This window comes from Metopolophium dirhodum, chromosome 1 (assembly GCF_019925205.1).
Source record: "Metopolophium dirhodum isolate CAU chromosome 1, ASM1992520v1, whole genome shotgun sequence".
NCBI lineage: Eukaryota > Metazoa > Arthropoda > Insecta > Hemiptera > Aphididae > Metopolophium > Metopolophium dirhodum.
Window position 1 is genome coordinate 61,010,670 of NC_083560.1, and position 256,090 is coordinate 61,266,759.

The window sequence follows — 256,090 nt, forward strand, 5'->3', positions numbered from 1 at the left end:
GAATACGTATCTATGTCAACATTAACCAAAATCTTGTTGTGTATGTCAACATTGTCCAAAATCCTAACGTAAATGTCAACATCCACTAGTAAATTATTATTGTCTGTATTATTTTAGTTTTTCAACATTCACCAATTCATTAGGTGTATGTTGACATTCACCAGGTGACTGTCAGCATTCACCAATTGCGGACATTCACAGTAACATATACATATATATATATGTTAATTTGTTTTAGAGTTACACCAAAAACCAAAATCGATTTTGTCGAAAACCAATTTTGCATAAAAATTCCCGGTTTTCATTGATTTTTTTTTGTTTTTCCCGTTTTTTAAAAACTATTGTGAATTTTAAAATTTTACCTCTACAAAGCACCAACTAGATTCTCTTTCTCATCAAACAAGATACTGTTGAAGAAAATTGAAGCATTTTAGGACACATGCATTTTTTAAGGGAGGCGTTCAAAATCCCGACAATGATAATCCCGAATGGTCAAAAACCCGAAACCAAAATCCCGACAGTCTAAAATACCGACAGTTCAAAATACCGACAGTTCAAAACAAGGCTGGGCATTAATGAGTTAAAAATTTAAAGTTAAGTTAAAAAGTTAATTTTATTTTAACTTTTTAACTTCACTAGTTACTTTTGGCTTTTCATTAACTTAACTGTTAACTTACTAAATTTCTTTCTTAATTAACGTAAAATGAACGAGTTAATTTTTCGTTTTAAGAAGTAAGTTAAGATAATTTATTTTGTTTTTAATTTTATAATATTTCACTATTTCAGTCTATTTCGTTTTCATGTCAAAAAATATGTATCGTAAATTATCTAACGTTAAAAATGTATATCATTCGAATCTAACTTATATGGAAATACTGTATGAAGTATTAACACTATATCCTAAAATTTAGTTTTGGGTTGGAAAAAAATTAAGTACGCTAGCGTTGTTTAAAAAAATTAACTTTTTTTTAACTTAATAAAAAGTTAACAAAAAGTGTGGATTAACTTTTAACTCAACTGAGTTAACCTATAGTTAAATTAACTTTTAATTTTTAACTTTTTGTTATTGGTGCATATTAACTTAACTTAACTGAGTTTAAAAAAATCATTAACTTGCCCAGCCTTGGTTCAAAATATTGACAGTTCAAAATACCGACCATTTGAAATATCGACAAAATAAAATAATTTTATCTTATCTTATAAAAGTTTAATTTTTTACCTAAATTATCTAAAACGCTCAATTATTTGTCCCAAGTCTCAGTGAACGATTGAACATTTCAAATTAACAAATGTATTTTTGCGTGTTAATTGTATAGTACCTTTGTTTTAAATATAAGTTAGGAGTTTTTTTATTATGAGTGAAATATGTCAAATTATCCCATCTCAAAAAGGAAATGCCAAAATATGTGTCAAGGGATATTTAATGACAAAAGACAAGAATCGAGAGGACATACATTATTGGTGCTGCGAAAAAAGAAAATTAATGGCCTGCACAGGTAAGTTATTATTTCATTAACCGAAAAGACAAATTAATTATTTATAGATTTTATAAATTGGTTATATGACATAAGCGCCAAAGGTACAAGAATGACACTGGACATTTCTAGTAAAAATCTATATTTTTGCTCTTTAAACAAAATACACACAACACCTTTATTCGTAACAGTTTTTGTGAATTTATAACGATTTTAGTTAATTTGTTGTAATTTAAAAATATTATTCGTGGGTATTTGACATTATATACGTTATAGACGTTTATGGGTGTCAACATTTCTTATCGATATTATCGTACCGATAAATTGCGATAAATTGTTGAATAATGAACATGATAATATTATGTAAATATGTTTGGTCGGGATTTTAAACAGTCGGTACTGTGACTTGTCGGGATTTTAAACTTTCGGTATTGTGATTTGTCGGGATTTGGTATGTCGGGATTTCGACCCAGACCCATTTTTTAATGGTAACTTTTAGGCACGCTAATAATATGTTGTGTTTATGTGTTTTCAAGTTAAGAAGAAGAACGTCATTTTTATTTTTAAGATTAGGTTAATGTAATTACTACGAAATTATGATTCTTTTTTTCAAAAGTATGTACCTACTTTCCAAAATCCCAAGTACTGATATTCCAACACGCACGATAAACATATTCTAATTTTAAATTAGAATTTTTGAATATGGTGAATAGTGACTTGAAGAATTTTTTATGCTCAATCATAAGGTTTTTTTAAAAAAATATGTATAATCTTTACGATAAGCGAACAAATTAGCTCAACAACGTCGTAAAAAGGTACTTTATGCTCAATCATGTAAAAGCTCCATGTGATACTTATTTATGCTAAGTGATAACCAATGTAAAATATATAATTAAGTCTTGTATAACTTTCAACAATTATAGGGCATTTTAAAATAAAAATCCTTTATAATTTGTTGTATTTTGTTTAATAATGAAACATCAAATAACACACTACTTATTATACTAAAAATAAAGCTTAGTACACGAATATAGGATAAGCTCATTTAAAAAAAAAATATTTTTGGTGTTAATTTATTTGATATACTTGACACACTTACACACTAAAAAACACAATTCAATGAATAAAATAATCATAGATATGTTACCAAGTTACAAATATCAATTTATCAAAGCCTAAAATGAAATTCAAAAAAAGTTTTATAGGTTAATTATCATCTTAATTAGAACATTCCCATATTTCGAAGAAAATTAAAACAATTTTAATAGCTGACAGAAGTAAGAAAAATTATTAAGTAACTAATTTGTGTCTTCCAATTTAAGCACTGAGTATATTTATTTTATTATTGGTACATGTTGAGCATTACCTATATACAATCAAAATAAATAAAAAGAGGTCATTAGTTGTATTATCTTAAATAAATTATTATACATGATGTCTTAATTTAGAATAAATCCAATTTGTCCAAATTAATTAATTTAGTTAAATAAATGTATGAATATTTTCGTTGTATAAAATTAGGTATAAAATTGTATGTCTTCTTTTATTGACATAATATAGTGCTTAGTATATTAAGATTTGAAAAACATAGCTTTTCAATGGCAGTAATTTCTTAACAAATGCAATAATGAATTATGTTATTACTGTTAACATACATTTTTAAATCATTATTTGAATTTATTTTTATATGAAATGTTGAACCATATTTAACTAACATTATTTTCTAGAAAGTTTTTATACAGGCTGATATTTTTAACGTCGGACCTGAACTTTTTCTGAATGTTAACTAATTTGTGATATTTTTAAAAATTGATTTTAATTTTAGTCATAAAATATCTCATTACAAACAAAAAATTGATTTATAACCTTAAAATAAAATTTAATAAATAATCAATATTTTCTATTGAAAATTGTGCTACAATATATTTTTCTGAAATTTTTAAATGTATTTTATTAGGTTAATAATTATTAAACGAATAGGTATCACGTATTAGCTACATGTTTATACAACTAATATCATTCGCATTTAAAATTCTAGGAGTATATAGGCAGTATAGTGATTAGAAATAATTACATTTGAATCCCACTCCAATTATTGAATTATAAAATAATTATGTATATTAAATATTTATTTCAAACTGAGAATTAATGAATAAATATTTTCAGAAAAAAATGTAAGCATAGATGTTATGAAAAACCTCAGAATCAAAATAAAAAAATAAAAATGAGAAATGACTTACTATTTAAAAATTTGAAAACTGTATTACTTACAACTTTTTTTTTATTACAATGTACGTTGTACTTACTATAACAATAAATAGGGCATAATTATATTGAATATATAGAATTTCATCTACCTATCTGAAAATATCATTAAATTATTCAACATAATATCTAATTAACTATTATAGCATTAAACAGATTACCCTGTACATAAATGTTACTGATTAGAACGTTGTGGGATTTACAAGTAATTACAACAGCCAAAGGGCATTACGGCGTAATAATTTTCGTACTACAATCTTTTGATTTTCTTTTTTTTTTTCGTGATTTTCGTTTCGGCACAACTGGTGTACTAGGTGGTACAATAATTGATAGTTGCGTCAGAGATGTGGCGTCGTCTTCAAAACTCAACTTGTCAACGATTTCTTCGCATACACTCGATGAGCTCTCGTCGCTTAACATACAAACGTAAATTATGTACAAACAACATGATAGATAACTAATTGAACGAGCATTTTAAAAGTTATCTTTAATTGGTAGTAATTTTGATTTTATATAAGGTTATATAGGTTAGTTTATTTACTTATATATGTACCTAGGTACTTTAGCTTGAATGTACCCACATCCTATACCTATTTATCGTATAAAAATAACTAACAATTGAAGTATAGTATACAATTTAATTTTTAACACTCGGCTTAATGAATTTTTGAAAAAGTAACAATTATAAAACTATAATAAACGTTACACGAAAATGAGTACCTATGAGATTATCTTCACAATTATTGTTTTATCTTATCTGTGGTTTTTACTTTCACATCATAACGCCATAAAATCATATAAATTTATACTGTGAACATATAAAATATAAATAAACAATATTTTTGGTGACACGCATCCCGGTAATAAGGTTGAGAACCATTGGTCTATATAGTTATGAGATACTTATTATTTATTACTTATTTAGATAGTTAACTGGAAATCTCACTAAATATCTATAATACAAGTTAAGTAAAATAATCAAGTGGTATAGAAAATATCAAGAGTTTTTAAATATGATCTATAAGCATTTTAAAATATGATTTTGAATAACTGCATTATTAAAGAAAAAAAGCGGGTGAGCATGCTTGTAGAATCACTCTGTATATTCCTAATTTTTACCTCGAATAATCTGATATGTCTATATTTTTTGGTTGTTCTGCATTGGAGCCCTGTTCCATTAGTCGGCTGCATATTTTCAATTTCATTCTTTCCTATAAATGAAAAAAAAATCGACAGTAATTATTTTAGTTGTTATAAAATAATATATATTTGGTAAATACAAAATATAAAATTTAAATTTAAAAAAAAAAGTCAAGTAACAAACATTTCGGGGATCCTCGTTATAATAGTCCAACAGGGTTTCACAAAACGTCTGTCCGATATCTTCAAAGTCTTTGATACCTAGATGAGTGTTAGCTCGAGAACCGAGAGACGAACCGCAAAATGACGCTTCCATTGTGTAACTGTTTTCGACGCCCATCAGCCAAACGACTACACGAGCCGTGTTTTCCTTTGAACGCTGAATATTGAAATTGCAATCTTCGAATGAAAACTGGGGCGTAAACAACACAAATATAACAGAATAAATTACATTAGTTTCCGTTTCTTTTCTATGAAATACACAACTAATATACTTTTTCTGGAGCGTTTTTGTGCAACAAGAGTGGAAATATTTGCTCCTGTAGTTTCCTCCCTTCATGGCCTTTTCCTTCGCATCCATACATGAAAATGTTCGACTTCCTCGAATGTGCATGCAAATCACAAAACATCACTACTTGGCGTTCTTCAATTAATCTTAAAACAAAATATTACATCGAATATATACATTATACATTATACATAAAATTATAATATAAAGAATGCTTGAAACTATATGGAGACATATTATTCCCCCGAAATTTTTTCCCACTTTAAGCCCATATTATAAGTCTTCAGATTTTAAATATTTTTTATTTTGAGAATAAAACTGTAATAAGTACTATACAATTAAACAAATATAAGTAATATTATCTAAAATTAATCTAGGATTTAGATAATTTTATCCAATGATAATATACAGAATATACCTATTATAATTTTAAAAATGGGTACCACTCTGCTGTACATTAGTTATCGTGTGGGATCACTGTAATGGATGTGTTAAATATGGATTCAATGATACAAAATCATTGCAAACGAAAAACACATCTGAGCAAAGACCGTCATCAGCCTATGTTGCTAAGCATATTATATAAAGGTTATTAAAGTAATTTATTATACTATTAGTAAAAAAGTAGGTTGAATTCATTTTTCCCGAAAACTTATCATTTGATAAACTTTAAAAGTTTCAAGTACCCATGAATAATATTTTTGAATTACAAAAATAATAACTTAAATCATTATTCTCCGTTTAAATAACTAATGTTGTTTAAATGATAACTTAAAATATCTATAAACAAAACTGAGTTTATATCATTTTTAGATTTTTTGGTTACCTACAGTATTAAATACTTATGAGTAATCTTGTTTAAATTTTCAATCTTTAGAAATAAAAATTGAACATTTTATATATTTTCAACTAGGTAGGTACATAATTTGCAAACTATCGTGACTTTTATGATTTTGTCAAAATGTTAACTTGAAATGCTTGAAAAATCATGTCAATATATATTATATTAAATGTTTTCAAATCGATATTAGAAAATATTATTAATAACATTTTAAATCATAGATATAAATAAAAAAGTTTTTATCAATATTAATAAAAAAAAGCGGTTAAGTGGATGTCGCTTTGCAGTACAGTAGGTTACAAGTGGGTCAATGTATAATGGATTGTATTAAACTTGAATTCAATGATATAATATCATTGTATAAGAAAAACGATTCTGAACGGAGACGGTTTGTCGGTCTGGATATTTTATATTGTTATTATTTATTATAGCCTGTAAGTTAAATTGATATTATAATATTATAATTTCTATTCGCTTCTATGGTGATATACAAAACGTTAGAAATAAAAATCCCATTTTTAGCGGTTGTTTGTAATTTTTCGATGGTTTTTTCTATGGCATTAAAATATAATCATTGAGAAAATCGAAAAATTACCTCTCTAAAGTACCATCTTGATCCAATTTGCTAAAAGATAAGATACTATATATTGAAATCAAAGCACTCCTTCCTTTTTGAGGGGCTGTTCACACCGATATTTTTGTGGATTCAAATTGTTATACCACTTGGATGTGATTATCAGTTAATAAATTTCTAAAAATTAAAAATCAAGAAAGTTTGCATGCCGATCTCTGACTTGGCAAGCGTTTTTTTTTGGATAATGTCCCATTTGTTTTTAAGACCATATAATGTGTTTATATTTGTTGGTGAAACAATTTATCTAACTTGAATATTAAATACTAAACAATATTTTTATTTCATAGTTTGTAGTTGAATAATTTAAAAAATATTTACAATTTTAACACATGACAAACTACCAGGAAATGCAATTAGGGTTGTGTTGGATGATTGTATCACCAAATGCGAAATAGAATGATTGTTTAAAGAGTATCAAATTCCAGCAGAAGAAGAAAAAGAAGAAGAAGAATAAAGCATTGTAAATACTATTAGAAACAAGTAATACACCTTTTTTCTAAATTAACTAAAAATATAAACGAGAAAAAAATGTTGAAATAGTAACTAAGGGGCAAAGTATTTAGCCAATAAAGTCCACCTTGTATCATAGTCAACTATCTTAATTCATAAAAATAGACTTGCATTGGGGAAAATATGCCTGTTTAAAGAATCTGTGGGTATATAAATATGAATTATTTGTAGGTACATAAATACATTATAATATTATATATAAACACAAACCTGCGAAGCATAAGTTTTGTATGCCAAATAACCGGATGGGCGTCTCGAATAACGCTACGATATTGCCGATTTAAGTCTCGTCCATTTAACGAACATCTACTATTACCAACAACCACGCCATCTGGGTTCAACATTGGTATCAATTTGAAAATAAAACGATTCCGTAATTCCTATAAAAAATTGTATTGTCTTAGAATATTGTTTAAAAAAGTATAGTGGTTAAAGTTGGTAAATTCCCTCATCCTCTTACAGTGGCGTATTTAAGATTTTTTTTCAGGGGGCAGATAGCAAAAGTTTCATTCACAAACTCATGGTGGGTTTACCAAATATGAGCAAGTTACACATTATAGTTACAGCACCTAGTCCAGTTACCTACTCAGTTAATTATGTTTGTTTATTTTTAATTAAAATAATGACACTACTAAATATTTGATTGCAGCCGGAGTTTATGATAAACATGAAGATATTATATAAGTTATAACTCAAGTTCAATATATCCATAGTATCCGTCTGTTCGTTGGTATTCCTCTGCATATCTTTCTTTCTACATGTATTTCCATAATCACTGTCACTGCCTCTGAATCACCTCTCCTTATAACATGACTGGACTATTTCAACCTATTATACATCATTTGATCTACAATTGGTGCCACTCATATACTACTCCTAATATAAAATAATTTCTTATTATATCCTTTGAAATGACACAATAAATCTATCTTAGTATTCTTAACTCCCAAATCTCTCAATCACATTTTATTGTCCATTGTCTCGCATTCAGATCATCCATAAAACGTTACTGGCCTCACAACAAATCTAATGTTTAATCTAAATTGCATCCTCTTGCTCCCACAAATTGCCAGACGATTCTCTCCTCTTTATCCATACAACCATAGTCCTACTCCTGATATTATCTTCAAAACCACCATTATTTTGTTCTAACGACCCTAAGTAATTTAACCTATTACACAACAATACCCATCTTCATCACATGTTTGCCCTATTTATTTCTTGATTACTTTCTCAAAAATCATATACAAATGTCCCTATTTATGACTTCTACTAATTCTTAGCCCCTTCGAAAGCTTTTGTCCACTCTTTCAGTTTCTTGTTCACTTCTTCCAGGTTTTCTGCCACTAACACAACATCATGCACCATTTAACCTCATCATATATTATGTCTTTCTTAATTGCATCCACTAATAAGGAGGACAGGAAAATACTCAACGCTAAACCCTGGCCCACACCTACACTTAAGTCTTCAGTTTTTCCACATACATAATTCAGTCTCGTCGTTGCCCCTTTATACATGACCATCACTTTCACATACACCCATGGGTACTACTCTTTTCTTCTAAACATCAATTTTACAATCAAATATATTTATGTATACCTAATATAGATAAATTAAAAAGTAATACATCTAATAAATATAATTATCTATAGTTGAACTACCTTTGCTTGTGACGAATCGCCGGTCAAAAAATCAATAAATCCCTTCATCATCCAAGATGATGGAGTTTCAGATGGATGGACACGTGCTGTTAAAACAATAACTTTTTTTTGCTAAAACACATGAAAAAACTACACTTTTATACTACAGTAATAATAAAATATATTAATAATTAAAATATACTTTTGGATCTTCTTCTTGACAAGGCTCCGTTACAGTCAAATAATGCACATTATTGCCAGCTAATGTTCGGCACAAAACTCTGAGTTTTGTAAATACCGCTTTAACCGGATCGTCCTAAAAATATCATTCACATGTTTAAGTTCGCCCATCAAAATTAAAATAAAGTTATTGCGTAAATGCCATGACAGCTACTATAGGTATCACCTTGAGCTTTATTAGATAGTCTTGTAAGTTCGTATATGTGTATGGATAGTTGTAGGCCAGGTATACAATATCCATATCATGTGGGAACTCTAAGAGAAATGAAAAGATATAACGTGGGTTATCCTCGCTATCACCATTTCTGAAAATGCCAAAAATAATGACGAAATAAGAGCAAATGTATAACGTGCTTTTGAAGAACGCAAATAAATAATAAACATTTAATAATTACGGTGCGTCGTTCTTGTAATATGCGATGTTTTCCCCGCAACGTCTCCAGCCCACGTTTCTTTGACTTGCGTCCTTCGTTGAGTACAATAATGGTTTCATACCAGCGGTGAAAAGACTTTCAGACTTATACATATTGACGATGGAGAATCTGAAATGAATAATAATTTTGAATTAATATATAGTAGCGACGTGTTATTATATTTAGGTAAATCAATGCATGATAGTATAATAGAAGAGTAGCTATATCTTGTGAACAAAATATTCAAGAAAAAATACCCGAGATTAACGTGTATAACACCTCAATTTTAAATACATAAGAAAAACATTGTTATGGTAGTATTTTAAATACTATTTTTTAACAGTATATTAAATATTAAGTATTTTTATACAACACTGTTAACCCATTAAAAATCACAAGATTCATTTTTATTAAATTATCTTGAAAATATGTATCTATTTGTAACGCTAGGCAGTAATGGGTTAATAAGCAAATAAATTATATTAGTGCTCACTGTAATTGATTACAAGAAGTTGAAGAAACAGTTTCTGAAAAATCATACAAATAACTTTATTCACATGATTAATTATCTTAACAAAGTTTGTTTACACTTGATTTTCATGAAAAACGAAAGTGTATTATCATACTTATTACTACATAATTAAATAGTATATACCTAATCAATATTCAATAAGTTCCACAGTTTCAGGATTGGTCTAAAATATTTAATAGTTTCAATATACAAACTTAATTTCATTTAACTACTTAACAAATAGGTAATATATTTATAAAAGTGCTTATATCATATGCTCTATGGTAGTCATAAATAATATAAAATATAATATAAATAAAATTAATATAAAATTCTTGTTTGTTCCAACCATAGACGCCACTAGGGACATTTTTCTAGGGGGCTAAAATTGTATCAGCACCACAAACCCTGATAATTAAAATAATATAATTAAATAATATGATTAAAAAACTGGAGGGCTACAAATAAAATGAGGGGACTTAGTCCCCCTAAGCCCCACCTTATTGCGCCTATCGTTCCAAAATTTTCAAATTTAGGGCCGATGTAGTAATATTTAGAATTTTTTTTTAATACAATATTGAATATACACAATACAGTGCATACTATACACTTGCATCCAAAAATATAATTAATACCTACCTACCTATCTAAGTAAGTTGAGACCAATGATTAAATATGCACAAGATAGATCTTTTAATTTACTATTTCGTTATCAAAAATTGTATTTAAAAGTGATTAAATTATAAACAGCTTATTTCGTTTAAGCAGTCCATCGGGAAAAATCCCGAATTCTCGCTGGGCCAATTCGCCACTGAATTTAGACTTCATATAAGCATCGACCTTAAAAATTCAAAATTGACGGAGACTAGAGAGGAATTATTATATATTATAATTTATATAATTGTTATTACCATATATAAGACAATACCATACTCATACTGTAGAATGCTGTGAATAGTTTATTTTATTGTTTATAGCTTAAAATTTACCAAAATACTTTGAAAATACCAGTGTATTGAAAATAATAATGGCCAACATTTTTTCTACCGATATAATATTTTCAGTTGATTTTTTCCTTCAGATATATTTTTCTTGTACTTTTTATCCTTCACATTTATTTTCTCCAGGCAATTTTCGCTGATCTTTGTTCCGTAGATATTACCCCTCCCCTACCATGATACTTTGGGCGAATACCTACTATATAACTGTGGGATGGTCAAATGTGATACACCTACGTCGCAGTTTTTGCCAAATATCATGGATTTTCATAATATTCTATGAAGGATAGATTTTTTGGTAGTGACCTTATAGTTTAAACATCACGTGAATCTTAATTCATAACGAACCGTAAAGTATTTTAAATTTGAGATATTACTATAATATACATTGCCGTATTGTTGTGCGCCAAACACGCAAAATACTTAGTTAAGTAAAAAGTTCGATGTGGTGAAAAGCCAATCTGATCATTATCACGTAATTTGATGAAAAAGAAATATCATATCGTTAAGGTTGAACACTTAATGCCCCAGCAACTTAAACTTTTACCTAAATACCTACGTTAAAAAACTTAAGGAACCATAACTTAATTAGGTATTCATTCATAATGTCTTACAAATTATGATAATTTTATTTAATTACATATGGCAAAACAAATTACCCGTTTGCTTGTTTTGTTTAGGTTCAAGAGAGGATTTTGGAAGCTTCAATAATAAGTTCTAAATTTCTTGAATTTATACCTCTTAAAAATAATAAATAACTTAGAGTCTAAAAAGAAATTGACTCGACGCCGTGAATCTCTTAGCTAGACTTATGCCTTTATCTTTTGTCTCACTAGCATTGAACCTATAACATGAATAAACTAGCTCTGAGCTGCCAATTACAGACATCTCACCAATCAAAATAAAATTATTTGTGGCCACGTTTTTAATTTTTAAATAAACAACATTATTCAAATATATAATTTTTATTATTAATGTTTTAATGGTCGTTAATTTTTTTTTAAATTCAGAATATAAAATATTTTGATTTTTAGGAGGGTGGAAGCCTTAAAAAAATTGAGAACCAATGACCTAGACTATATCAAATTCAACATACCTACACGTAGGTACCTACACGTAGGTATTAAAAAATTTATCTTCAGAAATATGGCATTAAACAACAAATAACCAGCATGAACAAGATAATGTTTTGTTAATTTTGATTTTAAATATATTTTGTTAAAAATTAAAATTTTTTTAAAAAAAATGTATTTCTTTACACTTTCCTACCTACTAGGTTTTTAAATTTTTTTTATACATTGTTTTCATTTGTTTCATATTACATAAAATATATTTATTTTTTTTTTAAGTTTTATGTTGATTTTTTTCTAAACTGCAATATAGTTTCTTTGAAAATTATACTTTTACCACATAAAGGTACCCACCTTTGTTTTTCCATTAGGTACAAAATACAAGGCAACGATAAAGGTACCGATTTTTACAAAATATGGTACTTACCTATATTTAATGTTTTTTTTTGTATTTTCTATTCTAAAATAGAACCATTGGGTGTGCCGATTGGTATACATATCCGATCTTAGCGATAATTCATAATACGTACTGGTTATTTTGACAACTTTGGCTAGGTTACCGGATTCAAAACGTGATTCAAAAATCAAGTCAGATGTGTCTTGGCTACTATGTGCTTGAGTACACGCACTACCACCAACGGCTGAACGACAAAACTATAAATTGCAAGAGATCAGCCAACAAATATGTGTTGAAAAAAAAGAATCTATGAGTAATAGGTAGGTACCTAATACACATTTTAAACTTACGTAGTTCACGCTGCTGATAGGATAATATTTGAATATTACTTCTCCCGAATCTTCGCCCACTTGTTTTGGTTGTATTTCTCTGCCTGTAAACTTGTAAAGAGGCTCTTTTTCTGAATAAGACGCAGACGTCGGGTGGACGTGAAGAACGGGATCGTCTATGACCTTAACAGATTGTATTAATTTAAATTCTAAAAATTACTTAAAATAAAAGGAATTTCAAGAATGACAATGCACCTATACCTACTAAAACTAGATGGCAATTCACCATCAAATCAGCCAGACTTTTCATTAAAATGTTATAATACACATAGGCATACCCATCAGGGACGAACCGAAGGTGGGTCATGGGGGGTGTTACACCCCCCCCCCCTCAGCAATATGGAATTTATTTTCACCTGAATTAAACCAATTTTTTTAAGACAAGGAAAGGAAAATTAAATAAATTGTTTAAATGTTAATATTGTTTTAACTCAATATTTTCGTAATGGGTTATGGAGCGGATTCGCAAAATCACATCGAGACTACGAGAATCGGCAGTCGGCACAAGATAAAACCTAATAAACGGCTCATAACATAACACGCATACTTATAACAATATACCTAAAAATATTAAATCATGCATATAATATACAGTAGAAAATCGATAAACCGTCTATTTCTTTCATCCGTCATCGCATTTAAGCAATGTGGGTGTACGGTCTTAGATCATATACTAGTATAATATTATGATCTAATAGCATATGGCGACGGTTGAGGCGGGCGATTATAATATAATATTATAATACGTTATCGAGTGAGGGTACCTATACATTTTTTTTGGAATATCCAAAATACGCGATAATCGCGTTTCAAAGAAACACTCAACAGACGAAGATTACCGATTATCTTGTATCGCATATAATGTGTGTGTTTGTCGTTTGATGTCCGTACAACTTTAGTTGACAACAGTCTGTTGTATATCTTATTCGGTATTTTAATAATTGTGCTTACTTCGCAAGTTATTTTCCGGTACAAGGCTTAGAAAGTACCACGAGTTGTAAATTGTAATTTTTCATTTAAAACCTACCCTGTTTACTTCAAGGCTTAAAATATCTTATATCTACATAATATGGTTCATCACTTTTATAATATACGAAATATAGATTATAGATATAAAAATATAGATTTTAAAAATATTATGCATATCTCGTTTCACTCAGAATCTAATATTTTTTATTAAATTGAATGAAATTTTTTAATAATTAGATTAAAACCATTGGTAAATAATTAGGTACCTACCTATATTTTATGCAAATACAATTATTGAGATTATTTTATACTTATATAGGTTATGATAGAAGAGGACGATTCTTATAATGTAGATAATGATTTGGCAGCAATAATAATAAGTGATGAATTATAATTATTACCTATTTCATATTATGTTTGTTGATGTTATTTCATTCTTATATAAATTAAAAATAATAAGTTAGGTATTTCTAAGTTTCAACTTAAAATTTAATTTAAACATGCATTGAAACATAAGGTAATAAAGAAATTATAAATGTATAGCATATTGTAACTAAAAATAACTTAATACCTAGTTAATAAAAATTTTGAATTTCAAATTCTAGTCAGAAATTTTGAAGAATACACCCCCCTATGATTTTTTTTTTGAGATCGTCCCTGATACCCATAATAATTCATATAAAAAAGTGGATATTTGTAAAATATTTTTTATATACTTTTGTAACTTTAAAATTAAGAAATATTAAAATGTCAAATGAACATAAATATAATACCAGCAAAATTAAATTAGGTACATAAGAATGAACCATTTTTTATTTACAATTCATAAACTTACAGTCAATGATAAGTAAATGTATAAATGTATAATATTATATGTTTATGTGCTAAACATAGTAAGCAACCACGTGACATAAAAATGAATAAATTAAATTAGTTTGTTTTAAATAGGATAGGTTACACTAAAAATGTCACATTAAAAACAAAGTAGATCATGTTGATAGAGTTCTAATTTAGCTAAAATGGAAAATGTATCAAAGCATACAATGCTATCAGCATATAACTACGTTGGATTAATATTTACCTATAATGGTATAATCCTGTGATAATTAAACTTGCAGTGCTTGGTAAGAATTAAATTTATAATTTACTTAATATTTATTTTTTCACCTGACACTCCATTGGCCATCTTGCAGCTTGGTAAGGACAATCTACTTCTTTCATCAACGGAAAAACTTCTTTGACGTCTCGTAATTTGGAATCTAACTGCCTCGGGTCGCCGTCCGCGTTTAAGTCCACCTGACTGTTTCTCAATGTACGATTCAGTAAATTGTTTAAAAATGACCCTTTAAAATAAAAACCCAAGTGTCATGAAAAACGAAATGTTACAATAATATTATTTTTATTTTTATTTAAATGTTATATAGTCTATTTTGTTTTTACGATTAAAATAAATAAAATTATCTGCATTTGAATCGTCACCAACGGTTGTAAATTATAAAAAAAAACCATTTATTTCAATAATAGTTATAAAACGCTTTTGTGTACAATAAACGCAATATTATTTTAATTTAAACATTTATTTAATCAACTTATATAATACCTATTATGTAGGTAGTTCACAGATATAGGTCCACTGCTATATCTAGTATGACAAATTCGCTTATATTTATAAATAGCCTATAATGTAGGTACCTATCTGGTATACCTACGCTGCAAATAAATTGTGTTCGAAATTGTTATAAACTCATATGAAAAACGTATTTTATACAGAAACATTAATTTCGAAACCCTATCAAACGGTTAATGCTTCCTCTTATCACTGTATCTATACTGAAAAGTAAATGTTCGACGACATTCGAGACATCGAAATTCGTTTAAAATACTGCAGTTACATTTGTTATAATATATTATTATGTAGGTATTTATTATTATTACCCGACGTGACATAATACATAAGAAACTCGGACGAATAATATTATACAGATAGATACCTATAGGTACTTTAAGTGGATATAAGTTTATTCGTAAATTGATTCCGTTTTAATACTGAAATATGAATATTAAAACAATGGCATTTTGGCATGTAACATGAGCCATTAATCATAACATAACATATTGTACACGATGATAGCGTCATACTTATTACATAAATTGATTGAGTTTGAGAAGATACTGCACAACATTTTATCGTGTGATGTCACGAACTCAAGAAACAAACATTAAGTATGGGTACCTATTACGGTATAGGCGCATATTATATAACGACGTTAGGATTAAATTTTTATCGTACCAATATACGGCGCGGCGTTTGTTAACGATTTATTAATAGTTTAAATGCAAATTAGGTAGAACGTAAAATATTATATTACCAGCATAAATGCATAATACCTATTGCGATCCTGTCATAGAACGAAATAGTACGACGAGTACCTATATTGTAGTGTAATCTTTCTCGTAGACTGTACTATAAACATTATATAATAAAAAAATATCTATTTTTCCATTAGGAACTTGTATAGGTAGTTAAATTACGAAGATTTTATCAATACGTTCGAGACTGTATATAGATAATTTATTTTTATAGTTAACTCCACATATAAACACAGTGTAGATAGGTATTCAAAGTAGGCAGGTACCTACCCAAGTTCGTAATAATGTACTACCGAGGGTTCATTTAAATGTTAAATAGTAATATTTTACGTAAGACAATTTTCCAGTTAGTCTTTTTTTCACATTTTAATTTTGTCATATACAACTGAACGTCTAACTTTAATATTGTAATATGCGATGAGGAGAATGCCTGCGATGTAACGAAAATACAACATAATAATTTATAAGTAACACGAATGGTTCGAAAAAACGTTTTACGAGAGAACAATATAATTATAGCACTATCGTCGGTATACTCATCTTTCGCACAGACGCGGGTGGGCTCGGAAACATCATAATCATTATAATCATTATTATTATTAACACGACGCTTATTATTGTTACTGAAAAAAAAATGTAATAATAATGTTTGTACCTTTCGTACAAATCGGGAATAGCGACGCTTGCAAGTCTCTGACCTGTGCCATGTTAACGTCCGCGTTGGCCCCATCCATGGTTTAAACTCGCGACACACCGCGCTTTCACCAACATTCGTCCGGTTACTACGGTGACACCGGTATAGACTGTGTCCAATCGATAATATTATTATTATATTATGCCGCTGCGCTTGCAATTCGGTTTTCGGTATAAGCAGTAACAGACTATAATCACAACAGTATAATATTATATTCGTGTTTACTGTGTTTAGTACATTATGTATGTACATTATGTACACTGTACACGTGTAGTGCGTGTACCCACCTACTGTATTGTACAACCCTATTGTACAAACTCAGTATAACGCGTCAGAGGTTTAATAGGCACCCAATATATAGGTACCATAATCCCCGCAGAAAGTTGTAGGTATTTGTTATAAAAAAACAACGAAAAGATAAACAAAAAAAAAATTCCATCGACCCGCTTTCGATTTATATGATATAATAATATAACGACCGTATTTACATATTATACGCAGACGATAAACGTCAATGCGCTACAGTCATTTTGATTATTATACATACAAACTATGATAATAATAATAATTATTATTATTATAATGATGTTTTCACTTTTGACATTTGATCACCAAATATTCGCACTTAAATGCGACAAAATACAGACACATTTTACTGATATGCCACGACTTAACGACACAATACGGTCCTATTAAACATATTAATTTATGATACTATATTTTATATTATCAGTGGTGCGTTTAATTGAAGCAATTGTTTACGTTAATTTACTGGACAAAATAATTTTAATTATAAATCGTTTCTATTCTTGAGTGTGTCAACAGCTATTGATTGTCATTAAACCACCACTGTAAAATAGATTACTATATTATATTACTATATGGTTACATTCAAGTTATTTTATAACATAAGCATTAAATATCAATGTACCTAGGTAGTAGGTACATTCTAATTAGTAATTCAAGATTTAAATGCAGTGTTCTAGGACAATGCATTCCAAGTACTAAAGTACATAACAATTCGTTTCACATATCAGATACTTTAAACTGTTACTTGTTAGTGAAACATTTACTTTGCATTTTAACTTTTTTCCATTTTTAGAATTTTTTTGTAATTTTATCAATTTTTAGTGCATATTACTTTTTAGTAATTGTTTTATTCGAATACTTATTAACAAAGCTTGCAAACATTATAATAACGTTATATTTGACAAAAAACGATTGAACTTTTTAAACATAATTATAACGAAAAGCGATAATCAAAAATAATTAAATACCGCAAAACAAAACATAACGATTAAAAAAATATATTATATATCATTAAACAAATCATAACGCAAAACGTAATTTATAGAATATCATTAAACGAAAAATAACGCAGAACGAAATATTTTAAAATCTATTTATTTAAAAGGTCTATTGGTTTCGTAGAAACATTTATTTCATACAAAAAAATCTAAGAATTAATTATATTATATTCCGTATCCGGGAATAACTACCTGCATTAGTTATTATTTTTAATTTTTATAGGTATTAACACTGTTTTAAATAACGATAAACGCCAAACTTGTGTAACGTTTTAGTTCTAAATAACGATAAACGCAAAATTTGGATAACGTTTTAATTCTGTATAACGATAAAAGAAAATCTTGGATAACGTTTTAATTCTGAATAACGATAAACGCAAAAGTTGAATAACCATTTAATTCTAAATAACGATAAACGCAAAAATTGTGTAATGTTTTAATTGCAAATAACATAAAATGGAATTTTTTTTCAAATGCAAGCCCTGCTTATTAGTTATTATTCTGTTTATTTATGTTCCAAATGATGATATTGTTTTATTGTTAGTTTAATTAAGATAAAGTAGAAAGTGTTAAAAATAACGAAAGTTAAACCCTCGTTTTCCTCTGACTGCATACTGATCAAAAAAATGTGGGTAATTTTTTAATGGCATTATTGTGTTGAAAAGGCATTTTTATTATTTTTGAAGCAATTTTGATAGTTTTTATGGCATTTAAATCCACACCCTAATTATAATATATGCGTTATAATAATGTAGGTACTTATACAATAATTTTCACACTATTCTACATTTTTACATGCAGTTCTACATACTATTTTAATTGTTTATCAGATATGTGTTTATACTTTAATTAGGTAGGTAGGTATTATAAACATGGATATTGCTGAAATTATAATACCTAATTGCATTATGAAATCTACTATCTAGCATAACGCGAATACTCACGTTACTGCGTATAGACATCAAGTAATACAATTAGATTATTTAAGACAATATATAGCGTTTATAATATTATAGTCGCTTCAAGAATGTATTTATTTGAAATACATTTATGACAAATATATATGTGCTAAAGACACGCACTAATGAATTTTTCGATATGTTGTTAGTTTCTCCTTACACAAATAAGTATAAATCTACTGTCTACTGCCATGCTATTTAGTTACTACTTCTCTGACTTAGAAACTATCACTTATAACTTATAAGTATAGGTAGGTACCTATTAAGTTAAGTACAAACACGCAATCATGCGATTTTACAATTATTATTGATTAATAAATCATCAATGTACATTTTTATCATCAACAGAATCATAACCATGAGTTTGAATTAATTTTAAAGATAACAATCCAATACAATTTATGTAAATATAAGAAGTATCATAATTCTAGTAAATGCTTGGGAATTTATAAATTCAAGTTAACACTTAGATTATTTTAATGCGATATTAGGAATATTATATGTTAAAAAAACCTACCTAGGTACCTAAAAATATTTAGTAAAAATCCCTATTCATTATTGAACAAAGGAAATGGGATTTTAATCAACGCTTATCTATTACTGATAGGTATTTACTATTATAACAGTCAGCCGTTTAAATATTACTCAACCATTGAAATAATTATAGTTGATATTAAAAACTATACTAATGCTCAAAACATATTGATCAGGTATTTTTGAGTTTGAAAAAAGATATCTACCCTTATTCAATGTTCATACAAATTACAATATGCCTAGTTTTCCCGTTTCCCCCGTCCACAAAGTATGGAGAATCCAGGGAACTTGCTTTGCTGTAAACTATGTGTCGACTGTCGACTGTACCTCGCCATTTAGTAGGTAGCCGACTGTAATGGATGTGTTAAATTTAAATTAAATGATAAATTATTGGATACGAAAAACGATAATTCTAAGGGAAGACGGCCTTCAGCCTATAATTCCAAGTATATTTTATTATATAGTAGATTATATTATTAATTATGTCAAACGTCGCTAGCTCGCATTTTTCGTTATCTCGAACAACATTGAAATCCCCTTGAAACTATCATTACACTCGTCGCTCAATAACATTTTACTCTCGATAACTCAATATAAAAATATTCATTTCTTGTTATCTCTAAAAATAATTAGACGATTAGTCGATAATATCGGAAGGTAATGATGAATCATTTTCTATAAACATACTCGAAGCAATCGAAATGTCTGATACGTGTGTGTCCTCAGACTATATTAAATTGCTATTAAAAGGTGGTTTTATAGACGGTGATGTAATTCCAATAGATAACTCAAATTTCTCAAATATTTCTGATGATAAATGGAATTTTGTTGCCGATTATCTAATTTTTTTTTATTAGTATTGGCATTAGTATTAGCATTAGTATTAGTATTTAAATAATGTATTTTAAGCATTCAAATTATTTCTAATTTTTTTAATTTTTTATAAGACTTGAAGTCTCAAATTTTTCAATATCTTGAATTTTTTCCTGTTCCCCTAGAAATTCGAATTAAGAAGAGTTCATTACATACAATATACGTATTTATACCTAGTACCTACAAGGTAATAAAAGCAATAATTTATATTTTTTTATTAATAATAATATGGTAAGTTAAATTAATTGTTGCCAAAAATAAATCACATATATTTTTATTAAAGACTGGATTTGCGTTCAATGATATAATTATTAAATATGCTCTTATATTTTATAAAGGTAAAAATATGCCACCTATAAAAATATGAATTATGCTTTACCTACCTATAAATTGTGTTCATTTTTATCATAATTATATCAATAACATTAATTTAAAACTAAATTTAAACATTAAGCAAACAAAACACAAAAATTATATAAAGAATTGAAGAAAACATATTATTATACATACTACATACATAAAGTTGTAATGCTAATTATAAAAATAAGTTACAATAGTACTTATATAGGTACAACAATTTTTTATATAAATCAAAAAAACTACAAATTATTACAGATTACAATATATGTATCCACTTTTGTGAAATTATTATAGATATCTACATTATTTTAAGATATACTTCACCTCCCTCAATATTTTTTTAATATTACCTGATTTTATACTAAGGTATACGGTATACTAAAAATGTAGATTTTGAAACGCGGACATTTCCCCCCTGATATATTTTTTGATGCAGACATTTTCCTTCAATTTTTTTTTTAAGTTTACTATTTAATAATATAATATTATTAATTATGATTGAATATGAAATTATTATTTTTAGCCTATTATCTAATATTGTCTAAATACAGAATATATTTCCAAATATTTTTATAAAATGGGGAAACTATCCGAAAAAAAAGGAGGAGGGAAATTTCCTACTACACCGAAAACAGCCAGGGGGGTAATGTTAATTTACCCGACCTATACTTAAGTGATAGTATCTCAGAGGAATAGTGTCATATAGTAGCATTGCTGGAGTCTGGACTGCAGATAGGAAAGTTTTATTATTATTAAATTACCAATATGGACATCGATATTGTGAAAATAATGTTTACTGACGTATCATGGTATCGGTATGGATACTTTTCACGAAGTGGATGCAACATAAACATATCTATAGGTTATCGCATGACACATGGGGAAAAGTGTCATAACCCTGAAGGTCGAGCATCTCCGCTATTGAGCATATTAGCATAATATACTGTAATCCTTACGTAAAGGGGAGTATAGAATCATAATTTGGTGCATAATATTTTACCCACAATTGTGCAGATAATTTTGTTTTAATAGGTACTTACGTTAAAAAATGTCACGATGGACAAGACTTAAAATATGGTAATAAAGTACCAATATTGTTTTTATTTTTGTAATATTTTTTCATTTTTGTTTAACTCTTTCCTCGAACAAAATCTATTGAAAGCGCGATGCAGATGTATAAAAGATACACGAAGAGTGAATACGGTTAATATAAATAAGGGAATGCGCTTTCTCTCAAAACGTTTTGTTTTAGAACTGTTATGACTTGTAAGAAAATTGTCTGTAAGTATACATACAACCGACTTAATGGCTTATTAATGGCTACAATATATATGCGCAGTCTTAAGGATAATAATTATAAAAAAATAATAACAGTAATGTAAACGAGAAGTATAAACGCGATGTAATAATGCAATGTAAATTTTTCTAAAATAATAATATAACAGTTTGAAAGTTGGAATAGTTTTAAATAATTTGTCATTTATTTAACATTTGTTTGATATATATATATATATATGTATACAATATATATAATGTTTAAGTTTTCAAATGAACTAACACATTTAAAAACATAAAAATAAATTTTAATGCACGAACTTTGTACATAAAATTGATATAGCCTGTTTTGTTTTTCTTTGGTTACATATTATAATGCCTATCACAACTAGATTGGTATGTATTATAATGAACTAAAAACACGCACATTTGCAAAAATAACAAAATTCAGATTTAAAGAATAGGTATACCAGTGATTATTTTTGGAGACTTTGTGCTTAAAAGTTAAAATAGAAAGTCGGTAAAAAAAATTGACAACTAAAATAATTGAATAGTATATATTATAGGTAAGTACGACGGTCCAGTGCGGTCCATCGTCCATAAACATAAATAAATAATATTCATTGTGGTGTAAATGAGATTCGAGCAGAGGCGTATTTAAGAGTATTTAAACTACCCATTAAATACTCATCCCTAGGCTCCTAGCTCCTACCGGATGAGATAGATACTTAGTTATTCAATACTTAGTGGTGACGTGGGGCTCCCATTTAAATATTCAGACAATTAATTAGTATTAAAAAATCATTTAATTATAAAACACTTAATAGAATCATGTATGTATATAAATACACAACAAAACATATTATACTACCTATTAAATGGTTACACTAAAATTAATTATCCGTTATTTTTATATGCTCGAAGTATAGTAACCTTACCAATTTTAAAATATAATAAGTTATAGTCGCTCTCTCCGCCTGCCGGCTGCCGACCTCGGTCGGAAAACTCAAGGTCCTGTAGTAGACCTCTCGTTTGTGTCTCGGCACTCTATAATACGACATGTCCCTTGCCTATCGCTGATAATTTATAAATACACGGACTTATACCATTGCGATTTGAGGAACAATATGATTGTTGAATTAGGTACGTATCACGTATGAATACGGACAGTGGCATCCTTTTCAATGGGGGGGGGGGGGGGGGGGGGCTTGAAAATTAGTTACAATTTTATTTTTGTTTTGTCTAGTCTAATAATTTCAGCCGTTTATTCGAGGTATTTTAAAATTTTTGTAACTTTTCAACTTTTCTGGTAGAAAAAATGCTCTGATCATAAGCTTCGATGCCCAATGTATGTTTTTGGAAGCAAATTGGATCTAGTTGGTACTTTTAGCGGGTCGAAATTGAAAATGTGATTTTTAAAATAATTGGAGAAAAAAAATGAAAATTTATTAAAATTGTTTGGTAACCAGCTTGGTTATACCATCCTCACTTGGATTGTATTTGATTAGTTTAAATTTTTTTTCTATAAATCTCAACAAAAAATTATTTATCCGGTCAAAAAGCTCAAAAATGTAATACGTAAGTTTTTATTAATTGAAAAATATTAACGATACATAGGCATCATGGTTATTTTTTTTAACTTTAAGCATTTAAAGTTCAAATTTCGTCATAACCACAGTTAATTTGTATGGCTAGACAATTTAATACAAGGTCTTTCATACAAATAGTTCATACTATTATCGAAAAATTACAGATAATTTTAGGAAAATTGGTATGCAAATACAATGTTTTTTCAAAAACGAATTCATATTCAGATGTATATGAAATTTACGTCTTGCTTACTATAGTTGACAGTGGAAACTTGATAAATATTTTTTTTTAAAGTAATATTATACGGGCAATGGGGGGGGCTTCAGCCCATTAGCCCCCCCTGCGGACGTCACTGAACACGGAGCTATTTCAAACGACCACCGCCCTTTCAAGCAATACCTGAAAACTGATATAGTGATATCGTTGTGCAGAGTGGCGGATCCATGGCTTAATTTTTTTTTTTTTTGGGGGGGGGGGGGGGTAAAAGTACAAAAAGTACAAAAAGTACAAAAAGTACAAAAAGTTTCAAAATTTGCTAAACACAGTGTAAAACAAAGGGAAACTATGGCGATTGCTCTCCCCCCTGGATCCACCACTGGTTGTACAACTTTGAAACTAAGTTCGACCTACACATTTTGACTTCACCATTATTTTAAACACCAATCACTACATATATAAAGAAAAACAATATTGTCGATTTAGCGAGGTGGTGCATGATAAAGTTAAGTTCATATTATGTATAGGTACCGTCAAACGGCCAAACTTGGGGCAATTTTTAAATTCTATTGCAAATAACTTTAATATTAAATTATTTATTTAGACGTATTTTCCATGTAACATTTTTTAGTTAAGGTTTGATTTATTGATATCTGTTGCATTTGAACCATACAAAGAATTCCTTCTAAGTCTTTTTTTTTATTTAACTGCTTGCCCCATGTTGTACTGAATTTCAACAACATGGGGCATTCTTGTTTTTCTTATGAAAACCCTAATTTATCTATTACTTAAACTAACTTGGGGCACTATGTTAAATTTTTAAAAAATACTAGACAATTTTCTGAATTTAACAAATATATTTTGTACCTGGTGAGTATATATTATTAACACATAAAAAAAATAAAAACATTCTTGTTGGCCAATTAAATAAGTATTAAAATAAAAATAAAAAAATAATAACATTCTTGTCAGGTATTAAATAATAGGTAGGTAACTTTAGCAATTAAATAAGTAGGTATTATAATATGTAAATAACATTAAAAAACCAGAGTTCAATTACATTGGCCCAAGTTGGACAAAATAAGTAAAACGTAATTTACAGAAATGTATGCAGAATCATAATAATTTATAATATAGAGTAGTAAGTAAATTTATTTATCTTTATCTGTAGCTAGATAAATGTATATACAATTATCTGTATCGTATCTAGAAATAGGTTTTCATTATTTATTCTCAACACTGTATGTAACCACATAGATTATTCTTTTCAATTCAATTAGTGGCTGTTAATTTTTAATATTACCATATTAAGTTGTTTTTTTCTATAAATTTGACATTTATCTAGATTAGATTAGATTACCTAACTTTTATCTAGATAATATGGTAGGTAGAAAAAACTAATTTGTATTATACTTAAATAACAAATATATTTCTTTACCTACTTGAACATAAAGTAACTAATAGTTAATAGGTGCATACAGTGATTTAGTAATATTATGTACTAATTGGATAGTGTTCTGATAGAGCAATTTTAGTAAAAAAAAATATTAATATGATTTAAATAAAATGTATCTAGGTAAGGAAGTATGTCTTCTAAGATAACAAATGGCCTGGCTAAAAAATTGAAAAATTCGTAAAAAATATAAAAAATGATTTGCAATTAGCCAAACTTGATTTGCAATTAGTTGCAATTAATTTGCAATTATTTGGCGGCATTTTGAAATGAATCGGGCAAAGTGGGGGGGCTGGCTAAAAAATTGAAAAATTCGTAAAAAATATAAAAAATGATTTGCAATTAGCCAAACTCGATTTGCAATTAGTTGCAATTAATTTGCAATTATTTGGCGGCATTTTGAAATGAATCGGGCAAAGTGGGGGGGCTGGCTAAAAAATTGAAAAATTCGTAAAAAATATAAAAAATGATTTGCAATTAGCCAAACTCAATTTGCAATTAGTTGCAATTAATTTGCAATTATTTGGCGGCATTTTGAAATGAATCGGGCAATGTGGGGGGGCTGGCTAAAAAATTGAAAAATTCGTAAAAAATATAAAAAATGATTTGCAATTAGTCAAACTCGATTTGCAATTAGTTGCAATGAATTTGCAATTATTTGGCGGTATTTTGAAATGAATCGGACAAAGAGGGGGGCTACATGAAGTTGGCCCCAATTTTGAATTTGAGTTTACTCAAAACTGGGTGATTTGCAATTAATGAAATTCGATTTGCAATTATTTGCAATTAATTTGCAATTATGTGGTGGTATTTTGAAGTCATTCGGACAAAGTGGGGGGGGGGGGGGGCAACTTCATGTACATTCTTTTTATTTTTATTTTTGTCTTAGTGTACACGATATGTAGTCGAAATGATGCTTCGATTTTCAACTTCGGAATCTTTTATGGTAGGAAAGTGAATCTAGTTGGTGCATTAGGAAGGTCAAAATTTAAAATTCTCAATAATTTTCAAAAGACTGGAATAACAATAAACAAATTAAGGCATAACAGGAATTTTTACGCCAAATCGGTTTTCAAAAACCGAAAAAAAGTAGCTCTTAAAAAGTCCTTTTAGTTTTTTATTTCTTTAAATAACAATAAAATTGTATTTGTTGGGTCAAAAAGCTTCAAAATTTAATACAGGGCACCTCAGTATTCACACAGTATTACAATATCAATTTAAAAATACATAGACAAGATTTTTGTTTTAAACATTTTAAGTTCAAATGTCGACATAATTTATTATATTGAAATTTTACAAATTATTTTGTAGTTAAAAAGGTGTAAAATGTTCAATTTTTATAACTAAAGATTTAAAATTTAAAATAAGGTTCCACTTAAGTAATTCATATTGTAACCAAAAAATCATTTTTTTTTATTTCACAAACGCACATATACAATCTATACAGTTTTGTACAATAAGCATATAGGATAATAGTTGAAAAAAACATGGATTTCTAGAATAAGATGCCACCCATTAGTGACACTTAGCTTGGTGTTTTGTTTAGGTAATTAAGGAGGGATATTATTTTAATTTAAATGGTCACGACACCATTTCCTTTCGAGTCTACGTTGTGGATTTCCAACCAAAAAATCTAAAAAATAGTTTTATTTTATAGTAAGATATTTAAAGAGTAAGTTTGAACGAAATTAGATATTTGAACGAAGAAAAACGATTGTAGTTAGTTTTGTTGTGTTATAATTTTAATATATTATTCTTGAGTCCCTGGAACTTTTAAAGTATATTATTGTATTCAAATAACATTAATTCGAGTTATCGGCTACCGTATTAATAATGATAATAATAGAATGGAAAATATCCTTAGCAGACAAACCGTCTCCGCTCAGAATCGTTTTTCGTATACAATGATAATAATAAGATAGGTATTATATCATTGAATTCAAATTTATACCATCCAATGCAGTGAACCTGTATCGTTCTTGTCCAGCAATGATGAATTCATGCCGAGCGCAGCCACCATGTCGAGGTCCTACGACAACGCCGTGAGCAGTTCGTGCTCAGACAGCGGTACGGTTTACCTAACCTTCCCACTGCCCCAGCGTGTGTATGCATGTCCAATCACCACGACATATGTATGTTTATTACCCACATCGCACAAATGACTGTGGTCACTGATATTTTATTATCCACCCATAGATTTCCTTCATTAATTGAAAGATTTGATATCACATTTGTATTGTTTATAGGTAAAATGTGCATAAGACAAGTGAAACATATTATGTCATATTTCAATTCCATATGTTAAATTTAAACTAACCTACTGTACAGCATAGCGACACCCACTTCCCCAATATTTTTAATTAAAAATGTACATATATTTTTTTTTATATTGGTGATATTTTCTGTTCCTTATTTAAAAAGTTTAAATTGTTTTAATTTTATTTTACAGTTATTTTTATTTAGAAATATACAATTAAATCATAACCAACTTTCAAGTTATACTGTGGTATTGCACAATGTTATTTTAATAAATATGCATTATATGTATAATAAGAAAACAACATAACAATATTTCTAAAATGTGTATGTTACCACATAAGAGCTGTTAAATGTTAAGTGCGTCATTATACATTTATACCCCAGGTTACTCTATACATTATAGTATATACTCAATGCTTCAATAATTATAATACCTACTTATATAGATGTTCTGAAATAGAATCATTGTTTTGGCCACAACCCGTGTATACTATCCAATGATCTACTGATTATATTTATATATTTTGTAGAGCATTATATTTTGGTACTAATTCATTTTAGAGTAATTCATTTAGTAATTTAGTATTAGTTGGCCCTATATATTATGTTTACTCTATATACCTAGTCTATGGAGTAGCCAGTAGCAACACTACCTATTTACTTAATAATTAATACCTATGCAAGTATTTTAAGCAGTTGGTATAAAAATTAAATTGATCGGTACTTATGTTGGATATAGGTATGTTATATGACATCTAAATATCTTCCTCTAACCTCCAGGTAATTGGGTGTGTGATAACCAAACACAACAAATCCCCGATAAATCACTTCCAGCATAATATTTTTAAACAAATAATTAAATATAATTTTGTATTTTTAAGGCAAAGTGTCATTTGAATGTTTGACATGACATCATTATGATTACACCAAACTAAACTACCATTTACCAAAGAACCTACAATCTTTGGCGTATCCGCGTATCCAGGGGCGGTTAGGGGGTTTTAACCCCCACCCCGAAAATTGTTAAATGATAACAACGTTATCATTAATAAATTATTTTCAGATAAAATTTGTCAAAAATGAATTATAACCCCTACCGAAAAAAAATTCTGGATACGCCACTGCTTACAATGTCCATTATTATTTATAATAAATAAGTAGGTTAGTAGGCACCTTCCTCCTTTACATTTAATATAAATAATACATTATTAAATATTTTCATTACCAAATCATAAGCCAATGATTTTTGTTGACATATATATAGATACTTTATGTCTTATGGTTGGGGTCATTCTATAAATTTGTGCCACACGAAAAGTGTTACCTTGACGTTATCGTGTGGTGGCTGGGAGCCTAAAATATTATTGAATATTTCTGACCGATTACACATTACATTGGCCCAGACAACCACTCTTAATTAATGTTATTAAGTTCCTAGGTCACCCCTAGCAATCGATGATTAATATAATTGGGTTACCATAGCCACCTCATTATACTTTATTAGATTCTGAGCGCATCCATGAATGTATTCAATTTACAAGACATATATGTGTCTCAATGCATTGTCCACGCTGCATGTAAATACTCATTGATATTTTTACTGTAAATATAGGTAAGTAAAATGGCTAGAACAATATTTATATACATAGTATATTATAGATTATATTTATTAAAACTTGTTGGTCCAAGAATGCTGAAGGCCGAAACCACTGAAATTAACATAAGTGCTAAAATTAGATAAAAAGGAAATAAATAATACTTATTACATGTTATATAATTTAAAAGAGTGCCAAACTCTTACAGGTAGGCAATTAGGATGAACTGGACATCTGAGTGTTTCATACCAGGTAGGTATTACATTAAACATTTTAGTCGTTCAAAAGCGTTTAAAATACTATCTAAATTAACTAATTTATTATAAGTTTTTAATTTTAATTAATATAAGTTCAATGTTACTATTATATTACATTATTATAATTTTAGGTTTCTAAGTCTATTTTCTAATTTTGTAAATAATATTTGCTTATCTAGAAAGACTGGTCAAAGTAATATATAAGCAAACAGTTCAGAGGAATATAACAGAGTGTTTACGTTTATGCCATTTCTCGACAACTTAATATAATAACTAAATCAAGGGTTCTTAACCTTTTCTGCAATATCAACCCCTTTATAATATAAAGTATGGCAACAGACTCACACACACACAAAATTAATATTTTTAATCTTAATTATTATTTATAAATATTAAATGGTTATTTAAAAAAACGTATTATTATAATGAGTATGGTTCATGAGAATTACTTACAAATGTATAACATTTTTATGAAATTAAATAGAATCACTAAAAATAATTATAATAAAATCATCATAAACCCCCTAGGGACCACCGATTAAGAACCCTTAAACAAAATGAACAATGTTTTGAACAAAGGGTGTATCCAAAACATTTAAATTGTCTATTACAATATTACAATATTTTTGAGGACTTAAAAGTAATTTTATAGTTGTTACAATAACATAGATACCTAACAATATTAAACAATATTAATGATTTTATAACAAGTTTAGAAACATGTTATAATCTATACCATATAGGTAAACTTAAGTTATGGAAATATTTGAGCATTCTATCACCAAAAACTACTTTAACAGACGATTACAGAAGAACTGTAATCTAGATTTTTGCCTAGTAATAATTAAGGTGTAAGGTATAAATGTACAATACTAGTTGATAGTTATGGTTTGAACTTTGAAGATGCGCCATCATATACCCTCTCACAACATCCCCACGGCTGCTATGTATAAAATTGGCCCAAACACCAGACCGAATGTCCTAACGGATACTTGCCGGTCTATTATTTAATGCCTGTTGCCAAAAACTTAAAGAACAACACTAAAAACAAGTTTGCTTTGAAAGTCTAAATAAAATGGTGTGGGTCTCACTAATTATTCAATGAGATACAGGCATTTGAAAATATGCATGCAACGTCATAGAATCGAAGTCTGAACGCCGGCGTATGTTTTACGTGTAAAAGTGTCTAAATTAACACAACAATTTCAATTGTTAAAGATAATATTTAAAAAAAATGTTTATGTAACCTTAAGAATTGTTTTGTGTTTATAACACTAGTGTGATTATAGTTTTGATATAGTGTGATATCCTTTCTAATATTTTTCTAGTAGATAAAACTATTATAGTCAATTTGGTAAAAATTGGTTTATACAACAATATACCGCAAGTCGCGAACTCAATAATTTTACTTAATAGTATGTATACAATAACAAGATATATTAAATTTTAAAACACACCATTGTCTTAAGCAAATAAATATACTTAGAATAATGAAAAAAAAAATTCTGAAATACTATCGTAAGTTATAAAAATCATTGTGTAAATCAAATTACTTTCACACGTAAAATATGGGCGGCTGATCACTCGTTGGCTATATGACTTCACTGCTATTCATTAACTTTTATTAGTTCGTTGAATAATCAATTTTTTGACTTTGAATTTTTACCAAAAATGTTTTCATAATTTGAGTTACAATAATTAACCAATAAACTAAAACTTAAAAAAAAAAATTTGTGTTGTGATGTCTTTCAAAGATAACAACATATTTATCTGTGTTTGTGTGTTGGTTTTTTACAATATTTCAATTGTTTGATGTTAACATTAATATTAGAGTAGATTTACCAATTATCAAAATTAAACTTCTAAACATTATCTGTGATTGAAGGTTAGCTTTTTACAATATATAAATTCTTAAGCTTTTTTAAAATATAATATTTTACATACTCATAACATTTTCATCTTATTTTTCTTTGCCATTCACACCTAACTATTGTAGTCAACCGCCCCAATCCTACACCTACTTAGGACTATAGGTCTAACTTCAACTTAACTCACACCATCTATTTTTGTGTCTTTAAATTGTTATATTTTATGTACTCATAGCTCTTTTATAAATGTATTGTTTTATCATAAAAAACCAACATACAAACCCAGATAATTTTCTTAATTTTAATTTTGATGATTTGACCATTCACTCTAATATAAAAGCTACCAACACAAAATTGGTTATAACCTAACACAAATTTAGTATGTTGTACATTGATTGTAAGATGAGGACCTCTTATAAAATTTAGAAGTAAAAATAAACCTAAGAGGTTTTTTTTTTGTATTTTAATTTTGAAGTAAGCTATGAGTATTTCAAAATGAACAAACAATTTACAATTTTAAAATACTCATAACATGCTTTAAAATTAAAATATAAAAAAACCCCTATGAGGTTCACTATACTACGCTCCACGAGAGATCGGACACGTTTTTCGTCTGTCACAGCACATCCCCCACCATTTTCGACCGTTCGGTTGTGATCGTCAATTGTTCAACTGGCAGTCGGCAACAACTCCTAGCACACGTAGCTGCCGGGCACCTGCGCTGTCATTCGGATGCGCGGCTTATGTACGTTCTCTCATGGAATGGAGTATAGATAATATTCTTACTTTTAAATTTTATAAGAGGTCAATTCACTCCAATTTTTAAACTAACAAAGTTAAACATGATCTACTGAGCGTACAATTTTCTATGCTATGAGTTTGTAAGACAGAGAGAACGGTGCAGCGCCCTCAATCAATAATTTTAAAAATTTGGTAGTTAATATTTTAATACTTTTTTGAAAATATATATATACATATATTTTTTATTAATGATTACACTTTGTAAATAAGTAAAAAAATAATTACTTTTTCAAGAAGATATTTAGTTTTTAATAGTAAAAAATATTTAATAAAAACTTTAATTTACATATTAACCTTATTAAATATTTAATTATTTGCTTTCAATATAAAACTGTTTAAGAAACTGTTCTTCAAGTGGATGTAGTGTACCAACAATAACAATAGAATGTAATGGTGATCCCATATCCACATTGACCATTTCAGCTAATGTGCCTGCCACAATTTTTTGATCTGGCCATCCAATACGTGCTGCACCCACACACAAACTTTCTCTTGTAACATCTATATAAAAAATCAACGTGAACATAAATAACAAGTATTTAAAACTGAATCATATTGACTAACAATTTTCTCCATCAAATTCATTACTGTCAATTATTTGTAATAATTGTGAGCAGGCTTGTTTCACTTCCATGAATCTAGATGGCTGATATTCTTTTTTTTTTTTTGTAATACTTTCCCATGTTGGTTCTTTTACTTGAATATCTACAAACAACCGATTAATAAAACTTTATTTTTGGATTTAAGATATTTCTCTTGACTCACCAAGTAAACATAAGGTGTGTAATCCGTTTGATTTGTTTTGATTAATTTTTTTTAAGAAACTCGAAGGTTTCCAAATATCTGTCCAGAAAGGTATAGAAACTGTTTCTCCAAAATGATATAGCTAAAACAAAAAGTTAACATGTTATTTAAAAAAAAAATATGTATATTAACAATTAAGAAAATGTATACAGTAAAAGCTGCTTATTAGGATAACTTTTGGACCAAAGTGAAATGTGTCAATCAACCAATTGTTTCTAATAGGCAATTGGTTTCTACTTGTAGTAGTCTGGCCCCTCCCTAGACATTTTATTTCAATATAAATTATCCATGTTCCTAATAAGCGGCATCTACTGTATATAGATAATTTATTTTAGCACAACCTAAAAGTTTGGCTATACAAAATGTAGTAGTAAAAATATTTTTTTTACTACAGATATATATCAAAATAACAAATATGCACACTATACAGTATAATAAAATAAAACTATACAAAAGTTCAGACTATTAATTTTTGAATATGTATATAATATGAGAAAGAATATAAGAAGAAAAAGGAAAATAATAGTTGGAGAGTTAGATAGCAAGATTAAATTTATAAAACACTCCTTGTTTATAAGAAAAAAATGCTAATTTAAGGCTATTTAAGACTTAACTGCCCTATGATTGTGTTATAGTATAGGGCTTGGATTAATTTTAATAGAAAAAAACAATGATATTATTTGCTAGTATCAAAATTATACACACAATAAGTGAAGACAAAATAAACATAATACCTATTTGTTCAAATTACAGAAAAGATTATAAAGGTTTATATTGGGCTCAAAACTTTTGCATTTGAGTATTTTTTTTTTTTTGTTTGTTTTGTTTTACGTAGATTATTTTAGGTAAGCTATAAATTTGTTTTATGAAATGGTGAAATTAAATACAAAGTTTGAATTAGACTATTTTTAAATATTCTGTCTAATCTAAGGAAAATTGCATATAATATGATCAATTTTTAAAATGTTTATGTATGTAATTATCAGGAAAATTGTACTTGAATAACATTCAAAAATATTTTTTTGAATACAGTAGAATTTGCTTATAACGATCTTAGAGTAACAGACCTAGAGAATCAGATGGTTATATCCTGATGACAAAAACATATTGTACGTGTACCAACCAACCTAGTACATGGCTGAGAATCGTTTAATTCGGAATATTGTTATATATAGCATCGTACTAAGCAGATTCTACTGTAAATTATGTTTGGGTAGGTACTAGATAGGTATGTAAGTTTTTATGATTCTATTTATTGATTAATAATCAACTTTGTTATTGATAATATCTACAATTCTATATTTGTGGTAATACACTAATACTTGATGATATCTAGATTCTAGATTATATGAAGAAATGAAAATCAGTGTGTGTTCATACCTACACTCTATTCAAAATAAGACCGTGACCAGGCGGCCGAGTTGTGCGCATGGGTGTGGCTTTGTTCCGTGGCAGCGCCCGACGCGTTGCCGTAGTGGGGACGGCATCTGGCCGGAAAACTGGTCGCCGCCTGGTCACGGTCTTATTTTGAATAGAGTGTATATTATGGTGATATATTGCATATGACGTTATTAGTTATTTCTTAACCCAGACCCTATTATATGTGCCAGTTTATTTTAAATATAAGTTGTTTTATTTCAAGAGTTTACAAATGCCCAAAACATGCAATAGCGTCGGTATCTATCAATATATAACCAAATTAGTAAACCCATGTATAAAATATTTTTATTATGTACCTATTTATTTTTTATTGTTTTACTTATAAAATTTTAATAAGTTTTATGTGCTTCTTCTAAAATATAATAAAAAATTATCAGCAAATTTTAAAGCATATTTTTGACAATTTTGACTACATATTTAGATAATTTTTTGCAATAAGTCCCAAACCTATTGTTAGTTAAGAGAAAACCTCAAATTGTATGAGTATTGACTAACCTAGTTCTTTAGTAGCCTTCAATTCTAGTCCTCAGTATTTTGGTGTATAGTTTGAATACAATAATATGTTTGTTAAGTTATAAACACAAATATGAAGAGAGTGATACATTATTGTTATTCAAATATCAACTCACCTGAAGTCCACAACATCCTATAGCATTCATAATAGAAGCATTATGAATCACTTTAGTGTCAATGTTTAAATCTCGTGCCCTCAACAATATATCGGCATGTGTAGTTGCACTAAAAGGATCACCAACCACAAGTAAGACAACATCGTCCTCGTTTGCTTTGTCTAATATTTCATCTGCACCTTGCTCAACAAGCTCTCGGTCAGCTTCAATCAATTGCCTTTCATAAAAAGTTTCCTATATAAAGCATATTGTATAATTTTAACTAGTGTAAATAAATGTATAAAGTATAATAATATTATGCATATTGTAATACTTTTTGTTGAATTTTAGGCAGGTACTTAAATATTACTTGGGCTAGTACCTATTGTATTAGTACATTAATAAAAAAAAATCAGAAATATAATATGAATGTACTAATATCATATTATTATATTTATTACTTATTGCTACACTATAGTTATATTTTATTATATTAGACTATACACCCAATGTGCACCCATATTATCTATGAGAATAACTCTTAAAAAATACAGTCAATTAAAAAACTAAAATGATGTGCTATTATTTAAATTCATAACACAATTCTCCACAATTATTATGATTAAATATGCGTGACTCAATGTGAATGGTTGAATATTTAAAAATATTTATACAAAAGAACAATGAGTGTTAACTATGCATATTCAGTAAAAGGTACATCTCCTTGAGATTTTATAAAATACCGAAAAATATTTTCTATAATGCATTCAAAAACTACCAATCACAATATTATAATACTCAATACTTATTGATATTTACCAACCAGTTGAAGTTTGTTCTCTGGTAATATGGATGTATAAGATTCTAAGTACACTCGTTTAGCACTTCGAACGATTTCGAGACCTCGAACTGTGATGTCTTTGACGTCCCCTAAACCTACTCCAATGATGTAAAACATTTTTACTATGCAAAATTGCAAAATGGAAAATTAAGTACCTATATTTTATCAAAAACAATTAACAAACAACAGGGTAGCAGCAAAAACGACTTTTTTAGTTTAGAAAATATTACGATTGATATCTCTTTCTTTTTATCTCCCTAGCCGGGTGTGGATTATCTATTGATAACAGCATGTGGGTACCACGTCGTGATATACCAACATCGACAACCACTACTACGACTATACTGCGAACATTAAAAAAATAATTTATGATAATAATATTGGTTTATTGGGGATTGTACATTTGTACCAGACAAGGCTGCAAATTGCAATTAATAAGTCATAACGACTTCTACAATATTTTATGAATCCGATATTTTATTAATACTATATTTTACTACCACATAATAATATAGGTACAACAATCTCGAATCGAAATTGTTACGAATGTTAACTACTACAATATTACATTATTGGTGAACCATTGCTACGACCAAATACTTTAATCGTATAATTAATATTATATTATATAATATATATCATGATATCTGAAAATTTGGAAATATAAATATACATTTCAAAATATACCTATGTAATAGTAATTAAAATTGTTGAGGGATGGGGTTGAATCTACATCAAAGAGACACGTATTGGGGCCACGCCTCCCATATCGCCTATCCAATCAATAATATTATACCTACTTCCAAAGATAATAATTCTTAAAAGTGGTTTTACAAAAATATAAATCCATGGACCAGTTTTTACAAATTATTAATGTTGATTATATATATAAGATAGTGATGTTGATAAATTAATATTGATAACCAACATTTTTAAATCACCATTCAACATAGCCCTTATATAGTTATATCATCCAAAACCCATTATCATGAACCTACACAAAGTTGAGCAACTCAAACAATATTGTTTGAATTTTGATTCTGATACGTCAACATTTTCAGAAAAATTATCTGGTAAATAAATTACATTCAAAAGGGGGGTTGTCTTTAAATAATATAATATGATATATCTACCTTTAACTTTTTAAATTAAAAAAATCACTCTGCTGCTATAACTATTAAAATTTATATTTAAAGTTTAAAAAAGAATCGTATAAAACATCACGAAAATTGAACTAATCATCACATAAATTCATCATAAAAATAAAAAATAAAACTATAATCAACAATAGGTAATAGAACATTTAATTATAATAATAAATGTTTAAATTCATGGAGGTTTTAGATTCTGAGCGGAGCGATGAATGTATTGATTTTATAATGATGTGTGCTTTTTTTCTTCTGTTATCACCTTTTAGGAAAATGAATCTATAGTTGGTAGGCACTTTAGGGGGGGGGGGGGTCAAAAGTAAAAATTCCTAATAGTCTTCAAAAGCAGCGGGGGGAAAAAAAAATTAAGGAAAACTGGAATTTTAAGACAAAATTGATTTTGGTTTTTGGCGTAACTCTAAAACAAATGACCGTATACATGAAATATTCACTGAACATTTATACAAATTAACATTTGCTATACACCATAAAATATTCAAAATATTTTGACTTGTGAGCTGTTTACAGACATTCTCAATTTCTAGTTGTTTAAATTTTTATTCTATAATTCTCAATAAAATTGTATTTGTTGGGTCAAAAAGTGTGAAAATGTAATACAAGGCATCTGATAAAATGTTACTATAGCAGTTGAAAAATACTAAAAATACATAGGCACATATTTAAAAATTATATTGTAGTTACCTAGTTAAAAAATTATAAAATGTTCAACTTTTATAGCTAAGGATTGAAAATTTAAAACAAGGTTCCACGTGAATAGATTATTTATAAATTAATTTATTCACAATAATATCATTAAATATACTTAGTAATATCATAGGCTTACTGACCGTCTTCACTCAGAATCGTTTTTTCTTATACAATGATATTATATCATTGAATTTAAATTTCATCCATTACAGTGACCCACTAGTAACCTACTGTACAGCAGAGCGACACCCATTTTCCCACTGTTTTTAAATTGTATCCATTATTTATTTATTTTATTGTGAAAAATACATTTGTGTGGATTAAAAAATACACGAGAGTTTAAATGCAATTGTAAAATAACGAAACTAGTCAAAATAAATATATAATATAGTATATTGTGTGGCAAGGGCGGGAAGTGAGCTATTTCAGTCGCGGGGAGGGCCGCAGTTCACCCAAATTATTATCTATAATTTAAATATTATATTATCATGATTAAATTTTTGTTGATAAATAGTAATACAAAAAAGACATATTAGATTAGGGTCTTGTGTAGGTAAAAAAAGTGAGAAAGGTGACAATTTTACGGAAATGTGACAAAAATTGACATGATCTTAGAAAAGTGACCAAAAGTGAGAAAAGTAACTGGGTGGCATCCCTGCTAAGACCGAAATTGCCTTCCTGCATGAGCCACACGTACTATTTTTTGTCACGCCTCTGCGTTCATCGATATCGACTAAGGTAATGCAGAGATCTATGGAACAACCAGACTATTCTACGAAAACAATATTTCATGAAAGAAACAATTTGGTTTTATTTATTTTAAGCGTCATGCATGGAGGTTATAATATGAATATAAGATGTAACCAAAAGTTTATGTTTTGTAAGAACCGTGGTATAGATTTCAATATAAATAATAATTATTATATTAAAATAAAATAATAATAAAACAATGTAATCCGGGCAAAGGTAAAGCGCATTATGCGGGGATCTATGCAACAACCAAATTATTGTACGAAAACAATTGCATGAAAGAAAAATGTTTACGCGTCATGCAAGGAGGTTATAATATGAATATAAGATGTAACCAAAAGTTTTACGAGGACCATAGTATAGATTTTAGTGTCTGTTTGTGCAGAGGATACGCGTGAAATCTGAGCTCAGTACTTTGGGGGGGGGGGGGATTCCCACTTTACCGCCCGCTGGACGGAAAAAGGTCGCTTTCCAACGCTTCAACCGTCATCGAAAACCAAACTTTCGGTGCAGGCGTGACAAAAAATCAATTACAAATAACTTGCCATTAAAGTATTATTATTTTTTATATCATTGTTGTTTAAATTTATACTTAAATATTTATGTAAGTATACCTATTTAGAACATTTTTTAAAATTAATTTGTAGGTACTAAAGCATTTTTGAAAAGAAAGATACAGTTTTTCGTATTTGTATTTAAAATATTTATGTAGGTATGTGCGCATGTTGTTTTAATTATTTTTTTTATAATATGATTTTTTTAAATGACTAATTAGTTAACTATACACTATATTAGGTATATACCTATGCATGCATATAATAATAATTGTATTGTCGTAATTATATTTTGTCATGGAATATTTTTGTCTGGTGTATTTTTGCACGATTATAACTTGTAATCGTTACTTTTATAATTAAATTAAAGCCATAAAGCTTAAAATTTTGAATTATTATTTAGGTAGGTATACAGTATATTTTGGAATATATTTTTGTCTACAGGGATATTTTAGTTTTGGGATAATTGAAAATGTTACCTATTTATACAAATGATTTAGGTCCTTCACCGTACTTGATTCATATATTTTATTTAACGATACAAACATAGACAAAATATTATATTCGTTTACATCATTGTATTTTAAATGACCTAATATATTAGAAATTGGAATACGCATCCAATAATTTGATGACTGATAAAAAAACTACCTACATATTATGTTATATTTATTATTTATACATTATAACATATACATTATACATGGATACATGTATATTATGATATCAGTTTATTAATTAATAAAGAAAAAATAAGTTATGAGCAAGATCTCTTAATGAGGTGGTGAGTAGATAAGTATTCTAGGCAAGTTAATGATAATTTTTAATTGAGTTAAGTTGATGAAAAATATTTTAAAAAGTTTTCTCTAGTTAATAGTTATTCTAATTTTTTTTTAACTCAATTAAATTAAAAGTTACATGGAAACTTACAATTAATAACTTATTAACTTAAGTTAAGTTATTATTATTATTTTTTTTTTAAATTTATAAATAGCCAGCAATATGGTTTAAAACAATAAAAAGTAAATGTTTACACAACATGTATCGTCATTCATCAATAATAATTGTATTATATTTATTATTTTATTATTTCTAAATTATCGTAACTTGGATTTAATTCAAATTAACCCGTTATTCATTAAATTTATATCAATAAAAATCAGTTAAGTTGAAAATTAAATTATAAAAAGTTAAAATTAACTTAACTTAGTTACTAATTTAGTTTCTTCAAATTTAATCAGGCACATTAGCCATTTCTTACGTGTAAAGACATACCTAGGTACTAAATAGAACTATAGTAGGTTCAACTGTTACAATTATTAGTTGAGAAAGTTGAGCCTCTCGCCAGAATTTTTATCATTTAGATAAAGTATAATAGGTATATCTTAGATAGGTACCAACATACTAACTTATAGAACCTATATTAACGAAAAGAATAAACACATCTGAATGATAAAATGTGGTGAAAAATAAAATATAAATTATAAATACCCACTTTGGTAGGTATCTACTTATTTACATGGATATTATGTAGATACTTTTACCCAGTTTAATTTGTTTAATTATAATTGATTGTTTAATATCTAACTATGAGAGGTATAACAAAAATACCAATTTGTAAAATAGGTACTTATACCTACCTAAGTAGTAAGTACATACATGTATAGTGCATGATTGTATGAATCTATGTTAATTTTTTTTTCTGGTAATTATAATGATGTGTCAGTGTTTGTTTCAAATATGTTTATTACATAATTCCATTGACATTTTTTTTTTTAATGATTATTAAAGGTAGAGACTAAAGAGTAATAACAAATAACAATTATTGTGATGATTTTGATCACCATAGTAACAACTTTCACAACTGTTTCATTGATATGTTATAGTGTTATATTTTAAATTATACTGACATATCTAGATAAACATTATTGTTTATTAAATATCAGGAATCATGACAGTATAATATACTTATTTAAAATACAATGTTTAGTGACAGCCCAGTGAATGTAGTTGGGTTTAACCACACTGAGACGCATAGAAAAGGGTATGTCGAAAAGCTATTTTAATATTTTTTTTAAATTATTTTTAAATATTTGTTTGAGTAGAAAAGCTGAAAAATCAAATCAATATAATGGACTGTTCACTGAAGACAAATCATGTGATACCATTGATGTGAAAACTGTAGATGTTAGTTAAATTTATCATCAATTTTTCCACAACATATTATTTACTGTTGAATGATTTAGACGCAGACTGATGCCATTGAAAACATTGATATTAGAAATGTTGATCTTGTTGCATTAAACAGTTGTTTGGAAAAAGGCTTAAGATTTTTAAAAACTGAATGTAACGACTGGCCAAAAATGACTGGTTATTTAGAGACAACTCAAAAAGATATAAATGATGAAAAAATTATTAAAGTATCTATAAGGCAACACCCTTCATTTGGAATGGTAATCACTTGTAGTTTCTCAAATATAGTTTTGTGTAAAAGATAATAGTATAATATTAACTGTATTTTAACGGTAATATTATTTCTTTAGTTCAAAATATTTTGATCAATATAAAATAATATGAATTTGGCAGTATAAACATTAATTTTGACTAAGCTATTAGAAATAGCTTAAAGAAATTAGTTTAAGGTAAAGTGTTACCTATTTTTAGTAACAACACCTTAGTAAATTATTCTCAGATATTATTAGTAGTGTTCAGTTTGTTAATACATACTTGAATCTATAAAGCTATTACCATAGACGTAAATAGTGTTTGAAATTGAGGAGGCTAAGCCCCCAGCCCCCTCCCATATTTGCGCATATGGCTATTACCTACATAGGTACTATATTAATTCAATTATTTTAAAAATCAATATTTTATTGAATTTTAAATTTAAATTCACTTTTATGAATTTGAACAGTTTAATATGTGTATAATATTAGAATGGTATTAGAATGGTATTAATTATTAACAATGTACTACAATTTTGAATTGATTTTTTAGAAAAATATCAGTGCAATTAGTTGGAATTGTAGTGGTGATAAATTAATGGTAGCTACTGGTGAACATTGCCATACACAGTGGTGTAATCATTTAAATTCAGTGTTTGTTTACTCTATGTTGGAGTGAGTAAATTATTTTGGTATTGGTATCCAATTTTATAATAATTAGTGATTACTATTCGATACTTTTAATAGTACCTACAATGAATAATAAATACTATAATAAGTGTTCTATTTGACATTCAGTTTAGAAAAAAGTGGCAGTACTGTATCTAATATACTGGAAGTTACATCTTGTATCACATGTTTAGCTACACATCCAACCAATGAACATCTAATAACAGCAGGATTATACAACGGTACAGCTCAAGTGCTTATGATAAATACAATTAAAAGGACGCTACACCCACATACGCAGTCTCCATTTTTCAAACTCATAATTTGGCGAATTGTATATTATTCTGAATAATCCATTTAGCTCTGTTATGATTAATATTGGAGCGAATAGACCTATTATCAAAATTATAAGTAAGAATATTATCTAGTAAAAGAATTTATAATTAATATTGGAGCAAATTGACCCATTATCAAATTTAAAAGTAAGTATATTATCTAGTAAATCTCATAGGTTTTTTTTTTAGATTTTAATTTTAAAGCAAGTTGTTAGTGTTTTAAAATGCACAAATAATTTACAATTTTAAAATACTTATAAATTGCTTTGAAATTAAAATCTAAAAAAAAACCAATGAGATTTACTAGATAATATACTTACTTCTAAATTTGATAATGGGTCAATTTGCTCCAATATTAATTATAAATTCTTTACAGAGTTAAATGGATTATTCAGAATGTACAATTTGCTATGTTATTCGTTTGTAAGCCAAAGATAATGTGCGGGTGTAGCGTTTAAATTAATATTTAAATTATTCATTTAATAAAATGTTTTCTACTTCAAAATGTTGACATATAGTGACAACGTATTGTATCAAAATATGTACTATAGTAATTGTTCAACACACTTTGAAAAAGAGTTAATGGTGTCGTAAGCGATCTAACCATTATTTTTATGATCTAAAAATTGTTGTGCTAACAATTAGGCTATATTTATAGACCCATAAATTGGAGCCCATACCCAGCACATTGAATGGTTATGGTGTATTACAAAACAAATGTGTTCTATATATGTTAATAGAGGTTCTCCTTTACTTCAAAGGTGGATGCAAGAAGTATAGTGAATATCTATGCATCCATCAAACATTCAAAGGATACAATTATTAATAATTTATAAATGATATTAAAGCAACCTTATGTGATTAATTAATATAGTAATAGTAACAATATTTTTTATGTAACAGCCTTTTTAAAAATTATTTGTTCGTATTTTTTGTAATATACTTTTTCATTAATTAATATTTAACAGTTTACTTTAATAATTTGTATGTATTTAAATTTTTTTTGGTAGATTGCATACGACATCAGTATGCTTTAGTATGTAGATTGCTTACGATACTTTTACACCATAAAGATTATTGTACTAGGTTTTAGGTATACTTAGTGTTATGTTTATACTTACAACACTTATTATAATAAATATATTTTTGATGCCAAACATAATTTTTAGGCGAATTGGTGATTTGCAACACAAATGATAATATGTCTATGGTTTACCTCGAATGGCATTCAGTGGCTGTATCTGAATCATTGTGGTTTGTGAGATCTGATCATCGTGTGGTATTGATAACTGCAGGAAAAGATGGATATGTTTGTGTAGGAACTATGATAAGTGACAAAATAAAATTCACACAAAGAATATACAGGTATATAAAACAGATATTAAATTATTCAAAATAATATTCATAACTTATTAAAATATAACTAATTAGGTATATTGTTGCATTATTGGAACTTTATACAGTAATAAAATTAATTCTCAATATTAAAGTATAAAATATAAGTGTATGTGTTGTAACTGCATATTATGTATAAATAAAAATTAATATTGTAATTATGAAGCCCCATCCAGACCAAAACAACATCTGTTGGAAACATGTGTTTCCGACAATGTTTCTGATTTCAAGTCATAAGTGGATGTTACACATTGGTCTACGACAACACATGTTTCTTAGTCTGGACAGGGCTTAATAGATGTGTTTTTATGTCCCTTACAACTTTTTGATTATCAGGCACTTGACAATATTCAAATTCTCTATAATAATTTTCAAGTACATAATATACCTATTACCTACTTAAAAGGACTAAATGAAAAATAAACTCCAATATTTAATCGTTAGATAAATAAACATTAACTACTATAAATATACATTTTTATTTTTCATTATATTTGTACATACAACCACACAGGGCAAAGTGTTAGTTGAGCTGGCCATGTATGTGTCGTTTTTTGCATTACCTCTCAATGTATAATTGTTAGTTATATGACAATAGGTAATCAAATACCAATATCTTAATTATTTATGTTTGCCAATAGAGAATGAGACATCCAATACCTACTTATCCTTTATCTTATGTATAGAGAAATTTGTTTGCAGCCCTGATTACATTTTTTTTTATAAAAAAACAGAAGAATAAAAACCGAGATACTTAATCTGCTAGGTGTTGAGTGTTCCCAGTCCCTGAGTAGGTTGTCACTGTAATGGATATATTCATTTTTAATTCAATAATGAATCATTGTATACCAAAAGCAATTTTGAGTGATGTAAATGGGTGGATCAGAACACCTATTTCTAAGATAATTATTATGATTTACTAAACAACCATTAAAATTGAAGATTAGAATAAATATGTTGCTCCAAAACGTGGTGACTTGGCCTAGGATTTCTCTGCATAACCTTATTTTTTTTCTTTTAGTCCAAATAGATAGGGTGTCAGTTATGCCACTTATGTCCACAAATTGGCTCATACTAAATTAAATAGAACAAATTTCTTTTTTTTTTGTTTATTTTTACATATACTAATCAAAATGCATAAAATTGCATACAGTTTTTAAGAATTTTTTTGATGAAACGAATATTATAATTTTGTATTTATGTAATGAAAATTGAAGAATTGTAAATATTTTTTTTATATTGTAAATAATTATTTATAAACTGATACAGTCTATTAATATTGAGTAAAAGGTAAAATATTATCTTAATAGGCTGTATTATCAGATTAAAATAAAATAAAAATATATCCACATAATTTATTGTAAAACCAATAAAATTCTTGCTTGGTTTAGAATTTAAAATAAATAAATATTTTCTAACAAAAATAAATTGTTTTCTTAAGCGTTTTTGTTAGATTTTTCTCCAGAACTAAAACCGGAACTCAAGTAGTTAGCAGTATATTATGTAGTATGTACATTATAATGAATAATAAACATCTAACTACATGACGTGTTTAGGTATTTAGTTGGGATTCCAGGGAAAGTTGGTATTCGGTGTTTTGATTATTCAAATAGACATTTTTTAGTAGCTCTGGAAAACGGGAAAATCTCTAGTCACTTATGCGAAACAACAAGAAACATTAAAGGTACGTCATAGAAGTTATAAATTAGTAATTACACACTATTCCACACCACCCATGAGGTTGTGTGTCAGATGCGTTTTTTTTAAAGTGGTATCCCCAATAGGCCTAGTCCACTATAAGAAGTACAGAGGATTATAACTTGTACCGTGCAATTTTTTTTATTGAATTATAGAAATTAGTACATTAACTTGACATATATACTTGACTATTGATAATTTTAAAATTAACAGAAAAAGTTGCAATGTATATAAGTATAGTATAAGTACTTATTATTTTAATACAGATGACGTTCATATTTAAATTTAAATTTTGAATAATTTATATAAAAATATTAAGTATATAATTAAATTTATTTATTATAATTTTTACCTAGAATTTTGAGCTGCAAGAGCTTTGTTATCATAATTTATCATTTTATATTTTTTGTACTTTCGGTGATAAATTTTTAACCAACATTTTTATTAAATTGTGCGTTTCAGAAGACCAAGTTTTAGAAGCTGTAGAAGTTAAAACATACAATGGATATTCATTAATGATTGAAAATATACAATTTTGTCACAAAAATCCGACTACGTTTATCATAACACAGTTTGATTCTACAATACTATTATATAATGTGTATCAAGTTGGTAAAAATAAATTATTAATTTTGAATATATTGTGTAAATGTAATTTATTCACAGAAAGATCCACAAAAAATTATTTTTAATCGAAAACTAATAACCAGATTATGTTGGAGTTTAGAAAATGAGTTTATAGTATATGTCGGTGAAGAAAATGGAGAACTTGCAAAAATTAATCTGATAAATGGGAAAACAGATTCAATCAAAAAATTTACATTTTGCGATATAACTGCAATGAATATTAATCCAAAAAGGTTTTAATTTATAAAGTTTTAGTGTTGTATACATAACAGTTTAATAATTTTAATTGTTTTATACAGAAAAAATATTATTGCAATCGGTACAATACAAGGAGAAATATATATAAGTAAATATGAACAGCCATTTAAAACTTGAAAAAAATTAATTTAAATAATATAAATTATTATGGTTTTATAATTGAATGTCGGGCGGAATGTTACTCACGGTTTTATTAATTATACAAAAATGTACTATATTTATGAAAGAGAAAAATTGTATTTATTTTGACTTTTTTTTGTGCTGATATTTTGTTTTAAAGAAAGACGTGTTTTGTTGTGGTGACAAACTATGATGTAAAAAGGAATAATTAAATATATGTAGTGTACTTGTAGTAGTATTGTTATAAGAATGAGATCGTATAAGGAATACTAACAGCTTAGGAATGGCTGTATTTCATTATTATTATTATTATTATTTTTTTTTTTGTTTTTTTTTGGTTTTTCTTTTTTTTTGGTTTTTACATTTTTTCCTAAAGTTATTGATAAAAAAAAAAATTAGTATTGAGTTGACTTATTACACTAATTGAAAAAGAAAACACTACTAAATGTTTTAACATTAATAACAATTTTAAAGATATCTGTAAAACAATTTAAGTAAATAAAAATACATTTGAATATTGGTGATTCATCTTACACATAATGGATTGGAATACTTAATTTTTTTTAACTGTAACAGTCTCACAAAAAAAATTCCAATTCAACATTAATATTCTTAACATATATTTTTAAACAATAATAAAATAATTTATCATAAAAAAATAACACAGTAATATCACACCAATGGCCACATTCCTTATATGTATAATATCAACAATAATAGGATAGCCACTAAAACAGACACATACTGTGTTCCTTAAACTAAATTGAAGAATTATTCATTATCAATCTACCTTAACTGATTAATGCCTAACGCGCAACATAAGGAGTTCAATGGGATATGGTTTGTGCCCATTTTTTCAATCACACACTTTGTATGTCAATATTATTTATAGCAAAAATCTATGCCAAAAATTAATATTGCATAAGTGATAACATATTATACAGTACTAGACAAATGCACGTATTGTTAACAATAAAAAACATTGCTTTCTTACATTATTTTTTTTTAAGTCATCACTTATAGCAATTTACATTTTTGATTGTATTAAGATCTTTGATATGAAATGCATACCAACCTCTAAAACACATAAAGACACTAAATCTATTCTACTTGATACAGTCGGTGGAATAGTTAGTTTTTAATAGACAATTAGTAAACAATAATCTGTGATATTGAACTACAATAATAATTTAACACTTAAGAGAGGTTGACATGTAATTTAAATTCATTCGCAATTTTTTTAACAACTTATCTATTAAACATTTATACATTAATTTTATCTTTTCAAAAGTTACAACATTCACAAGATACAACACACATAAGGGCTTACTATGTGTAATATAATTATGGTAAGTAAACCTTAAAAAAAATAATATTGTTCCGTATCACAATTGTACTTAAATAATATCAGAGAAGGGCAAAAATTGTATTTGAAGTAACAGTTATTTTAACTTTTTTTTCACATGCTCATGTTCATTATTTATAAAATTGATAGTTAAATTAAAATATGAATAAATATTAAATAAAAAGGTAACTCTTAAAGGGACGATGACAAGTTCCACATATATCTGATTGAATTGATATATGTATGTATGTTATATTTTCTTCGCATTGCATAGCTTTTAATTCAAATACAAATTTTACCATTTACTGACGAAAATAAAAATTGAATCGCTGATTTTATTATTATCACAAATATCACATTAACGAGTGAATAATTTTTTCTTAACATAATTTTTTTTTTAAATTTAAATAATGGGTGGGGTGGGTTTTGCCGACATTACATATTGATTGATAATACAGCTAGGTATATATAAAAATTGTCTTATTAATCATAGATTTGATTTTTATAAATATTACAACCAATCAGCAATTCAATTCAATTATATTATAGCAGTTTAAAATAATAATTTTCAGAACTATCTATGTACTAAAATTTGTATTGCATTAACTTTTAGTTCACCTAAACAAGTGACTAGATACTGATGCAACAATCAGTCCATGATGAGTTTTGTCACAAAAACAATAAAAAAAAAAAATTAAATAATTAAAAAACAACATTTACATTTAAATAATTATGATACTTAAGTTTAAAAATTTAGTTAAAAAAAAGAAACTGATAATATAAGATAAAATAAAAAGTTATTAACACATAATAATGTATACAATTTAACTAAAATGTTGAAAATATTTAAAAGACAAGTTCATCATGAATACGAAATAAGGGGGTTACATACAATTATTATTTAAAATTTATATAGTAAGGTGGAGGGGAATACACTATAGTGATAAAAAATCACAATAAGCGTTTTATGTAAAATAAAATAATAATAATAATAATGAAAAAAAAAACAATTGTCATAAGTTAGATTCTGAAGAATATCTTAGATAGTTATGTTGAAGATAAGAGGAGATTTTTGCATGGATTTTGCTTGTGCTTGACAAGAGTTAAGCCATTGCATTGGTGGCAATGGTAAATCTCCCGGAGACGGACAATTATTGAATTTGGCACCAGCATAAAAGTTATCACCATTAGGTGAGCTGCATCGTTCATCGATGTTCATAAGTTGTTTGAGCAGGGCATATTTTTCAATAACCAATTGCTGTATATCATCTTCTTTAAATTTCTTGTAAGGACCATATTTTTGCGGGGATTCGTAAGATGGAGGGGTGTGATGTAATGGCACTTCAGGTAGATATTTAGTCGGAGTGTCAATAGGCTGTGAGCATAACAATTGAGGTTTTTTAATTTTTATTACTTGGTTGTTTTTAGCTACTTTATGAAAATTTGTTTTATCATCCATAATTTCATCTCCGTCCGACAAACTATGATCCATAAATTTCCTAACATTCATTGTATTTGATTCATTATAATTTAGTTGTTTAACGCAAATAGGCGTTTTTGATTTGGGTTTCTTTGATTCATAAATCACTTTAGAATTTTTATTTGGACTGAACTCTGTTTTAGGTACATTTTTTGTTTTACTTCTATGTACATTGCTTGGTAAGCTGTTTCTCCTTGGACGAATTGGTTTGTACATGTTTATGATTTGCATTAAATAATACTTAATGAGCAATGTCAACCTACATAAAAAAAAATATTAATATTAATATCATTTTTTACACAAAAAAAAGATTAAGGTTAAATGTAAGTTTTGTTACAAGCTTAGTAATTAATGTATGCAATTAAAAATTGTATGTAATTAAAGGAAGACGAGATCATAATAACAAATTGTTATTGTACAACAGTCGAAGTTATTCCCAGCTTTTATGTAATTAAGAAAACTAATAGTACCTTGTAATAAGTCAAGACGGCGATAACATTCACCATGAACGCACGGTCATTACGCTCACTCCGTTACCTGTTTTTCATACGCTAATATTATATTATTATACTCTGCCGTTACGTTTACGTAATATGGCGGCCCAATCGTCTAATAAACGTGTCACAACTAAAAATAATCCAACTTCAAGCAAAAGAAATTTATCGACTTCTTCGCTTTCACCCAAGCCAGAGGATAAGAAATCAAAAATATTCATAACTCCTAACCGGTACTCAGTTCTCACCACACTAAATGACTCTAACGAAAACAAACAGCCAAACATGACTCAAACTCATACTCAAAATATCCCACCAAAACCACCTATATCAAAGGCGTGAGTAATTTTTCCAGTTTCACCTCAAACTTGATTAAAATTATCAACACAACAGAATTTATCTGTAAAACCACACCTTCATACCTGATCATCCATACTCATTTCTATGAACATTACACACTACTCATTAAATATCTAATTGAGAACAGCATCAGTTTTCATTCATACCAACCGTATAATAAGCGTCCATTACGGGTGGTGATCCGCAATCTCCATTCTTCTACCTCTACTGCAGATATAATTACTTCTCTTTCGGAATTGGGACACCAGGTTACCCACGTTCATAACATTAAGCGCTTTTCCGATGAATCACCTCTACCTCTCTTTTTCGTCAACCTCAAAAAAGCTACAAACAACATGAATTTATACAAAATCGAGTATCTACTGCACTCCAAAATTGTTGTCAAAAAGCCCCACCCACATAAAGGCCAACCGCAATGCCATTGCTGTCTGTCTTACGGGCACACTCAGAGTTATTGCAACTACATTCCATGATGCATCAGATGTGGCGAAGAACACAGATCTGACGTATGCACTATGTCACCAGAATCTCCGGCCAGGTGTGCTTTATGCCAAGGTAGTCACCCAGCAAATTACAAAGACTGTCTCGTTTATAAAAAACTAAATTACAGACCACCTCGTCATGAACATTTCATATCTACTCCCAAATCTCATACAAACTTTCCTAAATCCACCTCAAATCCCAATACCAATAAACCATCATATGCCGAAGCTACTTCCTCCAATCATAACCATTCCCACTTATCTCCTAATATAGAAACTTTATTTACATCCTTTATTTCCGAATTCACTGCAATCATAAAACTCCTCCTGTCTCTGCTAACGGCTTTATTAAATAAAGGTAAATTGTAATTCCATATACCGTTATACGTCCACCGTATCATTTCATTTTATATTCTTATCTAATTACCTAATTATCTAAATTATGCTAGAATAAGATACTATCTATTGTAAATCTTATCTATATTATATATTGTAATAATTGTTGAACTATAAATAGTTTTATACTGGAAGTTCTAACAAAAAAAAAAAAGTTCTGTTCAAAGCTTTGGAATATTCCTTCACATCTGATTCTATAGTTTGTATTATTTATATTTAAGTATTTATTTGTTATTATTTTTGAATATATGTATTATTGTTCTTAAATAATAATTAAAAATCTGATTATTTGGTCTACGCATTTAATCAGTCAATTAAAATTGATTCATGGCATATAACTGTACCTATCTATTTAGGAAGGCACCAAGATAAACAAAATTGTTTTTGTTTTTATTCATTATACAAATAATTATTAAAATTAATCCATTGTAAAATAAACAAAATGCAATACAACAATGATTAATAATAGGTAGGTATCAAGTTATTATCTGTATTATTAAATGCGCAATAGAAATATAGAGCAATAAAGTATTATAAAAATCATTAATAGTTCAGTACCTATAGTAGTCACTTGATAATAAACAGTGTTTAAACAAATGTTTCCACTAACAATTAAAGATAAAAACATTGATAAATATTTTACAATTAACTATGATGATACACGAGTATATCACTTAGGTACTTATAGGATCTCATTCAAGTACATAAGTACGATATTGACCAGTTCCTATTTACTATTTTATACCTATTTTGACATTTTCAGAGAAATCATTTCTTTGAATTTTGCTGACATGGGTAGGTCGATATTTCATGATTGTTGTCAATAGTATGAATGTATAATAATAAAACAAAGAGGATACCTACTTTAAAAGTAAATTTTTGATAAATATAGTAGTTACCTCTTATTGGACAATAGTTAATGGATTCATTTACTTATTGGGCTGAAACACACTGGCCCAATTAACATGTATCCTTATACATAGAAAAAAAATTATCTACTGGAATCACCACATTGGACCTTTCGCTGAGTTTTGCTTTATTGAAATATTGAATCATTTGGTTAGGGAATGGCCTTATATACTGTTCCCAAAGCGAGTCCAATCAGGTACCCCACATTAAAATTTGAGTTCCTGTGCTCAATGTTATTGCGGACTCTATACAAAATTTCCAATAAAAAAGAACCCATTACAAGCGATATGGGACTATACACGATTTCTAGGTAATCAATGGTTAGCCCACAGTTTAAAATGAGCCTTAAAATAACGAAAAGGACTTAATATACCTATTATGGTATAGATTTATATCATAAAATATTATTTAATATAAAATAAATAGGTACCTACTCCTATCAAAATTTGAAAAATTACAAATATATTTCAATGAGCAACTGTATTTCAGGTCCAACCCCTTCCTTGTGGTGCCCCGAGTCCAATAAGCAAATAGACTGTATTCATTTTTTTATGTCAACATCTTTAATTATGCCCTATTTATTACAGAATTTATTATGTTATACCAATATTTTTGCAGGTAGGTTTTAATTAGGTAGCCACTGCTACATATATAGGTTGTAGGTTAGGTATATATGTCAAATCTCAAATTTGTATAATTAGACAAAGGTTGAACAAGCTCCAAACAAAGATTTGAGAAAGCTTTTCATTAATTGTACAGTTACCAAATTTCGTAAAAATAAAAATAAATTTAAAATTATAAGATACTTAGTCGACCCTAATCGGTACCTGCGACACTCGATGCTCGTAGCGGTTCTCACCTACGCGATATCCAAGATGCAAATAGCACACAATTTATAATATTATAACGAGTGTTATAATGAATAATAATCATAGATCACTTTGTCTGCAAATGGAACATCGACAGCATCACAATTCACAATAACGGTAATAGTAATAGTAATAACAACATTACAACAACAACATGACTGGGCAGAGCACAATGGGTAGGTAGGTTAGGTACTTGCCATAGAATCCCCGCTCGACATGGGAAAAAAAATGCACTCCTCGACCCGCCATTGCCCTACTCTCACACAAACCCCCCCTCCCCCCGTCAGCAGTAAACGCACCCGACCGAAATGACATAGATGGACGATTTGAGCATCGATCTTCGGTTAGCAGCTACATCCCCCCCACCCCCGCCCCCGCTTACCACAGACAAAAAGAGGCAATCGCTTACCTATCGGCGGCGTACGTCGTCGTCGTCTCTGGTAACGTCGACGGGATAATCTCTGAGCCGTGATCAGGATGGCGTTCGTCACGCACGCACGCACAGCACGTATGGGCAGCACGGGCCGCGGCCTGACGTGTGTGTTCTGCGGACGGGTGTGCTCGTTCGCTGGAGAAATCGAATGGAACCGAACAACGACGCACAAGCTCACTGTTATTATTATGATGATAATAATATAACACTATTATATGGTACCGCACTGACGAGCGAAAAATGTTTTTTTCTTCCGTTTCTTTGTCGCACTCGGGTCGAACGAAAGAAAATCGCCGGAACAGCAATAGCGATGTCACAACAATAGATGGGCGACGGGACGCAGTCGGTATTATAATAATATTATATTAAAGTGGCAACGACGCCAATTAATAATAATACAATAATAATAATGTTAATAATAATATATAATTATTTGCGTATAGTTTCTCCGTCGACAAACGCGCGCTAGTTTCGTGAATGCCTACGTGCAAAAATATACAAATGTCGTCTCGGCCGTCTTTCACGGACGGCGGAAACGATACAAATAATAATTTAATAACGAATAAACAATAGACACAATGCGATGCGGACGAGACGCGTCGCCACTGGCAAAAACGCAGCGGATGGAAATTCGAGAACGACTGCGGGAAGCGGCACCACCGCGATAGTCGTACAACAACAAAAACACGGTCCGTAGGCCGTAGCTCGTAAGTGGAAGTGGTATAGTGGTTACTCGGTGCCAGTGTGCCACCCGTCACCTATCTCCCCGCAGCGACCACCCCACCTAATGACAATGCGGGTGCCGATCGGTAGCCTGGTGGCGGTGGTGTCTCCCTCCACCTCACGTCCTCACTACTTCTGATTCCGTAAACAATGGCACTCGGCACTGTTGCTGTGCGGGCGGGTGGTAAAAAACCAAAAAGTGAGAGGCTGCAGCTCGCTACGCGTTGTGTATCAGCAGCGGTAGCAGCTGCCGCCGCCGCCGCTGTTCGTCAGTGGCGTACGTTCAGCATTGCCGCACCGCCGACCGCCCCTCCCCACGCCAAACAGTCAGCACTACCCACCGCCACAACGATTGCGACTTATGCGGCGTTGTCGGTTGTTGGCGCGGGCAGGCGGGCAGGACCGTGATTTCTCGACCGACGTAACGACGCCGCCGTCGTCGTCTCGGTGAAAGGCTCGTTGTATTTTACGTAAACGTGACGGCGAGTATGAAAGTCCTACGTTAGCTGAATACGACACAATGTAATGTTTAAAAAATATTATAGTACCCACCGGCCACCTATAATATTATTATCACGACTGTGTAATATTAATTATTGGCAAAAATTAATAATGATGACAAGGAATACTCCTGCATAATATTATAGTGTCTCGTCTCCAATTTTATATAGTATTTTACAATTCATCCAGCTTAACTCGAAATGACGAAATTACATAGTTAGGCACATTCACATGCCGGTTTTCGAGTTTTTTGGGCCAATTCGCTCTTTAAGTGTCTTTTGAGTTGAGTCATGAATTCTCGTTAAGTATTCAAGCTTGAAGTTTAGACGGTAAAGAGTGTACCTATATTATCATCTTATTATGAATTCAAACACATGCAAAGTGCCAAAGTATTATTAAGTATGTAGGCAACCACGCATACAGTAGATATATACTATTTATGCAGGTACGTGGCACCTATAAATGTACGTGAACATTGGCATTTGACGTGGTGTGGTGAATACTGAATAGTAAATATAAAGTACAATAGTCAATAATGTATAAATGGACACTGGTTTCGAGCTGCTATTAGGGCTTATTCCTCCCATGTCATGTTAAATTGTTTATGTGGTAACTTTTAATTTATAGACTTTAGTTATATATATATATATATATAATAGTAAGTTATAGTAATAACTAATAATAGAATCAAAAATGTTTGTAATATATTATACCAGGTAGGTACCTATGACCTATCTATTACGATAAAAGTATAAGACAGGGCTTCCATTTGAAAAAAAATTCCGTTTTATGTTATTTACAATTACAACGTTACACAATTTTTTTGCGTTTATCGTTATTCAACTTTTGCGTTTATCGTTATTCAGAATTAAAACGTTAGCCAAGATTTTCGTTTATCGTTATACAGAATTAAAACGTTATCCAAGTTTTGCGTTTAACGTTATTTAGAAATTAGAATTAAAACGTTATTCAACTTTTGCGTTTATCGTTATTCAGAATTAAAACGTTATCCAAGATTTTCGTTTATCGTGTTTATCGTTTTACAGAATTAAAACGTTATCCAAGTTTTGCGTTTATCGTTACTTAGAAATTAGAATTAAAACGTTATTCAACTTTTGCGTTTCTCGTTATTCAGAATTAAAACGTTATCCAAGTTTTGCGTTTATCGTTATACAGAATTAAACATTATCCAAGTTTTGCGTTTATCGTTATTTTAAATAGTGTTAATATCTATTAAATTTAAAAATAATAACTAATGCGGGTAGGTAATGGCCCGGATATACAGTATAATATAAACAATTCTTAGATTGTTTGCATCATGGCTAAATATATATATATATATATAATATAGCCATGGTTTGCATGAAATAAATGTTTCTACGAAACCTATAGACCTTTTAGAAGTTATTTTTCGTTCAATGATATTCTATAAATTACGTTTAGCGTTATTTTTCGTTTAATTATATTCTATGAATTACGTTTTGCGTTATGTTTTGTTTAATGACATATAATATATTTTGTTAGTCGTTATGTTTTGTTTTGCGGTATTTTATTATTTTTGATTATCGCTTTCCCTTATAATAACGTGTACAAATTTCTATCGTTTTTTGTCAAATATAACGTTATTATACGTTTTCAAGCCCTGGTATAAAATAAATATTTTTCTATGTTTGTACTTACTCAGTAGTACGCATCTATACCTCATAATTATATTATTATCACAAATAACCTCTTACCACTGTGATAACTACATGCAAATACAGTCAGCAGCTACCTAATTTTGTATTTTAGCTAAAAACTAATGCCAGTATACACATCTAGGTACACACGTCACACAGTGGTTACTGTAAGTAGGTAGGTACGGGGATCAGATTTACCAAAGTATGTTTCATGCACAAATTTATATTTTACCATACATAGTGAAAAACTGAAATAATGATACTGTCATAAACGTTACTGGAGAGGTAGGTCATTTATGAAATTCTTTGTTATTATGGTACCTAAGTACCAGGTATTGTATTACTTTAATTTCGTAAAATTCGTAACGCTACTACGCTAGTGAGTAGTGGTGACTGCAAGACTGCACGACTCAGCACATGTACCTGTTTATTATATACGATTATAATATGTGAAGGATAATAGTATAATACTATAATAATATGACATATAATAGTCTTATTGTGGTGTACTGGGTACTGTTGCAAATTGTTTTTGTCGACGAAGCTCTTATAGTACTCTATTATGTATGATGTAGGACGTAGGTAGGTACTAGGTATAGACCCGCAGTAAAATATGAGTCGTATTCGTAGACAATGTAATTTTATATTTATAACCTATAGGGGTGGGCCGAGGCTATATATTTTTCATGATGATCTCCTAATCCAACAAACCACAAACGTCATAAGCTCATTAATCATAAGTCATAACCAACATAAAATGATTGAACTAACGTTTGAACTTTTTTTTTATACGAGCATGATAATAATAATATATTTTATAACTGATAAAGAATTGCTACAATTAATGAAACAAATGTTTTTTTTTTTTTATCTAATAACAAAACAAGTCCAACAGTGGGTACCATTACTATGATTATTATGATTAATGCGACACTAATTTCAAGATAGTATACATTATTATATGGTGTGAATTGGTAAATATTGGACGTTCACGTGCAGCATATTGCATAATACCAGTATGGCAGTATAAACTATAGTCAATAAATGTATAATAATATTATAATAGTATCGAGAACCGAGGATTTATACATAAGATTTATTTACGTATTATGCGCATTTAATAGTTTTTACACATCGAAAAGACTCATTAGCCAGATTATTTATTTTATCATTGATTACGGAATTTAGATAATACGAATGAAACAATCAGCAGTTGAATAAGTCACTACAACTTTAAATTAATGACATACCGATTTATTGTTAAAAAATTGACCATGTTGAGAAAGAAAATAATAGGTAATAAATAACATTAATGTATACAAATAACATACAGTTCAATTAACTTATTATTTAGACTATATTATAGAGAAGATAACCGTACATCGGGTAGTCCCTCCGTTTACCACACGGTGCACATTGCACAGTCCACAGTCACAAATAAATAATAACCTTTATGCAAATAATAGAAACACCGAAATAGTCATACAATTATTTTTATACTAATTGCGACCGATAAAGATAAGACGATTAACTACATCGCAGTGGGCATATCATTAAAATAATATTACAATAGAAATAGATTATAATTTGTGCATCACAAGTCATAGTCATTACGCGCATCAATTTTAGTTCTATAGTCCATACTCTATACGGTATTATATTGATTTATCTATTACCATCGATATTATATCGTAAACAATATTTTTTAAATCTCAGTTTTGATCGGAGCGTTGAATAATCTTGACAATTTAATCCTTTAATACAAGATTCCTCTAATAATGTATTGTTAATTACAATGATATTTGAAAAATATTAAAAATCCATAGTCACATCATTGAACTCAAAATTAATTCGTAATGAATCTGTAAAAGGGACTTACTCATTGACGAGGTACAATCGGTACCTATATCTAGTGAACGTCTAGGTCTAGTGAACAGCAAAGGCGTTACCTATATTTTTCTATACATTTTAACTGTAATTAACAATTTATTAAAATAATATTTGTGAATAAATCAAAAATTTAAATAATATAGAATGCATATGCAATCCATGTAAATACTGCAAACTCTAAAATTCCTTAACTTATTGAAGCATATTAAAAAAATCATATTAATCAAAAAAATAATTCTTACACTTTTAACCGTTTATTTATTTATTAAAATACGTGTTTAACGATTTACCAATCAAATTGTACGTTCCTTGGATAATTTTTAACAAAACTATTAAAATTGTAGTCCCTCCTGTATAAAATTGCATTTTAAGGGTTTCATCACTTGACATACAGTGACCTTTCCACAATCGAGTTGTGATACATAACGTTAAAGACTTTGCATACGGCTGTTTAAAATTAATATATACTTGTCTAGACAGGCGGTAGCAAAATATAAAATGTTAATGAAATACAATTATTTAACTTTAATTTGTATTTTGGTCGAACATTCGTGTTATATATATTTTTTAGCAGCAATGAGCGATAACTGCACCCTTCAAATATGTAATAAAAGAAAGGCTTGGTGGCAGTTCGTCCAGATATTATTATATAATATTATGCATTTATTCAAAATATTATATTTTAAAAAAATGTATTAGTGCACTTACCTAAATATCTAGTAATAATGGTAGGTAAGTGCAAATAAATAAAATATACATATATGTGTGATATTATAACATTATATATGTAGGTACGCAATAAACGTGTTATAACGCGCGTTATAAATTCTAATAGTAATGATGGTGCATTACTTATAATATGTATTATATTTATATAGGTACTAGGTAGTCCAAATAATATCACTATTAATAAAACATTTTTCATTTTTGATCGTTAAATAATCAATCGTACTGTACATACTCTCACGCCTTCGGTATACCTTTACGACATTTGCCTGCATACCACATACCTACACAATATAGGTACAATATTATACATAATATTGTAATGTTTCACGTGATAAACAAAATACAATTTTACTTATTTTATTATACAGATCAAACATTTACACATTTTGCATACAGTGTGCATTTTATGAAATACTGTTCAGGTATAAAAATTAACTTGATAGACGAGTAGCCGACTGCGCACAGTGCACTATATACTGCACGACTATTGGTACTCAGAACCAGGCAACAGTTGTGACGGAGTGTCGTATATTTTTTTTTATCAATATTGCTAGATGTGGACGCCAAACAGGGCTTTGGTCAGTGTTCGGAAGAAACGGATTCCTGGAACGAATTCCTTTTTATAAAAAAAAGAACTAGATGATTTTCTAGTTCTTTTATTTAAGGGAAAATAACAACATTTTTCGTTCCTTTCTAGTTCCAATAATTTACACAGATATTATGTAAATAATTTAAATTAAGATATATTTCTTTTAATGTGAAAAATGTCTACTGTCAATTAATGATCGTTATCGAGTATCGACGTTAATCGTTACACATTAGTCATTAGTCACTTTATTAATATTTCTCATAAGTTATAAATAAAGACCGGATTTATATTCTCTTAAAATACCTTAAATATGATGCTAATATTCTCGAAAAAACCTTAAAGTATTCTCATCATATTCTCTTAAAAATTTAAAAAATATGCTAAAATATGCAAAATATACAAAAAAAAAGCAAAAATATGCAAAAATAATCAATAAACATCATTATATTTACTTTAATATACATTTAAAATTTTTTTTTTCAATTTTATATTAATAGTGAGTTAATTATTAGGTATTTAAAGTTTCGTATTCTAATGGAATATTATTCCACTTTAGTAAGAGTTGGAAATGATAAAATAAAAAATTGTAAATGTTCAAAAAATTTTTTTCTGGGTACCGTAATATTAAAATTAAAAATAAATACAAATTTTTTCTCACAATTTACGAAATATTCCAAAATATGCTAAATGAGTTAAATATTCTCTAACCCATAAAATATTCTCAAATATGCAAAAAAAACTTTTTTCAATGCATTCAGAATTGAACAAATCATCCACATTTTTTACTCTCATAAGACTGCATAGACCCAGTAACGATATGTAAAAACATATAAATCCGGTCTTTAGTTATAAGTTATAATTTATATAGAAATGAGTACCTATATAAAATATAATTATTTATAACAATAAACGATAAGATAGTCGACATACGTCGGCCAACAATTTAATTTTGAAGAAAATCTACTTATAGCCAATTTGTAGATATATATTATAATTAAAAATTAAACAAGTATGCATATGATAAAAAAACCTTAATGATTAAATACGAATTTTTATTTTATTTGGAACTACCAATGGAATTCGTTCATTTTCTAAAGGAACGACAAACAACGAATTATTTTTTGAAAGGAACAAGGAACGGAACGAATTCCTTTTTATAAGGAACTTGCCAAACATTGGTTTTGGCTAATCAACCCACGTTGAATTTTTTTAAGAGTAAACCGTATTTGCATGTTTTCTTGAATTGCAGGTCGTATAAATATGTAGAAAATCACGGTAAATAACGATTTCAGCAGTATAAATATTTACCCCAAAGAGTTGAGGCACTATTATATAATAATATATTAATTTTATGGTTGTAAATTGTAATAAAATATATTTGTGGACTTTGTTATACATGTCTTATGTTTATGTCTTAGACTTACATTCTATTGTTCTGATCTTGTTAGGTTATAACATTTAACTTAATATTATATTCTATATTTTATATAATATAATGTTGTTTTATGTACTTCAGCGAGCCGAATGAATAATTAAATTGCCTAGGTAATGAAAAAATGTACAATTAATTTGTAGAGATCGGAAATCGAGGCCGGATTAAAATTTAAATGGTTAATTTTATCAATATTTTTTTAATGATATACCTAAGTGAGATTTATTAAGGAAATTAGGTATATACTACACAATACTGTAGTTCCGATTGCAGGCAGTACCGGATCTAGGGGGGGGGGGGGGGAAATAAGGAGTTCGATCGACTGTCACACGAAAATCTTAAATGAATCGATGTTAATTGACGTTAGTCTGCAACATTCATAATATTATTATATTATGAAACATATTTATTCTGTTTACATTTCAGCTGTAAGTGAATTCCTATTATGAACGAGTACCTAATCAATTGTGCCATTGAAGTCTTGAAGCCTACAAGGGTTTATTTGTATAGTTCGTATTATTTAGTTTCTTAGGTAGGTATAACTTATGGCTTATTTATATAAAATGTAATTGTATATTTTATATAATACCATTGATTATACATAGTACTTATACTATGTATAATCAATGGTAATACCTATAACACAATGCGTTATGTGCGTTGCGTATCGCTATACGGCGTGTGTGCTAAATAGGTGCGCGGCGGCCGCGTTTATATTTGAATCCCAATCCGCACTCGGGTCGATGACATGCGCGGGTACCCGCTAAATATAATGACGTTACGAAACAAAACTGCGAAATTCACGGTGGTTACGACACTCAGGTCGCGGTTTAATTATTATTAATAGCGTCCAACCGGGGGCAACGATCGTTCTCGATGTCGAAATCGTACACGTAACCGCCGTTGTCGGCAGCGCATTTTCGGAAATACACGAACACCGCTTGCACCTGACCGTCGGACGCTGCCATTCCGATACCTGGTACGTGGTACCCTGTCTTCGGTCCACCGTCCACGGCAGCTGCTGCCAGACGACGGGCCAAAATCGATTCCAATGATACGCAAACGTTTTGCTGCAGCTGGCCCCCGTTGGCTGGCGGCGCCGGAGACGCGTCCAGAGACCTGCTGGTTTGGACTATCGCCGATTTGCTACCACTCACGCCGCCGTCTGTAAAAAAAAATATGATGTGTTAGAATCAACATCACTTCAGACGACTCAGGTGAATTCCACGCCGATAATCGATACGAACCCTTAAGACATCAACTCACCCATCCTCAACAGGAACATTTTTTTATGGTTGTATTTTACATATAATTTTCAAAGGTTTAAAATTTTTCCTACACAATCAAAGCTTAGGGATGCCAATATGCCATTGCTTGAAGTATCTTTATAAATCAGTCGGTATTTTTATGATATTCGAAAGAGAGTATCATAATGCACACATACACAGTGCTTCACTAAGAAAAATATTAGGGTTGGGTGCCTACGCTGATGAGCTGCTAATGACATATTATACAATTTATTTATGTATGTTCTTTATAGTAGGTAGATTAGTAAGTATGAATTAATACGATCAATATTATATATTTATATTATATAATATATAAAGGTCAATTCTCGATATTTATCTGTTAATAAAATATGTATACATATAGTTACTATAATTGGGGAAAAAAATAAGTATTTATTTTTTAGTGCGGTTCATTGGTGTGGAATTACGTGGGTAGTATATGGGTCTCAGTAGTAATTTAACTAGGGATAAGTACTTTTTCCAACTTAACTCGGCGTCACCGCAGTATATCTATATAGTTTATACTAAGCGTGCTTCATAGATTTGAAACAATGTGACAGCTACCTATATATTATATAGGTATTTCAGTATTTCTATTTTTGAATTTCAATCATCCAACATACACTGATTAACTGGGATAAGTTTTTAAGGCGTAAGTATCCCGAATTCAAGAACAATAATAATAATAACAACATTGTATGTAAACTATATAGGTAAGTATAGGTTTTGTAATATTATATACTAATCAGTGTTAGAACTTATCTAGATAAATTATCCAGATAATTATTTTTTTATCTTTTATCTTATCTAGATAAATGAATATAAGTTACCTAAGTATTTATTTTGGATAAAAATTTAACTTATCTAGATAAATTAACAAAATAAATTTTTTGGAGAAAATTAGATAGCTGTTCGAAAATGTTTTATTTTTATTCTCACTATCTGAGGCACAACTTGTACGTAAAATAACATCCAGGGCTAAAAATATATGACGTTATTCTTATTCTGAAAAGACTATAAATTATTCCTATTTAGTACTTATTACTTATTAGTAATTAATATTTTGTATTCGGTTAATAATATATAATATACTAATTAATTTATGTAATTAGCCTATATTAGTATGTTACTGTCGCAACAAACATGTCAAATTCCCAGAATTTTATAAATATTTTTAAACTATAATTAACATACGAATAATAGAACAGATGGCAAGTTATAACCACCGCCGTCCCAAACAAAATTCCGTAGAATATAATATTATTCATTGAGAAATAAAGATAAACCAGCCGTCTATTCTCTCCGTATTTGCAATGCGTCTGAAATTAATGACAATTGATAAGTCTGACGAGCAATACATGAGATGCTATTTATATATTTCGAGTTTTATGTTTTATATTATAAATCTATGAACTATAAACAATCTCTAAACCAATTTTAAATTTTAATTGCACATGACTTATAATAATAATAAACATTATTTCGTATACACAAATACACAATACTCGTAAATATCTTTTCAATGTTGTTAATTAATAATAATAATAATAGTACGTGACACGAAAAGTGGCCGGTGTGTATTATTTTGTGTACTTACATGACGGTATATATATTATTTTAAATTAGTTGTTCTAAATTATAATTATAATTTCTAAAATTATCTGTTATTTAAAAACTTAGATAATTATCTAGATAAAATATTTTTATCTTTTATCTTTTTGTTAGATGAAATTGATTTGTTTATCTTTTATCTGTATCTTAGATAAAATTTAGTGTTGTTATCTTTATCTTTATCTAGATGATTTTCTTGTTATCTGTTCCTAACACTGATACTAATATGCTTAATCATATTGTTATGGTTTACAGATTACTGACTCGTCATTTATATCGTCGCACTCAGTGAATTTCCTTAGGTTGACAGAATACTGTTGACGTTGACTATTGAGAACGAGCGTATAGGTATATTATTGCGGCATAGCCAGCAGTCGAGTTTGAATCGCGAAGTAGAGACTATATTATATCATAGGGGAGGGGGGACAGTCAGTGGTAAAACTAAAAACCTATAAGGTAAAAATACACTATTACCACACCCCCTCTTAACCCTCCCAGATTACGCCTATCTATCTTACCTATCTATCTTATCTCTACATTTTTAAATAACATCAATAATTTAATTTACTATACCTATAGGTACCTTATAGATAAATTATAACAATTCAACTTGTTTCAACTCGTACTCAGCTACTCCTGTGATCTTCAATATATTTCCCTTAAGAACAGGGTTACTCAGGTGAAAGTGTACTGTATATTATTAATATTATTTCAATAATTTAATAAACCGGGTATCTATACGTTGCTATAACGTGTTCGAATGTGTTCATTTATGAACGTATGCCATAAGTTTATAGGACTTGCCAAATATAACTTGGAAAACTTTATTTGTTTCGGTCCAATAACCCAGTTTTCAAGACCCGGGTCGTGTAGTGGAAATAGCGAACTAACTACCTACCCTTTAACTGGATAGGATTCAGTGACGTATATAATGGCGGGCATTATTAGGATTATTTATAGTACCGACGGCCACTTGGTTTGAAAGAACGAAGGAGGCGTGTTGCAGTTTATACTAACACCACTCACACACACTATATTTATAGGAAAACAGACTAAGAATCGTGGTTGTTTTTTTAAAACGTTTCATATTATAGTTTTTAATTATTATCACCTATTTCATATGAAAATGTATAGATCATGGGTATAACGAATGTTGGCGGAAATCATATGAATTGCTCGAACTTTTTTTCCGACCCATGGGGAGTTTTACATAATCATGTGTAACAAAAGTCTAACTAATAATTATAAATCGTAGCATACCTAGCAGCTAAACGACTGACCTGGGCAATCATCATCAGCCGGAAGTGAACAATCCAGTTTCGCTAGGTACCCGTAGAGCTTGCAGGCGACATCCACGTGCATGAAATAACCATCAGTGGCCAAACATTTACAGAACGCTTCGCAGCACAATAACACAGTTTCTTTTAGCGACTTAAACAAAAGAAAATAATTTTATCAAATTTATGACGTCACGATTTGGTTGTTGTATCTACATATTTAAAAACGTACTATTTTAATTTTACTATTTTTCACGAATCAAGATATTCTATTCTGAATCCAAAACTACCTAAAATAGTTGAAACTTTCTGAATTCATCAAAAAAATTATAAAAATACAGTAATTTTAATTTTAATGTCTTATAATTTTTGATTATAGTGTCCTTTTTTCGAAAATAGTACGTTTTGGTGTGCTTAATGAATAATAATTAATAGTTAATTTTGCGTTCTATATTTCTTTATACACTATAAAAAAAATAACCTTCTCTATCTAACCTGATAATCTAACCTAGAAGTGTATTTGCATAATATTATGTATTAATATTTGAAAATAATCTTTTTATTCAGTTAAAATTAAAAACAAATGTGTATAGTATTCATCACTATAAGCTTGCGTGGGTTATTTTTATTATATGTAACCACACATTTTACCAAAATATTACCTTAGCATTAAAATTTAAACCAAATACCTAATGTTTTTACTACAGTAAGATTTTGTCAGGATTTTTCGTTGTAGACGCTTTTTATTTTAGAAGACAATAATAATTGTAAAATAGATTTACCTCAATTGGTTTTTTTTATATCATTAAATATATACATCAAAAGATTTCAAAGATTTCAAAGATTTCGAAAAAAATGTATTGATACTATAAATCTTATTCCAAAAAATAAATAATGTTAGAAAGTACTACCTGGCATACAAATATTATAGGTAGGTATATATGTGTTGTATAAGATGGTATACAATAAATTTGAACAATTGATTTAAAACCTGAAGTAAATTAATACATTTAAATTAGGTACTTGTGTTCAGGTGTCAGCCTGGCCATGGCAGATGAGCCGCAAACACAGCCGGGCTCCTCCGTTTTTTGTTTTTTTTTTTTGGGGGTAACGTGTAAATTTTTTATTTGCGTGAAGTATTTATTGAAATATTTAAACGTACGTAATTTTTAGGCACAATTTTTCTTTACAGGGCCCACGGCCGTTCATTACGGGGCCCCATAAAAATTATTGTTATGGTTTTGGAAACTTACAACTAAATATTTTTAAGCTTAATATACAAGCTTTATTTGTGTCAATTTAATATTTTAATAAAAATTAGAAAATTGTATAAATTATAATATAATATAGAAATAGACAAAAAATAAACAGGGTATTAAAATTTTTTTTGTGACAGTATAAAATACATTTGTTATGAATTTTGATTATTATTTATAAATATTATAAATTATAATAATAGTTAATAATGATAAACTACCATTAATCATATTATACTTAACAGTTATATTCAGTTATAGTGACAGTTATCCCGTACCTCTTATTCACGGTCATAATACCTTATTAATTCTACCGATTTATTAATTTATTTTTATTTTATAAAAGTTTTAAATAAATCTATACTTATATGGTAGCCCAACAAAATACTAGCTTGAAAACCTGGCGATGACAATACATTTTTATCCACCATAAACAAAATAGTCTAGTAACCATATCATTGTACGAACAACAAATACGAGTTAGTTATATTTTACGAGAGTCAATATAGTCAGATATTGTTAATCTTTGATTAGTGCTAGAACGCTTACCATTATTTAGAAGGACCTGAGGAAATACGAGTGATAACAGCTACGTTTTCGGTTTAAAATTAAAAGCATTCGAATGAACGATCACACCTATAGCTGAAGGTTACGTGTGGACGATAAACCGTACTCGTGTGATGTATCCGACAAGACGTTCTATCAAAATTGCAATTTGAAGGTACACCGGTGAAAAAACCGTACCCGTGTGATGTATGTGGAAAGAGGTTCAATGTTAGCAGTATATTAACGGTACACCGGTGTGCACACACTGTAAAGAAACCGTTCTCATGCGATGTATGTGACAGATCGTTCAGTCAAAGTTGTAATTTGACGGTACACCGGCGGATGCACATGCGAAACAAACCGTACCCGTGTGATGTATGTGACAGATCGTTCATTAAAAGATACAATTTGACGGTACACCAGCGGACGTACACTGGAGAGAAACCGTTCTCATGCGATGTATGTGACAGATCGTTCAATCAAAGTTGTAATTTTATGGTACACTGGCGGACGCACATGCGAAACAAACCGTACCCATATGATGTATGCGACAAATCGACAGTCGTTCATCATAGCGGCGAAATGACGGTACACTGACTGAAGCTTACTGGAAGGATGCCTGGAGCTTAGATATTATACTGCAGTACAATCCAAGAGCTTGGATTCACAGAAGTTGAATTAGGTTATCATCTGATCTAAATTTATTCTAACAGCCAACAGGTGCTTAAGCCCATGTGCACGGCATCTATGATCTATGTGGGTATAGGTTTATATTCTATAACGTCAACTAACTAAAAACACATAATATAATACTTATTGGTTCTAAAAGCAATCTAGTATAGTTATAAATGTTCTGATTGCAGTATTTAAAGAATAAAATCGATTGAAATTTGTCTTATTGCGAAAGGGTCCTACTCGATATTATATTATTTCTGTTAACTTATATATAGGTATTATATGTATGTACCTATAGGTAGTAGAATTTATACAGTTATTAGTTATTAATTTATTAATATGTAATATAAATAATAAATACTATGTATAATATATACCTATTATATTATGTAATAAATGTATCTTGTTTTTATATTATTATTAGGTAAAAATATAAAATCATCTTACTTTTGTCCAATGTCCAAAAGTTATACCCAAAAATTCTATCATGTCTACGTGTTCTGCACGAAAATTTCCAATCGTATAAATTTGTTCTAATAGATTGAAATCGAGTGATAAGTCCGACCACACTTCTTCTATTCTTTCTTTAGTGCCTATTGTGGTACCTAACTGAAACAATTATTATGAACAAATAAAAATTATTTCACCATTTACAGCGTGTATTCAACTGTTTCACAATAAAATTACACAATTTCTTTATATATATATTATTGAATAATGAATACTAACTTGAAAAGCTAATATTCTGAATAGAGTTCGATCTTGTTTTTGAGTAGTAGCCAATGGAACGTATTGATCATCTATGCTTTTGAAATACTCTGCTGACCAACTAACAATGTCTTCAGGCTGAGATCGGATCGCGGCTTTCACATATTTTTTTAATATTTCTGGTAAATTGTCGGGAACGACTATCGAATTCATTTTTGTTTTTCAAAATATTTGTACCAATTATGTAGTAATAAAAATTATATTTTGACAATGAAAACTATAGTGGTACAGTTTGCAGATCGAACAATTTTTTTTTCCGAATTACGTCAAGCGCGATGTATTACACGCACTGATACATGAACATGAATATGACGTAGTATATAATGAAGTACGATTTTGGTCTAGAAGGGGTGCATGAACACACTATTACAGTATTCCACCCATTCACACGCCATACCGTTGTGTTTTGACATTTGTTTCTATGGTTCTAGGAACAAATCGATTTTGTTGGAAGAAAAACCCGAAAACTTTGGAAAAGTAAACTGTAGTCTGTAACATATATGCATTTAATATGGACCGATAATTAAATATTTTTAATTTAAATACATCCATGAATAGGTTAATAGTTATCAGAATTAAGTTGAATTATTAAATGTTAGCCAAATAAATGTACGGTATATTATAATGTATACCATAGATATTAGATCATAATATATTAAAACTATTTAAATACGACATTTTTTAAATTCATTAGATTTGATACATATTAATAGATTAGTTTATTAGATTCTTTTACGATTGTTTTAATATATATTTTAATTTTAGAGTTGAATGATGAATATATAAAATTATATTTTACAATGATGTGTTTTATTTAATATTTAATATTTTAAAAGTCTTTTTTTTTGTCTGGAGACAATTTTCAGCCTATAAATAGCTTAATAGCTTAAAAAAGTCCCACTATTTCAAAAATTTTACTGTGCATAGAAATTGCTTATATAAACATTCAGTTACAATTTTATGTATCCACGTTTTATTTTTTGAGTCACACTAAAAAACAAAATCGATGGAAACTTTGGTTTAAAAATCTCAGTTTGTCCTTAATTTTTTGTTTGTTTTTCTAGACGTTTTCAAAAACTATTGGGAATTTTTTACTTTTGACTCCCCAAAGTCCCTACCAGAAAAGATGCTGTTGAAGAAAATTGAACCATTTTTACTGTCACAAAAAGTGATGACAGAGTAAACACACACACAAATAAACACACATCGTTATAAATTCAATACATTTATCGCTTCGCTCAGAACCTAAAAGAATATGAAAAAAGAATATTACGATTTATTATAATAATTGGTACAATAAAAATTTAAGCGTTTGGACTGTAATGATTTTTAATTTTTAATTTAATTTTTTAACTGGACCAGAATAATTATAATATATGTTATTCTGTAAGTTCAAGTTCTGGAAATAGTGGGATGAGAAACTTAAGTGTTACTGCGATGCTGCCAATTTTCTTGCTAGTATTTTAACGTTATAAATGTCAATAAAAAAAAGTATGCTTTGTTAAAATTTGTTCATTTAACATTAGGTTTATATGTACCTAGTTATTAGTGAAATTAAAAATATAAAGGTACAATTATTTTTTTTTTATAGACTAATGGAGTTAATGATTTGTGAAAAAAAAAATGGAATATTTAAATTATTATTTAAACAAAGAATTACGTTTTTAGAAATTTGGTTGTTATTTAAAAATATTATTTGTTGGGTCTTGAAAATGTAATTTTTTTAATTTTTTAATATTTAGATTAATTTTAAGAAGACGCTATACTCACATGTATTGTTTCCGTCTTACAAATGTGAAACATATAAAAACTGTTTTGCGCGGGAAAGAGCCGAGAATGTATTGAAGTCATAACTAAGAAACGAAATTTTCATCACATCAAAAGAAAATCTGAATCGGAAATAAAAAAAATGTTCTTCAAGTTTTAAAAACATAAAAATAATAGATTTTAAAACATAAAGAACTTTTTTTTGTATACAGCTAGGGAATATAATATAAGTTAATAACACTAATATATTATCATATAAATACCTATACATAGGTATATATGTTTATAATAATTAATAACATAATAATGTTACCAGATTTTACATAACATTAAAAAAATAAATGAATGTTATTACTAATGCTATTGCTATGTGCTAATGTTTTTGGGAAAAATTAATTTAACCTACCATGTTATTAATAATAGTAAAATCAATTACTGTAATATCAATATAAATATATAATATAGGTAAAATATAATTAGTCATAACTTATAAGGCTGACGGATCTGCTCAGAATCGGTTTTCATATTCAATAATTCTCAATGATTTACTTAATGTCGGAAGGCCAAATACTATAATATTAATATAGAAGGCTCCATGAAAATAAATAATTGTTTATGTATGTATATATTATGTAAAATAGTATCCATTATACTATATAGATGTATCAACAAACCTGCGATGTTCAATAAATCCACAATATAGGCTTGAATATACCTACCTATTGATGTTTAGTGGCTTTAGAAACATTAAAAAATATTGATTTTTTTTAGAGATTTTGGCACCAAAGAAATTTTAAAATAATGTATTAATTGCTGTCTATTTTTATTAAATGGACTTCGTATAAAAATATTAAAAATATTAGTAGATATTTAATAAAAATCTTAATGGAAAAAAAATGTTATTATATCCTATGGCATGTTTAAAATGTTTTGCAGTAGGTAGGTATGAAAGTACATTATTTTTAACGAGTTTACTATGACAATAAAATAAACAATCCGTTTATTTTATATTTTTCATATTAGTTATATATTTTTTGAACGTAAAAACTTTCATAGCAAGGAATTATATTACAATCGCGTGACTAAAGCAGTCATGGTATTTTTTTTTGCAGATTTATATACATATACAATTCAGGGGTTTACAATTTTTTAAGAATCAATTGGTTTGTTTTTTGAACCTATATGTGAAGTTTTTAATTAATAATTAAGAATCATAATTAAGACAATTAAAATATTGTTGTTTGTATATACATTTTTTGAAAATGTTTATTTCAAAAAAGATACTTAAAAGTCGAAAACTCCAAAATAGAAAATTAACATCATTTTTAAAAATAATGTAATTTATTTATAAAAAAATAAAAGGAACTTATATTATATACATATTATTACTTTTTTTTATTTAATATAATAATATGGACAATCAGCATTTTACCAAACCAATATATTTAAATTTAGACGTTCGCGAGTTGAACTTTGAGAAAATGTTGGGAAACATTTGTCACGCATACGACATTTAAGACACGATACTCCAATAAATTACTGTACATAATATTGTCTCGTGCTTAGGTTTATTGTGACATTTTGTTCATCCACCAAAACGGTTCACTAGCTACAATGTACGATAATGAGCAAGTCTTTTCGTCACTATTAATCGTTAAATATTATATATAAATATAAATCGTATTTATTTAATATTATAATCGGCGAGTACACTTTTAATCAGGTAATTATAATATTTTTTAAAGTGAATATCATCATGATATTTTAATGTTAGATTAGGTTGACAACTACCTAATACATTTTTTGTACGAAATAATGTATTTATGTATCTAAACCTTTTAAAATAACCTTAAATATTAATTTTTAATAACATTATTAAGCAGGGTTTTGCCAATGAATGTTGAGAGCTAATTTCTAGACAAAATGTCTGAAGGAAATGACAATCCACAAGATCCACGTCCCGAGTTTTTTGGAAACTATATTATAAAAGCTCTAAAAGTTAAATCTGAAAAATGGTTCAGATTGATGGTGACAGAAGAACAAGGCACAAAGGTCTACAACTTCTTGGATAATCCGGAATGCATCGTTTTAATTATATTTCAGGTATCACAATTAAATCATAATATGTTTATACATTTAAAACGAAATCATGTGCAAGAATTGTTTTATATTTTAATTTAAATAAAATTTATTGTTCTTTTAGTAACATAATAAATATTCTAAATTTCTAAATAATACATTGTTGCATTGAAAAAACACATATGCATATACGTGGAAAGTAGTGGTAGTGTTAAAGTTTGGGAAGATTTTAAAATTTTAAGCGGTCATAAAAAATGTGACTTAAGACTTTTATTATTTTATAGTTGAAATATTTAAATTAAATTAATCGTACTGTATTTATGTTCAAATTTTTAAAATCCAAATTCTACATTTGTTATATGAATTTTAAAAATCTGAACAGGATACAACTACCTGCCATAAGGCACGTTTCGTACATGTTGTTAGTCGGTATAGGTGCTTATTATTATTATTATGAATTATGATAAATTTCATCGAACTAAGATTCTGAACTCAGTTTTAGTATAGGTACCTAATATTTATTGGTAGGTATCAGCTAAATATTACCTAACTAAACTGTTTATAGGTAATAGGCTATATTTCACATTTGCACATTAACCTATGCATGATGAAAAATAAAAATAACAAGCCTTAGAACATTATACCTAGATATTTGAAAGAAAACATGGTTAAATTTGTTTTAAAATAAAATTGCACGTTTTAAAAATACCAAGGTACTTAAATAAATAATTGGTGAAAACGCATTACAAAAAAATTACCAAAATCGATTTCATTTTACACTTTTAAAAATATATAGGTAAATGGCAAATTTCATTATTGTTCCACTAATGTTAGTAATTTTCTTTACAATTAAATTAGTAATAACTATAATTTAAAATAATAGCAAAACAATAGGTAGGTAGTGAAATTCTATATAGGTCATATATTGATAGGTATATTATAATAAATAGGAAAAAAATTTAAATATCTATTAGGTCTAATTATTTTAAATACATAATAATATGATAAAAGGGCTAATTAAAACTCTCACAACAGTTATACTATAAAGAAATGATAACTGATAAAGAAAACTATAGAAAAATTCATAAATATTATATAACATCATAATATTATACCAATAAAATTTTGTTTTTTCATAATCTACTGTAGGTACCTATATGCAATTTATTTATAATTTTATCATAATTCAAACATTAAACGTTTACAATTTAAATTGTCTTATTTAATTTTTGTTTTTTAATTTACTTAGTTATATTGTGTCATATTAAGACAATTTGTAGACAGAATTAACAAAAATAAAGAGTACAAATTATAAATATTTAAAAACAATAGACATATTATTTACTTCCATGAAAGTATAGCATTTAACATCAATACTAACCTAACCTAACCTTGGCAAGTAAGGTACCTATATATCAAATATTCAATGTGAATATAAAAATATTAAATAATAATATTTGAAACATTTTTAAAACAGTAAATGATGATTCACCTAAGACGTGATAACCATTAACCATTAATATATAATACACAATATATTTTCTATAAAATATTTAATAAAATAAAATAAAATGTTTTACTTCCAAGATTATAGGATATAAATTAATAGATCCACGATGGGTAATTTATTAAATTAGTAGGTAATGTGAATAAATTATTAATTTGTAAGAAAATATGTAATTTTGCCTTCTTAATAATTTAAATAATTTATTTTAAATGTCATATGTGCTAAGTATGATACTTATCGGTAATAATTAGAGCTCGGATGTTTATGACTTAGCATATTTTTTTCGCGCAGTCAGAATTACACCGGAGTGAGATATAAATTTGATTCTTGAAGTCTATATTAGAAATAGGCAAACTTTTTTTGCATATTTATTATTTGACATTTTTGAGCATATAAATGCATATATTGCTAATTTCTAGATTTAGTGCCATTTAAAATATTTTAATATAATATAAACATAACACTTTTTACTACCTAATATGTATTTTAGTTTATATATTTATATTTATAGTATTTAAAACAAAAGTTATTCTGAATCACTATTATCCCATTTTTTGTAATTGTTTAAAATATGTATAATATTTAGTATACATTTAATAGTGTTCATAATTTATTTTGAATTAATATTAACACCTTTTTTGCGTATATTTTTTCATTTTTGCATATATTTGTTGAAAAATAGGTATATTTTTGATATATTTAAAGACATATATTAGCATATTTTTAAATTTTTAAATGCATATTTCAATGACATTTTGGTCATTAACATCCGAGCTCTAGTAATAATATTAAAACTAAATAAATAATTTAGAATATGGCGGCTCAACTATTTGCCATGGACAGTTTTCCAGTTCCTCTGAAAACTAAAGCAATATATTTTGTGAAAATTGCCAAGGTTGTTGTACCTAAAGACAATCCAAGTTCAGTTCTTATAATTGGTGATATGGCGAGCAAGCCTATCGAACAATTGGCAACTATTGTAGATGACGTAAGTATAAATTTACATTTACTCTTGTACAGTTGTACTTCACGTTTAACATGAGACATGTATACGTATGGTTTGTTATATTATGTATCTGTATGATAATATTAAACATTATAAAATATTTAAATATAAAATATGATCGTTATAGGTAGGTACATAGGTAACTAATATTTACAGTTTTAATATTTTTCTTATTATTTATAAATGCCCAATATTTGTTGACATGCATGTTTTAAAAATTAAATATTAACTGTCATTTGTATGTTTTATAATATAATAAAATAAATAGTTCTTTTCTACTGAAGATGAAAAAAAAATGCACCGTCGTAAGACCTCAAATATCGTTCTGAATGCCCTATGTAAATCGATTGAATAAAATAATAAATAATAATTGCGGAACCGTTACCTTTTTCGTAATACATTGCGGAAGATGGGTGTAACATGTAATGTTATAATATGTAACACTTCTATCAAAGGATTTATAATTTTACCAAAAAAGCGAAACGATTGCGGATGCATTCTGCATTGCCAAGTGTTCATCTAAATTGAGCTAGGAGTGACATTTCAAAATGTACTACCAGTTATATTTCTAAATTACTAGTATATTTGGTAAACATAACAAAATCGTAAATCATAATTAATACATTGTAAAAAATGTTTAGTTGAGTGCTGTAATAATATTATTATAAGATAAGTAGTGTAGTAGTGTTTAAGATTTGATTAAATCTAATTTTTTATATTTAATTAATTATCTAATAAATAATTTATTAATGATAAACATTAAACACTTATGTTTACACTGTGGACAATTTAAAAGAGTATAATAATATACCTAATATGTTTAAGTTTCTTGGCAACAAAATATTATATAAACTACAATTAAAGGATTCATAATGACTTCTTATTAGGTACAACGATTTGAGTCGATTGTCATTTGTAACATAAAAACCAAGTGATTAAAATAACATCATAAAGTTATTCAAACGTATTGAATAATAGGCTGCATCCGAATTGGTTTCCATACCTGAAAATCGACATCCGAATTGGTTCCCGACAATCCAGGCAACACACATCCGAATAGGTTCCCGGTATTCTAGATAGGCGGTACACATCGGAATTGGTTCCTGATAAACACTTTCGAAAAAGTCAAAATATAATCTCATAATATTATTTAGCATATTTCCCATCTTTATAAGTATGGCTATATAAAATGGACTAAATTGTCATTTAGATAGAAACTGTGATACAACTGATGTTATTATATTATTGATATGGACGGATATCGACTCGTTACTTGTTAGTCGGTATCAACGGCATTCAGTAATCCACCGCAATAACCACAGAGTATACGTGTAGTGATTGTATTTTCGTTTTTATTTGTGTTAAAATTTTATTGTTATATTACATTTTATTTTATACTTTGAATTAAAAAAATCATTATTTTTATTATTATAATATTATTCATTATTCTACCATGACTATTTAAAAATTAAAAGATATTTGATTAAAATAAAAGTAGCTTTATTACAAAAAGCATAATTTTTAACCATACCTGCATAATATTAATATGTGGACAGTCCTAAGTCTGTATAAAATTGGAAGGAAAATTAAAAATGCTCTAAACCTTGAAACTCGGAACCAACTCGGAAATACCCTTAGTAACAACCCGGGAACCAATTCGGATACACCTTTTGTAACAAACCGGGAACCAATTCGGACGTTTCGGAACCAATTCGGATATACACCGGAATAATAATATTGTGATGTACCTACCTACCTGGCTACCTTCCTAAATATTATAAATATATTGATTGTTTTCAAAATAAGTGCCTAATGCGTAATTTGATGTTATTTTCGACTCAATCGCTTCGGAAATGTATTTTAGGTCCGCTTATAATTTACAGGTACCTAGGTAAGACACGTACACACGTACATACGCTACACATAATATTCTTATATATCAATACAAGACGGTCGTTATAGTTTTATTATCACCCGTCTGCTCGGTCGATTGTTCATTATGTTATTATTGTTCTGTTTACTCTATTCGTGTCGTACGTGGTTCCTATATTTTGTACTCGTAGCACGGCCACAGAGTATTTTTATACCTATAGCGTCGCGAAAGTGAAAAAAAAACGCTGTTGGAGAGCTCTGCGCGTGACATGCTTCGAAAAAAACAATACAATGTAATATTATAATGCATACGCTGGTTACAAAGTACGGTTATGACCTTGTGTACACACGTAGGTTTTGGCAATGTACCACCGCTGATTATTATTTGCAATATTGCCACAGTAGGTAGTACCTACCTGTCCTACCTATACTCTATAGCCATCCATCAAATGCGCGTATGGCATATCACCGTTTGTGTATTTGGTGATAAGTACAACATTTAGGTAAATTATTAATCGATTAGTTACGGTTTAATAATGCTGATAAATATTATAATATTATATGAATAGTATATAATATATATAAAAACATGGATACTGCAATATAACATAATATGTTACATTACCTACCGTAAAACTTGATAATTTCTTCGATGAATTGAACTATATTATAGACGACTACCTAGTACCTAGAAAATAATTAATATAATATAAATTATAATATACAAATAGTGTGGAAAACTGTTTCTTACTTACTTACTGTTATAACTTATATTTTTTATGCGAGCAATACTAGCAATAAATTTCTAAATGAAAGATTTTTAGGTAATTATAAATAATTTTTACCTTCCTACCTGGCTACATATGTTCTTACTTCTGAGGCTCAATTTTAATCATATTATAATGATACAGTCCCAACTCAGTCATTTACGTTCCCGAGTTCCAACTATCCATTGAACTATGTTGAATGATAATCCGTAGAGGTAACATGGTTTATGGTTGAGGTACCTATTTAAATGGTAACTGTAACTATTTAATTCTCCACGTGGTTTTTATTCTTATAAGAATTTAATGGACTATAGATATTAGAGTGAGTGGCGTTATTACTATATAACATTAATTTTAGAAAACAATACTATGAATTTCACTTGAAAGTGTTATAAGACAACAGTTTGATAACTTTATTGCTGTTATTGCTGAAACTCTAATACAGTAAAATAAAATACCTATATACATGGGCTAAAAGAAGTTAATAAAGTTACTATACTATTCAGCTTAGTTGTATGTTAACGCCTAAGTTAAAGTTATCACAATCGGGTTGAAATATTTAATTATCAGCCTTTAGTTTTCTTTCAAACTAGATACTTTTTTTTAAATACATTTTTAAAATCTATAAAATATATTAATGGGAGAAATCTTACAATAAACATAGTAGATACGAGTAGTAAGTATATAAACTATACCTATGTATATTTATTTCATAGTTATACTACCTAATACTGAAAAAACTACAACGTTTTTGCACAGTGTGATATTCAATTTTTGTTCAGAGAGAGAGAGAGTTCGTTCAGAGAAGGTTTTCAAATAAATATTATAAATAACCTACCTACATCATATTTTACACTTTTAAAAATAGTATACATTTAGACTTTAACCATGCTATATTTTCGTCAACTTTTTACCTTAAACAAAGATTAAAGTTCTTAATAATTATGAATAAAAATGTCATAATTCAAGTATGATTCTTTAATATTTATCTAACTATCTACTAAGTATATAGTTACGGCTATTAGAAACTCAAATATTTGAAATAAATTGTCATTGTAAAAAATACTATTCAACTTACTATCTTAGGTACTATAATGCATTAGTATTTAGTATTCAATATTGTAATAGGTTCTATCTATAAATAATATAATTGTAATCCTTTTTAAAACGCATCAATTTACAGATTTTTGTTCCATTGCTTGCGAATCCGGAAAACCATAAAAATTGGGCAACTGTTGTTTCGTTAGACGTTAAAGAACATGTTCATAGTCTAAAGAGTACTGTGTACCAAGTTAAAGGTCAAATAAATGGACAAACTATTTTACCAATGCCGGTAGGTGTGGAACGATTGGATAGTATTGAACAAATAGTTAAGGAAAGGTAAGCCAAAGATCTTGATATATAAATACCTATATTATAAAACTAATAAATTATAATTTAATATTTTTACATCAGTTATTTTAATGATATAAATAATAACGAATGTATAACATGTCATATTATGAAAGTAATGATTAAATAATATGTTATATATATTATACTTACCTATTACTTACTAGTTAGTGAACCATCAAATTCCACGTACTATTTCTGTGACTCAGTGCCCCAGTCTATATTATAAGTAAGACACGGATTTTAAATGCTCCGGATGAAAAAATGTAGCAAATATTTTATTGGCATTAAACATTTTAAATAATATTTGAAAAATAATTGTGAATTATGAATTTTAAATTAATTTAAACTGTAAAAAAAATTTTTTGTTTGTAGTTTTAATTTCTTAAGACATGTTCAGTATGATAGAATGTAATTCTTGACTTTTATTGGTCTTCTTTTAAACCTCAAAATTTCTTTGTAAATTGCATATAATAAATATCTATAGGTAGGTTAAAAATAACACTAATTAATAATTTTCGTGTTATATTTTATACCAGACTCTCTAACATAAACTTAAATATCAATAAATACATTTAAATAAACAAACGTATTTTAATAAGGATCTTATTATGTATAATAACAAGACTACAAATTATAAAAACTTGTAGTAACCAAAAAAATGCAAAAAAATGGTTTGCAACTAAACAACAAGTTGTTATATTTTATAGTGATGGAAAAATAGTTGATTTACACTTTAAATCAGCTGTTGAAGGTGTAATTATAAAATGGGCAACGCAAATAACCGAAGTATTAAGTGCTGACTCTGTATCTGCATTTAAGAGTAATCAACATTTAACTCCTTGGGCTGGTAATATTAAAATGTGCAGAATACAATTTAATTTTACAATATATGCATATTAATCGAGGGATACATTATGTTTGAAGTACTAACATTTTTTAAATATTGTTATAGAAGTGGCATTCTGGAATAACCGGGTACAAAATTTAGAATATATTTTTGAACAGTTAAGAGATCAACGGATAGTGAAGATGACTACTATCGTCCAGTTAACTAACAGTGCTTATTATCCATGTTTGAAGAATATCTACGCAAATGTCGTTTCTGGTATCTAGTCTTTATTGAATTTGTAATTTGTCTAAGTTACTCAATGTGATTGTTTTTTCCTCCCATTATTAGCTTTGGAAGAGGCTAATGACATCATTCGCTATTTGAAGCCGTTACAAAAGCATTTTAAATTATTAGAAGAAACTGATTTTGGTGACATAGCTGTTTGCTTAAGTCCACTGATGCATGTCGTTTGCTTAGTGTGGTCCAATTCACGATTTTACTGTAGTTCCGGCAAGATTATTGTTCTTTTAAAGCAAATATGTAATTTATTGATCGCACAGGTTGGCATAAATGTTTATATTGAAAAATAATTTTAGATTAATATTTAATTAAATATCGTGATCTTTACCCTTAGGCAGTTCGGTATTTGGACCCAACGTCAATATTTCAAAGTGACATTCACGAAACAAAATTGAGAGTTCGGCATTGTATATTTATTTTCGAAAAGTTTAGGTAACATTATTATAATTTTTTTACATTTTACAATAAAAAAACAATTAATATGCAACCATAGTAAGAGTTTTGTAGCTTTATAACACAAAATTATTTATTTATAAACCAATTGATGGTGTAATGATTTTGTCTTATTCTTATTCGAGTTTAATAACATACCTACTGTATCGTATGGTTTGTGTCAATAATTATAAATTATACTGTTTTAATGTAAATCAAAAATTATTATTTATAAGACAAAACTGATTGAGTATATTATACATTAGCTCATATCATATGATAATACAAAAAAAATATTGATCTTTTAAATATTTCAAATATCCGTCAATTAAGAACAAATTTTGTAAAAAAGAAGGTAATAAAAAAAATAGCTAAAAAAGTTTTTAAAAAAGGTAATTAAATGTCATGTATTTTATTCCATGATCGCAATAAATGAAATGTCAACAAAATCCGTTCTCTGTCAATAAGATTAATATTATAAATTGTCGTTAGTGTGTGTGTTAGTAGATCTTGATGTATTATATTGTAATATGTTGAATTTATGTGATATTATGTTTAAGGAATATATTCAACGATTATCGTAAAAAATTACCGTCGTATTTCGAAAATGAAGAAACTGCACTTTTGTGGACTTTCCATCCAAACATTATTTTCAACCGTACTGACTTGTTTATTCGAAGATTACAGATAATTGAAGTATGTTAATGTTTATTCATTATATAGGTAGAGGTAGTAGGTACCTATATTATCTAGTTTACACACGCAAGTACCTATTTTACGTTATCATGATTGTTTACAAACGTACATTTTATTCGGTAGTGGTTTTTCGACACGGTTGTTGAATTTACAAAACTGGAAAGGATTGAATTTAGCGGACTTAAAGGTCGATTGCTCAGCGGTCGTATAACTGAAATATATGCAGATTTCAATGAGCAGTTTTCGTTGTTTTCCAGTAAAGCATACGATGTCCTTGAACCAGAAGACGAGCGCTTCGAAGTAGACTATGAACAGTTTAAAGAGAGTATCAAGGACTTAGACCATCGTTTAGCTTTTACGCTTAGTCAGGCGTTCGAAGATAGCTATAATTTAGACGGTGTTTTCAAGGTCAGTGTTTTTGGTGTATAAAATATAATGCATGAAAAATATAAAACAATATTATGTAAATATTAAATTACACGGCTGTTGGCTGTTTGGATTATTAATACTAAATTATAACGTGCGTGAAATTTCTCACCCCCCTACCCTCGCACTTTAAGCAACGGACTCAGGATTTTTTCAAACCCATTAGGAATTAATATATTTACAATACATTTTAATATTTGTTAATTTAAAATGTGAATATTCAACACTTTTAAGTTTAAAATATTTATTTTAATATTAATATAATATAATAGATATTGGATAGTTACAATTATTTTGTATAATTAGGTTTGTATTATATAATGTCAATTACATTTGTGTCGTAAAAAATTACCTGTAGTGTGGATACACATACAGTTAAAATATTTTTAGTCAAATTAGTTTTATTTAATGACTTAAAATTAAGATTTAATTTTTTTAAAAGTTTTAATATTACTTAAGTAGTTAAGTACCTGTATAAAATATATGTAAATGTACCAACTGAATTTACATAATGTTTACTATAGTGGGTACAAAAAATCTACCTATTATAATTATTGTTTTTAAACATATTATATGAATATTTGTAAATTATGATATAAAATAATTATCTATAATAATATAATGTCGGTTATAAACACAACGATAATGGTTTTATAGTTAATTGAAATTGTTGGTGTCGTAATGGATCGGTCTGGCATGAAAGATATGTTTACAAGTAGTTATGGTAAAATTTTGAACATGTTGTCTAACGAAGTTACCATTTGTAAAGTTAGTATAGATTTGCTTATAAAGTTATAAAATGCTGATTATATCGTAATGACTATATTAAATTTATGATTTGTCTATAGAATTTATTTGAAAGCCAACAACTTGCTATAAGAACTCAAGGTTCAGCAAACGTTGATAAGCTAATGCCCCCAATCGCTGGTTCCTTGAAATGGTCAAAAACTCTTAAAGCTAGAGTTGAACATCCAATTCAGTGTTTTAAAAATCTAGATCATCCGTAATATACTATTTTACTTTTCCTTTAATTCAAATTAATTATTTTAGTTTATAGAATCGTCCAGTCTAAAGAGGCCCAATCAATTATAAAAGAAGTGGATGAAATGATTATTTCATTAAATAAACTTGAAACAGATTTGATAGATAATTGGAAAGTTACTGTATCAAAAAGATGTGAAGAATTATTAAAGCTGCCGTTATTTGATCGTAGATCCAAGTGTAATGAGTTACAACTCAACTTTCATCCAGAGGTGACTCAAATAATATATTTTCTATTATTCAATAATTATAACGTATACCTGATAATAATATAAATATTTTCAGTTGGTAGCGATATTAAGAGAAGTCCATTATTTTCATTCATATGAACTGCACGATATACCTATTGAAGCATTACAATTTCACGAACGCGAAGATACATTTAGAATATACTGCATTAATCTTAATAACACAAAAGAATGGTATGCTAATTATTGTTTAGTTTAGGTACTATCATAATATGTAGGGTTCGTGCTAATAATAAAGTGAATTATACATTAATTAGTTACAACAAATTGAGAAACAATAGCCGAGAAATTGAGTTTCAGTTGGTCCAAGAAGAGATTCAACAAATCGATGAATTAGTTAAAAAAGGCGAATATTCATTAAATTGGAATTCCGAAGGTATTTAAATATATAAATATAAACGTATATAAAAAAATATTATCAAAGTAATATAGGTAACCTATAACCTATATTATAATATAATATATTCTATATACATCAATTAAATTAAATTAATAATTTTAGGTCTTAACGAGTACATTGGAAGTGTTCAAGACCTTGTATATAAATTATACCGAAGGGTACAAAAAACACAAGAAAACATCAAACGGATGCGATCGGCAATATCCTCGTGGGCCAGACTGCCAGTATTATGTCGAAAGGATAATAAAAAGGATACTCTACTGGCAATGGACGATCGCGTAGACCGATTTTCCAAAAGGTGATGTGTATTACGATATAATGTTGTAAAGCTACAACTATAGTTAATTTACATATATAAACATATGTTCTTGATTTTTGCATAACATAAATACAAATACCTACCTTAAAGAATTAGGCACCTAACCAAATCTAGCCTATCTACCTATACGTACGTAATATACCATATACCGCGAATGCTTAATATTTTATTTGCCAAATAACCTTTATCTCATACGCTTAAATATTTTGTAGCTTGTATACCAAAATAATATTATCGAGTTAACCTAATCCATTTGTGTTTTGAAGTATAATAGTAGGTAATAAAAAAATTAAGACTAAATACTATTTTAAATGCCTATGTGCAAAAATGACAAATGTACACCAATATAGTAATAAACAAACATTAATGAAATTCATCCAACAGTTTATTTTTTATAATCGTGTTATATAATAAAATTTAATAATTAGATTATTTTTAGTAGATAACATTTTCTTATTAGTATTTTTTTCACATTTGATAACTGTTCATATTTACATTGTTCTGAACATGTATACGAGAACAAATTTATACAAATTTATACAAATCTATACAATTTTTAATTTTTACCCATCAGATAATAACTTATCAACATTGCGTTTTTATCGCAAAAAAATAAATATTTAGTTCTGAAGAGATTAAATAATTCTGTTATTTTTCTAAAAATAGGTATACAAAATATGCAAAGTATACACACTAATAACAAAATTATACTTTTCCTATTAATATGAATTTATATGCGAAATACATTAATTTTACCTATGAAATCGGTTAGATTTGAAACGCTGACATTTCAAACTTTGTTCATTGTATGGATTATACCTATAATTATTACATAAGACTTTACGATCTCTGTTAATATTATTAATAACTATTTGAAAACAATTGCATTATTATAATTGAAAACTCATCACTAACTATATATACTTTATATCGAGCAGACGTAAAGAAATCGAAAAAGCTGCTACGGAAATCCATAAGCTCCTTAAAGAAAATTGCGTATTATTTGGTATGCAGGACCAAACAAATGTCAAGCAATGGCAAAATTATATGGCTTTTGTAGATTCCATTGTCGCGGATGCTTTGTTGAACGCTATAGGATGCAGGTGACCATTTAAATATACAGTGTGTAACTGTGTAACCTGACAAATAAAATAACTTTTGTTCTAATCATATTTTTAATTTTTTTTTTATATATTATTTATTGGCTCATTCACTACTAGTAGGTATAATATTTATCATTTTTTATTTTATAATACTGAAAATAAAAAGTTTTAATTCTGATTTAAATATTTCAGAATGACCAATTTATAAATATGGTTTTTAAAACAATTTTGATTGTAAGAACATTTATTTAAGTCATGTAGTTTATTTTTACAATTTTTTGAAATCTCATTATTTTTTGGTAAGTAATGTTGATACAGTCATAAAAAAATATTTCTTAAAGCATTCTAAAAAGCATAAACTTATTTTAAATATTTAAGGGAATAAGCACCCACCTACTTGTTAAAAACTAAATATTATTTTTAAAAGTTATTATTTTTCAAATAAATGAGTTTGGTATTACAAAAAAATTGGAAATTTGAAAATATCATAAAAAACTATATGATTTAAATAAATGTTTATACAATACACATATTTTTAAAAACCAGATTTACAAATTTGCTATTTTTAAATTTTCAAAAGAAATTTAAATTACTAAGTTTAATACTACAAAGTATTAAAAAATAAAAACAAAAAATGTTATATTATACATGTAATAATAAAATATATATAAAAAAAAATTTTTAAATTAGAACCAAAGTTATACATTTGTCGGGTCCTGTTACATCCTGTTTATAAAAAGAACAATTCACTATCGGTTAGATAGATAATTGTACGTTGATGTAGAAATATTATATTTTCGATCATTCGATATTTTTAGCTTATGTTATATAGCAGAGAATATGATTCCGGGAGTATCAAATGCACCATTATTTGAGGCTTGTCTCGAGTTACACGAACCGGATTTGGTTTTTACACCGTCATTAGATTCGAACACCGAAGGTAATTTTTGTTCCATCATTCAAGGGATAATCGAAGAAATAATAGAACTTTCCAAGCTAATGCCGCGGATTTGTGACAAAAAGAACGCTCGTGATTACTTTGTAAGACGGAAATATTAGATTTTGAGTTTTAATTTGATTATATTTAATATTATTATAATATAAACGCTGATATTTAACACAAAAAATAAATAAAATGTTTCATTAAAACACTTTAGGAAGAAATGAATTCCAATACTGACATTTGTGACATGAAAGAAGATATTATGAATACAGTAACTCGAGTGATAGGAGAGGTAATCGGCATTTATTCTCTTAAACATTTTCTTGAAACTATAAATACGTTTGGTTCAAGGCAAACGATTATTGTGTAAATTTTGAAAACTATTCTTACTTATGGTTGGATGATCGAGAACTTTATATGCAACACTTTTTACGATATGGACATCCGCTTTCAATCGAAGAATATGAAAATATGTCACTTGATGATACTTATTCCCCACCTATTGTAAATCCTACAATGGATCAATTTAAGGAACAAGTATATATTATATTATTCTTAGACTAATTAAAAAAAAATTTTAAATAGGTACCTATTCATTTAAAATCATATACTAATATTATTATGTATTACATTTTTAACATTTGTTGTTAGATTGACAATTTCGAAAGCCTTTATTGTGAAATCGAACAGTTAAAATCAGTACAAGTATTCGATTCATGGTTTCAAGTAGATATGAGACCTTTTAAACAAGCATTATTGAACACTGTATGCAAATGGAGTCATATGTTTAAACAACATTTGATGGATACTGTAACAAATAGGTAAAACGTGTTATAAAATGTATAACTTTGTACAGAATTTATTAAATATTTAATTCGACTAAGTACAAATAATTAAAATATTTAATATAGGCGTAACGAATAAGAAATAATTACCTTTTACGATTAAGTAACTCAATAGTTATTCATTATAATAAAAATAAAAACTAGCCGTATTAACAAAATGAAAATATCAATTTTTAATGTATAGCGAAAGTATAACGATTGTAGTATTTTGAATAATTCTTAGCCCAAAGGTATATCTTAAATATTTTTCTGTTTTTATTTTTATTTTTAGTCTTTTTGATTTGGCCAAGTTCATCCAAGACGCAGATGGAGGTTTAATGCAACCTGTGATTGAGGGAGATTATGAGGTTCTCGTTAGTGTTATGGGCTATTTATACAACGTAAAAGAAAGACAATCTACAACGGACGAAATGTTCCAACCCCTCACAGATACAATACAATTGTTGAAATATTATGACATGGAACTATCAGAAGAAGTTAACGTTCTATTACAGGTTTCAAATCAATTGACTTTATAATTTATATATAGATAAAAAAATGTTTATTATAATAGCAATAATTTATATATTTTAGGAGCTTCCTGAACTTTGGAATAACACTTGCAAATTGGCGATTAATATCAAACAACAAGTAGCTCCTCTGCAAGCAATTGAAGTCAATAATATACGAAACAGAATATCACATTTTGATAGTCGAATTAACTTTTTCAGAGAAATTTTCAAAAAAGCTAACATTTTTAGGTAAAAATTAGTTGATTATGCATTGAGGTAATAAATAATAATATAATATATTGTCATAATATTGATTATGTATGAAATTATTAAAATATTATCTTGATTCATGATTATTATGTTCATTACGTCGATGGACAATTCAGTTTTAATTTAATGAAAGTTTAGGTACGATTGTCCTTTTCCATATTTTGTATTGAATGATGCCAACTCTAAGATAATAGATTTTGAGATGAATATGGCTCAGATACAAGAATCCGCATCGCTCTTTGAAGTGAACGTTCCGGAATTCAAGTTACTTAAACAATGCAGAAAAGAATTAAAGTTATTGAAGGTTCGTAAAGTGATTCTAATATAATACTGTAGTTTCAAAATTAAATCAGTATTATAATGATTGTGGTTTAAAAACAATTATTCCAGCAACTTTGGGATTATGTTCATTTAGTTCATTCGTGCATAAACGATTGGAAAACTACGCCTTGGCGTAAAGTGGATGTTGAAAACATGGACATAGAATGTAAAAAGTTTGCAAAGGAAATTAGAGGTTGGTTATACTTGATTATAAATGATTGAATAATCTCTTTATATTTGTTCATTATAATGTATTAAAAATATAGATACAAAACTATAATATTATTACTTTATTACTACCTATAGTTATATATTATCGGTGCAATTCGTAATACCTATAATAATTTAAATATTTATACACGTCATATTATTATAATGTGTATTATTTGAGAAAAAATGTATTTTTCACAAACAATTTTTTATGTAAAATGATATATTGGGCTTGTAATGTTGTAAAGTCCACCATGTGATATAATATAGCGTTGGACAAAGAAATGCGATCGTGGGACACCTATACGTGTTTAGAAGCTACAGTGAAGAATATGGTAACGTCTCTGAGGGCTGTCGGCGAACTGCAAAACCCGGCGATTCGCGAACGTCATTGGAAACAACTTATGGGCTCTACAAAAGTAAGATAAAGTTAATTTTTGTCGTTTAAAATCCCTAATCGAACAAATCAATACGAAAACATGTTTACAGACTTTAGCCGATTTACCTGAAGCGTATGATGTGAGTAAATAATCGAAACACGATGTGTTCGTGCGTTGCTTGTTGTACTTGTATTTGTCTTTTGTGTGTGTTGTATGCATTGTGAATCGTCCTATTATTTGCGTATTGCCTTGGAATCACTCAAGGGTTATAAAAAAATATATATATATGAAATTATAATGTAAAGGCATTAACATTATATAAATATATAATATGCATATATAATTTATATATGTAGCATATATCTATATTTAAATGTTAGTAAAATAATTATACATTTATTAAATAAATTGTATATACCTATATACTTACAGATTGAAATATTGAATCATTTAACGTGGGACATTCATGTTTTTTTTTTGTGATTTTGAAAGTGTACTTTCTCTATTATAAGTTATAATTCTATAAAAACACAAAAGAATTGAAAAATATTTATTATATCAAAAATGATTATAATATATAATATTTATACAAGTTTTCAAAACACTAAAACTAGCTGAGCAAAAAGTGTCTCACGTTAAAAAACACATACTGTTTATTTGCCTTAACATTATATAAATTATGTAAAAATGTGTACGTCTTAATATGTATTTAAGTCTATTGACACTATTCTGCTCTAAATATGTTTTGTCTATATTTTAATTAATAGGGAAAACGTAATAAATTGTAGTTGACAATTTGAAAATAAATATGGGTAAAATTAAATTATAAAAATATATTTATATTAAATGGTTTAAATTTTAGGTTAAGTTTGTTATGGATCAAGGTACTACCCTAGCTGAGTTATTAGCATTAAACTTGCACGAATGTGAAGACGATGTAAAGACTATAGTTGATAAAGCTGTAAAAGAAATGTCTATGGAAAAAATGTTACGTGAGCTTCAAACCACTTGGGCCGCGATGGAATTTTATCAAGAAACCCACAGCCGTACAGGATGCAGTTTGTTAAGAGCAAGTGAAAAACTCATTGAAACTCTAGAAGAAAATCAAGTGAGTTACCAATATTTTAAATTATATTAAATAATTAATTTTAAGTAAGTTAATCTGTTTCAAACAAAATTATAAACTACGAATGTGATTGTCGTCCTGTATAGATGATCTTCAGTACAGAATTCTTTTTTCAAATAAGAACCAGATTTTTTTTTTAGTGTAAATTTATTGTTTAGCCGTTTTTATTTGAAGTAATAAATCGAAATTTGAACAATTAGTTTTGAGTTATGAAACTTTATATAGGTTAATTAATAATTAGTACTTACTAATTATTAGTCCTAGTGTCCTACTAACAGTTAAGATAATATGGGGATATAGTTATAATGATTTTAAAATTATAGTGATTCATATTCTTATAATAATTTGTGAAAATTGCATGAGTAGGTATTATATTTATTGTACCTACCTGGCTACCTATATTTCAAAGTAATTAAATTACTCTTTAATAATAAATACATTATTTATTTAACCTAAAGAGTACTATACGAGTATATAGTAGTGTAATTGATAAAAAGTAATTAAATACCTTCTAAACACTAACATTTTTTTCTATTTGTTGAATTATTTTTTTTCTATTATAATTTTAACTAAAAACTTATTTTTATTTGTTACGAATGTCATATATTTGTAGTTTTATTAAAGTTGTTAGATATAACAGTGTAACACTGTTAACTATATTATAGTTTTACTAGTTTCCTACTATTTAGTCTATTATGTTTTTAATTGCTGGTTGTTCAATTTGAAAATATTAAATTCAATTAATTTACTAACGGATACAATTTAGTTTGTTTTTTTTCATACAGTTATCATTTTTTTTACTTCAACCTTCCTTAATCTGTTTTCATTTAAATTAAAAATTTGAAAGGACTCGTATTAAAAAGTCATTATATAGAAACCATATAGTACGCAGTTTACATAATCCATGGAATAACAATACCTAACATTTATTTTCAATTTGATTTTCTACTATAGGTACAAATATAAAACAAGTTTTACATGAATTTATGTTCGATATTTCTTCAATGTTGTAAGATAATAGGTCATGGTATAATTCAATGGTTATACTGTTATGTAATGACTAACGTCTAACGATAAGGCCATCGAACTGGGATCTTTGGAATTTGATCACGTTTGCAGTTGTCCTTTTAATTTTATTAAACATGCAATCAAAACGTATAAAAACGTATAAAAACATAATAATTGTACCCATAAGATAGGTACATTACGATAATCGGATAATGAATTAGTAGTAAATGGAAAAAAGTTAGAAGTCTTATCGCTTTGTTCTCCTTAGACATCCGTACATACAGAATATTTTGCTGATAATTATTTCTGTACTAGTCTGCCTCTTAGGTTATATTATATTATTCAATCTCAGCCCCAATTTACGCGTAAGGAATAAAGGAAATGTCTGAGTATAAAATAAATTTGAATTACGGAATCTACAATGCATCAAAACGGAAAATATTATTAAGTCTATAATTATTAAAATTGTATACGTACAATAATACCTAATATGTTTAATCAGTTATAAACAAATATTAAAATAAATAATAATGTAATATATTATTTAATAGTATATTGGTAATGATTGTTCATAAAACCATTTTTGTGCATATTAAACCATACAAATACTTATATATGCATAACAATATACAGTTAAAACTTTTAATTTAATTTAATTAATTAATCTATATTGTTACTATTATTACTCATTATACTCATTAGTCATTAGTCATTAGTCTTGTATACACAATAACAAAAATCTCAAATTTCCCATTACATATATGATAGGTACAACATTATAACATAATAATTTAACATACAGACACATCTATAACCTATAGTTAAATTTATTAATAAAGCTAATTTAAATTTATCAAAATATAATATACTATCGAATAGGTACACAAAACATAATTAGAGTATAATATTATGTATAATATTTCTATATTATAAGTATAAGCCATTAGGTATTAGCCTAATTAATACGTATTTAGATTTCATACCTATTAAAAATAAATTTGAACTGAAATAGTTTTACTTCACAAATTAACAATTATTATCAAATTATTGATTGGTTTTTGTTTATAATATGTTACAGGTACAATTACAGAATTTAATGACTTCGAAGTTCGTGGCATTTTTCTTAGAAGAAGTTTCTAGTTGGCAACAAAAGTTAAGTATAGCTGATCAAGTAATAAATTCGTGGTTTGAGGTGCAACGAACGTGGATGCATTTAGAATCAATATTCATGAGTTCGGATGATATTCGCAAACAATTACCAGAAGATTCAGAAAGATTTTTCCGTATCGATTCCGAATTTAAAGTATGCTTATTATGCGCATTTTAAGATACCCATGGTTGAATTAAAAATGAAAACAGTTTTGATTTGAATGTTTTTACATTAATAGGAACTAATGGCAAACATGTCTAAGACACCCATAGTGATCGAAGCTACAAATAAACCAGGTTTAATCAAACATTTGGACGATCTGCATGGGCATTTGACCTTGTGTGAAAAAGCCCTGGCAGAATATTTAGAAACAAAACGTTTAGCCTTTCCGAGATTTTATTTTGTGTCCGCCGCCGATCTCTTAGACATCCTGTCCAATGGAAATAATCCAGATTTAGTCGTCAGGTAAATCGAACAAAACATGTTTTACATAACGATGGATTTATAAATCATATCCGACATTAGTATAGGCTTTTGAAATTGTCTAGTGATTATATAATATTATATATTACCATGGTTAATACTTAATAGTTAGGTACATTAATTCGTGTGGTTAATTATCTAAATATGTACCAATATTTAGTTTTCAGAGGTATTATCTAAACAAATATACAATTATGTATCTGATTTTATTATTAAAAAATATTATAATATATTCCCATAATGATCAATTTAATTTAAATCTACATAATATATACGCGTTCGATAATATGATTACATAATATCACACCTCTAGAACAAGACTGTCATAGGTAACTCAGAATTTTTAGTTTTGAGAAAAAGTGATTCGAAGTTAAAATCTAAGATTTTTGATAGGTATATAACATATAACTACCTACATATAACCTACCTATCGGTTAATATAGGTATCGGTATGTTACATATAGGCTATTTTATTATATAATATTGTATACAATTTTTGATTCTGTATTACAAGTTAAATAAAAGATTCAACAATTTATTTTAAAACGGCTAAAACTGAAATAAGTTATTACATAATAATAATAACTTTTTCTTTGATATGCTTAAATGAGAAACGTGTGTTGTTTGTACGTTCAGCGTTGGCAACATTTACCAAAACTAAACTCTATAACTTTCTAAATTATTTTATTTACATTCAAATTATAACTAATAATAGATCTAAATATACGGTAATACTATGAACATTAAATTTATTTTATATTTATCATAAAAAAATCAATTAGTTTATTTGTCAGTGAAATATCATACTATCATAGTCTATATATGCTTATATTAAGGTCGTAGGCATAAAGTCGTTTATTCTCATTTCGATTATGAACTTGTCATTTGATTAGGTTAGTTTAAATATATAAGTCGAAGGTACCCGTTTACCACGTTCCAAATACTTCAAAACATTTATATTTTATTTCGATTGACAAATTAACTTAGGAATATTACTGTAGTATTAATGGTGTGCTCATACATGTATAATATTTGCTCATACTAGTGATAGTTAAATCACGAATATTCTGAAGAAGTTACCCATAGGTGTTAGATACTTAAGCCATTGATGTATTAATTTAGGGTTCTAAATTTGAAATATTTCTAAGTTGAAAATTTCACTGTTCTTGAAATATTTCAATGAAATTATGAAAAATATTTTTTCTTCTTTTAAACGTGTTCGGTTATAGATGATTAGAAACAATAAATTTATTACACACTTAGAATTAAAAATAAACATATTATTCTTGTTGATTTATTATTTCATATTTGTTTATTTTATATTATATAGTGCTGAAAAATATTCCTGGCATTATTTTGAGAATAATAACATTTTTTACATGAGATTGTTGTATATTAGCGATCCAAAAGATAATGGTTTGTTATAAAGTTGAAGTCAATCCCAACAATGAATGAAATAATAGTATATTTTCAGTAATTATAAAATGTACAAAAGTCGTATAATATGTGTGTATATATGTGGCTGAGTGATGTGAAGGTGCTCTGGGCTCATTATTTAATACTTAGATCGTATAGTTTGTTATGACTATTATAGATTTGTTAAACAACTTATAAATTATATGTAAATATATTACATATTTTTTTTGTTTCATACAATAAACCAACTTTTAAAAATATTCACTTAGAAGTTGACGACTATAAACTTTTAGGTATAATAAACATTTTATTTTTATTTTTCATCAAAATGAAATATTTCATGAAATTTTAAAACCCTGTGTATTAATATATAAAATAAGTGATATAATAACGAAATTATTTCAAAATCTTTAATCATGAATGATGTGTGAGATGATAGTGTATGAACGAAATATAATATGTAAATAGTGTTTAAAAAAATAGGTTGTCAATGTTAAATAAAATACAATGTATAGTTGTGGCCAGTGAAAAATTATTTACTAGGTACTTATAGTGAAATACAAAGATTGGATTGGATCATTGTGATGTTCCATTCTTGGTATATTACATTATTACTTACTATACATATAATATATGTTCTCAAAAGTCGAAATACATTGTGAAAAGTGCAGACATCTATAAAAACAAATGCTCCACAGTTTGTGGTGATAGGTTTATTACTTATTGGTTTTTTATTTTCAAATAACAATTTTTAGTTTTGCAATTGAACTAAGACCAATCAATCAACTTATCCAATGCAACTATATAGTAGGACCTCCAAATTTCCACAATAAATTATAATAAAATCGAATTACAAGCTATATTTAAAATGCAAATGCTTTCTATAAATTATAAAAAAAGTATTTGTACCTATAAACTTGCTACAAATTATATTATAATTTAATATTTCAGACATATGATAAAATTATTCGACTCGATAGCATCACTTGAATTTATCGGTTCAAAAACAACTGAAAAGAAAGTAGCTGCGGGAATGCACGCCAAGGACGGTGAATACGTAAAGTTTAACGAGGACTGTGACTGTAGTGGACCGGTGAGTTGTTTCGTCATCATACATTATGTAGCATAGAAATTTTTTTTTCAAGCGATGTTTATTTTAAAATAATACGATTTATTCCTTCCTATACAAAATTATTAAACCCAGAAATTCACCGTGAATACTTAATACTAATACCTATGTTTATTCGGAAAACCAGTTTTTAGAGTCAACAATATTATGTATAATAGGTGTTAGTCATCGGAATGGTAAACACTCATCGAATGCCTTATACTTACTTTTTTTTCTTTAATAATAATATAAAGTAGACTTGATAGATATTATATTAGACATATTGTAATTAAAGCCGAACGATAATTTGTTAGGAATGGTTTTTAAATTAACGTAACCATAGGCTTGAGTAATATTTTCTGTATGGATAGATTGATTAGAATAATAGCCGCTTGAAAATAATTTAAATAATCATCTGATACCTATTTGAAAATACATTTTTCTAAAATCGTACTATATTCTTGTGAATGCTTTTAAAATTAATTTTAAATACGTATTCAAGTATTTTTGTAGACAGATAGACAATAACATATACCTATTATACCTATTATACCTATTTTAAATCAAGTACATTAGTATAAGTAATAGTACACATTTTTATATTCTGAGCGAATTGATAATGTAGGTATTGATTTTACAATGTGTGTACCTACACATCAGAGACGAAACTTTACAGGTCAAAACAAAGTCGTCAATAATAATAATAACAAAAAAGACATGTGTGGGCAGACTTTTGATAAAAAGTACGTATACCTAAATAGTAATTATAAGTCTGATGTCTGAAAAAAACATTTATTATTATTTTTAGGGCTAGAATAGTTGCAATGTAGTTATTCGTATGTTTTGTTTTGCAACGTCTTTTAAATAATTGGTTAGTAATGTCCAGTCAAATCACTTTATTATTTATTAGTGATACAAATGACCTAATTTAAACTCTGAGAGAATGTATTGATTTTACAATGATGTGTGTTTTTATTGTGTATGTGTACACGATTTATAGTTGGTAGAGAAAATTCTTCGATTTTCCACTTTGTTGGTGGTTTCTGGTAGCAAATTGGGATTAGTTGATACTGTAAATACTTGAAATTTTCGACAAATGCTTATATCAAGCTTAGATTTTCTATACATGCTCAAATATTCAAAATTTTTGTATCCTTTCTGAGTTATTTATAGATATTTTTGTGTTTTCTCGAAAATGGAAACACAAATTTGGGGGTTAAGACTTAGGTTACAAATTCTGATTTTGTGGTTACAAATTGTTAAAATTGGTTATTAATTTTTTAGTTTGGTTTGACCTCGAATTTTTGACTTTGGGGTGCCAGGCTGACAGACCTGTTTTAGATTCTGAGCGAAGCGATGAATGTATTGATTTCACAATGATGTGTGTTTTTTTTTTATTTTTTATTTTTTTTTTGTGTCTGTCATCACCTTTTAGGACAGTAAAAGTGCTTGGGTTTTCTTCAACAGTAACTTTTCTAGCGTGAAAAATTTATGCAAGGCTCCTAATATATTATTACAATAGCAGTTGAAAAATATTGAAAATACATAGGCAAAATTTTTTTTATAAGCATTTAAAGTTCAAATTTTGACAAAATTTATCAAATTTAAAATGTAATAATTATTTTGTAGTTAAAAATTTATAAAATGTTCAACTTTTGTAGGTAAGGATTGAAAATTTAAAACAAGGTTCCACGTAAATAAGTAAATATATAAATTACTTTATTCACAATAATATCATCAAATATACTTAGTAATATCATAGGCTGACTGACCGTTTTCGCTCAGAATCGTTTTTATTATACAATTATATTATATCATTGAATTCAAATTTAACACCATCCATTACAGTGACCCACTTTTCACCTACTGTGCAGTAGAGCGACATCCTCTTACCCACCTTTTTTTTTTGTTTTTTTCCATACATATCGCAAAAATGTTTTCACTCTGTCCAAAAGTTTAAATATTCATTACAAGGTTACTCGTAAGTTTTTATTATAGTAATTTAAAAATTTAAAGATATGTCATAAGCACGAAGACATTTTGATTTTAAATTCCATTTAGAATATTTACCAAGTATGTAATAAAGAGATTTTTTTTTTTTTTTGAACATTTAAGCTTCGACAGCATAGGTCATAGCTTTTAAGATATATACAATTAAAATATATAAACTTTTGAAGAGAAAAAAGAAATTTTTACAATATTAGTGGCTTATTTCTAATTAATTATATGTTTTTTTCTAATTTTGATGCCTTAAGGAATGATGTGATATTTTCTGGTAGTCAGTCGGGACCGATAATCTCGTACAGGTTCGATGGTATGTTATGCTTTTTTCTTTCTTCCTCGTTGGATCTGCACTCGGTAAGCAGGTGTTTTACAGTGAGGGTCGTTCCGCATGCGGTGCATTCCATTATAAAGAGATTTATGCCTAAAGTTTAGCAAAGGTTGTTAGTTATTTTTACGATCCACCAAGGTTAGATGGTGGTATACTATTAAAACTAAATAATGAGTAGTGATAGATCTTGGTATAGTTTAGTTGTTTCAAGTAACAGGTGGTACGTCTATATGAGGTTGTACCTAGATTTAAAGAGAAATAATTAACAAATGTTTATTAAAAAAATCCGAGGAATTCGTACTGCGTTTCTAGTAGATTTTCAAGTGTTTGCCTTGTCGTTGAGTAGGAAGTTGGTTAGTACTGTAATAGAACCCTATGCTATATCATATATTTTTGTTATTATAATAAGTATACTTTATTAATTCAATAGGTTAAAGTAATTTTTAAAACTACGCATATAACGAATAAGTCATATCACGTCTGAATATAGGGTCGTATAGTATAAAATATAGCTTAAAATTATATTTTTTATCTTGTACACCCCCCCCCCCCCCCCCACGCCAAATTGTAAATTTTTCTTAGCTTTGAACAACTTAATGTACCTACCAACTAGATCAGATTTGCTACCAAAAACCACCCTTAAAGTTGAACTATGTAGTTGATGATTATAGAATTTTTACTGCTCCAGAAGACAATCACAGACATACCAATAACATAAAAAAAACATTACGTTATTTGATATAAAAAAATAAAATATAAAATGTTACAATTTAAATATTTTAAATCTTGTGACTTTTTCTATTTTATCATTTTTTCTGTGACCTATAGCTCGGTTTTCGGAATATTTCTGTACAAGGTTAAAATCATCAGATAATTATGTTGGCCGTTTGTGTGTATATTGTTCGTCTAAATACTATCGAGTTGGTCACAAAACCTTTTCGATTTCATATAAAACTAAACCATTGAAATTATTTGTTGTTAAAATACTAAATATATTATATTAATGGATGGTCAAGTATTTTACTTAATGTGTGTATAATTCTGTTTGCTCACTAGGTACTGTCACCCAAGTAGATGCTTAATGTAGTTGATTTTGTTTATACGAATGTAATGGCGATGACTCATTATTATAATTTATATAATATGATCGATATAGGTAGTTGATGTTATTGAAATTACACATCCCGGCGATACGATCAGCCATCCACATTACTGCAGTAGTATTAAATCGAATCGAAAATACTAAACTCTTCGTAACACTTAGGTAACAATAGTACCGTTTTTAATGTATTTTCATTTCGTATTTATAATAAACCTGTAGGTAGGCACCTACGTAATTTTTCAACAGTATAATGTAGAAATTATTATTACTCCCACCTATCAGCTTATGCGTGGATTAATGGACCTAAATATGTAAATAACAAAAAATAAGCCTCACTTCTCAACATAATAATCAGTATGATATGACTATACGTCTTTAGTTATTTTGTGTATTATAAGCAGGTACATAAAATTATAATATACTACTAACCTAATATACATACAAGTATAAGTACACCTTCATACGTATTGCATTCATTTAATTTTTATAATAATTAGTAAAAATAGTAACAAGAAAATTATTAGAAGAGCAAAAAATTGTATTAAGTGATTTGATTGTCCCCATGTCCTACTTTAATTTTGTCTGATGTTTTATTATTGTTACTTTAGAGACTAAAATTATCTATTGAATTATGTATCTTTAATATCAACTACCTATTATATTAATTTTTATAAATTACTGAGTATCTGTTTTGTTTTAAAATATAAATAACTTGGTTGGTTTTTAAAGTATCTCATATTATGACGTATTTTTTTAGTTTTTATTATAAATTAATATAATATATAAATATTTAATTGCTTAAGATTTCATCGAAATATATTGGTTTTACTATAATAGATTTTTTTGTCTGTCTAAGTAATTAAAAACTATAATTCCTAGATAGTCTTAAGACTTTTTTCAATACCACGTTTGATATAATTTATAAAATTTTCAATTTATTAGCTAATGATTGATAAATATTTAATGAGTCTGAAGCATAATAATAAATAATATGTGCTGAGTATTCGGCACGACTCACAAAATATGTTTCATAATTTTATGTTTCATAATTTGGGTTAAGTACCTTGATTTTGTGATTATTTTTTTTAACAATAAAGATAATAATATGTAAGTTTGATATATATTTTTATAATAACCTATTGGCTATTATATTATACAGTGAAGTATCATAAAAAAATCATATTGCAGTCATTTTTGCCAATATTATATTCATATTTTACTGTATATGCGATCCAAATTCGTTTACCATATTATAAGCATTACAGTCGGTCACTCTCCGTATATGATAAATATTCTGCACCGTGGTACGTATCGAACACCACACTTCACAAAGATCTTAAAATTGGATCAGTCAACCAATATGCCACCATGACACCATAGTAATATACACTACAAATCATTCTACTGAAAGATTTAACTTCTAACTCATCCAAATCTAGCCTCTCCCTCCTCGTTATAGGTATATCATTGTTCATCTATACGTTGTGTGTATATAAAAAAATAATAATATTAAATATATATATATTACTTTAAATTGTCTATAGGTATGTACATTTAAAATTGTGTTTGCTTGTGTTAAAAAATATCGGGATTTAATATTTTTGAGATTGGGTAGGTAATTGTTAGGTAATGTGTTCTATATATAAATAAATCATACTTCCGTGTGATAAATAATTGTGGGTATCTACGAGATAAAAACCAAAACAAAACATTAGGTTCTACGTTATACCTCTCAAGTTCTACTCATCATATTAAAGGTACATAAATATTTTTGTATAACAGAAATAATATATAATATGCCTTCACATCTGCAATAGGTGTATTAAACTTATATCAGAATTTAAAATCTCTCGATCCTTAACTTTTTTTTGTGTTTATAAGGTACTGATAACCTAACCTAACTGGGTACCTACCTAAGTATCTTAAAAACTATATTGTCAGAATTTATGTGGTTACTGCAGGTTGCCTAAGTGTAGTGTTTGAAGTATGAAATATTTCACTATATGGTGAATATTTCACAAAAACGTGAAACATTGAAATTTTTTTTAACACAATGATCAGTGTTCTAAATTCTGTAAGAATTGTAAGAATTTAGTAGGTAACATGTAGTTATACATGTATAATATTGTATACCTACTTGTTTCATTTAAACATTAAAATATTTAAAAATGTTGAATGCCATTTTAAATGTATAATACCAAAGGTTAGGTAATACATATAGGTACCATACAATTATGAAGGTCATTTATGACAATTATATGTAATTATAAAACTTATTAAAAAATAAAACAAAATTTATTAAAATACTGAAATGTTTCACACATTTGTAATATTTCATTTTTTTAAATTTCATGAAATTTTCAAACACTACCTAAGTGTGATATTCAAAATTCAGTGTAGATTTGCCTCAAGATGTTGACCTCGAAATTAACTTCAAGGTAACCCGCGTACTGTGCGTTTGACGTCATATTATACAGGTACCTACCATATCTATCAAAATTGATACGAAAACAGCGACGGTTTGTAAAAATATAAATATAACTTTATTCAAAAATAATGTAGGTACAATCTATATTCTCTTTCTCGTATTGTTTGCAAGATAATTTTTAAATTTGGGCTTCATCAAAGTAAATATTATAAATGTTAATTTCATTGTTAAAGTTTTGCCGTCATAAAAATATAACCTACGATGTAACATTGTAACCTATTCATAAATCGTGTTGGTTAATACTTTTTGATAATAGCTAAAACCTTATTTTTATTATTTTGAAACAGTCTTAAATTTCATAGTGGATATTAAAAAAATTAAATTAAACGTAAGAATTAAATCTTAAATTACCGTTTCACAAATTCTTATTATTACAATATACCTAGGTACTACCTTATGTCTATAATATGACTATGTATGTATTTAGACGTGAAACAGACTACTTATACGAGTAAAAACTCAACATTTCGATGTAATAAAAATAATTGTAGCACATAATTTGCAATCAGTAATAGGTTAGCTTATAGTATTTACCTATATTATACCTATAGTATTGTGTTGAATGCATTAGTTTGACTTTTGCGAAAATAACACATTGTTAACTTTGTCTAATGGTTAAAAGAGTTTTTGACATATTATTGGAATATAAGTTGTAGACACCTATATTATTGTTTTACATAATTCGTCTAAAATTATTATTCTACACTTTAGTTTATTATTATTGTTTGACAGTCGATTTAAATTTCTTACAAACTTAATCGTAGTAAGTAATCATCTTCCATTGTATACAGTATACACTATACACTGTTAGGTTCCTACTACCTACTATCTACTACCTAAGTATATATTACCTATAACTATATAATATATTAAGCATGTAAATTATTTTCATGGTCAGTATTATTTTATGTAGACTGTAGAGTCAAATGGGACACTGATCTTAGTATTGACTCATATAACTGGTGGGTCATTAATCATTCTTTATTGATATTTCATGAAAATATTAATATTTGAATCGGACAAAATATGACTAGGTATCTATTAAACATTATAGTCATTCTATTTTGGAAAAAATAATTGAAATACTCAGCTATTATTTTAGTATACTAAATTAAAACAAATTGAACATGTATGATTTTTAAAACTTAAAGCTATTTGACATCTGCGTGATTATATATTTTCAAATCTACAATTCATCCCGATAAAATTTCGAGTAAAATTAGATAATAAAATAAATTTATACAATGCTTGAAACTTAAGTGACTTTTAAAAATGTTGATTCCTTCATAAAAAAAATTTATATCGTTACATTTTAATACATATTGATTTATTTTTTACAGGGCTTGCATTTGAAAAAAAATTCCGTTTTATGTTATTTACAATTAAAACGTTACACAATTTTTGCGTTTATCGTTATTCAGAATAGTGTTAATACCTATTAAATGTATTAATAATAACTATAATGCGTGTAGGTAATGGAAATAAATATTTCTAATAAACCAATATAACTTTTAAGTAAACGGATTTTAAATAATTTCGTTTTGCGTTACTTTTCTTTTAATGCAATTTTATAAATTACGTTATGCGATATTTTTCGTTTAATGATATTCTATAAATTACGTTTTGCGTTATGTTATGTTTTGTTTAATTTTGTTAATCGTTATGTTTTTTTTTTTGGTATTTAATTATTTTTGACTAGGTATCGTTTTCCGTTGTGTTTACGTTTATAAATTTCAATCGTTTTTTGTCAAATATAACGTTTGCAAGCCCTAATTTCTAAGTATCAAATCTATTTACTTCCTAAATATCACGCATTATAATTTAAATGAAAATCCTTAATTTTTATTAAAATCTATAGGTTATTATCAATGCATTTTTTCCTTTTTGCTATAATTTATAATATACCACTCAATGATTTTGTCATAAATTAAATTTAAAATGTACTATACCTAGTACCTAAAACCATTGAGTGTATATTATAAAACTAACCCTAACTATTACCGTAAATAATTTACAACTGACACCAAAGATACAATATACCTATGGCGTATTGTAAATTGTAATTTTTTTACATATTCGTAAAGGTTATATTCTTAAATCATAATAATAAAATATATACTTAATATTTATATTATTTATACCATTTTTATATTTAGTTCATGGCCATATCGCGTCTTATAGTGTCAAAAAAAATCAATTTTTTTCATTAATCAATCAGTTCCGAACAGCAGAGAAATAATATACCTATCTAATATACATTTTTTTGTTATTATTCGTATTATGTGTGTTTCCAATATTGCACATAGTAGCAATTATTATTGCATATTTTTGAAATTAGGTACCTACTTATTTAGGTAGTATTTACTTACAAGTTGTTGTCTACTGAGTTTATTCAAATAATAGGTAGGTACCTACTTTTATAATCCACATTTGGATATTTTATAATTGGACAATGCCTACCTAATATTAGTAACCATATATTTCTTATAAAGATAATATTTTGGAGAAAATATAAATTACGAAATTCTTATCAGAAATTTGCCAGAGTCTAATAACAATATAAATTATAATCTTGGTATATAACACAAAAAAAAATAATAATATATCAAGAGACAACATATTAATCAATATAGAAGTACTATATATCTACAATTTTAACTTAAAATATGACAAAAAATATTAATTAACAGTTCATTAATTTGTTTGATATTTATATTTTATTGTATCGAATGGATTGTGACTATGTAGTATGTCATTTATGCATTTTATAGGTTTTTGGATTTAGTATAAAATCTTAGATCTCAGCACCTACTATGAGCTATGGCAGTGGGTAAATATAGATAATATTATGTTCTATGTTGAGTCCTTATTGTACTTATGTATAGCTACGTAATACTAATACAATATACTATGTTGTATACAGATTATAAAAAAAAATAATGTTGAGTCTAATTATACCACAGACGTACTTAAAAATTAAGATTTGATGAAGTCTAATGAAATGACATTTTACTTAATTCAATGGTAGGTACCTACATTTCTGTACAGATTTATAGTATTTTATACAGTTATTTAATATATTAATTTTGTTTCGTTTTGTATGCTATGAATAATTTGCGATGCTTACGTTCTGTCTAATTGAAGTGTACCTATACCTACAGAAACAGAAACCAGAAAATGTATTACTCAACTAAGAAATTAAGCCATGAAGGCCAATCTTTAAGAAAAATAGGACAAATTGATAATAGATCGCATTTAATAGTTAAAAGCTGTCAGTTACAATAAATCATTCTTCATTAATAATTGTTTTAATGACACCGAGTATTTCAAGGATTTAGATTATAGACTATAGAGTCAGTTCTGGTTGATAAAGAAAAATTAGTTTTCTTTTGACGGCTAATCAGTCACTAGATAAATGTTAAATTAAAATCCAAAATTCAGTAATAGGTTTATCCAAAATCCAAATAATTGTTGTTAGGCATCATATATTCTTTAAACTGATTATGAAATAAGATTATTGAGATGTATTAGATGTCAACTTGTATACATACCTTATTTTGTATTTTTAGTTAACTTTATTTTTTATTAAATGTATTAAAGAATAGATACTCTATGAGTAAATAATCATTTTGTACAACAAGAGTTGGTAAGTGAACCAGTTTACTACTTGAAGCATAGGATACTAGGTAATAACTAATAAGTCATAATTTATAACCAATATAAAATTGGCTTAGTTATTTCAGAAAAAAATTTAAAAACCACAACAATACAAGATTCATTTTAGAGTAAATTATTATTTAAAGTCATGCTACCTACCAATCCTGATATACCTTGACTAATAAAGTAATACAAATTTTAACTAAAAATAATGTAGTTACAATTCATAGTATATAATTTCATAGTTAGATTCGTAACACAAAGCCCATGCATTTTTATTTCCTTGCAAAAATCTCTTCAATGTGTAAACCATGACTGCAATTATTATTATTATTATTTTTATTTTTACAATTTATTATTGTACTACAAGCGAATTAATAAGATTGGTAATGGCATTGGTTTGAGTGATTCACCTCTTGTGTCTTTCAAGTGAAGAAATTCTACCAGAATTCTTCCAGACACAATTAATACGTACGTTACCCCAGCCCCCCCCAATTTGACATTAACAATTTTTTTTGCGCCAATAATTAGTACTCGATTCCTGTGGATTCCTGAGCACACTTTTATAATTCCTGCTCTGATGGTTTTCCCGGAAAGTAAAATTTTCCTCGGGTGGGGCCGGGGTAACGTTACTCCAGCCCCACCCACCTTCTAAATTTAACTTTTTGCAATTTTTTTTTGTGCCAATAATTAGTACTCGATTCCTGTGGATTCCTGAGCACACTTTTATAATTCCTGCTCTGACGGTTTTCCCGGAAAGTCAAATTTTCCTCGGGTGGGGCCGGGTTAACGTTACTCCAGCCCCGCCCACCTTTCAAATTTAACTTTTCCCAATTTTTTTTTGCGCCAATAATTAGTACTCGATTCCTGTGGATTCCTGAGCACACTTTTATAATTCCTGCTCTGATGGTTTTCCCGGAAAGTAAAATTTTCCTCGGGTGGGGCCGGGGTAACGTTACTCCAGGCCCACCCACCTTCCAAATTTAACTTTTTGCAATTTTTTTTGCGCCAATAATTAGTACTCGATTCCTGTGGATTCCTGACCACACTTTTATAATGACTCCTTGAAAATATGTTGAAGACCAAAAGTTTTGCATTGTCACTCTACATATTACAACTACAATAATGCTTAAAAACGTTGTTATTTTGTAGGGATGTGATTAAATGGTATTATATATGTACATAATATGTATTAATATATATTATATATTCTATAGAGCACAGATTTTTATTTTATTGTTAAAGATTAATATTTTGATACATCTAAACAATGGCATATAATTAATACAGTTACGTGTACCCCAAATTTACGTATTTTTTTTATAATATATAATTTATAGGTTAATATCTTTTTTTATTGCTTCCGTAAATAATTGCAATAGTTGTTAAAAAACAGTATGTTAATTAATTTTATACAAAAAATAAATTTTTAGATGTCTATATTGATTAAAGTACAACTTTTAAAAATCTTAAATCTAATTAGTTTTTAAACTGAATAAAATAAAAATTCAACTGGTACTATCGTTTGTTCTTTTACTTGGACAGGAATTTTCTTGAGGTCATCATACAGTTCCCAATTTTTAGATCCCCTTTTTGCGTATGTTGTATAGTGTCCAACCGAATTTCTCAATGAACTTTTAGAGCGTTGAAATGCCAAAACACCTCTTAGTTCATATACTGTGGATTTTACTTTTATTAGTTTTGGGATGTTACACAGCTTAATTTTAAAAATGGTTGCTGCCTCACTACTCCGTAGGCTGGAACTGGCATCTTCACCTATTTAAATATTATAATAGATAAGTAAAACAATTATTTAACACAAATTTCAAACACATATTTACTAGTAAAAATAATATATATTATTTACCTTCCCAAAGAAGAATATCTATGAATATATGCATTTCCGTAATATAACTCTTAATAACTTACTTTTCTTTTATGCAGTTCTTACCATATCTACTACTTAGTAACTTACTAAGTTATAATATTACCTATGAACCTATTTGTAAATTACCTACCGTCGGTACTCAGTAGTAGGTACGTAGGTATACGACGGCTGAAACTCATTTAAGAATTTATTCTGCTCAAATCTGTGGTGTCGAATCTTCTTATTGTATGCACAGAAGAAAGTACTTATTTTAATATATTAATAAACACGAATTAAAATTTGAATAGTGGGTAAAACTAACAATTAATGTTCTTAGCACAGTAGGAATAAAACATAAATTATTTAAAATACAATTTTGTAGGAGCATGTTTTTTAAAATACTCTGGTTTATTAATCAAATTCAAATATCAAATTATTAAAATTTAAAACAAATTAAGTAGGGTACTTACTTGAAAATGTATTTCTAATTTTAATATAATCTATATAATTTACTTACTTTTTTCATCATTTTCACCAATTTGTACGATTCGTTCTTTATATTGTAAAACAATGTCTATAACTACTTTTGGTGCCACAGCAGGTTTTCTTCCACTCATTTTTAGAAATTATAAAAATTCTTCAATCAATTAACTAAAAACAAATCAACAAACAAACGAAATAGGGAACACTTCGACCGTGTCGAACGTCGTATTAGACAGCGAATGATGAATGTCTATAAATCTCCGTGGGTTTATTATATTTTGACAAAATGATAAAAAATAAGTAAACATTAATATTGTTATGGACTATTTATAAATTAAAACCTATAACTCCATTCTATTTAATTTATTCTTTAAATAATTTTAACGAATGCAGAACACGCCAATTATAAATAGACAAAATACAATTAACAAATAGCCGCACAATGTTGCCCAAAAATACCTAAAGTACCTATACATCGATTATCAAATGAGGCTTCGATAATAATAATTCTACTTTATCAGAGGTGGCTTAAAAAAATTATATTTAGAGGAGCGAGAGCAAGACATATGGACACATTATTAAATTAATTTGGTCTTCTGAAAATTATTTGAAAAATTTATTTATAACAGAATAATAAATTGTTATATTTCATACAATGTGTCATGTGGTGATTTACCCACTGCGATGTCCCTAAAATAATTATAATACGTAAATTTGGGGTACACGTAACTGTATTAATTATATGCCATTGTTAAGATGTATCAAAATATTAATCTTTAACAATAAAATAAAAATCTGTGCTCTATAGAATATATAATATATATTAATACATATTATGTACATATATAATACCATTTAATCACATCCCTACAAAATAACAACGTTTTTAAGCATTATTGTAGTTGTAATATGTAGAGTGACAATGCAAAACTTTTGGTCTTCAACATATTTTCAAGGAGTCATTATAAAAGTGTGGTCAGGAATCCACAGGAATCGAGTACTAATTATTGGCGCAAAAAAAAATTGGGAAAAGTTAAATTTGAAAGGTGGGCGGGGCTGGAGTAACGTTACCCCGGCCCCACCCGAGGAAAATTTGACTTTCCGGGAAAACCGTCAGAGCAGGAATTATAAAAGTGTGGTCAGGAATCCACAGGAATCGAGTACTAATTATTGGCGCAAAAAAAAATTGGGAAAAGTTAAATTTGAAAGGTGGGCGGGGCTGGAGTAACGTTACCCCGGCCCCACCCGAGGAAAATTTGACTTTCCGGGAAAACCGTCAGAGCAGGAATTATAAAAGTGTGCTCAGGAATCCACAGGAATCGAGTACTAATTATTGGCACAAAAAAAATTGCAAAAAGTTAAATTTAGAAGGTGGGTGGGGCTGGAGTAACGTTACCCCCGGCCCCACCCGAGGAAAATTTGACTTTCCGGGAAAACCGTCAGAGCAGGAATTATAAAAGTGTGCTCAGGAATCCACAGGAATCGAGTACTAATTATTGGCACAAAAAAAATTGCAAAAAGTTAAATTTAGAAGGTGGGTGGGGCTGGAGTAACGTTACCCCGGCCCCACCCGAGGAAAATTTGACTTTCCGGGAAAACCGTCAGAGCAGGAATTATAAAAGTGTGCTCAGGAATCCACAGGAATCGAGTACTAATTATTGGCGCAAAAAAAAATTGGGAAAAGTTAAATTTGAAAGGTGGGCGGGGCTGGAGTAACGTTACCCCGGCCCCACCCGAGGAAAATTTGACTTTCCGGGAAAACCGTCAGAGCAGGAATTATAAAAGTGTGCTCAGGAATCCACAGGAATCGAGTACTAATTATTGGCACAAAAAAAATTGCAAAAAGTTAAATTTAGAAGGTGGGTGGGGCTGGAGTAACGTTACCCCGGCCCCACCCGAGGAAAATTTGACTTTCCGGGAAAACCGTCAGAGCAGGAATTATAAAAGTGTGCTCAGGAATCCACAGGAATCGAGTACTAATTATTGGCACAAAAAAAATTGCAAAAAGTTAAATTTAGAAGGTGGGTGGGGCTGGAGTAACGTTACCCCGGCCCCACCCGAGGAAAATTTGACTTTCCGGGAAAACCGTCAGAGCAGGAATTATAAAAGTGTGCTCAGGAATCCACAGGAATCGAGTACTAATTATTGGCACAAAAAAAATTGCAAAAAGTTAAATTTAGAAGGTGGGTGGGGCTGGAGTAACGTTACCCCGGCCCCACCCGAGGAAAATTTGACTTTCCGGGAAAACCGTCAGAGCAGGAATTATAAAAGTGTGCTCAGGATTCCACAGGAATCGAGTACTAATTATTGGCACAAAAAAAATTGCAAAAAGTTAAATTTAGAAGGTGGGTGGGGCTGGAGTAACGTTACCCCGGCCCCACCCGAGGAAAATTTGACTTTCCGGGAAAACCGTCAGAGCAGGAATTATAAAAGTGTGCTCAGGAATCCACAGGAATCGAGTACTAATTATTGGCGCAAAAAAAATTGTTAATGTCAAATTGGGGGGGGCTGGGGTAACGTACGTACAATTAATATTTGTGATTTATTTTGGACTGAAAACCACGAAGTTCAAATATTGCTAAATGTGTTTAAAATTAAAGAAACTCATCCATTATTTGTAGTAATGTTGAAAAAATGTGTGATCCTTAAATATTTATATTGCAGATATATAATAATTATAATATTGAGGCAGCCAGGTAATACTTTACTGAATAATTGAAAAATCACAAAAACTTTAATTAATTTACTGCAAATAAATTACTAACTTTAGACATAAATCTCTTAATTACATACTTGGTAAATATTCTAAATGGAATTTAAAATCAAAATGTCTTCGTGCTTATGATATATCTTAAAATTTTTAAATTACTATAATAAAAACTTACGAGTAACCTTGTATTGAATATTTAAACTTTTGGACAGAGTGAAAACATTTTTGCGATATGTATGGAAAAAAACAAAAAAAAAAGGTGGGTAAGTGGATGTTGCTCTGCTGTACAGTAGGTGACAAGTGGGTCACTGTAATGGACGGTGTTAAATTTGAATTCAATGATATAATATCATTGTATAAGAAAAACGATTCTGAGCGAAAACGGTCAGTCAGCCTATGATATTACCAAGTATATTTGATGATATTATTGTGAATAAAGTAACTTATATATTTACTTATTTACGTGGATACTTTCTAAACATTCAGTCAAAATTTCATGTACCTACGGTCATTTGTTTTAGAGTTGCACCAAAAACCAAAATCGATTTTCTCAAAAACAGATTTTGAGTAAAAATTCTCGTTTTTCCTTAATTTTCCTATTGTTTTTCACGTCGCTTTTGAAAACTACTGTGAAATGTTTACTTTTGACCCCCAAAGTACCAACTAGATTCACTTTCCTATCAAAAAAGTTACTGTTGGAGGAAAACCTAAAAGGTGATGACAGACACAAAAAAAAAAATAAAATAAAAAAACACACATCATTATAAAATCAATACATTCATCGCTTCGCTCAGAATCTAAAAAATGTATTTTATAAAAAAATGTATAATTGTCTGTATGTATTATACTAAGGTCTTTACTCTTTAGTATAAGATCTATGTAATTATTCCTAATAATTATCATTGAAATTATTAATAGGTGCACATGAAATAAGCAAGTTATAACTCCAGATATATAATACACAGACTAGTAGAATAGATATTATTAAACCTAGAATATATTATATGTCTTAGTCTGTCGTGTTAATCAATAATTTATTATTATTACCAAACAAGATAAGCAAGTGGTCCAATATAGCCTATAGGTAACTATACTACTATACTTTACGTTTATTTGGCTAAACTTTCCGACGAGCAATATTCTGGACAGTTAAAATTGGTGATCGATCACAACAAAGACGTTTACGTGAGGCTGAAGTATTGGAGTTTGATATGTAAACTTTGTTATTTAGAAAATAGCAAAAACAATTTTTGATAACGGTATTCAGGTATTGGAGTATAAGTCATTGGCCATAGCAATTATGGAAAATTATGAATTTTTTTTTTTGCAGAACATCGACCTTTTATAGTAATTGAGAAATTATAAACCTATACGAGCAAGTTAGGCACCATTTTAACTCTTCTCATTTATTAGGTATTTAATAATCTGTTATATTTTATATATTTTATTGAGGGTGAGAACGAGTGTTTTTTTAGAATTAAGTGGTAATTGTATCTGTGTTTTATTATATAGGTATTTTATTTAAGGATACATAGTAAATTAAATGAGTATTCCTTACCTATTTATCTCTATCGTGATAAAAACCAGTTGTAATTGTTTTATTTAAGATAGGTTTTTGCTGCGTAAGAGCAGAAGGAATTAAACAAAATATTAAATAAAATATGATGAACATATTTTGTATTAGGTATAAAAAAAGCATGAGATTTTGAATATTGTACAGTTTATTAATTATTAGATGATCAAAAGAATAAAATATTGTACATGTTTGATGTGTCTTATTGCAGTAAAATTAGATTGACCATGATAGAGCCATGGTCGTTCCATCATGGCTAAGCCTTGGTAGATCTATGAGTTATGATTTTATGACTCTGCGTTGGTAGATGCCTGCTGAAAGAGTGCTGTATGCTAAGTCGAATGGGGTAACCCCTACCTATATAGACGATAAATGGTGATACAAATTTTCATTATGTTTAATTTTGTAATTATGTGATTATAATTTTGTGTCTTGTTACTAAGATTAAACGACGAAATAACACGCATATCATTCCATCTTGCCCATTTTATATTTTGGTTATATTGATATAATATTGATATTTGTATATTCTTTATTAAAGCTTGTTATTATAATTGATTCACAATAAATGTAACATGACGAAATCATACGTGGGTAATTGCATCATATTATTATGAAAGTATTTAATCTGAAAATAATTATGTGATAACAATAATAATATTATCATAATTGCTTCTAAGTATTTACTATTTATTATATGTGACTGATGTATGTACCTATAACGTAATTCGAACATACATTTTTAATTTCCTATTCCAAAGCAGAATATTTTTTGAAGTACCTATTTTGAAAACAAAAATGGAATTTTGAATGAGTACCTTTGGTAGGTAGTTAATTAGTTTTATCACAATAAGGGTGCATAATATTTTGTTCCTATCACTGTTTTTTTCAATCATTTAAGGTAGTTCTATATTTTAGACAATTTTTATCTAATTTTAATTGCATATTCACGTATTAATATAATATGCATTAAGTTTTGAACCATTTTTATAAGTATTTAAATTTTAAAGACTAAATATTTATAATAATAATATATTATATGTGTACTATAGTCTATAATTATTGTATTTTTTATGAAAAAAATTTAGTAACCCTCTTTCCATCATCATTTCAGATTTCTAGATCCGTGGCAGTTTAAACTTAAGAGGTTAACTACACGGTAGTACGATATAGCAAATTTATGTTCACCAGTTTCAATAGTGTGCTGTTATTTTTGATAATAGAGTAAGTTGACCAATTATCAAACTTTTAGGTAAGAAACTATAAGAGAACATTCTCTGTATTCTCTATTTTTCACGTTGTTTTTTACGTTATTTTAATTTTTAAGTGAGTTATGAGTATGTAAAATATTAATATTTGAAAATTCTAATAACTCATTTAAAATTTAAAATAACGTAAAAAACCAACAAGAGAACCACAGTATGGTCTTACCTAAAAATTTGATAATAGGTCAATTCACTCTATTATGAAAACTAACAGCACACAATTGAAACTGGTGAACGTAAATTTGTTACCGCGTATATTGTGTGTAAGACGAAGATAATATAATATTCGGGTGAGACGTCATCTTAAAGTAACTTATAATTGATGAGTGAAGGTGTGACCACGATTAAAGATTTACTTATAATATCTTTGATCGTAGTAGTGACCAACATTTTGCGATGTACCTCGGTGCACTCCACTCCCCTTTTCTAAACATTAAATAATAGTGATCGAAAATAATATATTGATTGCATTACGTTACAACTTAAAAGTGTTCCTCAGTATAATGATTGTGGTGAGTTGAATATTTTTGAAAATATTAAAACAATTACGCTCCGCTAGTCAAAAATCGCAATGATGTTGGTTAAACTTTAAATTTAAAGTCCTTGGAATTTGGAGGCGAATGTTATTCATTCTCCGGTAGGTTAGATTTCGTAAATAGATTATAATATTATGCACCACACGAGTAGGTGAACCTTATAAACATTATATAACCATACAATTTTTATATACCTAATAAATATAATATATTACATACTTTATTTTCTGAAGTCACGCCAGTGTAATTCACTAAAATCGCATGTTGATATTGTTAAATTTAAAATAAACATTAGTTACCTACTATACCTACTGCCTATATAGATAAATACAATATATTTTTCGTCGCTATAATTTATAAGTTACGTAAGACACTAATAAGTAGTATAAATGTATAATTGTATACAATATAATATTATGTATACTAGATGAAAACGATGATTCCAATATTCATGAGTTAATCTGTTTTATGCTTAATATACGGACGTCATATTTTTTATTTGTTCAATAAAATCAAATCACTTTTGTTTCCTCTTCAGATGACGTCGATACATGCATAAACACAAGTGCGTGTTTATATTAAAGCTGGCCATTGCGTGTATGTGCTCAATCATCGTCTACACAAGTTATTTATTCAAAACGTTTATCCATATGTACTGTGTATATTTTAAATACGAACCGATAACATATTTACGGAAACGCACTATAATACTCGTCAATATAATAACAACGAATAACGATAACCGATAGGCGATAAGTACTTATGAATATTTTTTTATAATTTAACACTACATATTAATGCGTGTTAAAATCACGACTTCACTACGATTTTTGCGTATTATAATTTGTAGGTAGGTACTAGGTACCTAGTGAAAAAAAAAATGGAAAAGCCAATTTTTTTTTCACTGTTTAATTATTGCGGAAATGGTGTAGACGTAAAATAAATAACGGTACCTATATATAACTTTAATAAACAATCACGATGATATTAATGATATTATATTAATATATGGTGTAGCCTTGTACCTAGGTACCTACTCTGCAGTCGCGAGTCTGCACTATAATCTATAAGACATAAATTATACTAGGTACCCAATATCGAATATACCTATACATGTCGTGGTAGTATACATAAGTAAAGATTTTAGGACACAGGTAGCTGCACAATAATATCTACAAAAGTATACAAGTATTGAGTATATTAATAATCTATCTCTTCCTCCTCCGGGACCCACAATAAATAATATCTACTCACTAATTGTGAACTTACAGGATTGCACGTTTGCACCTAAGGATGTTGGTCCCCGAATCCTAGAGGCTAGAACTATAGCACCATGAATCTTATAACGCGTATCGCGTATGGTGCCGACATCCTATAAGAGGATTACTCATAAGTGGTGTTATGTGTTCATTGATCAAATCTATATACGATTTCAAAATACTAATAAAATTGAATCACATAAAAAAATATTATATGTTTCACAAAATCTGAGTAAATAAAACCGATGTGAATTGTGCCAGCGAATAATACGTGAATACAAATACACTCGCTATATTTTCACGAACGATGAATCCTATATTAAAAAAATTACCCAGGCAGAATATAGTAATAATTACTGGTTAGTGGTTTCCACGTTTTCTAAACAAATATTTATCAACTATTTCCGCGATTTGGAATTTATCTGATTAGATATAGGTATTCGGATTCTATAATTTCGAAGTTGATCATTCCTGGTCAGATTTAAGGATTCTTATACCATCCTCGTCAAAGTTTATAGGCCAAACACAGTCGCGAATTATAATACTGTAGAGATACGTATAATATTATCTACAGTATACAGAATATACTATACATAGCTATTAAACTATGTACACGCTGCGAGTCGCAACGGGTGCACGTGTCAGTCGTCACGTACTCACGTATCGTATACGAGAAGAAAAAAATAATATTATTTTAACATTGGGACATATCATATTATTATCTGTACCAGAGCGGCCTCTTGTTATTTCATTATAGTATCTGTACGACTGTACTGATACTTTTGGCAATTGGAACGGCAAATGTTGGTAAATAACACTGTCGATAAATAATTAAAAAACGCACATGGAAAATGCAATCATTTTTTCGTGTCGAAAACATTAACGTATACGTCTTTTAAAATACTATATTTATAATGATATAGGTAATGATGGTATAATGATCAGAAATAAATAGAAATACTCGAAAACGGTCACTATTAATCCATTATAGGTACCTAATATTTAAGTTAAAAAATTCAAAACGAGACGCTATTAGTAGGTACTGTCCGTAAAAATAATAATAGCTACAATGAAATATTATTATTTCTTAAATACAACATCGAAACAATAAAATGAAAAAAAGCGGGAAGTGGATGTCACTCTGCTGTACAGTAGGGAACAAGTGGGTCACTGTATAATGGATGGTATTATATTTGAATTCAATGATATAATATTATTGTACCTATACGACAAACGACTCTGAGCGGAGACGGTTTGTCAGTCTATAGGATATTTTATACTATATTTATATTGTTATTAATTCTTACTAATCAGTATAGCCGGTAAGTTGAATTAATATTATAAAATTAAAAAAAAAAAACGAAAATCGTTATTTAATATGTAATTTCCTCCAAATTTAAACATAAAATAACTATTAAAAACTGTGTTTTTATATTTTTAAGATTTTTTTGTTGCAGAATAGTAGAATACCCTACTTACGTGGAACCTTGTTTTAAATTTCAAATCCCTAGCTAACAAAGTTGAACATTTTATACATTTTTAAAATCGATAAATGTTGTCAAAAATCGAACTTTAAATACTTATAAAAAAATTTTGTAACTATGTAGGTACCTATTTTGATTATTTTTCAACTACTATTGTAAAAATATATCAAGAGCCTAGTATTACATTTTTACACTTTTTGACTCAACAAATGCAATTTTATTGACATTTTTTAAAAAAAGATCTAAAAAATTGAAAATGAAAGTTTTCGTAAACATCTTAAAACGAATAAAAATATTTTTAAAATTGTATCAAGTATAGGAATTGATAAAATAAACATATGGTTTAAATTCCATGTATATCTACAGTTATTAGTTTTTTAATTATAACAAAATAAGACATATATAGGCAACACCCTATATGAGAATTAGAGTGAATAACTTCCAACAATTATAAAAATTTTATTTGACTTTCCGGTAGACATTTTTACTTTGTTAAAGGTATAGAGAAACTTATGATGAATCTTGTATTCTATTTTCAAATCTTAGATTAAAAATAACATTTTTAATGAATTTCTAACTCAAAATAATTTGCACATTTTCTTAGTTTTACGTATTTTGTCAAAATTCAAACTTGAAATGCTTATAAAATAGATGTGATTTAGAGTGATATAGAAAGATTGCTGTCGAAATGTCATTATTAAGTAAAGTACTATTTTATTGTTGTTTTTTTTTCAAATTTTATCGATTTTTACACAAGTTAATAGTTATATAGACGTAAGTGAGACGCGAGTACGCAACTACACCAAAACCCGTTTCCCGAAAAAAAATATTGAAAACGTAATTATTATTTTACATTTTATAATATTATACAATAATAAAATGTATAGTTTCTGGTATTCTGCAGCCGACATCAACAAAGGGTTGACACATTATTATTACTATGAAAACGTCACATGAGTTACATAATATTATTATTGCCTGCTGTTGTATAAAGTCTATACTATAAACTACAGAATACTGATGTGCACAGCGCGGCGGCGTATACCTCCGACGTGATGGGATCCTGGTACCGGGTAACCGACGATGGTCTTTGTCGGAGAAAAAAAATTGGTCGCCGCGTGCAACAAGTGTGTCCGTCGGGCGGCGACCGCGACACGGTGACGGCGGCTGCAAGAACCGCGACGACTGTCTGCATGCGGTCCTGGTAGAGCAGGACTCTTAAACAATGCCCTCGTCGAGGACGTAAACGGACGTTGTTAGCTTCGATCCGATCAGCTCTTGCGCGCGCCGATTGCGCCTACGACCCTGGTAGACTGTCACGTTTTTGACGTACGAAACAAAGGACGAACGAACGAATTCGAACGATTGAACGAAACGAACGAATGAACGAACGAACGATTTCGAATGAACGAACTATTTCGAATAAACGAACGAATTTCAATTACCTACGTTACTTTTTCTCCAACGACACTTTTTGGATAGATGCTTTCAGGAATTCTAATTTCTAGAGGGTGCGTAAAATATCCAAAAATATTTCATGAAAATCGTATTTTAGTAATTATTTTATCTCAAAAGTCTAATATAAGAAAAATATTTTGACCGAACCGTATATTTTAATCTGACAAATAATATATCAGAACCGTATTTCGTCTGAATAATAATAATAATAATAATAAAAGTAGTAATTACCTACTGAAAAGTAAAACAACAGAATAATTATTTAATCTGAAAAATATTTTATCCTAAAATTATTTTAGTGTAAATATTTTAACCGAAAGCTAGGACATTATTTTATAACAATTTATTTTCTGTTGTATTATTTTCGGATGTAATATTTTCGAATAAATTGTTTTTCATGTGTTATATTTTCGTATCGAATAAAATACTTTTCAATTAAAATATTTTACGTAAAATATATATTTTCAAATATTTTGTAAGTATTTTTTTGCCATTTATTATTTATAAAAGAATAGGAAGTAAGGGCTTGCAATTTTCATTCATATTACTAAGTACTTTCTACAGGAATATCAAAACACTGGATTTTTTTCAGTCAATTATTAACGTTTCAACATTTGATATTTTTTTTTACTTCGATTTTATGACTTATATGAGTATGTTGATTACATTTTTGTTTCTAAATTACAAAGCTTGAAAATGTAAGGTTCTATTGTAAGGTCTAATACAAGATTTCTCATAAGTTGATCATATACGTTTTTCTTAAAACTGTTCTAGTTATTTTGTTGCTATTTAAAAACTATTATTCGTAGAAATTTTAAACATTCTATTGACTATTATAAATTATAACTGTATTTTTAGAATATTTCGATATTGGTCCTTCCATCAAAATTATATAATAATATTATTTAATATCGATTTTATAATATATCTTCGTATTCTAAAATCAAATTAAATAACACGATTAATAGTGGTTCCGAAATACTAGGACTGCCTACTGCAGCTGATAACCGTGATAAAAATTTTTTTGGACTCTGTTTTGATTTTATTCGGTTAAGAAACTATACTCCAATAGATATTATATTTTTAATAGTCTGATTATGCGCTTAATGTGCGTATAAAGTATAATAATATAACTAATTACGCGCAGCGAGAGACCAGGAAGCGTACGCGTTTTTATGCATAGATTCGTTTCATTATATTACGCAAAGAAAACATTTCAATTAATTTTACATTTTCCATTTCAAGTAGGAAACCTTACCGGTTTCCTTACGAATGTATACCCGTCTGGTGAGTGGTGGGATATAATAAATTTTTTTTTTTGTAGTCAACGCACTCTAATATTATGTATTTGTTTTTAAAACTCGTAGGTAGGTACACGACAAATTGCACTTACTGGATATTCAAAATTGTTGGCAGTAGGTACTACAACACTACTACGACGTCTGTAAAAACATAATAATAATATCCAACAACTTACTATCGTATATAAATAGTGTTGTACATGTAGTTTAAATTTTATCACATTATTACAAGCTCATCGTCGTCAGTTAACGAAAACAACTGGAATACAGTTAATTAATCACTTCTAATACTCGAGCGTTGATTTCGATAATTCAGTGACAAAAAAATATTTTAATTTCCGTGGCATTCGATGTTACGCTATCGACCGTCGGTACTACCGGGTGTGCGCGTTTTCTCCTGATTTCCTGACAATTGGAATACTTTGTTTTAACAATTCATTGCAATTTTATGTGCACCAACATGATATATACAATAGACTCTCTGTGACTCGATTTGGAATAATTACAGCCCACATTAATCTTGGTTTCGTGCGTTCGAATACGATAATTTTTGTTTGGTCCCAATTGAAATAATCATGGTCGCAAAATGTTAATTTTTTTTTGTTTTTGTGTTGATGTTATACCCACTTAAAGTACAATAATAATAATCTAATTTGGGCTAAAATATGCTGTACAGTTATATGTGTTGAGTGTTCCTCGTCTTTGAGGAAGTCACTGTAATGTATATGTGTAACATTTGAGTTCAATGATAAATAATGACTGTCTATAAAGTCAGCCTATATTACCTACTATAAGTATATTTTATTATATATTTATATTGCTATTACAGTAATTTATTTTACTATTAGTAGAGTAAAATACGGTAAAATGACGAAAAAAACTATTTATATATATTTTTTTAGATTTTTGGAATACATGTTGAACTATTTATGCGAAACCTTGTTTTCAGTTTACAATTCTTAGCTATACAAATTTAACATTTTATGCATTTTAACGAGAGAATATTCGTGATTAAAAAAAAAACAATTGAGCTCCAATGTTCTAAAATAACTATTACAAAAAGTAAAAGCTTAGATAAAGGTTGACTTTTTTATTTGTTATAGATGGAAAAACTTATGAGAAATCTTGTATTATATTTTAAAACAAAAAAATAATATTTTTTATACATTTTTAACTACAAAATATTTTACATTTTTCGCGATTTCGACTTATGAGAAACCTCGTAATACATTTTTAACAAAATTAATGTCTTTATAATATATAATGGCTCAAAATATTTTGAGTTTTATTTTATATTCTATCATACATAGAACATTTTATGAATATTTCAAGTATCGAAGGTTTTTATTTTTGAGTTAGGTAGGTACACAACAAAAACATAATCGATTTTGTCTAAAACTGGTTTTGCAATTTCCTTAATTTTTTTTTGGTTTTTGAAAAATAATAGGAAAATTACATTTTGACTAAAAAGTACCTAATACATCCAATTGCTACCAAAAAAAACCCACAATGTTGAACATCTTAGCATTTTTTCTGCTATAAATCGCGTACAAAAAAAACACCCGCATCGTTGTAAAAATGTAAAATCAATACATTGCATCAATCCACTTAGAATCTAAAATAGATAATTTGTATCATTAATAGGTGAATTGTTTCATTTAGTAATTTACTAACTAAATTTTAAAGAACGATGAAAAAAAAACGATGCAATTAGGTACATATAAATGATAAATCCTAACCCTATTAAAATAGCCCTATAATAATACTTATATATTTTTTAATACCTACTTATAATTACAATTTATGCACTTTAAAAAGTCTGACTACACGCACCTTTATTATTATTATTGCAGATGACTCGGTAGTCGGTTTTGACCTATAAAGTGTTGTCTCTGATGTGTACTGCGCAAAGTAAATGTCGAAAAAATATGTCATTTATTTTATCATAATACTGAAAAATATTTGTTGTATAGTAAAAATACATCTAGAAATTTTCGTCATCCCAAGATGAGAAATGTTTTCTTTGTCGACTGTAGTTGAGTAACGTTACTTATTTTAGATTCACACGAGGCCAAGAATCTGTTGGTTTTACAAAAATAATATTATTTTGTCTCATAAGTCATAACAGCACATTGGAATAACGCGCAATACAATTATACAAAACAAGCTTTCTTCGTAAGCCGTACATTTCAAACATTGACGTAAACGTTCAATGATCTGAGCTCAACTTGGGATCGTTTTTTCTTTCCAAAATGATCGTTAATAAATCACCTTTGAATTTAAAATAACAATAACGACACCACCAATTGTTATCTATTGTAATTTGTTCGATTGTAATAATTGTCATCTGCTGATGAGTGTATGACGTATATATATCACGCAGTTATGTACTATGGTTTTTTTTATTATTTCAGTTGTGCTCGTTAATCGAATTTTTTTTTACCCACCAATAAAAAAATAATTGTCAAGCTGTAATAACTAATAATCATCTTATTTGAAAAAATAACATAATATACTTTATCTCTATAAGAACGAATGACTATTTTTTGTATCCGTTCAGTTATATTGTCTTATTTGCGTGGTTTTAAATATTTGAGATGCAGCAGATCTAATAATTTAATAGAAACCAAAATTTCAGCGTTACCAGTGCTTCTGAAATTGCGTTATTACTTAAGGCGTGTATTGGTAGGTACGCATATAATAAAAATATAAAAATTGTAAAAATGTGTTAGTTTAATCCAATGATTTACACTAACTTAGCTTTAGATATTAAAATAAAATAATAATTAATAGATGATTAGACATTAAGATTACGAGTGAAATCTATTTCGATATGATATACATACGCTTATGTAAAGGTTAGTAGAATTGGCATCAGGAAGAGTAATTCATTCTCAATACTTTGCCAAAACTATTTTCAGTTTCAAATGTACCTAGTCCATCCGAGTGTAAAGACCTTTAGAATAGAACAAAATAAGACGATAGTAAATAATGAAAATGAAAAATCATCTTATACCTATATAGCTAATGTATACTTACAGTTGGGGCCAAGGAAATGATTTAAAAAGCAATTTTATTAAATATAAGTTCATACTGACTGACTAGTGTTATTGTTTTGCCATACTTGGTAATATTAGATATGACGTACCTATAGTACCTATTAATACCTATACATAAAATTGTATAAGATCGAAAAATAGAAGTGCAAGCAGTAGAATAATTTATCGATTACCTAACTTAAAAATAATTTTTTTCGGATTGTTAATTTTTCTTCGAATACCTAATTTAAACAAATTAAATGTTCTTATAGTTTACTTTTTGTAGGTGTAAAGTATATTATTGTATATTTGTATAGGGTATAGCCGTATAGTAGGTATTGTTTTTCAATAAAATCTCGAAACAAGAGTAAGTAGGTACCTAATAAAAAGTAAAAGCTGTAGTAAATATTTTGATTTATAATATAATTATCAAGTTTATATTATGTATTAAGTGTTAACAGTATTAACACTGTTTTCAAATATTCAACTTGGCAGGTAATTAAAAACACCGACAAAGTATTAATACTGTAGGAATGTATAATTATTTACAATCTGCCAGTGTTGTAAAGTATTTGAATGGTATTTTAAATACTTTTTTTTATTCCTTTAATCCTTAATTTGTTTCTAAATATTATAACAATAATTAAATTATAATATAGTTATTAATATATTATATTAATCATTATTTATTTATGGACAATCCAATATCGGTTTTGGTTTTCGTCTATTTATAGTTTAATTAAATATTTTGTGTTATATTATGTTTATTATATTATGTTATTTTTTCCATTCATTTAAATATGTATATTTTATACTTTAGATTTAATTGCTAATTGATATATCTGTAGGTTAAAATACAGTTACATAGTTTAAAATCGATCGAAACTTTATGCAACTGTCAATTATAATGAAATAATTATATTTTGTATTAGTAACATTGATAAATATAAAATAAAATAATTAGAAAATTTTTATTATTATCGAAATTTAAAAATATATAAATACAATTTACGAATTTAAATAATAATAAAATTACAACGATGACGTTGCGTTTGATAATATTGAAAGCATACTTTACACTCCTTAATTACTAAATACGGACGCTTGGTATTTATGAATTAGAAATTAAATGTTTACTATTGTACCTACTGTGTTTTAGTTATATACATTTACAGGTAGAAAAATGGCTCAACAAGATACAAGCAATGATGCGTGAAACTATTAGGCATAATTTTTTAGAAAGTACCTTATCCTATGAAGAGAAACCAAGAGAACAGTGGTTGTTCGACTATCCTGCTCAAGTATCGTTGTGTGGTACTCAAATTTGGTGGACTACGGAAGTAAACATTGCATTTGCAAGACTTGAAGAAGGCTACGAAAACGCCCTGAAAGACTATCAAAGAAAACAAGTGATTATAAAAAAAAAATATTTATAAAACAACACGAATACCTACGTCGTGTGTGTGAACATCAGTTTAAGAGGTTTAACAGGTTATTAACGAAAAGTTGGTACCTATATAGTAAACCAAAATATCGTAAATGGTATAGAGGGTGTCCCGTTAGTTGCCGTCCGGACAAAAACCGGTTTTTGTCGTTTTACATATAAACTAAATAAAATATTAAAAATCATGAGATTAATGAAAATAAAATGTTAAAAAGTCATAAATTTCACAAAAATAAACTCTATAAAATGGTTATTTTCAATTGTTTCAAAAATAATAATGTTTTAAAACTTTTTTACTAAAAAATAAAATAAAATATGGGTAGTCCTTGTCTCTGCTATATAAATAATAAAAAAAACAGATTAATGATATATTTATTATCTCAGAAACATCGCAATGGGTAAATTATCACGGGACAGCCTGTTTATTAGTCCATTAAGATTTAATTATGGATGGGTTGTGGAGCTATTGAAATATTTACATAGAGAACTCATTTGGTCATCTATTACCAATTTTCATATTCTGTCTGTGTAATATAGTGTACATAAAATCAATACTCAAAAAGTCATTACTCGTAAGTGACATATAACAATTATTATAGGTACCTACTGATAAATGATAAATGCACTTATACAATATTGTTGAGTAGGTACCTATGTAAGTTGGTTTTATCAAAATGAAATGAATTAATATTACTTTAAGGCTTAGTACAAAGTATGTTATTATTGATATTAACCATTATATTAGTTTGAACAAGAAATTATAGTTTAAATTAAAACACCTACAAATAAAGAATTAATCATAAACCATAATGCATATAGCATATGGAATGCAATATGTTGATACAATAAACATTACTCACTAGAATTATTGACCACTGATAAGGGACAAGGAGAATATAGATATGTTAAAAAATCTAATTATTTTACCATTTGGCATTTGAGACATATTCAAAGCATATTACCAAAATAATTATCATAATAATTATACTAAAAAATTAAAAATAATAATTTTCTATTCTTATAAATAATGAATAATAATGTATAACAGTTATGAGCATCTTATTATAACAATATTATTATAATCAAGTTAGAGTCACTTGTATTAATTGTTCTTTCAAACAATGTTATAATAAATTGTTCCAATTTTAATTTGATTCAACTAAATTTTTGTTTTAGCTTTTCGTAATCTTATTTTATTGTTTTTATAACTAGTTGGTATATTTTACAGTCCACCCAAATATTACTATTGGTACCAATGTAGATAATACTTATTGTGTGTTTATCAAAATATGTGTATTCATTAATGTATAGATTTCCCAACTGAACACACTGATATCATTATTATTGGGAGAATTGACCAGACAAGACAGACAAAAAATAATGACAATTTGTACGATTGATGTGCATTCTAGAGACGTCGTAGCTAGATTAATACAATCAAAGATTGAAAACGTTCTTGCGTTTCAGTGGCAATCACAACTCAGACACAGGCAAGTCTATAATATAAGTCTATACGTACGTTAATTTGTTAAACGCATGTAACGTTTTGAAATGTACCAACACGGCGAAATCTAAGTACAAAATACAACTGTATAATATACGTCATGTCAGTATGTCACTTATGTGATTATGTGACAACATAAAATATTAAATAATTAAAATATTTAAACATTAAATATAAGGTTCCCAAGTAAGTTATTCTTAAAGTTATTCAATAATATCAAAAATATATAGTCTAAAACTTTTTTTTATACCTAAGCGTTTAAAGGTTACATTTTTACGAAGGTTATCAAAACCATTAGAATGTGTAAATTATTTTGTAGTATAAAATTAATAATATTTTTGATTTAAATACACAAGACTTGAAAACTTATGAAATTTTTTTACTGGAATTTAAAAAAAAAAGTTTTTCCTAAAGCCAAATACATGTTTTTGTCAGTGATTGAAGTTCAAATTGTTATGACATTGGATACGTATTTACATGTAGGTGCATTTTTGTTCTAAATTTATAGTTAAGAACATTTTCATTGTAGATATTAAAAATATTCCAGTATTACTTAGATTATTATTTTCTATACAAAATTGAAAATAATAAATTTTTTAAATATTTAAACTAATTTATTTTAATCTATTATTTTAACGATGAACCTATTTGCAACGTTCAACGGTACATCGGTATGTTTACTTGAAAGTTTATAACAACTAGTAAGATTATTAGAAGTAATATTATATACCTAATTATAATTTATAATACCTATTTGTGATTTGTTTATGGAAAAATTAGTTCGAAATATTATATATCACTATTATAATAGCTATATAAAATATATAATACAATATCCTATGAAATATATATAGATTGACGGACGGTCTCCGCTCAGAACTGTTTTTCTTATGCAACGATTTATCATTGAATTCAACTCACTCATTACAGTAACTTATATTCTACGAGGTAAACTCGACACCTACCTACTATACAATAGATCAGTTGTTCCAAATTTTTTTTTTTTTGTATTACGGCACATAGTATTATTAATTATTATAAGTTACAGCATATTTTGGAATATTGTCTATTTTCAAAAAAAAGTACTTTATAGGACCGGAAAACATATATGTAAAAAACGGAAATCATGGCACAGTGCACACCCTTTAAAAAACACTGCAATAGAGCGACTCCCAGGTTTTTTAATAATCTGAAGCAGAATACTTTTCTAAAAATCACAATGTATAAAATATTCTAAGTAGGTACCTACAGAAATTTATTTTTTAATGGACATGTTTAATGAGTGTTGACCTAAAAATCACTACTACCTATTACTCAAATTATCTATAGGTATATTTTAAATTGTAATTAATAAAAAAATATATTCGTTGCATGTTCCATATATTTTGTACATCAATAATTTTAGAAAATTCTTCTGATACAGACTATACAATTAAAAATATGTGTTGTTATTAAATGTATATCATATTACACATATGCCATAATATGACTCATATTATAAATTTATAAATAATAATTTATCTAGCCACTTGGCTTAATACTATAAAATTAACAGAGGTAATGATAGTAGATCGTGATAAAATAAAAACTACCTAAAAAGTATACAGGTATATATTTACCTATCTAAATGTTTTATATTCATGGGTTTTAATGCTTTTAATTTTAGGTGGGATGAAAAGGAAAAAGACTGCTTCGCTAATATCTGTGATGCACAATTTCGATACAGTCACGAATATCTAGGAAACACACCACGTTTGGTAATCACTCCTTTGACGGACAGATGTTACATAACCCTAACGCAAGTAAGTACCACAATATTTACGATCATTTTGCGAGTGAAATAGTAGAAATTGTTTTTTTTTTAATTTATTAGTCGTTACATTTGGTAATGGGCGGAGGACCTGCCGGACCTGCTGGAACGGGAAAAACAGAGACAACTAAAGATCTTGGTCGCGCTCTCGGCGTCATGGTTTACGTGTTCAATTGTTCAGAGCAAATGGATTACAAGGTATAATACTATGTTATATATATTTTTAGTTGTAACGCGTGACCAATAAACATAATTGTTTCACAAACAAATACTTACATTTCAGTCGTGTGGCAACATTTATAAAGGATTGGCTCAGACAGGGGCCTGGGGTTGTTTCGATGAGTTTAACAGAATATCTGTCGAAGTGTTATCAGTGGTCGCTGTCCAAGTGAAGTCTATTCAGGTATATGATATTAAAATATTATTATGGTGATTTAATATAGGTTAAAGTACTTTCATTATTTTATTACCAGCTATATGATTAAAATATAATATTAATTCTTCGTTTCAAATTTAAATATTAGACATTAATATGACTATCATAGTAAATACTATTTTCCCATCCCAGGATGCGATTCGAGAAAAAGCAATTACGTTTAATTTTATGGGGGAAAAAATAAGCTTGATTCCGTCTGTTGGAATTTTTATTACGATGAATCCCGGTTATGCTGGTAGAACAGAGTTACCAGAAAATTTAAAAGCACTGTTTAGGTAAGTAAATAGAATAAATTATATTATTATTTATTTCTTGATAAAAAGAAATTGGTTACTTTTACTAAATAAGCAATTTAAATATTATTATAGACCGTGCGCCATGGTGGTACCCGATTTTGAACTCATTTGTGAAATAATGTTGGTTGCCGAAGGATTTCAAGAAGCAAAAATTCTTGCTAGGAAATTTATAACTTTGTATACGCTGTGTAAAGAGCTGCTTTCTAAGCAGGATCATTATGACTGGGGTTTAAGGGCCATAAAGTCTGTGTTAGTCGTGGCTGGTTCTTTGAAGGTGAACTATTTATACTATTTGTAACACAAAACACTCGATTAAAATACTGTAAACACAATGTAGAGAGGTGATCCTGGACGGGTTGAAGAAGAAGTGTTGATGAGAGCTTTAAGAGATTTCAACATACCAAAAATTATTAGCGACGATGTCCCGGTATTTATGGGACTGATTGGGGATTTGTTTCCGTCGCTGGACGTGCCACGTAAAAGGGATCAGGATTTTGAAAAGACCGTCAAACAAGCGGCCGTTGACTTACTGTTGCAACCAGAAGAAAATTTCATACTCAAAGTACTGACCGTCGTATAGCTATTGTGTCAGCGTAATAATTACGTTTTAATGAACAGGTTGTACAGTTAGAAGAGCTTTTGGAAGTTCGTCATTCTGTATTCGTAGTTGGAAATGCGGGCACTGGAAAAACCGAAGTTTGGAAAACGCTATTTAGGACTTATCAAAACATAAAACGAAAACCGATTTACAACGATTTGAACCCAAAAGCAGTAACTAATGACGAACTTTTCGGTGTCATTAACCCTGCTACCCGCGAGTGGAAAGACGGTACATTTCAATTTAACTGTGTTTTAAAAATATTGATAATCTAAAATATATAATTATTATTATTACCTACCTATCTATATTCTATGACATCATAATATAATATAATTAATTTGAATCGCACAAATAAGTGATTTTTTTTTATCGTTTAAAGGTTTATTTTCTGTTATAATGAGAGAACAAGCGAACGTCCCGAACAGCTTTCCCAAGTGGATTCTATTGGACGGCGATATTGATCCGATGTGGATTGAATCACTGAATACTGTGATGGACGACAACAAGGTATTGACATAGTACATATAGATTAATATAGTCAATCGATTTGAATCATCTGTGTTGCATAGGTCTTAACGTTAGCCAGTAACGAACGTATTGCCTTGACTCCTTCGATGAGACTCATTTTTGAAATATCCAACTTGCGGACGGCTACGCCGGCAACCGTATCCCGAGCGGGAATTTTATACTTAAACCCGCAAGACTTGGGATGGAATCCGTAAAAAAAAATATATAATATTTATTAATAAAATCAAAACAATTTGCAATATCAGTTCACGTAATTCACAGGTATGTGACGAGTTGGATCGAGACCAGAGAGCACGCCGTAGAGAAGAGTAACCTCGTGATCTTGTTCGATAAATACATACCACCGTGTCTGGAAAACATTCGTAACAGGTTCAAAAAAATCATACCAATAACGGAGATGTCACATATACAAATGCTGTGTCATTTGCTCGAATGCATTTTAGTACCAGCGAACACACCGACGGACTGTCCGAAAGAATGGTACGAACTATACTTCACGTTTGTATGCATATGGTCGTTCGGAGCGGCTATATACCAAGAACAGGTGAGAACGAAGATCGGTAACCGTCATTTGAAAACAATAATATGGAAAATTACAAATTTTTAACCCGATGAGTTGACGTCAAAAAATATGTTAGGTATAGGTGTTTACAGTTAAACAGTTGTAATGAGTAGCTTATTGTCTTACTATAGCGATGTTTGGGCTGCACTTATTTACCACCATGAAAAATATTTTATCGGAGAATAGCACTTTTGCCCCTTGAAAAAATGTACACTGGCAACAAAAAGCACACCACTATACGATCAATAAACGCGACCGAGTATGCAAGATACCTAAGCTGTCGGTATGATAGTGGCTGTCAATGAGTACCTACGTAGAGTGTGGCGCAAATCAAAGGGAGGGAGATTATAGCTCCTAAAATGTCGACAAACCCTAACCCCAATAAATTATACATGGGCGATATACATATATATACAGGATATTCATTCTCCTTCAGGGTTATATGACATTGATTAAATATTTAAATGTATAGTATTATAATATGAATAACCAACGGTATTATACCAACTATATACTTATCACAAAATTCAGAGGACATGAGACTCTCCACCCCTCAAATGGTTTTTAATTTGTAATTTTTTTGGTATCCGCTGATTATATGAAAACCACCTGGAGACTACGACAACGAATAAAACATTTGTTATTATTTTTGCCACTCAGGTGGTCGATTACAAAGTTGAGTTTTCCAAATGGTGGGTGGCCGAATTCAAAACCATTAAATATCCGTCCCAGGGTACTGTGTTCGATTACTACATCGACACGGAAACCAAGGAGTTCCTGCCCTGGACTCATGTCATCCCGAAATTCGAACTGGATTCGGACATGCCCCTGCAGGTATAATAATGTTCATTGACTGGTCGACGTTTTCATACCACTGTTTTGTTTTCCTCAGAGCGCTTTGGTCCACACGCCGGAATCGATAAGAACCAGATTTTTTGTGGACCTTCTCATGGACCACAAACACCCAGTGATGCTAGTCGGGAGCGCGGGCTGCGGAAAGACGGTATTGATGAATGAAAAACTCGCCAGTCTCTCGGAAAACTATGCAGTGACCAATATACCGTTCAACTACTATACGACTTCAGGTAATCGCGCATCCGACGTTATGATATTATTTTCGTCATAATGGTGGTAGGTCTTGTAAAGTCCAATCGCGTTCGTGCCAAAAATGATTCGAATGCGCAGTAAAAAATATATACCAATATACTAATATATATATAGGTAAAATTATGATTTAATTCAAACTTGGTAATTACCTTGAAAGTATTCAATGTCACTTACCATTAAACACGAGTTGGCAAGATTGATATTATGCAAATGCATAGGAACTTATGAGCCCTGGTTACGATGAAGTTTGGTGTCAAATACTTTTATATTTTTATAGTTTTTCTCGTGTTTATATATTGTATTTGTTTTGGTTAATTACAGAGATGTTACAAAAAATACTCGAAAAACCTTTAGAAAAAAAAGCTGGCCGAAATTATGGACCACCGGGGAATAAAACACTAATATACTTTTTAGACGACATGAATATGCCCGAAGTAAAATAATTATTATACAGCAATACTAATAATAATAATAATTCACAATAATATGAATATAAATATATAAATTGTATGTTTAGGGACTTAGTAAACGTTTAAAATCGTGGAACTTGTAATTTACTGTAAATACAATACACGCTTTTCTAAAGAATGTCTAAGCATAAAAACAAATGTGCAAGCGACTATCCGAGGGGGTGAAAACCGCGGTTTCCTGTTTTATGATTGTATGTTTGATAACTGTTTAAAATTTCAGGTAGATTGCTACGGAACTGTTCAACCACACACTCTGATCCGACAACATTTGGACTACGGACACTGGTACGACAGGACTAAATTGTCGTTAAAAGATATTCACAACTGTCAATATGTGTCCTGCATGAATCCAACCGCAGGCAGTTTTACCATCAACCCTCGACTACAGCGGCATTTTTGTGTCATCGCTGTGAGGTATAATTCATGCGTTTTTTTTATCAGATCAATGATCTTATTTTCATTATCCTCGCGCAAAAAATGGTTTATATATATATACTATATAGTCACGGTGTTTTAAATTTCTGTTTCAAAATGTTTTCAAAACAACGCAAAATTTTAAGGGGGAAGGATGCAGAAAGGTACGAGATCGGAACACTTTATTATTATATTTATGTCGATCGAATAAGTAAAATTTAAATTTAAAAATATTTATAAAAGTAGGTACCTACCTACATTTGAAGCGAGACTACAGCTTACAATAATGCGAAATGTTAAAGAATGATTGCTTATTTCTATGACTTATGTGTTAGGTATGTTATTAGACACTATAAGAAATAAAAAATCAATTTATTCATTGAAACTAGACTGTCGAAAAATGTGAGACTTCTCATAAGTAAATATATAAAAAAAAATTATTACAAAAATACTAATACTGATAGATTTAGTTGCAAACAAATATATAATTCCTATTATTCTATATATTAATCGTTTCATCAATTATTATGTTATATTTTATTATTTTAAATTATATTATATTATTGTTATCTATACAAATATATTGTGAATTGGACTTTTGTCTGTATTAATGAATAAATAAATAAATAAATAAATAAATAATATATGCCAACCCTGAAGTGCAAAATAAGCACCTGTATTAAACTATACAATATATTATATGACATTACAGCTAAAAATCAGTCTGGCGATAACGTTCACCATGAACACACGCTTTTATGTTCACTCCGTTATCTGTATCTTAATTATATAAATTGCGTTTTCGTTTTCAACGTATATCATTTTATGGTTCGTTTCGGTAAAAGTCCGCCTCGTACACCTACGTCATCAAAAAGAATATGATCCAGTACTTCTTCAAATTCTCCTCTTCACGAGGGGAAAAAGACCAAGACTTTCACCTCACCAAATCGCTTCACTGTTCTCGCCTCAATCGACACTAACGATGACTCTGTGTTTGATGCAACGTCACTTTCCCGCGAAGTCACTGTTGTACCTTCATCTCTCCCTTCTGACCAGGCTGAGCCCTTGGCTCCACCTTTATACATCAGAAACATCAATAACTTTTCCGCATTCAAGGATGTATTATTATAAGACCGTCGTCCCCAAGGGGTTTACATGTAAGTCCAGTCCTTCATACCTTATCGTCCATCCCAACGGTCGCGAAAATGTCAATGTATTGGCAAATTATTTGATGGAAACTAACGCCAGTTTCTATACTTTTCATCCTCACTATCAGCGTCATTTCGGGGTCGTTATCAGAAACCTCCATCATTCCACTCTCAGTGCTGTCATTTTGTCCGCATTGTCGGAAAATGGAAACATAGTGAAGCAAGTCCGCAATATAAAAAAAAATAACCGTCCTCTCCCAATATTTTTTGTCGACATCGAACCCAATGTAAATAATAAACATATATACAACATCACTTCATTACTAAACACGAAAGTAGTTATTGAAAAACCGAACAAAACGACATACGGTCCGCCGCAATGTTTCAATTGTCAAGACTATGGTCACACTCAAAACTACTGCCATCATCCATCGCGTTGCGTCAAATGCGGCGAGGCTCATGAGTCAGCTAGCTGCACCAAGGACCACTCCAGTCCAGCTAAATGCGTCCACTGTTCCGAAAATCATACAGCCAGCTTCAAGGGGTGCCAGTTCTACCAAACTATACTAAATCGCCACAAAATCAAGTCTTTCAACTTCAAAAAAACTATCACACATACAAAAAAATTATTTCCCGAGTCCCTCCCCATTGACCCCTCTCAATCCATCCCATCTTATGCTGCTGCTACTTTTGATTCAAAACTGAACACTAATCTGCAAAACTCAAATTTAAAATTAGCTCTTTCAAAATTCCTATCCGATTTAACGTCCATAATAAATTCTTTTCTTTTCGCTATATTAATAACCAATTAATTATGGCATCTACTTTTAATATTATTTCTGTCATTACATTAATATTCCGTTTTGTTTATTTCTTATCTGATATTATTATCTTATTTATTATTATATCATTATGCTCATTATGTTTAATTACCAATTATTACTTATCTATCAATATTGTAATTGTTGAACTAAATAGTTTTACTGAAAGTTCTAAATAAAAAAAAATTAAAATAAAAAAAAAAAAAAAAATCATCTAAAAATATAAAAAAATATGTATATTTGTGCCAATATTACAATTTTATATCATACATAATATAAATGGCAATTATATAAAATTAATACAAACTTTAATAAGTCTTACCGTACAGTTTTCCAGGGTCGGAGTCGTTGACGATGATTTATGCTTCTATTTTAAACCAACATTTCGGGAATTTCGAGTATCGAATCCCACAAGCCGCCTCAAAACTAGCTGATAACGTAATCGAAGCTACAATCTGGTTACACAACAAAGTTAATTCGGTTTTCCTACCTACCGCCACCAAGTTTCATTACATATTCAATCTGAGAGATTTATCAAATGTTTTCCAAGTATTTACATATTCTAAAACAAAAACACATTTTTTTTTTTACTAATAATGTAAGTATGAGGTATAATATTTTTTAAATTATGTATTTTAGGGTCTGCTCTTCAGTACTGGAGAATGTCTGAACTGCAGTGCAGATCTAATGCGACTGTGGATGCACGAATGCCAAAGAGTATACTCAGATAAATTAGTCGATGACAAAGATTCAGATGCTTTTACTAAAATACAGACTGACGCGTTGAAAAAATTCTTTGATGTAAGTTTTTCACTATTATACTCGAGCCTATAAATATAATATATTTTACTTTAATAGTACAGAATTTGAACATGACCATCGCCAAGGGCTAGTTTTAAAATACTAAAATTGTATTACCTAACTATTTAAATACCAATAGATCTTTTTGATGTGCTTTCAAAATGTTGAACACTGCTAATTGTAGATGATATTTAAGTTATAGATTGTATCATTCAAATACTATTTATTTATTATTATTTAATATGGTATAAGATATTTATGTAAGTGCCTTTATAAGTATAGAAGTAGACAACCAAACTTACACCTAACACTACTTTTTTTAAAAGCTGGACAAAATAATGATATTTTTAAAATTAATTAAGTTAAATTGATATAAAAATATTTAAATGTTTTTTTTTTGACATAATTAAGTTAAGTGATAGGTATATAGAAAAAAAACTAAATTAATAATTTAAGTTAAATGAAATTGTTTTGCTTAAAATAATATATAGTTATAAAACATATCATTAAACGCAGAAAATGTATTTACTTTAACAGTAAAAATGTACTTATGTCATTTTTAAATCAAATTGTGACAAAAATATTTGAGAATAATTCTTAAATGTTCATCTGTATTCAATGGTTTTAAAACTAAGTTATTTGTCTGACAAATGACAACAAAAATAAGTAAATTTAAGAATCACATTTTTAATTTCTAACTATGCATCTATCGACAATTATCATTTTATTATGTTTAATTTATTTATTATAATTCTGAAATGTATATTATATATTTATACATTTTATATTATTAATAATATATAATATGATTTAAATATTTTTAACTAAAATCACAGTTCTTATTTATAGGAAATCGACGAATGTGCAGTTTTTGAAAAACCAAATATTTATTGCCATTTTGCTCAAGGTATTGGTGAACCTAAGTATTCATCGGTTAGAAATTGGACTAATCTTACAAAATTACTAGAAGAAGCACTAAACTTATACAATGATTTGGTCGCCGCCATGAATTTGGTGTTGTTCGAAGACGCTATGATGCACATTTGCAGGTTTGCAGGGAGAACCATAGGCTTAAAGTTTTGGATGTGATTGAATACTAACGTTACGGGTTTTGTGAACATTTATAGAATAAACCGAATATTGGAATCGCCAAGGGGCAGCTGTTTATTGGTAGGAGTCGGAGGTAGCGGAAAACAGTGTTTAGCGCGTTTGGCTGCGTTTATTTCCAGCTTGGAGGTAGCTCAAATACAACTACGCAAAGGCTACGGGCTTTTGGACCTTAAAGTGAGGTTTTAAATGAAAACAAATGCATGGTTTATTACTTATTCATAGTAAACTTGAAAATATGCCAAAACTACACACACGTGTTTACACCTACTGTTCCCTCCCCCACAGTTTAAAAACCACCCAATGGGCAATGGCCTAAGTTGCCTCGGGTTAACTAATAAAAAAATAAAAAAAAGTAATATATTTAAAGGTATAGGCATTAACTAGCTATAAAGTTTTTTTTAAAAAATATAAACTGAATACTCGTAGTTACCTTCCAACCAAAGTAATAATTGAACTACTTAGTTAAAGTACTGTAATCACGGTTGTATATTATATATCTATAACAGTAGGTAGTTCAATTTAATTATTTGATTATTTTTGTTTAATTATATATACTTTATACAATTATTTTGAATAAAAATATACAAATAAATATTTCTCGATTAAATATTTTGGTTGAAACTTAATTTTCTACTAATCTATAATTCCTTAATTTTTAATAAAATGTTTAGTTGGTATTTAAAAAAAAAATTAAATGTTAATATTTATAAACTTTAAACTCTTTGAGTTGAATTTATTATATTGCTTGTTAACTATTAATTATAAATTATAATTTAAGATAATTTTTTTCATTAACTTGCTTATCTTAGTATATTATACTGATATAATTATATAGATGGAATTATCCAGTTTGTATTTGAAGTCGGGTTTGAAAAACGTAGGAATCGTTTTTTTGATGACTGACGCTCAAGTACCGTCGGAATCGTTTCTAGTTCTGATTAACGACATGCTTTCGACAGGCGAAATCCCAGAACTATTTCCCGACGATGAGGTCGAGAACATTATAGCCGGCGTTCGTAACGAAGTAAGATTTTACATTATAGTATAAAAGGTTGTAGTAAAATAAAAAAAGAATACAATAAGACACTGAATAGGTAGGTAAAACGTAAATGGGGTAGTATATGGAAGGAGGTATGGAATGTTGACTTAAGGGGATTCGATATCGTGATTTTCTGTTTTTGTCTAACATACGCGTGACATAGTATTTTAGACGTGATTTTTGCCAAACATTCCAATTGATCTATTAATGCGATAAGAATTCTGAAAACAGGTTTAAATTTTTTGTCAAGTCTACTTGAAATCGACTTTCCCACGTGTTTGATATTATTCCCTAAATTCCTATAAATGTCATATTAAAAAAAATAAAAAAAAAAATATTAAATAGTAATTATTTAACTTTTGGAGAAGTTAAAATCAAAAAATTAAAAATGTGGAAAAGTCAATTTCAAGTAGACTTGACGACAAATTCAAATCTATTTTTAAAATTCTTATCGCTTCATTAGATCAGTTGGTGTGTTTGGCAAAGAACCAGTCTAAAATCCTATGTCGCATGTGTGTTAGACAAAAACAGAAAATCACGGTATCGAATCCCCTTAATATTATGTACATTGAGAAAAAGATACTATCGCGATGGTCGTAACTCGTAATGACATTTTTATATGCAATTAAAACGAACAGGTTGGACGTAGTAAGACGATAATAAAGTGTCACGGTAGGGTGGTTTTCTTACTTTTGCATATTTATTGGCGTCTACTCCTAATTGTTATTGTTATTGTTATAATGTAAGTATATTAATACTAGGTATATTAATTTAATATTGTGCATATGTGTATGCAATGTGATCTTTTAAGCATGCTCACCCCCATTTCTCTCTTTAATAGTACATTTATTCAAATTCTTATTTTTAGAATTTTTAAGTATACCTAAAGACCATATTTTCAAATACCTGATATTTTTTGTACTACTTAAGGAGTATCATTTGGTGATAAAACTTCTATTTTTCAAATGAGAACCCATTCTTTTTTACTGCAAATTATTTAGCGGATGGTTTTCTCGAAAATATTTATGTAGATTTGAGGTATTTAAATCAAACTTCTAATGAGTAGTTTCTGAGTTATTAAAATGTTTAAGCTAAATATAATTATAATCCTTAAAAATGATTTAAAAAATATAAACTTTATGACATGTAATATTAGATGTATTAAGTACCTATTTATTATACTTGGACCATTTTTACAAGTTATTTGTATTGATAGATCAATAGCTATTACTTACATTTTCAAATAATCTAAGCCTCAATATCTACTTAACTCATTATCATAGACATATTATCTTTAGTACTTACACAAAACAATACACCTAACTTAAAAACTACTCATTAGAATTTTGTTATTATAAAATTCTCATAAAATTTATCTGCTGAATAATTGGTTCCGATTTGAAAAACAGAAGCTTGTATTATTATTTGTCACAGGATCATACCGCCGTGAAGTTGGCCCTTACACTTTTTCAAAAAAAATATAAGGGGTGGAACCGAGGAAGGGCTAACTTCACGCAGCCCTGACTTGTTGTCAGAAACTTTCAAAACTGGTGTAAAAACACTCGTTATAATTAGCAAGAATTTGCAAGTCCACTCCCGAAATTTGCAAGTCGAAAATCTCACCCCTACGATTTTTCAAAGTTTTCCACCCCAGCCCTGACTTGTTGTCAGAAACTTTCAAAACTGGTGTCAAAACACTCGTTATAATTAGCAAGAATTTGCAAGTCCACTCCCGAAATTTGCAAGTCAAAATTCCTACCCCTACGATTTTTCAAAGTTTACCACCCCCAGCCCTGACTTGTTGTCAGAAACTTTCAAAACTGGTGTCAAAACACTCGTTATAATAAGCAAGAATTTGCAAGTCCGCTCCCGAAATTTGCAAGTGAAAATTCCTACCCCTACGATTTTTCAAAGTTTTCCACCCCAGCCCTGACTTGTTGTCAGAAACTTTCAAAACTGGTGTCAAAACACTCGTTATAATTAGCAAGAATTTGCAAGTCCACTCCCGAAATTTGCAAGTCCACTCCCGAAATTTGCAAGTCAAAATTCCTACCCCTACGATTTTTCAAAGTTTTCCACCCCAGCCCTGACTTGTTGTCAGAAACTTTCAAAACTGGTGTCAAAACACTCGTTATAATTAGCAAGAATTTGCAAGTCCACTTCCGAAATTTGTACATCATATATTTTTCTTAGTATTATCATTCTCTTATTTTAGAAGTTGTAGGGGGGGGGGGGAAAGACACAAATTTTACCACTTTGGAAGTGACTATCACGCAAACTATTCAGTTTAAAAAAAAAAGATATTAAAAACCTCAATATCATTTTTGAAGACCTATCCATAGATACCCCCCACGTATGGGTTGGATGAAAACAAATTATTGAGTTTCAGTATGGGCAACCCCTAAAATGTATTTTTTTTCTATTTTTGTGTGAAAATCTTAATGCGGTTCATAGAATACATCTACTTACCAAGTTTTAACTTTTAACAGTATAGCTCTCATAGTTTCGAAGAAAAGTGGCAGTGACACCATGACGGACAGACAGACAGACATGACGAATCTATAAGGGTTCCGATTTTTGCTACGGAACCCTAAAAAAACAGAATTTCAAACTTAATAACAAGATTTTGAAGATTTTTTTAACCATAACTTCCAAAGAAAATTTAACCGACTTTTTTTAAAAGTGCCATTATTATGCTTATAAAAACAAACATTTTAAAAAACAAAATTCATAAAAATCGCTTTGGAGCTAAATAAACTGGTATGGTTTCAATAATTCATATTTTCATGTATTACTTTTCTCTTAAATCTCTAGAAAAACAAGTGTTAAATAAACATTATAATTTATAATATTACATTTGACATATTAAAAATGAATACATTGATATCTTTATAAGCATTTAATTTTTTTTTTCTAATTATCAAAATAAATTACTGTACATATTAATTAAATAGCTATCAAACTGAAACTCATAACTATGTTAATACCAATGTTAATTTTTTACAAACCTAATGATTCTAAGTAATTATTTGTGGTGGGCTAGTTTTGAAAGTGTCTGACAACAAGTCAGGGCTGGGGTAGAAAACTTTGAAAAATCGTAGGGGTGAGATTTTTGACTTGCAAATTTCGGGAGTGGACTTGCAAATTCTTGCTAATTATATCTAATAATATTTATCTTAAACAACCTATAATAAATTCTTAAATGATTTACATTGTAATTTAAATTATTTCATTTTAAATTATTTTTTACATTAATTATTTTAGCATAAGTACTATAGCTTACTAAATGCCATAATTATGTAATATAATATGTTAAAGTATAATTTTGACTTGCAAATTTCGGGAGCGGACTTGCAAATTCTTGCTTATTATAACGAGTGTTTTGACACCAGTTTTGAAAGTTTCTGACAACAAGTCAGGGCTGGGGTGGAAAACTTTGAAAAATCGTAGGGGTAGGAATTTTCACTTTGCAAATTTCGGGAATGGACTTGCAAATTCTTGCTAATTATAACGAGTGTTTTGACACCAGTTTTGAAAGTTTCTGACAACAAGTCAGGGCTGGGGTGGAAAACTTTGAAAATTCGTAGGGGTGAGATTTTTGACTTGCAAATTTCGGGAGTGGACTTGCAAATTCTTGCTAATTATAACGAGTGTTTTGACACCAGTTTTGAAAGTTTCTGACAACAAGTCAGGGCTGGGGTGGAAAACTTTGAAAAATCGTAGGGGTAGGAATTTTCACTTTGCAAATTTCGGGAGTGGACTTGCAAATTCTTGGTAATTATAACGAGTGTTTTGACACCAGTTTTGAAAGTTTCTGACAACAAGTCAGGGCTGGGGTGGAAAACTTTGAAAAATCGTAGGGGTAGGAATTTTCACTTTGCAAATTTCGGGAGTGGACTTGCAAATTCTTGCTAATTATAACGAGTGTTTTGACACCAGTTTTGAAAGTTTCTGACAACAAGTCAGGGCTGGGGTGGAAAACTTTGAAAATTCGTAGGGGTGAGATTTTTGACTTGCAAATTTCGGGAGTGGACTTGTTAATTCTTGGTAATTATAACGAGTGTTTTGACACCAGTTTTGAAAGTTTCTGACAACAAGTCAGGGCTGGGGTGGAATACTTTGAAAAATCGTAGGGGTGAGATTTTTGACTTGCAAATTTCGGGAGTGGACTTGCAAATTCTTGCTAATTATAACGAGTGTTTTGACACCAGTTTTGAAAGTTTCTGACAACAAGTCAGGGCTGGGGAGGAAAACTTTGAAAAATCGTAGGGGTAGGAATTTTCACTTTGCAAATTTCGGGAGTGGACTTGCAAATTCTTGCTAATTATAACGAGTGTTTTGACACCAGTTTTGAAAGTTTCTGACAACAAGTCAGGGCTGGGGTGGAATACTTTGAAAATTCGTAGGGGTGAGATTTTTGACTTGCAAATTTCGGGAGTGGACTTGTTAATTCTTGGTAATTATAACGAGTGTTTTGACACCAGTTTTGAAAGTTTCTGACAACAAGTCAGGGCTGGGGTGGAATACTTTGAAAAATCGTAGGGGTGAGATTTTTGACTTGCAAATTTCGGGAGTGGACTTGCAAATTCTTGCTAATTATAACGAGTGTTTTGACACTAGTTTCATAAGTTTTGGAGAAAAAATAAGGGCTACGTGAAGTTAGCCCTTCCTCGGTGCCACCCCTTATAACTCCTTTATTTTTGACTTGCAAATTTCGGGAGTGGACTTGCAAATTCTTGCTAATTACTTGCAAAATATTGGCACTGTGCAAAACTTTTTTTGAAAAAGTGTAAGGGCCAACTTCACGGACGTCAGGATCATTATACAGTTTTAGAACTGTAAAAGTATTTCAATAATCAGATTATTATTGTTGTCGTAGTATTATGTGTCCTACTGTCCTATAGATTTTTCATACAATATAATGATATAAATTCAAATTTCATGTAATCAATAATATCAAACATGACAAAAATGTCAAAAAATAAAAAAATTGAATTTTTTATAATAGCTAAAATTTAAAAAGTGTTCAATTTTTTAATTCTTATTGATTACGTTAATTTAATACAATATAATTGAATAAGATATTTTTTATTCCCATGATTAGTAGTCAGATTGACCAAGTGTTTATACTATATAGTTGGTAAATGGTTTGAGTTAATATATTAACTACAAAATTACTCAAAAATAGAATCCAGTTTATTGTAAATAATTTAAAAAAAGTAATAAATTGTAACGATATTATACTCGATAAGGTCAAGGGCGCCGGACAGTTGGACACTCGAGAAAATTGTTGGAAGTTTTTCATCGACCGGGTTAGACGGCAGTTAAAAGTCGTGCTGTGCTTCTCGCCGGTCGGATCGGTGTTGCGGGTTCGTTCCAGGAAATTCCCCGCACTGGTCAACTGCACGTCCATCAACTGGTTTCATGAGTGGCCACAACAAGCACTAATGTCAGTGTCCAATCAGTTTTTATCGGAACTCGAAGTGCTCCCCGTAAATTACTTTTTACTTTTTCTGCCAAAATCGTTCTCATTTATTATTTCCAGTGATTAATTATTTTGTGGCGTACCCGCCGTCGTATGAACTTGTTCTAGGAAAACTTCAGAGAATCCGTCGCCAAGTTCATGGGTTACGCGCACACGCAGGTCAACATCATATCGCGTATATATTTACAGAGCGACCGCCGGTACAATTACACCACGCCCAAATCGTTTTTGGAACAGATATCGCTCTACTCCAAGTTGCTAAGGCGAAAATCAGCAGAGTTGGCTAGCAAAATTGACCGACTTGAAAATGGGTTAGAAAAACTGAAAAGTACAGCCAATCAAGTTAGTTTACATTATGCACACGACTCCTTAAAAATAAAAAAAGGATTTGTAATTTATTTTATTTGAATACATTGATCACATGGACGGAAACTATAGCTGTACTGTAAGCCTATACAGGCGTACACTGTACAGTGTCGGTAGGTTTTAAATGTAGGAACCTTTGCTTGGTAATTGAGATTTATATGGTCATTGTAATGGAGTGTTAAATACTCGAGTTTGAATTCAATAATAAATCATTATTTACGAACAACGATCTGAGTGGAGACGGTCAGATTATATATTTTTAAGGATATTTTAGATTTTAGATTCTAAGCGGATCAATGAATATATTTAAAAAATATATACGTTGTAATATTATATTATAATATGTATTAAACACTACAAATAGCCCATAGCCCACAATTTGTGTGAATATTTTGAAATTTTTTTGATAATAATAATTTATTTAATAGTAAAATGTTCAAGTTTCTTCTATAATCAATATTTATTAATATCTTTATTTTTATATAATAACTAAATAATAAAAACCGGTCAAGGATAGGTTGTTATTATACGTTTCGACGTTTGAATACCCAATGTCATCAACATTTGAACACCAAGCGCTCATAAAATTGTTGTGACTACACTAACTTTTTTTCTTAATTACTAGTAAATAAACTTGTAATTATCAAATTTTCGAGTCTTATGTGTTTAAGTTTTAAATTACATTCATTGTATATGTAATCTTGTATTATATTTTCAAATTTTCACTCAAAATCAAAAATTTATCATACTTACATCAAAGAAAACTAAAACTTCAAATATCTATAAATATCACAAACACAACCAACCTATTTTGAAAATTATGGTCTAGTAAATGCTAATATGAATATTTAATGAAAATATAAATTTTCTGTGGTAATATATTTTTGAATTATAACAAAAAAAAAACAAAATCAATTTCAAAAACTAGTTGTGCGTAAAAATTTCCATTTTCCCTAATTTAATTTTTTTGTTTTTCTGAATTATTTTTAAAAATACTGAGTATTTCACTTCTGACATCTCAAAAGTAGGTACAAACTAAATCCAATTTTTTATCAGAGATAACTATCCAAGCAATTGTTCTACAACTGTAGAATGTGTAGGTACAGGACTATAGACACAAACTCACAAAAGAAATAACATAATTGACAGTGTAAAGTTTATCCAGATAAATATTCTTTTATCTTTTATCTTATCTAAATAAATAGAGATTATTAATTTACACAGTTATCTAAGATAAAAATCACTGTTATCTAGATGAATTTATCCAGATAATTAAATTTATTAAACGACTTTTATTTATTATAATTTATAGGTAGACAATTAAGTAATTTATTAAGTAGGTTATTTTTACTAATATTTACTAATATCGACATTTTTAATAACATACTATTAAGTTATTCTATATTTCTACGAGCTTACAGAGAGTTCCATAAACCAATATAAAAAAAAAATTATCCGATAATTTATCTAGATAAAAAAAAAATTTTTTTTATCTTTATCTAGATAAAATTATATTTATCTCGGCTCAACACTAATCATTGAAAATCAATACATTTATCGCTCTGACACTGTTCAAAATCTAAAAATATGAGTTAATAGTTACGGTAGTCAAATATTTTATTGTATTAAATACATGTATGGTTTTATATTATACAATTTCAATTTAAGGTAGATAATTTAAAAGAAAAATTAGCAATTCAAGAAGTTGAATTAAAAATTAAAAATGACGCGGCCGACAAACTCATTCAAATAGTTGGTATTGAAACCGAAAAAGTATCAAAAGAAAAAGCATTTGGTACGATTTAAAATTAATAAAAAAAACAATATTTTTTATATTTTAAGATATTTATATAAATTGTATATAGCCGATGACGAAGAAAAAAAAGTTGGTTCAATAGCAGAAGAAGTAAAGAAAAAACAACGGGATTGCGAAGAAGACCTTGTTAAGGCTGAACCAGCACTACTAGCTGCTCAAGTTTGTTTTTTAAAATATATAAGAAAAGAAAATACAATTGAAATTAATATTATATTATATTATTACGTATTATTAGACGTGCCATCATGACTGCAATTCCCGGTTGATCTTGAGATAACTAATACCCCCAATACTTGGATAGTGCCCCATTAAAATTGTTTTTAATATTATATAAATTTACCATCTACTTATAAATTAAAAACGGCAATATTTAAATGAAATAAAAAAACTTGTTATACAGGGTGTATCAAAAGTATTCATCCAATTCCAAATTTTTTATTTATTTAAAAAATGAAGATATAAGGGTGAAATAAAGTAAATATATTCTTAAAATAGGTAAATTATATTAATTAGTCAAGCGTTAATAGTCAAGCGTTAATACGTGGGTCGCTAACTTGCGATTAACCGTTGCTGAACTATATCAGTTCGTAATCGGATGAAGACTTTTGAAACACTCTGTATTATACATTTACCTTTATCAGTTTATATACTATGTTGTCGAAGTAAAACTAAAAAAAATGATTTTAATTGTAGCATATTAAAAACCCATAACACTAAACTTAAAAAACTTGGTTTAATAACTAAAAAATTAAAAAAAAATTAAATATAAAAATGTTAAGATATAATCATAGTGTAAATAGCGTAATTATTTGCATATTTGTTATTACTTTAAGTGTTACCTATGACAATCAAGGGGGCTAGGAGCCGCCCCTAAGTCATATTTCTAAATAATTCTATACTGTTAAAAACAAAATTGCAAAAAAACATAATCATATTATAATACTGAAAGTTTTTTGAAAATTATTACTTCCTCCCCAACCATGTATCTGGAGCCGCCCCTGACGAGAATAATATACTGTTAGTGGCTACGAGTAGAACATATCCGTGATTCATGACATGAGTACCTTCCTCTTACAGTTTTACCAACAATTTTCAATATAACTTAGGTGTGTGCCTTGTTAGTATTTGCTGCTAAACGACTGCAGTATACAACCCATTATATTATGATGGGTATTAGGGTAAAGCATAGAGTTATTGGCAGGGGTGTAGTTATTAGCACCAAGTAATTTTGTTTTTCGTATATAAAATGTTTGATTATGAAATTTAGGGATGTTTTTTTTGATTACACGGTCATACTTATACTGTTTTATTATCAATCTTGATGTTATCATATTATCTATTTGATAATTTGTTATTCGATTTCGTAATGGAGCAGGTTAGGTGCCAATAACTACCAAAAAACGAATTTTTAAGGTGCCAATTACTGCTATAATTAAATATAATGATGTTTTTCTTTTATTTTTTTTCTCTAGGAAGCTTTAAATACATTGAACAAATCAAATTTAACAGAATTAAAATCATTTGGATCACCTCCCGGCGTTGTTACAAATGTAACAGCTGCTGTGATGGTGTTATTGGCGCAAAACGGTAAAATACCCAAAGACCGTAGCTGGAAAGCTACTAAAGTATGTATTGTACCTATATTGTATTATTATGTATTATCACATTGTATTTATAATGATAAATCCAATCGGTTTAAGAATGACCGTATTTCGTTATGATATATTGTACCTAAGGTAAAATACTGTTAAGATTAAAAATTGGTTTTAATTTTATGATTACAAAAATTATACTTCGCAATTATTATATATTATTTATATATTTAAAATGTATACTTTTTAGTATTGATTTACAATATATTACTGCAGAAAATACATATTTAAATCAATTTTAGACTTTGGTTAATTTAACTAAGTGTATAATATTATACTGAAATCATATTTTAATGTGAAATAAACATCTAAATAACTAAAAATTACTCATTAGGTATATTTTCGAAATTAGAATACTGCAGTTTACATGGTTTTCCATTTAACCTAAACTATTTAATTTCAATTTAGATTATGATGGCTAAAGTGGACAGTTTTCTTGATTTACTCATAAACTACGACAAAGAGAACATTCATCCCGAAGTTACTAAAGCTATTAAACCATACTTAAAAGATCCTGAGTTCGAACCAGAATTCGTTAGATCAAAGTCCGCCGCAGCTGCTGGTGAATTATTTTATAATAATCCCGCTGCGTTTAACAAAAGTCAATACCTAACATTGTATTCGATAATTCTATTTCAGGTCTCTGTGCTTGGGTGATAAACATTATAAAATTTTACGAAGTATATTGTGACGTGGAACCAAAACGATTAGCCTTAGCTCAAGCCAATCTGGAACTCGCTCAAGCCCAAGAAAAATTAGCAGTTATAAAGAAAAAAGTCGCGGTAAATATGAAATACTTTGTAGCGGTGTAAGAATGATATAAATATCGATTTAATCCGAAAACAATTTTCACACAGTCCTTAGAAGAACAACTTTCCAAATTGACAGCTGACTTTGAGCAGGCCACATCCGAAAAACTACACTGTCAACAAGAAGCGGACGCCACTAATAAGACAATCGAATTAGCGAACAGACTGATTGGGGGCTTGGGGTCGGAAAACGTCCGTTGGGCCGAAGCTGTAGCTTGGTAAATAATTATTATTGGGGGTCAACATTTCTCAGGGATTAATTTTTTTTCGATTTTTAGTTTTATGCAACAAAGTACCACATTGCCGGGAGACGTTCTTCTCATCACAGCGTTCATATCGTACGTTGGGTGCTTCACGAAACACTATAGACAAGAACTGCTCCACAAAATATGGACGCCATTTGTAAAAACCTTAGATGTACGTAATTGTTATACTTATAGATATTAAAATATTTCGTTGAATCAAAAAAGTTTAAAAACAATAATACGGCGTACGAGACCAATATGGTTTAAATGTAGCGCGTGGACGTAGTTCAGAATTATACATTACAACGCTTCATCACAGATCATCAATTAATTGAAAATAATACAATTTAGCTTGTTTACACTTTTGGACATTAATTATTGTACTCTTGCACAACGCATATAGTTGTACGGAATAGAAACCTTCCAAGCCATTGTGATCATACTGCAGTCTTCTACAATGGGTAGGTATATTTGCTATTATTTTAATCTATTAGCTAAATTAGTTTTGATTTAAAGTGGTTCAATTTATTTTATATTGTACATTGAGGTCTCATGAGAAGCGAGAGCACATTCTTAAACACTATTAAGAGTTAAGACGTCTTACAAACATAAAGCTTTTGTTATTGTTCTAGTCACTCTATGCTTTTTGTAATTATTATCATTTAGCTGCACTCTGGTGACTATAATTAAATTATAGTTTGTATTTCGAAAAATATACGTCTCTCGAAACATTTAAACAAGTTGTATTCAAGTCCTAATAAATAATATATTAGTGTATTATAATAACAATTGTACAAATATATTATCTATAAATTTTAAACACTAAACACTAAATTTTTAAATTTTAAGTGGTTCTATAAAAATAACTTTCTATTGAGAATACTAATTAAACACTAGGACATTAACAGTTAACTAATTTTAAATTATTTTTATCATCATCATCTACTGTTTTATAGTTTGGAATTTAAATACTCGTTTCGTTTGTTATTGTGTTTAAGTGTAAAACATAGGTACGATCATAACAATAAATGTTTAATTAGAATACATTACACTTTTAGCCTGCTGTACCAATAACTGAAGGGTTAGATCCGTTGACTTTATTGACTGATGACACTCAAGTGGCGATTTGGAATAATGAAGGATTACCCAGTGATCGTATGTCAACAGAAAACGCAACTATATTAACAAATTCCGATCGTTGGCCGTTAATGATCGATCCACAAGTAATATATTCCATTTTTTTTTTATTACCCATCCATCTATTATTTTTATTCATTAGTTTTAAGTAGTATCATTGATTATAAATACTGATATTAAATAGTTTTCTATTAAAATAAAATACAAAAGGTTCTCTTTGTAATAATTTTTTGTCTGTTTTATTTATTTATCATATATTATGTAATAATATATCGTATGCAATTTATATTTCAGTTACAAGGTGTTAAGTGGATCAAACAGAAGTACGGAGAAAGTTTAGTTGTGTTGCGTTTAGGACAGAAAGGTTCAATGGAAGAGTTAGAAAAAAGTATAACAACAGGAAGAATTGTTCTGCTCGAAAATATTGAAGAAAATTTAGATCCAGTTTTAGATCCTTTGTTAGGTCGTAATCTCATAAAAAAAGGAAAGTAAGTATGTGCCAATAGCAACGTTATTTATGATTTGACTATAAATATGTAACAGATCTTTAAAATTGTTGTATTTTTATTTTTTATCTTGGATAGAGCCATTAAGATGGGAGACAAAGAAGTTGAATACAATCAAGAATTTCGGCTTTTACTCCATACAAAGTTAGCTAATCCACACTATAAACCCGAAATGCAAGCTCAAACGACTTTGATCAATTTTACTGTGACGAGAGATGGTTTAGAAGACCAGTTACTTGCTGAAGTTGTAAAAGCCGAAAGACCTGACTTGGAACAACTTAAAGTAATTTATATTTTTACTTCAGTATTCGTTTTGTCATAAATATAATTTAACCATAATGTTATACTGTTGTTAGGCTGAATTGACCAAGCAACAAAACGATTTTAAAATTATGTTGAAAAAATTAGAAGACGATTTGCTATCACGTTTGTCCTCAGCAGGAGGTATGTAAACATACAGTTCATTTTTATAAATAGTTGCTTATTAGTAAGTTACGAAGTGTCATCACAGACTTGTACAGTTATACCTATTTAAAACGTTAAGCTCTACTAGAATAACAATATAATATATTTCAATAACACTATACACCTAGAACATTTTATATTTTATATTTTATATTTTTAACAATATTAGGTAATTATTGTTTCTTTGCCCTTTGAAAACTAAATTTAGAAATGGCTCTTAGATATTATGGATAAGTATACCAGCTATGTCCGAATTATATAACTGCCGATTTATGACGACATGACGTTATCGAAACTGCAAGCAACGGGAAGCAGATAAATGTACCTATAAATCATTATTAATTATTACTTATAACCTACTTATAGTTTACATTTAAATAATACTTGAGATGAAATAAATAAAAATCTTATTTGAACAGAGGTTAAACTATTATAGGTTGTCAGAAATATGTTATATTAAATGCATTATAATTGTTAGTCTCAAAACTGAATTAGTGTAAGTATTTAACATTGTATGAAAGTCAGAATTTATCAGACTTTAATAAATAAAATATATTTTTGTGATGCATTTGGTGCATTAGGTACCTACAAGTAATTTTACAATATTTTTTAAATTCGTGCTAACTTTAATTTTTAATATTTTCATTGTTGCATACATCACTTTATATATAGGCACACGAATACATCACACATCATACACGTCATTCCCTAGGTAGTTAAAACAAATAATGAACTATACTAACCAGGGCTTAGCACCCGTAACATATATTTATTTGTTTCTGATTTAGGGTGCTAACTGGAATAAAAAATTTAAACAAACGTCCGGGTTTTCATTGTTCGGGTTAATATTGGTTAATACGGGTGTTCAGAAGTCTTGAAAAACTAAACTTTTGAAGGCTGAGCCCTTCCAAAAATTGTCAAGCCGAAAAAATTATAAAAAAAAAAACTTTTATGTTATTTATAATAAAATATTAATCCCTAACACAAATGCACAACATTTGTTTATACCAAACTAAGTTTATTAATGTAAAATTTTCTAAGAAACTACAAGAACTAAGACAATGGGAAATTAATTAGGTACCTATTTATTTACCACTTGCCAAGTCGACGGACATAAGTTAACTAAAATGTTTAAAATAGGATATAGGGGCGTTGACTGTATTTTATTGAGTCATAAAGAAATAAAATAAAATATAAATTATGATTTTGCGATTTCCAAAAAACTGGTATATAATTAATATAGCCTTGAATTAAGATAATTGTTAATAAATTATAATAATAACGCTTAGGAAGTTAGTTGGCAAATAATACTGTATTGGTATAAACTATTAATAATTATAGGTACTTATTAGTTATTAGAATTTGGTATTTTGGTCGTGACTGTCAATACGTTGTTCAGTTTTGTTGAGACTATGTCCATATTTTATATTGCTATTGGCTATATTTGGATTTATTTTATATACTAATAAAGTAATCCATATATATAATATACAATATCTATATATATTATATAATATAAGGTATAAGAAATAATTTAGTATTATTAGGCGATTTGGTTTAATCAGAATCAATTAATGATTTTATTTTCAAGAAAATAATTATTGAATTTACCTATGATTGATTGTAAATTTGTTCCTGTAATCCTGTTAATTTATTATTATTATTAAACAACTAACTGCAGAATTGAACTCACCACAAGAAATAGGTACATACAAAATTATATATCACATAAAGATTGTAAAAACAAATTTTCGGTTAACCAGAATGTTTTATTCGGGTTTTGGTTAATTCGGGTGCTTTGAAAACAGAATTATTCGGATTATATGTATTTCAGGTGTTTGGGTTTTTAAGGGTTTTTAAAGGTGTTATGGGTTACGGTTAATTTGAGTGCAAAGCCCTGATACTAACCTTAATATTTAGCCAATTTTCGCTTTCAGTTTTTAATATTGAACGACAAACGTTTAAAATACCTTACTGATAAACTCCCAACAGTATAGGTTATCTTTTTTTTTTTTTTCCGTTTGAACCGACAGCAGAGGAGGATCTATGTGAACACTACTACTCCTCTACAGTATAGGTTATCTTAAAAGAGAGAACGTTACCAATTGAATATCATTTGCTGATTTATATTTACTATATTTTTCTATTAACCTAAATATTATAATAAATTAAACACTTGTATATTATGGAAAAAATATTTTTACTTTAAAGACAACATATTAAGTGACACGGCGTTGGTGGAAAATTTGGAAACGACTAAAAGAACTGCTGCGGAGATACAACAGAAAGTGGCCGAGGCAAAAATCACGTCGGAAAAGATTGATGAAGCCAGAGAACATTATAGACCTGCAGCCGCGAGGGCTAGTCTGTTGTATTTCATACTCAACGAACTGAATACGATCAATCTGGTCTATCAATTCTCGTTAAAGGTAAAAAATTATCACGAGAAAGCGATTCAAATACGCGCATTTACAGTGGTGGACATGGAATTTTTTTTTCTTGGAGGCTCATCGTCTTTTTCCAAGTTTTACAACACAAGTATTTAAAAACGTCCCAATTTATTAACCTAGATGCTAGGCCGATTGAGGTGGAGAGGGGAGCTCTAGCCAATCTTAAATCCGCCACTGCGCATTTAAATAACATGATAAATAATAATATATCGTGTCGAAAAATGTAGGCTTTCAGCGTAGTGTTTAACAACGCCATTGAAAAATCCGTTCCGGCAGAAACCGTATCGCTGAGAGTGAACAATTTGATCGACTGTATCACCTACTTCGTCTTCGTGTACACTTCTAGAGGACTGTTCGAATGTGACAAACTGATATTCGCGTCGCAGATGACATTCCAAGTAAGCGATGTCGTGAAAATAAATATTATAAATAATAAATTATAAATAAACATATACAATTTAGATATAGATATTATATCGGGTACCTAAATCAATATTATTGATTATACACAGCCACACAGGCGTCAAGATACAGTGATTAATCTTTAAAATTTCAATATCATTATATTCACACTTAACGCCCATACGCCATACTACGTGCGTACAGCCGTAGAACGTTATCAATCTATTTTTTTGAGTATGATGATACTAAAAATTAAATCAAATAAAATACCTAATTTATTGTTTTCATAGTAAGGTACATACAATATACTTTTATATATATTATAATAATTTTAATTTTAATTTTTCATTCTTCAACGACTGTGATCAGTTTTTTTTTAGTGTTTAACAGACCTTGAAGGCTTTTTACACGCTTCAATCAAGTCTTTCCATCTGTCACGTTTTCTTGCTATTTCTAACCTCATTCCATCATCTACTTATTTCGCATCCTTGATCACTCAGTCTATCCATCGTTAACGAGGTCTCTCTCTTGGTATTTTTTTGTTTCGGTTTTAATTAATATATCACGGATGATGCCTTGCATATTTAAAATGAATATTTACGCACTACCAGTTTTTGTTAATAATTTAATATCGATTTTGTTTTATGTTAATATTTTTGATTGTAAGTAATTAAAAAAATTAATATTTATACAAGGTTCCTCATAAGCTCTTAAAAAAAATTCAAAAATATAAACAATACCTACATTAATTCATTTTTTTTAAAAAGAGTGATGTTAAAATTAAATGTTGACATTTATCATTGAATTCAAATAAAACACATAAATTACCACAGTGATCAAGTCAATTAAGACGTACGCACTCAAAATATTTAACTAAATATACGTTCAGAGCGAGTTTCGCTGTTTTTTTTATTTTGTTGTTAACTTAGAGTGTATATCGTAAACCTACTATAATATAGCAAAGCTATTTCCCAGGTTTCTTTTCTCATAATAAATTAAATTATTAGTTTAGTATTATTATAAACATTCATACTATATGTTTATATATAAAACAAAATTAATATATAATCATTGATCATAAGATATAAATTTATAAATTAGGTACCTATTGCATGTGTATCAATTTATTATTGAGTTATAAGCCACTAGGATTGCTATTCAATTTGTATAGTTTCTGTGTTTGTGAAATCATTATAAAATGTAATTACTAATTATTTTATTAATACAATAATTTGCCTAATACTAGGAACGCGAATTTTTCTATTATATTTAGGTAATTTTAGTATAAATAACAAAATTAACCAACCATTATAACAATAATCATTAATTTGGATATAAATATTCAATTTATTTTTATATTCATACCGTTAGGATGGAAGTTATTTAATAAAAAAAAACTTATTATAGATATTATTAATGAGTGAAGAAATAGCTCCACAAGAATTAGATTTCTTCTTGAGATTCCCGACAGCTCAGCATATTAGTAGTCCAGTAGAATTTTTGTCCAATTCAAGTTGGTCAGGTGTTAGAAGTTTGTCGACTAAAGACGAATTCAGGTATTTTAAAAATGTCCAACTACCTAAAACAGTAAAGTAACTAAATAGTTTCTAAAATTGTTAAAATTGTTAAAATTGCGTTTATATATTTTTTTAGAAATTTAGACCGTGATATCGAAACATCGTCAAAAAGATGGAAAAAATTTGTTGAGTCGGATTGTCCAGAACGCGAAAAGTTCCCTCAAGAATGGAAAAATAAAGTGTCGCTACAAAGACTCATGATGATGAGGGCATTACGCCCAGACCGAATGACTTATGCTATGTCGTTAGTATTTTGATTTGTTTTAGATTCTGAGCGAAGCGAAGAATGTATTGATTTTATAATGATGTGTGTTTTTTTTTATTTTTTTTATCTTTTTAATTTTTGTGTCTGTCATCACCTATTAGGACAGTAAAAATGCTTGGATTTTCTTCAACAGTAACTTTTCTGATAGTAAAGTGAATCTAGTTGGTATTTTGGGGGGTCTAAAGTAAACATTTCACAGTAGTTTTCAAAAGAGACGTGAAAAACAAAAGAAAAATTAAGGAAAAACGAGAATTTTTACTCAAAATCTGTTTTTGAGAAAATCGATTTTGGTTTTTGGTGCAACTCTAAAACAAATGACCGTAGGTACATGAAATTTTGACTGAATGTTTAGAAAGTATCCACGTAGATAGGTTATATATAAATTACTTTATTCACAATAATATCATCAAATATACATGGTAATATCATAGGCTGACTGACCGTTTTCGCTCAGAATCGTTATTCTTATACAATGATATTATATCATTGAATTAAAATTTAACACCATCCATCACAGTTACCCACTTGTCACCTACTGTACAGCAAAGCGACATCCACTTACCTGCCTTTTTTTGTTTATGGTTTTTAATTTTTATTATATATTTGATTATTAAATCAAAATTGACCAATATTAATTTTATTTAAAGCTAATTTATTATTATGTATTTTGTTCAGGGTATTTATTGAAGAAAAGCTTGGTTCAAAGTATGTAGAAGGTAGAAGCGTGGAATTTGCAAAGTCGTTTGAAGAAACTAGCCCAACAACACCGATTTTCTTTATTCTTTCCCCAGGAGTAAACCCGTTAAAAGTAATATTCTTATCACTGATAAAAGTACTTACTAGGTTTTAGTTGTACCTATAGTATACTTATATTATGCTAATGAGTATTGATTCTAATATATTAGAACTATAGTTCTTACATATAAGGATAATAGTACCTTATTAAATTTAAAACAGTTCAAAAAATGTTCACCATTCTTCTACAGTTTCTTTGAACAAATTAAACATTTCAACTATAAATAAGTTATGCCGTTATATGGTGATATTATTTGTATTAGGTATATGATTTATTTTGATTCAAATTAAAATCAAAAATATTAAATTATCTTATTTTTAAGTCTTCGCATTGTAGCACATTACACAACCAGGATTTTAAAAATATCAAAAGTTAGGTAATCTGCAAATATTTATTTGTTTTTATATTTTAAAAATTAATAAATTAAATGAACGTAAACCATATATTATGTTCTCGAAAAATAATTTTTTGAAATGAAATTTAGTAATATAATACAACGTTTTATTTTATTAAACTATCGTTTACACATCAAATAATATTGTTTATAATAATTTAATAATATAATAATATAATATATATATATACAATATATTATATACCATTACTATTTAAAAGTATGCGTTTATTTTATTTCTATAATATAATATACAATGTAAACTGTACATAATAATATTATGTTTATTATAATATTACTTGTTCAGGATGTTGAAGATTTGGGACATAAACTAGGAATTTCAACTGCATTAAACAATTTTCACAATGTGTCATTAGGTCAAGGCCAAGAAGTCGTTGCCGAAAGTGCAATGGAAATTTCGGCTCAAAATGGTCATTGGGTCGTTCTTCAGGTACATATTAAAAGCATTAAAATATAAAAATACATTTGAAAATATTACAAGTATGTTCAAATAAATAAAAAATATTCTAATATTTAAATAATTATATTTTTATTTAAAAAATATATAAAATACTTCAGTTGTAAACTTATATTAATCCCAAAATTATGACTACAGTATTATGTAATCATGCACTTAAATATTTATGATATATTATGATATATTTTGTACCAGAGTTTGTATTACCGTTATACCAATAATTTTCCAATTTCTCATTAAACGTTTAGATATAGAATGTGACTTTTTGTTTTTACACATTTCATATGATAGATACATGAATAAAAATATGTGATATATTATATTATATAAAAATGATTTAAAAAACTGGTAGATACGTGTAAATAAAAACAATTGTTGACTTATCGCATTTAAAAAATAATTTATTATGAATTAGAATATTAGAATATTAATTATAATACGGCGTTTAGGATAGGCAATTTGGATGCCGTTACGATTTTTTTCAGTTATAGCCACATCACTACACTATAGTATTCCCCAAACCCGCCAAAACGCATAGTGTGGCACTGTGGAAACGCTCTAACTCACAATAAATTATTTTTTAATTGAAAACAGTAAGCAAGACGAAGTTTCTATAAAAATGTGTTACAATATAATATTATAAACATACCTAATCATATAATATTTTTTACGTTCAAACTTGTTATCTATGAAGTTTCATATTAAGTATTCATAGTATTTTCAATTTTGATTGTTCATTACATCAATTACTTCAGCTTCTAATCTTTCACAGAATCTAAACAAATAAATGTTTACCGAATGTAAGTTAAGAACGTACTTAGATCATAAGCCATGTTTTTTTAATTTCAGAATATACATTTAGTGAAAAAATGGTTACCGACACTTGAAAAGAAAATGGAACTACTCGGAGACACAGCTCATCCAAGCTATAGGCTATTTTTAAGCGCTGAACCGGCCGCTACGGCGTCGGCACACATTATTCCACAAGTACTTAACTTTTTCTATTTACCTGTTCAAAACACATTTACGTTTTGACCTAAATGCACGCTAGACCGGAGATCGATGTTATAAAACAACGATAAAAATATAGTTCTAAGCTCCGTAAATTGTTTGCACTTAGTATGGTATGCAATAGGAAATGCTCTTTAATAAAACGTCGACTTAACCCTTACGACTTTCAAATTGAAGATATCCCATATTATCATGAAAAAAAATCTTTGACCAAATACGTTTATATAGTTTACTATTATAGTATAAGCTTTATATCGCTTTAATGTATACACAACAAATATATACTGATCTAGATTTTCCTTAATATAGACTAATAAATGCCTAAGACATATTTAAATCTTTTAGGAAAATTCTATTAGAGTTTTATTTATTTTTATAACATTGTTTGTGTCACGACGTTAGGGAATTTTGGAATCGTGTATCAAAATCACAAACGAGCCGCCGACGGGTATGCAAGCCAATTTGCACAAGGCGCTGGAGAATTTCAACCAAGAAACACTGGAGATGTCGTCAAAAGAAGCCGAGTTCAAAGCGATTCTATTTTCACTTTGTTATTTCCACGCCGTAGTCGCCGAACGGAGGAAATTCGGTGCGCAGGGGTGGAACAAGATATATCCGTTTAACGTCGGTACGAATATACCCTTGCCAAAAGCGTAATTAGAGTCGCGGTCGATTGGCCTAGCACGCACAACCCAAATGTTATCTCACCGTGTCGTTTTCCGTCCAGGTGACTTAAATATCAGCGTCAGCGTGCTGTTCAACTATTTGGAAGCCAATAACAAAGTCCCGTGGGAAGACCTGCGGTATTTATTCGGTGAAATTATGTACGGTGGCCACATAACAGACGATTGGGATAGAAAATTGTGTATATCATACTTGGAGGAACTGATGCAGTCTGACTTGGTAGATAAATCTTAATATGTTCTACGCATTTGATTTATATATATAACATAATATACCATAATACATTTAATTTAGGGTGACCATAGGACCTATTTTAAACAAGATATTCCTGGTTTTCAGCTTGGTATCTTGTTTATCCAATCGAATTAAACAAAACACTTTTAGTCCTTTTTTCCGTAACTATACTGTTTTAATCCTGTTTTTTACCATTTTTTCATCAAAAAGTGATTATACCGATGAATTTATAAAAACATCGTCTATAATAAAGAGTATAAGAGGTTTATTTTTAGTGTAATAGTGTGGGTATTTATTTTCCCCAAAATTACGACGATATCAATCGCCGATAAGAATAATATAGGTTACCTATATTATTCTTATCGGCGATCGATATCATCATAATTTCGGTGTTATTTTTACCTGGTAATAAATAAATTTTATGTTTTATCAGTCAAAGCATTTTTTTTACTCATTGTAAGAAAGTGTCTTGTTTTTTTTTTTTGTAGATAATATGGCCACCCTAGCTTAATTTAAAAGCAGTGATTAATGCGTTAGTCACATAATATAATTACATAAATATATTTGCACGAGTATAATTATACTAGTCAATATTATCGTATATATTATATTGTTTATTTTACTCAGAAAAAAAATTAAAAGTGTATGTTGAGGCAGTTCAGCAGTTGACCAATTTTTCAACTCTTTAAGGATTTAATTTAATTTGAATTTCTGAAATGTTTTCCTATACTATACAAATAATTAAATAATGTAATATGTAATAGTGTGAAATATCTTCGATAAAAGAACTATAGGTATAATAATAGTTAATAACTTAATATTGATGTCTAATGAATATTTATATAATATAATCAATTTGAAATTAGTCTGTACTCAAACAAATTGTAATTAAATTTATTTTACACTGGTTTCTTAAAATTTGAACAATTTTTTTAAAATATTTTTATGTACAAATGAACACGATATTGGTTTTTAAAACAAATTCTGTATACGGCGGTTAGATTGTACTGAAAACGTAGACTTCCATAATCCCTTAAAAAGTTTGAAATAGATACTTACTTCAGTCACTTAAATGTCTAAATTATTTTCACCTTTTGTGTATTAAAAATATTACAAAAATAAACTATATTATAGTTTTTTTATAATTTATTAATAAAACATTGATTTTGTCTTAGTTTTATTCAATAGATAAAACGTTTTTACTTTAAAACAAACGCGCGTACACATTATACATTTCTATAATTATTATTTGTCCATAGTCTTTACTATTTGGGTCACTCCAGTGTTTGGAAAGTTCCTTATAAAAAGCAATTCGTTCCGTTTCTTGTTCCTTAAAAAAAAAAGAATTCGTTCCTTTGGAAAATTAATTAGTTTTTTTTTAGTTCCAAATAAAATTAAAATTTTTATTTTATAATCAATGTTTTTTTTTTTTTTTAAATACATACTTCTTCAATTTTAAATTATAATATATACTTACAAGTAGGTACATATTTTATAATTCTATTTTGAGATAGACTGTCTTATCGTTTATTATTATAAACAATTATATTAAATATAAGTTCTCAATTCTATATAAATTATAACTTATAACTGTAGGGTTCGGGACTTCTTGCATTTGTATCTTTTTTTGTAGTGGTCGTAGTATATTCTTAGTGAGCTATAAATTTGTTTTATGAAATGACGAATTTAAATACTAAGTTTGAATTTGCATATTTTTTCATATTTTAAGAAAAGCACATTTTTGAGCAATTTTTAGCATATTTGGGCATATTTCACATTTTTATATTTTTATAAACGTAAAATTGTGGGGAAAAAATCATAATTGGATGGTCGTAGTCTGTCGTATCTAACACGTACGTCTGTTTACGATGATAGTCTCGTTATCGCTTAATAATCAACCTTTTTATCGACAAATCGACAATTGTATAGTTGTGATAAAACCTAATGAATCCTATACTCCAACAGACTTATCATGAAACAAATATAAATTCAAACGCTCCCAAGTAAGCAGTTATTAGCCGGGTATGAATTCTACGATGAAATGAAAAGCAGTACGCGTGTTCGTTCGTTAGTCATATCATTGCGCTTACATTATTTCTTATTAACTGTGCCATTTTTTTTTACAATCAATTTGTGTTTAAAAATGCCCAAAATAAATGGTAAAATTAATCAATATATATCCGAATTAGGAAAAAATATTTTCTCTACGGATGGAATTATTTTATTTTGTAAAGTATGTGAAACGAAGGTAGGTGTTGATAGGCGATTTATTGTCTTACAACATTTAAAAACAGAAAAACATAAATTAGCAGTGAAGCGCCAACAAGATCGGATTAATAGTACCTCGCAACAGTAGAATTTAGTACACATATTAAGTACCTACCTAATTTTTAGATTTTCATTCTTATAATAATAATTAATAATATACTTTATACGTTTTTTAAAAATAAAATGAAAAATTAGCTGCATATTTTAAAGCATATTTTGACGATTTTGACTGCATATTTCGATAATTTTAAGTGCAAGAAGTCCCGAACCCTACTTATAACTATAAGAAATATTAATAAAGTGACTAATGAGTAATGACTAATGTGTAATGATTAACGTCGGCAGTCGATACTCGATAACGATCACTAATTGGCAATATACATTATACACATTAAAAATATATATCTTAATTTCAATTATTTACATATCTGTGTACATTATTAGAACTAGAAAGGAACGAAAAGTTATGTTATTTTTCCTTGAAAACAAAACTCGTTCATTTTCTTGTTCTTTTCTTATAAAAAGGAATTCGTTCCAGGAATCTGTTCCTTTTGGAACTCGTTCCTTCCAAACACAACTGGATCATTCTACCTATTTATTTTTAATCAAACCAGTATTAATGGCACCAAATATTGATTTTATATACAATATATTATTTAGAATATGTATTATAATGATCAAGAAAAAGACAATTTTAAGATTATTCTGAATTTAGTTTTGTTCTTTTAATTGTCTGTGTTCTTAAACGTGAATTAGAATATTTCTAATTTTATTTTATTTTAATTTGAGAACCCCTAGCTAGCATGGAATATTAATGATTAAGCGGAATGTTATCTATATTCTACTCTAGGCCCTCAGACCATTCTTTTCAGCCACTCGTCTAGTATACAATACATATTAATAATATATTTGTATACGAGATATAAACCGGTTCTAACCGTTTACGTGCGACAACGAATCGAATTATCTTACCTGCATACCTCGTACAGGTCGACGGAGATCTTCACCTCGCCCCGGGTTTCCCTGCACCACCAAATACAGATTATCAAGGTTATCACAACTACATAGACGAAGTCTTACCAGCCGAGAATCCTGTGCTTTACGGCTTGCACCCCAACGCTGAAATTGGATTTATGAGTACAACGTCCGAGAATTTGTTTCGCACAGTATTCGAAATGCAGCCACGAGAAGCAGGCGCGATCGGGGGTACGAACGTCACTAGAGAAGACAAGGTAAGCGCCTTAGAACTTTATATAAGTTGTAACTTCCGTCTGTAACGAACCCACAACCGGAATCGCAACACGACGTTAAGCTAAATCCGGTGCAAAGTTAATCTCGACACTACAAGTATAGTCTCGTGTCGAATAACAATTTTCACCAAACATTCTTATCGTGAAAAAATATATACCGGACGAGTAACCGAAAAAGTGTCAATATTTTGTTTTTATATTCTTTATAGGTAAAACAGATTGTCGACGAAACGTTAGAAAAATTACCTGAAGAATTTAACATAACCGAGATGATGGGTAAAGTCGAAGAAAGGACACCTTACGTGATTGTAGCCTTTCAAGAGTGCCAACGGATGAACTTTTTAACTAGCGAAATGAAACGGTCTCTGAAAGAACTAGAACTTGGACTTAAGGTAAACGTGTTAATTAAAACATGTGTATGACTAATCGTCAAAATCAATTATATTTTTAGGGTGAATTAACCATTACTTCGGACATGGAAGACTTGGAAAACGCTTTGTTCCTGGACCAGATCCCTCTGGTATGGACGAATCGGGCTTATCCGTCTCTGCTTGGTCTTGGAGCATGGTTTTCCGATCTTTTGCTACGTATTAGAGAGTTGGAAACGTGGACCACTGATTTTGTCGTGAGTATGCGTAACTGTATATATTGTTATATAATTTATAAATGAATTGTAGTTTTATATTTTACGCACAGAAATCTAATACTACTTGACTTATCGTTAAAAAAATAAAAATAAATAGAATCGTGTACGTTATAATGAATCTTATGGTTAATACAATATTCATAATAAATAATGTATGTTATATCAAATTAATATATTATGATGAGGTCTGAAGTGAAAACTTGGGTACCTACTACTTGAAATTTGTGGTCCATTTATTGTATTATGCACCAGTCGTCAAGTTTTGAATACGCCTGATTATAACTTGAGGTAATATTAATTTTTAAAAAAATGACATTTTTATAAAAGTAATTTGCTACAGTTTAATTCATTTAAGTTACAAGTCACCATTTAAAAAACATAGTTCATTAAATGTTTTCATGATGATGGTGAAAAAATAAGGACTACAATATGTATACATTTTAGAATTGCATATTATATTAATTATACTATGATAATATATTAATATGTATGTTATATACCTATTCATTATTGCAATAAAATACAAAATATATTCAAATTATCGAATTGTTACCGTTCAAGGTACCTACGTCAGTTTGGCTTTCTGGATTTTTCAATCCGCAATCGTTTTTGACGGCGATTATGCAGAGTACAGCGAGGAAACACGAATTGCCTCTCGACAAAATGTGTCTCCAGTGTGACGTGACGAAAAAACACAAGGAAGAGTTCAGGTAAGTAATTCAGGTCAATAATAATAATTATACCTAACTACTTGACAAGCGTATTTCAAATGCAACTGTCGGCCAACTAAAGAGTAAAGACGTAGTTTATTGTTGTATGCTTACCGATGACGATTTTTCAGTGGAGCCGCCAGAGACGGGGCTTACATTCACGGTCTTTTTATGGAAGGCGCCCGATGGGATGTAATGCAAGGGGTCATAATGGAATCCAAACTCAAAGAGTTATTTCCTCAAATGCCCGTGATTAATGTCCGAGTAAGTGTGAATAGTATTCTGAATACGTTTCAAAGTAAATTTGGCAGACAATTCTAGGGATGTGAGTCTGTTTATACAGTGGTATAAAATTATTTTATATAAGTTATATGCAAAAATAGTTTTGAAAAAATATTAGTTAATTTGATATTATTAAAAAATTAATTTGATATTTAATAACATGATTTACTATGAATTATAACTATTAACTAGGTACCTATATTATTTTTAATTACACATTTTTCTAGTCACTAGGTATATCATGGGATTATAGTATGACTTTATGTATTAATTTACTCTAAAATAATTCTTGTATTATTTTGGTTATTCAAATATTTTCTGAAATTATCAAGCCTCTTTAAAACTGGCCATAATATACAATAGTTTTATAAACTGTGTTCAATTTCCGATAATTTAGGTTACTATACTCATAGGCGGACCCAGAGTTTTACATTTGAGTGTGCCCGGCCTTTTTTTCTACTTGTTCTTTATAATACAGAGCTGTAGCTATAGATAAATTAACCCGCAATATAAATTTTTTTTAGCTCATAAATGTCTTCCATAAGATGGTATATAAAATAAACTTAAGTTAATAATATATTGTAAGTACCGACCATTTTTCTCTAACAAATACTATGTATAACCTGTTGTATAACATAATATTTACCTATATGGCTATTGGCTGATACAATAATATACAATATTACTATATGTAATATGTAAGTAGACATTACTTATGATAATTTATTGTTTAATCTTATAATATATTAACTTATAAATTATTATTTTATATTTATTACTAAATAAACTGAAACAACACTAGTGTAATTTATTCATGATACAAATTTATTTTATAGTAACAATTGCCTTTGAAATGGCTCAAAACTTTCAAATTCTTCTATAACCTTCAGAAGCTTCAACATTGACCGTTAATTCCTGTTCGACATAGAGGTTGTTACTTGTTTTACACAAAGTTAACGATAATATAAATTATGGTGTTTGTGAGTTGTTCGAATCACGACATCACGTTAAATGAAATACCAAACTTGGAACTACCAAAATATTATTTCTTAACCATCGATATCAGCGCGGTGTCGGTTTCTGAGATATATTTTCGCTGAAAATAGTTATCACCGTCTGGCGTCCACTACTATAATTATACCGAATTGTTCGTGTCAACGACAATAACATTGAATATAATTTAAGAAATAATGATAGTCGATAAACAAATACGTTGAGGTTGAAGTGATTTAAAGTCTAAACATCCAGGCTTCATTAACAATGTAAAATAACAATTGGTAAAAATACATACAGTTATTATTTTAGAGAATTATTCTGAACACTTGAAGTTTTACTAATAAAAAACTGAAATTCAATTAATGTGTATGTATATTATTATATGTTATTAATTTTTTTTCACATTAGGGTATGCCAAGGCACACCCCGTAGTTCCGCCTATGACTATACTTTCTGCAATGTTCTAAGCCGTATAATACGGTATTATACAAACAAAAAATAATATAGGTACCTACCGTATTTTAATATATCTAGACCATTCATAGACTAATACCTAAGCGATTTTGTGTACACAGAATGTATAACTTATAGTTCAGTAACTGATAGTTATAGTTAAGTTATACAATTTAAGTTACGGTTAAAGTTACGTACGTATCGCCACCTATAGTATGTCTTGATGACGTACAGAAATATATTAGGTATATATATATATATATATATATATATTAATATTGTAATTTAACATTTTTTTCTTACCCGATTTGTTGACAAACATTTCTTATGCTAAACTTGCAGGCGATTACACAGGACAAACAAGATTCACGGAACGTTTACGAGTGTCCAGTGTACAAAACTAGAACGAGGGGACCGACGTATGTGTGGACTTTTAGTCTTAAAAGCAAAGATAAATCATCGAAATGGACATTGGCTGGTGTCGCACTTTTGTTACAGTTATAAGTTATACCATTGATTATGAACACTAGTATTAGTATTAAATTAGTATTCATAATTAATGGTTTTACCAATATCCATACATTTATTATAGCTATAGATGGTCACTTGAAACCGAAAATATCACGAACTTGTTATCTACACTTAAAATATTATTTATTATATTATTATTTTATTATTGTGGTAAAATGTAAACACCTAATCATAGGTATTATGAAAATTATGTAATGTTTGATTATTTATTTTAGAGTAAATATATCATAGTAATAATTATACTATTCATTTATTAATTATTAATAATGTTATGGCATTATTGATTGAATTTAATAATAGTAGTAATTCATACTTAACCTTCAGTTCAGTCTACATAAAAATCAATCAAATGGATTGTGTTTTAAATGGTAACAATAATCAGTGATGTCAAACTAAGGATTATTCGTAATTTCAAACAAATCTTGCTTACAACTACTTATGCATCGAAAAAAATATGAATAAATCAGGGACTGGGACCGAACCTAAAAACCCAGTTCTGGAACCGGAACCGAACCTTTATTTTAATAAATAAAGTACCGGAACCGAACCAGAATTTTTAAATTAAATATAATGTTCTTTTAGGTTCAAAAATAAAATTATTTTATTTATCATAATTTAATGGTACTACTGTTTTGTGCATAACCTATGTATGATAATATGAGTTTTATAATATTTCTCATACTATTAATTAAACCCGCATTCCGGATAGGTATTTAAAATTGTTATACTTTTCGGTACTTAAATTATCTGGAACCGGTACCGAAATTATTTGAAACCGATAAGTTTAGTTTGTTATCAAAAAACCAGAACCGAACAGGAACAGTTATTTTATTTTTGGAGAACCAGTACCGGAACTGATACCGATAAATTCAAAAGGTTCCAGTCCCTGGACTATACATTTTATTCTAATAAATAGGATTGGTATAATTATATGCTCTAAAAACCTCTGAAATACACTCTATAAAACATTAATTAACAACTATATTTTGTATAAATATACCTACCCTTAAAAATAAGAAATATGTAGGTACCTACTTAAAAAAAGGTGATTCAATAATATACTTATAATAATAAACCAGAATTACGTGTTAATATTGATATTTATTTAATTTTAATTTTGTATAAAGTGTTTTATAAAATATTTTTATTTTATGATATATCAATTCAAAGGTAAGAGATTAATACTTTTTGAATTACAACAAAAAAACTGAAACTATTTGATGAGAAATCGTTATTTTACGAAAGAATATCCAATTTCATCAAAATTTAAAAGTCAGACGCCAACAATTCAAATTCCAACAATAGGTACATTTTAACTAAACCCAATGTTGTAGACGTTAACAAATAAAAAATACGTACCTACCCACTAGAAATCAAGTATATAATATGTAAATATTGATATGTATTGGTAATTTTATATAATTTTCTTAAGATTATTTCTTTTTGGTTCACCTACATGGTTAGGTCAAGTCGTCGAGCTCATAAAATTACCGACTGTCTTAAATATACAAATTATATTTTTAAACAAATATAGTATTGTTATGATAAGCAAATAATAAGCTAATGGCTTCTAGTGTAATGAAATAACGAACTATAAATCTGTATTTATTTGATTTATTATGATAATATGAAAAATATTACATCAAAATACACTGAATAGTGATAAAATTAATAATTAATGATAAGCACGTTAAGAATTATAATATTTTGATATTCAACCGTACATAGTAACTTTATTATGAACAAAAAAATAAATAACAAAAAATAAACGCTTAAACCAACTACGTTAAACGTAATAAATAAACACGGTAACGCCACTTGCAATGTGGGCTTCACCTTCGTTTAATATTGTACGACGGAACGCAAGCGCGTTTGCCTTTAAACAATTTATTTTCGTACAATGCAGCCAATACATGATATAATAATAAATATAGAGTTTAAAAGGCGTGTAAATAAAACTGTTGATCTGTACGGTTCTATAGTGACGTATTGCACGGGTTGAAACATTTTAGGCTATGTTACGCGTAATCATAGTCTAATATTATAATATGATGATGATAACACAAATAATAATAATAGTTATAATTAAAATAATAAATAATGTTATTATAAAAGTAATAATATAAGTAGAGAAAAAAAACGTCAGTAACTATTTGTTAAACACCATAACAATGTTACTGGTGCTAGTATGAGTACTAATTGTTGAGTTTTCCTTCCATAAGTGGAGTATTTGGAAAACGATAGATGTAAATTGTATCGGTTCGGGAGGATGATTGGTCAGCGGCGTTTATACGGTTTTCGAATTCGCCATTTCCGTTGATGTTTCCCGAAGGATCTCTGTATGGTACCAAGTTGCTGTCGGATACCTTGGGGCAGCAATTTACATTGTAACTGCCACATGGTCTTGGGTGGGCGGAGGGCTTGTTGTTTATGATCTTGCACATTTGATTGAACATGCAAATGCCCATCGACCCGTTGCTCATGACGCATGATTCACCTACACAGCGAAAAAAAATAAGTCTGTTACATCAATATTGTACTACTATGCCGAGTTGCACGAGGAATGACAAAACATTTCACAAATCAATAGGAGCTAATAAGGGTGCCTTAAGTATGATTTAGTGGCCTATGATTGGTTCATTAAGTCTTATGGAACAATTAAATTAATACACTTTTCATGTACCTAACTAGGAATTAGTATAGGCATACAATATTGTAGATCATTCCTCGGCAGTGGGTAGACAGTTTGTGCCATTAATTTTTGAGAAACCAAAGAGTGTCTTATTGTGTGTATGACTGATCGGTTGGAAAAAACCTTACTACCATTAACTCAACAATTTATTAGGCCGGGGTCAATAATATTTTCGGGCTGTTGGAAATTGTACAATAATATGCAGTATTCTAGAGGTATAGGTTATCGACGTATCGTCATAGAGATATCTGGAAGTCACAACCACTAAACCACCAAAACAAATAAAGTGGATGTGGGCCGATTCAAAATGGGGGGGGGGGGGGGGGATAAGGTAATAAATTACGTCAAGGTACTGTTCGAAAATTCTTCGAGTCCTATTTGGCAGAGTTCATGTGGAGTTCAAAGCTTAGTGAAAACGATCCTTTGAAACAAATTTTATCGGATATTTCAGAATTCTGATCTTCGTCGTGATATCATACCTATTCATTTATTTACCATAATCCTAAATTGAACAATACAACTAATTTTGTTTAAATATATGATTTTTTTTTTTTATAATTAATTAAAATATATAAATTATATGAACGGTATTACGGTAATTGTATGCCACGGCAACGCGATAACAGACCTATTTGCCTTCCTATATTCACACACACACACACACACACACCATCATCGTTGCATAACTTACCGCATAAGTCTTCGCATATTTCTCTGGTCTTTGGCAGGTCTTGGTTTTCAGTGCAAACGTTCTCGCCCTTCAACGAATACAGAGGTCGGCACGATTTGAACATCGAGTGGTAAAACCACCCGGACAATTTCCAGTCCAAAATCGGATACACAGAAGTATTGCAATTGTGTGTCGTCGGGTGGTGGCATCTGGAATCTTAAAAAAGAAAAATTCGAAATTAGGTAATATAATATTTGTCTGAAATGCTTCATAAGAGGTTAGATTTGAATGATTGAACCTTTTCTACTGAATTTTAGATGTGTTCCCCAAAAATCAATTTGACGTTAAAAATACGCGTATTTAAAATTGAAGTTGAACCATGTCATCAGAAAAAAATTAATTCAACCTAAAATATTACTAATAGTAAAATAAATCACTATAATACCAATACAAATATGAAACTTAGTAGACTGATGACAGACTGTCTCCACTCAAAATCGTTTTTCATATGCAATGATTTAACAATGAATTCAAGTGGAATACATCATCTATTACATTGACCTACTCAATGATGAAGTATACTTAATACCTACTGTTCTTACTGTACATAATATAGTAGTTAGGTATCTACTTGTCTACTTTTCTTTTTCCCCATTATTTTTAAATTTTTGGGAATTTTTCTTTTAACTCCCAAAAGTACCAACTAGATCCAATTTTCTATTAAAAATCACCCTTAAAACTAATGGTTACTCACAGATACAAAAAAGCACACATATCAATATTGTAAAACCAATACATTCATCGTTTCACTCAGAATCTCAGAAGATTGTTCACGCGCTAGGTTAGTCTATCAGTCTCGTAATATAGGTGAGGTAAATGGAAGTATGAAATAATATTATGATTATAATATTTAAATATTTCACCACGATAAATAATCTCAAAACAATTTAAACTTTTTCTGTTTGTATATGTATAATATAACAAAAATGTATATTTTATATATAAAAATATATATTATTATGTTTGTCGATGACTCTCCCACAAATTAGAATTTTATCCAATGACAGTTTTATTGCGCTGGTTGGGGATGTTTTTAAATATATATAAATAATATATAATTTTTGTTTTGTAGTACCATAATTTTTTTTCAGAAAAATAACGAGCGTGTATATACGTTTTTAAAAACGGATTTATGCGAAATTCAACCCAAATGTATCCGTTAGAGTGTTAAACATTAGTCTATAATGTTTTGGTCGAAAACTTTGTCGAGTGTAATTTATCGACCATAAATTGTCTTCCCTTTTAAACCACCTATCAACTCTAAATTCTGTTTATATATACTACATCATGATGTAGTGACTGTTAAAAAATAAATTAACGCACATTGGCAACAGTAAACAGATTAAATGAAAATCGAAATATTTCATTCTAGTGAGACAAAAACGTAACACGTCATCAAAGGACTTTAAAATATTTAAATATTTAATTTGGAACAATGATAATGTCCCAATATAAGTCCGTAGACAATCTTCTCAGGGGTAGATATACCCCTGGGAACTTATCCATTATATACTTTGAATGATTCCAAAAATAAAATATTCAAGTATTATAATACACATTATTATTCTCAGTAAGATCAGCTGATCGGCTCGATTGAAGTACTACTTATTGTTAAGTGTAAAGTGTATAAATATTAAATAAAAGTACATGGTATAAATATAAAACGAGATGTAGACGTATAGTATACAACGTACGTTGGTAATTAATAATTATACAAGTAAAAAGAAAATTGCAATAATATAAAATAAAACCCATTATTTCTTGCAATCATAATGGAGGTATAAATGTATAATATATTAGGTAATTAGTATGATAATAGTATCAAAATATTATTTATGAAAATTCAGAAATTAACTGATTTACGCACATTATACGAGTTAAAAATATTGGCTAGGTACCTATAGTTTACAACCATGTTTGAAATTAATCTACTGGTTCAATTGGCAATACAACACACTCAAAAATTACAATCACTTCGAATCTGAATATCATGTTTCTAAAAAAATTATTACAACTAACAACACGGTTACACGTGATAAAATAGATTAAAATTAATTTATAATGTCAATATTGTCAATAATGAAATGTGCAGAATTAAAAGTATAAAGCAGATAACCGAGTGTAGGTACACACTTCAAAATAAAATAAAATAATCAAATAACATAATATTTTATAAAATAAACTATGATAAACACTAATAACATGTTGACCATGATCGGCGCACTTTAGCGGGTGTAAGCAGATTATAAGATATTCAACAATGTAAATACGAATAGATTTATGTACGCCAGCTTAATGTAGATAGTATAATACATTTAAGACATGCAGCCAATGTTAATTCAAATCTGTTTAGCTATTATAAAATAGTTTACGAATAGGTAGCATTGTTTTGTAGATCATTTGATATAGTTATATGATTTTTATTTCTTAAAAAAACAACTTATTTTTTAAGTGTACCGTAAAATGTTAACGAATTAGTTTATACAAATATTATGTACTAAATGTATAATTTAATACTATTACAATACAATCATTATATTATTGTTATATTTATCTGTAAATACTAATCATTGGTATAGTCGATCAGAAAAGAGCTTTACAATATTGTGACAAAATTGAAAAATTTTTACTAACAGAAGTAGATTTTATGTGGGACATCGGACATAATATAGTAATTATACCAACTAGTTATTACATATGTAAGTATAGGTTATTTTATGCCTTCTAACTGTATACTCTGTAAAAGTTAACACTTAAAAATATTATACAGTCACCCAACTAATCTCTTATGCAGATAAATTATTCATTAAAGAATGCTATATGACATTATTTTTAGCTGCCTATTAAATATTATATAATTATCATCTTTTGTTCTCTTGTTATCTGTTATTTACCTGTACCGTAAGCAGTAAGTATTAGGGCTATAATATTACAGTTATTAAGTTGGCTTATTATTTATTTTTAATAGCTGTAAACAGTATTGGTCTGGCTTAACATTTGAATACCCCAGCACATAAATAAGCCACTGTAAAAACAAAATATTTTCTTTTAAAAATACTCAAAACAGATTATTATCAGAGGTAAATAATTATAATTTGTAAAACGTTTAATCTTAATTATCAAGGTACAAATATCGAAGCTAGGGCTGGACTTCCAACTTTGGAATTTAATGATATAAAAATAATTTTAAAAAAATACTCGATATCATACTATGAATTTATTTCTACGACTATAATGTCAATAAAAAGTGGTGTGATTAGAAAAATAAGTTCTTATGATATACATGTGTGATACGGCTGTAGGTACATATACCTATTGTAAGCGAATATAAAAATAGTATATATTTTATATAAATAATTGAAGGATTGAGCTGAATTAAAGTGTTGGGTTTCTTCTTATATTCAAGTACTTAGTTTCAAAAAAATAATTACATAAAGTGTCTGACTCAAAAAGAGGAAGATGCAAATTAAAATATGTATATATGCATTTTGCGAGATATAAATCAAATTTCTGTAGAATTGAACATCCTATAAAAGCATTATAAATAAAAAAAGGTGGATAAGTGGATGTCGCTCTGCTGTACAGTAGGTTACAAGTGGGTCACTGTAATGGATGGTGTTAAATTTGAATTCAATGATATAATATCATTGTATAAGAAAAACGATTCTGAGCGAAAACGGTCAGTCAGCCTATGATTTTACCAAGTATATTTGATGATATTATTGTGAATAAAGTAATTTATATATAACCTATTTACTCGGAGCCTTGTTTTAAATTTTCAATCTTTAGCCATAAAAGTTAAACATTTTATACATTTTTAACCACAAAATAATTAATAAATTATAAATTTGATAAATGTTGTCAAAATTTGAACTTTAAATGCTTATAAAAAAAAATTGTGCCTATGTATTTTTAATATTTTTCAACTGCTATTAGAACGATATATCAGGAGCCTTATATTTAATTTTCACGCTTTTTTACCCAACAAATAAAAATTTATTGATATTTATAGAAAAAAAAACTAAAAAAATTGAAAACTGACAATGTCCGTAAAAAGCTCAAAAAGAGTCAAAATATTTTCAACATTTTATGGTGTATAGAAAATGCTAATATGAACATTCAGTGAAATTTTCAAGTATCTACAGTCATTCGTTTTTTAATTACAATAAAATAAGAAAATTGTTACATGAGAAATCGAGTAAATATCAAATGTTGTAAAAATATAAATTTCAGACGCTCATAAAAATTTAATTTAAGTTTCTTCTAGACATTTTTTTTTTGATAAAGGTAGACAAACTTATGAGTAATCTTATATTACATTTTCAAATCTTAGATTTAAAAAGAAAAATTTTTACGAATTCTCAACTCAAAATAATTTGCTATTTTTCGTGATTTTTCCGTATTTTGTCAAAATTTGAACTTTAAATGCTTATAATTAAAAACTGTGACTAAGGATTTTTAATTTTTTTCATCTGCCTTTGAAACAATAACCTAGAAGCCTTCTATTAAATTTTCAAGCTTTTTTAATCAACCGATAAAATTTTATTGATATTTATAGAAAAAAAAACTAAAAAAATTGAAAACTGACAATGGCCGTAAACAGCTCAAAAAGAGTCAAAATATTTTCAAAATTTTATGGTGTATAGAAAATGCTAATATGAACATTCAGTCAAAATTTCATGTCCCTACGGTCATTTGTTTTAGAGTTACACCAAAAACCAAAATCGATTTTCTCGAAAACAGATTTTGCGTAAAAATTCCCGTTTTTCCTTAATTTTTCTTTTGTTTTTCACGTCGCTTGTGAAAACTACTGGGATATTTTTACTTTTGACCCCCCAAAGTACCAACTAGATTCACTTTCCTATCAGAAAAGTTACTATTGAAGAAAATCCAAGCACTTTTACTGTCCTAAAAGGTGATGACAGACACAAAAATAAAAAAAAAAATTAAAAAATTAAAAAATAAAAAAAAAACACACATCATTGTAGAATCAATACATTCATCGCTTCGCTCAGAATCTAAAATTAAATGATTCAAGATTCGGTTTATTTAATCATAATTAATTTTCATAGTCCAATCTTAAACTAATAATTCGACTGCCCCAACAAATAAGGACGTAATTCACTTTTACCAATTTTGAAATCCAGAAAAACAGAAACATGACTTTGAAAAAAAAAAATCGTAAAAGTGAGTTACGTCCTTCTTTGTTGGGGACGTTGGATTGTTGGATTGATCCATTTTTTGAAGTCAATATAAATAGTACAAATAATTACTATGTACCTACCTATATTAATGATGAGTGATGACAAACAAAAAAATAAAATCACAGTTAGACATTAAGATATTATTTCATATAGAAAAAATATCTGGACCCCAAGGACTGTTGGGTAGCTGGATTTGCCGGATTTGCTTGGATTTGCCGTGTCTTTTAAATTAAAATATAAGTTTGTTGAAGTTTGAACAGCAATATCAATTATTTGCTTTAAAGATATGAATACCCGCAGTCCAGCCATTTATTATTAAATATATTTTATCATCACTAATTTATTTCTGTTTATTTTACTATTCGATATTTACTTATGAATCAGAATGAAACTAACATGAATACTTATATTATATACTACATAAACATCAACATTATGATTATGGTAAGCTGTGCATTAATAGAGATTGCAGTGAGTCTTTTTTTAATTCATACTAATCATTTTCCTACAGTTTAGGTTTAGCGCACTAATTAGTGAATTTTAATGTATTATTAAAATATCATGCATTACGAGCCTAAATTTTACGATTACGACAGTAGTACACGCGCAATATTTTCTGATCGACGTTTTTCTATTACGATGGAATACTCGTAATATCACTATATGAAATTTCTAACAATATCTTATAAGTTATAAATAATAATAATAAAAAAACACGTTTTTTCGTTGTGTTTATGTCTTGCGAAATGTATTTTACGTTATTACTTATTACGAATTAAGAATTCATATATGATATAAGCATACGAATATACAATATTAATCTAATATTGGTTTACGAATAATATTATTCATACCAATATAAAATTTTAAATAGTTAGCAATCTCACCCGCGAATGTCGAAACGTAATGAGAAATGACGTTATACGTTGTAATAGGTGCCTCCGTGTTATTATTACGCTCGCTGTAATCCAAACTATATTACCTTTGCATATTAAATATTGTTATTATATGTAATAATATAAACGTTGGATATTGTTTATTTGTTTCATTTTTATGTATTATTAGATATGGTGGCTACTGGCTGGCCCATTACTCATTAGGTTAAATGGATTTTATTTAACTCCTTTTCGAGCTAGATGGATGGTTGATAATTTCATGGAAAATAAAGAGTTATTAAAATATTATATTATAAACTAGGGACTGGAACCGAACCTAAAAGAACCGGTTCTGGAAGCGGAACCTTTAAAATATTAAGAACCAGAACCGGAACGGAAACCTTTATTTTAATAAAGAAAGTACAGGAATCGAACAAGAATTTTTAAATTAAATAGGTTCTTTTAGGTTCAAAAATAAAAATATTTTATTTATTATAATTTAATGGTACCTGTTACTGTTTTGTGTATAAACTATGTATGATCATATGAGTTTTATAATATTTTTCATACTATTAATTAGACCCGTATTCTGGATAGGTATTTAAAATTATTATACTTTTCGGTACCTAAATTATCTGGAATCAATACCGAACATTTTTGGAATCGATACCTTTTATATTTTTCATACTATTAATTAGACCCGCATTCCGGATAGGTATTTAAAATTATTATACTTTTCGGTACCTAAATTATCTGGAATCAATACCGAAATATTTTGGAATCGATATCTTTTATATTTTTCATACTATTAATTAGACCCGTATTCCGGATAGGTATTTAAAATTATTATACTTTTCGGTACCTAAATTATCTGGAATCAATACCGAAATTTTTTGGAATCGATACCTTTATATTGTTTTATAAAAAAACCAGAACTGAACTGGAACAGATCTTTTATTTTTGAAGAACCAGTACCGGAACCGATACCGATAAATTCAAAAGGTCCCAGTCCCTGTTATAAACTGTTCTCCTAAATTTACTAATTGTTTATGGTGTACAAAATATAGTTAAATTTAAATTTAAACTGTTGATATTAAACACACATCGTTACTAAGATAAAAAGGTAGTGCAATTTAAGTACATTATTAATAAATATAAACTTTTAAAATGTACCAAATAAATTGCAAACATATGAAAGATACCTATGAAAAATTATAAAATATTCATTCATATTTTATCATTTTTTTCACGGATTACCTAGGTACTTGTATTCCGTTCTAATCTGCTATGTGCCTATATAGGTCTCGTGTGTTAACTATATAAATAAATGAATTATAAAAAACTTTCAGAGTAGGTACCTACGACAAGACATAGGCGTACGCACGAGGGCAGCAGAAGTAGTAATATGCTGCACCTAAACTTTTTTGGGGCTACCACAGCCGGCAAATATTGAATAATGGGCCGCGATAAAATATTATACTTACACATAATATACATTTTTATTTTTTTTTGGGTAAACGTAAACTATAAATAAATATTTTATGAATATAGAATTTACCAGTATAAAACAAATCGACTGTCTGCTATGAAAAAAAATTGTCATGATTTTAAATTGTAAATATTATTACCATTTATAGTAAAAAAACGAAAAAACCAATACAATTTTAATTTTTACACTATATAATGTAAAACAAGTAAAAATACGGGTGGATTAACGGTGAATTTGAAGAATGGGTCGGATTAATCTCTTGCTGCCCCTGAAACCACGACCAGAAATTCCGAACCAAATGGCTCTTATGAACCATAACAAAAACAAAGTGAAAACCGAGGAAGCCACTCTGCTGTATAGACGTATAGTAAACCTGTCATTGAAACTTTAATGAATGCGTAAAATTTTAATTCAATGATAAATCATTGTATACGATGTTAACTTATTCTGACTGAACCTGTCAGTTTATATTTCCAAGGAAATTATGTATATTGCTATAAGTAATTTATTTTCTATTAGTTATACGTTATAGGTTAAATTAATTTTTCCAAAAATATTCCATACAATAAATAGTAATTATTATTCAACTGTTATTAACTTATAATAGTCATCAATTCTGAGGTATCGCGCTTGTAGACCGTGCGGAGTAAGTATAGATGCAAGACCTTTTTTTGATATTACAGTAAAAAAAACTTATGAAGAACTTTATATTATATTTTTAAGTATTTTTAGTGACAAACCTAAGTCTCAAGACAACAGCTTATGCTCTTGATAATAATAAAAAAAATAGTCCAATTTTCGACAGTTTCCCAAATTGTTGAATAACTTTTGAGAATTTTGAAAAGTTACCTCTCCGAAGTACCAAGATGAGGCAATTTTTGATCGAAAGAAATATATAAATATATTTTTTGGACCAGTATATCCTACCCAAAAGTGTGTACACATAATAATTAAATGTAGATTTTATTTAGACGTGTAAAACAAGTATTATTTTTTTTATTTTCGGGAAGCTTCAGCATCGAATAAATTATTTTGGGGATTAAGCCCAGCAGGAGACACCCAGACACGTACTGATGCTAGTGATTACGAGTAAGCAATATTGTTTGTGTGGTTAAAAAATAGTAAACTAAACTAAATATATCGAAACAAAGTCTATACTTATTGATACAAAAAAAATAAATATCAAGCAAATAAGGTAGGTATTGCTTGATAGTTGATACCACGTACCACCTATATAGGTATACCACGTAGAGTGGCGCTGACCGAATTTTGATCGTTAGTTACACGAATAATACACAATTGTTACAATGTTACACTCTTGTTTGTCTTTATAAATTATTATTATAATATAAATCCGCACAATATTTTATGTTTCACCACTAAATAATATCAACAACGTAATCAATGTTAACAGTTTTAAAAACACTAGTTTTAATATTTTTGTGGTAATAACTAATTAACTAACTAATCGTGTAGGTATCGGTTAGGGTACTTGCAATAGGTAGGTAGGTATACGCGTTGTATAATGACTAGAATGGGTTCTTGGTAAAATGGTAAAATACATTATAATATTATATATCGTAAGTGCGTGTTAAATGACTAATAAGTAATAGTCATTATAAATATTACTATTAACATTGAAGATAATTATTTATAAATGCTAGTATTTATATTCAATGCTATATAGACATAATATAGTATATTATTATGCCATTGATAGTGTGGTATTAAGTATAAACTGGACAACAGACTTCGTCAATCGTAATACGCATCGTATCGTATAATTACTTCGGGAACTTTTGAAGCTAAAATCTGCATTTTGCACGGTTGTATGGACTAGTACTAGTGGACTACGTACTTCAATAATTTCCAATGGAAGTAATTTTCGATTAGATAGGTGTAAATAATCCACTGATTATATATACTTATAGAAAAAAAACTAAAACATTTTGAAAATGAAATGGTGCCTAGAAAATAGGTAATTTATTTTTGAATTAAGACACACTATAACAACATTTATATTGCATTCAAATTTTCGTAAAACTTCAATAAAGTCGATGACTTAGTTTAATAGGCAGGACATTATTTGTTATGTCATTAATATTATATCACACTTACAATAATGGACGGTTTTTTGTAAAGGTTACATTGCGAACACTTTTGATTGTATAATCCGTCGAAGAACTAAAATTCGTCCAAAACCCGTTATTTTTTAAGACTTGTAAATTTATTATAGTATTATTTCGCTTATAAAGTTATCGGTGTGTAGTGTTTTCCCATTGCCGTTATATTAATATTATTAGTTTTGCCATTTTCCTCTGAAAAATCGACCTTGGGACGAAAATGAAAAATGCTGTTGAATTATTACATTTTATCCGTCATAAACTTTATGCCGACAAGGTTTTTCATTAAATACGCACCCAAGCCGCGTGACCGGGCTTACGATTTACTGTCACGCTGTTAGGATTATATTTTTTAGGTTCAACAAAGTACATACTATTATTCTATTATTATTCCCTTAGTGGAAACTCTAAAGTCTAAAGGGTACTTGAAAATACAGAAATATTCCTTCGATAAAAAATAAAATAAAGTTTATATTCTCGTGTAATGTATAATAATATATAAAGGTAGTTTATTTGTTTAATAGTCGATTAAATTTAATAAATCAAGACCGATTTGGCATGTCATACGACGGTACATACCTCTCTCGTTCGACACTTTTGTTGGGTTGGCGATCGATTGCCTTTCAGCACGCGAAGGATGATTGGTGGCTTGGACGGCGCCGATGAGCAGTACGACGACGATCGTCATCAGCCAGCGGACGTTGGAAATGGCGGTGGACATGGTTTTGTCTATATTTTGCTCTGCTGCAGGACGGAACGGCCTTTCCGGTGACGATCGAGACGAGTGGAGGTGTACACGACGAGTGAGACGAGCGGCCGAAAGATCTCACGTGACTGACTGTGACAAGCATTCGAACGGCGAGCGGCGATCGCTCTTATAACGTGTGCGTGCGTGCGAGTGTGTGTGTGCGTGTGTATATGTGTTGCGCAAACAACGAAGACGCAAGTACGGGAGTAGGGAATCGAATACATTTGACTAAAATCTTATCGTTCGGCCTTTGTCCGGTCCGATAAGACTATATAGCATTAAAAAGAATAATAATAATAATAATAATAATAACAAATATTGTAATAATGGGTTATACAAAATATTATATTATTTTTCTCACGCGGCTGTTATGTTATATTATAGTTATAATATCATGTTGAATTTTTTACATCGTTGGTCGTTGTTCCGATATAAACGAGACGACGGCAATAATAATAATAATCAACGCACACCTCCTCCGCCGCCTCTTACACCGCCACATCCCATGTCGCGGCCGCTTGTGGATTAATGCGTGTTTGTTTTACTATAGATATTATAATTTATTATGTTTGATTTAATTTGATTTTCTTTTACCTTTTACATTTATCGCGTTTACGCACACAACACCAAGCCGGCGAGGTTTCTGTACGCGACGACGCATTCGAAGGTGAAAACCATAATAAAAGTAATAATAATGCAAATAAATAATAACAATACTGAAATAATCGACACGTCTCGTTTTCGTTAGAACCGAATTAATCGCGTGTGTGACCCAGTCAGTAATCGGTAAAATATGACTCGTAATAAAAAACGACAAGGGTAAAAAACGACACCGAATGTGTTTTTAGTAGTAACATTTTGTAAAGTAAATTGGAATGCTTACAAATTACAAATATATTTTTTGAGTCATTTGTTTTTATGATTTGTGTTTACATTATTTGACATTCGTATTGTATTTGTGATTTTTAAGCATAAATCGTTAAAAGACAAAAATAATATGCTTAGCATAATAATTAATAATATTATATTATGTCACCATGGTCATCAACGGTCATTCGCGGTATAATTAATCTCATTATTATCAATTTGCCATAATATGCGGACCACCGGAGGTAACTCATTGTTTTCCCTTCATACCACAGGGTTATATCTATTATCTAATGTATACTCAATGCTATTATTATAGACAGTACACACATAGTAATACTATTATAAACCAAGCGCCAAGTTCATAATTTATATTAGAAAATAAGTATATGCAATATTGTAGCCCACTATCATAAAAATGACATTATTTTTGTTCAAAGTGTTAATCGGCTCAATTATCCTGGAAAGGTTATTTTTAATTTTCAAACATTTGAATGCATCTTGTGCAAATAGGTGGTATATAGGTAAGTAAAAACACACACCGCCGTGTCGTCTTTTTACTCGTGATATTTTTCCTTGTTGTTTTTTCCCTATATTCGGCCTAGACGCAGGTGGCATTATACATAACATTATTACTATTATTTTATTTACAATATTATGCATATATTACAATTGTATAATAAAATGTTATCGGAACACCATAATAACCGCCGCCGGATGCGATATACAATAATTATTGTTTGGAATTCGTTGTTCGTTTTATGGCAATGGTCGGTGGCGTACCTATATAATATTATTGTGTAATAACACATCGATATGTTAGGCCTTAGTCTCTTGGATTATATGCACTTCACATCGCACTCGTTTCCAAATACATACACGTATGTGTCGTGGCATGTAAGTAAATAAAATACAGGTATATTAGGTATATTATTATTGTCACCGTCGCGTTCCACCTCGTAAAATAATAATAAATATATGTAGGTACCTATTATCGTAATAAGGGTATAATTATACATAATATTATCATTATACAGTAGTTGTACATTGTTGATCAAGCGCTCTCGCATTCTCGTCCCGTCCCGGCTACCATAATCATCGATACCTAATAAATAATAATAACATTAAAATATAAGCGTGAACAGACGAATAGTTTTCGAATACCTAGTTATAGTCGGTGAAAAAACGGTGGCGTTCGAAAGGTCATACACAATACACATAATATTATTATAAATTATATTCGTATTTTTATTTTTTAAGTAGCGTCGCTTTATCGGTGCGTGGTGTTTTATAACATGACTGTTATTACACCTATTACACTTATTATTATTTTCGCCATTTCCTACTGCGAAAATAACCTTGGAACCTAGCTACGAAAAGGAAAAAATGCGGGTTGAAATTAGATTATCCATCGTGAACGTTATTCCGGCAAGGTTTTTTGCCAAAAACTCAAGTCTCTTGTCACTAGAGTAGGGGACCTGGCCTTACAGCTGGAAACTATATACGTATTGTACACGCCTATACGGATAAGTGATAAACTGCCGATTATTATGATGTTATACTGTTATTATTGCAAAACTTGATAATTATTATTAGGTACTTGTTTATTGATATTTTTATTTGTTATTACATGAGTTTTATACAAATTACAATGATTATTGGCTTTAAACAAACGACTATAGCAATAATTTATAGTTATACGGTTAAGTACTAATTTTTTTTATGAAGCTATACAGAAGATACGTCTACAATCTACATGTTTGAATTTCCAGTTTATATGTTTTAGTTTATAATAAAGCAATATATCATTTAAATTGTTAAATTACTGGTTTATACACTTTTTATATTTTTATATTTTTTTGCTGTATTTAGAAAAATTCCCATCTAAATAAACATTTGCTCTAACCATCATTCCCATCTAATTCATTAATTCAAATATAACATTATTATTACTAAATATTACAATATTTTTTTTTAAATTTTATCAAATAGTATTATGATATTTTATTAACTACTACAGAAATAAAAAATTTAATTTAAAATACTATGAATAATCTAACATTGTGACAAATATTGTAATATAACATTTTTAATTTTTATACATAATATTTAAAATGTTTAAAAAATTGGACACAATTTTCGCTACCACACCTAACGAACATATCTGTTTAATTAAATCGTACTGCTGTTAAATAATGCATAAAATGGGGAAATAATATTTTATCTATTCTCCTCGCTTCCTCTCTCCCACTCTATCTTCCCGTATCTATCTATCTCACTTCCCCTCATCGGATATCCCGCCACGTCGTAGCTACATAATTCCAGAAAACATTTGCAGCTCATCTCATAGTAAACAGCAATATCTACGAAGGTACCTATATAAGATTATATGTCCTATGTAATACACTATTATAGTCTATTAGGTATAGTCTTTATTCTTAATTTATGACCTAGGTACGTATAAATACAAGCTTTCAAATATAGAAATCGCATATATATTTTAATAATCTATTATATAATGTAGATAAAATATGAGGTACAACTAAGTAACTAACGTTTAAATTGTTTATATATTTATAGGCAACTGTTAATTAAATAATTACTGCCGTTCTTATTTCACAATATATAGTCATTCAAAAGTAGTTATTAAACTTATATTATATTATGCTCGTTCAGTCGTTCGATTATTGTACAATAATTATTAGTTATCTACCGTATAAACGCATTTTGTGCATTTTGAATTGCCCATCATAATATACAACAAATATTAAGTATATAACTGTAAATCGTAAGATCACATTACGTGTTTATCGGTGGATACCACTTAATATGATATTATGAAAATCATTTCAAAATTTCTCGATGAACTGCAGTAAGTAATATCGCGTTGAAAGTGACATATTATTATAGGTTCACTATTGACTAATGCACTATGAAACTATGAAAAAATAAGTAAGAACAATGAATTTTTCAATGAACTTCACAGTAAATTGTATTATTTACGTCGCACCTATAAACATTGTGTTCCGAAAAATACTTGACGTGGGTAAGCACAATGCAAGCACGTATATTGTATACATCTGTACAATATGTAGACAAATCAATATTGCATACCCTCAAAAATAAAATGATCTATAATTTTTTTATCCTTGATTTTACTCTGAAATAACTCAAAAACATAAAAAAAAAAATGATTTTGGGCGAATACCTACGTATTGTTTATGCTAAACTTGCAAGGCAGCCGGAATGAGAAAATAGTACTAAAAATACATATTGCTCCGACATCCATTTAAAATAGTCTAATCAATTCTAATAAATCTACCTACCTATGTATTATTGTTACGTTACTTATTTATTTAATTTTGCTGTTTTTGATACTAGCGTGTAACGATCGTGGTGGTTATAGGCGTATAATTATATAATTTTACTATAGTTTTCTGCGTTAAAAAATATAATATGCATTATGGGGTAGGTAAGTACCTTCATAAGTATAAGCATATAAGATACGTAAGATATATAATTATTACGTGCTATGTGATTTTCTTTTCACTCCGAGCTAATCGCGAAGTGTTCGTAATTTTGTATATATATGTAGCTCCTATTGGAGCTCTCACTAGTGTAATATTACTAATAACTGTGTTCGTAAAATGCATTATGTCACTAAACGGTATAGCACTAACGCTTATTACATAGTTGAACCAGTATAAAACAGTTGGCTCAAAAAAATTAACATTAATAACTATTAAGTTGACTTCAATCAACAACTAACCCTGCAAAACTATACACTTTTAGAGTTTACTCGCAAGTGTAACTTTGGGGTAGAAATATTTGAAATCCAATAGAGTGGGGGTGGAAAGAAGATGGTAAGACCAAAAAAACTCCAGTCTAAGAATCCCTGATAACTTTTATCAGTTGAGCGAACTGAAATGTGCGAACAGAACTGTAGCTGTGTTGAATGACGAGTAATAAATGTTGGTAATTTACAAACACAGCCAATGGTTAACGTGTTTAAATTTCTCGTCGATTATGATGAAGATGAACTTTTATTCGAAGAAACACTTGAAAGCAAGGAAGACAGTACATAAATCTATATCCATAAAAAAACAAAAGTTTGCATCACCGAACATTCGAATTAATAATGTAAGTTTTTTTTAAATGTAAAATTAGACAGTATAAATATAACTGTAATATTATAATAGTGTGTATATTTTTTTTTCGTTACAGTCAGCAGTCGCAAACAAACATAACAATCAATACTACAATATTATTTAAATGTGAAATATTAAGTATTTGAAAAAAAATTTAGGTACATAAAAAAAAAAACCAAATTGTATAATTATAACGTCATGGCTTTGTCACTATTAACTCATGAGAAATTTGTTTGTTCACTATTTTAATTAATTGGTAGTAATAAATATACATATTTAAGCTAGATATAAAATCATTGAATACGAAAAAATATTTTGAGGGAAGACTGTCTATCAGCCTATAATATTACAAAGTATGTTTGATGACATATTATTGTGATTAAAGCAATTTATTTTACTATAACTTAATAGGCATTAGTACAACAGTTACAGTAGGTTAAATTCATTTTTGCCAAAATAATATTACATTTTAAAATGTCATTGTGTGTATAAAATATAATATTAGTATGGTGGTTAGAGAAAATGGTCGAGATTATGATGAATTTCGTAAAAATTTGAACTTTAATTGCCTATAAAATAAAAATCGTGCTATTATATCAGCTCATGATAAACTTTGTATGTTCAAGCTTTTTCACCCAACGACTAAAAATGCATTGACATTTATAGAATAACTAAAAATTTCAAAATTTCAAATGTCTATGAATTACTAAAAAGAAAAGATGCTGTTGAAGAAAATTAAAGCATTTTTACTGTCCCACAGGCGCAAAAAAATAAATAAAAACACATCATTGTAAAATCAGTACATTCATTGCTCCGCTTATGTATGCTCAGAATCTAAAAATATTTCAACTTTAATATCCTGGAAGTTGGTAATTTGGTGGGTCAAAAGTAAAAATTATTACTTTTCTTAATAATTTATTTTTAAAAACTGAAATATGTAAATTTGTACTCAAAACCAGTTTTTAACACAATTGATTATTTCATTTTATTATAATTCAAAAATAAATTAGGTACTCTAGATTCTTTACATTTTAGATTCTGAGTGGAACGATGAATGTATTCATTTTACAATGATGTGTGTTTTATTTATTTTTTTTATTATTTTTTTATTTTTGTGCCCGTACACGATTTTTATATTATTATTATAACATAAAATAATATTTAGCTATTCATAGGTATACTTTATTTGACATTTTTCAATTTTTGAAAATAAATGTTTGATATTTTTATTTCAGCTCATTCAAAAAGCTTGAATATTTCCTACAACATCCCACATAAAATATTTGAATCTTCACTATTTTTTTTCTCTTAAAACGAGTGTAGTTAATCATAGTAACATAACAATAAGTATATATTTATAGTCTATAAATTAGAGGAGGAATACACGTTCGCGAAGTTGGCCCACATAAGTACTTCGATTTTTTAAAATCTATGCCATTATTTGTCAAGTTATTTTGTCAACATTTGTTAAAAATATTATTAGTAGAATTAATTATAGTGATAAAAAATATCTTATTGTCAATCAACTTCAAGTCTTCAACATATGTATTGTGTATCTGAGTCTCACGAAAACTCACTGTAGTAATGTGGTAGGTAGTATATGGACTCAATCACCCAATCATTTTAATTCAGTAAATATACGTATATAAACGATAACGTGTATAAATATACGAATAATTTAATTTACAGCATTTATACGTATATACTATATTTTGCTATTGTTTAATGAAATTAACAGGTATTAAGTAGGTATGTTGGATTTGTATATATTGTTATTGTTCACGTGTGTCACATTCCATTATTTTTTGTTCAAATATACGACATCGGAAATTCACCGCTTGTACCAGCCAACACCTAACACTACTTTGCATTTCGGCCTACGTGATACGAGCAATGAATTCTATTTTTTTTCAAATCAAGATAAGACCGAATGTTCGGTGTCGAAAATGCGTACACTATTATGGGTACCTATATACTATATCATATACCATATTATACATAATGTATGAAATGTGGGTGTATCAACGTTATTATAAATTTGTTATTTGATTATCGTAAGTCTTACAAGTGACAAGGAAACACAAATCGGTCTCCTTGAAAACGATTGTTCATAACAACGCACAATTGAAATCGTTTTGGCACATGTCTTGAATTTTTAACTTGGTAGTCGCGACTCGCGGCATATAGCAGTGCGGAAACGGCATAAAACTTCAAGAGTATTAATTGCCCAAGTACACACCAACTATGTTGCGAACTTGCCATAGTAGATACCATAGTATACTATATACGGCTAACCTAACCGTACCTATACTTAATACGAACAATTGTATTCAGGGATGTAATATAAAGAGAGATTAAGGGGATAGATCCCCCAAAACTTTTTTTTTACCGCTAATATTTTGATCAAAGTGTTTGAACTGTTTCCAATCGTAGTTTATTAAATCCTTTTTTAGACACTACCGTTTTTGCTTTTCCGCCGATCTGAAACCAGTTAATGATTGGCATTTTATGTTTAACGTTATAATTAATGTTTTAATGTTTTACCTACAATCCCTTATTTCGCATGATTTATTATAAAAATCAAAATTAGCACATCTATTATACAGTGATCTACTCAATAACGAGGTACATAAAAAATCAACTATTTCTACAGCGGAACGATTTACCTGGCACCTGCTTCTTTTTCCATTACCTTATTGTAGTAAAATACAAAGCAATATTATTATTTTGTTGTAATTCAAAAATGAATAACTGTAGATACATGAAATTTAGCCCATATGTTAATTTTATCATTTTCTATACTTAATACTACAAAATATTTTGACTCGTTTTGAGCGGTTTACGGATTTAATTTTTTTTCTATAAATGTCAATAAATAATTGTATTTGTTGGGTCAAAAAGCTTGAAAATAATATAAAGCAACATTTATAATACATCAATACATGGCCCTGATATATTGTTACAATAACAGTTGAAAATCATTAAATATATATGGGCACTTTTTTTTTATAGACATTTAAAGTTCAAATGTTCACAAAATTTAAAAATTATTTTGTAGTTAAAATGTTTACTTCTAATTCTTTCTGCTATAATTTTATTAAACACAGTTTTTACTTAAGTTATTTTAAGTTTAAATTTGGACGAAATGACCTACATATTATAAGTAACCAAGAATAACAATTTTAGTCATTTTCTTGTAATTTAAAAATATTATTCGTGTGTACCTACTTGAACTTTTTAAGTATATTATTATATACAAATATAATATTATGCAAATGATATGAATTCAACTTATCGGCTACCGTATTAATAATAATGAATAACAGTATAAATATAATATAAAATATACTAGGCTGACAAACCAATAACCATCTCCACTCCGATCGTTTTTCGTATTAGGTACAATGATATTTAATAAACTAAACACTTTAAATAAAGTTCAAACGACTAAGAAACGGCCTTATTTAATTATATATAAATAATTTATTGACATTCCTGTGTTTAATAAAATTATAGCAGAAAGAATCGGAAGTATACATTATCATTTTACCCATCCACCTAATTTTTAAGGCAGTTCAATAGGTATAAGGAAGTACGTTGTGTCGCTGTCCGCACCATATTATGTACCTACCTAATCAGGGCTTGAAATTGATATTGAATACCGGTTAAAACCGTTAAAAACCGAAATCGATATCTAAGCCGAAAACGAAATCGAAAAAAAATCGATAGCGGTAATCAAAACCTAAATTCGAAAAAAAACACCGATATCCGAAACGAAAATCAAAAAATTATAACGTTAATTTCTAACATTTAAATAGCTCTACGCTTTTAAAATATACCTAATTAAAATTATGTTAGGACACTATAAATAATGTAATTTATTATGCATAATATGATAGAAAATAATAAATATCGTGTCTATGTAAAATTGTACTACCTACCATGCAGGGCAATACATATTAAATATATATTATAAGTTATGATTATTTATTATAACATCATGTGGAGGATGGATCATCAAGAAAAACAATTATCGTAAAAACAAATTGGAAATGTAAACAAATTGATCACTGTCTGAGTGTCGTTTCTATTATATTATATACTTCTATAATATTATATATCACGTTGTATCATATTTATCAAAATATTGAAAATGTACCTACAAATTATTTTTCGGTTAAAAACTTAAAAATCTATAAAATTTTTAATTCGTATGGCTAATGATTTAAAATTTAAAAATAGGTTCCATGTAAGTATAGTTCATACTGTAACCAAAAATTCAAACAAATATATAAACAAAGTTATTTTTTAGTTATTTATTAAATAAATATTTGAATGCAATTAGATATTTAAATGAAGAATAACGAATTTAGTTTCATGTAGTAATTTAAAATATTATTCGTGGGTACTTAAAACTTTTAAAATATATTATTATGTACAATTGTACAAATATTATGTAATATGCAAATAATATCAATTCAACTTACTGGCTACCGTATTAATAATAACAATATACCTAAATATAATATAAAATATCATAGGCTGACAAATTCGTCTCCACTGAGATTCGTTTTTCGTATACTATGATATTATATTATCATTGAATTCAAACTTAACACCATCCATTCCAGTGACTCACTAGTACGTCCTACTTCAACACTACTACAGTTTACTGCACTATTACAGTACAGCAATATATTAAACAATAAACAGACATAGATAGCCAACGACTATGTAGAATTTGGAAACAATTATTTAATAGATGGGGCGCTGCTATTGTACCCGAGAATCCGTATACCCGACTCAACCCGAGCCTTGTATTGTCACCAAGAACATGATTTCCAAATTCTACGCAGCTGTTGGCTATCTATGTACCTATGTTTAATCTATGGTACAGCAGAGCGTACACGCTGTCTGAGCAGACACTTACCCGCTTTTAGATTCTGAGCGGAGCGATGAATTTAATGATTTTACAATGATGTGTGTTTTTTATTTTATTTTTTTTTATTTTTGTGTCTGAGGACACCTTTTAGAGCAGTAAAAATGCTTCGATTTTCTTCAACAGTACCTTTTCTGATAGGAAAGTGAATATAGTTGGTACTTTGGGGTCAAAAGTAAAAATTTCTCAATAGTTTTCACAAGCGACAAGATAAACAAAAGAAAAATTAAGAAAAACGGGAATTTTTACACAAAATTGAATTTGGTTTTTGGTGTAACTTTAAAACAGATGACCGTAGATACTTGACATTTTCACTGGTTGTTTATATTTGCATTTTCTATACACTATAACATTTTCAAAATATTTTGATTTATTTTGAACTGTTTAGGGACATTTTCATTTTTCATTTTTTTTTAGTTTTTTTTCTAAAGATATCAATACAATTTTATTTGTTGGCTAAAAAAGCTTGAAAATTTAATAGAAGGCTCCTAGTATATTGTTTCAAAGGCAGATGAAAAATATTAAAAATCCTTAGTCACAGTTTTTTTTCTAAGCATTCAAAGTTCATAAATTGACAAAATATGGAAAAATCACAAAAATTAGCAAATTATTTTGAGTTAAAAATTCGTAAAAATTTTTCTTTTTAAATCTAAGGTTTTAAAATGTAATACAAGAATTCCTCATAAGTTTGTCTACCTTTATCAAAAAAAAAAAATGTCTATAAGAAAGTCAAATTAAATTTTTATGAGCGTTTGAAATTCAAATTTTTACAACATTGGATATTCACTCGATTTCTCATGTAGCGATTTCCTTATTTTTTTGTAATTCAAAAACGAACGTATTTAGATACTTGAACATTTCACTGAATGTTTATATTAGCATTTTCTATACATCATACAATTTTGAAAATATTTTGAATCTTTTTGAGCTGTTTACGGACATTTTCAGTTTTCAATTTTTTTAGTTTTTTTTTTCAATAAATATCAATAAAGTTTTATCTGTTGGGCCAAAAAGTGTGAAAATTTAATACAAGACTCCTAATATATTAATACAATATCAGTTGAAAAATATTAAAAATACATAGCCACAATTTTTTTTTATAAGCATTTAAAGATCGAATTTTGACAACATTTATCAAATTTATTATTTAATAATTATTTTGTAGTTAAAAATGTATAAAATGTTCAACTTTTATAGCTAAAGATTGTAAATTGAACACAAGGCTCTTAGGCTCCACCTAAATAGGTTATATTATATAAATTACTTTATTCACAATAATATCATCAAATATACTTGGTAATATCATAGGCTGACTGACGGTTTTCGCTCAGAATCGTTTTTCTCATACAATGATAATTATTATTATATCATCGAATTCAAATTTAACACCATCAATTACAGTGATCCACTTGTAACCTACTGTACAGCAGAGCGACATCCACTTACCCACCTTTTTTCTTTTATATACATAATATAATAATAATAATATGCAGGAGATAACGGGATTAAAACGGGATCTTCTTCTAAAAACGGTTCAAAAAGCGTCCTGTTTGAAGTTTTCGGGACAGCAGGACATGTCGATTAAAAAAGAACCGACCAATAGCGAATCGGACTCGCGCACGGAGGGCTCCGTATCATCAGCTATAAACATGTTGACAACACTGCTTATTTTCTATGTTCTAGAATTTTTAGTATTTGTTGTTATAGCGGCAACAGAAATACATAATCTGTGAAAATTTCAACTTTTTAACTTTTATGGTTCATGAGATACAGCCTGGTGACAAACGGACGGACAGCGGAGCCTTAGTAATAAGGTCCCGTTTTACCGTACGGAACCCTAAAAAGGGACAATCTCGTTTTAAACGGCACGTATGGTCACTCTATACAGTCTACGTAATACCTATACGGAGACAATACACGCGGGTATAACGTCCTCTTAAGGACGATATCTGACCATCAGTTATTACTTATCGTGGTAAAGTGTGTACCTATTGCAACGGTGGAATAGTTCTGTGTGAGGGAAAACTGTTGGGTCCAGTGTGTAAATGTAAAACGCCCGTGCATGAAAAAATATATTTGAAAATAAGTAGGTATAACTTTTAATTAAAACTAAAAAATTATTAACAAAACCTAAAAGATAAAAAGTTATACCTACTTATTTTCAAATATATTTTTTCATGCACGGGCGTTTTACATTTACACACTGGACCCAAAAGTTTTCCCTCACACAGAACTATTCCACCGTTGCAATAGGTACACACTTTACCACGATAAGTAATAACTGATGGTCAGATATCGTCTTTAAGAGGACGTTATACCCGCGTGTATTGTCTCCGTCTTACAAGTGCGTAACATAGCAAATTGTACGCTCAGAAAAACACGTGTAGCTCCGTTAATTTAAAAATTAGAGTGAATTGACCTCTTATAAAATCTAAAGGTAAGATTATTATCTAAACAACTCCATGGGCTTTTTAGTATATTTTAATTTTAAAGCGAGTTATGAGTATTTTAAAATTGTAAATTTTTTACACATCTTAAATTAAAATTAAAATATACTAAAAAGCCCATGTGGTTGTTTAGATAATAATCTTACCTTTAGATTTTATAAGAGGTCAATTCACTCTAATTTTTAAATTAAGGGAGCTACACGTGTTTTGCTGAGCGTACAATTTGCTATGTTACGCACTTGTAAGACGGAGACAACACATGCGGGTATAACGTTCTCTTAAAACGATGTATATTGTTCTGCGTTATAAACAGGGAAACTGTAACAGTTTGAGCGAAAAAATCCACCATGAAACTAAATCTACGCCCGCGTAAACCCAGAACATGTTTATAAAAATAAGTTTTTCGTTTTCCAGCAGACACAAAATTTATTAGGTTGAAAGATTCCCGCTTGAACTAATTTTTATTCCCATGTAATACTAAAACACGCTCAGAACGTAATATATATAACTACTATAAATACTAGGTATTTTACTTACAAGTAGTATTAAAATATAACGTAATATTATCAATTCAATTTAAATTTAGTATAATATAATAATATAATAAAATACCTACAACCTACCTGTAAATAAACAAAATAAGAGTAATGATACTTTATACAGTTTATACAAATTAAAATACCTTGATACTTCATATTTTCAATACTTCAATCCGGAGATCAATGGTGATTAATTAATTTATACCATAATTTTTAAAACGGTAATGTACCTAGGTTTCAAAAAACAAAAAATTAAAAATTCGTTATAAGCGTGGTAAACTATATAAGCTTGCGTAAATCCGTAAAACATAGAAAATCGTGAACATCTGAAGGCTATACCATAAAAACTAATAATTTCCGGCAATTAATTGTTGAACTGGAAAAAAAAAATTAAAAAATTCGCGTGGGCGCTAAACTAGATTTATAACGCTAAATTTAACAAATATTTTGTTTGAAAAAAAATTCAAACCACCCCCTTTCCTATACTATATATATTATAATATATAGCATAGTTATTAATTATAATAACTATAATTATTATAAGTTATAACATAATTGTCTGGTTTTCGCTAAATGCAGTCAGCTGAAAAATGTGTACCTGTTGATTGTTGAATGACAAAATAATTCTTTTACACTTGTATCGGAATCGGAAAAAATAAATACCGTTACCGAATGGATAACCGAAACCGAAATTTAAATAGAGATTATACTATTTCGGTTTCAAGCCGAATGTAATAGGAACGTATGCTGTGATCGTTGATGGTCGCTGCCCGTTGAATGAGTATGCCGCTATCTGAACTCGCAACCACTGGCCTGACACCGGCTCCGCCGCTGAAACTGTAGAAGAGTTTAGAATAGTGACTACTCCATTCGACCCCGATACGCGGAGTCCATAACGCAAAATAAAAATAATACTTTTCCGGAACCACGCATTGACCACGAAAACAATGGTATTTTATTTTTTATTATAATTTGAGTACTCCTGTGGCCACCGCCGCATCTCTAGTACACCGTAGACGTTCGACCGGCCGTCTTCTTAATTTTAAACGAACGAGCCAAATTAACAAACAATATAATTTATAATAAATTATAATAAATAAACATTATTTAAAGTTAGTAAAATTAGTATTAGTATTTAAATTAGTAATTAGTATTTGGGGGGATACGATATCGACTGTGTTTAAGGAGTTCGATATAGGCAATTTTCTATGTGCTTTGGTGCGGGTCGTGTATATGTGTATAATAATCACCGGTTGCCGTTTGCGCATCACTATAATCGTTGATACTTGATTTTGACCTTTTTTGAAAGACAGTTGCGCATCGTCCGTTTGAAAGGTCGTACATAAGTTGTGCATCAATATTATTTAACAATAGAACTGAAAAACAAGTGTTTACCTACTCAAAAGCGCAAGTTGTTTTCAATAATAATATAGTACCTAATTAGTAAGTAATCTTAGTGACTTTCTTACATTTTTAAATGCCTACATTTTTGATTTAAAAATTATTATCATTTAAAAATTCTTAATGTTTGAAATTTAAAACTGACATTTTTAAAGGTTTGGCAGTTCGTTTTCAAAATAAAAAGGAAGAGTGGCTTTCAAGTAAACTTTATAATGATTTCAAATATATTTTCAGAATTTTTATCTGATGAGTAGAAAAGTGGGTATAGTTAGCAAAGAAAAGTCTGGTAGAAAATACAGGCGGGATCGAATTCCCTTAACAATCGACAAAAACAATAATGATTAATAAGACATAATAAGTATGATTAACACCAAAGTTCAGTACCAATGGTGTAATATAAGAAATTATCATGGTTTTACAATATGGATGTGTGGTTTTGTAAACATTTGAGCTTGAAATGCTTAAAAAAACGTGCATAATATGTATCTTTAATATTTTTAAATAGTTATATAATAAAAATATTATGAGAAACCTCGTATTACATTTTTAAGATTTTTGACCCAATACAAAATTTGTCATCTGTATTTATAGAAAAAATAACTTTTAAAAAGGTGGGAAAGAAGCTAACGCTGTTGTACATTAAAATTTAGACATTAAAATCCATTTTCAATATAAAAATCATGTCATCATATTTGGTTTGATGGAATGAAAGTGTGTAAACTTGGCCTACATATTATAATAGTATTTGACTATTTCAATTATTGCCTATACAGAACTCCTTATAAACAATGCGTTTCAAACACAGAAACATAAATTCGATTATTTAAATTAAATCGTTATACATATAATTTAATGATCTAAATATTTAATATAGGTAGCTGAAAAAAATTGATAAAAATTATAATTTATACGATTTTACTGTTTTAAGTATATATTATTAACTATAGGTACTATATCGAAAACATTAGACGTGCATAATATTAATATTACCATTAGGTAACGATTTAGCAATAATTGTTGAAATGAAAATATCACGATGGTGTTTGCATTGTACGTTGTTAATAATAAATTATTATTTGACAGTATATTTTTAGAGAGTTTAAAAGACAACGGACAACTTCGAAGCAATCGCCAGTGAAACGGTCGGCGGCCGACCGTCGCACAGTGCTGTCGACGTCCGTGGTGGCCGACGATAATCTCGAAAACGCCTTCGGTACGCGGCGGCGGCACAGTAGTACAGAAACGTGGCCGCCTATCCTCAAATCAGAGTCAGGCGCAGTCAATATCGGAGCGGAGGCACAGGCGATGACGATTACACTGACCGACGAAGAGACCGGTGAAGCTTCGTCCTCCAGCAGTGGCGCCGTCGTCCTCACGGGTGCAGCCAATCAGGAGGAGCAGTGGTTCTTGTGGCTGCCCGTGGAAGCGTGGGAGGAGAAAGCGTAGGTGCGGTGTCACGGAAAGCGGCGGAATGACCGACGATTCGGCCGCAGCGGACAGCGGAACAGACTCGCACTGCAGTCGCATGGCATGGAGCCGCAGCACACGGCGGGGGATGCACGTAAATATTATCACGCTCAGCTTCCGGCCAGTCACGCGTAAACTGCAGAACGAGCACGCCGCGTCTCGTTTTCCGGACGGCATGATGTATTTTATTTATCATAACCCGTTCAGTACAAAATAAATAACCAAATAATAATGCGTTTTATTCATAAAATTACGACTCGATCTGAGTACCTACATCATTATACAGGTCTTAACAGAATAACTTATACATATAATGTACTTATATTGTATATTGTGATCTGTGAGGCAAGGGTGGGGAGTGAGTTTTTGGGTTGCGGGCGACGATTGCGGCACTTAGGAATTAGCCAGAGACTAAAATTATTCTCTTCCCACAAGAGCCAAACACACTATTTTTTTTTACCTACGCCTCGATCGATATTATGATGGTCAGTAATATATGACTTGAATAATACTTCTTTTCGTTCTCTTCAAAGGCGAAATTTCAGTTTTTAAAAACACATTTAAAAGAAACAGACCCGTGGGTGGTTCTGCCCCCTACACCCAATGTTAGAATACCTTTGAAATGTATTAGGTACTTTATTTTAATATTAAGTAACATAATGTATTTTTTTTCTCACCCACTCACCTACATTTAATGTACAAATTACAAGTGTACATATACGCCTACCTATTACTAAAATGAAAAATATTTTTATTAAAACAAATTACAGCATTTAGGTACTTATAGCTATAGACCTATATTATATAATAATTGTAACCGTCGATTTGAAATTGAAAATTTATAAAAAAAAAAACACTACTATCGAGTATTGTCTATATTATTCTAGACGAATTGAAATATTATCAGTAATATATTGTAATACTATTATTAAACCTACATGATGTTCTGAGGGCGGATCTCATTATCTAGGTACCTACTATGAAAAACACGTGAAGAATGAATTGTTCTTATTAAACTGTATAAAATAATTTGTTCAAACGTTTACTGTATGTCTGTATTAGTAGATTAGATAATTAATACTTCAATTAAAATACAATTTTTTGGAAGGGCTAAGCCCCTCCAGTCCACTGCCCCCAAATTGCGCATATGGTTCTCGGTAGATTAGCCCAACTGTAAGAGAACAGCATGGAAGTAAGTAAGTAACCCTACCAGCAAGTATTTGATATACTGGATAAAACGTTTATACGTATACTAATACTAGCTGATCCAACACGGCTTTGACAAATTAAATGTCAATGGAATTACCCTTAGTTAAGCTCTTAAAAGTAAATATACCTAAATTCAGGTGATACAATAATTATAAGTTATAATCAATTATATTTAAGATATGTTATCTTGTGCGAAGGAAGTATCCAGTGTCACCACTTCAAATTATATCTAAAAATATTTATTTAATATAATAGATTCAAAACAGCATGGCGCCTCTTAATGCTAAAAACCTCGGTGCTCTAGGCAAATGTCTAGTATGCCTATACGTTCTATGTATATTATTTTAGTCAGACAGTCCGACAACATAAACATTTTCAAAATAAAAACTATGTAAGACTTGAAGGGTGCGCATAAAGTGTGTCGACGTCATTCTATAATTATTTACAGGAGAACCCATTCAAAACATTCTACTAGGGATCAGTTAAAACTTAAAATTAGCCTCATAAGCCTTAAGTGAGTGTCTTAAACGGATTCTGTTGTATTTAATTTAATTGTATATACATATGATTATATGAATACTGGGTCCCACTGAAAAGTCTCGTATGGGAGCCTAGGAGTTCTAAATAAAATAATGTTAAAATAACATGTAGTATTTGGTATGTATACATCATAAAAATTAAATTATCTTACATTTATTACAAATTATATAATAATATACTAGCTGTCCCGCCCTTGCCGAAGATTTGTTTGTTTTTTATAAATATATAGCTGATCCCGTGCACTTCGTTAGGTACGTTAAATGTACCAACTCTATATGACTTAAACTTTGTTCAGTTGGTTATTTAATATTCGGTGTGTGGTGTTCAAAATTTATCTTAACTTATCTGTTGCCCAGAATAAAAATTCTGATTCACAGCAGTACATTACCAGTTGATCGCGGACCCCGTGCTGTTTGTACGTAAGTGTATGATTTAACTCCAAAGTATCAAAGTTATACCAAGTTTGTCGTATTCCACCTATGGTGGATAAATATAATTAATTAATACAAAATCCTAACCTAACCGTACTAATAATAGATGAATAAGAAAACCAAATTTAACCCTTTTAAAATTAGTCTATCTTCCCAGAGGTTTAATCTACACACAAACAAAGATTTTCATTTCACATTTATATAGTTAGACCAATATATTATACACTATTATTATTTTAATCTGCAACAATAAACTAAATATTTATTTTATTATTTAGTTTATTGTTTTCTGGACAGATAGCGCCACTGTTGTATTTTTGACATCCAGTATTCCTACTTTTTCGGTGGATTTTCCTAAAATTTTCTTTCATATGATTCTTTTCCGTGAAATACTCTTTCGTTTAAAAAAAAAACCAAGAAGATCTGATAAGTAGTTCCAGAGTTTAAGCTGTACAGAGATTTCATGTTACATTTATATTGTTAGATTTGAAAAAACATTAATATTCCATATTTGAGATAACTCTATTGTAATACCAAGCAATATAATAATATGCAACCAATGGCAACCCTATAAATAAATAAAAAAAAAATTGATTAGAGAGGTTATACTAAAAAAATTGTACATGTAAATAATATTTTATAATTTTGATCAATTTTAGTCAAAAGTTAATTATTTTAATAATATTATTTTGTTATTTTATACACATTTTAAAATTTATATTGTTTAATTAATACCTAGTACATTATGGCTAAACTTTTAACATTTTACCTCAAATCATACCATATTTACTAAAGGAATTATGCTTAAAAGGTAATAAATCAAAATATATTATTGAATTATGAAATGTGTATAGGTAATAACTAATAATTAATTTGTAAAAAGGTATACGTCAAGTCAGTATCATGATATTCAAAAGGTAATAAATCACCTATGTACTAAAGTGATTTAAATTTTTTAAATATCATGTTAAACAATAGTAAGGTAACTCATAATTTGATACTTTTTAAGAATAATTATTTGAAAATAAAATTATTGAAAAAATAAGAAGTTTGTTTTCTGAAAACTAGTGGTTTTTGACATACCAAATGCTTTAAACAACATAAATATATAAATACAAATGTATACAAAATATGTGAAACAAGTAAATAAAATATAGGTATAATAATATAATATAATGTAAACTAGTAATAAGTTATAACTAATAACACTATAATAAATTGCCTATTCATATAACTGAATATATATAATATTATAATATAGATAATGGATATGAAACAGAACAGTTAAAGGGGTAACCATTAATGAGAAAACAAAAATATTACTTATTTACACAGTATCTTGTACACATTTATTGAATTTGATGAGTATACACATTATCATAATATATTTTTTTAACTATAAAAATAATAATTCATTTGTGTGTAATCAATAGTTAGTATTTATTATGTATTAATACTTATGTTGGGTAAATAATCATGGCATAGGTTTTTTACTGATAGTTAGGTAAAAATTGTGGACTAAAATTTATCTAGTATTTATCTGTTGTATTAACACAGAAAAGCTTAGTTATGGTCATATTATTTTTCTTTTAATATTGATATACTATGGTCTACTAATATTGTAAAATAAAATGATAGTTTAATTAAATATTTTTTTCTTACTATTTATTGATTAATATTTATTATCATAAGTGTAACTAATAATATTATAATAATGAATTTGATTATTATTATAAAAAAAAATATTAAAAGAATTTTATGATCGGAAAAACTTGGAGACTTTTTAGGTAAAAATATATATTAATATAATTAAACAATTTTGTTGGATTTCATCATTGACTAAAGTATTATAATGTATGAAAACATCTACCTAGAAATCTTAATTTATACATACATTATTTAGTTTAAATAGTTAGACCTATAATATTATATTAATACATCCAGACAATTTATTTATCTTAAAATAAAAGGTATAATACTAAATTGTATATGAAAAAAATTAATTGATTTTTAATTAGGTATGTTAAGTTACCTTTTTCCTAATTAACTTGTAACTTTCACAAGTTAAAAAAAGGAAAGTAAATTAACTTTTAACCAACTTACATTTTTCTATATTAATTAACTAAACAAATAAAAAAGATAGTTAACTTGTCCTAGTCTTGGGAATTTGTTTTATAATTAATATTTAATTCAGCCTTAAGTTTTTATTTTTATGTTTACAATGAACACTATTTTTACATACATACTGCTACTTGTTTTTTTTATTAAATGGTAATTCCTGGTTATCTTGACTACCTTAGGTGGTTTAATCTTCGGATTATATTGGTTATCGCAATCTTTAAATTAAAATGTATTACTTGTATTATATTTATGACATTTAATTAACATTTAGTTATAAAATTTATTAGGTAAGTATTATCACAAAAATTTTTTTATAATTATTAAGTATTAGGTATTTGTCAGGTAAAAATAAATGATTATACATAAGTATAAAAATATTTTAAAATTTAAAACAAAAATTAAATAATTAAAATCAAAATTCAAAGTTAATAAGTTTTTTTGAAGAGGCAAGTATGTTTTAATATAAATTAGAATTCTTGAAAATTCAGTCAGGTATAGACGATGGTGCGCTGTTCCCCTCTGGTTTTTGTTTATCCACTTAGCCGATCCCCAAATTCAAATATATTACGATGATACAGATTACAACGCAGCTATATACATTGAATACAAATTTTCATACAGATTTTAGTTAATCAACCGCATTCCAACAGCATATTATTAGGTGATACAAGGTAGTCTTGGAAATATTTATGTAGTCAATATAACCCAGAATTAACATTGATAACTTTAAATATGAATAACTTAAATAATAAGTTTATGTTACTTAAAAGAACAGTGTTATCTTCCATTAGCTTTAAGTGTTTAAAATAATATGCTGAATTAATTTCTATTCTTCTATCTTATTAGCAGCAAGTTCGGCTATCCATTTTGCAACATAACTTTCTTGTAACCGCTGTACAGTAGAGTGCCTTGATAGAGAGTATGGCCTATGGACTGATAAGATATCATAAGAGATTTGGTCGCCATTAGTTTGCTAATCAATCAGTACAATATAATACAAAATAATGTGTTTTACAAATTTTCCTTTAAAAACTTGTGAAAACACCGTTTTCGCTCAGAATCGTTTTTCTTATACAATGATATTATATCATTGAATTCAAATTTAACACCATCAATTACAGTGACCCACTTGTATCCTACTGTACAGCAGAGCAACATCCACTTATCCATCTTTTTTTTACTTGTTTTGAAGTTTTAAAGCATGAAGTAACATGTATAGTTTAATTCAAAAATAATAATAATAACTTATTGTATTAGTTTATTTAAATACTGTAAAAATTAATTATTAATTATTAATTAATTTTACAAAAACAATTATTACAAATCAACATTAATATATTATTTTGCTTAATGAACAAATTTTTATTAATAAGATTCAATTTTCAAATGGGAAATGGACAATGGTTGAGTAATCAAGTTCAAATTTGCATATCTTTTAATACAGGATTTTATTTTGATAGCGTATAAAATGTGTATTTTACAGTAGAACACAAAATATATTATACCATACTTAAATACAACAGTATTATACAAAATGTAATACAAAGTCTAGTACGGAATACTAAAAAAATAAAAATACTGCATTTTTGCATCACTACCTACATTAAATTTGTACACATGGGTTTTTTTTGCTTATTATTTTAACCTTATTTCTTCCAAACCAAAAAATATAAGTTAGTTCTAATTTTACCAAAAATGTCTTGAAGTAATTACACACACCAAATGAAAGTAAGATGTCAAAAAAATCAATTTTGAGTTACTTTGGTATGCAAATGTTTGAAATAACTTTTAACTTTTAAATAACTATTATTAAGTTTTACATGGCTTATTAACAATAACATAAAAAGTAAGTTTGATAGGTAAATTCTGATTCCACCAAAATGTTGAGTATATAAATACTAACATTTCAAAAATGTTAATGTTTGTTATTTATAATACAAAAACATTTTCAAGTTGTTTGACCATAATTTCTAAATGAAGTTTGAACAATTTTTTTTGAAAGTATCATCAAATTAAGAATGTAAAAACATAAATTTTGAAAAACTAATAATGTTATGTAGTTACAGTAATGTGTTACTTTTGTTATGTTACTAGTGTTACTACCCAACACTGGTAATATCACACGGCCGTCCACCTCCTATCCAATGAGTATGTTTTTTATTACGGCAGTCGTTCTTGACTTCTTGTATATTGCCATACCTAAAATATATGTAATTAAAAATTCAATAATAAAATACAAACATATTTAAACTATTTAAAAAAAATGTATCTACCTTTTTGCATTTCTTATAGAACTTTTCTGTGACAGGAAATGTATTCAGGTAATTCATAGCACATCTATAAACATATTTATTTAGCGATTTTATATGTAAAGTTTGTGGAAAACTCACCAGCCATAAGTTTTGGATCATTTATTAATCTTAATTTATTCTATTATATTAAATAAATATTTGTAGATATAATTTGAAGTGGTGACACTGGACACTCTTTGCACAAGAAAACATATCTAAATATATTATACATAATTGTTGTATCACCTGAATAGTAAATTTACATATTGTAAATATGAACCAATAGCTATACTAAACTATAGTATTAGTTTGTAAATAGCTATTAATTCTGTGGGTTCATATTGCAATTTTAAAATTTTTTACTTGCATTTTTGAAATCATGAACATTGATAAAAATTGTTTATTGATTAAGATTACGCTTATCACTATAACCAATGGTTTATCGAATTCGATAAAATATTGGTACCAGGTTCCAACCTACCTATATATAATATTTAGACATATAAAAAATATAAGACATAACTATAATACTATATACATAATATAATATAATATAATATTAATTTAATAATATATTAATGACATATCAATTATTATATAATATAAATATATTATATCTATGGGTTGATTACATGGTGTATTGATAAGGTGTCGTCACTTTGGACCCCTATGATCTATGCATACACACTCTTGATTTAAATTATTACCACAGTTCGTTAGACACCAGAGCGCGCTTCCTGTTCTATATATATTAAATTTATAATAATTATTGGAGCCTGTAATATAATAATTTACATTTGCATTTTTGTTTTAAATATTTTTTATCAAGTAGACGTCAATTATAAAATATTATGATGTATATAATTTAGTTACTTCTTTGGATATTTGCATCCTGCTACTAATGTAGCCAATGTAGGATTACTCAATTTATATTGTATGTCCTTCCATCAGGCCCCTTAAAAACGTTACTTTAATAGTTTTTGTTTATTTGAAATAGTTAAATAAAATTCAAATACAACTGATAAATGCATTTTATACAATATAATCTTTATCGATTGGGATTTTACAATTAGCCCAATTAGCACGACTAACGACAAAATATTATTACCTTTATCGATTTGGATATTGGTTTCGATTAGCATGGGAAACGATCAAATATTATTTTAAATTTTATAGTTATACGAATATACTCAATAAATGTTAACGTTGCACAATTTTCACCTGATCTGAATCGGGCGCATATGGGCTATGATTTGGGGCGCAAATGGTCTACGATAAATGGGTTTGGGCGCAAATGGGTTGCTCCACCTGAATCTTGGGACCTTGGTGTTATTTTTTTATAATTTTTAAATACAAAATAATAATTTACTATTTTTGACAATCACGCCAAAACGAGTCCTATACGATCGTGGTCCGTTTTTGTGGTCACCAAAACAATGCTTTACATTTTTTTCATTTTGAAAACACGTTTTTCAACATATGTCTTAGATACACGCCGTGGCTTTTCGTAATAAATCATAAAATATTTTAGATTTGCCATGCGAAGCTACAACGCCGAACATATTTTTTAAAAAAAACATTAAAAACACTGATTTTGCAAACAAAAAATGATGGCCTGCTAATTTTTGTTTGAGTGTTCTCATGATAAAATGTTGATCCTTAGTTATAAGTTATATTACGAGAAGCAACCGTAATTTAAATAACAAGTTCAACTGCAATTTATTATTGATTTCGATTTTATTTTATTGTTATTTTTTGTATTTAAAAACGTAGGTAAGTCCAACGCCACCCGCTGGATATAGGCAAGGTATCGGGCCACCGAGTTTTAGGATTTCTAACATTTGATTACGGCTACAGCTACTGTACGGTTTAATAATTCGATTCAATTTTATTTTCTACTAATTTATCATTATCATATAAAAATAAAACTACGACCAAACATTCATATAACTGGCAAATATTTTGAGCGGCTCTACCGAGAAAATCTTGGTAGCTAGCCGCTCCAACCCAGGCCTGCAGTTTAAGTCATTCGTTGATGTACCTAGATGGCTAGTTGTACTGTACAATATTATCTTAATTTAATTTTTAGTAATTAATCAAACAACAAATAATATTATAATTAATGATACAAAAAATATCTATATCGATTAGGCAAAACTAGACTATTGGATTATCAGTCTCCCGCAGAAAAAATTCTAAAATAACGTATACGGATATAATATAGGGTACTGAGTAATGTAGGTAGGTAACTGAGTTATAGAGTGTACCCAATTTTTGTAAACACACGGTATATGAAATATAATTATTGTAAATTAAAATGTATTTTATCTACATTAGCCAATTTGTCTACGCCACAATCAAGAAGCCAGAAACAACTTAAAAAAAAAATAGTTAGGTGATGTTACATCAAAGTATAGGTACTGGAATAATATATCTATATATACAAATATATGGTTGATCAAATTAATTTATTCACACTTCTCTTCAGCACAGATAAGATTCAAATTTAAATAGGTAATATAATTTCAACGAATAAATAATAAATGATCAAATTATAATATTTGTGTATTTATAATAATATTATATGTATATAAGGTATAATTTGAAACAGTTATATAGCATTAAAAAAGATTTTCAGAATAACATTACACGTACACTGCAGTTTCGATGAAAAACAGTTCATCATTTTAAACATCAATGATAGCTTGTTTGAACACTATTTACACTGTAAAATTACTAAATTGTAAATTAAATAAACGTACTAAATAAAAACACAATTTTTTTCAATCGCCATCAATATATTGATATTTCCTGGTTGTTATTGGCACGCAACAATATAATACTATATAGGTAGGTACATAATTTATATATGTATATAATGTATACGGCCTGCAGATGGCAGATGGTAAGGTATGTATAGGCGCGATTCGGGATATTATTGTTGTCTCATACTCTTATAATAGGTATTATATTTAATGCGCTTATTGTTGGTTGCCCATCGCTACATTTACCGACAGCGACTTATTGGCGCCAGAAAAAACGTGTATTATTGTGACCAGTGGACCATAATATAATATATAAAAATAGGGATTTGGGGATCTACGATGCCAATATATAATATATATTGTGCAAGTCGTATGTATATGAAAGAGATATATATACTACGACCTACGGACATGTGTTTCCTGTAGACGACAATAAAATGGTAGGCGGTAGGTATAAAACTGTATACAACATGCATGCAGTTAGCGCGTGTGTGGTAATTTATTGTGTTTCTAATAAAATACATTTCTCGGAATTTCGTCACAGCAGGGACTCTGCAGGTGGCTAGGAGACCACACAAATACACGAAATCTGGCCAAATATTTTCGGAAAAAGTTAAAATTCAATACCAAATGGAATTGAGTGAATCCAAATAGTAAGTCTCTTACAATAACACTGAATGTTTCGTGTGTAAATAATCACTTGCAATAATTACTATCCGTGGGTTTGTGTAATGTACGATGTACCTATTGTAAAATATATACCAATCTATATGCATGAATATTTTGTTAAAATGCAAAAAATTATAAAAAAAATTGTCACCATAGTCACCCCAGCTTAAATACGGCACTGATATTGCGAAGCACCGCGTTTAAATGAGCAATAAGCCATATAGTGGAAAAATGAGTTCAAACTTTTCTTTAATATAAATTAGCTATGTACGATGTAGGTACCTAACTTATTTATACCTACTTATGAAACGTATATAGATTTATGTATTATAACCGTAGAAATGTTTTATGTCCAAAATATGTATACCGTCTGACCGTCATACCAACGTTATATTTTGATCGATCGTTTTATACTTTTATCAATATTGAGGATTTGAGTTACACTAATAAACGGTAAATAGATACTTTGTAAGTACTGTCTGTTGTTTGATTTTCATACCTTGGAAAATAAATTGGAAATTAATATATGTTGGAAGATGAGATAATAGATTGTTAAAAACGTTTGATTAACCGTGTGCGATCAGTAGGACCTATTAGTTTGATGACATTGCATTGATTGTACCTGATCTACCCGAATAACCAATGGTAGTCAATAATAAAAAAAATACTAATTTATACTAATTATTTCTCAAAATCTCTGTCTGAGCACCTCGCCGTGTTGGGCCTACCGGGTCTAATTGTGAATCCAAACCATTCAAAGACCCACTCAAGCACACATAAAAAATATCATCGAAATCGGTGTGGCTGTTTCGGATGAGTTTGAATATTTACGTACATTTTACACACGGACAGAAGAAATATAACGTATATTAAGATCTGTCAGTACTAAATTAATTACAATATTATGATGTGCGCTTATTCAGTGGCGCACACTAGAGGGTTTAAGGGTAGCAACTATCAGCTGCTACTCCAGATTTTTTTGGTGGGTGGGTGGGTGGGTGGGGTGACCCTCTGGCCCCAAAATATTTACATCATAAAAATTCTACTACGTATACAAATATTAAAAATAAATTATTGAATAATTATAGGCTATAGCCATTAGCCTATTAACCAATATAGAGGTAACTAATTCAATATTCTACCCCAGTACCCCTATTTATGTTTGAGTGTCAAATAAATAATAGTAGGAATACAAACATTCCTAAACATTCCCCACATATTATAATGTCCTTAGTTTTAAATTAAGATTAATCTTATTAATCTTATTATGTAGTTATATATTTTTATGAGTGGTTCAACTATGTGAATTTAGTAGTTACAAAATAAGAAATTACGTGAAGTATTTACAATGCGTTTTATTTTCTTATATTTTATATTGTCTCCTTGCAGTATTTGAGTATTTATATTAGATTCATTTTGTTGATTAATAATTGCCTATTATTAAATTATATTTTATTACTATTTACTATTAATGTTTATAAGTTCCTGTTAAATGATTCAAAACAGCTATTTAATACAGTTAAAATCTCATCTTCGACAATTTTCTCTCTCCCATAATATTTAAAATTAGATAATATGACGTATTATATTGGTCATCAATTCTATAGTACATGCTATCCCTAACCTATGTTGTATATGTAGTATCCTATGTTGTATCATCTGTATTCTTTGCCGTAGCAGGCGTTACTATAAATAAATAAATATTACATCTCTAAGAAAATGATATAATATAATTCAAATATAATATTTATGTTAACTATGTATCGATAAGTGCATAAATGTGTTTTATACAATATAATTCACTAATAAATTATAAGTTAAGTAAAAATTATTACATAATTAGATGAAAAAATAAATAAATAGGTGATACATAATGTCAGTTGAAAATAATACTATTATAACATAACGAAAAAGATCATTTAAACATGATAATAAGCAACAGGTACCATTATTAGTGGCCGTACATGAGTGTATCAAACTAAACATATTAAAACAATTAGATATGGGTATTCGTTGACGGACAAAAATGAATGCTATCATTCTATTTTGTTCCGTAATGATGCGATGGTTAAACGACGATGTCGGACTCAGGGTGAGCAAATCAAGTTCATACTGAAAAAGAAATAGTAGGTATTCAATACTCAATGTGTTTTATTGTTATATTATGTACTGGGGGCTCTGGAGCCACTTTGTCAATAAAAAAAAATATATATATAAGATACCTACGTAGTGAGTTGGTTGGTTTAATACGGTTAATACGCACACGCACTTGCGTATAATATGCAGTGTTTAACCTCCCTTTTCCCATTGCCATTTCCCCTCTAATAAATGTATTATTTATACACGAAAACTATAGGTATAATACTTAGTTTAATTTATACTACTCAACACCCCCCCCCCCCCTCTTCATAATCCTGGCTACGCCACTGCATATATTATGTAGATAGGTAATATTTATGCCAGTATTGGTTTTAAAAAATGATTATTTTTCATACACGGTTACTCAGTCTTGTGAAGTAGGTATTTGAGTAAACGTAGTCAAATATTTTTTTAAGTAGGTACTATTGCCTATACTCATATATAAGTATATTAATTATTTTAAATACTTTCTCAAAGTATGTGTATAATATATGCCCGCCAACTTGACTGTGCAGGACACCAAGCTATTTACCCAGAAAAGACAGTCAGTAGCGAAGACGGTACGAACTTGCATTAATTATGCGTGGAGGTGGTGATATTTCATTGTACCTATATACAATGATTTATCATTGAATTTAAACTTAATACACACATTATACAGCATAGGCGTGTTTACGGGAGGGGCCGGGTGGGCACTGCCCCCCCCCCCCCCCCCCGGCAGACTGTGCCTCCAACAAAATCTTGCCAGGATAAAAAAAAAAGTCATGCGGTGTGTACCCTACAGTACCTATAGATTTTGATTAATTGTAATTTTTTAGTTACGCATTCGTTAACTAGTGATTATATTATCATATTATAATATTATGTTCATTATATTATAGTTTTAACAGTTGATATTATCCAATTACCGGTTATAATTTCAAAAATGTTTTTAGATATTTTACGACTTGTGAAAATAATTTAAATTTTGTCAGGTACTCAAAATATATATTACCTACTGATTAGTTAATAGTTTTACAATTTTTATGTTGTTTACCTATTGTATAATGGATGGAAAAAAAGTATTTTTATTGTTTTGACAATGGTTATACTTTTGATCATAATTAAAAAACAAAAAAAAAAAAAAAATGAAAACATAAAAAATGAATGTTTTTTCATTTCTAAAATTTGTTGTGCCCCCTCGGCCACTAAAGTCTGAACACGCCTATGTTATACAGTGACTTACCTACTGAAGGACAAGGTACACTCGACACCTAACAGAGCGGTTTCCTATGACCTATGTCATATAAGTACCTGCCTAACTACATGTTATTCTTTTTTTTCAAATTTAATACTTTTTATTTGATTTTAGGTATGTACCTGTTAATTGTTTAACTACTATATTATAATGGAGGAAAGTCACATTAAGTATGGCAATGGAAATTAAAAATAAAACATATGAAATTAAATATGTACATAAATGTCAGTGCCAAAAACAATAAGTTCAACCATCAACAGGATCATTTTTTTTTTAGATTGGACTAGTTATCTGGTTTTGATATATCTTATTTTTCTAAAACCTTGAATGTATAATAAAATGAAACATATAATTTTTTGTTGGTTAGGCAATTTATTCTGCGCAATGTGCCTATACAGTGACGTATCCAGAATTTTTTTTTTTTTTTTGGGGGGGGGGGGGGGTTAGAAAATGTTATACATTTTTTTTATAATTATTAAAAAGTTTCAACTACATAGGTTTTTAGCCTACATTAATTAAATATTTAAACAAAAGACGTATTAATTTACATTAAATCTCAATACTGTTTTAAATTGTGTGTGATTTTTAATGAATGTATATGTACCTAACTATATAAATATAAATATTATACATTTTATTACATTCTTACAACACTATACTAATTTTACTTTAATAATTAATCGCCAATGCCGAAAAAAAAACAATTTTCGGAGGGGTTACAACCCCTACCCCCTCCCCTGGATACGCCACTGTTCATATAAATATATCCATATATGTGCCTCACACACGCGTGACTAACCCAGACAAAACGGCCGGCAGCGACGACAAGATCGGTCCGTACAGACGGCTGTTTTCGTGGAGCCGCGCCAGCGGGACGAACTTGCACTTGTACGTAGTGGTAACGGTGACGGTGGTGGTTTTGGTCTTGGTGGTGGCCGTTTTCGTCTTGGCGTGCGGCGTCTTCAGCTGGAATGTGTGTTCCTCGCCCGGGAACAGGCAGCAAGCGTCCGGAACGGCGTACACGCGCTTGTGGCCGGCCAACTGGCGGCTGACGTGCGCCGGCTTGTACGGGTAATAGTTGCAGTTGCCCCGCCAGTGGTGGTCGTACTTTACGCCGCCGGACGCCAAGATGGTTTCGGAGTCGTTGTCTTGCTGCGTCCGATACCAATTGCCCAGCGGCATGAACTGCGGGCGGTCGCCGACGGCTTGTCCCGTCGTCGCCGAAGTCGTCGGGCCGCGAGTCTGTTAGCAGTCGAACAATATTGTTATTAGTGGGAAGAAAAGTGAACGAGACATCGGAAGAAAGGAGATCGTCCGCCGGGAGGGAAGGAACGACTAAGACTATATAGGTACTTATAATATGTGCAAACAGGCAAGAAGCGAACAAATTTAAATATTTTTTCAAAATTAAAATAGAACTTCTTGAATTTTTTCATTTTGCTTGTATTGGTCTAAATGCACGAAAAAACGACCTACTTTCGACATACGTAGACGTATACTATAGATGGCCGTAAAAATTATAATGTAATATTTATGTAGGTATTATGTAGGATAATATCATAAATTATTTTTGTCAACATGGGACAAAATATCATTATAAATTATAATATATGAATAACGTATAATTTAGCATGTAAGTCACTAATGCAGTTAGGGCCCGAGAAGCAAATTGTGCAGAGGTGACATAATACTTTGTTATTTAACGCCGAAAATTCAGTATGCGAGCGTGGAGAGTCCCGATACTGTTGTAGAGTTCAGCAGAAGTGTGTGTGTGTGTGTGTGTTTGTGTGTGTGTGTTACAAGTGTCACGGTCATGTCATCGTACATGAAAAGGTGAACGTCTATCACATGGACCCCAGTGAGATATTATAATATTAAATGTTATACCAATTACTCCAATACCCTCCCTGTCCCTTTTGGCTACGCCCTTGTCTGCCATTGTACCTCACCTTTAGTTAACAGTGCTGGCCGAATTTAATTTTGGGTGATATAGTCATTAGCTTAGGGCTTATAGTGTATAAGGGTAAAACGTTTTAGGTTTTAGCAAGTATCACTGAATATGAGTGGTAAGACGAACCTAAACCTTACCTAATAACAAATTTTTTTTTTGTAAGTGCATTAAGTTGTATTTTTTAAGGTACCTATTTTTCTTGTTTTTTGAGCATTTAAATCCGCACTCTAATTATAACTGTTCTAATATTACTTAAACTGTATATTATGAAACAAAAACCTAAAAAGTGAAATCATACAAATTTGATTAAGTAGGTATATTAGTATTTAAATGAAAAAAATGATAGTACCATTATAAAATATATAAATACATGTCAATATAGTTGTTCTATCTGTATATAGTGCGTATACAAATTAATAGCGCCTATTTGAAAAGTGTCTAAGCCTAATGTAATGAATAATTGTCTAGAACCTATATAGGCTATAGATTATGATAGTAAATTATAACGTAATATTTTTTTCTCATAACTGTTTGTAAAAAAAAAAATTGTATTTTACCGTGAAGTTTGTCATGAAATGGTTGATTGCTGCCGAATACCACTGTTGATCGTCGGGACAAGTACATAAAATATTTCTGCCACCTTGGCAGTTATGTTGCTCATCATCAGTCAGAATGAATTGTCCGCCTGGTCTAACCAAAACATAACAAACAGTTTTTACACATTAGAGTGTTAAACCAACGTTTTATAAAGTAAGGCAGTGGCGCAACTAGGAGGGGTTTTTTTGGAGGTTGTGACCTCCCTCCCCTCTAAAACAGTTGATTAGAATTTATTTTTATTATTTTTTTTTTTTATCTATATTTAATAATCTAATTTATAATGTATAATAAATATTGGTAATATAACAAATTGCGGTTTGTGTATAGAATTTTGGGTTGACCAATTTTACGACTATTGGCTCATGATAGCGCTACTGTTAAATGCATAAAAAAAAAGCATAATTGTATAACTAATAGGTATATTCGACCCTTTAACTGCCGAATCTAAATGTCTGATGACGTGGAATTAGTATAAGTACTGCTAAATTAACGCGCTGGCGCTGATGCATAAAAGTTGAAAATATTATATAGTAAAATATTGAAAACTTCATGAGAGTAATTAACATGTACGAATGTATATTTAATATTTATATATAGATAATAATTATAATAATTATATATTGTATATTATTGTTATGCGCATTGACAAAAAACTATTTCCAACTTACAACATTCCAATTATTTTTAATTTATAAAAATATTAAATATATTACACTTCAACCCCAGTCATACATGTGCCATACAAACATGAAATATATGTATTTACTATAATGGTGAATAAAAAGTGGCCTAACGTGAAAAAAATTGTCTTGCTTAAATTGGTACCTATATATTAAAAATAAAACTCAAATAGCGCCACTGTTTTAAGTCTGGAGTTTTACTGGTGAGGACTGAGTTGTAGCTACCCACACATTTAATCCTAGTTGTGCATACAATGTTTTAAACGATATTTTCATGATTTATATTTATTAACATGTGAGTGTACCCATACAACTACACATCGTGTTTTCTAAAATGATTTATGAAATGTGTACTATAATTTATTATTTAGGTAATGTATATCGTATTTATGATATATTATGTATATTGCAAATAGGTACTTACAGCTTGTAACTGATGACGGTGGTAGACGATGAACAACGGTTTCTGTAACGATCGGAGGAAAAGCTGACTGAGGTCACCTGGTTTCGTTGGATCGTGAGCACGTACAATGAACGGTTGCCGTGAGCCAGCAATACAATGTTGGCGGAACGTCGCATGACACGACTTTGCGTCTCGCCGACCGGTGGCTGCGGTCCCCAGCCGTATGTAATAGTGGCGTCGTCCGACCGTTTATGTTCTTCTTTCCCAAACTCCAGTTGCTCTTCGTACTCATATCCGTCGTCTACGACTTGGTCGTTGTCGTCGTCGTCGTCATCGTCATCGTCTTCGTCGTAGTCGTCGTCATCGTTGATGTTGTCGTCATCGCCATCGTAGTCGCAGTCCTCTACCTCCACCTCCGCCTCCAACTCCTTATCTTCCTCATCCTCGTCAGACTCTACGTCTACGTCCTTGTCTTGCTCCTGTTTCCGGTCCTGTGGCGCTTGTTTGTCTCGGTGATGGGTCACAGACCGCAGACCGCTGCTGTACGTGTCCCGGGATCCACTGCGCTTATCATACCGTGACTTACTGCAGCCGTTTCGCCGACGATAGGGAGATCGTTTCGGGGGATACGTCTGCAGGCGACGGTATTTTTGCGATCGGCGATGCTGACGGTTACCGCAGTTGTCGGAGAGACTACGACGGGCGCGAGATTCACTGCAGCGACGAACGTTGAAGGAAGTCCGGCCGGACGTCGATGTATGGCGTTGGCTGCGGCGTCTGATGGTTGTTCCGGGAGACTTAATGACCGGCGATATTACGTATCTCGATATCGGATAACTACAAACACATGTGACGGACAATATTTAATGACAGAAGTTACACCTAACTCGATGTCGAATAAACGATTAGAACGCTAATTTATAAGTATTATAATAGACAATAGTTGCCGAATAAAAGGTTAGGTTAGGTACTACCTATAATAATATATTAATATTGTATAATATTTAACTAGGTATCTCTATATCAATTAGTTCGTTAATATTATAGAGACAAATATGTTTAAACTCAGTTCATAAAATGTTAATTTCCACTCGTTTATTAGTACTATACCCGGGTCGTATATTAGTGATTCTACGACTTTCATTTTTTTTTTTTTAAATAATAAACCATTTTGTGGACTACTCGTAGTAGCTATTCACTTACTATATGTGTTCATTGTCATTGCACACTTTAATCTACTACAGTGGTTGCTTAGGAAATTGTAAGTAAGTATAGGTAATAAATAATTAAATAAAAAAATATTTATTTGTTTACCTACTTATAATTAAAATCATTTTGTACAGCGTGATTAAATAAAGAAATATATAAATCATGTATAAATCATGTATTCAACTATCCTAATAATTAGGTGGAATTAAATATTTTAATTATTGTAAATATCGAGGTAAATATATTATTATAAAAAAAATTATGTGTATCAAACATTTTGTTTATTATTATTAGTTATACGATAGGTAAACTCGAGGGTAAACTACTTCCTATTATTAGTTATAACTGTGGATAGATAATATAGCATATATAGTTTTATTCAAATTATTGAAGTATAATGTACAACAGAGAAATTAAATAAATATATTATACTGTTGCTCTCCTAATGTATAAATTTAGCAACATTAAAAGGTATCACGTCCAACGCAGCAATTTTTAATTAATTAATTATATTATTTAATATTACTTAACGCAGTTTAAAATTCAACGATAATAATATCATACTGGCATAATATCATAACTTTGGAGAAAAAAAAGTACCTACGTTACCAAAAGTACCTATTTCGTAAACGATATAAGATTCGTTTACTACACACAACCGTCGACAACATGATATACTATCTTTAAAGTGGATATGTATCAAACCAAGTATTACTATAATACATACACTAAAATATTAACCGAAGGAGTCATTGTCCATTGTATTGATGAAGGCACCATAATGGCTAAAATGAACTATTATACAGGAAACCGTCGAAAAGTTAACTGTATATTTTAAGCACAAAATTAAGAAATTAATTTATACAAAAAATAATTGATAAAATTGACTTTAATTTTTAACGGGGTTAGTATGATAGTACAAAACTACCGTCATCGCCATAGAACTTTACATAATGTTTAGTATTTTTCAATAATATTGTATACTGTGGTATTAGGTGTATCATCTATGCAGTAATAATTAGTGGTCCTAATACCAGATTAATGTTAGTATTATAGTATTAGTTTTATATTAGTCCGTGTTTGTGATCTTGTCATACCTACATATTTTGATAGTAGAATCAAATATTATGATAATAAATCATCGTTGAAGTGGAAATAAAATTCCACGATGTTTTTATTCACATAGAATATATTATTATTTGAAATGATAATGTTACGATAATATTATGGACTTTCAAGCATAGGTTGTATACAACTTTATAATATAATAAGACGTGAAGACCGTTTTATTAGTCACCTCAGTCCTCAGTGTTGTATAATTTCGCCAAATACTATGGATTAGAATACAGTAAGCTTATGAGATTTCTGGGGACACAATAGCGTCAATAGCCCTCGATTTCACTATGAGTCGTCTATTCAATCCCCTTATTCTGTTTTATTTATTTTAATTTTTGTGATAAGATAGTTAAGTACCTACCTATTATGATAATTCAATATTTCAATATTTAACTGACTCATTACTTTATATTGTTTTTATTTGTTATTCGTATGACAATTTACAAAAGTATATCAAGTGTATCACTCGTGGAAATGAATATTGCCGTTATGTATTATATTTATTATGAAAATCATGAACAAATACAATTTATCAAGTCGTTGTAAAATATCATAGATACAGAGTAAATCTAAACACATCATAGATGAAATCATTTATATATGCTGTGTAGTTTTATTAGGCACGTAGCCAGACATTTTTCCATAAGAGGGTACAAAACTGTTTAGCCATTCCCAGCTTTTTGTACCCCTACCACCTTCTACATATAACATAAAATCTATAAAAAAAATGTATACATTTTAACAATGAATTGTCTGTATTGGTTAATAAGTTTAAGAGAACACTACACCCACATGTGTTGTCTTCGTCTTACAAAACATATCAAAAACTGTTTTGCGTGGGATAGAAGTATAGAACCAAGAAGGCTACAGTTATGACTAAGACATTTACAACACATAAAATGAGAACTTTAGCTGAGAAATATCGTTTTTATTTTTTCAATATTTGAACTAGAAAAAAAGTTATTCAAGTTCGAAAAACACAATATTAATGTATTTTGAAACAATAAGAACTTTTTTCGTATAAGTGATATCAAAAAAATAAAAACTAAATTTCACAGATAGTGTTCTTGACTATATTGTATATCAATTTAGAGTCTTAACTATCACTATACCCTGAGTGGTTCAATCCCGCGCAAAACAGTTTTTGACTATGTTGTACTATGTTGTAAGACGGAGACAACACATGCAGGTGAAGCATCCTCTTAATTAGTGTTTTCCAGTTTTCGATCTATTATACTCTATTCCCCGTAAGTTTACCCACTTTTTTTGTTGCACACGCAGGGTAGTATGGTGAAAACTTTGTGACAATACAGTTCACTACGTATATACCGTGGTGTTTTGCGACGTGAAGCATAAAACTACAGTATATTGTCATAACGTTTTCACCCTACTTTCTAAAATTGGGTAAACTTACAGGGAATAGAGTCAGACGTGTTATTACTTATTGTGTCATCTAAAATTGTCGGGTGACGAGTATTTATAAAATAAAATTTTGAAATTAAATAACAATTTAAGGTTATTAATTATACAGAGTACCTATAATATAAATCCCGGATTCAGAACAATTAAACGCCATAATATTTAAAATATTTAAAAATAAGATTGAAGAGGCCGGTTTGGGGCCACTGATTTTTCTTAGGGATCCAACCTTGGCTAAATACTTGATTTCTATACTTCTATGCATATTATTACCAGTTTCCGCGTAACTCTGAACTTTTGTGAACTTATTTCCATTCAACCTATATCCCATTTTATATTAAAGAAACTAATCATTAATTAATTGGATTATGATAACCTATACGATGTAGTTTTGTGTGCATTTTAATTATACACTCTAATGATTATTAATAGGTAATTTATAAAAATAACATTGGTGCGTACGATAGTAATAGTTTCATTGATGTTTAAAATATCAATGGTCCTTTATGTGTCCCTGGGTATGAAGTTTTTTATAAATTCGTCGTTCCAAAAGTATATGGCGGGATCGTAATTCCAAGCCTTAACTTTTGCGAAATTATCAACGACATTCTATACATGTAAATCACGTTTAAAATATTTCCTGACCAGTTAGATAATAATAAAATTAAAAAGGTGGGTAAGTGGATGTCGCTCTGCTGTACAAAGTGGTAGTGACAAGTGGAGTCACAGTAATGGATGGTGTTAAAAAAAAAAGTATATTTGATGATATCATTGTGAATAAAGTTATTTATATATAACCTATTTACGTGGAACCTTGTTTTAAATTTTCAATCCTTAGCTATAAAAGTTGAACATTTTATAAATTTTCAACTACAAAATAATTATTAAATTTTAAATTTGATAAATTTTGTCAAAATTCGAACTTTACATGCTTATAAAAAAAAATTGTTCTTATGTATTTTTAATATTTTTCAACTGCTATTGAAACATTATATCAGGAGCCTTTATTTTTGATAAAGGTAGACAAACTTATGAGAAATCTTGTATTACATTTTTAAATCTTACATTAGAAAAGAAAATTTTTTATGAACTTCTAAATAATATGTAAATGTTCGTCATTTTTACGTATTTTGTCAATATTTGAACTTTAAATGCTTATAAAAAAATTGTGACTTTGGATTTTTAATTTTTTTCATCTGCCTTTGAAACAATAACCTAGGAGCCTTCTATTAAATTGTCACGTTTTTTTACCCAACAAATAAAATTTTATTGATATTTATAGAAAAAAAACTAAAAAAATTGAAAACTGACTATGTCCACAAACAGTTTAAAAAGAATCAAATTATTTTATAAATGTTATCATGTATATAAAATGCTAATATAAACATTCAGTGAAATTTTCAAGTATCTAAAGTCATTCGTTTTTTAATTACAACAAAATAAGAAAATCGTTACATGAGAAATCGAGTGAATATCAAATGTTGTTAAAATATGAATTTCAAACGCTCATAAAAATTTAATTTATCTATCTTGTAGACATTTTTTTTTTTTGATTATGGTAGACAAACTTATGAGGAATCTTGCATTACATTTTAAAATCTTAGATTGAAAAAGAAAAATTTATATGAATTCTCAAAATAATTTGGTAATTTTTGTGATTTTTTCGTATTTTGTCAAGATTTGAACTTATTAAAAAATTGTGACTGTGGATTTTTAATTTTTTTTATCTGTCTTTGAAACAATAATCTAGGAGCATTCTATTACATTTACAAGCTTTTTTAACCAACAAATAAAATTGTATTAATATTTATAGAAAAAAAAACTAAAAAAAATGGAAACTGAAAATGTCCGTAAACAGCTCAAAATAAGTCAAAATATTTGGAAAATGTTCTGGTGTATAGAAAATGCTAATATAAACATTCCGTCAAAATGTCATGTACCTACGGTCATTTGTTTTAGAGTTGCGCCAAAAACCAAAATCGATTTTCTCAAAAACAGATTTTGCGTACAAATTCCCGTTTTTCCTTAATTTTTCTTTTGTTTTTCACGTCGCTTTTGAATACTACTGGGAAACGTTTACTTTTGACCCTCCCCTCCCCCCAAAGTAGCAACTCGATTCACTTTCCTATCAGAAAAGTTACTGTTGAAGAAAATGCAAGCATTTTTACTGTCCTATGACAAACACAAAAATATAAAAAAACACACATCATTATAAAATTAATATACATTTATCGCTTCGCTCAGAATCTAAAATACGGATTAGTGGAAGTCACTCTGCTGTACAATATGTTAGAAGTAGATCACTGTAATGGATGGTGTTAAATTAGAATTCAATGATATAAAATCATAGTATATGAAAAACGATTCTGAGTGAAGACCGTCAGCCTAGGATAATATTACTAAGTATATTAATTGATAGTATAATTGTGACTAAAATAATTAATTTTATTATTAGGCATTAGTACAACCGTAGGTTAAAATCAACTGATATTATATCAACTTATGAGGAACTATTTGAATTCGATTTTCATTCTTTTCAATCCAATGAATACAATTTTATTGACATTTATAGAATAAAAAACTAAAAATAAAATCAAATTTCAAATGTCTATAAATAATTCAAAATGAATCAAAATATCTTGAACATTTTATCATGTATAGAAAATTATAATATAAACATTTTATGAAAACTGTATATTAATAGTCTTTGAATAACAACAAAATAATAAAATCAATGTATGAGAATTTGTTAATTTCCTGAATATCCAATGTCTTACTTTAAAAGCTGGTACAAAATTAATTTGACTTTCCGGTAAACTTTATTTTTTTGTTAAATTTAGTCAACTTAAGGGGAATCTTGTATGAAAATTTCCAATCTTAGATATAAATAGAACATTTTTTATGAATTCCGAACTCGAAAAAATTTGTCAAATTTCTTGTTTTTGAAAAATTTACTGTGGATTTACGCTCAACTTTTTTTTTTTGATTTCCAATAATATTAAATTTTGGATAGGAACGTTGTATTACATTTTCAAGTTTTTTGACTGACCGAAAAATTTTTTATTGACTAGTTAAACTCGAAATTTTCTTATACCTATAAAATAAAAATAGGTAACTCAAATAGGGTATCAATATTTTGAAAATCTTATCGTGTATAAAAAATTTCTTTTTATTATAAACATTAAGTGAAAATGTTATCTATATTTTGTTATTTTTTTAGAGTACCTAACACTAAAAATTATAATCGTTTCTTTTTAAAAAAAAAACTGGTATTTTGTAATAATCTCATAAATATAGAGTCCTTTACCCTAATAAACACTTACTTATCTGTTGTTTTAATTTTTTTAATGTAATTGTTTATTGTTTTATTGTTTATTTCTATGACATTTAATAAAATACCTAGTTTGATTGAAATATATAATTCTGTGGCAATAATGTTTGTTATGTGTTAACGAGTGTACGGTAGCCAGGTGCAGATGGGCGTGCCGCATGCATATCTACTCTTTTGTTTTTTGTACAAATAACTGAGCAATTAAAATATAAAATATAAAATTGTGGCTGATGGGTGAGTACTAAGTAGTTTCGTATACGACCTAAATCCGGCACAAATAATAACATCATAATTGATACTTATATGTTATATAGGTAACGTATAATGTTACTTCCCTTTCGGATCTTCGAAAACTTTATAATTGACACGTTATACATAGGTGGAAATTTAGGGGGCTTGAGGGGGCTTAGCTTCCTCAAAACGTACAAACAGAAAAATTAGTCCCCCTCAAAAATAATATAAGTAAAATATTAACTTTCAATTCAAATATTGTTGGAACGCAAATAAAAAAAAAAATTTTGGAAAAAATATCTACTGTGTTAGTATTCCTGATTCCATTACCAAAGTCTACATGTGAGCGTAGTTTTTCAAAAATGAGAAGAATAAAAACATGGTTGAGCTCATGTATGTTACAAAATAGATTCAAAAATTAGTTATAATTAGTACCTACCTATAGAAAATTATATTTCCAAAACAATTGATAAATAAGTCATACTGGATTCATTTTCAAAAAAAGATAGACACCTATGTTGTTTTAAACTAAATATTTTAATACAACAACTAGATAACAAGGTTGTTACTGTAAACTAATATTGAATAATTTTGTTTTCTTTATAATTTATATACCCAACTAATATTATCATTGTTATATAGGTATTTAAAGTTAAAATTCAAGTACATAATATGTACGTGTAAAATGTATAACACCTATATGTGGTATGATTAAAATAAATCATGCTTAGTTTTGCATGGTGCTTAGTGTAATATTATATTTGCAAGTGCAGAGAGCGGCTTTGATATGCAATAAAGTATTTTTAAATATTAGCCCCCTCTAAAGCTATGTCAAATTTCCGCCTATGCGTATATAGATTATAAATTATTAAATTATAATAATAAATTACAGACAATTTTCGTTTACGTTATTTATTGGAAACTGCGTAACTGTGGTATAGGCCCTATGCCATATTTTAACCACCCATCACGCTACACGTATCCGGATGTAAGTATTTTTGTGTCCCGAACATTGCGCAGCGGGTACTCAGCACAATATATTGTTGGCCACCACCACACGCTAAGGCAGGTACCGTGAATAGGTATTATTGGTAGTGTACTACCACATAATACACTCGGACCTTTGTGTTTTTTTTTTTTATGTACACTGTAATTTATTGCACAGGAGATGTCGTCGATACGACTATATGGTTTAATATCGTATATACCTATTTTATAGGATATACTATTTAATAATGTTATAAATAGGTACCTACCTAAATCTTTTTAATGTCCATCTTTAAAATGGATCTGCAACTGCGACGGTTCACCCGAATTTTCAACACTGGTAAAGCCATATAATAATATTAATAATAACTGTTTGAATTTAAAATAAGAAAATTGGTCGAAATATTATATATTATTTAAATAAATATTTAATTTAATTACCAGAGCACCTTTATATCGTAACTTGTAGTCTATAAAGCCCAGCCTTATTACATGTGGGATTGTTATGCGTAATGGACAATTAATGTTGTAGATTAATTCAGATAAAATAGAAAAATAATTGAATGTAATGCAGTTGATAAAATATTAATACTTAGTTCATTCAAAATAAACTTCATTTGTAAGCCCACATTATAGGCACGCCATGCACTTATCTGGACGGCTCGTTAAAATCGTCCTACCACCACTTCCCCGGTATTTCATGACGGCTGTATTATTATACGAACATACGAAACCACTAGTCTGTCTAGTCTCCTGAGGAGGCTGTTTCTGTCGCATTTTCGTTAAGGGTCTGGGGATTAATGTGTTTTTTGCAAGCTATAAACCGTGAACCGGGATAGTATTTCGAAATACGAGGGTGATTAAAATAGAAGAATAAATAAAACTATTATTATTTATTCCATATCCAACCATTTATTGTCTGTCCTGTACTTCTGTGTGGCTGTATCCCAGACTACTTGTTCATGTTTTTTATGCATTGCGACTTGGTGGCGCCGATCGTGTATTGTGACTATTCAATAACAGTCGTTTCCTTTAAAACTGCCTGAAAAAAAATATAATATGTATGCCAGTATAAGAGATTATTGTACCATTGTAGTGCAGTTCAAATACGTCATGATTTATAGCAGTCGACCTTCGAAACATTGTTTAAACATTTTTCTTTACCTACATCTTATACTACCCAAAATTATACATAGCTTATCCACCTTCGTCAATAATTTATTATCGTAGTTTGTACGAAAACCAAATAATGGACAAGTGTCAAGTATAGGTATGTCGTATGTATAATAATAATAATAATAATAATAATAATAATAATAATAATAATAATAATAATACCACCGACACTATTATATTGCGGACAATAAATGAAAAATGTCATTAATCTTATCGGAGAGTAAAAAGAACATCTGCCAACTGTCCCTAAACTCGCACCTGGATATACAGTCGACAAGTAAAAATCGAAATGGACGTGATAGGTATACCGTATACCACGCGTCCACAAAAACTGGGTACACTCTATAACTCAATTACCTATACATTTATCAGTACTCTATACAAATTTTAAAATTCTGTTTGTGGGAGATTATTCAAATGTCTATAGTTTCATGTCCCGCAAACAGAATTTAATTATACAGTGTATACCCTGTTTTCGCGGACATACGGTAGGTATATATTCTATTGTATTAGGTACAGAAAACGATTTCTCGTCGTGTCTTCTACATAATATTATAGGCACAGGCCACAGTTAAAAGTTAAAGCCTGTAGGTATATACGTCTGTTTCCAAGTATTTTTCTTGGTATTTAAATGCATACGTATTTATATAAATATATAATAATTATGCTCACAATAATTACAATTTACCGTAACCGGTGAAAAAGTTATAGGGAAAGATACAATAATAATTATTGTACAATTATTGTACTTACCGTCTTTACCTATGTACATATTTGGTTACTTCTTAGTTCTTAGTTCTTACCAACATAATTTATATAGGTACATACATAGTTTATTATTATTTATTTCCATATTCTGGCACACCTTACCATTCTTTTATTTAGGTGTATTTTAAATAATTTTCAAAAAGATTGACATACTGTTGAATACCATTCTCAGACGGCTTACGTCTTTCACTTTCATCCCACTACTCACTAGTATATTATTATAACTTATTTCAAAAAAGATACAATAATAACTCACTTAAAAAAATATACAATTATAAAAGCACATTCTATGTAATGTTTATTTTTTACCCATGTAGTTTTTAACTTTTTTTTACCGATTACTGTCTAGATCACAGGGAACGGAAAGAAACGTTCATAAAACTGATGAAATATACAATAATTTGGAACATTTTAAATAAATCTAATATAATCACTCTATATAAATGTATTATAAGTTAGTTTTATGTGAAAAATAGGTACGTCAAAAAAATATATAATCTACTATTTACATATTATACCTAATATACGATAGTTTGGTGTGGAAAACCGTAAATAAAATGATGAAAAAGGCTACTATTATATACCAGCTATATAGTTCAATCGTATAGTTTAGTACAGGGGTAGACAAAAAAAAAAAGATAATTTTTGTTTTTTACCTACGGTTTATACATATATTATATTATATAGATAATAGGTGGTAAACCGTAATAAAATAAAATACGATTAAGACGTTTCCATCATTTTATTTTTTTTTTGGTTGAGGCTTCGACAACTGAGGTCAGTAGCCTGTGGAACTGTGAGGGTACCTACTATAGGTTTTGAACACGTGTGTTTGTTTTTGGCAGAATTTTTAAGTGGGCACCTGTTACACACCTACAGTAGGTATCTGCCATGCCCGCGGGTGGGGGATGGCGGCCTCTCTCTCCGGACACCGTGACTGCTCGAAGAAAAATGCTGCCCGTGGCCGAATTCGAACCGGCGATGGTGCGCGACGCAACCGATGCCTTACTCTGCTTGGTCACAAAAAATGGCGTGTAAGTTACGCGATGATGGCGTGTTAGGGGAGGTATTTATGTTATCCTTATAGAAAATTATTAAATATATATATTATACCATTGAGTATATATTGTAAAAATATAATATATTATATACAAAATATACCATATTATATACTCAATGATTATACCTAAGTTGTATGAAAAAATATATAAATAAATAATAATTATAATAATATAAAATTGTTGTCAATAGTATTGTGTGGTCATATAATGTTGTCATTAATTAGTATAATAGTATAATATATGTATAATATATGTATAATATATTAAACAATAAAATAATATATAATATTTGTAAAATTATTGCAAATATAATTTTGACAATTATTAAAAGTGCAAGTTGCATAAAATGTGTTGATGTTATTATGTAGTTATGTTAAAATGTCTTAAATAGCTGTAGGCAGCAACTTCAACATTGTATGAGTGTATGACAACGGTATAACCCTTGGTATAAATGAATGTGGTTCAAACTACTTTTTAAACTTTTCTGATATCTCCAAGAGCAATTTAAAATTTTCACAAAATCGGTATAGTAGTTTTTATGAACCTAACAAATATATATTCAACATTTCTTTTAAGATATAATGTCTTTATTCGAAAACCATAAATTTGACGATTTGATGGATGCTTTTACCTCATCTGCCAGAGTAACTAATGGCAACCATTTATATACAAGAAAAATAATAATTTCTACTAATTATTTCTACTTCAACCAATAGCAACCATTTATAAACAACAATTTCCATCTAATCCCTCCGAGTTGGACCTACTGGATCCAATTGTGAATCTAAATCATCCCGAGAACCACACATAAGAAATGTCATCAAAATCAGTCCAGCTGTTTAGGAGTTCAATGACATACAGACAAACATTCATTTTTATATATGATGTAGTGGTGCAAATGATAAATTACATATTAAACCGTTTTAATAATATTTATTTAATAGGTACAATATTTCTTATAATAAATATAAACATTTTTACTAGTCACTTTAATTTAAGTTTTAATGAATCAATAATAAACTACCCTTGGCTAAAATCAAAGAATGTAGATGACAATTAGTTTATTTGAATAAAATAAAATAAATGATTTCATTTTACACACTTTATGAGAGGTCTATAATTATAATTATTTTAGTAAATCAACAACATTTCAAAATGTTTTTTATTATATTAATAAATTAATAATTTATTATGAGAACAAAATCAAAGTGACATACATACTGTAGCGTCGCGCTCACCCAATAATATTGACCACTTATAACATTATATCATAATTTATAACCACACCGAATATAATTGCGTTAAGAATATGTCAAAATTGCACTAAAAATATGTCAAAATCGCAATGAAAAATATATTTAAATTAGGTATATAAAAAAAAAATCATATATCATAAAAAATATATATTGTTAATTCTTTACTTAAATAACATGATGAACCTTAACATATTACATAATTATAAAATAGTAGGTATCGTAAAAAAATAAATATAAAAAAGCATTTAAAAATTAGAATACGTAATTTTTCTGAATTAAAATGTATAATTATATACATTCCTAAATTGTGTTCTTGGAAACTGTATCTCATCTGTTACTTAAAGTATGATTATATACCTAATAGAAAATTATGTTCAACATCTACACTTGTTATCAGGCCGTGTTTAAACAAATTAAAAAAAATTGGTGTTCTATATCTAAATTAACATTTTGATTTCCTACCATTACCTCAGAGTAAGTTTAAATAGTTATGTAGTTTTAATTTTTTCTAAGGCATATTTATCTTTATCTTTAACTCTTTTCTCATAAGGACCTGGAATTTGTCGACCAATAAATTATTATTATCGATATATTGATATCACAACATTTATATGAGTCTGTCCGCACCTATAGAACGCTCCTATACTATTAGGGAAAACCATTATGTGAAAATGTACATTGTAGTTATATTTTTATTATTAAATTACCGAACAAATAATAGTTTGTATATTTTATCACATGAAGTATACAAAATTGAAAAAACTACAAAATTGTTGACAATTGCAAAAATTAAAAAAATATAAAATTAAATAGGAAGACTATAATTTATTAGTCCAGTCTGTGTACATATTTGATCAGATTTGATTTACATGATATCAATAAAAAGTTGCAACATCTATTAAATCCGGCTTTAATCATAGCATACTGTATAAAAAAAAATAAAATAAAGCACAAAAAAATATAAGTGTATTTTATGAAATAAGTATTAAAATAATGTATTTTTAATTTTTAGTGTTTAAAATGTTTAAAATATAGAAAAACTTTAGAACATTTTTTGTAAAAATGTAAAATATAATTAACTTGGTAATTGTTTTTAATTGCTTGTTTCAATGTTCTAAAATTATTATATAATAAATAATAATAAGGTTGATGCTTAACCAATACCAATGGTATTACGTTACACAGCAATACCAACGACAGGTAAATAAGATCATTATGATTAATAAAATACAGTTTTAAGTGCAAAATTATTAAAGAATTTATAACAAAATGGTTTGTATATAGGGTACCTAATTATAAAACATTTGTTTTTAAAAAGCTTAACTAACATCTTATATTATTATGATTAGTTGAGAATAAATAAATTATGAGATATAATATCATAATGAGCTTATATTTATTAATTATTAATTATTATACTACATTTATTTATAGATTAAATAATTGAAAAATGTATTTTTGTTTTATAACCAATATAGTGAATTATAATTAACAGTAATTATTCCTTATCGTTTTTAAAATCATTTGAAATTAATTAAAATTACAGTAATGATAAAATCATTTGTTTTTTATGTACATATTACATTGTTATAAACTTATGTTGTAAAAATAAAGAAAACACAACAGAACAGTGTTGTTACTTATTCAATTTTAGGGTAAACATAATTTGGGTATATTAAATAGTTTGAAAAATCTTTTAAATCAGGAACACCTCGTACTTCTTTTTCTAACAATGGAAGCTTAGTAACATGGCAATTAAGATACAAATCCTTTATCTAAAACAAAAAATAATAACAATAAAACAGTTATCAAGTATACTTTATTTATTATATTATAAACTTACCTGTTCTAGATAGGTGCGCTGTAATTCCTTTCTGGAAGAACACTTTTTACAATTGGGATCGGATTCTTCATTGTTCGGGTATAATTGATTAACAACAATATTATGGCAGTCAATTTCATTATTGTTTAATTCTTGGAAAAGCCTTTCAGTTTCATACAATGACAAAAATTCAGCAATACATACACAAATAAATGTGGTTTTTTCCTAAAATAAAATAGTATGAAATTAATTTTGATTGTTTTAAAAATATTATATAATTACTTACATGGTTTTTTAATTGTTGATTAAAAGTATTAATGTAATTCAACAATTCATCAATTTTCTGTATAATTTCCTCTACATTAAAACCCGGTCCAAAAAGCATAGATATTTGATTTAGGTAAGGGCCCATTCTATTTCTAAGTTCCAAAAAGTTTCTTAAAGCTTTTCCCATCATCGAAGGGAATGTCAGTAGTTTTAAAGTATGTCCTGAAGAAGCTGTATCAATTACAATAACTGAAAAGTCCATATTCTTAACCAACCTAAAATCACACAAATATAACAGTAATGATGTCTTAATAATAAACCATTTATTTTAAGTACATAATATATACAATACAATTTAACACGTTCACGACCACAGCCAAATTGTGTATTCTTATGAAAACCCGGCATATATGTTTAATAATTTGCATTTTATAATTTTGTAAAACGCGGTCTAGTGGAGCTATTCAAAAATCAATGATATCAAACGATAAAGAAAAATGTGTTGAATAAAACCATACAATTTGTATGGTTCTTAAAAAAACCACGTATCCGGAAACCCTATTTACTTCAATAGCCGCATGTCAACTATAGTTGACATCGGTTATTTTTAAGATACCCCATGTTAACAATAGTTAACATGCGGTCGTGAAAGTGTTAAACACAAGATATTTTTAACATGAATGCAAAAAATAATGTAAAAAATCTATTTAGCATAAACAATTTCATACAAAAAAAGAGGTTAAGACTTTGTTTAAATAAGTTGTGATTTTTACATTATAGTTAAGTTATTTAAAATGGTATATTTACATTTTAAATTATTATATTAGTGTAATATAAAATGTTTGCAGTGGTGCATGCGAGGGTAGGATACTAGGATTCTAGGTTTCAACCCCCATTGGAATTTCTGCTTTCACAAAAAAAAATCTTATTTACCATCATAATCAATTGTGTATTGATTATAATGGTAAATATGATTTTATTAATCGCTAGTCATTTTTAATAGATATAAAACAAATTGTATTATTAAAATAATTGATAAAAAGAATCTTAGTTTCAGTTGTTTTTTTGGCCAGTAAAATAATATTAGCTACCTACCATAATAGTTCTATCAACTACTACCATGTTTATTGCGGCACGGAGAGGCTCTAGACTAGGTTAAATACAATAATTGTAGATAAAAATTTTTAGAATAACTCAACAGTTTGTTTCAACCAATTATATAAAAATTCTTTAGCCAAAAATAATGTAAATAAAGTATAATATTGATTTTTTTTTTAATTTTGAAAAACTATAATATTATATTAAATTGTATGACCTATCTATACTGTATCAATTGTTTTAATATGTGGGTTAATTGAATGTTTATCATATTATTATTACTTTTAAAACTTTATATTTTACAGATTATGTACAAGATATCAGAGTTAAGAGAAGTATAAAAATAGGCGTTTGGAATAATTTTAAAATGTTAATGTTTGTGACAGGTCGAAAGGGGTATGGGATGAAGCATCCCCAAGGTTCCATGATTAATCTTAAATGAAAACTTCCCTGAACTAAAATATAACGTACGTTACTGAATGTTTGTGTACACTTACTTCATTATTTTAGCATATCTCATTGTCTCACCAATACCGGGAAATATCGATAAAACGATTTTCACAAGATTGTTACCTAACTGTACTGTTTCAGATCCATCATCAGGTTCAAATAAAGTTTGGTTTTCATCGTTATCAGTGTCTACTTCCTAAGTAATAAATTTAAACAAAAATGTACAAGCAATATAAATATGATATCCAGCATTCTATAACGCTTACCATAGCAAATAAATTGTTGAAACCTTCGACTTTAGTAGGGGTTTTGGTGAAACATTGTCCAAAAGCGTCAGATATGTTGTGTGCTGGATCAACTGATAATAGTAGTACTGTTTCACGGACTAGAGACAATTGAATGGCCACACCACAACTAAAATTATTATTTAAAAATTGAATGGGAGTTTATTAGTAAGTATATACAACAATATCTGACTGCAAAATAAGTAAAATCAATGATGCACTTTACTATGCAATGTTTACCTGACAGTAGTTTTACCACCACCTCCTTTGCCACCGACGAAAACCCATTTCAAACTTTTCTGGTAGAGTATGTTTTGTAAACACGCTTCGGGTAGATCATCTTCTCTTAAAACGGGGTCCATTTTGATTCTAAATATTAAAGTAATAATAAAAAAAAACTGCAATTTATAAAAAGCCGCTCAAATTATTATTTTAAAAAAGTTAATTTTATTATTATAGAACAAAACAAAAATGAAAACAAAACTCTTGAAAATGAGGTTAAACGAAAAATTGCCAGTGGCCCCGAAAGTGCTGTGCGTTAAAATCTTATCAGTTGCACGATTTAATATAATATGGTTGCCTGACGACGTATGATAAGATCGTTTTAAACTGGCAATCAAATTAAATAACCAGAACAGCTGGAATATCCACCACTAGCGCTTGCGACATGATGTGTGCCGATATAGAAGCAGAATTCACGGGCTCATAGCCATGGTATAAAGCCACTATTACATACAAGCGCTAGTGGTGAATTTTCCATCTGATTTTCATAGTGATTTCGGTAGACACTTTATCATAATGGTTGGGCAACCATACTATCTTAAATCGTGGTTTTAAGCAATGTCACGATCATGGTTTAAATATACAAGGTCATTGCAATAGTACCCCACTATATCATTTTATCACGTTAAGGAATTAAAATGACAGCGTAAGGGGACGCGACCTATACTAGCTATACTATGATTATATACTTTGATGTGGACCGTACCCAAAGATAATAAAGATATTAATACGACATAATGGTCTTATCAGCGGTCTTTGAGGGGAACAATCGAGGCCAAATAAAGTATACCTATATCGAGTATCGACTATTAATCACGGCTATGGATAAAGGAGCCTAAATTGCCTTCCCCTCTGGGAGCGTGGCCTCAAATATATTTAACATAGCCGTGGCCTGTCCATATCTTTATTATCTATGACCGTACCCTTACGTTGCCATTTTATTTTATAAAAATATGGGCTATGTGCAATATAACCTTGTATATTTAGACCATGGTCACAATGTTTTGATGTTAATGATTTATGTTATCGACAGATACCTACGCAGCAGTCACACGTCTTACAATTTATATTATTATATCACAGAATAAGGGACGCCATACATTAACGCGATGTGGGGGCTCAGTGCTTTTCAGTCCCTTATGTTACGTAATTAGGCCCGTCGCTAAGACACAAGCAAGTAAATAAGAGGCATTTAAATTTCACTTTAGTGTGGAAAATATAAACGACGGGCCAGTACGTAATAACAATATAAGAGACAATTTATCCAAAAAAGAAACGACACTCACCCCTTCAATTTTATTTTTTCATTTCGGGGTGATAAGATTGATGTTGGAAACTTGGCAATAAGACAGAAATTACGAATTATTTCAAGGCCATTTAAAATTCTGGCCGTATTAACATTGGCGGCCGGAGAGTGTTGCTTCTGCCTTCTACCCTCCTATATTGTTCTATGGAAATAACTAATAAGTAATAAGTATTATACATGGCGTGAGGAATAGCCGTGCGCACTGGGGCCATCAGATACAGGATAATATTATGCTGCCCCTGGAATTTTGTTCGGACAGCCACGACTGCCAAATATTGAAATAAAGACTGCAGTAAATTTTACTTCCAAAAAGTTATATTTACGCAAATTATATATATCACACCAGGGGTCGGCAAACTTTTTGATGTCAAGGGCCAAGGTAGCTAACAACAAACAACGTTTTAATTCGGATTTTTTAGTCCATTCTAATATATTGTCTATTCTATCCGTGCATTATTTAGTGATTTTTATGCAAATAATAAATTGTACATAAAATTACTATGAGGGCCAAAAGCGGCCCGCGTGTGGCCGACCCCTGCATTATACATTAATACATTATGAATAATTAATTATATTTATTATAAAATGTGTAGAAACATTGGGGTCCCCCCCCCCCAATAATTAGCAGCCATCATCCCTCTAAATAATAAAAAAAATATACTCCGGTTGATACCATGACAAAATAGATCAGTTTAGCTAACTATCATTTTTAAATAATATATTTAAAAAAAATTCCTGTGTATATATTATATACATGGTGATTCACCAAGCATACTCACCCTAACTTTTTCCTTTAATAATGAATTAATTCAAATTCTGATTTTTGAAATTTTGAAATATATTATATATATTATATATTTAAATAAAGACGATATTTTCAAATTATTGATTTTTTTGTACTTCTTGGAATGTTCTGTGGGGATGCAAACTTCTGTTTTTAAAATGAGAACCCCCTCCCCCTTTTTACTGTAAATTATTTAGTGGAGAATTTTTTTGGAAATTGTTATGTATCTAATTCAAAATTTGAATGAGTAATTTCTTACTTATGAAAATTTTTTTAGTCCTAAAATTATAGTCCTTAAAAATGGTTTTACATAAATATAAATTAGACATATACTGGACCTATTATTTATCATACTTTTTAGAAATTATTAATATTGATAGATTATTATTAAGAACTACAATTTTAAAATCACCATAGCCCCCATATCTTATAAACTATTATACAATGGACCTTTTATCCTTAGAACATAAAACCAAATAACTCAAAAACTATCAGTATGAATTTTGATTCTTATACGTCAAAATACAGAAAAATTATCCACTGTATAATTTACAGTAGAAAAGGGGTGTCCTCATTTAAACAGAAGTTTGTATCACCACAGGACACTTCTTAAGTAGTACAAAAGATCTCAAGAATTTGAAAATATGGTCTTAAGGTATATTTAATAATTCCAAAAATCAGATTTTGAATAACTGCATTATAGAAGAAAAAAGGGGGTGAGCATATTTGGAACACCCTGGAAATAACAATATTTTAAATAATTTTAAGTCATATTATCTATACAAAAAAATTGAAATTATTATTTTAAGTTTATACATTTTAGATTGAATTTTAATTTTAATATTTAAAACAATTTTAATTTATATATTTATAAATATATTTTAGTGTTATGTTGTAAATCATAAATATTATTTCAGTTATATATTATAGGAACAAAATAATATATTTTAACATTGGCTATAGTTTAAAATTTTTACAAAGACAAGTATTATTTTTTATATATCTAAAACATGTACAAAATTATATTATATCATGTGTTTAAATTCAATACCATTCATTACATTGATTCACAATTCACATGAAACCTTATGTACAGCAAACCGGTACCCACTTGTCCATCTTTTTAATTTTTAAGTTCTATGTTAGTTTTTTGTATGTCTGGAATCAGTTTCTACTTTCTTTATACATTCATTTATATTTATAAAATAGTATTCAATATTACTGGTTTATTGGGTTTACGCCGTTTATGGTTATTTATTCATTGTTTCATTTCGAGTGTGCTAAAATCACGGTCATAAAGGTAAAAAGTTCTTAATCGTAAGGTGACCGAATTGCGTCTACTCTTATCGTAAAATTAAAATAACATGAATTGTGCTACTGGGTATAGTTAAATTACAAAACATAATTTTTTAGTAGTCACCTAGTTTCCAAACCAATTTAAAAATACATTCAATTGTAAATAATTGTAGGTATATAACTGTAAAAGGAAATTGTAATTTTTTTGGCAACATTACTTTAGGAACCACTTATGAACACTTTTGCTGTAGGTACAGCAGTTATACGAATTTCGACCCGGACAAAGTTCTAATGCATTCAATAAGATGCGTTTACCTGTAGATATTCTTATGCGGCCATTTAAGGGAACTTGGTGACTCCACGCCAGCAGGGCTTGAAACCAATTGAAATAATTTCGGTTTCGTTTTCGATTGTGTATACCGGTTTTTAATTTTTCCGATTTCGGTTTCAATTTTTCAATACCGGTATTAAGAAATTTCGGTTTTAATTTTTCAATACCAGTATTAAAAATTTAAGTTTCGATTTTGTGTACCGGTTTTTACATTTTTAAAAACCAATTTTCAAGCAAAGACTTGAAATTATAATTGAATGTTTTTATTATACTTAATTACTTGATAAGATTTTTTAATTATTTAATAATAATTTATATCATTACTATTAATAAAGCAATTTATAATTTTGTGATTAATGAAATGATTATCAACATTTTAATCATGATCTCAATTGTATTATGAGTATTAATTATGCATATTAATGGAATTTACGTAATTAAAAACACGTCAGTTAAACAAAAAATAACGGTTTCCAATTTTTTCAGATTTTGGTTTTGAATTTAATATCGGTTTCCAATTTGTTACGGTTTTGATTTTAATTTTAATACCGGTATCCGATTTTTTTCGGTTTCGTTTTTGATTACGGTTTCGGTTTCGGTTTTAAAACGGTTTATACCGGTTTCTGAAATTGGTTTTGAAAACGGTTTCAAGCCCTGCACGCCAGTCGAGTATTTCATTTGATAAAAGTAATTTTCTTTTAAAAAGGTCTAAAAATAAAGTGTAACAAGTAAATATTGTTGTAGGTGCCCCATCTATACACGCACATAGAATTTATTGTCCGATGTAGTATAATCGGTATTTGAAAAAAATCCCCCGTAGTATAATGTACATATTGATACCTAATGGGCACGTTAAATTTGATTAAATATAAGTACAATATTGTATAAGTTAAAAAATGTTCTTTTATAAAAATTGTCTTAAATCCTAAAAATATAATCAAGTATTAATCAAGTATAGAAAAATATTAAAAATATAAGACAGTTGCCTGCCCAGAGAGAGTAGCCACCCGTGGTCGAGGTTCGAACCGGCGACGGTTCATGTCGGAATCGACGCCGTAGTCCGTTCGGCCAGTCCATCCCCTTGTTATTATAATAATAATAAATAAATACAATTGGATGGTGCCCAGGCCAAAAGGAATAGGTACAAAAACACTGTTTTGAGAAAATTAAAAAAACTGTTAATATTTGTACAATGACTGATAACTTATTCCTTTTTTCTCATAGGTTTTATACAATTTGTAAATTTTTTTAATGCCAATCGATGTGGATTATATTATAACTAGCTCTCCGAGCGTCGCTGGGGGAGACCCCCAAACCCCTCGAGTTGGCGAAGAGTTTTAACCGATGTCGGAAGCTGCAGTGGTCTTTTGGTCTGGTCGTCGGTCTCGAGCCGGTTGGTGTGTGATAAGGAGGCCTGGTTATAAGGAACTTTGATAAGGTTAGGACCACCGTGGTTCGACGTGGCAGCCCGGGTTATGCCGCTGGAAATTCGAAATTCCGTAAAAAAATTATATAGCCGCCGCGATTTTTTTGATGTCTAGCACCTCAGTTATCCGGGTAGGCAATACGACTGCGTCGGATCGCGGACAGCGTTCATTACTGACAAAAATAAGTAATAAATTACGTGAAAAAAAATTAAAAAAATTTCGGGCGTCCATGCAAATCATATAGCCAACGAATTTGTTTGGGTGTCTAGCAGATCAGTCACCTCGAATGACGTTCGCCGTAGTATATAATTACACACAATGCAAACGATATAGGTACCTACACAAACCAAAAAACATATTATTGTATATACATATCCTAATGGCTAAATATATACATATCAATATAATATTACAGTTGTCAGGTGAGTTAACTGGTTGAGGTAATCAAATAGCCACTTTCTTATTTTGGTAATTAATAATTTAATGTAGCATACAAATACTACTACTGTTACTATATAATATATATATTAATAAATGAATAGATCCTCAATAAGTCATATAGTATACATATAGTATGTAGGTTAGTTTTTGATTTTATGCTCATGATTAAACATACCTATAGTATAGTCGACTCGACTCGAGCTAGGATATTTTATTATATAATTAATATTTATACGTTTATTTACTATAATATATACATGTACCTACCTACAGACCGATACAGTGGCTATATCGTGTATATTTATGCCAAATAAAATTTATAAATACCAATATAAGGAAGCCGCGGCGTGACCGAGTAGGTAAAAAGAAAAAAGGCAGTCAAATATAATATAATAATAACGCAGTTTATTGAATCAAAAAAGACATGTAATTATATCGATAAAAAAAATCGAACTTTTCGACGAATGTATTTATGCCTGTATACAGTAAAACTCGACTTTCCAAAAAAATTATCGATAAACACGCGCGACGGCGGCACTCGGTTTGCACGTTATCTCCGCCGCGGCGGGCCCGCCGGGAAAAAAGTACGACCGCGCGCGGCCTGTAAATTTAGCGGGGAACGCGAATAAGGTCCGAGCGAGGACGCAGGAAGTCTTCAAAGGGGGTAAAGATTGATATCATCATACATAAACTAGACTTGTGATAACTTGGGGGTTTTTATTGACTCTTTCAAAGGTGGGAATGTTTGAATTTTCAGTTTAAGCGTCTTGTCAACTGTCAAGACCTTTGTAAATTGATTACTAAACTGTCTGGAGCTTGTTTGATTGTCTAGCTATCAGTCATCACCGTTAGTCATACCTAGGTGACTTGCGACTAAGTCACATACGTAGGCAATCCGACTTCGTCGGATAGCAGACAATATGAGAACACTATACTATCAGGTACGGACCCCGCTAGTTGCGTAGGTACATCAACAACTTAAAGAAGTTATTTACTATTATTATTATAAGTTGGTTGTTGGTACATTATATTATACTAAAAATAAATAACTATGTTCCCATCTACATATACTATTATAAAACACTATATACACACAAAAGAAGGTAATTAGTAATCTCTTCTAATATATAAAAATCTATTATGTCACAATATTAAAAATGTATGTCACCAAACACCTCCAAAACGGCTTGACCGATTTTAATGAAATTTTGTATATATTTTCAATAGGTCTGAGAGAGTGAAGTAAACTATTTTTGACACCCCTAGGTCTAACACAGGGAGGTGCTCAAACAGAGATTTTGAGATTTACAGTGGAAATGTTTGTTTATAAATGGTTTAAAGCTATAATAATAATAGTTATTGGTTGTCATTGTTTAATCGTTAGTTAAATTATTTATGACATATTAGTATTAGTATTAGTATTTTATTTAAATATTGGTTAATCAGGCATGCATTAAATCGGATTGTCGCATATTGCCTACCAATGTGTTTCACTTATAACCTCTCATCGGTTGTCTACTCTACTTGATATACCGTTGCAAATTGTCTGCGATCCGACGTAGTCGGATTGTCATCCAGGGTAGCTGAATTGCACTTACTGTTGCGAGTTACATCCAAAAGGATTTGAACAATCACAATTTTTTTAATAGTTGTCATTTTTTTATGGCAACGAAATACATGGGATCATCTAGTGTATAAATATTAATTATAATTAATGAAATATGGTAAAATAATTTTAAAAAAAAATTAACAATAGGTACATTCACAAACTAAATGTATAAGCTGTATATAATAATAATAAAGAAAAAATTTGTAAAAAAAATCGAAAAAAAAAATGCAAAAAAAGTCGGGATATCGGACGGCAATGTTTAACCCATTCAATACGGACGGCTGCCGCCCGATAAGCATTCTGACGGAATTGAACCCGGTCCTATCTAGCGACCTACGTTTGGGGAACCTACGCCTAACATACCGAACCACAGTTTGTGTTGTAGTTTACGATCAAAACATCAACACTTAAGCTTTGCGTCTGCGAAGAGACGTAAACCGATATATTCGATGAACATCGATGTAATCGTATATAATTCGATTGTAATACGCGCATCTCCCATATCTCTGTTTAACGGGGTGTGTGAAAAGCGTTTTCCGTTAATAATTATTAAACCACAGGCAAAAATCATACTCATATACATTATACGTGTAAATACATGTTTATATACGCTTATAGACGCTTATAGACGGTCGGTCGCCGGCGTCATTTCTAAACGCGATTAGGATGGGGGGGGGGAGGGTAATGTTCCATGAAATAAAACGAAACTATAAAAATTGTATTTAGATATTTTTATATTTATACATACCAACTAAACAAATAAATATTAATACAATTTTGCATAGGTACATTTGTACACATATGCAGGAGACGGGTGACAGTGCCAGCGTCACACGTCGTCGCAATGTTTATTATTATTAATTACTTTATCAAGACATCTGATTTCCAGAATTAATTCCAGTATTCTAAAAACAGACTAGTTTGGTGGTCGCGCGCCCGCGCACACTTATTGTGGTGCCGGATGCAGGGTGAGGCGGGTCATTCCAGTTAATATAAAATAATTTACTTGCTAAGAACTATGAGAGCTGTTCCCCACCTAGCTAGTAGAGGAGCGGCTATAATATACAATATACCCGGTGGCCCGAGGCAGTATATTTGACTGCCTTGGATGGCGTTTTGCGCATGCGCCATTCACAATATTGTATGTGTTTAAGCCACACACCCGTATACCACTTCCCATGCATTAACATAGGCAACGCCGGCAACTGCCTCGTCGAGTGTCGATGTCGAACCTTTAGCGGTGGCGGGGCGGCGCAACACGCGCCGGTCGCAGGATTAAACTCAAACGGCAAGGTCATTATAGCTTATAAATTAAAACGTTACTGGAACGTGATTTGGTGAGCCATTCTCCAGTTTCATGCAATTTGTATACAAAAAAAAAAATAATATAAAATGTAAATTTAGGTAAATACAATAAATTATGAAATTAAGAAAAACTAAAAAGTAAAAATTAACTAAAAAATTGCGCCCTGGGCACGTGCCTTGGTGGCCTATGGGTAAATCCGACCCTGCGTAGAAGTGAAACTTTCGTTTTGTAATTCAATACAATAATATAACTATTACAAAATTATATTTATTGATTACCGGACAACGAAGTACACGGGATCATTTGGTACAGAGATAGGTTGGATCTCATCTTTATATATATCATATTTCTTTATCATATCTTATTTTATCTTATCTATCTTTCCGTTGGTTTCAAAGCTATTATAACAATAATTATTGGTTGCCATTGCTTTAAAATTGTTGTTATGGTAACCGTTACAAATATAACCATGACGGATATTCATTTTATGGCTAGAGTGTCGCGGCCTTGAAAATTTACTCCCATTGCACGATACAGAAAATGTGGTTAATATGTGGTTAAAATAATATATAAATTACTAAAAACATTTCTTCAAAAATGAAGTAGGTATAACGTATAAACGTGTATAAAAAAAACCCCATGAAAATATATCTGCCAAAACCTGTACTCAGCGCCGAACATCCAAACCCGAGAATGTCTGGATGTTGGGGTCAAATGGCGATTTTTCTTTGAATTCTTTACAGAACAATGGTTGCTCGGACGGTCAGGAGGTACCTGCACGGTCACACAGCACACGTGTATGTCTGCAGCGTAGTTTTACCCACTATTTCTGCTCACAATGATAATTTACCGTGACAGTTAAAAACGTTTGAGTACGGTTTAGTGCGTCCTTCTCGGTACCTATTCACGCGGACGTCCGACGGCGAATTCAGGATTATTTGCAGATATTTTTTTTCTTGTCTGTCCAGAATTTAGACTAACGTTGTTTATTGTCTACAATAATACGTTATTTCCCCTGGAGAAGTTAACAGTTGGTGATATTATTATTATCATAACGTTTTTTTTTTTTTACGCAGGTACCTCCTGACCGTCCGCGCAACCATTGTTCTGTAAAGAATTCAAAGAAAAATCTGACCCCAACATCCAGACATTCTCGGGTTTGGACGTTCGGCGCTGAGTGCAGGTTTTGGTAGATATATTTTCATGGGTTTTTTTTTATACACGTTTATACCTACTTCATTTTTGAAAACATTTAGTTAGTAATTTATATATTATTTTAACCACATATTATTTGTATATAAAATACTTAATTTAACTGAGTTAAAAAATAGCATTAACATTTAACTTGCCCAGCTTTGGAGCAAATTATAAGTAATACAATTCGCGCAAACCACCATCTCCCTCTATATTCAAATCTATTTTATTATAAATATAATAATGACAAATTATTTTTGGCAGCGTCCCACCGGGAATGTTCCCGGTATCCCACCAGTAAGTGTGGAGTAATTGTATGATTATTTTTGTTGAATGCAAGGAGAAAAATATTTTTATTATTTAACACGAGTTTATGATTAGTATAAAATTAATTATGGAAGGAGCAATTAGTCGTATGTTTGAAAAAGTACCAAAGCATTGCAACGTCAAATCGCTTACAGCTATATTTCCACATTTTGTAAACTGAACGTAATGTAACAGAAGAGTTATCTTAAAAATAATGTACTGTTTGAAATAACTTTTCAATTAATGAACACTGTAGTTATATTTAGTTAATTGCATTGTCTTCATCAAATAATCAACATAATATCTTAATTAATATTAGTGTTAATTTATTAGAATATACATTCTATAATTATTATATTTATTCAAAAAAATATAATAATTTTATGTATTTTTTTCACAATTCAATTTATTTTATTGTTAATTTCTCAAAATCAAGGTCGTATTTGCCGTGACGACCGATAGGCTGACAAATCAATTCGCCGACACACTATTTGGCCGATACCCGATTTGCCGACATCTGATTTGCGACATCCGACACACGCACAGATTATATTTAATTCAAAATTAATTACATATTATACTCAAAAATATAATATTTTTTACTGTTTTAAATTTTATTTGTATAAATAACGAACATTGTTCTAATCAACTATGTGCTTCTGTTTTCTAAAAGAAAATTAATCATTATTGCGTCCAAGTATTCCAAAACACAAATCGTACCATTTTGTAGCCTAAAATTATATTTTAAAACGTTATTAGAAAATAATATATATAATTATATATTTATATGTCATAAACGCTTTACCTTTCTTTTGCAAATGATATCCTTTCTTCTAATTTTCTATATTTAGTTTTCATCTTATGTGGCCGATTGTAGTTTTTTTGTGCTTTGAGGTCAAGCTTTGTTTATTGGTTTTTATTTTTTCAATTCGGTGTATACAATTATCCATACCAAATAGTTGGTCATCACGCTCAGAATTTATTATAAACCACGACATTTTAAATTTAATATTTTTGAATAACTGACGATGCAACTGACAAATGTCAATAATATCAAATATCATAGTAGGTACCTATAGTTTTATCAACATTTTTATTGTAGATTGTAACATTCTAGATTTCTACTAAAAATTATTTTTATATTTTATGAAATTACGTTTGTCGGCGAATTGGAACTTTTTCCATTTTTATCGGAGACCGGTTTCCGCGTCGACTAAACGAGTGAATCGGGCCTGAATCGTATTTACAGGGAGTTTTGGGGGTTCAACTTTCCCTCACTTTTAATATTTTCCCCCAAATGCTTAAAAATGTTATAATAAGAAAAAGTAATTAAACATTTTTTATAAGATATAAAGACAGAAAATCACGGTGTGAAATTCCTGCATACAAGTATATGTATGCCGCCACTGCGCTGTGACCTTGTGACGTCACTCGTCTATCTTTCTTGGGCTCTAGCACCTCAACGAATAGGAACGTATATGACGTATACAAATTTTAGTACCCCTGTTCGTTATAGTAATTAATCTATTAATTAAATCACTTTTTTTTGTTTCATGGTCCATTAACGAAAAATAAAAATGGACACAGGTCAAAATTAGTTGGGGGTGGTATATATAAAACTACCTGAACTGAAAAAATCGATGCTAAATTTACGGAAACGATGGATCTTCGTAGTTGCAACAACATGTATTGGTACACAAATGCGCATGCGCACACATAGTTCATACGCCCAGCTCCCTCCCCGAGACGGTTGTTATATAAGTCATCGCCGCATGGCGGTCACCGTCATTCGAACGAAATCTTTCAGCCGCTCGTCTAGTTCGACAATTATTCATCTCTTCCCATAAGCCGTCACCAGGAAGACTTTTTCGTACTGCAGGAACGCAAAGATCAAACGATGTTCGCCACCAAAACAATCCACGGGCTGATGATCGTCGCCGTACTACTGATCAGCACATGCCAAGGCATAGGTATCGTATGACATGTCAAATCGGTCTTGATTTGTATTTTATTTTATGCTATTTTATTTCATAGTTAAATTCATATACTATCTTTACATTATAATTTAGAATAACTAACAAAAACATAAAATATTATAGGTACTTAATCAGTAAAAAGCATATTTTTGTTTGAATCTCTATTATTCATAGCTTATAATAATTTCAAAATGTTAATATATCACAACTTGAGCGTAAAAGAATAAATCTTATTCATAAAACAAAATTATTATTATAAATTTGTAATTTTTAATTAAAAAATGTACAATAGTGATCAGCGAATCATTCATTAACAATAAATAATATTATATACTATTAAATTGCAATACAGTAGTTTAGATACTTTAGAATTCAGTTATTTTCTGATTACATGGTTCAACTATTATTTGAAACACACGTACTTTTTAACATGTTTGGTGATCGCAATATTTTTAATTCAATAAATGGGTTTATATCGTTTACCTCCAAACTCCTAAGGAGTATTACATATCTACCTATTAATAATTAATTTCGATTTATTTTTTTAAGATCAATTATTATGTCAGCGACCAAATACAACAAAGGAATGCTATGCTTCGGAGACTTATGTCGATGGCTGGATAAATACCGGGTGGTACTATGAATCGAATTTGAAAGTATGCCTACCTTTCTACACGCGGGATGGCTGGCATTTTTGCACGCAAAACTATAACGTGCCAACAACCAGAGAAGCATGCGAATTCTTATGTGGTAAGTTACGTGACGACACACACATGGTCGGGGAGGGGGGGTATAAAAGTCAAATATACAACCCATTTGCTTACCATTTTTATTTTGTGATTTCATCATTTTTTGTTTTTTTAGCTCAAGAGTGCAAAATGATCTATAATGGTGCGACGGGCGTTTGCATGCACCGTGAAATATGCCAAATCACTTATCACGACATAAAATATTACTATGCACCGAGTTCGTGCGGCAATAGACTCTTAAATTGCTGTCCCCTAATATCCGACAAAAGATTGCACCAATATAGCGATCCCAAGAAAGACCCTGATGGTATTCTCATCAGTGCAAGACTCAAAAACAATCGTCCGTCGGATGCCCAACCAGTATATTACAGCTACTATCTTCCAATTGTACATTTGGATGGCAAACTCTACAAGTAGTACTCGTACTCACACCAGTAACATTGTTTTTCATTGTAACAAAAAAAAAACGTAGTTAGGTTACTGACTTTTTTTTTTAATTAATAATAATATTATTATTATTATCATAATTTTATAATATTATATATAGGTACCATTAATCAAACTTTATATAACATTTTATCACTCATAATATACTATTGTTAAGCATAATGACTCTTAAAAATGTACCTATCTATTATACTATTATGCATTTTTTTTATGATAACTGATGTGTTATCGATATCAAAATTGTAAACCATTTAACGTACTGATCATTAATTATTATTATCACTATTCAACATACCTATTTTTTGGATGTATATTTTTCGAAATTAAATCATAATAAATCAATTAAATACCTAATATTGTTAGTACCTTTTTGTAGTTATTCCATTTCACAAGGCTTATTATTTTCCTATTAAGATAATATATTTGTTTCTAAGTAGGTAGTACCTATACTTAAAATAATTAAGGCAATCGGTAATTTTATGAGCTCAAAAATTAACCTAACATATGGTTGAACCAAAGAGAAATAACTTTATGAACATTATAAAACGATACATATTGTAGTTAATGTATATTTGGTATTTTTTATTTATAAATGTCTAGGTACTGTCTAAGTTTTTATTTCTCTTAAATTTGAGAAATAAAAACCAGACATCCCTAAAATAATAATGTAGAATACTAGAATCTAAACTTTTAATTTATGAATTAGTTTCTCATTTTATTCATTTTAAATCTTTATATTTTGTATCTATAAGTCAATGACAATTGTAGGTACTCGAGTATACTGGTTATACTTATACGATTATATTATAATTAATTTTTAAAACTAGATAATTATTATCGGTTCATTAGCTTCAATAAAATGTAAATAGCATATTGTTCAGGATCACTATTTAGGATAGAAATGTGAATATATAAATATATTATAAAATTAGTTATGAAACAAATATTTAAATATGAAGGTATATATTTATAATTTAGAGGCTGGAGCTTAATGTTTTCGTAACATATAAAAGATAATAATAACAATATAAAATAAAATATAATAAAAATAATATATAGTAATATCTACAATACACGAAGTACTAATGTACTAAGCAATCAAATGGGATGACGACGGAGTTCAGACAAAATTGGATGTTTGACCCAACACTAGTAGAACGCATTGGGCAAAATTTACCTAAGTAGGTAATAAGTATGTAACCTAACATGTACCACAAAATTCTTTAAAATCATTTTCACGCAAAACTAATAAAGACAGTTTGAAATAGGTTTACATTTTAGAGTTATATATAGATATTTATAATACAAATAAATTAAACGATTTATTGTAAATGCTTACACTCATCTATGTTTTAAAATCTTAACCAAAGTATAAAATTCATCATGATTTACAATTCAATTTACTCTATATATTTATAATCAGTAATCACCATTGAAAGAGTGTAGTTAAAAAAAACGCATGAATTATGTAAAATATTGATAAAAATAAATCCTTGTGAATAAATGTTTGGCAAATAAATTGAATGTTGTAAAGAGTCGAAAACCTAACAGGAGGCCTAAAAATATTCTACGGGCCTTAAGCCAACCACATCCCCTAGACATCTCTAATATTCTGTATTCACATAATATTATGTAGATACCTATCTTTTTTTCTAGTACTGAAAATTATTTTATTTCTTAATTTATTTTACACATTTATTTACAATCATCATTTGACAAGCAATGTAAATAGAACAACAATATTATAGGAATAATAAAAAACATTTAAAAATTTTGTTATAACATTTTGTTGAAAAAAAATGTTCAAAATTAATAAACAGTTAATAACTATAAACATATAACACACAACAGCTACCTGTTAAATAACCTACCTAATAATATTTGACTATTAAATTATTACGTATGAAAACACAATAACACCAGTCACCAATCCAGTCTAACTGTTTATAAGAAACGTTCTGTATTTCGAGAAAAAAATAATTTATTTAATTCGCTTTTCTTGTAACTTACGTGGTTAAAAACATTGAAAACTGAAGTGTGAAGATTTAAAATTCAATATATAAAAGTTATATTTATTTGTATACCCAATATTGGCATTATAGACACAGAGAGTACCTGATTACCTATATTAGGTATTATTATTATTATTATTTTAATTCATGATACTTGAAACATATTAGGCTTAAAATGGTAACGCGTTATGTTGTAGAAATTACTTGTCAAAAGAAATGTTCATTGCATTTTTGTCACATGGAAACAATTCAAATATACAAGAGTACCGCGTAATTTTTGTTACGTTATTACTCATTAGTTATTACCAACACTGAATATTATATAATTACTATGAAATAAATCCAACAGTTGTGAGCGTCTTTCAACATATTTAACTCTCTCTGATGTAATGCTAAAATAAATCAAAGAACTATTGACAAAATACATTTTGATTTGAATGTGTAATAATAATATAATAATATATAGCTATAGATAGATTTGTTATTCTGTATAATATTGTAGTAATTGTTTAAGACATACAACAGGAAACATTTTAGTTTACAACAAAGTTTAGTCTAACCTTCGAGGTTGGTTTAATAAATAATTATTAGTATTAACAAAATAAATTAAAAATGTTTAATACTAATGAATTGTAGTTAGGTATATTTAATAACAATTGTATTTATCGAGTTATTTATTGAGTTTAGAACCTAACTGTTTTCAAATAAAAAATCATTATAATCTTAATACATATATTTCATATTCTAACTCAAAGTAAGGAAGGAACAAAATTATTTGTTTTGTATTTGTATGCTATTTTATGAACATTTTGTTTGCTATTGAAGAACTAAGAAGTTCTCTATAAGTTGCAAACTATTGATAGAAATTTAATTGTATAGGTATGTGGAATTTTTTTTTTCATTCCTAATTTTTCAATTTCAAATTTATTATTTTGTAGATAAAACCAGATAAGTCCTCGATATGGCCCTGTTTGAGTATTTTCCCTGTTAGATAGACTCCTTTAACTAAACATAAAACAATATTTAATTTAGTGTATTATGATTGTAAACATAAAATCACTTATAAGACTTATTATAGGTGCTTTTATTGTCATTGTTCTAACGAAATGCCTTAAAGCATCTCATGGCGTTGTTCGTTTTTGTATATGATAGTTCAATGTCCAATCAGTGACCAAACTACGACTCTGTTAAGGTTTTTATGAATTGAACTAGAAACTTTAAATAATACGGTCATAAGCTATATTCGAAATTCCTGGAAATCACCCTACATATAAACAATATCAGTCAAGAAACGCTCACAAAATAGGAGTTAAATAACTCAAATTAAAATCACTATTGCTATTGATTCTTAATCATTCATAAAAATGTAACATTTTTTTCATTAAGTTATTTATTTTTAAATCACAAACTGTACAGAATTCTGCAGTAGGTAGGTAGTTTGACTAACCCAACAGAAAACTAGAATGTCAAACAAAGAACATACATTCTCATGAAAGGCAATTTGTTGTTTACTCTATAGCGAATTCCCCAAGTAAAATTGTATTTACTGAAACACACAATTTTTACTTTTATGTATGATGTTTCCTATTTTTATATAACACTTGATATTTTGATTTAAATCGTAAGTTCATTTAAAATATCTGAGAACATAATATATTATGATAAAAATGCTGTGTCTTAATGAAGTTCATAATAAAGAAATCACATTTTTTTTTGCTTATTATTAAAATATATTACAATTTATTTACAAAATAAAAACAAGTAATAAGGATGACAGAGAGAAAGTACATATATAACATGAATCATGTGAAGAGGAGACCAATTCATTAACAGAATCTCAGAATAAATATACTTTTCTTTCTGAACTACGTTAATTAATGTAAATTACATCATTTTTAACATCTAAATTTTATATTCTATTTCTATGGTATATTACAAAATAATATTATTGTATGAATAAAAAATAAATGAATAATTCGCTATATAGTTCATTAGTTCTTTATAATTCATTGCATTTGATTTTTTTTTTAGAAAAAATTGGCTTACATTTTTGACCTTTAAAGATGTACAATTTCTACGAGAGGACACAATGTTCTCACTGATGAGTATTTTCATCTAAATATTTTGATTTTTAAATATTTAAACCGCATATCTGAGATTTAATTATTGAAAATTATCACTGGATTATAATAATATGACATAATGTATTATGTTATGTTATAATAATAAGATAAATCAATTTTAACATTAAATTCATATCAATTCACGCTGAAGTGCCTTCACTGGTTGTTTTTTCGTCAAGTACCCTAAGCCACCACATTATATAGAAAGAACATCACTTATGCTTACTATGATATTTTCATATTGTATAAATTGTATAATTTCTAAATTATAAAAATAAATCATTTCAATCATTTTTATCCTCTTTATAGTGCAATAATGTTTAACATTTATGGAATATATAGTTTTGACCTAAGTAAGTAGATGACTAATGTAAGATAAAAGATTACATTAGACTTATTGGAGGAAAATATTTACATCATTGTTCACCATAGGCATGGGGGGGTCTAAGGGGGCCATAGCCCTCCTGGAATTTTGTTTAGCCCCCATTCCGTAATTTTTTTTAGTTACATTTTTAGAATTAAGTCGTGTACCAGAAATATAATAAGCTATGACACCCCCATTAATATGTTTATTAATAACTTTAAGTACCTACTATTTCAAAATGTTGGATAAATGTAAAAGATTTTAATAAACTAAAAAAACTATTTGTAAAATATTTTGAATACTTTTAAAATGTAGGTATTTGAAAAACAGTATTCGAATACGTATTTAAAATACGAATGACACCAAGTATTTAAATACGTATTTTGAATATTTTGAATACATTTGAAAAGTATTCTTAACAAAACTGCTTTTAAGAAACCTTTCCATTCAAATAAGTACTGATATACCTACCCCCTTACCTACATAATACATAAATTTAAAGAAATCTCATGCAAAAGAAGTACTAACAAAATTTTATTTTTTTAAACTTTAAAGCGTCAGTTTCAATCACAATATTATTATTTTACTCAGTAGGTACTCGCCAACCAATTTATTTAAAATAAATAAATATTATACTAAATTTAGTAAAAATGATCGTTTTAATATAGGTACAAATGTAGGGTGCAATATCCATGCAATATGATATTCCTATAAAACATTTTTATAGGTAGCTATTTATGAAAAAGTAAAAACTTGTTTTTAGAAAACCTTTATTTATCAATTGCACTGGATTCAAACATTATTTTATTTTCCTTATTATTATTATATAATTTATATTTAGTTATATGATTCAAATATAAAGATATTATATTAATGTAATTATCTTAAATTTGTATAGGTTAAGGTACGTCCTTATAAATTTAATAATAATTGTAATAATAACAAGCTTATGTTTTTGATCCCCAATTTATTATATAATTTATTTAAATTTTAAATGTAGATATATGTTTTTTTTAAATGCAATAAATATATTATTATTATATTATGACCAACATTTTTTGTCGGTAAATATTTCATAATTGAATAACATAAAATTGATAATATTTCACTATAATACCTAATAGTTAGACCTTAAAGACAAAATTGCACACCCCTATAGTTGCACCAATGTGAATATATTATATTGCTATGAGATAATAACAATTAAATGACTCCTTATGCAACTAACTAATAAATATGAAGACGGACATATTATTACAAAGCTTTTATATGATTTATTATGATAAAATGTCAACAAAAATACATACAAGATACATGCAAAGAATATGTTGAACAGCGATATTAACGATTAATAATTATATACGTTAAAAGGTACAATATTTTGTTGAAAGAAATAATTCTAAGTTAAATAATGAAAAATAAAAATAAAAATACATAATATAATATGAACGCTTAAGAAAAATCAGCTGAGTAATAAACACTGTAACGTCACCTATTGTGTGGGCTTCACCTAAGTTCAATATTGTACGACGGTTCCCGAACGCTATGGCCTTTGAACAATAACTTTCGTACGATAGGTACAGAATACCAATAACAATACAATTTAAAAGGCAGATTAAATGGATTATATAGAAACGCAATATGATAAATATGTGTATTAAGTTACGCGGTAGGTACTATGTAATATGTAATATTTTATTCAGTGAAGTGCCATCTATATATTTGTATTTTACGGCAGTAAAATTTGACGTTTTTAACATATTATTATGGATGGGGGGGGGAAACGGATCGTCGGCAAAACAAGATGCTATTTCAGTACCTAATATTAGTTTATGAGTCGTTATCTTTACATGATTTCATTGAATTTAACCAGAGGATGATGTGCGCAATAAGGATTATGATATCATAAATAGTGATGATATGCGAGCGGTCACATATTTATATTTTGGAAAAACAGCAAATCGGCGTAAAAAATGGTCAATGGTTTTGTTTTATTTTTATTTCTTGTCCCGTTTGTGTCACGATAGCCAGCCATAATAACGGTCAGTCGTCCACTCGTCTAGGACTCTAGAATGGTCGTGAATGAATAGAAACCTATTAGGCGACGTTAAGTGTAATAATAGTATCCTATGCGTGAAGTGTATATATATGTATTACCTATATAAAGTGTATTATATATTACCTAGTGTAAGTGTAATTAATAGTATAAGATTATAAAAATGATGATTATTAACTAGAGAAAAAAGGCTAGTTATTATTTTTTATACAAAATAACAATGCTGCTGTTGCGAATAAGTACCACTTATTAGGTAAAGGCTACTAATAGTAGCTTTTGCCATCCTTACTAAAATGACTCGGGAGAAAGAAGAAGTAAGTGTATGCATCGGGTGGATAGGCTGGATTTTTCATGTCTTTAATAACTCCAACTTCGATGATTCCATTTCTTTCATCTTGAAGCCCTCCGAATGATATCAAGTCTCTGTCGGGTATCATGGGACAGCAATTTAAGTTGTTACCGTTGCATGGTCTGTAATAGGGGGGCTTAAAATTATACATCTTGCATATTTCATTGAAGATGCAAATGCCCGGAGCACCGGTGGTCATGGTACACGGGTCAGCTGTAAAAAAAAAAAACAAATTAAGTTTATTAATATTGTTATAGGTAGGTAGTCAATGAACTCTTGTAGGTAATTTCGATAGATCCACGACCAGGATATTGAAATTCAACTACTGTAGTAATGCGTTGCACTCTTGTAAGGTTTTAATAGTTATAAATATTTGTCTTTCACCCCCCCCCACCCCTCCCCCACTCCCACTCCTCATACACACACAGTACTTTCATGAAACTTACCGCATAAATTTTCGCACGATTCTCTGGTATAAGGCAGATCATAGTTTTCAGTGCAAATGTGCCACCCGTTCTTCGTAAACAAAGGTCGGCACGATCCCATCACCGTGTCGAAGTACCATCCGGTAAATTTCCAGTCCTTTATATAAGACTCTGAAGCATCACAATTCTTTGTTACCGGTCGGTGACATCTGTGATCTTAAAAGAAAAAAATTGAAATTAATTGTTAATATGTCTGCAATACCCTTTAGTTGGTAAACGGTATAAATATTAATGTATTGAATTTAAAATGTTGTGATCACCAAAAATCTATTGGACGTTGAAAAATACGCGTATAAATTAACTTAAACCTTGTCATCAGAATAACAACTCAACTGTATACTTATTAATACTAGGTAATTGTATCAATAAAATATTATCGTAGGTACCAATTACGTACAAATCATCATTCACCACCCATGAATGGGCGTTAGACGGCGAAGCTGTCAAACATATTATTATTCTAAGAGACTAAAGAGTACCTACCTACTGTAAAATAACGAAATACTCTCTTTCCAAAAAAAGCAATTTACCTATATAGATATTCATGTATTCGTAAGTATTGTGTATAATATAGAAGTTATTAATTTAATCATTAAATAAAATAGTTTAGGTAAAATAAAATTTAAATCTAGGCTGATTCGATATGTCACACGATTACAAAATTTGTATTTACAATATTATATTTAATATACCATACCTTTGCCTTGGACAGCGCCGATCAGCAGTATCGCCATTATTAGCCCACGGACGTATGTGTTGGTGGTAAACATCGTTTTGTATTTTCTCTGGTGCAGAACAGAATAGTCTTAATGGATACGAGTGTAGGGACAAAATGAACTGTGACACGAAACGACGAAGCGAAGGTGACAATCTCTCTTATAACGGCCAAACGTGGGAGGTGCCTATTTTAGCGCTTGCGCGTTTGCATGCGTGTGCGTAGACGCGTAGTACATACACCCTACAATGACCCATAAATTCCGCTAGTAGGTACAGGTAGTTTTAAAAAAAATTATCGATTACTGTCCAATTTTTACCTGAGGCCATCCTGATTACTATTTAACTACTCCTTAATACGTAATTAGTGCGAATTTAGATGACTAAACCCCGAAATTTGCTATTCCGTTCCCATTATGCAAATACGCGCCAATTATATGTGAGATAAACGTTGCAGGATACATTTTGGAATTCTTAATATTTCATGTCTAGTGTACGTTTGTACCACAGCGGGCAGTCTACAGGAATTCGACGGTTCTGAAGATGTGGTTACATACAACATTTAATAATGGTCCGTCCGTCTGACGCGGACAATATATTTTGTGCGTGTATAGAATGGACACAACAATATCGGCTAGTGGCTACCTACATTTTATCTGAGACCTTTTTCAAAGGAAACAGCTGTCATCTAGGGATTAATTTATCTTCGACCGGCGTCACGAAGTCGCTTCAGAATCTTTATACACAGTTGAATATGGAATGTGATATGTAGTATGTATACATTGACACATTGTATGTACCTACCTACCTCTACCTATGTTTTTTTCTATTGAATACAAAAAGAAAAATATATTTACAACTATACACGAGTTCGTGTTTAATATAAAAATTTAATACGAAAACCAAAACGTAGTTAAATTATGATAAAATTCCCAAAGTATTGCATCTGATTGCTGACAGCCATTAGGTAGCAACCCATATTATATTATTTATGAGTTTAGGCATAATAACATTATGTTATAAATTAAAAAATAATTAGTATAAAACAACTCTGTGATTTGAGATGATTTATTAAATAAACACTTCATGTATAGTTTATTGCACGCGTACCTATTATAAACAATTTTAAATTAACTAGTAGCATTGAGTATATATTGTATATACAATATATACTCAATGCTAATATGCTAGTAAGTATTTAATGCATTACTTAAGGCCAAGCATACTCATAAGTCATAACTCACCCCTTATTTCTGTAATTAAAAGTTATGCAGTTGTTCAAAATTAGATTTTTGGGATTTTTAAATATAAAAAAAGACTATAGTTTAATATTCTTGGGATTTGTCGTACTAATCCTTAAGAGGATGCCACACCGACATTTGTTGTCTCCGTCTTACAAGTGCGTAACATTGCAAATTTACGCTTCGCAGATAACGTTAATTCCAGATCCGTTAGTTTAAAAATTAGAGTGAATCGACCTACTATGAAACTTTATGGTAAGAACATTATCTGTGTTTGTAAGTTGGTTTTTTAGATTATTCAGTTTTTAAGTGAGTTATGAGCATTTTTAATTTGCGCTATATTATATACGCATAACTTGCTAAAAAAATGAACGCATCATAAATACCAACATACAAACACAGACAATGTTTTTACCATCAAATGTCATAATATGTCGTTATTTCATAAATCACTCTAATTTTTGAACTAACGGAGCTAAACGTTATCTGCTAAGCGAAATTTGCTATGTTACGCGCTTGTAGGACCGATACAACAAATGTTCGTGTGGCGTCCCCTTAATAGTGTACAATCCTAAGGGTTCTGTAACGATACCAACAACACTTCTGTTTTTCAAAAGTAAACACCACTTTTCACATTAAATAATTCAGTGAATAATATTTTTTAAATTTTGATGTAGCTATCTAAAAATAAAAAAAGGTGGACAAGTGGGTGTCGCTCTGCTGTACAGTAGGTTAGAAGTAGGTCACTGTAATAGATAATGAATTGTGTTAAATTTTAATTCAATGATAGGTATAATATCATTATAGAATTATAATTATAATTATAAGAAAAACGATTCTAAACAAAGATGGTCAGTCAGTCTATGATATTACTAAGTATAGGTATTTGATGATATTATTGTGAATAAAGTAATTTATATAATATAAACTATTTACGTGGAACCTTAATTTCAATTTTCGATCCTGAGCTATAGAATTTGGACATTTTATACATTTTTAACTACAAAATAATTTAAAAATGAATACATCTTTCCAAAAATTGAACTTTAAATGCTTATAAAAAATATTTTTGACTATGCATTTTTAATATTTATAAACTTATATTGTAACAATATATAAGAAACCTTGCATTACATTTTCACGCTTTTTTGCCCAACAAATAAAATTTTAATGATACTTACAGAAAAAAAAACGGAAAAATAGTGGGTAAGTGGATGTCGCTCTGCTGTACAGTAAGTTGCAAGTGGTCACAGTGGTCACAGTCCAAGAAAATGGAAATATTGAAATAGGCAAACTTTAAATGCTTGATTATGGTTTTCATTTTAAATTTTAAAAAAAGGTTGGCATTTGGGTGTTCCTCTGTTGTATCTACTTTAAGTTACAAGTGGTCACTGTAATGGATGGTGCTAAATTTAAATTGAATGATATAATATCATTGTATAAGATAAACAATTCTGAGTGAAAACGGTCAGTCAGCCTATGATATTACCAAGTATATTTAATGATATTATTGTGAATAAAGTAATTTATATAATATAACCTATTTACATGGAACATTGTTTTAAATTTTCATTCCTTAGCTACAAAAGTTGAACAATTTATAAATTTTTAACTACAAAATAATTATTAAATTTTAAATTTTATAAATTTTGTCAAAATTGTGCATATGAATTTTTAATATTTTTTAACTGCTATTGTAACATTACATCAGGAGCCTTGCATTAAATTTTCACGCTTTTTCACCCAACAAATAAAATTTTATTGATATTTCTAGAAAAAAAAACTAAAAAAATTGAAAACTGACAATGTCCGTAAACAGCTCAAAAAAGTCAAATTATTTTCAAAATTTTATGGTGTATAGAAAATGCTAATATAAACATTCAGTGAAATTTTCAAGTATCTACAGTCATTCGTTTTTTAATTACAACATAATAAGAAAATCGTTCCATGAGAAATCGAGTGAATATCAAATGTTGTAAAAATATGAATTTCAAACGCTCATAAAAATTTAATTTTACTTTCTCGTAGATATTTTTTTCGTTGATAAAGTTAGATAAACTTATGAGGAATCTTGTTTTACTATTTAAAATCTTAGATTTAAAAAGAAAATTTTTTATGAATTTCTAACTCAAAATAATTTGCAAATTTTCGTCATTTTTACGTATTTTGTCAATATTTGTATTTTAAATGCTTATAAAAAAAAATTGTGAATTGATTTTTAATTTTTTTAATTTGCTTTTGAAATAATATACTAGGATCCTTCAATTTATTTTTTAAGCTTTTTTAACCAACAAATAAAATTTTATTAATATTTATAGCAAAAAAAAAACTAAAAAAAAATAGAAACTGAAAATGTCCGTAAACAGCTCAAAATAAATCAAAATATTTGGAAAATTTTTCGTGTATAGAAAATGCAAATATAAACAACCAGTGGAATTTTCATGTATATACGTTCATTTGTTTTAAAGTTACACCAAAAACCAAAATCGATGTTCTCGAAGACAAATGTTGCGTAAAAATTCACGTTTTTCCTTAATTTTTCTTTTGTTTTTCACGGCGCTTTTGAAAACTACTGGGAAGTTTTTACTTTTGACCCCCCAAAGTACCAACTAGATTCACTTTCCTATCAGAAAAGTTACTGTTGAAGAAAATCCAAGCACTTTTACTGTCCTAAAAGGTGATGACAGACACAAAAATACAAAAATTAAAAAATTAAAAATTAAAATATTAAAAATTAAAATAAAAAAAAAAACACACATCATTGTAAAATCAATACATTTATCGCTTCGCTCAGAATCTAAAATTATATATAGTTGTACTTATTTACTGGCTACATGCCTACATAATATAATATAAAATAAAATATACCTAAGTATTAAAGCTTGGTAGGTAAACAAAATTGTATTTGTATAGTCGAAGTGCATGAAAAATAAAATGGGTTTTTAAATTACAAAATATTGTTTTAAATGTTGGAAAGTGCTATAAGTTATAACTATATTGGACTAAAACATAATTATATTATTGCAATTGTATGCATTTATCTGTCATTAACTATTCAGATTCTAAATTTTACTTTTGACCCCCCAAAGGCACTGTTGAAGAAAATCCAAGCATTTTTACCGTCCTAAAAGATGATGACAGACGCAAAAATATCCGGGACCCATCTAGTATAGCAACTTTTATTCGGGACTGAACTCGGTCTCAGCCATATTTAGGTACGGGCGATTGTAAGGTCCACCAGAATACCGATTAGATAAAAAGCGAGATTGCTAAATTGTTCCAAATGACTTAATCTCGGTATATTGGGTTCCGGAAAAAAGGTACTAGGTTAATTGAGTTACGAAAATTAATGTTAGTATGTTCATTTCATTTTTTTAATATCAAATCATCTTTATTGGAAGCCTAATTTTATAACCATATTACTTATACATAAATATATTATATTATTTTATATTACATAATATTATATGTTCTAAATAAATATATGGTATAAAATATTATGTTGTCAGTATAAATTGTTTAAATAAAAAAATCATATGGTATAAATTAAAATATATGTGTTTATTATAATATTACGTTCTTGGTTATATAAGTGGGGTTATGCTGGGACCCAACTTACCTACTACTTTTTTTACCCGGGACTCAACTTTCCACCAGTTTTATTTTCTTACCTAGAATGGATATATGGAAATTACGCCAGTCCGCGCCAGTGTTAAGGCCTTCCTTATGTAAAACCAAATAATATATCTCAACTAAGTAAACTCAAAAATTTAATACGTATAAATAAAAAGTTTTATGTTACGGAACGCTATACCTAAATAGTTATAAGAATAGATTTATATTAGACTTAATAGCTAGAATATCTACAATTTGAATCACATAATTTTAGTGCACAATTAAAAATATTATAAGTTAAATATTATTAAATATAAGTTATAACATAGTATGTCAATAATATAATACACCTACCTACATATTCTTTGATTATTATAATTGTCTATCATTATTTTTCAACATAATACTGGCCATTACAATTTTTTTTTTTTTATTTTGGGTTAAGGCTTCGACTACTTAGGTCATTAGCCTGTGGTACTGTAGGGGGGGGGTACTGTAGTTTTGTTTACTCGTGATTTGTTTTTGGCAGAATTTTTAATTTGGGCACCCGTAGGTATCTGCTATGCCCGGGTGAGGGATGGCGGCACTTGTTCTCCGGACACCATGACTTGCCCGAAGAAAAATGCCGCCCGTGACCAAGATATCGAACTCGGGTCGGCTGTGGCGCAGCCGACGCCTTAGTCCGCTCAGCCACGCCGTCCCCCCCCCCCCCCCCATTACAATTTGTATGATTCGTTCGGACAATTATTATTTTTATATTTTATAGTTTTTATATTTTTTGTCATGTACGCATATGCAACTATTATTTAATAAGGATGAATATTATTATAGAATTATGATTTTTTGTTTAATAATAATCTGAATATTATATTAATTGTATACTGTTACTAGATTTTCTTCACTGGCAGAGTTTACATGAACCCAATTTTACCTGTTTTATTTTCCTGGCGGAGCTTACACCCAAAAATTGTACTCGTGGCGGATTTTACATGCGCCCTTGGGTACCTATTATATGTCTATATGACTGCGTTTGGTGATGAAATCTACCTATTCCGAATCTTCACAATATGAGACCTGTGCATTGTTACATTGTATACAGGGCCGTTCAGAGGGGGGGGGCAACGGGACCATTTTGCCCCAGGCCCCATTGTTGGAATATTTTAGGGGGCCCCCAAAAAGTCTTGATGTATAATAATTAAAAACAAAGAACTATCACCGACCACCGTTATTGAGACAAAAAATATCTTCTTTGCGTCATCCACATAATATTAATACTTAAAATAAAATTAAAATATAATTTAACACTTATACAGTCATACAATGCGCGAGTATAAAAGCATGACGTCCAGTCACGTAGTCAAAACAATTTCCTCCACCTCTCGTCTATGCCACCGTTTCTACTTAATAATATTTTAATATATTAGTATAATGTGTATATGTGTGTAGTATAATGTGGATAGATCGCGATAACGATACTCGATTTGCTACGATAGGTGACGGTGCACGCAGCACGCGATATTTTTAGACAAAAACCTATAACCGATACATTGTAGAATTGATTATTCTGAATAGTAAACCACAACCTGCACGGCCGCACCAGTCGGTTGCTTATTACTCGACAGTAGACGTATACCACACTACCACAGTGTCACTGTATTTTTATAAATTTATTACTAGCACAGTAAATAGCGATTAGCAGAAACACGAATATTAGTAAGTAATAATTGATTAAAATATATACATATTATTCTTTATTTTTATTAAAATGATTAATTTTTAATATTTCTATTAGTCTTTAAAGAAGTATATCTTCGTATTGGGGCATTAAGCTATAGTCTGTATCATTATATGTACCTGTACTTACAGAATAATACTAAATTATACCTAATACGGTTATACCTATTTACATTCATAATTACATGTTAAATTTATTGAAGAAAACATTTTTTTTTTACTTGTTATCTAAATATTTTATAGCATTTTCCAGTGGCAGACTGGGAGAAAAAACAGTTTACATGTCTATAAAATTGTATTCTATGATTATCATAGTGGTTTACCCCTCGTAAATTAATTAAAAATTGAATATAATATATATTATAATAATATTATTTAAAAAATATAAAAATGTATTCATTTATATTTGTGTTTTACCTCTCGTAAACTAATTTAAAATTGAATAAAATATATCCTATAATATTATTTAAACGAGAGACTTTTTTCCGTTTACTGTACTCGATTACTTAATTTAATTTATAATAATTTAATCAAATATATAAGAAAGGACTTCAAAATATACTACCTCAAATATGTATTTGTCTTCGAATACTTTCTACCATTCCCACGTCTGTGTCAACGGGAGAAAGATCTTTCAGTAAACTGAAATTAATAAAAAGTTATTTACGTTCAACTACAGAAGAAAACCGCTTAAATCATTTAATACTTCTCTCCATCGAACACAAGTTGGCAAAGACTCTAGATTATGATGATGTTATAGACAGATTTGCTGAAAAAAAAGCTAGGAAAAAGGTGTTTTGATATACATTTTAATATTTTATTTAAAATAATAAAATAATATACGTAAATTTTTTTTAATTTTCTTAATCTACCTTATCTATTTATTTAATCCTATAAACATCCAAGTTAATATTTTCTTTGAATATTTATAACCATCTTGGAATAAATTGTAGTTTTTTGTATACATGGTAATACATTGCTAATAATGTATTGAATAATATTGATATAAATAATATAAATAATATTCAATTCTATAATGTAAGTATGTAATGCAGTAGGTACATGAATTTAAATGAGCTTGATTGGTTAAGGTTTGGAAAAATACGTTCATAAACATTTTGTTATTCTCAGTGAGTATTTTGTTTATCATATCTTATTATTATGGTCGAAGGGCCCCCAAATTAATTTGCCCCTGGCCCCGAAAAACCTTGGGACGGCCCTGATTGTATATCTGTGCAGTTTAATAATTTAATTGATTCTGATTAAAATATTAAGTATTTAATTATTTCTCATACCTATTATATGATATAATTTATTACTTTATTACTTTATTATTAAAATAAATCCAAATATAGCCAATAGCAATATAAAATAGACGTGGTCTCAACAAAACTGAAAGTATTGATAGCCGTGACCAAAATACCAAACACTAATAACTATAATAATAACTTGTGTTATTTCATTATTTGCGACGAACTTCCAAAGCGGAATTACCTATGTCCTATAATATCTAATTTAGTAACTCGAATATCGTAATACGCGGCTATATTTATTATTTACCAGTTTTTCGGTAATCACGAAATCATAATTTATATTTTATTTTATTTGTCTATGGCTCAACAGTCAGCGCCCCTATGGCCATCTATTTTAAACATTTTAATATTTTATTATTTATTATATCCATCGACTTGGCATGTGGGAAATTGTACATTTGTAATTTGTATCACATT

At 28.8% G+C, this 256,090-nt stretch overlaps 10 protein-coding genes, 2 long non-coding RNA genes and 1 pseudogene across 12 annotated transcripts; 3 read left to right on the top strand and 10 right to left on the bottom strand.

The window, feature by feature from the left end:
* Positions 1-2,504: 2,504 nt before the first annotated feature.
* On the bottom strand, positions 2,505-22,266 carry LOC132935086 (cytosolic carboxypeptidase Nna1-like). Its single transcript, XM_061001536.1, has 14 exons — positions 22,141-22,266; positions 17,029-17,254; positions 15,171-15,346; positions 12,996-13,157; positions 12,676-12,902; positions 9,652-9,798; positions 9,423-9,561; positions 9,219-9,332; positions 9,038-9,148; positions 7,584-7,753; positions 5,375-5,534; positions 5,065-5,292; positions 4,860-4,951; positions 2,505-4,152 (listed from the first exon to the last, which is right to left on the bottom strand). Exons 2-14 carry the CDS (start codon positions 17,105-17,107, stop codon positions 3,969-3,971), a joined length of 1,989 nt encoding a protein of 662 aa, XP_060857519.1. The 5' UTR covers positions 17,108-17,254; positions 22,141-22,266; the 3' UTR covers positions 2,505-3,968.
* Positions 22,267-32,654: 10,388 nt separating this feature from the next.
* Positions 32,655-36,468, bottom strand: LOC132936765 (diphthine methyl ester synthase). The gene is made up of 5 exons (XM_061003535.1): positions 36,090-36,468; positions 35,288-35,521; positions 33,180-33,300; positions 32,979-33,119; positions 32,655-32,915 (listed from the first exon to the last, which is right to left on the bottom strand). Exons 1-5 carry the CDS (start codon positions 36,222-36,224, stop codon positions 32,725-32,727), a joined length of 822 nt encoding a protein of 273 aa, XP_060859518.1. The 5' UTR covers positions 36,225-36,468; the 3' UTR covers positions 32,655-32,724.
* Positions 36,469-41,060: 4,592 nt separating this feature from the next.
* Positions 41,061-47,144, top strand: LOC132935420 (cytoplasmic dynein 2 intermediate chain 2-like). The gene is made up of 10 exons (XM_061001964.1): positions 41,061-41,311; positions 41,373-41,454; positions 41,514-41,720; positions 42,265-42,386; positions 42,510-42,622; positions 43,885-44,080; positions 45,667-45,794; positions 46,271-46,416; positions 46,475-46,668; positions 46,735-47,144. Exons 1-10 carry the CDS (start codon positions 41,250-41,252, stop codon positions 46,808-46,810), a joined length of 1,326 nt encoding a protein of 441 aa, XP_060857947.1. The 5' UTR covers positions 41,061-41,249; the 3' UTR covers positions 46,811-47,144.
* Positions 46,981-54,277, bottom strand: LOC132935419 (uncharacterized). Its single transcript, XM_061001963.1, has 2 exons — positions 53,558-54,277; positions 46,981-49,897 (listed from the first exon to the last, which is right to left on the bottom strand). The coding sequence occupies exon 2, from the start codon at positions 49,867-49,869 to the stop codon at positions 49,198-49,200; it is 672 nt and encodes a 223-aa protein (XP_060857946.1). The 5' UTR covers positions 49,870-49,897; positions 53,558-54,277; the 3' UTR covers positions 46,981-49,197.
* Positions 54,278-57,650: 3,373 nt separating this feature from the next.
* Positions 57,651-68,915, bottom strand: LOC132934690 (ropporin-1-like). The gene is made up of 4 exons (XM_061001013.1): positions 68,508-68,915; positions 68,226-68,387; positions 65,305-65,455; positions 57,651-62,289 (listed from the first exon to the last, which is right to left on the bottom strand). The coding sequence occupies exons 1-4, from the start codon at positions 68,697-68,699 to the stop codon at positions 61,955-61,957; spliced, it is 840 nt and encodes a 279-aa protein (XP_060856996.1). The 5' UTR covers positions 68,700-68,915; the 3' UTR covers positions 57,651-61,954.
* Positions 68,916-71,908: 2,993 nt separating this feature from the next.
* On the top strand, positions 71,909-163,230 carry LOC132934556 (dynein beta chain, ciliary). Its single transcript, XM_061000877.1, has 80 exons — positions 71,909-72,036; positions 72,194-72,416; positions 74,711-74,887; positions 78,728-78,924; positions 79,647-79,786; positions 79,892-80,044; positions 80,117-80,328; positions 80,403-80,500; positions 81,061-81,196; positions 81,320-81,604; positions 82,280-82,390; positions 82,471-82,625; positions 82,680-82,875; positions 82,949-83,085; positions 83,169-83,287; positions 83,414-83,609; positions 84,569-84,733; positions 85,552-85,774; positions 85,891-85,968; positions 86,028-86,213; positions 86,328-86,497; positions 86,793-87,015; positions 87,095-87,261; positions 87,421-87,586; positions 87,673-87,796; positions 88,084-88,232; positions 88,303-88,332; positions 89,056-89,301; positions 91,406-91,630; positions 91,716-91,942; positions 94,328-94,469; positions 122,213-122,446; positions 123,793-123,971; positions 125,652-125,787; positions 125,859-125,993; positions 126,079-126,198; positions 126,364-126,506; positions 126,600-126,801; positions 126,865-127,089; positions 127,146-127,356; positions 127,508-127,635; positions 127,698-127,846; positions 127,918-128,200; positions 128,879-129,052; positions 129,111-129,303; positions 129,647-129,759; positions 130,016-130,209; positions 132,508-132,727; positions 132,818-132,979; positions 133,829-134,028; positions 134,107-134,263; positions 134,925-135,113; positions 140,381-140,620; positions 140,722-140,955; positions 142,648-142,774; positions 142,845-142,954; positions 144,268-144,420; positions 144,856-145,009; positions 145,087-145,229; positions 145,305-145,474; positions 145,535-145,673; positions 146,560-146,724; positions 146,933-147,126; positions 147,223-147,427; positions 147,501-147,588; positions 149,821-150,038; positions 150,287-150,457; positions 151,869-152,017; positions 152,115-152,282; positions 152,979-153,111; positions 153,801-153,944; positions 154,821-154,958; positions 155,385-155,610; positions 155,710-155,885; positions 159,158-159,400; positions 159,628-159,810; positions 159,870-160,043; positions 160,626-160,774; positions 160,906-161,038; positions 162,848-163,230. Exons 2-80 carry the CDS (start codon positions 72,237-72,239, stop codon positions 163,007-163,009), a joined length of 13,449 nt encoding a protein of 4,482 aa, XP_060856860.1. The 5' UTR covers positions 71,909-72,036; positions 72,194-72,236; the 3' UTR covers positions 163,010-163,230.
* On the bottom strand, positions 88,085-112,926 carry LOC132934557 (uncharacterized). Its single transcript, XR_009663041.1, has 4 exons — positions 112,717-112,926; positions 88,624-88,713; positions 88,319-88,451; positions 88,085-88,224 (listed from the first exon to the last, which is right to left on the bottom strand). It is a non-coding gene; the product is annotated as an uncharacterized LOC132934557 (long non-coding RNA).
* A 1,404-nt stretch (positions 163,231-164,634) lies between the features above and the next one.
* Positions 164,635-177,020, bottom strand: LOC132936734 (uncharacterized; annotated as a pseudogene).
* Positions 177,021-198,977: 21,957 nt separating this feature from the next.
* Positions 198,978-199,534, bottom strand: LOC132934023 (uncharacterized). The gene is made up of 3 exons (XR_009662975.1): positions 199,397-199,534; positions 199,280-199,343; positions 198,978-199,205 (listed from the first exon to the last, which is right to left on the bottom strand). It is a non-coding gene; the product is annotated as an uncharacterized LOC132934023 (long non-coding RNA).
* Positions 199,535-204,665: 5,131 nt separating this feature from the next.
* LOC132937068 (YTH domain-containing protein 1-like) lies at positions 204,666-211,839 on the bottom strand. Its single transcript, XM_061003897.1, has 5 exons — positions 211,675-211,839; positions 209,760-210,575; positions 208,616-208,748; positions 206,907-207,349; positions 204,666-204,843 (listed from the first exon to the last, which is right to left on the bottom strand). Exons 1-5 carry the CDS (start codon positions 211,725-211,727, stop codon positions 204,819-204,821), a joined length of 1,470 nt encoding a protein of 489 aa, XP_060859880.1. The 5' UTR covers positions 211,728-211,839; the 3' UTR covers positions 204,666-204,818.
* Positions 211,840-223,136: 11,297 nt separating this feature from the next.
* On the bottom strand, positions 223,137-226,774 carry LOC132935870 (ATPase ASNA1 homolog). The gene is made up of 6 exons (XM_061002505.1): positions 226,454-226,774; positions 226,196-226,343; positions 225,977-226,125; positions 224,401-224,656; positions 224,136-224,339; positions 223,137-224,067 (listed from the first exon to the last, which is right to left on the bottom strand). The coding sequence occupies exons 1-6, from the start codon at positions 226,573-226,575 to the stop codon at positions 223,933-223,935; spliced, it is 1,014 nt and encodes a 337-aa protein (XP_060858488.1). The 5' UTR covers positions 226,576-226,774; the 3' UTR covers positions 223,137-223,932.
* Positions 226,775-238,364: 11,590 nt separating this feature from the next.
* On the top strand, positions 238,365-239,637 carry LOC132940611 (uncharacterized). Its single transcript, XM_061008334.1, has 3 exons — positions 238,365-238,465; positions 239,021-239,221; positions 239,336-239,637. The coding sequence occupies exons 1-3, from the start codon at positions 238,393-238,395 to the stop codon at positions 239,635-239,637; spliced, it is 576 nt and encodes a 191-aa protein (XP_060864317.1). The 5' UTR covers positions 238,365-238,392.
* Positions 239,638-246,485: 6,848 nt separating this feature from the next.
* Positions 246,486-247,117, bottom strand: LOC132934481 (uncharacterized). Its single transcript, XM_061000781.1, has 2 exons — positions 247,018-247,117; positions 246,486-246,784 (listed from the first exon to the last, which is right to left on the bottom strand). Exons 1-2 carry the CDS (start codon positions 247,115-247,117, stop codon positions 246,486-246,488), a joined length of 399 nt encoding a protein of 132 aa, XP_060856764.1.
* Between the last annotated feature and the right edge of the window lie 8,973 nt (positions 247,118-256,090).

What these genes read in the sequence shown, in the direction of transcription:
- LOC132935086 (XM_061001536.1), bottom strand. Translation starts at nt 17,107, where the DNA reads ATGGATGGGGCCAACGCGGACGTTAACATGGCACAGGTCAGAGACTTG. An exon ending in CTATCAGCAGCGTGAACTAC is followed by an intron (nt 12,903 to 12,995) that starts GTAAGTTTAAAA and finishes TGCAATTTATAG; the next exon opens with TTTTGTCGTTCAGCCGTTGG. An exon ending in ACAAAACTTATGCTTCGCAG is followed by an intron (nt 5,535 to 7,583) that starts GTTTGTGTTTAT and finishes TTTTGTTTTAAG; the next exon opens with ATTAATTGAAGAACGCCAAG.
- LOC132934556 (XM_061000877.1), top strand. Translation starts at nt 72,237, where the DNA reads ATGTCTGAAGGAAATGACAATCCACAAGATCCACGTCCCGAGTTTTTT. An exon ending in AACTCAACTTTCATCCAGAG is followed by an intron (nt 82,876 to 82,948) that starts GTGACTCAAATA and finishes AAATATTTTCAG; the next exon opens with TTGGTAGCGATATTAAGAGA. An exon ending in AAGAATTAAAGTTATTGAAG is followed by an intron (nt 87,587 to 87,672) that starts GTTCGTAAAGTG and finishes CAATTATTCCAG; the next exon opens with CAACTTTGGGATTATGTTCA.
- LOC132937068 (XM_061003897.1), bottom strand. Translation starts at nt 211,727, where the DNA reads ATGGTGCCTTCATCAATACAATGGACAATGACTCCTTCGGTTAATATT. An exon ending in CCTTCGGTTAATATTTTAGT is followed by an intron (nt 210,576 to 211,674) that starts GTATGTATTATA and finishes ATGTGTTTGTAG; the next exon opens with TTATCCGATATCGAGATACG. An exon ending in ACCGTCATCAGTTACAAGCT is followed by an intron (nt 208,749 to 209,759) that starts GTAAGTACCTAT and finishes TGTTTTGGTTAG; the next exon opens with ACCAGGCGGACAATTCATTC.
- LOC132936765 (XM_061003535.1), bottom strand. Translation starts at nt 36,224, where the DNA reads ATGTTTTACATCATTGGAGTAGGTTTAGGGGACGTCAAAGACATCACA. An exon ending in TAGGATGTTGTGGACTTCAG is followed by an intron (nt 33,301 to 35,287) that starts GTGAGTTGATAT and finishes TTTTTGTTTTAG; the next exon opens with CTATATCATTTTGGAGAAAC. An exon ending in TGAATTTGATGGAGAAAATT is followed by an intron (nt 32,916 to 32,978) that starts GTTAGTCAATAT and finishes TTTTTTATATAG; the next exon opens with ATGTTACAAGAGAAAGTTTG.
- LOC132934481 (XM_061000781.1), bottom strand. Translation starts at nt 247,117, where the DNA reads ATGGGATCGTGCCGACCTTTGTTTACGAAGAACGGGTGGCACATTTGC. An exon ending in ATCGTGCGAAAATTTATGCG is followed by an intron (nt 246,785 to 247,017) that starts GTAAGTTTCATG and finishes TTTTTTTTACAG; the next exon opens with CTGACCCGTGTACCATGACC.
- LOC132935870 (XM_061002505.1), bottom strand. Translation starts at nt 226,575, where the DNA reads ATGGACCCCGTTTTAAGAGAAGATGATCTACCCGAAGCGTGTTTACAA. An exon ending in TCAACAATTTATTTGCTATG is followed by an intron (nt 226,126 to 226,195) that starts GTAAGCGTTATA and finishes TTTATTACTTAG; the next exon opens with GAAGTAGACACTGATAACGA. An exon ending in ATCAACAATTAAAAAACCAT is followed by an intron (nt 224,340 to 224,400) that starts GTAAGTAATTAT and finishes ATTTTATTTTAG; the next exon opens with GAAAAAACCACATTTATTTG.
- LOC132935420 (XM_061001964.1), top strand. Translation starts at nt 41,250, where the DNA reads ATGTTTAGTGACAGCCCAGTGAATGTAGTTGGGTTTAACCACACTGAG. An exon ending in TTGATGTGAAAACTGTAGAT is followed by an intron (nt 41,455 to 41,513) that starts GTTAGTTAAATT and finishes TGAATGATTTAG; the next exon opens with ACGCAGACTGATGCCATTGA. An exon ending in TATTATATAATGTGTATCAA is followed by an intron (nt 46,417 to 46,474) that starts GTTGGTAAAAAT and finishes ATTTATTCACAG; the next exon opens with AAAGATCCACAAAAAATTAT.
- LOC132935419 (XM_061001963.1), bottom strand. Translation starts at nt 49,869, where the DNA reads ATGCAAATCATAAACATGTACAAACCAATTCGTCCAAGGAGAAACAGC.
- LOC132934690 (XM_061001013.1), bottom strand. Translation starts at nt 68,699, where the DNA reads ATGAATTCGATAGTCGTTCCCGACAATTTACCAGAAATATTAAAAAAA. An exon ending in TCAGAATATTAGCTTTTCAA is followed by an intron (nt 68,388 to 68,507) that starts GTTAGTATTCAT and finishes TAATTGTTTCAG; the next exon opens with TTAGGTACCACAATAGGCAC. An exon ending in CTTTTGGACATTGGACAAAA is followed by an intron (nt 65,456 to 68,225) that starts GTAAGATGATTT and finishes CTTTTGTTTAAG; the next exon opens with TCGCTAAAAGAAACTGTGTT.
- LOC132940611 (XM_061008334.1), top strand. Translation starts at nt 238,393, where the DNA reads ATGTTCGCCACCAAAACAATCCACGGGCTGATGATCGTCGCCGTACTA. An exon ending in CAGCACATGCCAAGGCATAG is followed by an intron (nt 238,466 to 239,020) that starts GTATCGTATGAC and finishes TATTTTTTTAAG; the next exon opens with ATCAATTATTATGTCAGCGA. An exon ending in AGCATGCGAATTCTTATGTG is followed by an intron (nt 239,222 to 239,335) that starts GTAAGTTACGTG and finishes TTGTTTTTTTAG; the next exon opens with CTCAAGAGTGCAAAATGATC.